The 288358-nt window shown below is 36.3% G+C and overlaps 10 protein-coding genes across 14 annotated transcripts; 4 read left to right on the top strand and 6 right to left on the bottom strand.

Moving 5' to 3' along the window:
* Window positions 1–32749: 32749 nt before the first annotated feature.
* On the bottom strand, window positions 32750–38263 carry LOC137400995 (uncharacterized). Its single transcript, XM_068087335.1, has one exon. The coding sequence runs from the start codon at window positions 38261–38263 to the stop codon at window positions 32750–32752; it is 5514 nt and encodes a 1837-aa protein (XP_067943436.1).
* A 20087-nt stretch (window positions 38264–58350) lies between these two features.
* Window positions 58351–64875, bottom strand: LOC137400994 (tubulin polyglutamylase TTLL11-like). Its single transcript, XM_068087334.1, has 6 exons — window positions 63945–64875; window positions 62725–62862; window positions 61093–61283; window positions 59426–59608; window positions 58966–59102; window positions 58351–58636 (listed from the first exon to the last, which is right to left on the bottom strand). The coding sequence occupies exons 1-6, from the start codon at window positions 64873–64875 to the stop codon at window positions 58351–58353; spliced, it is 1866 nt and encodes a 621-aa protein (XP_067943435.1).
* A 515-nt stretch (window positions 64876–65390) lies between these two features.
* On the top strand, window positions 65391–77192 carry LOC137401113 (26S proteasome regulatory subunit 6B). The gene is made up of 9 exons (XM_068087479.1): window positions 65391–65445; window positions 65794–65895; window positions 66400–66586; window positions 72239–72385; window positions 72506–72709; window positions 73383–73530; window positions 75419–75515; window positions 76233–76457; window positions 76999–77192. The coding sequence occupies exons 1-9, from the start codon at window positions 65413–65415 to the stop codon at window positions 77110–77112; spliced, it is 1257 nt and encodes a 418-aa protein (XP_067943580.1). The 5' UTR covers window positions 65391–65412; the 3' UTR covers window positions 77113–77192.
* Window positions 77193–78916: 1724 nt separating this feature from the next.
* LOC137400227 (uncharacterized) lies at window positions 78917–88028 on the bottom strand. Its single transcript, XM_068086555.1, has 3 exons — window positions 87893–88028; window positions 81755–81962; window positions 78917–79636 (listed from the first exon to the last, which is right to left on the bottom strand). Exons 2-3 carry the CDS (start codon window positions 81914–81916, stop codon window positions 79076–79078), a joined length of 723 nt encoding a protein of 240 aa, XP_067942656.1. The 5' UTR covers window positions 81917–81962; window positions 87893–88028; the 3' UTR covers window positions 78917–79075.
* A 2086-nt stretch (window positions 88029–90114) lies between these two features.
* LOC137399582 (centrosomal protein of 128 kDa-like) lies at window positions 90115–128083 on the bottom strand. 3 transcript variants are annotated; one of them, XM_068085760.1, is made up of 25 exons: window positions 127978–128083; window positions 122253–122432; window positions 121237–121260; window positions 120416–120502; window positions 119372–119462; window positions 118732–118781; window positions 114929–115116; window positions 112530–112617; window positions 111249–111374; window positions 109823–110020; window positions 107279–107431; window positions 105508–105630; window positions 104884–104991; window positions 102244–102401; window positions 101713–101830; window positions 100472–100648; window positions 98791–98922; window positions 98323–98565; window positions 96704–96790; window positions 96267–96364; window positions 95643–95738; window positions 94520–94709; window positions 93261–93482; window positions 92095–92186; window positions 90115–91140 (listed from the first exon to the last, which is right to left on the bottom strand). In XM_068085760.1, exons 2-25 carry the CDS (start codon window positions 122397–122399, stop codon window positions 90711–90713), a joined length of 3426 nt encoding a protein of 1141 aa, XP_067941861.1. In that variant the 5' UTR covers window positions 122400–122432; window positions 127978–128083; the 3' UTR covers window positions 90115–90710. The 3 variants fall into 3 exon arrangements, with proteins under 3 accessions (XP_067941861.1, XP_067941862.1, XP_067941863.1); XM_068085761.1 differs by lacking the exon at window positions 121237–121260; XM_068085762.1 differs by lacking the exon at window positions 121237–121260 and having other exon boundaries at window positions 107318–107431.
* Window positions 128084–128285: 202 nt separating this feature from the next.
* Window positions 128286–140586, top strand: LOC137399274 (heterogeneous nuclear ribonucleoprotein L-like). The gene is made up of 15 exons (XM_068085308.1): window positions 128286–128373; window positions 130687–130794; window positions 131780–131944; window positions 132074–132186; window positions 134274–134382; window positions 134482–134664; window positions 134775–134853; window positions 138389–138520; window positions 138606–138745; window positions 138884–138941; window positions 139048–139217; window positions 139343–139445; window positions 139547–139716; window positions 139876–140086; window positions 140292–140586. Exons 1-15 carry the CDS (start codon window positions 128305–128307, stop codon window positions 140393–140395), a joined length of 1914 nt encoding a protein of 637 aa, XP_067941409.1. The 5' UTR covers window positions 128286–128304; the 3' UTR covers window positions 140396–140586.
* Window positions 140587–146557: 5971 nt separating this feature from the next.
* On the bottom strand, window positions 146558–229073 carry LOC137401094 (cyclin-H-like). Of its 3 annotated transcripts, none has more exons than XM_068087451.1 (11): window positions 228957–229073; window positions 220262–220393; window positions 220038–220160; window positions 218163–218236; window positions 179546–179747; window positions 179055–179159; window positions 174098–174153; window positions 152014–152084; window positions 150422–150533; window positions 148608–148683; window positions 146558–147042 (listed from the first exon to the last, which is right to left on the bottom strand). In XM_068087451.1, the coding sequence occupies exons 2-11, from the start codon at window positions 220376–220378 to the stop codon at window positions 147001–147003; spliced, it is 978 nt and encodes a 325-aa protein (XP_067943552.1). In that variant the 5' UTR covers window positions 220379–220393; window positions 228957–229073; the 3' UTR covers window positions 146558–147000. The 3 variants fall into 3 exon arrangements, with proteins under 3 accessions (XP_067943552.1, XP_067943551.1, XP_067943553.1); XM_068087450.1 differs by lacking the exon at window positions 228957–229073 and adding an exon at window positions 226753–226833 and having other exon boundaries at window positions 220262–220406; XM_068087452.1 differs by lacking the exon at window positions 228957–229073 and adding an exon at window positions 226753–226784.
* On the top strand, window positions 227104–244257 carry LOC137401093 (E3 ubiquitin-protein ligase TRIM9-like). The gene is made up of 10 exons (XM_068087449.1): window positions 227104–227996; window positions 235115–235210; window positions 236256–236393; window positions 238537–238632; window positions 239529–239685; window positions 240662–240801; window positions 241561–241699; window positions 242359–242583; window positions 243208–243321; window positions 243665–244257. Exons 1-10 carry the CDS (start codon window positions 227247–227249, stop codon window positions 243844–243846), a joined length of 2037 nt encoding a protein of 678 aa, XP_067943550.1. The 5' UTR covers window positions 227104–227246; the 3' UTR covers window positions 243847–244257.
* Window positions 244258–253911: 9654 nt separating this feature from the next.
* On the top strand, window positions 253912–269511 carry LOC137399994 (uncharacterized). Its single transcript, XM_068086284.1, has 9 exons — window positions 253912–254109; window positions 254571–254812; window positions 256651–257365; window positions 259228–259363; window positions 261677–261816; window positions 265772–265996; window positions 267217–267349; window positions 267858–267997; window positions 268969–269511. Exons 2-9 carry the CDS (start codon window positions 254575–254577, stop codon window positions 269108–269110), a joined length of 1869 nt encoding a protein of 622 aa, XP_067942385.1. The 5' UTR covers window positions 253912–254109; window positions 254571–254574; the 3' UTR covers window positions 269111–269511.
* Window positions 269512–269684: 173 nt separating this feature from the next.
* Window positions 269685–286842, bottom strand: LOC137400993 (uncharacterized). Its single transcript, XM_068087333.1, has 9 exons — window positions 286747–286842; window positions 282836–283010; window positions 280212–280348; window positions 279006–279117; window positions 276929–277052; window positions 276607–276739; window positions 273047–273245; window positions 270823–270930; window positions 269685–269909 (listed from the first exon to the last, which is right to left on the bottom strand). The coding sequence occupies exons 2-9, from the start codon at window positions 282980–282982 to the stop codon at window positions 269685–269687; spliced, it is 1185 nt and encodes a 394-aa protein (XP_067943434.1). The 5' UTR covers window positions 282983–283010; window positions 286747–286842.
* Window positions 286843–288358: the final 1516 nt, after the last annotated feature.

The raw sequence follows: 288358 nt of genomic DNA, 5'->3' as shown, positions 1-288358 counted from the left end.
TTGATATTTACAAGCATAGGGTGAAGCAAAGAAACTCGTTCAAACCATAAAAAGTCTCATCAAGGAAGCTGCTAATCTTTTCCTTGCTCTACTCTCTTACGACAGCACAAAGATTCAAAATGTATCTTTGCCAGCGGAGATGTTCATGGGCAGATAAATCTTGACAAAGTTACCAACAGACCTGAACAATCTCATTCCTCACACTCAAGATCATAACCTCACTGATGGAAATGATCATAGATATAGTAAACCCTAGATTGGCGAATAGCTATCAATACAATGGAGCAAAAGTGAGGCCTATAATTGGCTGTTGTTTTCACGACGTTACGTCGTAGTGATGTGCATCACAGCATCAAAGTCTTCAATTGAGCAATAAGTTTAGTAGTGGAAGCACGCTTGGCATGCTAGTTTTTAAGTCATAAACATAACAATAAAACCAAATTCTTAGTGAAATGTCATCAGAAGAGACCACAACACCCCAGGTATATCCTGAATTGCCCATAACAAAACAAAACTTCAACTCAAAACGAGAAGTTCTCAACAATATCATAAGCTATCTATGCCGATTAAAGACACCAAGCTGAAAGCTGCTAGTGAAAAATAATAGGAAAATCATCATCATTTCATCATTGGTTTTGAGTCAGCAGCCAAATCTGTACATGACATTGCTCAATATCTTTTCAGCAACTACCCTTACATCAACTACTTCCTAACCTTTAAGATCAACCAGGATCACATTGAGATTCTGTTTTCCACAATACGATCTAAGGGAGGCTATAACAATAACCCGGATGTACAGTGCTTTAGATCTGCACTTCGAGCACTGTTCATAAAAGCAGATATCACACCAAATCCCAATGTTAACTGTATTGATCTGGATGTGAGCAGGGCTGAAAAAACTGGCCAACTCCTGCTACATTCTCTGGCTAGAAAGAAAAAGAAAGAAGAGACAAAAGCTGAGGAAGGTGAAGATGAGGAGTTCGATGATGAGGATTTTTTCTAACTCAAATGTGATGAGCGTATCAAGTTCTTGACCGATGTCGAAGTAGTGGGAAGTAGAAATAGTGATGACATAACCCTAATCTCAGTTAAAAACAGAGGAGGATTGGTGACCAGATTGATAGGCCGAATATGAATTGCTGCAGAAAAGTGCCTACGTTCACACATGGAGAGCTGTGGTATCACACAGAGAGCTTTTAAACAAGTAACATCACAGACAGTAACATATATGCTTTATTACATAACCTCCATCATGGTTTTACATGTACAGTGCATGCCAACAGTCTACTCAAAACTATAGTAAATCGCTATACTAAAATCAGAAAACACTATGCCGCTTCAAAGCAGGAATCTAGCTCAACCAACCTTAGACAAAAACTATCTCGTCTAGTTATTTTAAGTCATGTCTAATGGGTGTTTAATACAGGGGTCCAGCGTAACTGCTTCTAAACCTCATTTGATTCATTAGTTTGTTATTAGTTTAATTTCTATTTGGTCACTCTTTGTATTATCAATGATATAGAAGCTTCTAAATCATTGGTATTATTCATTACCATGTGTGTAAGATTCTTGCCTTTCTCATCCAAAGTCATTACAGTCATACCTCGACTTACGAGCTTAATGCGTTCAGAGACTGAGCTCGTATGTCAATTTACTCGCATGTTGGTGCAATTTATTTATATATAGAACAATTAAATATATATTGATTGGTTTTCATACTTTGAAAATGCAAATAAAACACTCAAAACAATATATTGTAACAGAAAGAACATGTTGGTTATTGGCCTAACTTACCACATGCTTTCAAAAAGCAACAAATAAAAATAATGTAAGGAAATGTGATTAATTAAAATGTAAAATTAAATACATACAGTAGCGGCTAACGCTAGCATTTGCCAGAGAGGGAGATATAAGTTCTTCTTCATTACAACAGTTGACTTTGATAAGTTTAAATTTTATCCAAGTCTTAAAAGACAAAGTTAAAAGCAAACCTAAAAGCAAACTTTAATCTTTAACTTAATGCAATTAAAGTTTCTTCGTCGTTCATAGTTTTAAGTTTCTCGCTGGTTAGCTAATTTTTCTATGTTTCGCTCTCACGACCAGACGGCCGTTCTAAGAGAAACCTATCTAAGGACATTTGCCTTCATCGCCCTTTCAACGTGTTGCGATCAGGACGAACACAGGTGTTGTCACCAAGGGTTAATGCACGACCGCTAGCCAACTTGTCCGAATGTCTATTTTTTATAGTCTTGATAGATAGCACCGGCCATTTTACGTAGCATCGTTTCAGTTGCGCAGTCATCGGCCAATTGTTTGTCTTTTATCCAAAACCTGAGCAGTCTCTCCATCAGTGGTCGTGAAGATCGCTGCATCGTTTAGAAACTATGGTTAGTCCTTTTGCAGACTAAATGCCTTGAATATAATCCTTGTGTTTGATAATTGTGGATGTATTTATGTCATATTGTTGAGCAAGCTCAATCACGCATACATCTTTTGCATATTTTTCAATAATTTTCCATTTTAATATCAATTGTTATCATTCGCTTTTTCTTTGCACTATCTATCCTTTTACTGGAAAACTTTCGGTCTACGCACGGTACTTTTAATTCACATAGTTCTGCACTGAAAATAGCGCACAAAAAACATGGTACAAAAGTATAATCTGAGCAGTTGAAAAATACAGAGTGATGCTGTTCTCATAAAACACCTCCGACATACTTGGCAACTGTCTCATGTGCTCGTATCTCAAACATGGTTCGTATTTTAGTGCTAAAACTTGCTTAAAAGCTGGATCGTACCTCAAGTTTCTCGTATGTTAGGGCACTTGTAAGTTGAAGTATTACTGCATATAAGTTGTACATATTTTCAATAAAATATGCAGTCTCAGATGCACAAACTATGGAAAAATTGAGCAGTTTTTAGGGCTAAGTCAATAGGAGTTAATAGACCAGCTGATTCGCTTTGCACATCACCATGACGTTGCGTCATGCTAATTATAGGCCTCACTTGTTTTGATTATTCGCATATCTAGGGTTTACTATATCTATGGAAATGATATAAACTATAATAAATAAAACACTCGCATGACAATCGTCACAATGCTTAGGAGCTATCCGAGCTCAATACAGATTATCAAGTCTACAACCTCTGAAGGTTAACAGGTCGTGAACTCAACAAATATGGTACAGTTACTTAACATTTACCCAGTAGCTCTATTGAAATCAATACCACCACTGAAACCTTTCGTATAAAAAGACAATCAATATCCGTTCTACTTAACTCAACCCTGAGGCTTAGATTATCAGAAATGACAGTCATCTAGTGAAACAGCAGCTAAATTTTTTGCATCAAGAACTACAGAAGTTACACCACCTGACTGTGTTAATCAACTTAAGACTTGCATCGTCCTCAACACCTAAGTTATGGTGGCTGACTAGAGGACATTAAATTGAAAATACGGTTTGTTATGTTAATGTTGAATCAAAAAAGTCTGATTTTTTCCATTTTTTTGGTAAAAATGGAGATGTACTAGTACATTACACTAGTAGCCTGGCAGTTTACTGTTTCGTGAGAGATCTTTAAATGTAGTAACAATGCACAAAGAATTGAACTGCTAGGAGGTGGTTGATTGGCAGAGTTATTAGTCTACCATTTTAATGCCGCGGGTGTAAATCGATGCAAAGCAATTTTTTCCCAAGCTCAAACCGAGGCTTTATACAGATGGACAGACGAGTGGATACATGTCTTGCTATAGCAAAGATTACTGAACACCTTTGTTGCTATTTAAAACTAACCACTTTGCGATGCTGAAAGCTCAACAGCTCATTTTATTTCTTGTGAATCGGTGCATGAACATCATGGTGTTAGAACATGATAGTTCTAGATAGTTCTAGAACATCTGTCTAATTCTAAGGTTAGCATCTGATCAATTACATAATAATATAATAATGTTAGTAATCCAAGATTTAAAGCAAAGGTAAAAGATCGTGTAAAGTACTTAAAGAACAAAAATTGTGATCGTCTGAAAAGATAGTATCTTAATAATATATTATATTACTAATCATGAGTACTAAAACAATTATGATTTGTCATGTGCGCTGTTATCTACTAATCTTTCTGATATTCTTTTTCAGTTTCTTTTACTGTAGCAAACACATGCAAGGATAAGGGCAATAAGTATAAAGCCTCCTACTCCAGACAGAACTGCCAACATCAAGGTTCCACAGAACGCTCCATCTGCAATTATTACTAAGTGTGTGAGATAACTTGCTGTGCAAATAGCGGCTCTTGATATACATAAAATTAGACTAGAACACTCTTTTTTGCAAAATTCTCATATTTTCTGTAATATTTTCTCTTGTCTAAATTTGTTTTCTCAAACACCATGCGCTTACACCATTTTAATGATGTGCTATGCCAATAAAATACAAAACTTTGTGAGTGTCTATTTTAGTTAGAACTTGTGTGTTCAAGTTCTAGAAGCTTCAGTCATTTATGATTGAGCGGAATACAGCACACAAATCTACCCTAGTAAAATTTTTTGCTACTATAATCGAGTATTGTAAATCGAGTGTTCACAACTCAAGTTTAAATGTGAAACAGCTCAGTTTTAAATTTGCCTTTTGAAAATCAATTATTAAAACTGTGCGGTATGATAATGTCAACATTAACGGGTTTTTACCCACCTTAGCATTGCTATTACTAAAACAATAATAAAGAGAGCTCAATTGCAGGTATAATAGCAAATATTACCTTTACACGAACAAAGGGGTTCTGATTCAGGTTGGACTTCACATTTCTCTACCTCTATGCAGTAGTTCGCAGTGCAAGGCTTAGCACAAACTCGACCTAATTCATTTCTGGATTCTGATAGGTCAACTTCGTAATCTGCAGCAAAAAAGCTTATTTTATTATTTAACAATGTTTCAGAGCAGTTTACAGTTGTTACAGTTTATAGTAATTCAAACGTTATCGAGCGTAAACTGTGTTTCATCAGAGTGGCACTTAAAAGCAAATGTACAGTTACACTAACATTGAACTGAACAAAACTCTAATGGAAACAACAGAACCATAGAAGTTTCCGACAATTGTGTAATTATTATTATTATAATTTGTAAAGACTTGTTTGTTCTATTATATGTCCCTTCTGAAGTTTTGCTGCAGTTATTATGTTATTAGGGGGGTTATTGAGAGCTTAGAGATAAGGACACAAGGAAAAAGTAGCACTGGTAACCAGAACAACTCCTATCGTTAGCTGAACCACCAAAGATCTTCAGGCAATATATCAAGCATCGAAAACTATGGTAACATGTTTAAAACTGGCACACAGAACTGCTATAACCACTATTAACTTGTTTGTAGATATTGTTTTAGTAACCAGTACAATCTAGTTTTGATTACATACCATGTATCACCGAGTGTGAGCAAGCTCTATTCAAATTTAATTCACAGCTACAAGTTAGGTAGAGTTGTGAAATATAAGAGAAGTTTTTAACATAACCTTAGTTTTGAATACACACACCTTGTTTACAAGTGCAGAAGTAAGATCCATCTGTATTGGTACAAATAGAGTTGATACTGCAGTTATTGAGAGTCGGGTCCTCACATTCATTGATGTCTGTAACTGTGGGCATTTCTCTCACAACTGAAACATGAAATAGATCCTGAATTACTTGTACTAGCAACTGAGTCTACCCAACTAAATCAGTTCTATACTTGAGGTTCTGTTCAGGTGTCTACTGAGGCTCCCAGCTGTTCATTCGAAAGATCAGTTCTGTGATCTTTGATGTCATTAGCACTCCTATTGGACCACTGTTTGACCTTAACCACTAAGCCTTTTCTTAGTTATCTCAAACTACATTGTGTGCTTCTTAGGTGCTCAAGTTCTTTGCTGGGTTGATGAGCTCATTACCACAACTCTAATTTTTAATCTACACCAAAAGACTATTCAAAAACCATCGGTTAGCTCATTTCATGTTGATGATAGAGAATAACAAATAATATTTATGTCTTTGCCAGCCGTGTTTTGCTTCGGACATGAAAATAGGTTTTAAAAATAGTCAATTGCATTAACTATGAAGGAAGCAAAAATCTTAACTGTGAGGTTGTCCGTGACTTTGAAACTCAATTAAAGGTACAAGGTTTCTCCATGAAAACGATCAAGCGTTGATTAGTCCACTGCATCTTGCTGACTGAGTATACCATTCAACATTTATGTCTTTAGGTTACTTTGAACTAGGTTGTGAGCATCTTCGTATGGTGTTCAAGTTTCTCATTATCAATTGATGAGCCCATTAACAAAACTCTGACTTTTAAATTTAACCAAAGGTACCAGGTCTCTCCATAAAACTATTAAAAAGTGGTGGTTAGTCTACTGCACCTTGATGACAGGGTATAACAGTCAATAGTCATGTGTTTGTTTGCCATGTTTTGGTTTGAACTTGGAAGTTTAGTTTTTTTAAGTTCTCAAGACTTATATAAGTTAGGAAAAAATGAAGCGTGTAAATGATGATAGCATCCTGACAGGTACTCACTAATTTTAGGATCATAAAGTATGCTAGCAATTTTCTTTTGTAATTCTGCTGAGCTCGAAGGACCAGCAGATTCTGAATCTTCTCCATCTCTCTGTTCGACTTCTAACTCAACATCGGCTATAATACTTCCACATCTGGTTTTCATCGAGAGACATGTTGTCTTGTTTACATGCCTTTGTATTGCCTCACATACTGCTGCCTGTTATAAAAATTAGACCTAATTAGCAGTATGCAAAAGCCGTAACGCCCTTACTATTCAAACTACGCTGTAACTCTTTTATAAAATAATGCATTGTTTTTCATAAACTACAAACCTGAAATGTCAATACTGCAGCTCGATTTGTGGCCACCAAATAAAAACTAGACTTTATTTAAGGAAGTTTGTTTTATGAGTAAATGTACTAAGCAGTAATCATGAAACTTTCTAAGAACAACAGATACATGGATGAATAACCTCACAGAATAACCTTTCCATTTCAATGTGGTGCAACTACATGAGTAGTTAGTCAGTTTCTGAAAAGTCAAAAATTTTACTATATAATTTGTCATCTGCTTACAATCAGTATTTTGATTAATGTCAAATACTAACGAAAACTTACTGTAAAACTTCGGAATGTTTCTGTGCTTGGAATTTTTAGATCAGGATCTTCACAGGAGAAATTCATAGACTGAAATCCAAGGATACGCACAGACAATTCAAAATGCAGCTTGCGCAATCCTTTAGTTTTGGTTTCAGTTGTAGTTGCAGCTGTTGGAATTTTAGTACTCAAATCAGAATTAGTAACTGAGAGAGTGGTTAATCTGGTTGTACTTTTAGAGTTTGTCACACTTTTCAGCGTTGCAGGTTTAGTCGTGGGTCTCAGAGTTGATGTTTTTGTTGTTGGTTTCGGAGTTGACGTTTTTGTCGTGGGTCTCAGAGTTGATGTTTTTGTTGTTGGTTTCGAAGTTGACGTTTTTGTTGTGGGTCTCAGAGTTGATGTTTTTGTTGTTGGTTTCGGAGTTGACGTTTTTGTCGAGGGTCTCAGAGTTGATGTTTTTGTTGTTGGTTTCGGAGTTGACGTTTTTGTCGTGGGTCTCAGAGTTGATGTTTTTGTTGTTGGTTTCGGAGTTGACGTTTTTGTCGTGGGTCTCAGAGTTGATGTTTTTGTTGTTGGCTTCGGAGTTGACGTTTTTGTCGTGGGTCTCAGAGTTGATGTTTTTGTTTTTGGTTTCGGAGTTGACGTTTTTGTCGTGGGTCTCAGAGTTGATGTTTTTGTTGTTGGTTTCGGAGTTGACGTTTTTGTCGTGGGTCTCAGAGTTGATGTTTTTGTTGTTGGCTTCGGAGTTGACGTTTTTGTCGTGGGTCTCAGAGTTGATGTTTTTGTTGTTGGTTTCGGAGTTGACGTTTTTGTCGTGGGTCTCAGAGTTGATGTTTTTGTTGTTGGTTTTGTAGTGGATATTTTGGTTGTAGACTTTGACTCTTGAGTTGAGCTGGCGGCTGGCTGATTTGGTGTTGTAGCTAAAAAGAAAAAACAGAAAGTTTGAAAACTCTGTTTAGTATGTTTATTTTTACTGTTTCAAATAATCATAGAAACTTTATACTGAAATTAAGTTGCTATTGGTGGTGTTATGAATTTACCTTAATCCTTTTGGCTATAACAGTATCATAATGCTAAGCATCATATATATATATATATATATATAAATATATATATATATATATATATTTATATATATATATATATCTAACTAGAGTGTGGAATAGGTTAATTTTACTTATCTTTATTCCAGATTGATGTTTTATTCTGGGGTCACGACAGGTCTGTTTTGTGCTGGTGCACTCTTCAGGTGACTTGATTCAACACAAGTCACCTGAAGAGTGCACCAGCACGAAACAGACCTGTCGTGACCCCAGAATAAAACATCAATCTGGAATAAAGATAAGTAAAATTAACCTATTCCACACTCTAGTTAGTTATAACACTCCGCACTTTTTAGAGCGTAGAGTGCTGTTAGCAGTAGGCCTGAAAACTTATCTATTATATATATATCTATATATATATATCTATTCAGCCACATATATGTCTGGTGAAGATCGCCAACCTTAGATATTTAAGGGTGGCGTTTATATATATATATATATATATATATATATATATATATATATATATATATATATATATATATATATATATATATATATATACCCATATATCCGAGTTAGGAGTTGAATAAATATATACCAGTTAGGAGGTTGCGGAATATAAGGGATTAGGAGTTAACGCAAATATATATGGGTAAGCCTCCTATATGGTCTAATTTATCTACAATGTAGATATATATATATTTATTCACCTCCTAATTATTATATATTTTTATGGAAATTTTAGGAGAATATGGTATCATACAATATATATTCATCGCCTTATCATACTTTGTATATATGAATACTAGAAAAACTGTCAAAACTTGGAGATTGTCTAGATGGTTGTTGTAAATTACATATCAATTTGAAGGTAAAATAATTCATACCTCAATGAGTAAGCAAAAATAATGATTACCAGTTAGCAGATTGCTACAAATTACACATAAATTAGAATGTTACCATTGTAACTTATGTAATAGTTACAATGGAAACATTACATAGCTTGGCATAGCTTACATACCCTTTAGTAAGATGCCGTAACTTATATCATTTAGGAGTTTGCTATAACTTGTTTCTTTTAGAAGCTGCTCTGATTTACATATAATAAAGTATGTTGCTATAACTTATAGATCATTTGAGAAATTGATATAATTTGAATTTCACATAGTTGGTAGCAATTATCTATATATCAGTTAGGAGGCTGCTATGGATTATATATTAATTAGGAGGCAGCTGATATTTATATATCATTTAGGAGGTTGCTATAACTTACATATCATTGCAGAGGCTGCTATGAGTTACATATAATTTAGGATGTTGCTATCACTTGTAGATCACCTAAGACCTTGCTATAATTTGAATTTTCCATAGTTGATAGCTATTATTTATATATAAGTTAGGAGGCTGCTATGGATTATATATTAATTAGGAGGCTGCTGATATTTATATATCATTTAGGAGGTTGCTATAACTTACATATCATTGCAGAGGCTGCTATAAGTTACATATAATTTAGGATGATGCTATCACTTATAGATCACCTAAGACCTTGCTATAATTTGAATTTTCATAGTTTATAGCTATTATTTATATATCAGTTAGGAGGCTGCTATGAATTATATATTAATTAGGAGGCTGCTGATATTTATATATCATTTAGGAGGTTGCTATAACTTACATATCATTGCAGATGCTGCTATGAGTTACATATAATTTAGGATGTTGCTATCACTTATAGATCACCTAAGACCTTGCTATAATTTGAATTTTCCATAGTTGATAGCAATTATTTATCTATCAGTTAGTAGGCTGCTATGAATTATATATTAATTAGGAGGCTGCTGCTATTTATATATCATTTAGGAGGTTGCTATAACTTACATATTATTGCAGAGGTTGCTATGGGTTACATAGAATTTAGGATGTTGCTATGACTTATAGATCACCTAAGACCTTGCTATAATTTGAATTTTCCATAGTTGATAGCAGTTATTTATATATCAGTTAGTGGGCTGCTATGAATTATATATTAATTAGGAGGCTGCTGCTATTTATATATCATTTAGGAGGTTGCTATAACTTACATATCATTGCAGAGGCTGGTATGAGTTACATATGATTTAGGATGATGCTGTCACTTATAGATCACCTAAGACCTTGCTATAATTTGAATTTTCCATAGTTGATAACCATTATTTATATATCAGTTAGGAGGCTGCTATGGATTATATATTAATTAGGAGGCTGCTGATATTTATATATCATTTAGGAGGTTGCTATATCTTACATATCATTGCAGAGGTTGCTATGAGTTACATAGAATTTAGGATGTTGCTATGACTTATAGATCACATAAGAGTTTACTACAATTTGAATTTCATATAGTTGGTAGCTACTATTTATATATCAGTTAGGAGGCTGCAATGAATTATATATTACTTAGAAAGCTGGTGCTATTTGTATATCATTTAAGAGGTTGCTATAATTCACATATCATTGCAGAGGTGCCATGTGTTACACATAATTTGGGATGTTGCTATCACTTATAGATCAACTAAGAGTCTGCTATAATTTGAATTTCATATAGTTGGTAGCTACAGTACTATTTATATATCAGTTATGAGGCTGCTATGAATTATATATTAATTAGGAGGCTGCTGATATTTATATATCATTTAGGAGGTTGCTATATCTTACATATCATTGCAGAGGTTGCTATGAGTTACATAGAATTTAGGATGTTGCTATGACTTATAGATAATATAAGAGTTTACTACAATTTGAATTTCATATAGTTGGTAGCTACTATTTATATATCAGTTAAGAGGCTGCTTTGAATTATATATTAATTAGGAGGCTGCTACTATTCATATATCAATTAGGAGGTTGCTATAACTTACATATCATTGCAGAGGCTGCTATGGGTTACACATAATTTAGGATGTTGCTATCACTTATAGATCACCTAAGACCTTGCTATAATTTGAATTTTCCATAGTTGATAGATATTATCTATATATCATTTAGTAGGCTTCAATGAATTATATATAAATTAGGAGGCTGCTGCTATTTTTACATCATTTAGGAGGTTGCGATAACTTACATATCATTGCAGAGGTTGCTATGAGTTACATAGAATTTAGGATGTTGCTATGACTTATAGATCACCTAAGACCTTGCTATAATTTGAATTTTCCATAGTTGATAGCAGTTATTTATATATCAGTTAGTGGGCTGCTATGAATTATATATTAATTAGGAGGCTGCTGCTATTTATATATCATTTAAGAGGTTTCTATAACTTACATATCAATGCAGAGGCTGCTATGGGTTACATATAATTTAGGATGCTGTTATCACTTATAGATCACCTAAGACCTTGCTATAATTTGAATTTTCCATAGTTGATAGCAGTTATTTATATATCAGTTAGTGGGCTGCTATGAATTATATATTAATTAGGAGGCTGCTGCTATTTATATATCATTTAGGAGGTTGCTATAACTTACATATCATTGCAGAGGCTGGTATGAGTTACATATGATTTAGGATGATGCTGTCACTTATAGATCACCTAAGACCTTGCTATAATTTGAATTTTCCATAGTTGATAACTATTATTTATATATCAGTTAGGAGGCTGCTATGGATTATATATTAATTAGGAGGCTGCTGATATTTATATATCATTTAAGAGGTTGCTATATCTTACATATCATTGCAGAGGTTGCTATGAGTTACATAGAATTTAGGATGTTGCTATGACTTATAGATCACATAAGAGTTTACTACAATTTGAATTTCATATAGTTGGTAGCTACTATTTATATATCAGTTAGGAGGCTGCAATGAATTATATATTAATTAGGAGGCTGCTGCTATTTATATATCATTTAAGAGGTTTCTATAACTTACATATCATTGCAGAGGCTGCTATGGGTTACATATAATTTAGGATGCTGTTATCACTTATAGATCGCCTGAGAGTTTGCTATAATTTGAATTTCATATAGTTGGTAGCTACAGTACTATTTATATATCAGTTAGGAGACTGCTATGAATTATATATTAACTAGGTGGCTGCTGCTATTTATATATCATTTAGGAGGTTGCTATAACTTACATATCATTGCAGTGGTTGCTATGGGTTACATAGAATTTAGGATGTTGCTATGACTTATAGATCACAAAAGAGTTTACTATAATTTGAATTTTATATAGTTGGTAGCTACTATTTATATATCAGTTAGGAGGCTACAATGAACTATATAGTAATTAGGAAGCTGCTGTTATTTATATATCATTTAGGAGGTTGCTATAACTTACATATCAATGCAGAGGTACCATGGCTTACATATAATTTGGGATGTTGCTATCACTTATAGATCAACTAAGAGTCTGCTATAATCTGTACAATAAAACAACAATCTGTATAAAACAAAAATAATTGTTGTTAGAACCTACATATTGTACAGTATGTTAAACTTTAACGTAGGAATCAATAAATTTGTATTTAAAACAACAACAGCCACCATGCTTGATACTAAAAAATGCAACTAGTCAAGTACCATAGAATGGTCGTTGCTTAGTCACCAAACGGAGTAATTTTATTCAGACGTCAAGTTTAATGCGATATTACAAAAGCCTCAACAACAAGAAGACCCTGCTGCCAGTTTAATTTTGCAGCTTCTTGAGTAAGTTGTGGGCTCGGGCATAAGTCATCATTATAATTTTCAAACACCAATTTCTTTTAACAGTATACAGCTCTGGCATTTTTGGTAGTTTGCCTGAATCTTCCGATCATGGCTTTTTGAACTCTCAATTTTCTTTTAGGCTGCATAACTTTCTGCTCACTAATATAAACGAATAGTGTAACTCAATATTTGTAAATATGGTCTATGTTATAGTTTCTTATTCAGTCACATATCGCTGCTGCACTGCATACAAAAACTTGAAAAAAATTAGTTGGTAACAATGCATGGACGCAACTCAGTTACTGTGATTGCTAAAATGAAACACACACATTTTTGCTTGCTGTGCATATTATCTACAGTAATAATATGCATTACTTGCACAACATACTTAGTTACTCAATCTAACATACAATAACAGCAATGTCTTTCTATTCATCTTAAGCCACTCTTAGAACGTTAAGTAAAAACATTTCCCCACTCGGGAATGGAGTGTCAGGTTGCAAAACCTGCGCAATACCACAGCACCATAAATTGGGTAGATTCCAAACAAGCCCATTGTGCCTATGTAGAACCCAGGGAAAAACTTAATGTCACATAGAGAGCCAATAAAAATACAATAACATTCTATCTTGAGGGCATTTTCGCTTTTCAAAACTTCTTTCTTACTGCAATTTATTGTTAGCAATGATCAGTCGGGCTGGACCCAGCACAGTACCAAATTTTTTCTAACTTTAGATCTTTTGACTTTGGGTGGTTTTACTGATCAATAGTAATACTGAGTGCTATTATTCACATTTTACCAGTAATAATAATTACCTGAAATGTCAAGAAATTGATAGAACATTCTACTCAGACACATTCACTTAAATTTGGAAAACGACCCAAAAAGATATATTTCTCATTGTGTAGTGAATTTCTGATTGTTTTTAGTCAAGCACAGCGTTCTAAGTAATTTTTTGGGCTTGTCGGTTTGACAGTAAGTTGTCAGTAGACTGGCTGCTGCGGCATATTTCCTTATATTTAGTTTTTCTTTAAAAGAATTATTATAATTTATTTTAGAGCTTGTTTCTTGAATAATACATCATAGTGTACAGTGCAGTACAACAGATAATATATATTGTCGGTATTGTATTATCTATCATAGTCATTGTTTTATGCACATTTTCTGTACATAAAATAATAGCTAAGAGTGCTTGATACAAAATAACTATACAAGTGCATTACTGCGGAGTTGGTCTCTTTTAGTCTTCAAAAAGAGCACATTTATTGACAAATACAACGCAATGATAATAAGAAGGTTCAACAACATAAAAAATTCAGCTGGCATTTTTTCTCGCAGCCTTCTTTAGCAAGTTGTTGGCTCGAGCCCGAATCACTGTAACACTTCTGTTAGGCAGCGTTGAGTGTTTAGCATCCAACACTGATCTTGTTGGCAGTTTGCCTGATTTTTCAGTCCAGTACTTGTCAAATTCTGCTATTTCCTCTGCACTTTACCGTTTTCTGCTGACTGAAATAGTAAATAATGTGAATTATCATTTATAAAAATCTGATAAGCTATGGCTTTGATGAATCATTGCTCAGCTCCATTCAAAAGTTAAATAAGCTGGTTTACGTGCTGCAAGTCAAAACAGAATTGATGGTTTCTAAGGATACAAGTAAACAATAAGGACATTAATGCTCGTTAGTGTCATTTCTCATTTAGTAATATATTACTTAACCAATGTATTGTTATTCAAAACACACATATACTGTAGAAGGTTCTTTGATGACCACTTCTATATACTACTTTAGTAGCTAATTATGAAACTAAATGGTGTGCCACTTGCATGCACGCGATAGAGCAGTTTGGATTTCTATTTGCTTCAAATTATTAGAGAAATGATCAGGATTAACATTTATTGAGCAGTCTCAATGGCCAGTGTTCAGAACGATTGCTGCTAAGCTTAGTGTGACCTGACTGGGTAGCTATTTATTGAGTCATTAATTAGGCTAATACTTGACCTATGGGGTCAAGCAATGTGGTTAAACACCATTGTTCAGGTGTTCATTGAAACCACTAATGCCTAGATTGCTCTAGATACCTAAATGCCTCTGACTAGGAGAGCTATGTTTTGTAACCTGACAGCAGCAGAACACAAAGACTAGTGTCAGCATTTATGTAGGCAACGAATTTGACTGAAATACTTGAAAAGTTAGACACCTTTATTTTTTCTACTGCATTTGAGCTACAGCAAAATAATCACGCTTGGTTCCCTAGTACATTGTGTTAGTTTAAAGCCACTTATCATAGCATCACCCACATTTAATCTGATTTCTGAAAATCACTCTTCGGTGTTGATAATCCATGTATGTCACTCTGCACTTATTTAAAATCAATGCATTTTTGATTAGATGCTACTACACAAAGAGAAATATACCCTTGGGTTCTTTTTTTAAATTCATGCATTAGTGATTTACAAATATATGAAAGCAGAGCCTTATTTAAAACTAAAATCTTGTTGCGTCAATATTTGCAAAGTTATGCTTGCTATTTTAACCTTGACCCAAAACTCCAATATTATAACATTTTGAAATACAGCTAAATTGACATAAGGTAGAATCTTAATTTGAAGGCCATGTTCATTCGAGTGCTATTCTAAAAGTGTTGAAAACTAGAGTGTCACCCTTTAATTGACAACCACATCCAGCTGACTGCGACTTCAACATTCTTTGATCTTTGGATCCGATTTTGGACAGGATGGATAGAAAAATGTCGACAAATTTTTACTAACAATGACTCAGTTACAACAATAGCAATTAATACTTTTGTCAATGCATATTGAAGCGAGTTTTCTAACTTCTAAGCTTTACAGTGTTTTCGTTAAAGCTTTGAAAGCAGCACCGTGGAAATAATTAATAACTCTATCAGGCTGATAATAATTTTATTGTTTAAGCGGCCTTGATAGTTTGGCATATATGAAAAAACGGTTTAGCAAATATGATGAAATCTGTTCTACTATTTGAGGCTAAAATTTCTTGCACATGCTACAGCATTAGAATAAGCAGTTAACGATGGCATTTTGCAAGCTCAACGCCCAGTGTATATGTTATCACTGAATCACAGCTTAGTTTGTGTGTTATATAGTTTTTTATGTGTTTTTTCAAAAGAAGTAACGTTCACTTGAACGGCGGCGTTCTATCTTTAACCGTCATCTATTATAGTACAGGTCTAGTAGAGGGGCGTTTAAATGAATGGGGATTCAATTAGAGATTACATAATATTTTATTAACCCTTTCACCGCTGCATGCGCATTTAGGCGAAATCAATGGACGACCGGCATATGTGCATGTTGCGAATTTCCTGGCAATTGCGTAGTAACTTAATTTTATTATTCGTTGACAACATAACTAACAGTCTTTAAGACTTTTTATGGTATTGACAGTGTTGTCCAAAAGTTTCCCTGTAAAATTACCCTAAACTCACGAAGCAATTTTAAATTTTTGTTTAGGACTTTTCAACATAAAAAGAAACATTTGTTCTTTCTGATTTTCGAAATATTTAGTGCTATTATAGCTTTCGCAAGTACATCCAGAATTGAAAACAGATAATTACTTATGTTGATAACATTATTGATGATTGTTGATGACTGACGGATTAAGATTTTAGTGATTACACATATAATTAAAGTAGCAGCTCCAATAGTGACTCCAATGGTGGTCAAAGTAATAGTTTTTGTAAGAGTAAGGAACATGGTAGAGCATTGTTTTTTGAGATTCGAAGGGATCGTAGCTTCACATAGCATTAGCAATGCACAAAGTAGGAATGCATTAAGTTTTTTGAATAGTACTATTTTTTAACGTGTTGGAAAAATAAAATCTATAACAAAAAGGTTTTAGATAGAGTTGAAGCTAATAAAGATTGAACATATATTATGAAGCACAATCGACAATTTTTGCCACTATAATTGGAAGGGTTAAAAAATGCAGTGCCATGGCATTCAAACATAGATTTTATAGTAATATTATTTCTTACAAATTTTTTGAAATAAAACTTTTATTAATGTGGCACGCTCTTGTGGAAACTAACCGTTAATCAGCAACATACCCCCTTCAAGAAAGCGTCCATCTGTGCTTCGTACCATTTTCCATCTGGTGGATATAGTGCTTGGATGCGGTGACCAGGTTTCTACCAAAATAAGCAAAACAATTTTAATAGCCCAAACAGATGTTATGCAGATTAAAAAGTGATGCAAAAGATGCCTGTTGTTTTTAGGTTTTTCAGCAAACCCGTGTCCCTACCTCCCATTACTAAAATTCCATGAAGCAGTAATAATTTATCTCATGCGATATTCTTCTACAAAATTGAAACATAGATTTTAAAGCTTCAACAATTTAAATGATTTCATTTACTCCAGTCACTTACTTATGACTCAGCCTCTAGTTTAAATCCGTATCAAATTACGACTAAAATGCATCAACTTGTTAATTACAATGAAAATAATACATTATCATAACTTTATACTGCCCTAAACAAGCAAAACGCCCTATCTGAAAAGTTTTTCAAAATTCACTTTTTGTGCTTATATGTAATTTAGGTTGAGATCTAACATGTCTCGAAATTTCATATATCTGAGACCACCAGAAATAGCACTTTTCACAATGTGCAAAACGCCCTATCCACATTTACCACACATAAAGTGGCAATCAAAGCGCTCTATCTGCAGATACAGCGTTTTGATTGGCCTGAACATACACAAAGTTGGACATTATGAGCAGCATTATGTAATCAAAGAGTATATAAACAAAGGGAAGCGAAACTGAAGCATATATATTTGGTTGTTTCAAGGCAGCTCATACAAGCTAGTGCACTTCTAAGTGCTCAATCTTATTGCTATATTTTTTATCATAATATATTTATTATGACAGGACGATATCTAAGTGACAAAAGTCTCGATTTAAAGATCCGACTCAGAGATTTGATGAAAAATTTGTTTTAATTACATGTCCATTGGAAGGTTTTGCTTTTTTAAAATACTGACATTATTGCACTCAGTTGTTTGCTTAAAATTATTTTTAATAAAAGCGTTTGATCTTTTTTAAACTACTATTTTACTTATTCCTTTCATTTCATGACATCTGGTTTGAAGGATACCTAGATCTTTGATCATCTCTTAACTTTTGAGCTAAATATGGCTATTACAGGGTTTTAATCCATGTGTTGACTGGATGAGTAATAGGAATTGCAACATATATCATTTTGTTGACTAATTGCGGGTTAATATCAGAATTTAAACTTGTAATCCTTTGATAATCCAGTCATGGCAAATGGTCTTGTGGCAAACTAACAATGAGAAACCAGTCCAATTAAGCAATCAAAAGGCCCTATCTGCAGTGATAGGGCGTTTTGATTGCCTAGTGCCAGCTTAGTAAATTGTCAATTTAAGCAAACAAAATGCCCTAGGTGAAATAACTCCTTTGATTTTAAAGTTTCACGAAAAAAAAATTCAGTAAAGATTGTTGGATATCTCACCATAATAAATAAAAAAAAAACAACTAAAATACTGCTAATACTGATGCCAGGCTTGACCAAAACGCGTTTGTGCTTGTGCTGAACAATTTACAAATATCAAGATACAGCGTTTTGCTTGCTCAGGGCAGTATAGTATAGGCTACTAATAATTCTGCCTGTTTGGTGCTATCAATCAGCTAACACTACTAATCAGAATAAAAAGCATCCATAATTATTTTAATGCTTTTTAAAAAGTTACAAAAGTTAGGAGCATCGACAGAGTCACAGATATTCATCAATTGCTGGCTACTGTGCTATATGTTACCATAACTATTTTAATGTGTGTCGGTTAATCTCACAAAGCTACCCTTGTGTATAATTACAAAGTTATCATTTTATGAAAATTAGTAATAATTTCATTCTTTTAGCATTATAAAGTTGGGGTTTCTTGACCTTTTTAACTTGACAATATTACGATCTTGCAATTAAGGCAGTAAAATCCAAATCCAAATTAGCTGCAAAAACCTATGCATTGTTGTTTGCCGTCGCAATTTGATGACATGAGTAAGTTGCTTAGATATAGTATTTAAAGTGGCTCGCCCTAAAGGTCAAAAATGGCCACTACCGGTCTAACCTTTCGCATTGGTATTGAGGCGAAGTAAAATACTTTTTCATGATGCCTTTTCACCATAATATGGTACAATTAATTCAATGACAAAATTGGCAAAAGTAATATAAAACAATTGTGACAAACAAATATACCAATTGTGACATGATTAGTCTGTTCTTCTGCTGCTGCAAAACCCTAAATGGCTAGACGCGTGAAAAAAGCAAAATGTTTAGCGGCTACAATCTCGCTAGAAGGTTGAACTTATGTGATAAGTCTTTAGGTTGTGTAGGAATGAGAGGTTGGCTTGTTTCTTACAATCTATTTAATCAATTGACTAGCATGCAAGAAGATAGCAAGCCATGCCACATTAGGAGAATGAGTCACTTTAAGCACAAACCACAATTGCATAAGTACATAGGTCATTTCTGCTAGTGAGAAGACCTTGGAGAATAAGACCACATTATGCAATTCTGTGAAGATTTTATTACTGCAGTTATACTTGTGCTGCAATATTTCTAATAGAGTGAAAAGCAAATGAGCTGCCCAACCACAACCTCCTTCATTATAAAGTTACAAAGAATAGGAATAACAACAATAGCTTTCATTCGGAGGCTGAGGCTATTGAGAAGTAGAAAGTGAATTAGCTAAGCAGGCAATAGTAGAACACACATAATAAGAGCATAGGCATCATGATTGACGTGTATGCAGGCAATGAATTTATGTACAATTTCACTACCAAATATTTTAGTAAAGCTAGACACCTTTGGCTAAAGAGTGCTAGATATAGGTCACAACAAGCCAGTGACAAATCTCATGTTATGCATCCTTGTTTGGACACTTTATTTCTAAAGTGTTTAATGCATTGGAAGTTTAACATAAAAGTGTGCCAAGAATGCACAAAGAACATTGACAGCAATAACTGCATAGTACTGACAGCAATAACTGAATAGAACATGATGTTTAATTAAAATGTAACATAAAAATAAACGTTTTATTTTGTTTTGGTAAGCTTGCAGCAAAAATGTTTGCTGTGCACATAAAATATTGTTTGCTCCAAATACTTTACAAACAAGTAATAATAACTTTATTGATGCAAAGTGTACTGAAATTATATTTGCTACGAGCACCAATGGAAGTCAAAATAAGTAATACAATTCTTACAGACCTTTTAAAAACAATGGCCTTTGCTGCTACAGAAAAGTGAGTAGACCCATAGGAAGAGAAGTATATGTTCTTATACTGCTAAAACTACCTTTGGTTCAGAAATGAGATTTGAAAAGAGCAATGAATTATTATAAGCATTGGCAAAATGTTTGGGATGGATAGGAAACAAAGCTGGGTATTGCACATGCTGGTAATTTAGCTAATGTAAATAGATTTCATACACTACCTAATTGAAAGCATCAATGCAAAATCTAAATACATGTAAATACTTACTAGCCATAGTACAGAGTGACCTTTGAATGTTTGTCAACATTACATCCGTACCGCTTTGAGCATCTTGAAATTATATTAAAGTTGCTTTCATTGTGAGCTCCCTTTGACATTTTAAAGTATTAAAATGGCCAAATACAAGTTGCATTTTCAGAGAACTTTTAAATTCAAGTCATATGCCACAAAAAGTTCCTCTGCGTTGTTTGTAGTATATTCTAAAAGTGCTAACACTACATTTGTTTTAAATTTTAAAGTTGACACAAATAATTGAGCAAATTATGTAGCTTATTAGTAAAACTTTTGTTAACATCAGCAAACAAACTGCATACATGCTGCCCAATACCGAAGGCCAAAAATAATAATATATATTGCTATTTATATTTTAACCAATAGTTTTGCAGTTTTGTTATTGTACAGCAATTTGTATAAAACCTACTGTATTTCAGGTTTGAGTAACTATGAGTTTTAGTAGTGTTCTGGCCCTTCCTATCGCGTGTTTTCAACATTTTGAGGTAATAATTAAAAGCCATGAGTTGAATTGCGCAACTTCAGCAGCATCTTATATATATATATCATTCGCCAAACTCATTGTCTTGAATCATCAAAGTTCACTAAATCATTCAAAAGGAAATACATACACTTGTATCTCTAATTCTTTTATAGCTTTACCCTTTTACTGCCACCCATGTACAAACTAAGCTACCGGCCTACCGCCAGCCATTTCACCGAAAATTGCCAATTTAGCTTCATGATATGTACATGAAGCATGTATACAATTTTGTTTCAACTTCAAAGTTTATCTATAAACTTTTTGTAATATATTTTATTTTGCTAAAATGTTAACATATAGTGCTATGCAAAAATCAATGTACCTTCACTTTGTGCATTGCTAAAGCTATGTGAAGCTACAATCGCTACGAAGCTAAAACGATGCTCTACAATGTCCCTTACACTTAAAAAAACCATTATTTTCACTATCATCAGAGTCACTGCTGCTAATTTAATTATCTGTGTAATCACAAAAATCTGAAATTGAATTGACTATAGTGTCATCAACATACATGTAAGTAATTATATGTTTTCTGACTTGCGCGATACTTAACAAAACTTACACAAAAAATGTCCATTTTTATTTTGGAAATTCTCAAAAAAAATTTGAAACTGCTTGGTTATCTTAGACTAATCTATTAGAAAAATATTCGAACCACACTGACAATACCATCAAAGTTTTAAAATCATCCGTTATGTTTTTATTGGATAATAAAATTAGGTGACCACGCAATTGTTGGAAAATTCGCAAAAATGTGCATACGGCAGTTGCTGATAGATTTAGCATAAATTCGCATACGGCAGGGTAAGAGTAAAAACCAACAAAATATTTGTCAATCTCCTGCCTCTAAACATGATATCTCAAATCTGATAATTACTCTCAGTGTTGACTGAGTAACTAAAAGTGGTAATGAGTAACCATGGAAAACTATTCATTTTATATAATTATGCAATTGCTCAGCAATTGCAACCATGACTCATTAAGACTAAGAAGAGCAATACTAAATCTCTCTGCTATGCTACATTCCTTTGATTGGTTTGCGCTATTTATATTATGTAATCTGCCAATAATAGATGAATAGAACACAAAAGTGGCATAATGGTTTATGTAAGCGTTTAAATAATACAATGCCTGTAAAAATTAACAACTTTTCTTACTGAAGCTATGGCTATATCAAATTATTACACTAATTTTTGGCTCGCATGTATAATGTGCTATTTTACAGCAACTTATTGCAATATCGCATACCTTTAATTTGATGTCTGCAAATCAGTCTTTGGTGTCGGCCATCAATGCTTCTCATCCAGCAGTTATCTATAACTAAAGCGTCATTGATTATTTGCAACTATACAAAGAAAAACTACTTTTGGGCATGCTGTTACATTCTTACGTCAGGTATACATTTGCTAGTTACAGTAAAACTTTGTACAGTATATTTTGTGTTGGTGAATTTAAAGTTTTGCTTATCATAGTGACTTTGCCAAAACGTCAAACTTTACTACATTTCAAAATACAACCTTACTGATATAATGTTTTATAGTTTGTAATCTATAATTATGTATATGTTAAAAAATATTATAAATTTCGGTAGATGAAACCTTGATTATTTTGACATATTTTTTATGCAAACCAATGTGTAATTAGCAACATACCTTTTCTAGAAAAGAACATCCAACTTTGTCTAATACTCTCTGCCATCTGATGAATATACTGGCATTAATGCTTACCAAGTTTCTACAAAAAAATGAAAAGATAATTCAAATAGCATAAACAGATATACAAACCAAAATGAATGCAAAATACACATTTTAGTTCATTGGTTAGGTTTTTTTGGCAAACTTGAATATCTGCCTCCTACTACTGAAGCTCTATAAAACAGCTGAGCTCTTAATTACTACACAATTACTACACAAGATTCAAACTAAATACTAAAACTTTCAAAATTCAAAGGCTGCATATACCCACTTACTTGCTTATGCCTATGCATGTACTACTATTACTTACAAAATCATAACTGAAATACGCATACTCTCACTATTCATGATAACAATAATACAATTACTTTATGATAATGTTATTCTAATAACAGTTTTGACTGTTGGTAGAACCAAATTAATAACGTTACTTATCATTATAAAAAACATCAAAAATTATAATAATAATAACTGAAAATAGATTAAAGTTGGAGAATTAACTGATTCACTAAAATAACTATTAATTGTCAGCTGGCGTGTCTGTGTTGATGTTACAAAACTGAACATTAGTGTAACAATAATAAAGTCAAAAATTAGGACTTTACAAAAAGTTTTGATTTTTTCCTTTTTGGTAATATAATGCTGACCTTTCTTGACTTTTCTATGCAGAACAATATCAGCAGCTGGATGACATAAACGGATGTAAAAAATTTATCAAACGTGTTCTGTGCTACATTCCTTAAAAATTATAATAATTGAAACATACTTTTTTCACGCTAGTCCTATTTCAATATTAAATAAAATTTATACTGCTTTTCTACAACTGTATGTTTCAAGTAAATAAACTGTAAATTGACTAAAATAGCATGAACAACTTACCGAATGTGACTTGCTCCCTTACATGTAGTCATTCTGCAGCTACCAAGCTCTACTAGACTACATGGGTGAAGAACTAATAGTCCTAACAGCCACAGCAACATTATAACAGCCACATCTCTCTAGCTGTTATATACTGTGGTTATACTTTTGCCACTTTACTTCAATAAAATTAAAAAATCAATTCTTCGACTAAAAAACTATCTCTCAGGTATTGCGTTTGGATGCAAAGTTTCAAAAAAAGATTTATTTTGTGGCTGGATGCAACGGCATCGAAAATATGAATTGTACTGATTATAGACTTATTTAAACTTTTACTACAGCCATGCTTAAACATCAGTTGAAACCATAATGTGCAATTATTGTGAATTTTCACAAAAAAGAGCAGATCAATGAGAAACCTTGCAAAAAAAGGGAGTGCTTAAATGGCAGTTTTGAAAACTATAAAGAGGGTCAGCAAATAAATTGTAATGTATTGTAGTTTGTTAATATACAACTTTATTTCTCAAATCTAATAAAGCTATCATGAATATTAGCAATACTGACTGTATCCGACATAGCTGCTAATTCTTTGTATTTGCTGATGCTTAGTCATAAACTTATTGCAATATGTTTTTAAATAGATTGTGCTATTAACTGAAACGATACCAAAACAGTTAAAAGTAAGAATCTTTTAAAATTGATATATGCCTCCTAGTTCCATATATAAGAGCCTCCTAGGGTTTATAATTTATTGATAGAAAATTACACATTTTTGTTGGAGTTGTCTCCTCTTATCCATATATATGAATATAGATATATAAGGCGATTATGGGAATCATGTTTAAAATATTTCTATAGGGTTGTTAAGCACTATAAACACTGCTAGAATTAGGAGGCTCCCTGGACGCCTCCTAATTTTTCAGAGCCTCCTAACATGGATTATATATTGATAGAAGCCTCCTAGTTGGGAAATATAGTTCTATATATATATATATATATATATATATATATGTATATATATATATATAGTTAGTAATCAGTAGAACCTTTGGATAGAGATAATATAAAGGAAACAGGAAACTAGATTGTAATCAACAATACTCACTGTAGCAGAGTTGTCTTTCATCTGATTCATCAAAACAGTCGGACTCACCATCACAGATCCATGTGTCAGACACACAAACAGAGGGAACCTGCTCAATAGCGTACTTGGAAGTTCTAAGAAAAACATACAAGCATCAAGTGAGAAAAAGGGGTAATACTATGAAGTCAGTTCTTTCTGTATTCAAACAAGCCATCTAATTTGTTCAAAAAGTTTATACTAGAATAGAAATATAAAGATGCCATCAGTTTTCATTCAAGCTACTTAAACCATGCTTAAGAAACATTGACGAATGCTTTGAAAAAGCTTTTATGAATCGGAATATTCAACCAATATTCACAAAGAATAGTACTTTTTGGGGCCCAATAAATCTTACAACACAACCTTATATTATATCACTTACATGTATATTACTATACTACATAAAAAAAATGTTTGGCTAGTGACACATGAGGACAGGTTATTTTGCATTGTGTGACATGGAGGTGCTTTTGATCTGACTATTTTGAGTATGCGTAAAGAAAACTATTAGTGTCACAACTGGTCATCTTACCCATTTAAGCACTGTGTAAAGCCTTCTGGGCAGCAGTTCAACTCATCACTTCCATCAAAACAGTCGGACTCACCATCACAGATCCATGTGTCAAACACGCAAACAGAGGGAACCTGCTCAATAGCGTACTTGGAAGTTCTAAGAAAAACATACAAGCATCAAGTGAGAAAAAGGGGTAATAATATGAAATCGGTTCTTCCTGTATTAATTCAAGCCATTTATTTTATTTAAAAAGTGTGAACTAGAATAGAAAATTAAATTAAAACACCAATACTTTTCATTCAAGTTACATAAACTACGCTTACAAAACATTGCTTCGATAAACTAAATGATTAACCATTATACACAAGAGATAGTAGGCTACTCTGTGGAACCTGATATATCTTACAACCCAATCTTGTATTTCATTATCAAAAAAGAAAGTTTGACTAATAACACATGAAGACCAGTCATTTTGCTTTATGCGATATGGAGGTGCTTCTGGTCTTACTATTTTGAGTATGCAGAATATACAGAATATTACTGATGATTCTAGTTAAATATACAGAGCTAGTCAGCTTACCCATCTAAGCACTGTGTAAAGCCCTCTGGGCAGCTGAATTCTGGACAATCTAACTCATCACTTCCATCAAAACACTGTTTAATCTGGTCACATCTTTGACTCTCTCTGTAGCAAGAGACTAGTTGAGGCATGCGAGACATCCCACCATCACATCTTGTCTCATTGCCATAACAGTCTCGGACTGAAAGAATATGTGGCTACTATTAATGACAGCAGGATCACAATAAATGCATCCGACATACATGTACTTATATGTGCATCAGCTAAAGTCCATTAATATTTTGAAAAAGCTGCCTTACCATAGAGCTAGCATTTTTAATGTACAATATAATCTTATTTAATTGATAATTTAATAGAGTGCAAAACAGAACTGACAATTGAATATAAAACAAGACTGAACTAACACATCAATACAAAACATTACTGGACTAGCTATCTATATATAAATCTCAGTCTGTCATCTGTTTGGGTGTCTGGGATGTATTACTCTGCCTTAATTTGTGGTCGTCAAACGCAGAACATGCCAAATTGTCGTACTGATCCGGTTTCCGAGTGGCTCTTGCGGGCCTCGATTGTGTCGGATCAGCAAGGTTTGTGGTAAGCTGGGTCAGTCTCTATCAGTTATTGCAGGCTTGGAGTCCCATTTGAGTTGGCTTTTGGTCTCGCTTCATTTTTTTAGGTTTTTCTGCAGGCTCAGTCTTGTGTTAGTCTGGCGGCCACAGGGCATTTTAGTGTCGTTTTTTTGCCAAGGAGGCACGACAATGGGGTATAACGGTTTTTAGGTTTAATAGATAGAATAAAACATCCCATAATTTATTTATTATACCTACCAGATATATTGTTGTCAAGCAGTGATTATTTGTCATTAAAAGGTGAGTAGAAATACGTAAATAAGATCTTCTTTGCGCCGTGCGCAATTAGCCAAATCAGCTAATCAGCTCCGTAAACATAAATTTATGCCTTTTTTATACGAAGCGTATTTGCTGTCCCCGATAACACATAGGTCCTTAGTCTGTTTCCGCTAGAGCCTTGTCAGAAACTGCCATCAACGTTAGTAGTAGCAGCGAAAACTTAGTATCTCTATTTAAATTGATTACCACAGCATTACATAATTCATTATAAGCAAGTTTTACATTCTAAGAAGCCAACAAGCCTTACTAACGAAAAAAAGCCGATAATCTAAAGTTTTTTATGAGATGTAGAGCACCATCTACAAACAGTCAGATACGTCCGCAGCAAACCAATTTAAGTCATTGTAGCCACTCGCAGTGTTTGTCTTATGCAAATGCCACCCCGAATGCTTTATGAGAATTGCTAGTGAGTCGAAAGAACAAAGAGCTTCTCAAGTTGCAAAGAATCTCAAACCTCTGAAAAAATTAAGGTGAGATGATAGCAAACTCATTTACTTAATACTTCAATAAATAATCAAACGATTCACCAATCAAAGATTAGGTGCATTGCTCCATTGAAAGAATATATATGATAATTTAACAGTATATGATAATTTTGTATTTTGAACTCATTGTCTGTAATGGATGTCATTCTTTACTTTGTAATCAGCCGCCAGGGACTCAATATGACAGACATTTCTTGCCATCATCTTAGCTACTGGTCTGCCAGCCAGGCACCCTCTTCATACTTTTGCAATGAAACTTGTACAACCACTGATTGAAATGCTATACTGTATAGCTCATTGATTACACTGGTTGTGACACAGACTAACTAAATAATCTGATGTTTAATCTTTTAAGTGAAATTATTATATTGCTGGGCAGCGCGTGACAAGCATAAAGTACTTATTATGTTTTTTTTAGTACTTTCTGTCAGTACATGTTATTTCTTTTTTATTTAACTGGCGGTTATATGCAAAATTTCTTGCTTCGTTTTAGATTTATTGTACTGGTAACGTGTTAAAACAATAATGGTGCAGTATGTTCGATGACAGCTAACTTTCTGGATGATTATTGAATATCATAGGACTTTGTATGTGTATCTTGGTACATTGCATGATGATTATATTATATAGGATGTTTACCAAGGTAAACAGTCTCATAATCATGATACATCGAAAACTTGCAATCGATTCTAAAAAGCATATTGCAAAGTATACTAAAACTATTGCATATAATCTTGAAGCTCATCATCACTGTCTGTGTTATTGCCATCCTCAATCTCGTCGTTCATTTCATTGCTGCAGTCTACACAACCACACAGACTTGTGCAAACTAAAGATGCAGTTTTGCAAGAGCATCGGCTTTCGCATCTACTCTTTTTGCATGAGCAACTAGTCCATTGGACCAACTGCCTGGGAATAGCTCTGTGTCCATCAGGAAACCACTGCACTGAAATGCCATCATGTTTTTTACTCCAGCCATGATTTGTGGGATCAGGTGGCATGATTAATGGTTGAATTGTCTGCTGCCATATTGCTGCTTGATAGTTGACCCTCATTAAATGCTGACGGAGAGAAGCCTCTGTTGGTGGAAGCGTTCTCTCATAAGATGCTCTTGATGAGAACAACCTGTATCTCGCATCAGCTATATTTGTGGAATCAAGTTGGCCATAAAATTGCAGTGTTGAGCGTGCCAGAGCGTTGAACAACTCTTCATCCAAATCCCAAGATTTGCCTAGGTCAGGGAATGGCGACCTATATGTTTCATTTGTAAGGAGGAGCTTGAAATGAGTGATCTTGCTTTTTCCTGAAAAGGAGCTAGTTGTGTCACAACCGGAATAGGCATGAAGCCTAAGTAGACATGAAGCAATGTCAGTACCCAGTGTCTCGCTGATCTTAGTGCAGTTGAGAATGCGGCACCTATTTCTAGTGCCAGTTAAAAAGTATAAACCTCTTTTCAGCTCTGTAGCAAGTCGGATGCAGAGAATGGCTACATCAGTGTCAGGTGACCATATGACCGCTGGGCCGATGTTCTCTGCATTCGAATGAACAGCATGTAACAACATTCGAGTATCTGCCTCCTCATGATCAGAGACTAGTTCTGGCTGAGAGTCTGAAACAGGAAAGCTGTTTTTACTAAATGAAAGTCGCTCACAACTATCAGGGAAAACTAGATTATGGGAAAACTTCTCCCAAGCATAAGTTTCAGGATCATGTGTAAAGCACATCCATCAATGAACTGTTCAAAAAATTTGGAGCATACTTCAGAACAATACATCTAGTGCATTCATCATATGAATATGCTGCACCAATCAAACCATCACAAAGTATATGGTAATAGTGTAATAGAGAAAACGCATAGAAAAACTATTTGTGACTCAGTAAATCTCTGTGATTGAAGGCTCAAGAGCAAACCACCAGCTGTTAGTAAATAGCAGTTAAGGGTAAACACAAATTGATGGTTAAGCAATTAGGTTAGTGATGTGATATTCTAACCATTGTATCTTCATGCAGCTACAGCTATTCACTACTAACCATTGTATCTTCATGCAGCTACAGCTATTCACTACATTTGCAACTTACCCATGAACAGTGATCACAGTGATCTGAATAAAACATGAGCAAAGTAAGCAATGCATTGCATTCTTTGATTGAGGACAAGATATCACACTGTACTTGCCTTACTAAAAATTGTTTTTGGAACATTCAATTGGGCTCTATGCAGCTCATCGAATATTGTGAGCTAAACTTACTGATTTTCACTTGTGTTGGGAACTGTCTACGCATACACTATGCGACAATATTCTCTTCTGCAAGAACGATGGTAGCGGACCTCTTTAGCTATACAACTCCCTTGCAGTAGCGTTAGCATGGCTGCATCATTTCTTAGCTTGGCTGCTTCTAGCAACCTACCTGTAGAGATTAAATTCCAAAAAGATGCACTTGAACTTTCATATTTGCAATAACCAGTCAAAACAAAAGACAAAAAATCATACTATCATGCATAAGAGAACTTTTGAGGCTAAGCAAATTATTAAGTGATGCTCCTGTACAAAGTGATCTATGACACAGGCTCTAATAAATGTTTCGACTTACCTGCATCATCTTTCCGATCAGTCATACATAGAATGTCATTAACACATTTGTGTGTGACAGTATCTTCTACTAGCTTTGTTTCTGATTTGCATACAACACACATTTTGGGAAGAACAGCCGTGCGTTGCGGGATCAGGCTGGAAGACCAAAGGAACTTGGTAGGTGTTGAGTCTGCGAGCGGAGGTATGCTCGACTTAACAGGCATCTGTAGTTGCAAAAATATAGACCATATGGCAATGATATTTAATGAAAAAGAAACAGTAGCATGTTGTGGCTACTTTGATGTAAGATGATCAGTCAGGCGTTTGACAATCACTTATTGTAATCTAATATTCAGAGTTATCACTCATTGTTACAGGTGACACCAACAGATGATAGTCTAACAATGAACTCCATTGTTTTGAAAAATAAATGATTAAGAGAAGAGAATGCAGAATGCTTCAATAGAGGAATACATCTATTCCTTGGTTGATAATCATTTGATTATTTATTGAAGAACAAAGTAAAATTAGTTTGCTATGTTTTCACCTTAATTTCCTCAGGAGGTTTGAGATTCTTTGCAACTTGAAAAGCTCTCTGATACTTTGAGTCGCTGGCAAACCTAATCCAACATCCAGCATGGTATTTGCATGAGTTAAGCTGTGTGAGCTGTTGGGATGACTTTAGTCCTTTTGCTATGGATCGCTCAGGCTCTTTGTAGAAGGTGCTCGACAGCTCGCAAAAATGCTCGATTGTTGTTTTTTTGCTATCACTAAGGCTTATTAGCTCACTCGAATGTGGTATTTGATTATAGTGAATTACGCAATCCATGATAGCTATCTTTGGAAATTAGTATAAATAGGAAATAAGTTTTCGACTGCTACTACCAACGCTGACAAGCCGCTGGACGAGACCGGAAACAGACTACAAAAACTAATTTCTATCGGCGTCATTTAATACCCCCGTACTACAATATAACGTAAATGTAGGTCTACGGCTCTGATTAGCTGGTCCGACTGATTGCACACAGCGTAAGAAAAATTTCCTTTTTGTATTACTACTCGCCTTTTAATGGCCGATTACTATATGCTTATCAACTAAAATAGCGGTAAGAGACTGGGTTAATAATGACTAGATTAAAAATATGCTGAAAGTATTAAGCTACCATAGACCCCATCTTCTGCCACCTGTTGACACGAAAACACCCTGTGGCCACCAGACTATGTTGGTTCAGCCTCAGGTTGGTTCTGCTTCTGCATTATTTTTATGGGTGGAGTGACCTTGCTCCTTTTATGTTAAGCCTGCTTTTGGGCTACAAGGTTGCTGGAGCTCAGCCCAGTTCCTTCAAGCAATCTCGGTATAGCTTGATACAGTTTTCGTTTTGAATAAAGGACTGCCCTTGCTGCTCCACCAAGTATGCGTGGTTGGGTGTTGCCTTTAAAACTTGATATGGCTCCAGAACTTCTGCTTGCAGCTTCAGGTTATCTCCCTTTTTTTCTTTTGTTGGTCAACCATACCTAGTTTTAGCAGGCCGACAAGGGTAGTTTCTTTTGGACTTTTTTCTGGCTCTGCCAAAGGATGTCAAGCACCACCTCCAACCTTTTTTGGATATTTACTAAACGTTTTTACTGGTCAGAACAAAATTCAGCAGGTGAACCATAACTCTCCAGTTGGTCCAGGAATCTCAGCTTTTGACCAGGCATCAGCGTACTTGCTGTTTTTCGGGTTGTGGAGTGAGGAGTGAGGGATGCCTCAGTATGCTGGTTGTATGGGGTGGTACGAGTCTTGTCAATGTGCTAAAACTGCAAGAGTTCAGCCTTTAATCTGCTTTCAAACTGATTTCCTTAGTTTGTGTGTATCGGCTCCAGAAGTCTCAGGTAACAGAACTGTAAGAGAACCCTACTAACATTTCCTGTCTCTACTAACTCACCAATTTTATTGTCTTGTGTTAAGTAAAACATCGCTGTATCCGGGTCTAAGGCGCCACAAGGGTTGTTTCGACGTGTATTGACGTGTCTCGACACGCCTTCACTTCCTGCAATTATCTTCCATCCACGCTCGGCATTATGACTTTGGAAGTTCAACTAGTAACACGCAACTGATGATTTAATTGACAATTTTTCTGTTCAGAACATTTTTGCATTTATCGCTAATTTGTTTCGTTTGACTTCTTGATTTAGCTGTGTGAGTGTTTTTCAAAGACGACAAAAGGTTTGTGTCGATAATTTTCTATTTCTATAATATCGTTATTTTTTATATTGCTGTGGAAGAACTTTTAAATATGTTAATCATTTGTAGATTTCACGGTTTCGGTGTTGACTGAATAAAACATCAACGAGTCATCTCCAAATCAGTGAATCAATTCCAGCTTAATACACTTGCCAGCTACGAACCTAGCGTAAACCGCTATAGTGAAATCTTTTGCCGTCTTTGAAAAACACTCACACAGCTAAATCAAGAAGTCAAACGAAACAAATTAGCGATAAATGCAAAAATGTTCTGAACAGAAAAATTGTCAATTAAATCATCAGTTGCGTGTTACTAGTTGAACTTCCAAAGTCATAATGCCGAGCGTGGATGGAAGATAATTGCAGGAAGTGAAGGCGTGTCGAGACACGTCAATACACGTCGAAACAACCCTTGTGGCGCCTTAGACCCGGATACAGCGATGTTTTACTTAACACAAGACAATAAAATTGGTGAGTTAGTAGAGACAGGAAATGTTAGTAGGGTTCTCTTACACTCCCACCAAATATAAATTCTAATAGATTTTATATTTCCGCTGCACCATGTACGCAATTGGACTCAACAAATGTCCTTTTTTTTTCTTTTTTTTTCATGTCAGCACCTTTTTTTGCAAAACCATAGTAGTAATACCAAGGTCATATTCTAATAGAAAACAATAGGTTTGAAGGTAATGTAAGTTATACAAAATATATAAAGTTCTATCCTAACAACAACAAAACCAACACAAGCAACAACATAAAACAAAAAAACAAAAAACTAACATCTAAAGTTGAATTAGCACCACAAACGGAGGTTGCTATTAAACAATATAATATGGGCAATGTAAGTGGGAATTATATATCCTCTAAGAATTTTACTAGTTTTTGTATGGGACGTTGAAGATAAGTTGGTTCTGCCATCTTTTGCCCCTTCTTGTCTAAGTTACAATTTCCCAGCCTCACAGTCACCTTACGCACTAAACCGTCTTTACCTGGAAACACATCTTCAACTCGCCCTATTTGCCACATGTTCCTCGGCTCATTGGATTCAACTATAAGTACAACATTTCCGACCTTCAAATTGTCTTCAACTTTCGTCCAGGTTTGACGACGCGTGATGTTGTCTAGATATTCCAGTTTCCATTTTCTCCAAAACTCTTGAGCTACCCACTGTACCCTTTTCCATCTAGCATGGCAGTATATTGCTTCATCAAAATCTCCAGGTGGTGGCGCAGTGGGTTCCTTTCTTCCTGTTAGAATCATGTTTGGTGTGACTGGTGTTTCTTCATGATTAGAGAAGTTGATTGCTCCTAAGGGCCTGTTGTTGACAATAGCAGCAACCTCATAGAATGCCGTTCTTAGGGAAGTACTGTCGAGTCTAGAACTTTGCCTTAATATGTCATTGAGCACTGCTCTGATGGTACGGATCTGCCTCTCCCAAATGCCTCCCTGGTGGCTTGCCGTCGGGGAATTAAATACAAACTCTATGCCTCTATCGCATAGGCATCTTTTTGCTTCCGCATCCAACAAATTCTTGGCGCCGACAAAGTTTGTTCCATTGTCAGAATAAAGCTTTATCACAGAACCCCGTATGGCGATGAAACAACGTAGTCCATTGAGAAAGGCGTCGGCAGTTAAATCGTCTAAAACTTCAATGTGGAGAGCCCTACTATACAAACATGTGAAAACTAATCCGTACTTTTTCATTTCCTTCCTTCCCTCTTTAATCGCGTATGGGCCGAAGCAGTCCATTCCTGTGTGTGTGAACGGTGGGGCACAGCTAGTTCGGTCTTGAGGTAACTCTCCCATTTGCTGTCTCATAGGCTTTCTTTTCATCTTCTTGCATGGCATGCATTGACCTAATTGTTTTTTAACTGTTCTTATACCCGATATGAGCCAGAGGCCATTTTGACGCATGGATGTTAGCGTGTAGGAAGGTCCCATGTGGTGTGAAATTTCATGGTAGTAGTTAATAAATAGCTTACTCGAGTGAGAGTTCTTTGGTAATATTATTGGATGTTTCTCTAGCTCGGTAAGAGATAAAGAATTTCTTGCTCTCCCACCAATCCTTATTAAGCCATGTTGATCCAGGTAGGGGCTTAATCGAAGCAACGAACTTGTTTTCATCACTTGGTTACCTTTTTTCAAAACTCTGATTTCCTCTTGAAAATATTTTGTCTGTGTAATTTTCAATACTAATCTTTTGGCCGCTTCGATATTTTCAATTGATGGTCGCGTCAGAGGAATCTTTAAAGACTTGTTCTTGGCCATCTGGAGTAAGTAAGCAAAGGCTCTTAGCAGTTCCTTGAGCGTGCTATACTTCTTCAACTTGTTGTACATGTCCATGAGTGTTGAAATCTCAGTCGCTCTGACAACTTGGACTTTCTTAACTTCTGGATCATCCTCTGACACTTCTCTTCGTGTCGACATATCCAACTGCAATCTATGTTGTAGTTCTGGCTGCGATCGTAAAAACTTGGGACCCATAAACCACATGGTGCGTTTTAATTTTTCGGCCTCCATCCCTCGAGAAGCTATGTCGGCAGGGTTTTCTGCCCCGGGTACGTGATGCCATTGCTCAGGGTTAGATGCTTGTCTAATCCCATAAACTCTGTTAGCAACAAACGTGTGAAATTTCCTCCTATCATTGCAGATATAGCCAAGCACGATGGTTGAATCACACCAAAAAAATGACTTGCTTATATCCATGTGCAGTTCCCTTTGAAGCGTATTGTTGAGTTGGGTGGCTAAAAAGGCACCTTGTAGCTCTAGTCTCGGAATGGTAGTTACCCCTTTACTGGGTACAACTTTTGCTTTTGCCAACACAAGATTGGTGCAAACATTTCCTAGGTTGTCAATGGATCGCAAATACGAGCAGGCACCAATGCCTTCCAGCGAGGCATCTGAAAATGTGTGCAGCTCATACACGCATTGCGTCTGCAACCCATCCAGGCACCTAGGTATTTCTAGTTGGAGTTGTGACAGTTGAGTAGCCCATCTGTTCCACAATTGATTCATTTCCTCATTGAGAGGTTCATCCCAATCAACACTAGTCTTATTGACCTTCTGCAGTATATTTCTTCCCTGGTGTGTGAATGGTGCTAAAAGACCAATGGGATCAAAAAGCTGACCGACTACAGACAGTATGCCACGTCTTGTGACAGGCCCCGCTTTAACCTCATTTCCACTAAATCTGAAAAAATCTTTATTAAGGTCCCACTCCAATCCTAGGGTACGTTGAGGGGACAGATAATCTGCAAACAAATCGATTGCTCTCTCCGACTCGGGAATCGATGATAAAACTGAAGAATCATTGCTAATGAACTTATGAAGTCTTAAATTTCCTGTTGCGCAAAGAGCCCTAGCGTCCTCAATAAGTTGCTGGGCTTCTTCCGTTGTGTTCACGCTTGTGATACCGTCATCAACATAGAAATCTCTCCGTATAAATTCTGCAGCTTTTGGGTATTCCCCGGCATGGTCGTCTGCTAAAGTTCTCAGACCATAAGTGGCAACAGCAGGTGAAGATGTGGCTCCAAACAAGTGCTTTGTCATCCGATACTCTTTGACTTCTCCCTCTGTTGTTTTCCATAAAAAGCGCAAATAATCTCTGTCAGATGGAGTAACATGAAAATTGAAAAACATTTTTTCTATGTCGCAAGCGATTGCGATTTTTCCTTTTCTAAACCTACACAAAATCCCAAGCATACTGTTGGTCAAATCAGGGCCTTGAAGCAGATGCTGATTTACAGATGTTCCCGAATATGTAGCTGCACAATCGAATACCACACGGAGTTTGCCTTTCTTTTGGTGCTTTACTGCAAAGTGTGGTATATACCACACGCAACCTTTCTGAGGAACAATATTGGTAGCCTCTTCAGCATGGCCCCCCGAAAACATCTCTTGCATGAATTTTACATACTGTAGTTTAAACTCCGAGTCGCTCTCAAATCTCTTAAATAGTGAAGTGAGGCGTTGTTCGGCTTGGCGTTTGTTGTCTGGTAAGTGTGGTCGCTGCCTAAATGGTAAAGCCATCTGATAAGACCCTGATGGTAGCACTTCCGTTGTTTGTTCCATGATGTTTAGAAATTTTATGTCTTCTTGAGATATGAGGACATGATCGTCGAGCTTGATGCATGTACGGTGTGTAATAAGTCTTCTATCTCCTTGCCGTCTGTTGTCTGCTCCAAAGACGGTCCACCCCAACAATGATTTCCTGGCATACGGCAAGCCTTTGACTTGAACTAATGCTTCTAAAGGGGCAAAAGCCTCGGGACAATTAGCTCCTATTAGCAATCCAATGGGAATGTCCATCAAAGGTGGCAATTTGCTTGCAAACTCTTTAAGATGAGATAGTTTTGCCACATTATTTCTGCAAGGAATGTGGTCGCGATTGCATGCAATATCTTTCCAACCATAGGCATCTAAGTAAGTGAAGTCTGCTTGTTCGTATCCTTGTATTCTAATATCTTGATATAAAGTGACCCATTTTGTTGATTCTCCTGTGAGAGTTTCTACTGTGACCAATTCTCTTGTGTAGTCGGGTTGGAGATATTTCGCCAAGTCTGTATTGATGTAAGAGTGGTCTGAACCTGAATCAAGGAGCGCGTATACAAGTAGCGTTTTTGCAGGAGATTTGTCAGTAGTTATATGCACTGGCAAGATCATGCTGAGGGAGTTACCTGTTGTACCAGTTTTCTTTGAAGATATCCGTTTAAGTTCTGCACTTGGTTCTTTTCTCGGCTGAATATTTGTGCTGGGCATCGATGTGGTTGAGCTTCTTTCACTTGGTGGCTTTGGAACCGCAGCTTGTTCTTGGTTTCTCCAATGTTTAGATGTTGTCGAAAAGTCGATGTGTAGGACTGTTGGATGTCTTTTCCCACATCCTGTCTTGGAACAAAAGGTTCTGTTTGGGCACTGTCTTGATACGTGTCCTCTTTTAGTACAGCCAAAGCAAAGACCATTCTCCTGAAAAAATAAGTTCTTTGGTTCTCTTGGCAGTTTAGCAAGTGCCCAACATTCGTTCGTTAGATGGGTTTTCTTACAGTAAAGACATTCACTTATTTGAGAGGTTCCTGTTGAATGGCTTCGTAATTTCATTGGATTGGCTGGAGCATAGCTCCTTTCCCTTTTATTGAAATCTGGCTTATGTTGATAGTTTTGACTTGCTTCCTGTCCGCTGATCTTTCGTTCTTCTTCCATATCTTCAGCTTGCTCTTTGACGAATTCTGCAAATTCATTAAAAGTAGGATAACTGCTATATTCTTTTACACACACTCTCACCTTTTTGGCCCAGGATCTCAACATCCATTCTGGTAATTTCCTAGCAAGAATCTCATTTTGGTTTCTGTCATTCAATAGGCGCAACTCATCACAACCTCGCATTGCGGATTTGATGTGACTTAGAAGATTTGCGTATTTTCTCATAGAGTCAGCATCCCTTGTGCCAATCTTTGGAAACTCCTCAAGCTTTTTTCTTAATCCGAGAGCAGCATCATACTGTTTACCAAATCTTTCTCTCAAATCTTTCCTTGCGTCTTCATAAGCATCCATTGTGTTGGTAAGAAAATACCCACTGACTGCATCAAATGCTTTACCAGAAATAAACCTCTTGAGGTGTCTTAGTGGTTGCAGTCCTGTTAAGCCTTCCGATTCAATGTAGGCGTCAAAGTCTATTTCCCATTCCTTGAACATAGTAGGATCACCCTTAAAAACACTGGGTTCGAGGGTTGAGCGCTTTGTGGACTTCATCGTTGCGATCAATGCTTTGGTGAGGGCTTGTATTTCACCTGAACCAGAGTTGTTCATTTTTGTCTCAGCGTTTGAAGCTGCAGACCCTGTCTCGGATTTGGGAAGACGATTGTTCTTGTTGTTTGTGGAAGAGCTCTGAGAGTCCCTTGCCTTCTTTCTAGCCATCAGCTGCTGAAACTTTGCAGCTGCCTCTTCCAGCTCTCTTTCTATATCACTATCATATTCTGCGGAGTTGACCCTGCTTGCCTCTTCTATTCTCTCTGCTAACGTTCTCTTGCAATCATCAACAGTTGACCCATAATATTCAAACATGTTGTGTAGTGTGGTTAACCTTTCCTTATCATCAGTCAATTCACACAATTCGACCCACTTCTCCTGTATTTCCTCTAACATCTTCTCGATAGCAGAAGAAAAATCTTGCATTTCTTCTTCGGTGTGCATATTCGTCAGAAAATCTTCTATTTTCTCCAGTTCATCATTTATCAACTTTGGAATATCCTTGAGTAATGTAGACTTTTTGATACGATCAGATGTTCTAAATATAGGTGGGCTATTCATTCTGTGGCCACTACCTGCTCGTGACGTGTGCTCTGCTGAATTGGCATCTTGTTCTGAATTCATTATGTTTAAAAGAGCAATAATGATAATACCCTGAATTCGTTTATAATTACAGAAAATCAAGGGTGAAAAAGCTGAAATAGATTGCTTTACAAGTAAATACCACAGTCAAGTCAATATCAATACGAAAATTAAATCTTATACTTTTACACAAAAGAGCTTCAATACCATTGAAGCTGCAAAATATGTGATCTACAAGAAATTTCAATACGACTAGTTTAGGTATGTGAAGTCAACAAAATAATACCAGTTGCAAACTGGGCCGAAAGCGCCACAATAGATTATAAAGTACGAGCGAGGGCCGGCCAAAAATGTCAGACACTTCGGAAAAGACACTAACCGCGGCAGCCAAACCGTGTGCCAATCGATTACCAACCGAAATTAGCCACCATCCAAGCAGGGCAGTTTACAAGAATAGTAATCCAAAAGATTGCAAATTGCTCAAAGAAAAAATAATATGACAGTTTCAAAACAGAGTGACAATTTTTAATATTTTTTAAATCTTAAACGATCTAAAACTGTTCAGTAGTTATCTAATAAAGCTATCGAAATGTTTAACGCTTTCGAGTATCCTAATATTTCCTTATCTCAATAGTCTGAATAGGATTCTTAGCCGGCAGATATATTGTTCTATTTAGCCGGTTCGTTGTTTCGGTAATTACTGAACGTATATTCGTCGACTTAAATGGCGTTACGATGTTGTGTGGTATATCAACAGTGTAGGTCTGCATGGCGACTCAGGGATCCCGCGTCAATCAGTGTCCTTTAAATAGTTGAATATAGCCAGTACGTCGGCTCAATAGTTGAATATAGCCAGTACGTCGGCTCAATAGTTGAATATAGCCAGTACGTCGGCTCAATAGTTGTGGCACTTGTGTACACACGTTCGGTAAATACGAGACACATTTAAGTCCGCCCAGCAGTTCTTTGATGTTCGTTGGTTATTTTCTCTTCCAGGAAAGATTTCACTATAGCGGTTTACGCTAGGTTCGTAGCTGGCAAGTGTATTAAGCTGGAATTGATTCACTGATTTGGAGATGACTCGTTGATGTTTTATTCAGTCAACACTTTTGATTTAGCTGTGTGAGTGTTTTTCAAAGACGGCAAAAGGTTTGTGTCGATAATTTTCTATTTCTATAATATCGTTATTTTTTATATTGCTGTGGAAGAACTTTTAAATATGTTAATCATTTGTAGATTTCACGGTTTCGGTGTTGACTGAATAAAACATCAACGAGTCATCTCCAAATCAGTGAATCAATTCCAGCTTAATACACTTGCCAGCTACGAACCTAGCGTAAACCGCTATAAGAACACCTTCTCATTAAGTGCGCTTGCCAGTTTGGTGTCATGGCATCTGGCAGTACCAGAGCATCTTGCCACCTGGTAAAGTTATCTGAGAGCACCAACAGTGATTAGTTCCTTTCCCGGGTAGTAAGGAGCAGACTAACTACGTTTATGACTGCTTTTCCGGGTAGTAAGGAGCAGACTGACTACATTGATGGCTACTTTTTATTCAAGTCGACTGACGTAGAGTCTTTGCTTTTTACCGGCTGTCCTGGTTCCATCATGTTAGCCGCCTGGCGCACCTCGCAACTTCTTACTAGACTTTTCCAACCCCAGAGTGAGTCAGGGTGTGTGTCTGCCATACGATCATTTTTTTTTATTTGGTGGACAGGCGGTGCATAACCTTAGGTGGTTCTGGGAGCCACCCGAGCTTCTAGAACTTCATCTAGCCAATTTCAGAGCCTCCTATTTCCCAACTCAAGCTGTTCTGTAAAACTCTGCTCTACTCTGTAAAGCTGTTCTGTCATTGAGCCTTTATGCCTATGAGAACTCAATGCCTCTGCCCTTTAGCTGGCCTAATGTTCCAAAGTGTATCAAAATTCTGTCAGTATCTTCAGCCACAAAATCAATTACTTAAAGGTTTTTTTTTAACACATCCAGTGAAAAGAGGAGTGATCAGTCTGTAAAAAAAATTCTGGCTATAAAAGAATGGTAAGTAATGCTCAGTAATAGTGTTTCGGGCATGTTTCGAGTGTTTCTTTTAAACTAGCATCACAGGCAAACTCAAATCTTCTCTTGCAAGCTTGAAAAGGCCTTTCTTGAGCATGTCCTGCACCTGCTTCTCTGTCGCTGCTTTTTTGTTCAGCGCAAGTTATAAGGTGGCTGAAGAGTCTGTCGAGTCTCCTTTTAAAGTAGGATAAAGTGCTCAACATTTGAGGTTTTGTCTATGCCCCCATCTCCCGTGCTAAATATGGTAGTGCAGCGGTTCAGAGGCTTGGGCGATCTCGCTGTCTTGCTTGGCTTGTGGCAGTTGAGGCATGCTGCCTAAAACAGCTTCTTCAGGTGGGCTAGCATGCCATTTACTGGCATTTGACTCTTTTTCCATGGCAGAGGGCTTTTATCGTCAATATTAGGGGCTCCACTCCTGTGTACATGCCAATAACAACTTCGAACCTGAGGGTTAGAGGTTGTCCTGCCGGTTTAAAGCACCTGGCTAAGACCTGACTTTTTGGTGTGAATATTGTCTATATATATATACTGTGAATACAGTATATGAAGATTCACTTTGTGAAACTGTGAGTGCATGCCAGGCTATCATGATATTCTACTGCTGTGTTCAATATTCAGTTAAAAACCACAATATTCGGAAAATCATCCAAACTTTTATAAGTTTTATTGCATTTAAATAAAGCACACCTTGATTCACATGTCAGATCTAAAGCCCCTGTTTAGAGAAAAAAGGTAAGATTATCATGAAACTTAGAACATCTTGTCACTAACGGCTGGTGACTTCACTAGTTAGACCATTTGAGACTAGTTGCGTCATGTAGTATCACACATTACAAGACATAAAATCTTAAGGATGACGCTGGAATTAATGACATCCCACAAACATTCACACACTGTCATTATGTTGCATAAATTTGAAGTACATGCGTAACACAATATCACCTACCATTGCAGTTTTGGTCTAAAGTTTGATAGACAGTATCCTCTAGTACACACTCTCCTCTGTAGCACCATTGATTCTCACCACATTTGGTACCGTCTGCGGGGGCGATTACTTGTGACCCACATTTTCCGGGCTGATTAGGTAGAGCACAGTATAGGTTGAGGCACATTTCTATACCTTGTTCAGCGTAGTATTCCTAAAAACAAGCATATGGGAATTCCATTAAACAATAATACGGGAATTTCATTAATGTACATCTGTAAACATTTACCTGTCCAGTTGCATGAAACAGTTGTTGGTAAAGTATGATAGACATTACCTCTATTTTGTAAACAGGACTGTAGATCTACCAAACTTAGCCTCTGTTCAACTCCTGTCAAAAGCTTACAAACTTTGGTTTGTAGTGGGAAAAAGGGTAAAAAGGTGAAATAGCAAACATAACTATCTACTATCTGGCGCATAAAAATACCTCATCTGCTAACAACTGTTAGTCCTTGTCATACTGCCCTGAACAGTGAAGTCTCATGTGAGTTCACATCCTTATAACCAACGTAAAAGCTTACTTTCAACTTAAAGCTGCGAAATTAAAAAGTTGCAGTTTACGTATCACTTTTTGATTATTCTACCAAAAGAATTAGGTTGCTATGAACTCCACAACTTCTCTCTTATACATCTTATCATGACTACTAGTTAAATGCATACTTTGACTTTAACTTACTTCATAGCAAGCCTCAGTTCCTACAATCATGTAGCACTGATCATCTGCATCATAGATCTGTCCTGGTAGATACTGTGCTATGCTCTCAGCAATGGCACCAGGATAATTTGGCATTGCAGTCATCTCTCCTAAGCACTCGACACTAAAGATATACAAGTTTTGTTCTAAATGAGAACCATTAAGTGTAAAAGGAAGGGATTGAGGCAATCCTTAAACCTGTCAACATATTCACAATGAGTGGCTATTGCTCTCCACAGATAAATCAACTTGCTACAGCTGTGGGTTGAACACTGAAAAACCAATTAAATCAAGTAAGCATGTAGTACATGTGTTAGAGAATGTGCTACCATAGGTAGTGCTTACTAAAAATTAGATCAGTAACTATAAATAGATGAACCTGTGGGACCCGTTGAAAACCTCTGTCATGAAAATAACTGAAGCCGCCATCAATTGAATTTTAGCCAACGTTTATTATTCTCTTCAGGATAGCATGTGGATAAGATGTTTTGTCATGCAAAGTCAGCATTTTTTGCCTTTGCGCTAGAAAAACATTATTTTTATATTTAAAAAGTTATATTTATAAAATTTTATTTTATACATAAAATGTTTTTAGATACACTGATTTAACTACATGTACTTCTTTTTAGTAAACATGTCATGCCATGCCAAGTTACTTGATGTAATCATATTGTTGGCAAGCAACCTTTAGCGGCTTCCGCTAACAATTATTGTTGTTAGTAGGTAAACAAACTTTCAGTAATTTACTAAAGACAAGAGAATGTTACCTTTTTACAGTTACTACTGCAGAAACATTACTAAGAAACACATAGATGCAATCAATCTACTTAGGATACTGTAAAGTATGACATACTCTAAAATGGTGCCATAAAAGCTTCTCTGGGAGCAGCAGGAGAAGAGAAACTTGTTTGTCAGCATATCAAAGTTTCCCGCACTTGCTGCCATCACATAGTTGTCATCTGGGCACGATTCCGAGTTTCCCCAAACACTGTCATGGCTTGACCCGAGGCTAATAAACAAATACTGAATTGTACTATCGCTTAACTGTTTTCTATTAGATAGAGTGTGTGTAGCAGTCAGATAGGGAGGTGCGCACAGGCCTTCACTCTGTTACTTATTCACTCAGAGACAGACTCTTAAAACATCAGCTGATGATTTAAACTTTGGGCCAACCTTTGGCGTAAGTTGTAAATCTCACCTGTGACCAAGCTCATGCGCTGCCGTGAAAGCGTTGAAAGTCAGCAAACCTTTCATTTCAACGAATGAGCTAGAGAGCTCTGGATCACAGATTGTTCCCAACCATGCCAGACCTAAAATTATAGTAGATTTAATCTATTGTCACTTAGCTAAAGTCTTCCACTTAAGGGCATGAGTATGAAGCCCATTTAGCTTTTATTCTTGTTGAGCTTTAGCTATTCATGAAACAATCATTTTATAGCTGTTTTGCTTTACCAATCTTATTCCTCCAAATCTATTTACTTATCATTGTTATTCCTCCAAATCTATTTACTTATCATTGTTATTCCTCCAAATCTATTTACTTATCATTGTTATTCCTCCAAATCTATTTACTTATCATTGTTATTCCTCCAAATCTATTTACTTATCATTGTTATTCCTCCAAATTTATTTACTTGTCATTGTTATTCCTCCAAATTTATTTACTTATCATTGTTATTCCTCCAAATCTATTTACTTATCATTGTTATTCCTCCAAATTTATTTACTTGTCATTGTTATTCCTCCAAATCTATTTACTTATCATTGTTATTCCTCCAAATTTATTTACTTGTCTTTGTTATTCCTCCAAATCTATTTACTTATCATTGTTATTCCTCCTATTTTATTTACTTATCATTGTTATTCCTCCAAATTTATTTACTTGTCATTGTTATTTTGAGTGCTAAATTGAGAAATGGTCAAAAGCTACATGTTTATCAAAAACCAGTGTTTTCAAATATATTCTACACAGAAGACAAGATTTTTTAAACTGCCACTTACCGAGAATTCCTTCTGATGAAGTTTCTTCATCATACATCTCATATCTGTAGAACAATATGTATGATGAGTTGAATAGACCGATTTAATTTACTAGTGTTTACATTCAGGAATATTTGTACAGATAGTTAATACACCTTAAGATCTTTCATGGCAACCTGGGCTATCACGGTTTTAGTGATTACAATATTAATAAACAATGTTCAATGTTTTTGCTAAAATACCCAAAGTAACACCATAACTGTGGTTACCAGACTGACGCATTCGCTCTGGTCCTTCAAACATTAACTTTAATGACTCAGTCTAGTAATAAACACAGTATCAGTGTAAATAAATTCTACAACTCTATATTGGCAGAAATACTGAAAAGTACCTTCATTGACTGATCATAATATTGCTGCAGTCAACCGAATTTTTACATTAGCCAGTTGCAAAAAAATTAGAACCCTACTTATGCTTAAAGCATTTGAAAACTGTGATAGTATAGGTTAAGTCAGTTGAAAGATATTAGGTACAGAAAGTATGCTTGTTTATATAGGCTTATAAATGAGATACAACAGGAAGCTATAAACTATTTATGCGTTCATTTCTTCACTAGCTTGACATAGACATCAGTTTATATGCAGAGGTTATACTTGATACTAGATAGGTACAGATAGTCAGTATATGTGTAAAGGTTATACTGTAGACTAAATGACATACACATCAGTTTATATGTACAGGTTACATACGCTGTCAGCAGCATCACATGATCATATGGAGGAAGGATATTTGCTGAGTCGTCTGTTCCGAGCCAATCGCTGAGTCTAGACAAAGCACCATAAGCTTCTATAACTCTCTTTCCAAACTGTGCTTGGTAATTACTGTAGTCTTCTGTTAAGTCAGAAAGTATGGTTGGATCCTGAATAAGGAAAAGTCAAAGTGAACAACAAAGACCACTACGAATTTAGAGTAAAAATTTATTACATAAGATACTATTTTGTATTATCAGACACAACAGACTTCTTTGAAAAGATAACTTCTGTTAAACTGCTTTTTGCTTTTACTCAATGGAAAATGCTTATAATCATCTAAAAAAACTATCATGGCCTAGCGATTTGAGTGCTAGACCAAAGATAACAGTTTAGGGTTGTGAATCCAAAAATAAGAAGTTCAAAAATGATGGCAAGAAAGGAAGCCAACTTTTAATTGCTTCAAGAAATGATTTGGTGACAATGAATTATTTGTCTCACAAAATTAAAAGAGTACTTACTGCTGCGCTATTTGGGAAGGCTAGTATAAAAAGGGAAATTTTTCTTGTTAAATTTTAGATGAAAACCTATAAAAATTCAAAAAAATTATGTTGTATTTACAGAGTTGTGATACCGCTGTGCAAATTGCGTTATACGATGTTCTTGGAATGTTTTGTAAATATAAATAAACATTTGTCTCTATTTATTTTATAGAACTTAAATGTTGATTAAAGAATACTCATATGCTGATTGGTTGATAACCTGGCTAGGTCATATGGTGGTTGCTTTAAATAATGGTTAGTTATCATGCCAATCAGTTCATATATATGTATTAGTTCATGTGCTGATTGGTTCGTTTATTTGTTAGCTTATTTGCTGATTCGTTTGCTTAACGATATAGAAAGTCTGTATTAGTGTTATTAACAGTTGAAGTATATAGAGAGGAGGAATGAAGGTATCAGATAGAATGTTGTTACAAGATCTTTGAGGTAGATTTTATAAGTATCTGAAAGTGATAGATGTTGATTGGACGAAAATGAATAAAATAATAGAGAAAATCAAAATGGATGATGAAAGTTTTTGAATCAGAACTGACTAGAGGATGTGTAATTAGCTTGATGCACAGACATGAAATGAATGGTTTGCTTATTTAGTAGTTTACATGCTAATTGGTTCGTTTCTTTATTAGTTCATATGCTGATTGGTTCACTTATTTAGTAGTTCACACGCTGTTAGGCTCACTTATTAACTTTTCACTACCTGATTGGTGCATATATTTTGTAGTTCATATTTAAATTAACTCACATATTCATTGGTTCATATACTGACTAATTCACATGCTGATTGGTTCAATGGCTGATTGTTTTACTGTAACTAATGGTAACTTTCAGTCAACTACAAGATATTAATAATGGCAAACAAAACAAGTAAATTATCAGTGTTACAGCTAAAGTTACACATCAGCTGTTATTACATAACTGTATGACCGGGTACTCACAGTTATAGCAACAATACCAGCTAACTTCACGGAGATAGCTATATCATCATTCTGCATGGTGTTGTAGTGTGCATCCATCTAAAACATACGCTTAACTACTTAGAGTCAACACTAGATCCTGTCTCCTTTGGGTTAACTACTACTTAACTATAGTACACATGCTACAATAAAACACTCATTTACAGAAGGAATAGATTACAGTGCAGTAGTTAGACATGCCTTAACAAATACACCTATTTGCAAACACAAACCACCTGTCCTACTCTGTCAACAGACTTACAATGACACTCATGTGGGCGAGGTAAAGTAGAAGGTTTGTCATATAGTCTGAAGCTCCTTCTCCTCGAATTTCTATCAGCTCAAAGAACTTCCAGACAGAATAATCTGCTAGCATTACAAGTTCTACCTCTGCTGAAATTGGAGCTATCTCCTCGACTTGCCTTCGTTTTCTTTGCAAGTCAACTTTTACTGAAATAGACAAAATAATGCTAAAAAGACTAACTAGTTTGACAAACTTATCAATAGAATTATCTATAAAAAAGTATATGATCTGGTGTTTTACGTGAGTACATTAATGTTCGGAGATGTATAAGATGGACGAGAACAATACAAAACAAAAATGACAAGCATTAACTTAAATATAAAGATGAGATATTAATAAAGTTGTTTATCAATAGAAACTATTCTAAAGAAACTGTGCCTTCCTTCCTTCTATCATAGGATTGATAGCACTCACAACAAAACTGATGAAGAATCCACCGTGGTATACTTTCATGAACAAATAAATATAAGGCTAAATATTCTATACAAGAGCAGTCTAAAATTGTTTGTAAAGACCAAGAAAGATATAGAATCAGCAAGGTATACAGATTGTGTTTAGTATTGACCTAGCTATACAGTTTAGAGTGGACAAAAGTTTGTAACCATTTTGAACAGGAGCAAAATGAATAAATAAACTAGCAACCTTATACTATTATGTGGTGAAATAACGACAGCCTTACAGTACCATGTGGTGCGATAACGTCAGCCTTTACCCTACCATGGGGTGAAATAACGACAGCTTTACACTACCATGGGGTGATATAACGACAGCATTACACTACCATGTGGTGAGATAACGTCAGCCTTTACACTACCATGTAGTGAAATAACGACAGCCTTACAGTACCATGTGGTGCTATAACGTCAGCCTTACACTACCTTCTTGCACTCAGTTAAGTGCAAGAAGGTAGTTGAGAAAAAGCATAGTGATATAGAGGGTAGCATTTCAGCTGTTATTTTCTTAGTCTCATGAAATAATTTTTCAACACATTTTTATCCTGCATACCAGGTGCTGAAAAGAACTGCCAATTCACAACAAAGCACTTAGTGCAAACTTTAGAAAAGCATGAATCACGCAATTCTAAAATATGCATTAAGTATACATTAAGTATGCTAATAAATGAATCTAAGATTCATGCACAATGTGCACAGAGCTTTAGTGCACATTGTGCATGAAACCACTTAGTGCAAACTTTAGATAAGCATGGATCACGCAATTCTAAAGTATGCATTAAGTATACATTAAGTATGCTAATAAATGAATCTAAGATTCATGCACAATGTGCACACAGCTTTTCTGGGTCAATTTTTTTAGTCCTGTGAAAGCATTCTTTAACACATTTTTACACTGCCTACTAGGCGGTGAGAAAACAACACCTTGCTCAAGACAAAACAATTTGCACATTCTTCAAAAAAGTTTGAATTGAACATTCAAGGAAGTTTTGAGCAGAAGCTCTGTACAATGCGCAACTCACTCCTACTCAGTTAAGCGCAGGAAGTTATAGCAAAAAGACTACGAGATTATGAGGGAGCAAAGGGTAACATTCTGGCTGATTATATTTGCTGGAGCCAAAGGAAAGCACTTTTTCTAACACGATTTGGCAATCGATGTGTATTAAAGTTGAGCAACGAATATTGTACCAGGTAAAAATTGGACATTCTGCAATATGGAAAGATAGAAAAGATAAATAGGAATAGACTGAACATGATCCTGGTTAAAAAGAAAGCAGTAGAAGGTATTTGTTAATATAGAAGCTAAATGAGGCGCTCGTACTTTGAGTAAAAAAGAGATAAGGTTGGAGCCATAACCAGACCTGGCAAGCAATGTGTCAGACTGTGAAATTTGAAAACAAAACGGTATTGTCAATATTATTGGTGCTCTTACTAAGTAATTAGTGTCTTGTCATGTTGAAACTAGCTTTATCATACAAAAGTCAGCTTTTCTGTAAGTTTACTTGTTCTGAGCAAAGTCTTAGAGAAGGAAGGAAAAATAAGTTGTGGTGATCAGAGTACCACGAAGGGGTTTTAGTTTCAGACAACTATAATGATTTGCTGAAAAATGGGAGTAATATTAATGAAAATGATACTACAGATGAAGTATATAGAGAGGAGGAATGACCGTATCAGATAGAATGTTGTTACAAGATCTTAGTGATGGATTTTATAAATATCTGAAAGTGATAGAAGTTGATTGAACTGAATAAATAATAGAGAAAATCAAAGTAGACAATGAAAGTTTTTGAACCAAAACTGACTAGAGGCTGTGTAAATAATTTAGTACACAGACAGCTGCAGAGGAGCGTTGTACAACTGAGATACTTGACTGAACAGTTGGTGAGTTAGAGGAAATGAACTGAAAGACTCGAAAACTGGTTTTTGTGAAATTGTGTACACACATTAAAAGTAGATGTAGACAATATTGTATGTGAGTGAGAACTATGAAGTGATGAGATCTGCGTCCTATTGTGTAAAAACTGAGCAAAGCAGCTTGTGAGATTCATGAAGCAACAGATGCTTATGATGACTCAGTTTACTCTGATCAGCAAACAAGGAAGACAGGCTATATAAGATGAGGAGCCATGATTAGATGGCATCAGATTACCAGTGCATCTTAAGAACTTTGTACAATATGTAACCACTTGAATAGGCATTTATGAGCTTAATGCACCATTAATTCAACAGATGTATAACTATAGTCAGCTTTGAACAGTCCTCGAAATTCTATAACATAATAAGTTGTTAAACTGTACCTTCATCATTTCCATAGTTGGCTCTTTCTGGAATAGCTCTTTTAGAAACCATTACCTTATTCTTGCTGACCTTGTGTGGTTTAATGTGGAACTCATGAGCTCCTAGCCGAAACACTCCTCCCTGGTAGTAAAGAGACATTAATTATAGCTAGTCCGAGTAATTCAACAGAATCGGGTGAAGCAATGTTTGCCAGTGAGCAACAGTTTAGAGAATATGTTGAACAATCACAAAAATATATAATTATTTAAAACACCTAAGACATACATTAATAGCTGCTATAAAAATACTACTTTCTGGCATTTTTGTACACAAACTAAAAGGCTGTTTGATAAGTCGGTTGGTGAGACTACCCAATCAACATTGAATGCATTTCTGTTAGAGCTTTATAGAAAGTTTTATAAAAAGCTCTATAAACAGTGTATATATATATATATACACTAGGAAGCTTGTAAACCTGCTAATAGATTTATATATATACATATATATATATATATATGTATATATATATATATATATATATATATATATATATATATATATATATATATATATATATATATATATATATATATATATATATATACATCATATATACATATGATATATATACATATATATATATACATATATATATATGTATATATATAAATCTATTAGCAGGTTTACAAGCTTCCTTTAAAACATAATTCCTCTCGAGGCTAAAAATATCCGGTACTTCTGCCGCAATAATTAAATGGGTTTAGGAACTACTTATTACGTACGCAGTAAAGAGTTTTCAAGTAGTTTATGTTCTTTTGCTATTGCTAGAACAACAAACTCTTACCTGTAGAATGGGCTCTGCTTCGTCTCCCTCTCTATACTCGATAGCAACTGCAGCACCGTGTTTTATGTCTTTCATTAGTTTCACATGCTACAAGTTTAGGTATGAAATAATAATATACTATTGATGCTTAAGGTTTCATTTTGTTTAAATTATTTTTTTAAAGAAATATTTTTACGTTATTGCGAATGATTTGGAGTTACTATGTATATAGATATTTTACTTAACTGGCAATAATTTAATTTTAAATAGAAATGTTATTCACATTATGCTATACAACAATAATCAACAAAAAATGAGCAGCAGTTAGCCACTGAAATGAAATGAATGGTTTGACATAGAGGGTTTAAAACACCTTTCTCAGCTAAGAAAATAGATAATATTACACCCTCAAAGCTTCACACTTACAGCAGAAATAAAAAATAAACACATTCAAGTAAATAACTGTAAGACTATACCAACCTTTACTCTATTCTTGACTAGCTCTGTCTCACTCTCTGACATTCCTAGAAAGGTCAAAGAGATTTCACTGAGGTTCTGTTTGCTTTCCTGGAGCATGAGCTTGTGTCGCCTTCCGTGTGACGTGAAGTCCAACTCTAAGCCATCACTTCTTCTCTCGAGCTTTATGTCTACCAGCTCATCTGGCTGTAACATCTCTTCCTTTCTTGTCATTCCTCTCTCATGAGCTAACTCTATGCCTTCAGGGTGAAGCTTTTTCAGTTTTTGCCAATCTTCTAAAATATTAATTTAGATTTAGACAACTAACCACCTAAAACAATGTACAGGAAGAGGATTCTGCATTCAAACACACCAACATTGTGGTACAAAAATGCACTTAATAAGGTAAAGCTTACCTAAGTTCTGTGTTTTGCATGATACATGTATATACAAATTTACACTTGTACATATCATAAGCTAGGTAGAAGAGAGTTCATACACAGTGTAACTGTTTAAATTTTTAAGAGAAAAGGTTTTGCAAATAAAACTACCATATCTACTATAGCAAGCGTACATTAGTGCATCGTGTGATAGAAACATTGGTCAAGTCGTAGACAAGATATCTAATTAAAAATTTCTGTGATCAATTAATTTGAAATCTATCAAGTTTTAAAGGCCTTGCAAACTATAAAGCTACCTGATGAGGTAATGAATGCATAAACAAAATAATAGCTGTAACATATCGATGCTGGCATGTAACACAGTTGTTAACATGCAAAATGTTAACACATAGTATATGGATGTAACATATGTAATCTATAGATGCTATCATGTTAACATATGGATGTTAACATGCTAAGATGCTATCATGTTAACATATGGATGTTAACATAATAGCATCTATCATGTTAACATCCATGTTATATGTTAACATTCATATATTAACGTGTTATATGTATTTCATATTAAAATATAGATGTTAACATGTAATACATATACGCTTCTTCGTTATTCCTATGAAAGCGGCTATGCATTGTCTGCTAAATCTGTGTGAGAATAGTCGTTCAAACTAACCTGAGAGAGATGTCGTGCCTCTCAGAAGAGCAATTGACAAAACGCATTGCAATATCAATCTAAGTTCTCCTTCCATCGTAATTAGCAAAAGTGATCAGGGACAGATCGCTACCTTGTTTAAATAACAAATGCATTTGATCTTTTATCCATTGGAAAAACTCAATCCTTTATGCCAGGCGCGGCATAGCCTGCTATTGAAAAGCACAATAGCGTACAACTTTTCAAGGCCAAATTAAAAAACAAAGAGAGAAACAGAATTTTCTACCCTTTTGGCGTCTGAACTAATTGAATGGTTCCTTTGTACTATACTTCGATAGAACCAGTCTGCAGTAAGTCACAGTTCTTGTAGGAGACAGTATTTGTTGGAACAGAAAACTACCAAAAGAGAACAATTATACACGTATAGCATACCTTTAAAATCGGATCTAAAAGTTTTAGGAATACACACGATTTCCCCAATCTAACCATTACTCAACACACTTGTAACTTCTACAAAGTAGGGTAAGCAGTTTATTAGTGAATCAATGCAAACTAGACAAAATTTATTACAAAGGGTAAAAAGTTAATAATAAAACATAAATTCTCTTGGTTGATATTTTTTGTACCCAAAAAACTTACAAGAACATTAGTAAGAGAAAGTGAGCTTGTGTTGGATTGGCTGCTGATTGGCTGCTGATTGGCTGTTTTGCTGAAAGAAAATACGCTCTTGACTGAAGGTTGAAAAAGCAAAGAACATGCTGGCATATTGATAGAAAAGTAGATGCTACATGTTGATTCATAAGATGCTTACGGAACTGAACATGTAAACAAAATATTTTTTCCATGATAAATGCCTAATAATTGGAAATCGTCACAAAGCAGTTAGCGTCTTATAACCTTCAAAGTTTGAGTATCACAAAGTGGTTAGCTTTCAACAGCAATAAAAACTTTTAGTATTATAGCATTCTAGAACATCTCTCTTTTTACCAAAAATGAAAAAAAAATCGGATTTCTCTATGATTGACAAATATTGTAGCATAACAAACCATGTTATCAGTTGGGATGTCAACCAGCCACTTATAATCCAGTTGTTGATGATGACATGAGTATGGAGAGGACATTCTATGCATACAGGACGGGGGGGGGGGGGATTTTTGGAGTTGTTGATGTTACTTTTAGCTGCGGTTTCATTAGATGGCTGTGTCATTTCTGATTATCAAAGCCCCGGTTGAGTTAGGTAAAACAAATATTGACTGTCTTTTTTATTAATGGTTTCACTGTTAGTATAGATTTCGTGAGATCGACTGGGTAGATGTTCGATAACTGTATCAGGTATCAGGCGCCTGTGTTGAACTTGGATAGCTCCTTAGCATTGTGACAATTGTCATGAATGTTTCATTTTGACTTGATATTTGAAATACATGTAAATTAAAAAGTCTAGCCTCATTCAGAGTATCAGTATAAGTTCTTTAAATCCCATTTTGTTGGGGTGGTAGTCAAAAAAACTGTGGGAATGCTTAGGAGGCTCAGCTAAACAGAGTTCTACAACTGCACTCGGGATGCGAATGGCTTTTCATTGACTGCAATATGCAGCAATTGTGCCATGCTATGGCTAGAACTTGAACAGTTGCTCTAAGCAGTAGAGTCTCAAAGCTCGTTAGAAAAGAGTTTGCAGAAAGAACCCAGTCAAAACACTACAAAAACAAATCTACTAGTTTCTACTGTTATTCTGGAGTAGGCTGTGGGCAGAGCAGTCAAAAGAGCTTTTGAAATTAAGTTCCGTTAGACTCCTTTCAGTGGCAATTTCTGCAGTGATTTAGACTAATTTTGGTATGGAGAATTCTAACCTGAAGAGTTGCCGCAGCTGCCATTCCCGCTTGTGTAAGAAATTTGATAAAATGAATTTTTTTTAGAATTTATCTTTCTTATCAATAAGATTCTTTTAATAGAAGCTTCAGATTTGCAACTTATTCTTATAATTGTTTTGCAGTAATTTAGGGTGTCAGTGGTGAAGTCAAAATTTGTCTTCCATCTACATGTATTTGTTAACATTTTATATTCTATGATTGTTACACGCCCATGTAAACTATATACATGTATATATACTTGTATCTACATGTGTATATGTAGGGTTTAATGGCTTTATTTTACAAAAGAATTCAAAACACTATAATTATGTTCTATAACCTCACACTGTTGAATCATAGAGCATAACAAGAAAGCTGCAAGCAATGTGATCATGGTGAATTAATAGTAGTAATGCTAATAGCAACAGTTTTACAAAACCAGCTGGGTTACTTCAAAATATCGCATATCTTAAATATTTGTTCAATATGTTGAGTTCTTAGTTATTGTTTTCACTATCGACATTCTCTGCTACTGCTCCTCCACGTTTGTTTTAGTGCACGCATGTGCAAAGCTTTGTGTAAGGCAGCTATGCCATAAGACTGGCACATCTGCTCTTTTAGCAGCTCGTTTTTTGACACTCACATAGAACTGCTTGCCAAATATTGGGTGGGCAATAATTCTTGTACAACACTTCACTGCTTGCTCATCGTTTTCCTTACCCAGTATCCACCCATGTAAAAAAGAAATGGCGCATTGGCAAGTTGTGTTGTTGCCTCTTTCCATGTAGGTATCTGCTACAAACAGTGTAATTGGCACAGTGCACACGCTCTTTCAGTGATTGATGCCAGAGAGGAAAAGAGGGACCAACTTCTTCAGACTTAGACACAAAATGCTTGTCCCTTGGTCAGCCGAAGTCTATACCATTTTTTTGGGTTCTATTTTCTTACCCATAGAGTCTGTATGTGTAAGTTTCACAGAGAGAATAAAGTTGGCTTGAAACTTAAATGATTCTCAGAGTCCTTTCATTGCCTGCTGACAGTCTACATATATTTTGATGAGTTTTCTATGACTCTTTTTTTCTTTGCCCGCAAAGGATGAAACTGCATCACTGCCAGAGAAACTGTGCAAACCTATGAGACTTCCACATTGGTAGATTACCTCCGAGCTTAGTAGCCATTGCACTGACAGCTAATAGCCACTTCTCGTCTTTCTGTTCAGTTAGAAAAATGGAGATGGCAATTAATATTCTTACCATGGGCAAATGCCATGATAGCAAAACCTGTGTCAAAAGATTTGATCACCACCTGTGAATAGTCAACAGCAGCATGGCATGCATGCAACACGAGACGTCTGTCTGCCTCCTTGTAATCACAAGCCAAAGTAGGCGCCTCTATTATAGTGGTGGGTTTATCATAAGAGTTAATACTAAGCCAGCAGCCTGATCTTGTCTTTGTAGTCTGAGTATCAAAGTAACATGCTTAACTGCAGTCTTTCAGTGTGAAACAATGAATGTCAGCACCACGTCCCCATTGCTTCCAGACTTTACAGAGGCTTTTCAGTTTGATATTTTCACAGGTTTATTACTAACATAAAGATTGCTTTGTAGTTGCACATAACTTTTTGCTTCACTCACTCCCCTTGATTCTATTCTTGTAATTGTTGTCGATCACAAAATCCACACAAGCAGCCTTGTACTTCTCAGCATGAGCAATAGGCACATCGAGGATGGTATCAGCAGGTTTTCCAAATGTTGAAGGAATAGCACTAACACGTCGAGCTTGGAAAAGCGCCATGGCATTCACAAAGATGGTCCCACATCCTCAATAGCTTGAATTCACTGTATTTATGGTAATTTGATCGTGTCTGACATAGATATGAACTGGTCCTCTGAGAAGGTTTCTAACTCAGTTGCCCTCAGGGAACCTTGGCTGTGATATTCAAAAACTACAGTTAGAGGCACAGCTCTCTGCTTGTCCCTTTGTATAAAAAGTTCCAAGGTACTATAGGTAAGTTTGAACAATCTTTTTAATTGATTCTGCAAGATTGATTTAATTTAATTGATTGAGGCAAGATTGATCAACATCTTCACCACTTACGCAGTCGTGTATTGAGCATGAGGCAGATATACTCGTCATAACACTTGTTATGATAGTCCATCTCTAAAGCAACTGCATCTTGATTAAAGTTCTACAAAGTACAAGTTCTTCTTGTTTGATGGTAGCAGCATTCTTCAAACCACCTGCATATGTAGGCAGGTGCACTGTTCGTAAACTTAGCAAGATGTTTACGCGCAACTATGCTTGATGATGTCGATAGGAGTTTAAATCAGTTGTGAGATCCATAGCTGCTTGTATGGTGAAGTGATGTCAATCATTAGTGCCGTACCAATACAAGTTGGACTGCAAAACAATACACAGCACAGCTTGTAAATTACTATCATAGTCAAAGCAACTGAAGAAGTCATGTCTCAAGTTTATCTACAGGATAGATGGACATACCAGCCGACACAGTTTTGGCTACAAGAAAAAAAGGTTTGCGAGTAGTTGATTTGTGTGAGTAGTACCAAACTTTATTTTCACAAATAATGCATATATGCTCAAGCGTAGGTCTTGATGTGTAGAAGTGGACAGCAGAATTGGATTTCGGGATTTTCTTTGGTGGCTCATCTTCATCTTGACAAGGTGTAGCGTGAGTAGCAGGTTTCTGACTCTCTTCATGTGGCTAAATGAATGCCAGGACAATATTGACTGGAAAAATCACTATCACTTAATCAGCTTAAACCAATAAACCAGATTGCATACACGCATGCTTTGTCCATTTGACAAACTTGTGCAAAACTAATGGTTAATGTCTAGCTGGATTGAAATTTAGTTATTTTTCAAACTGAATTCAAGCATTTTGATCAGTAGCCGCCAATACTGGTTTGTACAGATTACCATGTCAGTATTCCTTTCATCTTAATAATAATTAGTAATCATGTAATTAAGTAACATAAAAATTATTGTATAAAATAATCATAAGTCACATTATCCCACCTTAAATGTTTGAGTGGTAAAGTATCACGTCTCAGAAATACTCACTCATCTCACTGTGTTTTTTCTTAGCAATCTCTATCTTGCTGTTGTTAGTCAGTCTTTGATAGCGTGTTCTGTGAATCTGAGAGCCCTTACAGACAAGTTAAAGTCATACATCATTGGAAACAGACATTTCAGGCTCTTTACAAAGTGTTTTTTCAGCTTTCTAGACAGGGACTAAGTGTTTGACTTCTGTGCTTAATCAATGTTTATCAAATTAATTTCTTGAGAACCATTTATGTGGGTCATGTTAAAGCTAAAACCATACTTGCATAACAAGAAAATAATTTACAGCGGGCGATGTTTTGACCTTGATTGTTGTAATAAATGAACAAACTGTGACTCACTCCGTAAAGAGCCAATTACAATTCGGTGTAAAAGGAGACAACTCTATAAAATCTACCAAACACAAAATGTGAACATTCTCCCACTAGTGGGAATAGTACGCATGGCAACTCATTAGATATGAATCCTACGCAATCAAATCTATCTAGTAAGTGCAAAAAATTGTCACTGAAAAGAGGTGCCAACGTAAATGCTAGATAAACTGCCTTGGTCCACGACTTAAAAAATTTGAAGACAGTTCGAAGGTTTTCCTTAATAGTTAACAAGCATTTTAATGATGCAGATTTGACGACAAAAAGTTTCTGAGTTTCTGAGAATTTAAATCAAATGCAGTTTTAACCATTTCATATTGTGAATGTAAATTAAGTTTATTAACTGTCCATTAACTGAACAGGGCGCTTCAATATGTCTTTAAGATTTTAGCAACTGTAATGTTTCAGAGGTGTAACTATATAGCAGCTGGGCTTTAAGGCTATCTATCCTTGGAAGCTAGGGCTACTTAGTTTGGAAAGCCACAAATGTCTAACATGTTAGAATTATCTATTCATTGGATTTAAGGTATATTTGTTTTGGGATAGCTAGGGCTATATATTCTGAAATGTTTGGCCTATCAATTCTGGGAAATTAGGACTATTTTTATGGAGAGGTTAATTCTATTAGAGCTTGACTATCTATCTATTATATACTATAAACTATCTATTCTGGAAATCTGGGCCTATGCAAGTCGTGAATATAATAGTAGTAGTAGTAGATTATGTAGTAGATGGTGTTATACTCATCATTTTATTGTGTTTTTCTATCCTCTGACTTACTCCCTAACAGGATGCTCACAATCAATAAAAAACTAACTTTCCATTTACCATAATCAGAAAGAACGCATTGGTTACCATGTTTGTATCATTTGATTTACTTTTGGCTGTTTAATGTTTTAGCTCGAGCAGATTTTTTGATTGACACAATTTTTTTTCAGCTGGCGTCGACAAGATAGCGCATTAATCTAAATAAATAGTATTATAATTTGATGAACAAAACATTGTTGTAATCTATCTATAGCTACATGATTGACAAAATAAATTTTGCTTTCGCAATATCCAAAATATCAAAGGACATCTTCACATAAAACAAAAAGCAAAGAACAAACTCTGCAGGTAGAATGAGGTAACTGAAATTTTTTGTGAGAAAAATAATTTGTAAATTGTTAGCCAAATCTTTAACCAAAATCAAATGTTTAAGAATGGAAATAAATAAAATATATTTTCTTCATTTAATGACTGATATCTTTTACCTGAAAAGTCCACATATTAAACATGAGCATACAGTAAACATTCAATATAAACCGTAAAATTATATATAAAAATATAGCAAACAAATCGTACATAAATCTAAAAAATTACAATAGCTTTTCAAATGACATAGATTTGTTATGCAGAGCTAGCAAAAAGCTTGCTAGATCTGTTATACAGAACAACCAACATTGTAGGTGAGCACGATTCCCAGTATTTGCTGTCATGTACAAGCCTATTCTTGATTATTGACACGAGTGTGTCGTGCGCTCGCTTCAGTTCTGGCTGACCCATCTCGTTTTCTTTCAACATATCTCACAGGTATTTTTGGAAGCTTAGCTCGACGAAGCCTGTTTTTATTTACATTTTCTAAATTGGCCTCGCAGTAGTGAAGTAGATTGTCCACCATCTCATGAGTATCATGTGACTTTAGCTTGCTTCTTCGAGCAATTGTCATGAATGCTTCGAGAAAGGCCTGAAAGGATAGGCCTGGCTGAGAAGTTGACTGACAATCTGCCCATCTGCAAAATTAGAATGAATACTGCTGCAGATTATTCTTTGGAGTTGCACACTCTTGGAGAAAATTTATTTAGGTCAGGTTATCTGGGTAGTTTGTAAAGTATATTTCTTTAATGATCTGTAGCAAGATAGGGTGCATATAACATATCAGCAGATCTGATGACTGATAGCAGGTGACTGAACATAGCACATAGAAACGTATATGATGACTGATAGCAGGCTAGTTAGAATGACTCATTCACATTGGAGTTGTCACCACTATAATAGTAGTAGACAACTTCAATCTAGCCTGTAGCATCTATGAACAGCTCAATTGCATGTATTTACGTACCTTCTTTGTATTTCAATAAAGAGAATGTCTAGAGCTGCAACAGTTAACGAATTGTTTTGGTGATTGAGACGGCATTTTCTGGCAAACATCCGAAAGCTGTTTGCGCTCAATTGACTTTCATGGATTCCTAAAGACGCCTACAACAAAATAAAATATTACATAAGTACACATAGACGAACATTTACCGTGCCACTTTTTGTAGATAAAAGCTAATATTGTTGATATTATATAATACACTATAATATTAGAATATACTATATTTTAGAAGTCCATAATTTTTTTAATTAAGCTCATTTCCAATCATGGAATTTGACAATTCATAGTGTAGTTAAGATTTGTTGTGATGGAAGAATATTTATTCTATGCATATCCTAATAACCTTGCTATAAGTGTGTCTATAGTATAAACATAATAAAGAAAAAACACGACTTCTTTGTTTTTGTCATTAGGATTATTTTACCTGATACAAAGCTGCAACTCTCTCCAAGATTCTCAGTTTGTTAAAGTCCTCACTGTAACCATCTGGATAGATCTCATACAGAAAGTGCTCAGGCTCTGTCTCCTCTTCATACAGACACTCATAGCCTGTGAGCTCTTCTTCTGGTATTTTCACTGGTTTTGTAGGCATTCTGTGATGGGCTACCTGCAGCAATCAGGCGATCAGGGTCTAAATATATTTATAATCAATCTTTGCAGGAGTAGACAAGTCTCAAAAATATTGTACTTGTATTCAAATTTGTAACCCCTTTGAAACTGTTATGTTCTGCTAGTACTTTGGTATTCTAGTGAGCTGTAAGAGATTGCTGTGTGTATTAACTATGTGCACAATTATTCTTAGATGTGAAAAGGTGGTAGAGTGATGCAGACGGCTGGAGACCCTGGTTTAATACCTTTGTAGTGCAATCTTTCTCCTAAAACTCTTAGCGTGGTTGCGAACAGACGAACAGACAGACACGGCTCTTATATTAAAGATCATGTAAAAAGGTATTAGATTTCAGGTTATAGCTTATGTTCTGTAGTTCAAGTTTACTAAGTTTTGTTGTGTGCGTTTTGCAAAGGCAAACTGGTGTAACTTACACTATGTAACTTGCACTATGTAACTTACATTATGAAACTTACATTATGTAACTTACATTATGTAACTCATGCTATGTAACTTACACTATGTAACTTACACTTTGTAACTTACATTCAGTAACTTACATTATGTAACTTACACTATGTAACTTACATTATGAAACTTACATTATGTAACTTACATTATGTAACTTATGCTATGTGACTTACACTATTTAACTTACACTGTGTAACTTACATTCAGTAACTTACATTATGTAACTTACATTATGTAACTTACATCATGAAACTTACACTATGTAACTTACACTATGTGACTTACGCTATGTAACTTACGCTATGTGACTTAAGGTATGATGTGATGTAACTTACTCTATGTGACTTACGCTATGTAACTTACGCTATGTAACTTATGCTATGTAACTCATGCCATGTGACTTAAGGTATGTAACTTACTCTATGTGACTTACGCTATGTGACTTAAGGTATGATGTGATGTAACTTACTCTAGGTGACTTACGCTATATAACTTACGCTATGTAACTTACGCTATGTAACTTACGCTATGTAACTTACGCTATGTAACTTACGCTATGTAACTTACGCTATGTAACATACGCTATGTAACGTACACTATGTAACTTACATTATGTAACATACGCTATGTAACTTATGCTATGTAACTCATGCTATGTAACTTACCCTATGTAACTTACGCTATGTAATCAATCTCCGGTATAACAAAATAACCCCTACATATATGCACATGTTCTATAATTATTATTTTCTTAATTATGCAGATATAATGTAGTTGTGATGGCAATTAGCAATTTTTTGAAAATGTAACACATGTAATTTCACTTTGAGCATTTGCAAAATGCACCAACTTCAGCTTTCGTGCAAATTATAAGCTTGGCTGACAATCTGAAGCAGGTAGCTAAAATTCTGATTTAACCAGCCAATCAATTCTTGCAAACAATTGTTGATAGGATAGATTTATCAGATCAATAAATTACTGACAATGAGAAATACTTTGTAGATTCTACTGACCTTGTCTCTAGGGGCTGCCAGCAGCAAAACCTCTTTTATCATTTTATATTTGACATACTTGTCAACAGCACTCGGTATTTCTTCATAGATCCCAGGAGAGAGCTCTTTGTCAAATGTCATACTGAGGCTTGGGTTAGCATTGACCTCTAAAAGTATTGGCTTCAACGAGTCTGTTAGAAGGATATCAAATCCTGCAAAACAGACATAAGGCTTCATTGGACTTTAGTTTTAAGGTTTGAAAAGGAGACAGTGATTTTATTTGGAAAAAGGATGATGAAGCTGATAATACCACAAAAGGGATTTGACTTCAAGTCATTCTATACGCCTAAATAAAACAGACAGAGTTATCTACCCGTGTCTCATGTTCACTCTATAAGTTCTATGAGCTTTTCTCAAATGTTAAGTACACAGTCATAGCTCATCGATAGCAATAGAATGTATTCGATCACATATCTCAGTGACCACAAGTTTTAACTATATGCATTCTCTCTAATTAACTCATATAAAAGAACTATCAAAAATCTGTGAAAATCAGCAAAAGTCAGCAAGAGTTAACGAGAGTCCACAAGAGTCAGCAGAAGTAAAAAAATTCAGCGAAAGTCAGCATTAACAACTGTAAGTCAAGCTTCAACCTTTCATATGATAAAGAAAGGCTTTATAAATGGTTAAATGTTGACTCTAACACATTACAGGTTATACATATCATAGTCCGCTATACCTAGAGCAGTGGTACATATCATAGTCCGCTATACCTAGAGCAGTGGTACATATCATAGTTTGCTATACCTAGAGCATTGGTACATATCATAGTCCGCTATACCTAGAGCAGTGGTACATATCATAGTCCGCTATACCTAGAGCAGTGGTACATATCATAGTCCGCTATACCTAGAGCAGTGGTACATATCATAGTCCGCTATACCTAAAGCAGTGGTACATATCATAGTCCGCTATACCTAGAGCAGTGGTACATATCATAGTCCGCTATACCTAGAGCAGTGGTACATATCATAGTCCGCTATACCTAGAGCAGTGGTACATATCATAGTCCGCTATACCTAGAGCAGTGGTACATATCATAGTCCGCTATACCTAGAGCAGTGGTACATATCATAGTCCGCTATACCTAGAGCAGTAGTTAGCTCAACATGACTACATAACGGCGTGTTCACACAGTGCCTAGAGGCATTAAACACCATGTTGCTGCGCAAACGATCTAACAGTGTGATCTACACTTTCCTATAACTACTTGCTTCTTTGATTTTTAACCCCTTATATTCATGATAGATAGCTACATTACTCGCTATTATAAAATCAAATGTTATCTCTGCCCTATCAACTCATAATTATGTTGTGTAAACTGAGTAATCAGACACTGCGTTATTGTCTAGGTAATATATACATCTACTGCTGTTATGTACACTCTGATGGTGTAAGTTTATATTAGCAAACACTAAAATTGATTGGAAAGTTTTTGTTCAAACATGACGCTCCTCTATCAAACACTTTCTCGTTATTTTGCCATAAGCACTAGGGCTCTAGGAAATGAAAATGGAAATATATAAAATTTGTTAATTTTTGAAAATCAATCTTTGAGATGGCCTTCAATCAGTAGCATGTATGAGTCCTCACCAAGTATCTGGAAGCACCTGACACGGTTGTCAGATTTGATGGCATGGCTGCTAGCAATCTGTATTTCTGGAAGAACAGCGAGCAGAGTCTTGATTACAACTTGCTCGATGTCTGCCCAAACAGCGTCAGCATCTTGGCCTACAGATATCGGCAGCAGCATTACACAAATGTATCTCATATAATTTACTTTATATAATTTATTTTTCTAATTTCTTTTACTTAGTTTATTGTTATATAGCTTACTTTATATATAAATTAAAAAGGAGATCAAATGAACTGTCTTTTAACGCTATTCTATACCTAGTAAAGCAGCTGAACAACCCCAAAAGCTATTTTTAAAATAATATAATTATATGTACATGTTACTTAAAAATTGTTGCCAACATTTAGAAAGCTTCTTTTAACTTCGTCTAGCATTAGAAACAATAGAAACAAATGAACAGTGCTGAAAGGAAGCTGAGTGTGTCAATCTATAAACACCAATCAATAGACTCATTAGCTTACGTTAGCGCGCTTTCTTTACCTAGTAGCAACCGAGTGACGGTAGGCTATACAAACAGTCTGTGCATTCAACCCCTTCTAGCATTCAAGAGTGCACTTACCAAAATGACTGTAGGCTTTCAGTCTGCGCTATATTTCATAGGTTATTTACGTATATCCACTTTTATTAGAAACTAGTTGACTTCTCATCTCATTACCATCTGGTAATGTGTATGTGAGAAATAGTTTATTTGTAGAAGCTTTTGAAGAACAAAAATGCCAAAACTCGCTCAAGGATATGATTAGATTTTGAATAGTAAACAAATAATAGGTCAGAAAAGCTAAACATTCTGGAGCTAAACAATAAAAGAAACAATAGATTTAACCTCTATAAGCTTTGAAAATGGCAGGAGTGAAAGAAGTTACTAAGTGCATTACGAAAGGTCCTACCTCTTGTTCTCAGGCTAGGAGTGGCTGCCCCTCAGCTATAGCAAGCAAGTACAAGTAGGTGACAGATACGAGTCCATGATATTATCATCATACTCATTGATATCAACTATTGCATTCTGCATTCCACACACATGACTAAGTAGAAGTTGAAGTTTTTATTAACGCATTCAAGAGTCACACTGCGGAGGCAGCCATTAATCCTGTAGATAATTCAGTTTTTAGAATGAACAATAGCGAATTTAAAAACATGTTGACAAAGCGTTTAATATGGTAAAGTTGCGTCCACCTACCTGATCTTTCTATCTGAGTTAGAACACTAGTGGCAGTTCGCTTGGAACCATCTGTCAGCCTATCGGTGTGAATGTACTTTTCACTGAACTTGTTGAGAGAGTAGTTAGTGAGATGCATATAAGGTTCGTGCATATTTTTGTTGGTTGGCTCTTTGTATTGCACTGTGCAGAATCGAGCTAAGCCTTCCTGGCTCATGTAAATGCTGACTGGGTTGAGACTAAGAAGTATTGCATAAATTCGTAAGTCAAACTTTGTATGTTCAATGAGCAGTGGGTTGGTTATGTACTCTTGCACTGCGTGAGTCATATTTGGTGTAAAAGTGTAATCTTGGGGCTCTTTGATAAGATAGATGCCTTCTCCTTGCGTCCCACCATCCGGTTTTACAATGAATGGTTTCTTTTTTGCCTTGCCTTTTTGATTACGCCTTTCATACGCTACATCCGCGCAAAACTCGTGGAACTGCTGAGGCAGAAACCAGGTTTTCGGATAAAAGTCATATTCTTCAGGGAAAAGCATGCGCATGTTAGACAGAGCTCTAGTCAAGTTGATCTTTCGTAGAATTTCTGCCATTTGTGGAAACTTGTTTATTGCCCCTCCTCTATAATATGGTGTGTAGTTTTCTATTTGGTGGGCTTGCCAGTAGATGTCGCTGATACCCAGCTTCCTCGGTGTCATCCATACTTTCCATCCAAGAGCTTCTCCTATTTTCTTTAAGCTATGGTGTATATTGCGGCACTTCGAGACATCAAGTGATACGGTGCTAGCTGAGTTAATTCGTTCTTCTTGTTTTGCAGCTTTTAGTCGTGACCGTTGCCGTGTCAGTTTGAAAGGATCCTTGCGAATCTCTTCCATGCTCAAACGAGATCGTTCTAGGAATGAAGGGACCTGCTGTATTCCTGGAGCAGGCATGAAAGGAAATGGGTGTGACATAATTTATTAGTTGAAAACTATAGTTGTAACCAGTTTGTGGTTGATAGATGCTTCAGCAGTTTTTGGTGTTGGATTAGAACGGCATTCAAAGTAGATAAAATTGGGCTTTTTCCATATTTACTGTTAATTGTAACAAATGTCAGTACTTGCATCTGTAGATTTTTTCTACATTGGTTAAATAAATCGCTATGTAATAATTCAACTATTTACCCTTTCCTCACGATCCTTTGATGGGCCTTTGACGTTGTGTCTTCCATCAGTAGTTTCCACACTTCCATTGCGTTTGCAAGCGAAATACCCAGTTGTTGTTGTCATAATTGTTACGGAAACGTTAATCCACGCCCACTTGTAATAGATAGCCTCAAAAGGCTAAAATAAAAAGATAGTTTTATTTGTTTTGATTATTAAAAATACAAAATTAATTAATATAAATATTTAAAAAAAAATAAATTTGTTAAAAACAATTCAGCGCATTAATTTTTATTCAGTACAGTATTTATAGTTTAGCCGGAAACTGTGAGAAGAAAAAATCTAAAGATGGAAGAAATTGGATTGTCACCCGCTCCTAAGGTCTGTGCCAAATCTGTTTCACTTATCTTAGTTAGGCTACTGACGTACGTTTAAGAACATCCAATTGTTTGTTTAAAATATAAAGCTATCAGTTAGAATTTAGTGTTAGTTAGAGTTTAGCTTGTTGGTTTGTTAGATTTCTTGTCAATTTTGTCGGATCATCGGCACCTCGGCTTTCAAGTTATCGACTACGCTATTTACATTCGTATCATACAAACTTTACAGTAGTATTTTTCAACTGCATATTATTTAGCAGAGTGGTAGGTAGGCTTGACTATCATCAACTACTTGCAAGTTCATGTCATTGTTCGGTCATATTTGTAACTTGCGTCTATATTCTGACTATAGGAGGATTCACAAATATCCGAGAGTCGACCAACGACAGCACAGACGTTTGGTCCTTTAGACCCTCTTTCTTTAGAAGTTGAGGATCTGTATGCCAAATATAAGGTGGGTCACGTATACGATAGTCAACTCGCATGTCCTATTCGCTAATTGGTCTCATTAGCTTGTTAATTTTATATTAATTTGGGTTTTTAAATAATTTGCCGTTTTAATTCTACAAATAAGTGTTGCAGGCTACCAATCTTTTTATACATACTACCACTCGCTTCAGTTTTAAAATCTGTAATTTTAAAACCAAAAAGTTTAAAGTACGGTTTAATTTTATTCAAGCAACTTAGAAACAAAGTGCGGTAAGGAGAACAGTTTACATATGTTTATATATAGCAAATTAATATTTCATTGTTCTCTAAGCAGCTAGTCTGCTATGACAGGAAAACAAGAATTGCAGTTTGCTCTCGCGCAGCGAGATGATTAATGTGTTACACTATCAACACATATTATAGTTTGATGTAGTCCTCCGACTAAGGCTTCAAATGCTAGTTATGGTTCAGTTATAAACATAACAACAACTGAAGAGTCTTCTCAGCAATTAACTCATTTCTCATACAGAAGTTGCAAAGGCAATTGGAATTTCTCGAGGTGCAAGAAGAGTACATCAAGGATGAACAGAAAAATTTAAAAAAAGAGTATTTACACGCTCAGGAAGAGGTGAAGCGAATTCAGAGTGTGCCTCTTGTGATTGGCCAGTTTCTTGAGGCTGTTGACCAGAACACCGGCATTGTAGGCTCCACTACCGGTGGGTAGTCTAGAAGTAAATTCCTAGTTGTGCAAGTTCTCTTTTTTGTACTTTAGCAAGTTGTTAGTGTCACTCATTATGTATCTCATTGTGTAACTTTCAGGCTCTAGCTCATGAGCAAAGACCAAATATTCAAATACAGTAGATGCTCCTACGACGTAAATAATTCGTTCCCGTAACAGGAACTTGTATGTTTCCGGAATGTTAATGTAGTCTGCTCCCGGATTAATTCCTCAATCGTTTCCATGGTCTTTCCAAACTCAACCCTTCAGTCTTTCCAGAATTTTCTAATATAATGACTGTGCAATAACTGTAGTATTAATGGTTTGTATCGACAAATTTTCTTTTTTTATCACTTTCAATCGGTTTATACTAGTGTGTGTGTGTGTGTGTGTTTTATTTCACCTTTAAAGATTACACAATTGAATTAATACTCGAGACAAAATATAAATAACCAATGCGTGAAAAAATAACAATAAGTAAGAAATGATGATGGGGCCCATTGCGAAATGGCAAAGCCAGTGGTACGCGAGCCCGAGTCAGCAGCACAAAAACCAGACCGTAACACTCACTCTCCAGACTGGAGATGGTGCCTCAATTCCACCTTATATTTACCGAGACATTTTATTGATCTTATTGAATTAGGTAGTCGATTCCACAGCGCAGGTGTTGCAAAGTTTGAGGATCGTTGACCGGCTAAAGTTAGATGATTAGGTACGGGAAGAGAAAGTAATTGATGACGAGTATTATAAAATGGTAGTGCTGGATCACATTTTGAGTAAAATAATTTATGGGCTTGAATAAGCAACTTATATTTATGCAATTTATCAATAGTTAAAATATCAGAGGTTTTAAATAAATCGTTTGTTGGAAATCCAAATGGCTTACGGTTAATGATTCTGACAATTTTCTTTTGAAACTGTATTATTTTGCTAAGATGAATTTTGGATGCATTGCCATAAGTTTCTATTGAATAGCATAATTTGGAGTGAATAAGTGTGTAATATAGCATAATCGGCAATTTTTTTGGAATGAAAGCACTTATGCGGTAAAAGATGCCTGATATAGGCCGTAAATCTAATAAAAGCTTACGAGCGTGGGAAGACCAGTTCAAATTTTTATCAATTGACACTCCAAGAAATTTGACTTCATCAATTGCTTTAATAAAAGTGTTATTAAAAAGAATAGGCTGATCAAATTTAATTTTGCTCTGGTAATTTTTAAAAACAGTAAAACAGGTTTTGTCAAAGTTAATGGTTAATTTGTTCGTTTGACACCAATCAGCTAGTTTTTCAAGATCAGATTGGACTTTAGGTAAATCGTCGTTTAGGTTCTTTGAACTCATAAACAAATTGGTATCATCAGCATACAATATAGGAGTTAGATGAGTTAAACAATCACAAAGATCATTTATGTAAATTAAGAATAAAGTCGGGCCTAGCACCGAGCCCTGAGGTACGCCACAAGTCAAATTGTCAGCGTTAGAAAAAGTATCATTAATTTTTGTTGTTTGGGTTCGGCGGGTTAAATAGCTTTGTATCCATCTGATGGTTAACTCACTAAAATTAAATTGCTCTAGTTTTTTAAATAATATTGCGTGATCGATCGTATCAAAGGCCTTCCTGAAATCTATAAAAATTCCTATAACACATTCACTTCGGTCAAACGATTCTAGAATTTGGTTAGTAAAAGTTGAGATGGCATCAGATGTGCCTCTAGCTCTTCTGAATCCAAATTGGTTTTTATATAAAAGTGATTTATTTTCTAAATAATCAACAATTTGTTGATTAACAAGTTTTTCCAATATTTTACTAAAGACTGGTAGAATTGAAATTGGACGAAAATTACCGCATTCATTTAAAGAACCCCCTTTGTGCAAAGGTAATATTTTAGCTTTTTTGAGTGCATCAGGTACCTTCCCAGTCTCTAGTGATTTGTTAAAAATCTTACATAAAGGGTAAGCAATACTCTGTGAAACCGATTTCATAAATTTAGCAGTAATTTGATCTAGGCCAGAGGCTTTGTTTGAATTTATTGTATCTACAATTTTTAATAAACCAGTTATATCGATGTATTGGAATTCAAAAGCTTCACCAGCATTATTTTCAAGCCACAATGCTTGATTTTGGATAGGGGGTTGAGGTACTAAGTTTACAAATTTCAAGGCCAGTCTTTTACCAATATTACTAAAAAAGGAATTGAGCTCATTAGCTTTTTCAACATCCGTTATGGCTAGTTCATCAGGATTAAGATAACAAATCAGTTTAGAAGGCTGTTTATGGCTATTTGTCTTTTGTTTTCCTAGAAGCTCATAGTTTACAAGCTGCCAAATCTGCTTTGAGCTGGTGCAGCTATTGAAAGCTTGCGAAAAATAATTATATTTGGAGTCCCTCAAATTCCTGCTAACATCGTTTCTAAGCTTGTTATATTGGCACTTCAATTTTAAATTAAGTGGGTTAGATTGAAGTTTTCTATGAAGACGATATTTCTTTTTAACGCTCAACAAAAGGTTTTCAGTCATCCATGGCTTTAAGAAAGTTTGAGTAGATTTAGTGTTTACTAATTTTTGGTATTTACATTTCTGGGAACAATCAGATAATTTGTCAAAAAAAGCGTTATAGAAGTAATCGACATCATTTGAAAAGATTTTGTCCCAATTAGTGTTTTCAAGCATGATTCTTAGACTTTTATAATCAATTACAGGATATGAATTAGTAGTTTTTCGGGAGATGGGTTGATTATTTTTAAATTTGTGAAAAAATGAAAATGTGGGCAAGTGGTCACTAAAGTCTGCGCTTATAGTTCCAGATGTCACTGTCGGACTAACAAAGTTTGTCAAAATGTGATCCAAGCACGTCCATTTGTTTGAGGGCTTAAAATGGTGGGTTGCAATAGTTATAGTGTTATAAAAACAGTAAGTTGCTAACAAGTTGGCATAGTCATCACTTGAATTGTCTAAATAATCAATGTTGATATCACCAGCAATGATGTGATTACTTGCGTGAGAAGAAGAAATGAGGCGTTCAAGATCATCAAGAAATTCAGCAACACCTGCGCTGGGCTGCCGATAAATCACAGTTAGAATAATAGGTGAAGCATAAACACCAAAATGCAGTCCAACAGAATGAGTGTCAGACCCAGCAATGTCCACAGTCGGCAACACCTCCACACCAATGCCATCTCGCACATAGATCCCAGCTCCACCTCCGCGTGTAGCACGTTGCGCACCTGAAAAAGTGTAATTTGAAATTTCAAAAAATTTTGTCTCGTCATCATTCAACCATGTTTCTGTTACACAAATAACATCAAAAGGAACATTACAACATGCCAGAAATTGTTCAAAAAGAAAAAATTTATTTCTAAGGCTCTGGCAGTTCACGTTAAGTATTGAAAGTTTGTCAGCGAAGAAACTCTGGCTGAACAAAAAATCATTAATACAGTATCCATGACAATCTAGATCTAAATCCAATTCAGAATCTGCCATTTTGCCAGGAAGCTCAGTAGTAACAGTTCACTGGAGTATTTAAAGAAGTTTTAGCGTTTCTAAATCGTCTTCAGAGTTTATAGGGATGGCATCCGAGTCAGGAGTTTTACGCAGATATATTCTTTGATTAGATGTCCACACATATTTATAGTTGTAATCCACTTTAAATTGCCGGGTTTTCCAGAAAAGTGTGCTTTGAGCACGACTCAATACTTCATTGATATAGATCCTTCCTGTTTCTTTGAAACCAAGTGCTGAGAGGGATTGAATGTTTTTTCGATATTGCTGGAAGAACTCATTGCGCTGATTGGTTTGGGTGAACTTTATGATGATGCGCTTGCTTTGTCTAATGCGGTATATCTTGTCGATGGTGGTAGGTAAATTATCAGATTTTAAGGAACTTAGCAATTTCTGATAAGCAAGGTTCAGATTTTCCGATTTATCATATGGAATCCCATTTAACTCGACACATTTTGTTCTTTCAGCATACTCTGCTGCTTCAATTCGAGACTCTAAGCCTTCCAGTTTACCGATTTTAGATTCTATTTCTACTATGGATTTGGATAAATCTCTCTGCTTGAGTTGAATGCCCTCATTTTCTTGATGAACGTGATTGAGAGACTTTTCAAAATCGGACTGTTTGCTCTCAATTAAATTGAGACGAAATTCGATATTACCAAGCTTAGTAAGAATTAGGTTTAATTTTTCGTCAATGTCGATAAGCTTTGGACCGGCTTCCTGATCACTATTCTCTGTCGATTTAGCTGCTCCCTTTTTAGGTCCCATATCGGAAAGTGTACTAGGCACTTACCCGATTCGAGGGTGGCTCATAGAGATATCACCACCCTCGCTTCCTCCACTTGCAGTACAGAATATCCAAGAATAATATAATCAGCAATCCAATTGAAGCAGAATGCTAAGTAAAGTAGTTGCTGTGATAAAGTTTAGTTATTAACATAAAGCTGTGAGAGAGTGGAAAAGTACATGACTAGTACATGATTACAGTAGTTTTACAATAAGGGGAGTAAGCATCTTCAATGTCAATTGGCTTTTAATTTTTGTGGACAGCGAAGTCTATTCTGCTAAGAAAAACTAATAAGTTTGTTGTCTAAAATAACGCATTACTAAAATATGATAAAAACGGTGGCTCTCTGTCTGTCCATCTATCTGGTTATAGTTTAGGATAAATTAAAATTTTCGACTCCCAACTTGTGACATCAAGCTTGGTGTACTGACACCAACACCCGCACCAATCAATCACCTTGGTTATTTCTGAATAATTGTGTAGCTGCTTATTCTCTGTGCTTCATCAACAGACACACTCGATGATCTGTCATGGCGAACTAGGCTGACACGTTAGCACTTTACCCAATACATCAAATGTGGAATTTACCTTGTAGGTGGTATACAATATAGTAGCGTCGCCTGTAGTTCTTGCGGTTTGTGTTACGCAATTATTTACCCAAAGGTGATAGCAGAAATAATTTACTTGGTAATAACTATATATATATAGTATGAGAGATTTACTGGACACCGTGGTAGGTCGGGAGTAAACCAGTCTGCTCTGACAACAGAGTGTTTTAGTAAATATAGCACAAAGGAGCTTATTGTATCGGTTTGTTCTCTTTAAAATTTAAATTTTTCTACTGCTAACCATTCGTAAAATCAGCACCTGTCACATAGACGATACCTAACTTTACAACTGGTACATGTTCTGTATATGGCCTACTCCACAATTGTTGTCATGCTCTACTCTGACAGCAAATTGAGTCAAGAGCACAGAGTGAACTAAACTTATCTAGCTCCATGCGAGAAGGTTCTATGTTATATGCACAGCAATCCTTCTCCATAGTATTGTTGAGAAGGTTCTATGTTATATGCACAGCAATCCTTTTCCATAGTATATTGAGAAGGTTCTATGTTATATGCACAGCAATCCTTCTCCATAGTATTGTAGAGAAGGTTCTATGTTATATGCACAGCAATCCTTCTCCATAGTATTGTTGAGAAGGTTCTATGTTATATGCACAGCAATCCTTCTCCATAGTATTGGGCTGGCTGATAATCTTTTCCTGGTTTTCAATTAATGCCCACAGTCGAAAAGAAGCTGGTTAGATCAGTCGACTAGACTATCTAATGCATGTATTTTCATATTCATCTCTTATCAGGCTCCAACTACTACGTAAGAATTCTATCAACGTTAGATAGAGAGCTTCTCAAGCCCAGTGCTAGTGTTGCCCTCCATAAGCATAGCAATGCCCTAGTTGATGTACTGCCACCAGAGGCTGACAGCAGCATTACCATGCTCGGCGCCGGTGAGTATACTCTCCCTTTTGTTCAGTTGATGTTGTCTAGTAGACAAACAGATGTTTATTCCTTCTTCAAAGTTGGTAGTGGTAACTCTCCTGTAAGGTCATCTCTCTTATGCGCCACAGATGAAAAGCCAGATGTGAGCTATTCAGATATTGGTGGAATGGACATTCAAAAACAGGAAGTGAGAGAGGCTGTAGAATTGCCTCTCACTCATTTTGATCTCTATAAGCAAATCGGAATTGACCCACCAAGAGGGGTGCTCATGTATGGCCCACCTGGCTGCGGGAAGACCATGCTGGCAAAAGCTGTTGCGCACCACACCACAGGTTTGTGTCTTCACTCCTTATACATCTCGTATGTTTTGACAGTCTGTCTTCGGTTTTTAGTTCAAGGATGAGTTCTGCATGAGAGAGGAATGAGGCTGATACCCAACACTAGTAGTAGAACTCTGTGGGACATCACTTTTTGTCATATATATTAGGTTATGTAGTGAAGGTAGATAGAATCTTGTTTCAATAACAAAATAAGGTGCAGGATTTGTGATGCATCTGACCCTCGAAAGTGTAGGTGCTGTTTTGGTCCTCCATCATGCCTTCTTGCTGCTGCAAGTTTACTCGTAGCCATACCATCAACATGAAAATTGTCAAACATTGCAACATCCCTTTATGAAAATAGTGCTAAGGTTGGGTGACACCAGTCCATCTCCAGTCTGCGTTTCGGTTCACTACAAGTGTTAAGGTTTACTACAAGTGTTAAGGTTTGCTACAAGTGTCAAGGTAAAACCAGAAAGAGGCTTTTCTAAACATCTCTGTAGTATGGCATGTTTCTCTAGTCAGCCTTAACAATTGTAAGCTTTATAACAGCACTTACATTTTCAAAGAAACTCTACTGAGGGCAAATATGGAATGTTCTGAAGTGGCTATGATTGTGTCAAGGGTGAAATGTGCTTACTTAATCAAGCTTTCTCTCAGTCACATACAGCAGCTGACACTTTTACAGCCGCTTTCATACGCGTGGTTGGCTCAGAGTTCGTACAGAAGTACCTCGGAGAAGGGCCACGAATGGTAAGAGATGTTTTCAGACTGGCCAAGGAGAATGCTCCATCTATCATCTTCATTGATGAGATTGACGCTATTGCCACAAAACGGTAATTCTTTTGTTTTTGTACAAGAGGGAGTTGTCTTCTTCTACCATTGTAGAGCAACCATTTCATAGTTCATTTGGCTATAGCTTTAGCTCAAATTCTTTGCCATTACAGATGTTCTAGCCATTCTAGGTCATAGATAATTTTGATAGGATGTTCTAGTATTTTGTGTTTTATTCATGTTGTTTATTTTTTATACTTTATCTATATATTGTGTGCATATTGTATGCTGTTTGAATGCTGCGTGCCATTGCAATGAGTATGATATTCTAACCTATATTCTGTAATCAAAGGTACCGTTAAACCTTGACATACATGTACAGAGTTAATCATTTCTGATATTAACTTTACATTTGAGCCGTCATATATGAGGACAAAGATTCTTTTGATAGTATATCTCATTTCATTCAACTTCTTTTATGAGTGATACTTTGGGATATTAAATATTGTATTAAAATAAATTCATTACATGAAACCATGTAAAAGCTATAAATTATAAGAAACTGGATAAATAAGGTAATAATCAATAAAAAGAGTTACATATCAAAGGTGAATTAGGAGTAACCTTGGTGAGGCAGGAAATGGGTTGTACGTTGATAAGGAAGGCGATAGAGATCCGGACTTGGTGTAATCCAGCACATGAGCAGTTTGTAAATTAACATATTGTGTAACTAACGTATTTCTTGCTTTTACTTTCAATTATTTTATTGAATTTTATTTTTAATTATCACGGCCAGTTTTTTTCCACTTCCATTTTTTCTCAATAGCTACTAAAATCCTTCAGCGATTTTCTAAGAAATGATCTGAAGATGGCTACGATGTTGTTTCATTATTTGTTATTTTCACTCTAAGAAAAGTATTGCCATTTTTCATCTTTTACCATGACTGCCTCTCGTATTTGTCTTCTCGGCGTCCATGATTTATCTTTTACCATGACTGCCTCTCGTATTTGTCTTCTCTTTGTCTTCTCGGCATCCATGATTTTACAACTAAAATAGAAATTCATGAAACACTGCTTAGTGTTATTCAATCAACTTAAAACTGACGGCTGCAATGGATCGTTGAACCGGCTTAGCCTTTAATTGGTTAGCGTGCCTCACCGTAATATCATTTGAATCTGATGGACATTGTCTCGAGGCATTCGAGGGATTGGATGCGCTGTCACTTCTTCAGGGGCCTTTTGAAACATTCTGATATTAATGGTAATCACAGAACTTTGTGGAATCAGAAAACTATAAAATTAAATAGGTTTGTTGTTCTCTTTTTATATTGTCCTTGTTTTAAGCTGATGTTTTCAAGGAAGAATAACTGATTAATTGGAGTTTACACTTCTCATTTTTAGTCAACAGTAGTCATTTTGTTTTCTCTAGAGAGCGATGTTTGTTGTTTGAGCTCTCCAGAGTGAACTATGTGATTGTTTTGCACTAGTGATCACTTCTTTTGGATTAGCAAAAGTATCCTCAAGTTTGATTGGGGTCTTTTCTTTTTCATCTCTAGAGATCTCAAACAACAGCTTTTTCTAATATTTCATAGCTCGTTGGTCACGTAACATAAACCGGCTTTCATTATTATCTTGTGATACAGCGATGCATCTGTGTGTGCCAGCAGTAACCTGAATTGAAACTTCAACTCTAACTTCAACTGTAAGCGTACAACGGAACTGAAGTGGTGCTTAGCTAAATTGTATTGTTAGAGCGATGAGCTTATATAAAGTGAAAGGGGATATTATTGACAGGGTACTTTGAAATACTCTCATGCCCAAGCTGCCCTTGATGTTTTAGCCAAGTCCACTTTCTGAAATCTTTTGTTTAACTAATTTATTGATAAGGTCGCAGAGAGGTTTTTATAGGATTTGATTGGATAAGTTCACATGAGGATTTATTTTCTGCAGGTTTGATGCCCAGACAGGAGCTGACAGAGAGGTGCAGAGAATCCTCTTGGAACTTCTCAACCAGATGGATGGATTTGACCAGACAGTCAATGTGAAGGTTGGAGAACCACGTGTATCTTACAACTTACTACCAGGTCATCCTGTTTCTTGTTTGCTGACTTATTTAGATGTTTACATGAATGGTACTGTTGGAAGGTTGCTGTCGCACACTGCAACTCAGTTGTGAGTAGGTTAGTTTCCAGACATGACTGTAATCATCTTCTCTCTCCAAGTTATTATGGCGACAAACAGACATGACTGTAATCATCTTTTCTCTCTCTCCAGGTTATTATGACGACAAACAGACATGACTGTAATCATCTCCTCTCCAGGTTATTACGGCGACAAACAGACATGACTGTAATCATCTTTTCTCTCTCTCCAGGTTATTATGACGACAAACAGACATGACTGTAATCATCTCCTCTCCAGGTTATTACGGCGACAAACATGACTGTAATTATCTCCTCTCTCCAGGTTATTATGGCGACAAACAGACATGACTGTAATCATCTCCTCTCTCCAGGTTATTATGGTGACAAACAGACATGACTGTAATCATCTCCTCTCCAGGTTATTATGGCTACAAACATACATGACTGTAATCGTCTCCTCTCTCCAGGTTATTATGGCGGCAAACAGACATGACTGTAATCGTCTTCTCTCTCCAGGTTATTATGGCGACAAACAGACATGACTGTAATCATCTTTTCTCTCTCTCCAGGTTATTATGGCGACAAACAGACATGACTGTAATCGTCTTCTCTCTCTCCAGGTTATTATGGCAACAAACAGACACGACACACTTGATCCAGCTCTTCTCAGGCCCGGTAGGCTTGACAGAAAGATAGAGTTTCCTTTACCTGATCGGAGACAAAAACGACTTGTATTCAGTACGATCACCTCAAAGATGAACCTGAGCGATGAAGTAGACCTCGAGGACTACATCGCTCGACCTGACAAGATCAGTGGTGCTGACATAAATGCCATCTGTCAGGAGGTGAGAGTTCAGGCTTCCATCATTCATGTTTTCATCATCGATCTTTTGTTACCATAGCAGAGGATAGTAGACTTATTCCAACAAGGAGTATATTGCTCTGAGTGAGAAGGATGTCATACTTGGGCATAAAAGTGTATCTGTTCGTAGCTAATACTATACATCTCATGTCTCCATCAGCTCTACACCATTAGTTGTCTTCTCATGAACCGATAAGCTTTCTTTATACATTGTTAGTTGTCTTCCCATGGCACCATCATTTCTATACCATGTTAAATGGTTTACTTTGCGCCATCAGCTTTATACAATGTTGGTAGTTATGTTTGACGGTATCATCACGCCTCTATACACGGCTAGTTGTCTTCCCATGGTGCCATCTGTCATCTCAACACTTAGTTATCTTATGATACCATTATCTTTCCATACACCGCTAGTTATATTTCCGTAGTACCCTCAGCTCTCTAGACACTGCTAGTCATGGTAATGCTAAACACTAGTGTCTTCTAGTACTTCACTTATACTGGCTCATTGCTTTCTCACGCAGGCTGGCATGCAGGCCGTCAGAGAGAACAGATACGTTGTGCTTCCCAAGGACTTTGAGAAAGGCTATAAGAACAATATCAAGAAGGATGAGACTGAGCATGAGTTCTATAAATAGATTGTTAATTTTCATGTACATCTCGTCTAAGGTCATCGTTGTATATACAATTCCATAATATAATCAATTATGATACAGCATGTAACATGCTAGTTAAACCCATAAAAGTGTCCAGACTCTGCGTGCATTGCTGTCCATGCTTGGAGTTATCATCTCCATGCTGATTAAAGCTTTTATATTGTTTCGGAATTGTATTACAGTCAAGCATTTATATGCTTGTCTCAAGTATTCTGAGTTTAGTGTATGACAAAATTTTGGATTACTCTCTTTAGTGTTGCTTATTTCTCATAGGCGCGAGTGAAATATTACCACAACAGTATTAAATGTATGCTATATAAGCATGCAAATTATTCACATAATGTATGCAAGTGGTAAAGATTAACGTAGAAAAAGTGTTCCGCAAGTGACGGTGTATATATGTGTGTTATATTGCAGTGGTTTACTGTTGTAAGTTATACGGGAGTGTGTACGAGGAATACTGAGTGTATATCTTTGATTTGGAAAAGTATACATAGAAATTAGATGGGTAAAAGTAATTCACCCCAGCAAACATTGATAGTTGAGAGAATAAATGTTAGAATTAGATTCGTTAGCATGTAGGCTTCATCGCTAATAGAAAATATTTGTGAAGGTATCCTCAGATCCAGAGGCTCGTATGCGCTGAGCGTGATGCTCTTGAATATAGTGGAGACAAATTCACAGCTGACTGAAAAGTAGGTGTCTTGCTAGACCTGAGGGGCATTCTTAGTAAATGCTAGCTTCTGTTTATTTGAAGCATTGTCATAGGTAGGAGAAGTGTAACCACATCCTTGGATTTTTAGACAAACTATCATGAACATGCAGTGAATTGTGATCAACAGTTTGGAATGTTGTTTCTGGCCCTTGCAGATTAATATGACCATCTATGTCTGCCACTAAGATTATTAGATGATATATATGTATACTTATATTGGACAGTCCTCAATCAGTTTTATGGAAAAAGTGTTTTACATGGTATCACCAAAAATAAATAAAACAATTACATGCAAAAACAAAAATTTTGGCACAGAAAATTGAAACCACGAAGTTTTGGTATTTTATCTCTTGACAAAAGATTGAAAGAGTTAACAATACGATTGTTTATGATGCATATGATCAGGCATAATCATATACATTTATAGAGATAGAATATTGTAGAAGCGAGCTAATATCTTTAGTGCAATTCAACTGTTATTGTCTTTGCAGATCGGTTATAGTGAGTTCTATCATGTTATGCACAGGATATCATTCAAGAGTTGTCTGTTCTCAAATTAGCCATACTGCATTAAATTTGCTATATGTCAAGTAAATATGCAATTGTAGGTTAGGCAAATATGTTTAAACTCTAACCATCTTTTGTAACAGAGTATGTTGTTCTCTCATAAAATAATTTGCTGACTTTCTGTGCAGGTCAATAGTTTTGTTTTTCGGTTGTCGTCAGCATGGCTAGACAAACATCATTTACCCCATGGTCATTATTTGTAAATAGCTAATCTCATCCCTTAAACAATCTTCTTGTTTGAAAATGGTATAAATTGTTTATAATGTGTAAATATTGCGTGTGCGGCACTCCCAATCCTATTAGGATTGTCTGAACTGCTCGCTGATAAGAATATCAACTCTTCAAAGTTAATTATTAGCCAGTTTCATCATTATTGGAGCAATTATTATAGATTGAGACTGACACGTAGAGCAGGTGTGATAAAAGAACTGTATTAGTTTTTCACGCCCTGGTTTATAGCATTGATTTCATCATAGAACTGATGGGGGTCAAGCCAGTTTTTCGTAATCGTCTGTTTATATTTCATCATATATGTAAATGAAGGAAAAGGATCAAATAGAATTTCTAAAAAGCAAATAAAAGTCATATAATAGTTGTTCTTATTTACAGTACAGTGTGTTTAGACATGAAGAAGCCTCTCCCTTTTTTACTTCCCAAACTTCCCTAGCTAGTTGTCTTTCCTTTGGATCGCTGACTAGATGACCTTTTTTCTTTTCCTTGTAGAGACGCATTCAACTTTTTTCCTTGACCTGCGCTTGCTAAATTCTCAAGAGAAGTGTCTTCAAATGTCACACGGCGATTTCGCCGTTGTTGTTTTGGTCGTCGCAGAATAGCTGATACGTCTGGTATTTCAGTCGCTGGAGCTTTTTCAATTTCAACTTGCAGCACTTTGAATTTGGGTGTGCTGGGACGACCAGCAAAGAATATATTGTGTGTAGGCAGCAGGGTATCCTCAAAGGTTTTAGTTCTAACTGGTGCAGAATGTCTTGAAACACCTCCAAAGCTTTGTTTTCTCTGGCTTTGATAGTTGATAGATGGAAAGTTCCTAGTGCATAGATGCGCTGACTTTAGACTTGTGTAATTGTCTGAGAAGCTTTTTTGTCTGTTAAAATATGCTGGGTGGTGATAGATGGCTTCTAAACGATCACCAGATTTAGAACTTCCAATATTGGGAAGAAAGGTGTTGACATTGGTAAGCGCTCTTCGAGAGAAAAATCCTTCAACCTGCAAAATATAATTTGGTCTAATATAATGCGACAGTATATTATTAATAAACAAGTGAATGCATAAAATCTTATGCAGTAAAAAATAGAAAACATAAGTTATTATTACAACTTTTATTATTATTTTACTCTTAATAGTTGTATGCTATTTTTTGTTTTCTTTACTTTCATTTATTATTTTTACAAATTAAGGTTTTTGTAAATATTGCAAAATGTTGTAAATGTAACTGCAGCCAGCTTGTGCTAGCTGGAATTAAGTAAAAAGCAGTCAACTGATTGTATCACATTGACGGGCTTGTATTGTGTGGGCATATATTTAGTAATACGCAAAAGAGCGTTGCTATTGGAGAGTCATTACTCCTTTTTGAGGTTGCGACAGATAATAATGGCTTATATAAGATTTTGTACCAGCCCAGGCTGTCATATACGCATTCAGAAGGGGCAATATGAGCGAAGGAATTTTTGTGCAGCGTAATCATACCTACATGTACCTTTCATCCAGAGAGGACTAAGCAATATTTAGTTCACAACTATGGTATGCTGCCACTAAGTTCAAGGACCCTAGAGCATTTTTTGATGTAAACACTTCACCTCTATGGTCATAGTAAGTAGGCCCTAAAGCCACCTCAAACAAGTAACTGCGAGCTTGTTGGAGGATTTAGGTGCATAAGTAGGCTTCATTATTTTATATAGACTGGCAAGCACTGCCCCTAAAATGTCAGATAATTGATCGCATGCATGACAGACAATAAACTATCACTTGGTTGAACAAAGGCAAAAGAATGATTGATTTTGCAGAAGATAATTACTAAAATGATTTGAACCGACTGGTATCCGATAATTGGAAGAACAAAATCGTTGCAAGTGCGACCGACATGAGCCTAATTGCAGCTCATCAGCAAACGAAATGTTTACCCCATACTCACAAGGGGAGTGGTAGAAAAAATGATACCTGTGATATTTATATTCAAGTCTTTGTGTCACTATATAATACCAGTATTACATGTCACTGTGTAGTACCAGTATTACATGCCACTATGTAGTATCAATAGTACATGTCACTATGTAGTACCAGTATTACATGCCAGTATGTACTATCAGTATTACATGCCACTATGTAGTATCAGTATTACATGTTACTATGTTGTACCAGTATTACATGTCACTATGTAGTACCAGTCTTACATGTCACTATGTAGTACCAGTATTACATGTCACTATGTAGTACTAGTATTACATGTCACTATGTAGTACCAGTATTAGATGTCACTATGTAGTACCAGTATTACATGTCACTATATAATACCAGTATTACATGTCACTGTGTAGTACCAGTATTACATGCCACTATGTAGTATCAGTAGTACATGTCACTATGTAGTACCAGTATTACATGCCAGTATGTACTATCAGTATTACATGCCACTATGTAGTATCAGTATTACACGTTACTATGTTGTACCAGTATTACATGTCACTATATAGTACCAGTCTTACATGTCACTATGTAGTACCAGTATTAGATGTCACTGTGTACTATCAGTATTACATGTCACTATATAGTACCAGTATTACATATCACTATGTAGTACTAGTATTACATGTCACTATGTAGTACCAGTATACGTGTCACCATGTTGTACCGGTATTACATGTCACTATGTAGTATCAGTATTACATGTCACTATGTAGTACCAGTATTACATGTCACTATGTAGTACCAGTATTACATGTCACTGTGCAATGCCAGTAGTGAATGATTTAAAGTGGCAGAGTCCCTTTTGATTTTTACATAGATGTAATACCGAATATGACATAACTTTATCTCAAGTGCGATGTCTTATTATCGCAGCATCAGAATTTTTTAACTACATTGAGTCATCATGAACAGCAGCGGCCTATTAAAGGTCACCATTTTGAACAGCAGCGGCAAGCAGTGCTACCATGATCAAATATTTAGCTTTTACTGTCACTATTTTTATTGGTGCTTTTAAAGCGTTTCTTATTTTAGTTTATAATTTATGCATTACTTCTCTTGTTGGTTTACTAGAATATTATTAATAGTCTAGTAGTTGATTTTTATTACAATATTACAAAAGCTTTCATCTGGAAAACTTACATCATTTATGATATGGTCGCTTCTGCTGGACAAATCTCTGCCTTCACATAAAACCGAGTTAACAGAGGCACTTCGACTGCAGCTATCTTGATGGAGAGAGATGTACATTGGTGACCTGAGATATCGCACCACCTCCCTCGTCTCTGATGCAGACTCAATCATAGCTTCTTGGTCAACTTGCTAAGTAGAGTTCGCCCCAAATGACACTCTGCAACAGGTTAATCTCAGCATAGTGTTGTTTAAATTAGTTAAGTTCCGCGTTTTTGATGGTCAAATTTGCGCCAGAAGTTTGAATAACAATTGTGAACCTTTTGAACCCAGATCATCAACTTTGAGAGTCATTTATAAAGTAGCCAATTTAGTCGACAGAATGAATATTATTCACTGATCTTTTCTCTGTTTCATGATTAGATTAAACCATGAGATGTTTGGCTTACTCATCAACATGCCGTTATGTGTATGTGTCACTCATCGACATGCCGTTTTGTCTATGTCTAAGGGTACATCTTGCTTGCGGCATTTTCTTACGTGCTAGACAGTTTTTCTAGTTGCCAAATATTAAATACTAAATAAGGTTCATTGACTAGCTCTAAACATCATATCGGCTACACCAATCAGATAGAGCTCATTGACCAGTGGTGAGTTGCAATCAAATGGGAAATTGGACGAATGTCCAGGAAATAGCGTGTCCTGGAGGTATTTGCGCAGGCTAATTGAAAACCTGCAGAGATGATGGTTAACGCTATAAATAGAATAGTTCATAGAATCCGACAATGAATTAATTCTCTGTTACGCTACCCTGAAAATGTGTTGTCAATCATATGTAGAAAATATAACAAGTGTAATAGCTAGAAGACAACCTAGTACCTCAGACCACTGTATTAAGTGTAACAGCTAGGACAGGTCCTAATAGCTTAAACTTTACAAATAGACTGTGTACCAAAAACCGTAACAAGCAATCTTATTAGTTCAGATCACAATTATAGTAGGCGAAACGTCAGACATCATCAAATTTCTTATTTTAATCTGTTTGTTTTGAAGAAAATAGCTAGTTTATTGATACCAGATAAAGAGTAATAAAATTGCTCACTATAACTCAGTTTCTAAATTCACTGCTACAGACAGATCGACCCCCCCCCCTGATCAGACAAAGCTATTTACTTAAACACATTAGAGTATAGCTTGAACCATGTCTGTGTAGTTCTGCCAACCAACTCTCCAGAGAAAGTTAAGTTATTGAATATATAGTTTTGATTACAAATTTAAAATAAATAGCAATGAAATGCTTCAACCTTCATCCATTCACTAAAGTGAAAAGGATCCTGGAGAGAGGGGATGGTTTCTGCCCAAGGATCATTAAATGCTGACAATGCCCCTGTAAAAGTTGACAGTTGACAACAGGTGAAGTTTTGCACTTCAATCAATTATTACATCATTTCACATTGTCATTATATCTTATTGGCACCGAAATTTCTCAAATTTGGTAGAAGAGTGTCTCTCAGAAGCATCTTTTAATAAAGTAGATGTGATTATAAACTTAGAGTTGGTTTCCTTCTAGATCGATCACAAGCTGTAGCAGGATAACCAGCGAAAGTTTTACTCCACAAGAGCAACTATTTCAGGTACACCTAGCTTATTATGTGACAAGCATGTCTAATGCCTTCAAAAAGTCTCTTGGATAACTAAGCAGTGAAATAATTCTATGCTGACTCTGATCTCCTGACCTCACGCTGTCAGTGACCCAGGATTGTACCAACTAGGGCATTACAGGAAGAAGCTACAGACTACACCCTTTACTAAGCGCACAGTTGTGAGAGTCTTCAAAGCCGAGTTAAGTTTTGAAAACCATGACAGTGCATTTTGCAAATTAGTAAACCAATTAGTTTTTTATTTCGTACCTGGTAGGTACACGTGCACGACCTTGGCCTAATTCAAGTGTCACATCTGATAGTACAAACCAAATGAGATAATTGGGCCCATGAGATTGTTTGGATCAAATCAGCTAGAGCATAGCTCCAAAACTTCCTAGTGTGGTGCAGCCCAGCGTGACGACAGTTTGTACTCGCAGGTAATTTAATCACGCAGGTGCATGAATTGAAGCCACAGTTTACTGAACCTCCTTATTCCTGGTCAGCTAAACTACACACCATCCAACTTTAATCAACCAAATGCTATAGAACAGAAGAAATTAGTCCACAATTAGTCAAATTGCCAACTTTGTATTTTTATATCTTGCTATAGCCTGTCTGTTTTCTTAACAAAATGTCCCCCAAAAAGAATAATAGTTTTAAATGAGCCAAAAACTAGCCAAATGCCTGGCGTTGCACAGGTAATAGAATAATTACGCAATGAATTTGAATAACTTACTTGGAAAGCTAGATCTTTATTAAAACTTTACTAAAACAAAACCAGCATTTTTGGACAGCTTAGAAATACAGAATTACCAGCGTTGTATGGGTATTAAAAAAACTGTTTATAAACAGTGGCAGATAATGTAGTTGTCATTGGCTTATTCGAGTAAACTAGTATATGTATTGCCAAACTTAAGCTAAGCTGTTTTGCTCAGCTTAATGGGTTAGCTTGTCGCCTTGTGGACAGGAGGTTCCGAGATCAAATCCTTTACGACACAGACTTTTCAAAGCTAGATTTTAATGTCAAACCATCACAAAACATCACAAAACATCACAAAACATCACAAAACATCACAAAACATCACAAAACATCACAAAACATCACAAAACATCACAAAACATCACAAAACATCACAAAACATCACAAAACATCACAAAACATCACAAAACATCACAAAACATCACAAAACATCACAAAACATCACAAAACATCACAAAACATCACAAAACATCACAAAACATCACAAAACATCACAAAACATCACAAAACATCACAAAACATCACAAAACATCACAAAACATCACAAAACATCACAAAACATCACAAAACATCACAAAACATCACAAAACATCACAAAACATCACAAAACATCACAAAACATCACAAAACATCACAAAACATCACAAAACATCACAAAACATCACAAAACATCACAAAACATCACAAAACATCACAAAACATCACAAAACATCACAAAACATCACAAAACATCACAAAACATCACAAAACATCACAAAACATCACAAAACATCACAAAACATCACAAAACATCACAAAACATCACAAAACATCACAAAACATCACAAAACATCACAAAACATCACAAAACATCACAAAACATCACAAAACATCACAAAACATCACAAAACATCACAAAACATCACAAAACATCACAAAACATCACAAAACATCACAAAACATCACAAAACATCACAAAACATCACAAAACATCACAAAACATCACAAAACATCACAAAACATCACAAAACATCACAAAACATCACAAAACATCACAAAACATCACAAAACATCACAAAACATCACAAAACATCACAAAACATCACAAAACATCACAAAACATCACAAAACATCACAAAACATCACAAAACATCACAAAACATCACAAAACATCACAAAACATCACAAAACATCACAAAACATCACAAAACATCACAAAACATCACAAAACATCACAAAACATCACAAAACATCACAAAACATCACAAAACATCACAAAACATCACAAAACATCACAAAACATCACAAAACATCACAAAACATCACAAAACATCACAAAACATCACAAAACATCACAAAACATCACAAAACATCACAAAACATCACAAAACATCACAAAACATCACAAAACATCACAAAACATCACAAAACATCACAAAACATCACAAAACATCACAAAACATCACAAAACATCACAAAACATCACAAAACATCACAAAACATCACAAAACATCACAAAACATCACAAAACATCACAAAACATCACAAAACATCACAAAACATCACAAAACATCACAAAACATCACAAAACATCACAAAACATCACAAAACATCACAAAACATCACAAAACATCACAAAACATCACAAAACATCACAAAACATCACAAAACATCACAAAACATCACAAAACATCACAAAACATCACAAAACATCACAAAACATCACAAAACATCACAAAACATCACAAAACATCACAAAACATCACAAAACATCACAAAACATCACAAAACATCACAAAACATCACAAAACATCACAAAACATCACAAAACATCACAAAACATCACAAAACATCACAAAACATCACAAAACATCACAAAACATCACAAAACATCACAAAACATCACAAAACATCACAAAACATCACAAAACATCACAAAACATCACAAAACATCACAAAACATCACAAAACATCACAAAACATCACAAAACATCACAAAACATCACAAAACATCACAAAACATCACAAAACATCACAAAACATCACAAAACATCACAAAACATCACAAAACATCACAAAACATCACAAAACATCACAAAACATCACAAAACATCACAAAACATCACAAAACATCACAAAACATCACAAAACATCACAAAACATCACAAAACATCACAAAACATCACAAAACATCACAAAACATCACAAAACATCACAAAACATCACAAAGGCAAAAAGTACAAATGATCAGATTTATATGCATAGATTCAAGAAGTTTCCAGAATAATCGGCTAAAATAAGATAAAATTAAGAAAAAGAGAGTAATGCTAACAATTTCAAAAAATTAAACCAGAAGATTAGATTTGAAACATCCACAAACAATCAAAAGGTTTGGAAATACCACCGTAAAAAATGTTTCGCGAAGTCAAAATTAATCTGCTTGTTGTATGTTTATACTACCTACAAACGACGTATATGGAATCACATATTAGTTTTACTTTTAGCCAAATATCATACATGTACTTTTGCAACTTCCTTTGCCGGTGCAGCTGCTGCCTATGACAGCATTCGTATGACGAGTAAGCACAAGTCAGCATGGTAATCAAATACAGAGATAATTATGTTTTCTTCTTCAAAGTAAAGCGACTTCTCTCAAAATAGAATTCAATTATAGGTAGGTTGCCACACAAACAGCTAATGAAAAGTTTTTCTTCGAACGTGTGTGGGCAAGTGCCTACAAGTGGAGGCTGTACAGTTATAAAAACATTGTTGCGCTAACAATGGCTTTTTTGTCTTGGCTAGACAGGTGTGAGACCAGTGGCTGAGAACCTCAGCAAACCAGTTGCAGAGAGCAGTTTAATGTTGGATGCCGTTACTATTACCATGGGTAGATTTTTTTGAGAATTGCACCCCAATCTATTGCTGACTGCTAGGCTATGACTGCTCCCAGTTTGGTCATACATAGAAGTTCAAAGGTCACAAAGCAACCTTCAAACACATAAAGTTAAGCTTGAGAATATTATTGGAAATCTCACTGTTGAAATCAGCGTAACAAGTGGTACGGAAAACTGTTTAGAGCATTTTGTGTCGATCCGAAAAATGATGGGTTCAAGCTTCGATGACCAAATTTTAAGTTAAAAAACTGCTCTTTGTTTTCAAAACACCTCAACAAGTTTACAAGATTTTCTCATGGTCACCTTAAGAATGTTCAGACAAGCCAAATTTCAGAACCATCTTTGAAAGGGTGCTATTAGTAGTTATGCTTCTTTTACTGTATCTATTGCTGCTCTCACAAGATGCCAGAGACTCGGTGACTTACTTTCTGTCAGGGTATGAAATGCTCCCCTAACCATTTAGCTCAGAGACACCTGACTAAGGTCGAAGGATCCATACTCTGCAATGAAACTCTTACCATGAGATTCTGAATGTTGCCACTTTTTCACTAAATCACTGCTACCACCAGCTTCTCACTACTATACAACCAGAAAGACTTCCGAGAATTTGTTATACCTAAAACACTATTCAGCAGGAGACCGATATATTGTGTATGGTTTGTAGCTTTCCAAATGTGGCTTTCTAGACTACCAGCAGCAATCACTGTAAGTCAGTTGGAGAAAAGCGCGCTATTGGGAACGGCTTAGATCTTAAGACAACTGCTCAAACTCTCAAGTCTCTGCTAGAGGGCCTGAGCTTAAGAAGACATTAGCACATACATGTACTTGATTTAACAGGCGTGAGAAAACAATACTTTTATTTATAGCTACTCACCTTGTTGTGCAGTGCTCAGCAGTTAGCCAGTATCTCTCTTCTCTCTGCTAAGGATGCAAAGGGCTAGGCATTCACCTACACACTAATGGGATTTTTCTAAATGAATTCACTGTGTCCTTCAGATCTCTTTATAAAGTCCTTCAAGGCTTTAAAACAATAGATTTCTCAAAATGTTTAAATAGTGGACAGAAATGGAGCTAGAGGCTAGGGGCGGAGCCAGATTGTCAGAGTACTTGTGACAGATGACAGCAACATCTTATGATTTACTGACAAAATCGTTTAAATGGCAATACTTGGTGATAAAGCAGTTCAGGTGGCATTACCATAGTGACAGGATAAAGCGGGTGGCACTACCATGGTGACAGGATAATGCAAGTGACACTGCCATAGTGACAGGATACTGCAGGTGGCACTACCTTGGTGACAGGATTATTCAGGTGGTAATACCACAGTGACAGGATAATGCAGGTGGCACTACCTTGGTGACAGGATTATTTAGGTAGCAATACCTAGGTAGCAGCATAGCAGTAAAAACATGCCATACTAGCTTAGAATGAGGATGAGAATGGCAAAAAAGAAGGTTATTTCAAAGACCAATCTCAGCAAAATTAATCACTGATAGAATCTGACTAAATATATTTCATGGCCTAAATATTGCTAAACTGGCTATGAGCTACGATTGTACTTTGAATATCTGCTTTAGACCACAATATCGTATTCAGATCTGGTTCCATTGTCATTTCATTTCTCTTTTTCCCTTCTTTTCTGTCTTTCTCCACCCCTGCCATAAGCGTCTAAACTCAATAACGTTTTGTTTACTAAGTACCCGGTGATTGAGAAGCATCGATCCGTCATATCATCAGCAGCCCGTATGCTCATGAAGCCTAATCAAGCTTTGTCAACGGCTGACTGCATTCTATACACAACTATTCATCTTCGAACCGCTTCCACTGCCTCCTCCCACAATGCCACCTTCCATATCCTGTGCAAACCTTTGAGATAACCTGGTCAATTCCAAATCAAAAGCACACGCAAGTATCTCATAACATCATCATAAAAGTTGACAGTCGACCACAGAGGAAGTTTTGCACTGTAATTAATTCTAACCCCATTTCACATTGTCATTATATCCAGTTTGCGGGTTGTGCCAACTAATAGGAATGAAACAGTAGCATGTATTTAGAACAGTCCATGATGGCCATAAGATCACATTCCATCCAAAGAACTGATCTTGCAATCAAATTTATTTTAAATATATTCCAGCTAAGTTTAATGCAGTTATTTTGTTGTAGATTGTAATCAGATACAGTTGTTTTTCAGCTTACCAAGTCGTTACAATAACAACTATTCCAGAAAATAATTGAATGCACAGATTTATCTCTCTACACATTAAAGGCAAGAAAAAGACAAACATACCCGTTTACAATGTACTGCGTGTTTACCAACTCGTTACAATAACAACTATTCCAGGAAATAATTGATTGCACAGATTTATCTCTCTACACATTAAAGGCAAGAGAAAGACAAACATACCTGTTTATAACGTACTGCATGTTGATTTCAACCGAATTTACTGTTATATATCTAATGGCAGCCTCTGAAATATTCAGTAGAGACTCATATATTTTTAAAAGAGCCATAAATAGAATTTTAGGACTTTTTCTACACATCTAGTAACTAAGAAAATATCAATTAATTTTAAAAATTATTCAAGAACAAAATTTTCTATAAATATAAATCTCGAAGTTTGTGTGTACTCTGGTTCATCCAGCTATAGTTATTAAAATCTTGGAATTGCAAGTTCGCAGCATGCCAGATTTGATCTTGGAACCTCCTCTTCACCAGGCAAATATCTTACCAATTAAGCTACCCAAGATTGATAGATTCATTGGGCGATGAGCGATTATCTAGGTTAAAATCCACATAGCATTATGTTACGACACAACGTCACTAAAGCTTGCTCTCATGGCTCTTATTAGTAAATTTACTAGCTTGCTCAAATCAGCCATTGACAATGTGTCAGGCTAATGGCAAGTTGCAGGCCACAACATTACTTGCCACTGTTTTTTAATACCAGTGCAACACAGGGCATTGCGCTAGTTTAATTATATAGTCAACCTTTTGACCAATAATTAGGCAAAACTATTGTTAGTGTCATTGTTCAGCTAGCTTTCTAAACAAGTCATGATTGTAATTCATGAATATAACTCCAAGCACACCAATTCTTACATATTGGTATATTGCTATCAATTCATAATAAATTTGTTCACCCAAAATGCATATGGAAGTGTGTAAATAGCGATAAAAAGCTTATAATTGCAAAATATGACTGCAGATAAAAAGAGAAGAAAGTTCCAGCACTTCAGCATATGGACTAAATAACACTATCCATATCGTACGCATAGCAGAAACAAAAAGGAAGCTACCACACTACTCTAGCAAACAGAATGAATGCGTAGTAGAACGCAGATCTAATATAACGGCGGTTGAGAAAACAATAATTTAATTATTCGTTAATAATTCATACAAACTTTAAAATAAAAATAAAGAAAACTACAAACGAGCACATCACTCAAAAACAAACAAATTTTAGTATTATAAACGAAAGTGTCTCCCAATACACAAAAAGAAGACAACTCCAAGACTAGTACAATAATACCAGCGATAATCTCAAAAAATATTTAATAAATAGTCAGGGCATTGAACAAAAAGCTCTAGAATGCACATCTAGGTGTCCAACACTCTGTTTGTTCAAAATCTGATCAAGGTTCATCGCAAGACAAATAAAACAAGCAAATTGTTACCCCGGCAGTGAGCATCAGGATTTGCACACTGGAGTCTTACGAGGAGTCGAATGTCTCCTTAGGTCAGAGTGGTATGAGCCTGAGTTCCTATAGTTGCTATCGTAAGCAGGGCTGGGTGCCCTATCATCCAGCTCATTAATATACACTCCTCGCACCTCATCCTCATCATCTTGTGAGGGTCTGTAAGAATTGGGGCCCAAGGCTTTACTATACGCATCTATTCGTTCCTGCAGCTCCGAGTCGTCTTCATAAGATTTGATTCCGTGTTGATTTGGTGGTGAGGTGGACCTGAGGAGAGTTCGTGTACCATCATTGTTGCTCACAATTTCAGATATCCTGACCTGTCGCTGCCTCAGGTTATTCGCGGCATCCTTGCTTTCTAAGGAGTCCAATGAAGAGGTGGAACGGAGTTCGTGTTTTAAAGAGGAGACGGCACTCTGTAGCCTGTGGAACAAAAATTAGAAGATATCAGAACCTTTTTACTGAAGCATTCTAAGTTTGACTACTTCTGTAGCAAATTCTGTGATACACAGAGCATTGTCGCCTGCTGTAACACAAAGCACCGTTGTCTGCTGTAACACAAAGCACCATTGCCTGCTGTAACACAAAGCACCGTTGTCTGCTGTAACACAAAGCACCATTGCCTGCTGTAATACGAAGCACCGTTGCCTGCTGTAACACAAAGCACCGTTGCCTGCTGTAACACGAAGCACCGTTGTCTGCTGTAACACAAAGCACCGTTGCCTGCTGTAACACAAAGCACCGTTGCCTGCTGTAACACAAAGCACCGTTGCCTGCTGTAACACAAAGCACCGTTGTCTGCTGTAACATAAAGCACCGTTGCCTGCTGTAACACAAAGCACCGTTGTCTGCTGTAACACAAAGCACCGTTGCCTGCTGTAACAAAAAGCACCGTTGCCTGCTGTAACACAAAGCACCATTGCCTGCTGTAACACAAAGCACCGTTGTCTGCTGTAACAATCAAAACTCGAGCAAAGTCTCAGAGAAGCGCCATTGAAACCCTTTTGGAATGCAAAAAAGCGAAATAAATTTTTTAGTTATTTTGCGATATTTAAAAATGAGTATGAAAGGTTTTGAAGAAAAGGGACTCCTTTATAGGAAATAACATACTATGTATTTCAGATAATTATTCAAGAATAGATATTATTCATTAGTCATTGTAACTCATTCGCAATAGACATGCTCATTACAGATGTTATCCACGGAAGTATGAACTAGTAGATTCTGTAATAGAGAGACTTTGACTAGTCTAGTTATAATCCATCTCAGAGTAATATTAGAAAAATCCTTCCGTTTTTCTGGATGGAAGTTATTTGTAATTAACTTCGCCCACCCCATAAACTAAACCTAACTGCAAAGAATTAAGTCTATACTCACCGCTGATATCTCTCAAGTATCTTGGTCTTCTCTACAGCATCATCTAGAGCTTTTTGTTCCTCGACATGATGACTCAACTCTGTTAACTTGTCCTACAATCAGACCCCATGGTAGTCATCATCGTAGGTCATAACTTTACCATTCTTGTCTCTAGTAGTAAAACAATAACATTGATCTGTTGTGTCCATGTGTGATGTTCCCTATATTATCCAATCAGTATGTAATACCACCTGACCGATCGCGTCAATAAACATCATCACATGTACTATCCTGTCAACCTATGAAAATGTTGCCCATAAACGATCTTGTCACCATCACTGCGTTTCCATGCTTCGAATGGGGTCGGAGTTGCCTGCTGACGACGAATTTGCAGCCTACCGCTTCAATGATTCTGAGTTGCGCTATAGATATGTCCAAGATTCGCGATGTATCCATCAAAGCAAAACTTGTTGAAGTAGACTCTCTTTCGGGTCAAGGTCACTTTTCAATTCATGCAGTCAACTAGTTGCTCTAACAAGTAATTATCTCGACATCCTCGTACGAGCAACCTAGACAGACAGACATGGTTTTGTTCTGAATTTTTATCTCTACTGGAAAAGCTTAGCCGAGTATTATTAATTCAGATCCATCAGCAGTGAGCGTTTCTATGATGTCAAAGTACTCCCACAGCGAAGGCCTTCGTGCCAATTAAGCAAAGCGAAATGCTATCAAATGCATTCGATTTTACAATTTCTATGATTCAGAGAAAAGCAACTCCGAATCCACTCCCAGCATGGAACTGTTGTGTACGTAATACTACTTGTACCATACTGTCATGAAAACATAGCACCTGTTCTCTCCTGACAACAAGTACTTAAAGAATCCTGTCACTAAATAACACCCATATTATATTCTGTAATTAAGTACTACCACCTCTGCTTTTTGGTGAGAAATCCTACCCACGAGCATGAGTCAAAATAATACACCAGTACTTAGCTGCCAGCATGTAAATTCAGTTGCACTCTCTATTTATTAGGATAATTTTCTGAACCCATACTTCCACGAAAATAACTTATTCTTTCGGAATAATCCAACTACATGTAGCTATGTTCTGCTGTCAGTAAGTCTCCAACATATGACTGTGGCTTGCCCAAAGACAATGCGAATCAACCTTAAAAATCACCCACCTCCAGTTTGACCACCTCATCCTCCCGAGCCATGACATCATCGACAAGTGCCTTATGTTTGCTGCCCATCTCGTCCATGGCTTCCTGCTGCCGCTTTATCTCACCTAGCAATTCCGCCTTCTCTGACGTTTCATGAGAAAGCCGCATCTGCATCTCTGCTTTGAGTTGCCGCTCTGTATCCTGCGCTGTTCGCAAGTACCGCCTCAACCATGTCGTGCGTGACTACAACAGAAGATCTCAGAATGAGACATTCCGGCATTCAGCTAGGTCTAGGTTTGTATGCTATGGTAGCCATTTACTTACATACATAGCAGCGATCGAAAAGGTTTTGGATATCAGTAACAGAAACCTGACCAACCATATCGTAGAGTAGGTTATTAACTCTTCCGCTACCAAATTAATTCTTTACCAAAACATAATCAGATGTTCGATACAACACAATATTTGACAAAGGCGCATATAAATTGTCTTAATATTTTAACCACATGGTCTGCGAAAAACATTTCGATACCAAATTAATCAGCGTCATACTTTACATCAGCTGATGCTATAAAAAATGCCACGAATGTGTTGCAGAGTCAGCTCGGATACTTTTTCAGCTATTTTCGCTTCTACCGAGAGCATGTTCTAAGTTGTATGAGTCATCAATATTTATTATCGCTTACAGCATTATTACCACCGCTGAAAATAAATTATTATTGCCGTTAAAGATAAAATAATCACTCAGCAGTACTATTGTTCAATAGATAATCATCAGAAGCCCATTGATCTAAAATTAGTAAAACCTCCGTGGCTGTAATTTGACATGGTTGATCATTGCGAAGAGGAAATTGTGATAAAAATATAGTTTTTTCAAAGCGAAAATAGGCTCGACATGGGCTGTAAACACACTTTCTATTGGCAGGCAGATGATTGTTTCTTTTTGTTTACAAACACGATAGGCTAATTAATCAACCACTCACTAATCATAAATGAGTTGTAGGAAGCCTACTAAAGTTACACCACGCGACTCCTGGCCATACGCAAACGCTTTGCCGAGCCGCCCGACTTGACTTGTGGTACAGAAAAAGTTAAAAGATAGCACGCTTGCAGGCAGTGAATACCTACTGAATGAGGTTACACAGACAGTTGATAAGTTTAACCCTTCCCAACAACAGCGTCTTTAACTTCAAGTACACAAAAGACTTCAATACTAGAACCTAGTCCTTGCACAGATACGACCTTGACAAGATGGATGATGCACAGGAAGTGATACTTACCGCGATCTCTGTAAGTATGTCTGGAGAGCTAGAAGAGGTTTCAGAATACTTGAGAGTTGACGCTGCTTCTGCAGTTTCCACCAGAACCTGCAGTTCTGTGCGGATTGCTTGGGTCAGCATTCCATATTGCTGCTCTAGCTTTCTCGACTCCTCCTTTGTGACAGAGAGAGACGATTCCAGTTCCTTGCATCTACAGTACACACATCATGTAGTTTATTGTTTTTCAATAAGCAACAACCTATTAGCAGTCCATCATGCAAGGACTACCTGAAATCCTCACTCATTTATCATCTTATTGCAATAGTTAGTCTATCATTCCGCATCCCCTGTTTAACATTCTAAAGAACCTGTCAGTAAATGTCAACTGATAGCATTTGGCAGGACCTAAAAGTCAACCACCTGTATGAGTAAATTATCAAACTCCAGTACACTGATAGAGTGCAGGGAGATTACAAGAGAGCTGAGCTATCATCTGTGTATCAACCTGGACTGAATGTGCGTCAAAAAGGTCTTATTCTGTAGCCATCTAGCTGAGACCAGCAGGTAAAGCATGTTAAAACTGTAGATTTTAGTTGATATTTAGAGCTTGTCTTGCTACTTACGCAGTGTCTTGCTACTTATGCTATGTCTTGGTAGCTATGCTTTGGTATTTGGGCTATGTGTTGATACTTAAGCTATGGGTTGGTACTTAGCTACGTGTTGGAACTTAGCTATGTGGTGGAACTTCGGCTATGTGTTAGTACTTGGGCATATGAGCTGCCACTACGAAATGGCAATCAATGTCAAACTTTTCCAAACCCTGCATTGGGCTACAGTACCTAGACGCGTAATCACATTGAAAATTTTCTATAGCTTCAATGTCTGCGATTAACATTCTACATAAACATATGACACGATTCTTATCTCTCAAAGTGATGAACTACTCAAAACTAACTCTGAATAAGAAGAAACACCAAAGTAGGAGCTTTCCTATTATCCATGATTTAGTAGGTGCCAGCTTGATCAACATTGTATAAAAATCCTGCCATAGCCTTAATATCATTAACAGTTTGCTTAATATGAGACTAAAGGGCATGTTCCATAGGCTAGTTATGCGCATCTGGACAGAGAAAAAAATGCCTACCTCATATCCTGTTGATCTCCCAATTCTCGTAAATCGTCTGTCTGTTCTTTCAGTCGTCTTGTTTGCTGTTTGTATGCCGTGTAGTCATCCTCTAGTCTACAACAACTCCTTTCATTTGCCCAGGACATCCAGTGGCACCAGGATATCCGGTGGCACCAGGACACACCAGTGACAACAGGACACCTCAGTGACACCAGTATACTCAGTGACGCCAACATTCCCAATAAACAAGGATTTCCAGTAATGCCAGGAGACTCAGCGACACCACCCTCAAGAACACCCGGTATTCTGGTGTCAATATACTAGGATACTCTGGCAGTGATGCCAGGATATCCAGTGACATCAGGATACCCAGTGACGCCAGAGCATCCAGTAATAGTAACAAAGCCAACACACAGAATACTCAGTGTATCAAGATAGCCATTGTCACCAGAACAACCAGTGATGCCATCAAACCCAGCGAAGCCAGGATATCCAGGAGTTTCAAGCGATTTCATTAGCCTTAGAGCAAACACAGCGAGTAGTATAAAATGGCATAACATCATATCATATAGCCTAAGTATAGCGTTGGAGATCAAGCTAACTAGCAGATCCAAAACACCCAGTGACTACAATAACACTCACTGGCTATATCTCTGCTGCAGTCTGACAAACTCCTCTCCTTGGGCTTTGGCCTGCTTCTTAACATTCTGAACAGACAGGTGAGCTTCCTCAAGATCAACCTAACATAATGTTAATAACCAATTTGATGTATGGACAGGTCATCCTCATATCTAAACAGACTACAGTCCCCAAATGTGTCTACAGCTAAGTAAACTACACCTACAGCTGAATAGACCACACCTACAGCTAAACAGGCTACATCCACAGCTGAGTAGACCACACCTACAGCTAACTAGACCACACCTACAGCTAAATAGACCACACCCAAAGCTGAGCAGACCATACCCACAGCTTAGCAGATGACACCAATAGTTGATCATATCATGTCTTTGACAGAAAGAATATGTCTACAATGCAATGAAATAATACAGATATACAATGCTGTAGGTGACACTCACCCTCATTGACTCCACCTGAGCGTCCTTGTCCGCTTGTAGATGTTTAAACCGTCTATGATATTCCTCTCCAGTTTTTGTTTCTCGGCTCTGTCAGAAGCACGAACCACAGGCTTGTTTAAGCATTCAGAAAGATTGGCAAAACGGAGAGGTCTTGTGACAGCTCAAAACAGATGTTGGCGTAAATGTGAAAAACGCACATTCTTGTCTCTAGTTTGTTCATTTCTAATGCTTATTTAGATATGTAACAAGGTATGTGATAATTAGATAGCTATATCATTCTTTTCTTATGCATTACGAGCAAGCAACTCCTAGAGAGAGCTTCAAAAGCGGGTTGTTTCAACCGTTAACCAATGAATAAGTGAATATTTTGATTTAATACTTGTTATATATTTGGTTATTTTAAGCCCCATCTATTATAGTCACTCATACCTGCCACAAGTATGAGTGTCCGCAAAATATTGCAGGTGTCTATATCCATCTGATATAGACACTTGCTACAGCTAATCGAGACCTGTCACATGCATATCACCATTTATTATAGACATCCCCACCTGCCACATGTATACCACCATCTGATATAGACACCTGATACAGCTAATCAAGACCTGTCACATATACAGTCAAACATGGATAACTGGCCCTCAGATAGCTCCAACACATGGTTAACTCGAACGGTTTCTTTGGTCCGTTCCCACCGAATGATAAATTGCTTTAGATAACTCGACCTCAACTCTGTTAACTCGAACAGTTTTTTGCCCAACGGCTACCGAGACGGTTGTTATCGCTTTAGAAAATCACTCTATTACAAGTCATAGAGGTAAACCTCAACTTTTCGTAATTCATAGGCGTCGTTATTACCACTATCGGCAAAATATTTTTGTCAATGACTTTTCTAAAGGTTTGGTGAAATTTGATTGTTACCAAACATCCGCTTAGCGATCGCCTTTCGGAAGCATGGAAAAGTGAGGCGACCTTCGCATGAACTTCAAGAAAAATCGGCAAAATTGATCTTGGTTAAAACGCTCAAAAGAAAAATATGTCTTTTCTTCTGAGCATTTCAACAACGATCAAGTTTTGCCAATTTTAATCTAAAAAACGTCTTGGCAATAACATCACCTCCAACAACAAACCAATCCCAAGTGATAGAAAAATCTTCTATACTTTTTGATAAAAAAGTTTTAAACTCTACATTAGAAGCATTTAATTTGAAACAAGCCATTAATGCTTTTGATTTATATTATAGTTTGTATATGTACATGTATCTACTAATAAATAAATAAATACATGGACTTGTGACAGTGCTCTGATAACTTGAACGCTCTGATAACTCGAACACTTTCGCTCGGTCCCGTGAAGTTCGAGTTATCCATGTTTGAATGTATATCACCATCTGATATAGACACCTGCTATAGCTAAACAAGACCTGTCACATGTATACCACCATCTGATATAAACACCTTCTACAGTTAATCGAGACCTGTCCCACTGAATTAGGTTTAGTACAGACAAACAAATATTCTCAGTCATTCTAGAGTGGCAAGTGTTCTATCTATATCGGATCCAGATGCATCTCATTGCAATGGCTTCTCAACAACCTCATAGAATCGTTCTCATCTCACCTTCACCTCTGACAACTCCTTTTTCAGCTTATCCAATTTGTTAAGCAAATCCTTAGAGGTTCTCTCATGCCCAAACTGCTGCCTGTTGAGCTGGTCAAGGAGTGTCTCGCACTCCCTCTTGCAAGTAGACTCTGAGGCTTCCGTTGCCATAAGTTTTGTCTGCAGATCCTGCGCCTCTGCTTCACTGCTCTCTAGCAGCTGCATCTTCTTCGCTAATTCTGCCTGCATATCTGCCTTCTCAGCCTATAAAACAGCGATGAGAATGGCAACTGAAAAGCAGTAGTAACTTTCATACAGTAGGCAAACACTCCTAGCCAATGGTAGACTAGTCTCCTAGCTAAGAGCTCAACGTTCTGTAGACCAACGTAATCAGATGTTCTCAATTTGTTTTCCAATATCATTTTGATTGCATTTGAATTATTGTGAAGTTCCGTTGGCATGGCAACAGATGACTGAAAGGGGCAATACCTTCACATGCCGATACTGCTGTTCAAGACCGTCGAGTTGATCTTTAGTTGCTGTTAGTTTGTCAGTGAGTTGGGCAGACTCGGCCTCATAGTTAATAAACTGATCGTTCATTCGTCTCCCGTCTCTCTCAAACTGAAACAGGTACATAGACTATAATCAGATGATAACGCAAGTATCGTATTTATTGAAGTGTGGCCAGCAAAATTTTGTTACTAATTCTCAATAAAAAAATAAGGGCAAGTATTTACTCAATACATGAGTAAATACAAGTAATTGCGTAGTGCACGCAAACGGTTGCCCAATATATAATACATATATCCTCATCGTGGCTACACTCTGTAATGCAATCACTACCAAAACAAGGTGTATAAAAAGGTTTTCGTAAAAACTCTACATATGGGTCATGCAGTTTGTTGCTTTGAATGCACAATTTCTATTCGTGTGCTTGTTTTTACGAGCGCGCCTTTGCCATCTTGCTGACAAACGATGCTTCACTAGCAATATTATAAATAAAAGTTGTATCATAAAATTTTTTTCATGGTCGTGTGTCTTCTTCATAAGTCACGGTTACTTACTAATTTTCATGCAAAAACTAAGTTCCACACGAGTGAGTGACATGCTTTGAGGAACTCCTCGAAGATCAAGCGTGATGTCTGCTTAGTTTACTGCGAGCAGAAGCTGTGCATGTCTTTTTTAAAAGCATTGTTACACGAGCATCGGCTCTGTGATCGTGACTGCACATGTCTGAGTTCAGTGGCAAGGAAACCTAGATGACTGGAGACATGTCCAACTGCAGAAAACAATTTAACGTTGGATGTCATTCCTGTTACCAACAGTGACCTTTTGGGAACTGAACCTCAATTTGCAGGTCAGACATTTTATCAGCTGCTCTAATAGATAACATTATATACACACACGCGCGCGCACATACACTTCTATGCACGAATTGTTATTATTAATTCAACATATTCAAGATTATAATTTCGTTTTCTCGGTTCGCATTAATTCTATAATTACTAAATCATCTTTTATTGTAATCGTAGCACAACAGACTTAATTTAGCTATTACTTGTTAATTATTTCACATTTAAACACTTTTATAGTTGTTTTATTTTTTCTCTTAATATATTTAAACTGCACAAAACACTTTTCTCATGAAATGAAGTGTGAAAGTTAGAATGTTAATTGTTGCCATATGTTAAATAAATATAAATTTTCTGTGCAAAGACTTTTATTATGCGGGCGATGCGGGGCATTCATCTAGCTTAATATGAAATTTGCAAACAATCAAGCCCCTAGTACAAGCCCTAGTACTAGTCAAGCCCCTAGTACACAGAAAGCTGAACTATTCAAGGCATTGGTATTTCAAGCTGATATTGTTTACTTAAAGCCAGAACTTCAAGACTGGTTGCTTGTGATTATGTAAGAAATCTGACAATGCATCTTCTTTATAGCAGTTTGACACAGTTTCTTGGAGTTATATATCTGTATCTAACACACTCAACAGGCAATACTCTGCAATTACTGAAAAACATGTCTTTTATACCTGCAGTAATCTCAAATACATCTACAGACTCAGAACACGGAATGCTGACTACGCATGTGCATAACCGTATAGAAACTCTTTGCATACCGTGACCAACTGATGATTTTAAAACCCAACTCAGGTAAGACCAGCTACCTGCTGTATCTGTAATAGCTGTTCATGATTTCTTTGTTCCAAATCAGCCTTGACCTTCCTCAAATCTTTTATTTCCGCGTGATACTTCCTGACCTTCTCTTCAAGGTCTTGATTGGAGGAAAGAAGATCAGCCATCTCCTTGGTCAGCTTGTCCATTTGATTAGAGACAGCAGACAGCTACGGTAGCAGTTAGTAGTGACTAAGTAACTAACACAACTAGCTTTTGATAGAAAATGAGTGAATCGAAAAATTAACTAGTCATTTTTCGAATTGAATTTAACTTTTTTCAAGTAAAACAATTGCAAAAAAATACCCCATAAAAATCATTGTTGAAGGCTGCATGTTCACAATAGCTTGGCTAATTGAGGTGCAGAGCCTAGTTGGCAGGTAGTAAGTAGTGAGGCTCACATAGATAAAAAATCACCGTAACTTGATGAAAAAAAAGAAAGACAGCCCAACGACAAACGGTCTACTCCAGCCATGACAGCAGGTGCCCCTTCAAGACCGTACTAAATAGATTACTGCTATATATATACTAGTAGTATTGATTTCTCAGATGTCAGCAGGCAGCTGATTCCATATTCCTCAAGCTTGGTATAAAGGCTGATGATATCCGATGATAGGAATACGAGTTTGGGAAGTGTTGATGGTTTTAATACTAAGTAAAATGAACTCTAACTCAACAGTGATAGTAAGTAACCAATAGTATTAATGACTAGTAGTAGCCGGGAGCAGTATTAATGATAAGTAACAGCTGAGCTGCAGCAGTCATAATAACAGATGAGTCAATGTAACGGATGAGTCATAGTAACGGATGAGTCACAGTAACAGCTGAGCTGCAAGCAGTCATAATAACAGATGAGTCAAAGTAACGGATGAGTCATAATAAGGGATGAGTCACAGCAAGAGCTGAGCTGCAAGCAGTCATAGCAACAGGTGAGTCACAGTAACGGATGAGTCACAGTAACGAATGAGTCACAGTAACGAATGAGTCACAGTAACGAATGAGTCATAGTAGCAGATGTGTCATAGTAACGAATGAGTTATAGTAACAAATGAGTCACAGTAATGTATGAGTATGAGTAACGGAGGAGTCATAGTAGCGGATGAGTCATAGTAACGAATGAGACACAGTAACGGATGAGTCACAGTAACGGATGAGTCACAGTAACGGATGAGTAGCAGTAACAGATGAGTCACAGTAATGGATGAGTCACAGTAATGGATGAGTCACAATTTACCTGATTTCTCAGCGAGTCGTTATCAACTGAAAGCTGATCATATCGACTGGCTTGCTCTGAGTTTACCATTATCATCTCATCTGAATCTTTCTGAAGAGCCTTACACTTGGCCTTCCACCTGTAAACCAGACATTACAGTAGCTGAACCCATGCAATATTAAATTCATTCTACTTAACATTTGCAGAGCTCTCAGAAAAATTTGCTTTTTAAAAAATAAAAAGATTTGATGGCAGCAGCCATGCAGAGAATCACTTGCTATTGATTCAAACTTGACAAAATGAGTCAGATTAAACTAGAAAAGCTACTGATACTAGATTTTGGTGCAAGCTGTAGCCTTTGATTCAACTCAAAGTCCTCGATAACCACACATGGCAATATGAGTAGTCGTCTATCTATGACTAGGAGCTTACAGGAAATACTAGCGAACATGTAAAACTGACTAAATTTGGAAGTAACCTTGGATACAAAAATTTTCCAACCGCAACGAATAACTCTACTACCTCATCATTGAAATAAAGCATAAACCTCACATTTTTACGACGTCTGTAGCCCGAGTTTTCATCTCCTCCTTGTGTTTAGTTGAGGCATCAAATTCAGACTGGAGCGAGGACAGATCTGCAGCAGCCTTTTTAGTCTTTTCCTCTTCTGCTTTGTACTTCTCCCGCTCCGACTCGAGCTCCCCTTGCAGCTGAATATGAGCCAGTAGCAAGTTAAACATAAATTATACCTTCAGCCGCCAGACTCAATATTCTCTACCAGGTGAATTATTTGGAGGAGTTACAGGCCTTCCTACTAGATATAAGCCATACAAGCATTTGACTAGCAGCTCACAGTGACCTACACATATGTTTTAGCATTGGGCCTGGGATAATACAAAGAGTTGTTTCCCCACTTGATCTTACATCCTAGAAAACTCTGCAGCCTAATTTCTCTTTGTTTTCCCCCATGTCTGGTATAGGTGGAATTAGGAAATTTTGGTCGCTTTGTGCTTGATATGTTATCAATATAATTCCAAAGTTTCCAGTCGATTCGACTGCTAGTTCTCGAGATATTTCCGAAATACCGAGAGTGTTTAAAACTAAACAAGAAATGTAAAATGGTTACCGACAGGACATTAGTTTTTAATGACACACGGATTGAAATTTTTGGCGAAAAAAGCTCAGAAATAGACAAAACTAGAAAGCGTTTTCTCATCTGCAAAAAACCTTTACACTAAAACAAGTTGTCTATTTATTCATAACAAAAATACAACCTCTATCAGACTCCACTAGGAATAGTGCTATTCTATGTGCTCTCAGGGACCTCTATCAGACTTGACTAGGAATAGTGCTATTCTATGTGCTCTCAGGGACCTCTATCAGACTTGACTAGGAATAGTGCTATTCTATGTGCTCTCAGGGACCTCTATCAGACTTCACTAGGAATAGTGCTATTCTATGTGCTCTCAGGGACCTCTATCAGACTTGACTAGGAATAGTGCTATTCTATGTGCTCTCAGGGACCTCTATCAGACTTGACTAGGAATAGTGCTATTCTATGTGCTCTCAGGGACCTCTATCAGACTTCACTAGGAATAGTGCTATTCTATGTGCTCTCAGGGACCTCTATCAGACTTCACTAGGAATAGTGCTATTCTATGTGCTCTCAGGGACCTCTATCAGACTTGACTAGGAATAGTGCTATTCTATGTGCTCTCAGGGACCTCTATCAGACTTGACTAGGAATAGTGCTATTCTATGTGCTCTCAGGGACCTCTATCAGACTTCACTAGGAATAGTGCTATTCTATGTGCTCTCAGGGACCTCTATCAGACTTGACTAGGAATAGTGCTATTCTATGTGCTCTCAGGGACCTCTATCAGACTTGACTAGGAATAGTGCTATTCTATGTGCTCTCAAGGACCTCTATCAGACTTCACTAGGAATAGTGCTATTCTATGTGCTCTCAGGGACCTCTATCAGACTTGACTAGGAATAGTGCTATTCTATGTGCTCTCAGGGACCTCTATCAGACTTCACTAGGAATAGTGCTATTCTATGTGCTCTCAGGGACCTCTATCAGACTTCACTAGGAATAGTGCTATTCTATGTGCTCTCAGGGACCTCTATCAGACTTCACTAGGAATAGTGCTATTCTATGTGCTCTCAGGGACCTCTATCAGACTTGACTAGGAATAGTGCTATTCTATGTGCTCTCAGGGACCTCTATCAGACTTGACTAGGAATAGTGCTATTCTATGTGCTCTCAGGGACCTCTATCAGACTTCACTAGGAATAGTGCTATTCTATGTGCTCTCAGGGACCTCTATCAGACTTGACTAGGAATAGTGCTATTCTATGTGCTCTCAGGGACCTCTATCAGACTTCACTAGGAATAGTGCTATTCTATGTGCTCTCAGGGACCTCTATCAGACTTGACTAGGAATAGTGCTATTCTATGTGCTCTCAGGGACCTCTATCAGACTTCACTAGGAATAGTGCTATTCTATGTGCTCTCAGGGACCTCTATCAGACTTCACTAGGAATAGTGCTATTCTATGTGCTCTCAGGGACCTCTATCAGACTTGACTAGGAATAGTGCTATTCTATGTGCTCTCAGGGACCTCTATCAGACTTGACTAGGAATAGTGCTATTCTATGTGCTCTCAGGGACCTCTATCAGACTTGACTAGGAATAGTGCTATTCTATGTGCTCTCAGGCTAGATGGAAAGTTGTTAATACTTATGAGAAACCAGAACTTGCTGATTTATACGAGATTAAGAAAGTGTTAACAGATTTCCTATTGTGAGGCCCAAGGGTACCATGGCTGAAAGTGGTAGAGTTGACACATACATGACTCTCAAAAAAATGAGACACTAAGATACTCGGTGTCCTATCTCTATGTGATCTCCATATGATCTCCATGTGATCTCTATTTAATCTCTATGTGATCTCTATGTGATCTCCATGAGTCGGATACCAGAACACATGTGTATGGTCGTTCATAGCCATACGTAGAGGTCAGACTTGAACCGCTGTAGGGGGCTATGAGTGAGTGATAATCATCTCTGGACAATAAAAATATTCCAGGGAAAGCATTCATGAGAGATATTTAGACTCAAAATGCTTGTACAGAGTTCAAGCCAGACCGCCACTATAGAGCAATAGATGAAACTATAGGTTGAAGATACCCGGGAGTTGTCTGTCTCAAGTCTGGATCTTTGGTTGCTGAGATCATTGATGTCTGCAAGGAGGGTGCTTGTATGGTGCTCCTTGCTGCGAAGATCCTTTGTAAGACTCTGTAATCAGTTATAGAGACAATGGTTCTTTTCTACCAGGCAAGATGGTTTAACAGACCTCAGTTCCTACATAGCTAGTAACGGCTAGTGATAGCTAGTAACAGCTCATAACAGTTAGTAATGAGTAATGTAACATACACTCAGACTACTGCCAACAGTTAATCCTGAAAAGGTCTCTGCCGAAAATCAACTTATTGAAGTGATTAGGGCAATCTTAAAGATTTATAGAAGAATCAACGGCCAAAAGCTAGCTGACAAGCTTGATGATGACATTAATGAAAGTTTGAAGATATTTAAATAGTGCAAACTAACAGAGAAAATGACAGCATTTCTTAAGTATGATCAAGGAGCCCGAGCAGTTCAATATAATTACATTATATTGACAATTTTCAAAGCACATGGATAAATCTGCTACACAGAATTGTTGTATTTTAACTTTTGTTCAATCAATTAATTTTGTCCGGTCTAACCTCTATATCGTATACATTACTGATATCTAACTGCTGCCTTACTAACCTCTATATGCTCAGTAAGTTGACCTCGCTGTTTCTCGTTCTTCTGCAGCTCCCGCCGCATCACCTCGACCTCTTCCCTGGAGAGGGAGTGGCTGAGTTGTACTTTAAGATCTTGAATTTCCATCTAAAGAGAAATTGCATTCAGTACCCTGGTCATACGTTCGACACGCACTAAACACAACAAGAAAAAATGAGCCAGATGAGTTGGTATTTCGGGACAGTTTAATAAACATTCCTGATATCTTCTGCATGTTTCTGACTCTTGCAGAATGTGTCAGTAACTGACTGACCAATCCACATTATAGAATAACATTATGTAAACAGATTTATTTCTTCTAATACTCTTAATTTTGCTTGACCGTTCTTCATTTTTGTCTCCTGGTCAACGTCGCTTTGTTCATATCTACCTGACATGGTATTCTAGAATCTGATTGTGATTGGATCTTACTTGAGCACTCTTGATTGTGCTTGATTTCTGATTGAAGATTTCAGCAAGTAATTGCCTCTTAATAAAGTGTTTTGGCACGTGATTGGCTGTTGATTGACTAATGCCAGTAGAATTGAATCTTGCATAAGTATTGTGGCATATGATTGGCTCTTCAATGAATTATTGAATTGAAACACCACAACAATACTATGATGTAAGAATAATTTGGAAGTACCACAAGAAGATCTACAAATATCAGCAAGGGAGGACACTAAATATGGCCAACAATGCGGTATTTCATTGAATAAGATCAGGATGCCAGACTCATATCCTGGCAAAATGCATAGAATCAATGCTCAAAGCTCTTGTCACAGAAGGAGACATGAGGTGGTGACGCGAGGAGGTGCTAATGAGCACCTCCTTATAAGCCATCCACCTCTTTATGAGCACCTCAACCAGCTTAACACTGCAGCGAGCGTAATTGTGAGCTTTTCAAGTTGCATGTAAATTCAGTGAAAACTCCACTATATGTACATGTGAATAAAACATAAGGACTCTCAGACACATGTAGCCACACAAAACAATAATGACAGTCTCATCAGAAAAACTGTCAAACTGTTTCAAGCTAAGCAATTTGGTCAAACTCACAACTAATGAAAATTGTTCGCTGACCAATGCAATCAGAATGGCTGAGGACCTCGAGCTACAAGATGCATCTATTGTCAAAAATACTTGTTAACAAATCAGTTGAATGAGCAAATTTAGATGAAATGTTAACTGAATCAAAATACACTTTGTCTAATGCTTTCTTACTAACCAACTAGCAGCTACTCGCAGTCTTAGAAATTGTCTCCTACGGGTTTAATGCTGACTCGCAGCTGCCAAGACTCTCTACATGAGAACAATAACCAGCCCTGTTACTGATCTCCATAACATCACTCTATTAATCATCAACAGAAGAAGCTCTAAGTTATCAATACAGCAACCTTAGACTGGTGCAGCCCTAGAGTATGACAGGTTTACACTCCAGTATATTAGACCAGTAACGTTTGACCAGCGCAGCTCTAGTCTCATGGCAGTGACTTCTGATCATGATAGTAACCTTGGCATAATATAATAACCTCAGACCAACGCACCCCTATAATATGTTGATAGTAATATTTGACTGGCACAGCTCTACAGTATGGGATAGGATGATAAACCTTCACTGGTGCAGCTCTATGTTATCACCATAGTAACCTCCTACTAACGCAGTTCTATTATAGTTTCCGTACTTCAACCTTCAACTTTCGGTTAGTTTCCACTTGCTGCCTTTCATCAATTATGGTGCCGTCCTCATTCTTACCTGTTGCCGTTGATTTTCATCTTCTGAAAGTCTGCTAATGTCTCTTTGCTTCTTCCTTGATCTCTTCTCAGAGTCTTTGAACTCTTCAGCAAGGCGGATCGCTCGATGTCTTTCATCGTCCATTTCCCTTAACTTCACTCTCAAGTCTTCCACCTTTGGTGTTGTTATGCAGAATCACGCAAATATAGCACACAGAGCCAGGACTGAGTTACTTCGAACAATTGATTTACACAGAATCATAGAGTTACACAGAATCATAGTTACACAGAATCATAGAGTTACACAGAATCCTAGAGCTACACAGATTCATAGTTACACAGAATCATAGAATCACACAGAAAAACAGAGTTCCACGGAATCATAGAGTTACATAGAATCATAGAGTTATAAGGAAAAATAGAGCTACACAGCATATATCTACTATATAAACGGCAATTGTTGTGTATCTGTCTGTCCGCTTTATAGAGTACCTTACTTTTCGGACTATTAGCCGCTACTTTTATATAAGGGCGTGTCTATTCTGTGGTTTTTTTCACCGCTAGGGCGCATTAACGGGAATCTCTGGTTAGTACACGCCTCTATTATAATACGTAACCTGCTATTCATTGTAGGGATGGACGATAGATACTGATATGCTAATAGTATGAGTTGTCTTCTTGACATATTGAGTCACCGATAACTCCCAAATATGAGCAGTATAAATAAATTATATGGCGGTCTTTTGTTTTCGATTCGATCGTACGAAGCAAACTTAATTAATATGAGTAAGTAGTAAAATTAAATTAGTAGTAAATATTAGTAGTGAATTAAATAAAATTTACTACTCTTTAAATAAATTAATGAGTAGTAAATTACATCTAATTAATATTAACTGCCAACGTGTACCGGAAAGGTCATGTGAACATTTGTTTCTTGCAACCACTAGAAAAACGCTGTTCTCTATCTACTATATAAACGGCAATCGTTGTCTGTCTGTTTGATTGAGTGTCCGCCTTATAGAGCGGTCTTTTCTTTTATCGTCGTACGAATTTCGGTCGTACGAAGCGAACTGAATTAGGTAATATGTGTAGTAACGGTAAATAAATTATAGGGCGGTCTTTCTTTTTCCATTCGGTCGAACGAAGCCAACCGAATTAATATGAGTACTAATTATCGTAATATCGTAATTTCGTAATATGGACTATTAGCCGCTACTTTTCACTGACGATTTGAGCCAAGCGGCTTATATAAAGGTGTGGCGATTCCGTTGTTTTTCTTTCACCGCTCGAGCGCATTAACCGAAATCCCCGGTTAGCACGCTTTTTAAACGGCAAATTTTCTGCCGTGTTTAAAAGCACCTTTCCTGAGTTCTGCGGCCTATACAAAGGCGTCTATACAGCTATACAAATGTACTATTCATTAAATTAAATAAATTAACGAGTAGTTATTTACATGCAATTAATATTTACTGCCAACGTGTACCGAGAAGGTCACGTAAACAATTGTTTCTTGGAGCCACTGGAAAAACGCACTTCTCACCTACTAAATTTCCACATCAAAAAGGTAAGTGTTTCTTATACGATGTTGTATTGTCTATGAATTGCCACATCTCCACTACTTAATAACGTTGAATTTGCCGCTGTTCGTGATAGTGGGTCATGTTCATTTCCTTCAGCAGCCGAGTTACTAATTTTTTTTCCAGCTACGAGTAGGCCTACTGTAACTTACTATTACAGAACTTTCACGAGTACTCCTAGCGTTGTGATACGCTATTGTGAAAAGAAAGAGAGCAGCTGCTATCGACTTACTGTCACCCTGCATCAGCCATGACCAGCTATACGTCGCCTGCTCAAAAGTAGGCACACGCCGAAAACTGTTTCTTCATACGCCCGACAGAAAAACCAAAAATGTTGTCTATCCGCATGTGTTGCGTTGAACTAAGGGAGAGGGAGAGAAAGGGAGAGAGAGAGAGGGAGAGCGAAGAGGAGAGGGGGGAGAGAGGGGGGAGAGGGAGAGAAGGGGAGAGAGAGGAAGAGCGAGGAGAAGAGGGGGGGGGAAAGAGAGAGGGAGAGAAAGAGGGAGAGGGGGAAGAGGGAGGGAGAGGGGAGAGAGGGAGAGAAGGAGAAAGCGAGGAAGAGAGGGGAGAGAGAGAGAGGGAGAGAAAGAGGGAGAGAGAGAGAGGGGGAGAGAGAGGGGGAAGAGGGAGGGGGGAGAGACGGAGAGAGGGAGAGAGGGGAAAGAGGGAGAGAAGGAGAGAGAAAGGGAGAGCGAGGAGGAGAGGTGGGGAGAGAGAGAGGGAGAGAAAGAGGGAGGGAGAGAGAGAGGGGAGAGAGGGAGAGAGGGGAAAGAGGGAGAGATGGAGCGAGGGAGATGTAACTGCATATTTGGAGTTGTTTTACAGTATGAAAGACAACTCTCAATAAACCTTATGCTGCGCGTGAATCTATTCCTGTAGACGGGTAATGCAGCTAGTAATCATATATATAGAATTACATATAATCATATAGTTACTCACAATCACCAAGCAATAATGTTACTGTACCCATGGTTCTAACTATGACAAACCTGCAAAGTGAGTGCCCTACGAGCGCCTTCCCCTTGATCATGCTTCTGTTTAATGAGGTCAAGGTCATTTTGTAGCCTGCGCTTGTCAGTCTCTAAATCAGCGATCCTGTGCTGTACTGTGGTATCAGCTGTTGGCAGAGAGATGGTTGGATTTGGCATCACACTGGAGCCAAGGTTGGTTTGTGATGCCCTCAATGCCTGCCAATTAAGAAACAAGCTTTAGGGTTTTAGGGCTACAAAAAGATGTATCTGCAAGGGCATGTGCTACCATAACATGACATCTATTTTTCATTGTTCCACATATGAAACTATGGAATTCATTGACTTAGAACAAATACTTGACAGCTGAGAGAAGATTTCAAAGTTTGTACCATTTTTGAAAAGTTGCATGTCACTATTTAAGCATCTTATAAAACAAGTAAATATTGTGTCAGATAAATATAAAATAGAAACCTTTAGCTTCAGATATCTACATGACTAGCCTAAACCTTTGATATGTTCAGCTGAATGCTAGGTCATTTATCATAACTATGTTCCATCATTTGTGAGCATCTACCAGTAAACCAGTTATAACTAGCACAACCTTCTTTCATATCATAAAATATGGAAAGGTGTGAAAGAGAACCTTAAAAATTACATCAAAATGTTAAAACCTTTTTACATTCTAATCAACATTAAAGCCAACATAATATCAGCCTCCCTGAGTCTGCCTTCCGCACTAAGTCTGCCTTTGGTGCATCAAAACACTGCAAACTATGCATCTTTACTGTTGTCTATGGGAACAATTCATGTAAGTACATTTTGGCAAAGAAACAAATAAGATTGTTTTGGAATTAGGGAGAGTTTGCACGTCTTGTTGATAATGAAGACAATTAAAAATTGAATAGTAATAAACTTTGCCGACTTTTGAAAAACTGCAACAGCGTAGCTCATCTGAATAGATAATAGCATCTACAGACAAACTTTTTAATAGCATGAACCTAAGGAAATCTATTCCAATCGGAGAATACAATTATATCGATGGTAAGACGATTGGTGACTGATACTAGATCTACCTTAATCATTAAGGATATATAAACCCTCGTACTCTATATGCAGAGTCTGAGCAGTAACAATGTCTGGACAATAACATACATTTTTTCTGTGATTCTAATTTACAGTTGACTTACATAGCAATTATGATAATATTATCCAGTTAATATTCAACTATGGTATCGCTATGGTAACTATGGTATCGCTATGGTAACTATGGTATCGCTATGGTAACTATGGTATTGCTCATGCATAATCATACCTAATACCTAGTAACTATTCTATGGGAAGTCACAGAGGATGATCACTAACTCTCTCTTGTACTGTAATGGATTACAATAAGTATACTACTGGTGTCACACCTCCTTTATACAACATTGCTAAAACAACCTACATCGGTTAGCGATTTGGAAAGGGTGGCAGCGGTGATACCGCCTGCAGATGAGTCAGGTTCAGATTTTTGTCTCTTTTCAATCTTAGTAGCAATGTTTTCCAGCTTTCTCTCCAGCCTCCTTTCCACCTGTTGAAGATGGCAGCCAAATATTACCACAATCAAAAATACATGTGGTAATCTATGGTGTACCAGTAGGAGAGTTATGAGACTGTATTATATGATGAAGGTAAGACTCGCATATCTAAAGTATCAACAGAACTAACCTCTATAGTGTACTAGTAGGAGGGTTATAAGACTGTATTATATGATGAAGGAAAGACTCACATCTCTAAAGTATCAGTAGAACTAACCTCTATGGTGTACTAGTAGGAGGGTTATGAGACTGTATTATATGATGAAGGTAAGACTCACATATCTAAAGTATCAACAGAACTAACCTCTATGGTGTACTAGTAGGAGGGTTATAAGACTGTATTATATGATGAAGGTAAGACTCACATCTCTAAAGTATCAACAGAACTAACCTCTATGGTGTACTAGTAGGAGGGTTATAAGACTGTATTATATGATGAAGGTAAGACTCACATCTCTAAAGTATTAACAGAACTAACCACTATAGTGTACTAGTAGGAGGGTTATGAGACTGTATTATATGATGAAGGTAAGACTCACATATCTAAAGTATCAACAGAACTAACCTCTATGGTGTACTAGTAGGAGGGTTATGAGACTGTATTATATGATGAAGGAAAGACTCACATCTCTAAAGTATCAATAGAACTAACCTCTATGGTGTACTAGTAGGAGGGTTATGAGACTGTATTATATGATGAAGGTAAGACTCACATCTCTAAAGTATCAACAGAACTAACCTCTATGGTGTACTAGTAGGAGGGTTATGAGACTGTATTATATGATGAAGGTAAGACTCACATATCTAAAGTATCAACAAAACTAACCTCTATAGTGTACTAGTAGGAGGGTTATGAGACTGTATTATATGATGAAGGTAAGACTCACATCTCTAAAGTATCAACAGAACTAACCTCTATGATGCACTAGTAGGAGGGTTATGAGACTGTATTATATGATGAAGGTAAGACTCACATCTCTAAAGTATCAACAGAACTAACCTCTATAGTGTACTAGTAGGAGGGTTATAAGACTGTATTATATGATGAAGGTAAGACTCACATCTCTAAAGTATCAACAGAACTAACCTCTATAGTGTACTAGTAGGAGGGTTATGATACTGTATTATATAATGAAGGTAAGACTCACATGCTCAATAGAAGGAGTTCTGCCAACTGCACTCTGTCTCACTGAGGTGTTAAGCTCATGTAGGCTTCTTTCGTGGTCTCTCTCATGCCTGTTGGGAGAGTAAGCAGGTCTAAAGAAACTGCAAGGGTAGATCTGATTTAAGTGCATTTTGAGGTGTCTGTGACAAATACAGAAAGGGGTACGAGACAGGTGTGTGTATACAAAGAGGTGTGTGAGACAGATGCAAGTACGCACAAAGAATTGTAGGGCAGTTATAAGTATATACATTCAAACACATCGTACAGTGCAAATACATCAAAATATAAGCATACAATGAGTAGATTACATACATTGCATAGATTGTAAAAATATAGATAGGTTCACAGAGTAACGACATATATTTATGTACGTACATTGGTGCCTAGAGTAAATAAATGCAAGTCTATAAAAAAGGTAAATATGTGTACATACTCGAAGTTGAAATTTCAATAGATTCGCAATCATATGCAGTTACTCACAAGATGCAGTCAGTGACTATGCAACCCTTAGTCCTAGAATTGAACCTGACACTGGCTGACATGTAACAACAGGTGCTTGTATCCTATTGTAACCATCAATGGATCTCAAGTAAAGGAACCAATTAAAGTACAACTGCTTTAGCTACATGCCGATGAAGCCACTCATTTGCTTTGCCTCAATATACTGGCTTCACAGCATTAAATTTTAGAGTTATCAGCTCTTACAAGGTAACCATTGATGCATATACAATTTAGAAGAGCCTTTTGAATTGCCTTAAAATATATTTTCAATAGTAATTGATTTCTGCTTTCCAACTATATATATGTATTGCGAGAAACTTTACTAGAACTTATATCTACATCTTATACCTAGGATATGTCACATGCATAACCTTGCAAATAGATGCTATAAAACATCCTGAGCTAAATACCTAAGAGTCAAAAAAATTGCATCAGTGGCATGATTGGCTAGCTGAACACAACGAGGAGACGAGATAAGGGCTAATTGACCTCATGACCTCCCGTATCTTTACATAAGAGGTGATGTTAATCCTGGCATCTTAGAGTGAATTGTCGGTAAACAGACACTAATAAGTGTTTGGTGTCAAACAGCTAAAGCCTGGTTCACACTACGTTTATCGCCATATGTCGGCGTTGATGACTCAATACTTCGGTGATTGTTGGTGATAACGATGTTCACACTGTCACAAACCCATCCGCGTTTGCATCAGTGACGTAGGGTTCTCATTTTTCTTTTTAAATATTCGCAAGAAACCTCTTTGTTTTCGCATGACTGAAATCAAATACTCGTCCTGCAGCAACGGTTATAAACAGAAATAAATTAATCTAGTGTAAACCAGTGTAATTAAACGTAGTGTGAACCAGGCTTTAGCTGTTTTACACCAAACACTTATTAGTGTATGTTTACTGAAAATTCACTCCAAGATGCAAAGATTAACATCACCTCTTATGTAAAGATACGGAAGGTCATGAGGTCAATTAGCCCTAATCTTGTCTCCTCGTCTTCTTGTTGTATCCAGCTAGCCAATAATTTCACTGATGCAATTATGCAATCACAAGATGCCAGGATTAATATAACCTCCCTAGCCGATATAAGAGGTCATAAGGTCAATAGTTGTCCGCGCATAGCTTGCATATTATGTCTCTGGTTTAATTCCCTAGCAACCATTTATCCCAAGGTGCTATTTTATCTTCAACAATAGTTGATTGCAAGCATTTGCAAGGTATGTGTGTGAGAAATCGTAAGAGATGCAAATACAACATGGAGCGATAATTCTTACAATACCTCAGTGTTGGAAAGAACCATTGATTACTGAAAATATGTGTTAAATCCAATCAATGAGCTCACACAATGGTTTGTATTAATAAAAGGCCACATTGTAAGAGCTGATAACTCTACAATCTTATTTATCATCTAAAGTTGTTCAACTCTCCGATTGTAAAAGTGTACATCAACAATGTTTGCAAAGAGATATGCTTATGTACTTACTTCTATGGTAAGTGTAGAGTTTGGGTTCATGCTATTATGACACATATTGATGAAAAAATTATAAAAAATCAAGTTTTTTCTCAATGTTAATGTTCTCTACTCTCAAAAGAAACAGAGTTCTAGAACGGAATTAAACCTGCATTGAGACTGCAAAAATCACCATGATAAAATATTCGTGAGATGCTCTTGGAAACACCTAGCCAATCTTTACCGCCCAAACAAAATGTTGAATTTGCTTACAGTGTTATTATTATCCTAAGTTCTACCATAGACCTGAGAAGAAGCCCATCTTCCTATATACATCGTATAAGCTTTAACACGCAGTGCATGGAAGAGAGGCTACAGATATATTCTATACATGTATAGAAGGAAAGGCAACTCCAGCAAGTCACCTGTATCTGTTACGAATCTCTCTCTCTAGCTCGCTCTCCAGTCTCTCGTGATCAGCGCTGAGGTCCCGCACTGACTTGTGTATGTCATGGAGGTGCTCCTTGTCCACTCTCACATCCTCGTGGAATCTAACAGCAGACCTTGGTCTTCTCATTCGCCTGGAGCTCCGATGTTCCTGGTCGCTTGAGTACTATAATCATAAGCCCGATGCCATGATTGCCAAGCGACAATTAAACCAACGTCAAGCTATAAATATCTGTAACCAGTTTTATCAGAAAAAAAACATGTGCAAAATGACATCACTAGTTGCTATCGTTGCTATAGTTGATATCGACTATTGCATGCAAGTAGCAGTGTTATACATCTCTATCCTGTCAGTCTTTTTGCAACTATAAACATTATAGTCGCACTTTCGCTTGCTCTGAGTGTTTTAATAAGATTTGTTAATTTTAATCTTGAAACATCCTGGCAGTCAGATCATTCAAGCATCAAAAACTATCGCGAATGATAGAAAAATTAAAAAATTAACTAATTAAAATTAACCAAAATTTTGTGCAAGTTCATCCCTAAACACTTAAGAATGAGGCAGACTGAATCTTGATCAAAATCAACTCCAACCAGGGAAGCAAACATCAACTGATGTTTCTCTACACTTTCTCAGACTATGTTAACCTATTTTAAGGATGGGGATATAAAGGGCCATGCTATAGCTTATCCATAGAAGCATCCTCATAATGAATGACTATGAGCTATAACCCATAGTTGTATTCTGTCCCAGAATGGCAATACATTTTATTAAAAGATTACTGGATGCCCGACGTTGCACGGGTAATAAAACTATTTTTTGCACAGAAAATTTATTTTCAATCACACAACATTAACCATTCTAACTTTTAAATGAAAGTGTCTGTTTATTTCTGTGTGCTATGTTTATTTTTGTGTACTGTGCTTATTTCTGTGTACCGTGTTTATTTCTGTGTACTGTGTTTATTTTTGTGTACTGTGTTTATTTCCGTGTAATTAATACTGTACTAGCTGCAGTGCCTACTACAGATCTATATTGATTGAATGCAGGGATCGCTAAACATATTATGGAAATGTTTACTTTTCCATATCCATTTCCATAAACATAAATATTTCCATAATTTTTTGGAAATGGATATGGAAATTTTATTTTAGAAATATGGAAATGTTATGGAAATGGAAATAATTTGAAAATGAATTATGGAAATGTTATGGAAATGGAAAAAAATATGGAAATGAATTATGGAAATATTATGAAAATGGAAATAATATGGAAATAAATTATGGAAATGCTATGGAAATGGAAATAATATGGAAATAAATTATGGGAATGTTAGGGAAATGGAAAAAACTATGGAAATGAATTATGGAAATGTTATGGAAATGGAAATAATATGGAAATAAATTATGGAAATGTTATGGAAATGGAAATAATATGGAAATAAATTATGGAAATGTTAGGGAAATAGAAAAAACTATGGAAATGAATTATGAAAATGTTATGGAAATGGAAATAATATGGAAATAAATATGGAAATGTTATGGAAATGGAAATAATATAGAAATGAATTATGGAAATGTTATGGGAATGGAAATTGTGACAAACACGTAATCCCTAATTAAATGTCAACTTAAGCACTTTTTCTTCACCCTTAAGCACATATTTTCGTTCTGGTATGACACACCAAAATTTATTGTATTTTTCTCTGCATTTTCACTATTTGTTGAGTCGATTACACAATAGTAAGTGTCAGTCATCTACCGGTGTGTGTCGACTATTAAACAGTCCACATCAATTATTCACTAGTAAGTCTCTACTACTTATCAGTACATGTTAATAACCAACCAGTTCTCTGATTTCATTTATGCTCTCACTTATACTGTGAGACTATATATAGTCTATATATAATATATAATCTATATATATATATATATATATATATTATATCAGTTATATATAATATATATTATATATGGTCTATATATATGTAACATATATATACTATAAATTCCACTGTCATACAGCCCACGAGCAAAGTGATAATGGAAAAAAGAAAGGGTACTGTTGGTTGTTGAAAAAGTAGTTCTCAGCAGGAATTGACAGAGTATAGTGCAAATGAGACTTGTTTGAGATGATATAAAATAATTTTGAGGGAGCACGACTCTAAAAAAGTGCAACTAACAACTTATTTTGGAGGTAAAGTTGGGCTGAAACCAGGTATACGACTAATTGGTAAATTGTTGATATTACAATATCTGTTATAAGTATACAGTATCTGTTAAAGGTCGCACAGTCTAGTCTCCTCTCTTTTACGTTGTAAGATTTGGTCATTGATAGCTAATCAAGTGATGCGCTCCCTAGCGAAGTTGTTAACAAGTAAGTCATTGATGCTTCGAACTCGAGAGAGAGCAACAAACGATATTCCAGCGGTCATTCCGTGGTGACCTATATCAATGACAGCTTTAGCCATGGTAAGACCTTGACTCTTGTGTATTGTCAAACCCCTAGCTAGATCGAGAGGAATGCCTCGTCATAAAGGGGCATTGTAGTTCGGCCCTAGCTTTTACATAAGTTGTAAAGAATTTCGGCTAACGTTTTAAATAATTCAATGAAACCTTCAGTGATTGGACAAAAAAACATAGGCTGATAAACTGTGTACCACAATTTCGTACCTGTAAATCGGTCTACGCCTCAAGCGGTCTACATTTATTACAGAAACCTTCAAATAAATTTGATTACAAGTAAACAAGGCCATAGACTGGTGAAATTAGCACGGTTTTCTCGTGAAATGCGCACTGCTAAATAGTTTTACTATCTGTCGCACGGCTTTATTGGCGTATCGTAGGCCGGGCTTAACTTTTATTAAACCAAGATTTTCAAGCGTTTTGTGGCGATTTTCAGCCAAATTAATCTGTCTATTTGTGTATAATCCGATCAGATGGGTAAGTTTTAAGATACTGTCGACAATTTACAAAGACTTGGTAACATATTTAAATAGGCTTAAATGTGTTTTGTATCGTTATTATTCTTTAACGACTCTACAAAACGGTGGTTAAATTTGTTGATGAGATATTGAAACAATGGGTTGCTACGTTGTTGATGAAAAATTTTCGTAAGTTGTGTGCACATGCATTTATCATAAAAACTCTCAAACTTCACTCCGCTCATTTGGTCATGGTACTATATCCGTTATATATATATTAAACCCGTTATGCATATTAGATCTTTTATATATATTATATCCATTATATATATAACATATATAATATCCGTTATAGATATTATATCCGCTATATATATATATTTTATCCGGTATATATATTATATCCATTATATATTATATCCGTTATACATATTATGTTTGTTATATATATATTTTTTTAAATATATAATATATAGTCTATATATAATATATATACATGTACAACGTATATAGTATACATATATATTACATCCGTAGACTAGTGTAGTCTGTTGCCCTATTTATCTTGTCTGATATAAAAGAACTAAACTGTTTGTCCAGAGACAGACTAGAGCTGAGACTCTGCTGATTGCTGACTCATATGATTGTAGACTGCTGCCCATCAGCAGGCATTAGCAGGCTGCCTTAAGTTTAATGTTCCCCTAACGTCTGGCGTCAATCACTAGCCAGTGCTTTGAAGTCTACTAGTACATGTAGCGGGTAGTGGATAGGTGAGCACCAAGTGGTTTCATTCCCACAAAGCCACTAATGAGCATGCCAGGCAAGAAGTCAAGAAGCAACAACAACAAACAACTCACTTGATAGTCTCGTAGAGGTGAGGTAGGTCTGTACCGCCTGCGACCCCGATCTAGAAACAAACATATGCGTGTATCGGAGATTTTTAAGTTTGATAAAACAGATGATCCCAATTTTCCAGTCTCCCAGATAACCTACAATAGCTCTTCAAAACTAGTCAGATGACAAAATTATCAACAAGCCCATAGTATATAAGGCTTTGATGAATGTCATCCTCAATTGGCAGAAAAGTGACCAAGTGTGAGATTATAAAATTAGAGTAAAAATTAACCAATAAAGATTAAGTAAAAACGTGTCAGGCTGCTAATAAATAGTCTACCGGGACCTTCTGTTCTACCGGAATCTTCTGTTGACTTCATCTCACCAGAAGGTCTACCAGACTTTTGAAGAGATAGGCGGAGAACCAGTCAAGTGGCGCAAATGTGTGAGCTATTATACGCTAGGCTAGAAATAACTGCGAAGGTGCAACCATGTATTTCTAATTTATTTATGTACAAACACACACAAATTCTATATAAAACGTCAATATTAACTGTAACATCTCTTTTAATTATTGCGGTGGTTAGAGAATTATGAAGTATGGAGAGAAAGGGCAGAAGTGAAATTGTTCGGTTGATACCTTCGAGTAGTAACCAGTCTTACCTCTGGTGGAATATTCCAGATCAGAGCTTCGGAGAGACGAGACAGAGGATCTACGAGTTCTCCGTGGCTCACCACCAATTTTCTCCTTCAACTAAATAATGTTAGTCCATGATTATGAGAGTTGTCACACTCCGTACATAAACTAATCCAGATAGACTAACGCTAATAAACTCATAATTCAGGGGGTTTATGCATTACTTTAATCAAACATAACTTACCCGTGAGGCAATTTATAACAGTTAAGCATGATTGTGCAGGTCTCGTCATTATACCTACATGTGTGTAGCTGACCAACTAATTGAATAAGAAATTATAACCTTTGGGCAACACTTTACAGCCTTGTTTTCCATTGCTTGAAGCTTTTAAAAAACTTAAGTTTAAAGTGGTTTAATGTTTGTCAATAGAACAAGCAGATTTCAATAGGCATTGTCTTACCACCTCAGTCTTTGAATACTGACTGCTAAGAAAATGAGGTCAATAGTATGCTGCAGCCTAGCAAAATAAGCAACGATATATTGAAATTGCAACAGCTCAAAGTCAAGCAAAATTCTTGACTAGTTAAGTTTGTTGTAGTCAAACTTATATAAATATTTACATAAATAATAAATATGTATTTATTATTATTTACGTAAATAAATCTTTACATAAATAAGAGTCGTGGCCGTCCATAGCCACTGTTAGAGGTTGTAAAAAAATTGCATCATGTGAGACTCAAACACGCGACTTTCAGCCTGCTAGACCAACGCCTTAACAATTGCACCAGCCAATTGCCCACAATATTTCCAGAATAATTGTATGAGTAGCTATTACACCTGCAAATCTGTGATGACATGCTAGACTGTTGGGTTAGTAGTACTAGTCATAACACTATTGAAATGCATGGTCATCAGTGTTTTTACCTCTGCTATCACTAGTGGCTGACCGGGTGGAAACCAATCTGAAATGGATTTTGGCATATAACCAAACTTGAAGAAGTTGTTTCTACTGTTAAAAGGCTCGAGTCACATATCCAAGCAACTAATGCAAACAGTGTGGAAGTTTTACCTTGTTTATGGAAGAGGCCTGTGCATTAGCAATTGAGTGATACTGTCCCAGCATTCTATCCACATCCTGCAGGGCGTCGGCTGTTTCCTGTTAACATTCCCAACTACCTGTAGTTTGTGTATGTAAGCATGGTCTAGACAAACATGACTAGCACCTCCACAAAATGGACAACTTAATACTTTTACTATCGCTATAGTCCTGGTGATAACGCAGGTAGTTTATCATCCAGGTGGGTAGATATGAAAAGCTGCCAGTCAGATGGGTAGATATCAAAAGTTGTCAGTCATATGAGTAGATATCAAGTTGTCAGTCATATGGGTGGATATCAACAAATGTAAGCCATATAGGTGAATATTAAAAGATGTCAGTCATATGGGTAGATATCAAAAATTGTCTGTCATATGGGTGGATATCAAAAGTTGTCAGTCATATGGGCGGATATCAAAAGTTGTCAGTCATATGAGTAGATATCAAGTTGTCAGTCATATGGGTGGATATCAACAAATGTAAGCCATATGGGTGAATATTAAAAGATGTCAGTCATATGGGTAGATATCAAAAGTTGTCAGTCCTATGGGTGGATATCAAAAGTTGTCAGTCATACGGGAGGATATTAAAAACAGTTGGCTAGATAATAACCAAAAGCAATGTCTAAGGAGAAAACAGCAGCGATGAAACGAGACAGCGCAGCAACAATATATGGTTAATCAAAAGAGCTCCAGTATGCTGTGAGTATTTTATGCAAATAGCACCACTCTGAGTGAAACAACTATAAATATAAATAAACATCTGACACACCGTAGCTCCGCTACATCACCTACCATGCACGCTGGCTTTGCACGCATCTAAAATGAAATGTGATAGCAAACAGAGCTGGTAAGTCATGCTGTGAATATGGACGCTTTCTGATTCCATATCCACACCTCAGATCTTGCCATCAAGGAAATGCGCTGACCCCTACTCGTGGCAAGACATCTATATAGTGTAGGTGTGCATGCTATCCGCACGCTCATCATGTAGACATTTTTTAGGCCAGTGGGTCTTTCAATGTTGTTCAGTGTTAATATGATTGCAAGATTAGTGACTAATTGCAGAAGTATTCGATACTTAGAAATTAGCGACTATTCAACTCTATGTTGCGATTCCTTCATCACAAGAAAAGTCTAATATTTTAATGAAGTTGTTCGTAATAGTAATAAAATATATGGTAAAGTTTATAAAAATTTGCAGGTAAACTGAAACTGCATCCAACAAAGTTGCTAATACAAACACTGGTACAGAAAGGGAAAATCTGATGACGTTTTATATGCATTTATGCACGGTGACAGAGGGTGACGCTACAACGCTAGATGTTAACTTATGTTATTTATTCAACAACTCGCCATGATGGTTGCTTGTGTGCCCTTGGCGAGGCCTAGTAAAAAATTCGTCAATAAATTATTTTTTATTTCTTTCAATGACGCGGTATCCGAACAGTATTGTTAACATTATTTCTAGATTATTTGAGGCACACATGGAATCCAAAAGCGCCCCAAGTTATGTACATCTAGATTCTCAAACTATGCTTTTAAATCTTTTGTCATTGCCTCTGATGTGACCGAGTGAAACTAGTTTGCCTTGTGCTGCTCATGTTACCTTATGCCTTCATGCTGATAGTTTCTACAGCACTGCATAAAGCACAAGTACACAGTTACACTGCTGAGGTATGACAGTATGACAGGTATGACAGTATAGCATACATAGGTGATACATCACAAAAGTGATGGTCTACATGCAATCACCAGTGGTCTGGCAGTTGACCAGACATTTGTTGGAGCGACCAGCAGGCGCTACAAACCTTCAGACTGCCTGATATTCTTTTGGTATTGGAAGTTCCTCGGGAAGACTTGCGAGCACCTGACGGAGGTAGATAACTACTGAGTGAGTTCTTATCACTCTCCGTACTCCCATCAGATGAGATACTTGTGTTGGAGTCATCCGCCATCGCAGCTACATGATATTGCTACACACGGAGTATCTACAGTCCAAAAAGTACAGTTGACAGAAATTAGTTGCCCAAGTTGTGCGTACATAGATAGATATTGCTACGCTTACGTGTTACAAGCGCAATGATAACGTACTTATGTCAGAGCAACTATGTATAGTTTAACACTTTTAACAGCCGATCCAAGAAAATTAATGCCTCATGATAAAACCATTCTAATCCACACTCCGCTGCGAGCTGCTGGTACTTTCAATGCTGGTACTCGCACAGCAGCTGCATGTTGTTTAGCCTATAAAATTACACTGGGTTCAAACATGGCTCTGGTAAAAGATTTGATTCAGAAATACAAAAATAACGTCAAAGCAACCAATGTCGCAAAAAAGCATTATTCAAATCACAAACAGTACTGGAGAGTCAGTTCATATGTGTATATAGCAATCTAGTCAGAATGGCACCGACACCAAATAAAAAGCTTTGGGTTTTTTACCACAAAACCGACAAGGAAAAAATCACACCTGCTGCAGCAAAAAAATGTAAAATGTTAAACAAAAAATTGGCTCTTTTAAAAAACTCACAAAAATATTTCCAATTCGTTTGTGAGTACGTAGATAAAAAGTGTTGACAAAGTGTATCTTGTACTTTATTCTTTGCCCAAGCCAAATATTTTGAACTTTGAAGCTGGTATTAATGGATAAAGACAAACTATGGTGATTCACATAAATACATAGATGTATCAAATCTTTAGGCTGCTATGTAATCTGGCTGCTGCTGACACCCAGTTAAGAGTTATCTACCTACTCCAATAGCTGGGTGCTCCTAGAACCAGTTGATACAAAAGTAAGGTTTATGATCAAAAATTACTGGTAAGTCATTTGGCAATACATTCTGTAGTTTTGTTTCAAGTCAAAATGGTTACTGACATCTCAATTTCTTGCCAATAGTGATGTCTCCTATCACTTATGTCTCAGGTAGCTACAACCAACCTAGTACAGATAACACCTTGCTTTAATGAAATCTGTCTTCAAGGTGTAGAGGCTTATATAATATAAAAAAATATGCCTCTAATATAATTAATTTTCTCTAAAGACTATCTTTATTTGTCTCTATAAAAATGGGGGCTACTGAATACTTCTATCTGGTACCAGCCACAAATTTGTTATGTAAATATTGGGTCTCATGGTATCTAAAAAGAAAAACCTAATAATCAAGTTAGCAAAGCTAATTTTAATGGCTTGAACCGCACACTCGTACCATTAACTTGACCTTAGCCTGTTAATGCAAGAGTCCTGGTCGCTTGAAAGCTAATCCAGCAAGACATAAGCAGGCCTATTGGTTGGAGTGAGTGCAGAGGAATCTCTGCATAAGTAAAAAAACTTACTTATTTTCATCTTTACATATTTTCTTATTAGTACTTACTACTTAATTTACTCGGTTTACTTGCAGCCGGTTATTGACATGGAATAATGAGATGAACTTGTTACATAACGGTTCCTTTTTTGCACTGTTGTTATGTTCTTGTTCATAATAGTAAAACGTTGTCTGTTAAGCGTGTACACATTTAGACGTTAAAAATTTGATTACATTTGTGGTATCATCGGTGATGGTTTTATTGTAAACCTTGAGTAAATTCAAAAGTCTAAAGGTATAAATGAGCAAGTCACATCCAGCTACAATTTTATAGCTAGTGAATTCAGACTGCTGGGTAAGCAGCCACACAAGGTCTTAGAGTTTCCTGAAGGAGTTCAATAGAACATGAACTCCTTGCGCGTGAGAAAGGCTCTCCCTCTCCAGTCATTAAAAAATCGACTGATAAAACGCCAGTTTTGGCTGCAAACTGTAGCTGTAGCAAACATAGCAATGAGTGCAATAAAGCTTTTATGCAACATTGTTGAAATCTATATATATATATATATATATATATATATATAAATCTCAAAGTCCGTCGTGCGGTGTGTCCGGCTATAGCTATTAAAATCTTAGAATGAAAGACTCGTTTCGTGCTGGATTTGATCTTGGAACCTCTCGCTCACCAAATCAGCTGCTCACTCATCATCAAGGTACTTATATAGTTGGCATCCATTCCTAACACTTTTATTCGAGTTGCTAACTTACACATCATTGCCCGCTTGTTCTGAGCAAAGTCATGGCAAGTTTAGCATAAGCATTCTAATTTCAAACCCAATACATGCCCATGTCCAAAGAATTGGAAAACCCAATACATGCCCGTGTCCAAAGAATTGGAAAACCCAATACATGCCCGTGTCCAAAGAATTGGAAAACCCAATACATGCCCGTGTCCAAAGAATTGGAAAACCCAATACATGCCCGTGTCCAAAGAATTGGAAAACTTACGCAATTCTCTTTTCAAAAAAGTGGATTAAGATTTTCAAGTCAACCAAAACTGTTGAACAAAAATACTTGTGCATTGTTCATCAACACGCAACAATCAAGACAATACTGATGACACACTCATACATATATTGAACATTTTTGAAATATTTAGCAATTAATAATAGACACTAGTAGACCAGCAGCCAGTAACAACGATAAACGGAGAGCATTACGTAAGTACACGTATTACTAAGGTCATTAAAAAATAAAAACTATCAATCTATAACGCATTAAGGCATCTACGATGCACAAAAAGCATTAATCAACTATAACGGTACGACCAAAGCTAATAGCTTTCAGAATTAGTGTAAAAACTGTTTCAAAAGCAAATCGTTGTAATTGTTTATATAACTAGCTGCCTAAAGTGTATAAAAAAAGAAAAAATTTAAAAATAAGCAGTATATGCGCAACAAAGCTGCGGTCAACGACTGAACTAAAGGCTCATGTTACGTATGCAAACTTGCCTCTCATCAAACACAGAGATAATAATTTTTACTCATATTCTGATTTTTCAGAAATATGAGTATGAATATGAATATGCTCTCAGATCAAAAACTTTCAATCAAAAATATTAAAATATTATTGCCAGTTATTAGGAAACCTACATTCAAATCTTTGTTTGTAATTCAATTCATTCAAATCGCGGTTTGTATTTTTATTGGTAATTATTAGTGCTTCCTTCATCATGTTTTAAATAATTAGAGTCATCAGACGTCATGCAACTTCAGCTAAGTGAAAAGTCAGGTTAGAAAGGACTGTGCCTTGAACCCTATTCAGTGTTATTATTATATTATATAATAATATACCCTATATTATTATGCGCTGAATAGTGTAGCGAAAATGTGTAAAAATTATGACAAAGACTTTTCACCATTAAGGCGAAGGGACAACTTCCTATTACATGTTGGTGGCTGAGATATGCTACGATATTATAAAAGATTTATTCAAGTACAACACATCTTCTTTAGTAACTTAGCCAGCTTGAATCAAAGGGTTGCGCTGGTGTATGCACAGTTCGGTATTAGCTGTGATATAGAGAGTCTGACTTATCGGCTCTTGCTGGAGTTTCGTCGGTTTACGCAGCCTGTTTCCGGCTGTGATATAGAGACTGAATTATTGTCTCTAGATGGAGTTGCGCTGGTAGATAAGGTGTGTCACAGGCTGCGATTAAGTATAATATGAAGAGCACTTAGCTATTGGTAATCACGACAGATCTGTTTCGTAATTACCAACAAATCTGTCATGTTTACCAAGAGCTAAGTGCTCTCCATATTATACATTATACTATAACTCACTCTACACATAGTGTCTTGAGTGCTCTTTCTTTACTATTCTTTACGAAACTAGCGTTTCTTGTAATAATAAGTATATATATATATATATATACATATATACATATATATGTATATATTTATATATATATATGTATACGCACAAATTTATCATATCTAGCACTAAAGTCAGACAGCTCAACATAGAATGAAGATACGTACTTTATCTAATGCTTTACTAATTTATATACATATAGTGGAGTGTGTATTATCTGCTTTTGCATGATTTGCGCTGGTTTATACACTGTCTGTTACATAGTCTGTGATATAGAGAGACTGTTTTTGTTGGCTTTTGCTGAGTTGCACTAGTATATATTGGCGTAGCAAACCTAAAAAAATCGCAAATGCTGTTCTGGCGAGTAAACTATGAAATGAGTGATGGACTAAAAAGGGCCATGGGAGAGCAACTCTATGAACATTCATTTCTGATGGATTGATGAAAAAAAGAGATGGCTGAGTCTATGTATACATATATAAAGGACTTTTGTGATCAAAGTTGACATAGAAAAGACCCCGTTTGCCAAAATTTAAGGACATTTTTACGCAATCAACGGTTTTTAACGATTTTATTCATACTATTCGCATATTAGTCAAATTTATTTACGTTCATAGTTGCATCTCGGAATAGTCTAAGTATCTGTTCCAATTAGTTACTAGTTGTTAAAATTCTTCTAAGTAATATGTTTCTGTTTTATAATTACTTTTTCTCATGACTAGATTTTGTATTTATTACTTTTCGTCCTAAGAATATGCCTTTCTATTACATGAGAATGCTGTTCACAACTTATTGTATGTAATTTTTCACTATTATGGTTAGTTGCAACATAATAATTTTTTTATTGTTTCGTATGTAGAGTATTGCTAACTTAGCAAATAGCAAAGTAATGTGATTGGTCAGTCTGAACAATAGCTGTTATGCTCTAGTCCGACTGCTTGTGCAATATAAATACTGGGTGGAGAAGGTTGTGTTTTGCTCCTGAGAGACGTTTGAATATGTTACTTCCATAAAATTGTTTATTCGTTGGAGAAATATTACCACCTCTTCATAGTCAGTTGAATAACAGACAGCAAGCTCAGAAGTTGCAATGATTATTAAAGCTGAAGAGTTGGCGTTTTTATAGAATTTTGTCTCCTATTGGTTTTAGTAGGTTGCATTGTAGGCAGCGTTGTGTTCAGCTCACTCTGTTGGTTTCAGCCGAACAAACTAACTCACTTGTGACCATTGAGCTAGTTTCAGCTCCCTTTAATTGGTTTCACCAGATTTTATTGCAGGAAGTATGGGATTCAGGAACGCTGTTGGTTCCAGCAGAGCACAAGTGAGTTGGTTTTAGCTCATTCCTTATGGTCTTAGCAGGTTGTATCGCAGGAATCGTAAGGTCAACGTAGATACGCCGGAGCTAAGGGTTGTCTCCACCCCACTCTGACGAGTTTTCTCCAATACAGTCTGCTATCGGATGTGATATAGATGCTCTCTATCAACGGCTCATACAGTGGTTGTGACAAAGTTCGCAATTACTTAGAGCAGGCGTTTCAACAACCATAATCAAACGTCAATTCCTGCTCGGCGTAGTACAGGTTTGCCCTAATTTTACTTCAGTGTTTTTTGTTGCTCTTTTCTTCTTTTGAGCACACTTACGCATGCACCTTTTAAATTTAATTAAATAGAGATAGTTTGTCCATCGTGTCATACTACATTATAACCAGGGTTCGTAGCACTATGTTACATGCGTTAGTACGTTGCTTGTGCAGTAAGTGAGCAATCTTTGACTTGAGTTCCCTGACAAGAAACTTATGGCAGTATGTTAAAAGATAGTTCATTGTCGGTACTAAAATAAATAATTATGTTGTAGCTTTACCTGAATAACCTGATCGTAATACAGCATAACTCAATAGCAAAACCAATTCATTTATAATCTTTCTACGCAAACGAGGTTGTAATTTTTCGAGTACGATACAAATTTCGCTTCCCAATTGTAGCACATTATCACAAGCACTAGCACGATTAACGTCTGTCAATGCGTGACCCGACGCACTATACTGGTATACTTGGATTTTGGTTTACTTAATTCTTTTATTCAAACCGGTGTACAAGCGAGGACTGTTGTCCCAGGAAACGCGTGGGATTGGTCCGTTAAACAGGAAACTTAACGAGATTTTACGATCTTTCTCGAGACGCTGCAACCATGAATAGGTTTAGAGATGACGGACCGCCAATGAAAAAATATAGAAATGACCGACCTGACTACTCTAATGTAAGCATCTATTTATTTTATAAAACTTATGTTGAAACGAGAAATATAATGAGAATTTTAGCCACCTTTCAATACAAGCAATTTTATGAAGTTCCGGTTCTCCTTTAATCTGTCACCATTTGAATAAATATGCCAAAATAACAATCTAGTACACTGTACTTTTTCAAACGTACTAACGTTGTATACTCGTCATATGTTAAAATAATTCAAGCCAACAAATATTGATATCTGATACTAATAAATATTGTAATATATATATAAAATATCAACACAGCATCAGTTGTTTTTAATCTGAAGATACGAGGTCACTTGTTGTTCTGGTTATATATTTCAGTTCTTAACTCGGTAATTTGTACCAACATATAAGTTTTGCTAATGCCTTTGGACTTGTATCTTGTAACTAATTAGTATATCTGTCCAATCGTTCAATGCTACATTTACAATACTATTATATTAGCTAAATATTTCAAAATATTAGCTCAACAGTACACTGTTGAGTACGCTGAAGAGTCTGAAAGAGCATTTAAATTTTCGTTTGATAGAAGATTTTGTCACTCTCTGGATCACTAATGCCACGGTCATCAGGATCTATGTAAAAGTTAGAACTTTCCGATGTCATGTTTGTCTATTTCTTTTTTCTATTTCATTTTTTCTCATCTTAATTGCCATCTTCCGATAATGATATTTCAACTGTCATTGCTAGTTTACGGACAGACTGGCGACATTTCCTTTGGAATTACTCTGATCAATCTTTTCACAGCTTTACTTTCAGATTGTTGCTCGCCAAATTTGGAAATGTTTGCTACAAAAATGAATTTAAACTTGATAACATTTTTTTTACAAAATACTTGTAACATATAGTATAGCAAATGTAGTAAAGCATTAAGTTAGTTGAAGAAAAAAAAGAAATGTACATAGCTGTTAATTTTACTTACAAAGGTTTTTTGCGACCTCTGTATTGCTGAACTCTAATTCTTGCTTTTTCCTCGAGTTTTCTCCAATTGATCTTCTGTAAGTTGAGCTCTTCTTTTTGCTGTACTCCTTTGATTCTGACTAGCTTGGACAGACAGATATTAAGTCTATTGTTGTGAATATTGAGGTATTTTGTTACAATATTTACGCATCTGCTCTGCAGATGTTGTCTTGTCCATGTTGAAAGCAGAAAAGACCAGCAGACTTTCCACCTAACAAAATTCTATTTCAAGCACTTGTTACAAGTTACTCCATGAGTAAATTTGATTGAATTTAGAATCATTCTCAGTATCAAAGTCGCAGTAATACATTTGTAAGGTAGCAACCATTTGCTAACTTGCTTGAAGAAGCTAGTTAAGTTCCCATAATGGCTTAAATTTACGATATGAGTAACTCGTACATGAGAACATCAACAACACCACAAATTACTATTAAATGGGAAATTCACTCAAAATAATCCTATAATTATATGAGTTAGGGGTGTAATAATGGTGACACAAATTCTGGAAGTGTATGCAACTTTGAGCCAAACTGAAATTAGTTTTAAAGGTACAACATACAAAGTTACCGTTGAAAACAAATTACTAATTTTGATCTAAGAATACAAGTGTAGGAGAAACTTATTGATGTTTCCTCTCACCATTGTTACTCAAAACATGCCAGCTTACAAAAGAGCCTCACACCATTGGATTAGTGCACACAATACCAATTTATGCATTAATGGGCAGCATAGCCATATTAAAATTCGTTACAACTAGATATTTGTGTTCAGAGTAATATGCATACCGTGTACAAGCATCTCTATCTTGCTATTATGACTATAAAGTAGTTTGTGCATATATACCAACTTTAGCAAACTATTAAAACACGATAGAGGAGCACTATCCCCACAATTAGTTTCTATTTTAGGGGTTGGTATGTATACTTCATATGTGAAGCATTATTTTAATTAAATTGTTTTAAAATTTTGCCAAAAAACTCCATTTGTGGATAGACCCATATATATATATTGTTTCATGATTGCTGTGGGTGGTTGTGACAAAACTTCATACAAGTTTGCAAGTTGAAAACAACATATATTTCAATGAAAGTAATTATTAGATGTATGAAATGGATGTAGAAATCAATGTAGCTGGTCATTTGGGTTTACAACTGATTGCACATGTGTCCACTTGTATGAGACAGGTATGACTGTAGTAATTATAAGGATTTTGAAAAGGTGTATCTATATGCAACCCTATTGGGATTTATTCTTAGAGCACTGACTTTCAAACCAGTGAGTGCCCTAAGATATTGTCAGGATACATCTTAATGAAATTTAGTCAAGTTTTTTGATTGCAGAGTAGAGGACGTGATTCTGAAGATCGTCGGGATGATAGCGGAGCAAGACGAGATGACAGGTTTCAATCTTCTAGTGCAAACAGAGGAAGCGGGAGATTTGAGAAAAATGCAAGTAGTTAATATCATATTTTTAGTTAAAACGAATTTGTCACATTTTTTTCTCAATCATTAAAATGTTGCATTTCGCTCTGCTGTCAAGAGGTTTTTGTCATGTTTCAGAACACTAGTTTTTATGTACACAACAAACCTTTACATTTAGGCCTACGGCGACTTTACATTTTTATATGGCTGGATGTAAACTGGTGTTTCGGGTGTAGGCTTATAAGGTTTTTTCATCTTACGATGTTAAACACAATGCTTTTTGCCCTCGCCATTTGACATCAACTGAAATTCTTCTCAAAATTTATATTTGATTGTTGGTGCCCTGAATAAGTCGCAATAACAAAGATGCCAATATGCTATTCGTCGAAATCCACTAAAACTAACCTTTAAGTGTGCGTTGCATAAGCTAAATTCATTCAAGTTAAATTAAAAGTTTATGTTATATGTTTGTCTCGAAGGTAAGAACTCCCTATGGTACGCACCACACATAATACATTGTGATGTTCCATTTTATTTTGAATCGTAACCACTAAATAAATACGCTAAAGTTGCTATAGGTAACGAGTTGCTAAGGTTAACTTACTATTTTGTAACAAATTTTAATATGTACGGTGTTTGTATAAAGTTTGAATGGTTTTTACCAGGGGGTGTTTGCATCAGATATGTACTATGGGTTTTACCCCTGTATACAACATTTTTGCCTTACGATGCTAACACCACAACAAATTAATGTCGTGTTGTGGGATGAACTGTAATAAAATGGGTTTTAATGTAAATTTCAAGGCATTGTGAATACTAGGTAAAATACAGTCCATAATTCAGTAGTTGTCTGCATAAACCTCTAAGAAATCTCCACTTATTCTATTTTTAATGCATGATGATTAACTTTTTGTTAGCTATGTGTTCTCAATATTGTTGTTCTGGCTACAGCGTGGAGATATTGCTAGAAGCATTAGATTAATGTATGTGACCGACAGAAAATTCATTACAGCCTGATGTAGAGAGACACAATGCTCCTCCGTCAAGGGTTCTTCATGTCAGAGGTTTGAGAGAGTATGCAACACAAAATGATTTAGTGGAAGCTGTGAAGAACTTTGGTCGTGTATCTTATGTCATGATGATTCCACGCAACCGACAAGCCTTAGTCGAATTTGAGGTAGGCATTTTCTTGCGACTGTCCATTATTGATCACATGCAAGCTCATAAAATGTCAGTTTCGTAAACCTTCTTTATCTGTTTTCAAACCTGCAAAGTTTGAGTGCATCATTTCACTCTTGTGTTGTAGAATGTTGATTCTGCTAAACAAGTAGTGAGATTCTCAGAGTCAAGCGCCATATATGTTTGTGGGCAGCCAGCATTTTTCAATTTTTCTACCAGTGACAGCATCAAACGACCAGAGTAAGCTAACAGATTTATGTTTAAAGCCAATCATAGTAGCGCTAAGATTAAGTAATTTTAAAAGGCTGAGATAGGGCTATTACATGTATGATGTCTTGATGTATGTATCTATTTTGTGTGGGTTATCTTAAAATATGGTATTTAGAAGACTAATTCAATTTAATTGCCTAACAAAAGTTACCATGCTATCAGTCAGTCACTATGTTTCCATGACACGCGTGATGCACAAATTTGAGCCAGTCTGCAAGTCAATCGCATCATGGGAACAGCATAAATTCACGAGTTTTGCAATCCGCTAAACTTTATCGTTTCCATCATGCTTGTGAATAATGGAAACTTTATCGTTTCCATCATGCTTGTGAATAATGGAAACAGCGCTTGCAAATGATGCACATTAAAATACCACGCTAGCTATTCAGTTTGAAACATTTTCAATACTTCCATTCATCCTTTCTCGATCAACTTTCACGTATATGCATCGCTAATTAATAACTAAGAGAATACAACTCCTTAGCTTTTTCAACATGGCACTGGAATCAATGTGAATGTCCAACGTTGGCTCAGTTTAAACCAGTCAAAAAAACTTGTTTTTATGGTATTTGTAGTAAGGTGGTGTTGGAGCTCAAGTTGCAACTACATGAAATCCTAGCGCAATGGATTAGTTAATTTCATTTTCAATTGCTTTTATCAAGTAATATGATGATCCTTTTACTGGTGCAATATGAAAATCGTGTGAAATATATTAATTCCATCATCGTCTCTAATAATGAATGAAAAGCTTTCTGAGTTTTGTTCGTGAGAGGAGATAGCTCATAATTGGAAATTAAAGCAAAATCGTTTTGGGCAAAAAAGTTATAAGTTTGCAATTGGATTGTTAGAATTCAGTTTATAAAAGTTTTTTGTGCTTTGAAAAGTTTTAAAGTTGTGCCATAAATTTTCAAAATGCCTCTCAAATAGGATCCCGTTTGGCAGATTTTCACATGAACTGCAGAAGGCAAAGATTTTAAGGCAAAATGTAATAAGTGTGCTGTCATACTGCATGGTCACGTAGATGGGCTTGAAGCATACATAGCAAAATGTCAAGCTGCTCTTTACTACCACACAATATATCACTGGGATTAAAATTCCTACTTATTTCTTCATTCATGTTTGATTCAAGGTCATACGCATCATGAAAACATGGAGTTTGTCACTTAATATCACTGTTCTACTAGAAACTAGTCCCGTTAGGAAGGCTTGTGGTGTAATTTTCACATAATTGTCTACTCTGGATGTTTTATGCTCTCTTCTGTACTGTATATATTTGTAATAGAATAAGATGAATGTTAAGGTTAGACTGTAAAGTTTCCCTTTGACCACAATAATTGTACTTGTTCTTTAGACTTGACTAAGACTTATCGATGTTCCCTTGAATATCTTTTACGCTTAACAGCTACACTGTATATATAGTGGCTGAGTTATTATACAACCATATATAGTGGTTGAATTTTTATACAGCCATATATAGTGGCCAAATTATTATACAGCAAGACAGTTCTATAAAAGAAATGCTTGTGCAAGCATTTGGCATAACAGTTGAGTTACTCATAGGATAGCAAAGCAGTTACAAAGATATGCGGTCTCAAATCGAACTGGATGTCTCGGAATTTTACAGAAACTGTTTTGCCTTACTACTGCATTTTACCTAGCGTTGTTGCAGTTGTAATGCTAGATGAAGGATTTCATATTGCCTATGCTTTTCATTTTGCATATCTTTAAGTTTCCACAAGGTATCTTCTCATATCACTAGCTAGCGTTATTCTCTCTTGACAACCAAAAAGTGTTTCGGCGATTTCCAGATCGGAAAGTTATGCAGAAGCTTGTGGTGCAGTACTTATCATATCAATTTACATGATGGTTATGTCTTTTGATTTTGTGATTTGGCCTCATTGCAGCTATATTATGTAAAGAAATTGTACCGCAATGACATGTTTTATATGTAAATGTACAAGCAGTGATTTGCTGCCTGTTTTAAAATTAAATGTTGATCTTCGTTTTCCAATTCCCAAAAATGTTATTCATCTACAAAGTTCTTGATCTCATTTTAGAGGTATGCCAGATTTCGATGTTGGAATGGGTGGTGGACCAATGCACTCATCAGCAGAAAGCAAGATCTTAGTGATTGTAGTTCAGAATCCTAAATACCCCATCACCGTGGTGAGTTTAAAAGTTGTTGCCTTGTATATAACTATTCGGGTGTTGCAAAGGTCTTTTGTCACTACCGATGTCTCCCCATATATCCGTGTTTTATTGTAGGATGTTATCCAAACGATCTGCTCACCACATGGTGAAGTTCTTCGTATAATGATCATGCGCAAGCAGAATGTCACCGCTCTTGTCGAATTTGATTCATACGACTCGGCACAAAAAGCCAAGCAGACCCTAAATGGCTGTGATGTTTACTCTGGTTGTTGTACACTCAAAATTGAGTTTGCTGGGGTGAGTATTATTTTACATTTTCAACCTGATGATTGTCTTCTGCTGTGCAACATCTGTTTGTGGTCAGAGAAACCACAAGTGTGATATAAACATTGGTGAACTGTTTGTAGCCTGATCTGACAAGACTGAATGTAACAAAAAATGACAAGGACACATTTGATTTCACAAACCCTAACCCAGGAGCTGGTGGTGAGTTCCTCCTAGTCATTCTATTATGCCGTCTTGTTTCATGATAACAATGGACGATTCTAACCAAACTTTCTACAAAATGTTTGCAAATCGAAAACGCCATGAGGTTTCAATGAAAGTATTTGTCAGATGTATGAAATGTATATAGAAATCAATGTAGTTGGTCATTTGTGGTTACAACTGATCAAACATCGTCCACTGGCTCAATGCAATGAAGCAATCCCAAACGCTATAATACTGGTTCAATTTGTATAATCAAAGTGATTCATGGAAAATAGTAACATCGTACAAGCAATTGTTCAGAATTTATAAAAGTAAGCTTCTCACACTGCAAGTACTTGTCAACAAAAAGGATCGATTCCAAATGCAATCTTGCACTCGTCATTGTCTGTATATCATTGTCAATAATGAGAATGGAATAACATTGCATCAGAAATAATTGTCCGTCAGCAATGAAATGTACTACTTGCTGCAGTTTCTTCTTTTACAGGTTACCATGAACTTAAGGTTCACTCTTGATGCATATCATAGCCCAATTAAGCTTAATTAACTTTCATACATTTAGTCATTGGTAAAAAACAATGTTTACACAAGCATATCTGCATTGCAACTGGGAGATGATTTCATGTTAGATGAAACATCTCACTTTGTTAAAATTTAAATATACCATAGACGCTCCTATAACATAAATTCCAGATAACGTAAAATGTTTATGCAAAGTTTTGTTTTGCACTATGTAAAAATTCGATATAACATCAAGTGTCAAGCCGGGACAAGTTCTCAAATTCTAATTGAATGGTAACACATCTCGTCGCACATGTGAGAGAAAGAACAACATCTGTATAATGCTGTATATATTATAGATAGAACTTCCATTACATTTTTGTTCGTCATGATAGATCATCAGAGTTGTTGGCAAAACACCTGCCCAATAAATAAATACTTGAAGGCAATTGATTGGGCGCAAGTGTTACAGCGTCGGTCTACTAATCTGAATGTCATGAGTTGGATTATCGGCGAAAGTTGTCTTATCTTAACCTTGACTCCCTAGATACAGTTGAATGACGAACCGGTAGACACCTTTTTATGTGGAAAAAAATATTCTTGTCCTGCTTTATTGTAGACGTATAAAATATTTGTTATTAGTTTTACTTTGCAGAATAGACTGCTGTCTAGAAAAATTTCTCATCAACTTATCAGGAAATTCCTGCAATCAGTCTTTAAAACTAGTGAAATTGATCAGAAAAAGAAGAGTTGTCGATGCAAACTTAATGATTACTGCAGTTATGGTACAGCAAACAAGTTGAAAATTTAGTCATTTTTTTCTTCATGGTGAAAAGGGCGGGTTTGGAAAGATCTTTGAATGGATTATTAGCCAATTTTACTGTTCGTATAACATAAAATCCAGATAATGTAAATGTTCCTGGAACAGATTATTTATGTTGTAGGAGTGTCTACTGTACCTAGTCAGTTGTAACGACATGTTAAAACCGATTCCCTAAAAATTATAATTATATCTGTTGTAATAATGAGATGGCGACAGTAATAAAGCAAATTTAGCATATGATGGATGAGACATTTCATTTCTCATTAATTGCTAAAACAGTAATAAGGTTCTGCTTGTTAATAATATTCTTAGCCAATATTATCGGTCATATCAGGCTAAGAAAACGATCGGTCATCAAAATATTTCATAAATTTGTAACAAACAACATTTTAGATAGGTTTGTTGATTATGTTATAACAAAATGCTAGTTGAATTGTTGAAATTATGAAAATATTGAGATGTTCATTTATATAATTGAAAAAATGCAGAATGTAAATATGTTAAAATATTCAAATGCAGTATAAATTTACATCTTATCAGTGATCATAAGTGGTCACAGCATCATAACCTGGGACAGTGTTGTATAATGAAAGGCTAAGAGTCGTCTCACTCTGTATCAACCAAGACTGATCAGGTTTCCTTTCATGTTATTAGAATTACCATCCCATCTCACAGTATATTTGTAGATCATAAAGCATTGCTCTATTTGTCCAGTAGTGTCCTAGCGCGACATTATAAAGTATACTATACTGCAGATGTGTTTCACACAGCTGTGTACTCTATAGTTTTATTTCGTAAGAGTTTAGTAAAACTGATACAATTTAAAACTATAAGTGCACCTAAAGTTGTTTATGATTTGGAATACTGCATGCTTTGATTCAGGCATTTTTTAAGCGCTGATGTTAGTTGTCTAGTCACTATCAGATTTTACTTGCATTTTATCTAGTGTTTTGACTAAAAATTATGTTTTCACGCTCTGCCTGTATTGTGATACACTGCTGAAAAGCTAAGTTACAAGACTACATCCACAAAACGGTCAACTGCAGCATATTTCACTCTCTAGTTGGGTCACATTTGGCATTGACATAGTATCGGTGCATGAACTTCATAGTCTGCACAAAACCACCCATTCAATGGCTATACAGATACAGAACACTTGCGCATGTTGAGGCATGTCCAAAGATTGCTGCTCGTCCTTGACAATTTTAATGGGTTGGCAACCTAAGAGCTTATAATTACATGCGCAGAACAGAAAAGTCTCCATTCACAGAGAAGGCATATATATATATGACAAGAGCAGCCACACGTCTTTAAATATAAGGAAATCATCAACAAGTTGACGGCTGCAAACAGTATATGAATTATCTCACAGCATCACAAGTTGATAAAGAAGGTAAAATGTATCAACGCAATACGAAGATGGAATGTTTCTGAAAAAAAAATTGTAACATAAACATTGTCCATAAACAAGGTTGTTGGTTTATGCCCTAGACAATATTTGGAACAGAACACACAGGAATATGAACTTTCACTATTCAGTGCATCTGTTAGACTGCATAACAGCAGCTTTAGCAAGACATTCCATGGTAGTACCACATAATGGCTTACATTGCATGTGATTGATTCTTCACAAAATCGTTTTATGTTATTCACTTATGATATAACATTCCTCTGAATTGTCATGTCCGTTATTTACGTATTCCTTTTCAATTATAGGTTTTCCATTTGTTCGCTTCATTTTGACAAGTTGCAGATAGCTATACTTATTTTGCTGTTTTTTTTTCAACGTTGTTACTTTCTCCATTAGACTTCATATAATGCAATTGTTGTCATGACAACTTTTACTTCTGTTGTGTATATACCATATTTTTGAGGGGCTGGTTTTATTGTATTACCTGTATACAGGGCCTTTGTACGGAGGCGTGTTGTGCCAGAGAGTTCATCTGGAAGGTGCAACCTTGGGCCGAGTACATTGGCTAGGCAGCCACCTCTCTCCTTAGCGGTATTGTATGTTATCTATCTCACTTACCAATCAATAAACTTGTCTGAATTGTCTGGACACCTACCATGGATACTTATGATCTCGCTATGACCAGGTTGGATATTACTGTCTCGTTTTGTCTTGTATTTTATAATAGCCTTAGGGAAAAGCTTGCTGTGTTGGAAGGATATTGACTGGTCCTAGCACAGTACACATTCTACTTGTAGGCGGCAAGGGGGCATTATTAGGTGATGGTCCTTCAGGTGGCTTCGGTGGTGGCAACAGTGGATGGGATGATGGTGGCAACAACCAGAATTCGTTCAATGAACCCTTTTCTAGTCAGGGCTTCAACCAGCGAGGTATAGTCCTCTTGATTTGTCTCAAAATTGATTATTGTCACGTCAATGTTAGTCATTGTTAATACTTTGATAATTTGTTTTGTAGGTGGTATGGGTGGCAATGACTCCTTCAATGGTCCTGGAAGTGGATTCGGTAACAATCGAGGCGGAAACATGGGCAACAACATGAGTGGGGGAATGGGCAATATGGGAGGTGGAGGAAATATGGGTGGCAATTTTAATGGCGTAAGTATTATATGATGGGTAAGAAGACCAGTTTGGTCAAATTGACCTTGATACTATGGGTTAGCGCATGATGTTACTTACTTGAAAACTGTGAATGATATGCTTGGTTTGAGTTCTTGACCTATCTTTTCTGTACAGGGTGGATTTGGTGGTAGAGGAGGTCGAGGTGGTTTTCAAGGAAGAGGTGGTTTTCAAGGTGGGTGTACATTCTTACAATGGCTAGTGCAATGTAATTTCTTATAATTGTTTCAGGTTTGGCCACTAAAGAATTGTTCCTTTACATTAAACATGTATATTGACAGGTGGAAGAGGTGGAGGAAATATGGGTGGACCAATGGGTATGGGTGGCATGGGTGGACCAGGTAATGGTCCTGTGCCTGGTTCTGTTCTCCTTGTTTATGGTCTCGCTCCTGGCAAATTCACATGTGAAAAGCTCTTCAACATATTCTGCATATATGGCAATGTCGTCACTGTAAGTACTGGCTTTTTCCCGTTTCTTTGTTTTGTTGACGAGCTGTGAATTGTCTTTCCATTTCATGTCTAGGCTGTATTTCGCCAGGTGTTTTCTGTCGTTTTATCGCATATCTTTGGTTACAGATTAAAATTTTGAGGACCAAAGAAGGCGGGGCCATGGTAAACATGCAGGATCCAGCTTCTTGTGAGAGGGCTATCATGAACCTAAATCATGCCTTCTTCTATGGTGAGTAGACCCGTCCTCTTTTGTCTAAGCAACTTTTTTGTCACAGTTAGTCTCATCTGTGGGCAATTATCTAAACTAGGAATCTGCCTGCTATTCTGTAGGTAAGGCTTTGTCTGTGAGCTTCAGCAAACAAGAATTTGTGAAGATCCACCCGAACCCCAGTGAACTTGATGATGGAACTCCGTCAGCTGTTGACTTCTCCAGTAATAAAAACAACAGGTTCTTCAGTCCCGACAGTATCAACAAAACAAGGTTCTCCCCACCTACCAAGGTGTGTTTTTATTCTTTTATCGTTCATTCGTCCACTTTTCTTCATTTAACCCAGCATTGCTTATCACTATTAACGTCACTGTCAAAAACCTTGTCTCCAACACATGAGATGCAGAAAGTCTAAAAGTCGCAGTTGTTAGTGCTTCAATACCTGTTACAGGTTCTGCACTTCTTCAATGCTCCACCAACCTTCACTGAAGAGGAGATGATGGAGGTAATGAAGAAGACTGGTACTCCCGTGCCGGAGAGGATTAGATTGTTTCCTGTTCGAAGTGGAGCACGCAGTGCTGCTGGTCTTATTGAGTATTCTGGGTTGAATGAGGCCTGCGAAACCATTGTCTGCGCCAACCATACAAGCATACCAAACCCTTGTGAGTTCTGTTTATCTTACTGGTCAATTCCAATGAATAAAAATCCATACTTTTGATTGACAGCGTTAACTTTTGACAGCGTAGCACTTACAAATGGAGTAAAAATGCTGCCTCCTGTGTCAATTCAGTTGGGTGTATAAAGGTATAATTAGGTCCTTTTATTCGGTGTCTCCAGGTGTACTTTTATCTTTGAATCATATTGTAGCTGGTAAGATGCCCTTCTCATTGAAGCTTTCTTTCTCCGCCTCTCCCATCATAGACAGACTCGGAAGAAATGATCGAGACCGTGGTGATCATGAAAGCAAATAGACTCGGAATTAGATAACCTCGAATGTTTTATAGCTCGTGTATGTGTATAGTTCGTACTCTTGCAACTGTGTATATATAGACCATCAGCATTGCATGAAATGATTCTTATAAACATTTTACAACGTAGACTGTACAAATGTTACTTGTTGTCAGCATTTTTACTCTGGAAATACAAGCTGTGTATAAAGTTCCTAAGGATATCAGATTTTTGCTTTGAGGTGTATGTAAACTGACTTGTGACGCAACCATGTTGTTTTAACGGACATTAAAAGATGATAGCATCTGCAAATTGTTACTGTCTGTTTCCTTATACTTATATATTATAGGTATGTAGTTCATATAATGTATATCATGATCAAAGTGCCAACCAGTTCAATACTAAAGCTGGTTTTGCAAAGTAGTAAATCATTGAAATATGAATGCGTCACCAAAGATTATAAACGCGTGTACGATTGATTCGTGAACATTCCTAGCATTTTCCTCTATCCTGTTGTTGGATGCTACATGAGAAGAAATTACATAAATGTGATTTTATGCAAGTGCCCATGTCATTATATCAATGTAAAGAGTGGTTAATTTGATAATTTGTGCTTGGTCTGATGAAATCTTCATCAGACCAAGCAGATGGTGGATGCAGTTCCTCATCAATTTAAGAACCAGGCAGATGTTTATAAACAAGGCATTAGTGGTCCACAAGGATTATTACTTGGTATGATCACTAACACATCTGAAACTGTAATGCTGCCTGATAAATGAATTTTTTTAGCTGCTCCAAGTTGGTTATGAAAAAATAGTTCAAATGTTTGAGTTGATGCGCAGTAATGCATTTAATTATGGTTAAAACAGAATTTTTTAGTATACTTGATACCAAATACATGGGCTCTGTAGCAGTGAAACTAACATGTGCTTCAAGCTGTTGTTTTGGTGTGCGATAAGAGCGCTAAAAAACTGCTAGACATAAATTCACTGATAAAACAAAACGGGATGTTTGAAGTTCCTTGTGTTTTTTATACAAGCTTTGAAGACAAATTGAAATAAGACCTCTGTAGGTGTGGTAGTTGCGAGTCCGGAAATGTATGACTAATTTACATCTGCTGATTCCCTACTGCCTAAACACTACGCTTGCTTGCGCAAAGGCAAGATGACATTAGTTCGTATTCAAGAGGTACCCAAATGATACATAAAATCAGCCTATCAGTAGCTTCCTCACCCTTTTCAACACTCCAAGAACTGTTTCTTCTACTGTTTTTATAGCTACCAACTTGTTAAACGAAAAAGAATATGTCATCTGATATTTTCTCGAAATAGGCTTGGTAATAAGAGTAATATATACACATTGCGTTTTGACATATCACATCACACACCGAGCCTTTTCAAGTCAGTGTTTACTGGAGCTAAAAGCAATTTTTATATCGATCTTCAAGAATTAAATAATTAATGCAGTCAATTGAAAATAAATATAACAGGCTGTTATTGCCACACACATAATTAAAATAGTTCTATATCGAATGGAATGTTAGACAGTGAACAAGCATACATATATTTTTGCATCTGTTGGTAATGGAAAACAAAGCACCTAGGTTTGTAGAGGAGACGAGGGAAAGCGTGGACAGATGGTAAGCTTGTTAAGGATATTACCGCACAAGTACCGTATATAAGATCTGCTAGAATAACCAAGGCTGTCGGTCAAGAAAACACATTAGTTGTGGCTTTAACTGTTCGATAGTGAAACTCATTTGATTATAAGTAATTTTAAATAACACATTATTTCACACGAATTACACTCTATCGTGACAAGTATTGCTGCTTCACTCAGTTTTCTTTGCTTTCAAAAAAGCTAGTACAACTCTGTACTAGTCCATCCTAGCCTTGACCAATCATAGACCATGGCAATAAAACCTTTTAACAGTGTTATACTTTTTAATGTTTCAGGAAAGAATTAACAGCAAAAATCGATGTCAGTCGTCGAAAGTTTGAAAAAAATTATGGTTTCCTGGCGGAAGAGTATGACAAGGTAACCCCGAATTCGGGCTGACATACAAGAACAGCAAAATGAGTAGCTTGCTTTAGAATATGTCATGATGCATTCACTGTGTTTGGCTTAGTTGAAGATCATCCTTCACAGCCCCTTTATGAATGGAACCATGAAATAAAGTATTGCAAAGTTGATTTTCAGAGGAAGCTTTTCCTACGATTCTTGATGTTTGAAAAATAACATGTGAGAATCATCATTAAACAAAAAAAAAATAGCAATATTCGAAGATGTCGACTGCTATTGGCCTTCACACCAGTTTAAAATAGTGCCATGTGTGAAAAACCCGTCTAAGATCCAGCATGTTTTCTGCTTATGGCATGCAGAGGCTGTGGAAGCTGTTGTTTTAAGAACAGGCCTAATGTTGCTATAAGTGGCTCTATGTGCTCGTCTGGACATGTCTGAGCCCAGTGGTAAGAAAATCTCAATGGCTGGAGACAGGCTCAGTTGGAGAGAGCTATCATTCCTGTCACCACTAGTGATCCCTTTGGGTATGAAACCCCAACCTGTTGTTAGCGGTTCAGACACTCTAGATCAATGGGCTACATGTGCACTCCTAATTATTAGTTTAAAATTGATAATACAAATAGCTTAATGCTACTAAACGACTCGATATACGTAAACGAAAATGATCAAAATCCTAAATAGCTGTCGCTGTAGATCAATATCTAAAACCTTTAAGCACTTTGAGAAGTATATGCTATTAGCTATTCTCTAAAACTACCGTAACTGTGTACGCTCAAGGTTTCTTCTGCGCAGCAAATATCTTCCTGTTCAGAATTTGAGTTACGTATGATTTTATCAGACTTCATGGAAATAGCAATTATTTAAAGAACAGCAACACCCGAAAGTGATGCTCTCAACATTACATGAAAATACCGAGCGTCTATTTGAACGATATAGATCCGCAGGTATGTTATGCCTTGATCAGACGTTGCGCACTACTTTAGCCGAAGGACATTATCAAACTGATCATCACAGTGTGAATATATGAACAACTCTGATGTAGGTAAATAGAGTGTCAAACATAAGTGTTTACTAGTTTATCATGTAGTCAAGTCAAATCAATTAATCACATTCACCCCAAAATGGGGCATTAGAGTGATATCTTTATTAAGTAACATGAGTAGATTACTCTTAGTTTGGATTTTTTTATTGTGATTTTCAAATTTGGTTGGGCCAATGTTGTTATTAAGGCTGAGGGTAGGGATTAGGTGGAGGCAAGAACTTTCAATAAATATTGAAAGTTCCTAGTGGGAATGTGTGAAAAAGCTATGAATAATAGTATGTTTATTACAGCTAGCATTGTTATACTTGGCAGCAGTTCATGTTGAAGTGATGAAAATAGAAACATGGTAAAGACACAATAGAAGATGTTGGTTCTCAATTTCATTTGCGATAACACTTCAACAGCAACATATTCAGTAGATCATTGCAATCAAAACCAATATGCTCATTTTTTAGGTTATCGACGAACTTTCAGGAGTAAAAAAGCGAAGACGATTTGTCACTGAAAAAGACATTAGACGAGGAAAAGTTACAATAACTGCCTGGAATCGTCTTCCCGCTATACCAGGTCCATCTCCAGAGTGGTTTAAGTCTACAACTCAATGGAATACTTCTGCAGATATTGGTAAGTTAGCCCAGAGCGAGCTTGTAGTTCTTAAATCACAACAAATAAGAATTTATTCTTATTAGCTTCATCTTTCATGTCTGAAATTTAAAATAGCAACCCTCTCTGCTACAGTTACAAGATTGCGCGCTGTTTCATATTGAAGAATGGTATTTATCTAAATCTACAGAGACTGTATCTGTGAATGTGGTGGTTAGCCTGAAACCAAAAGAGAGATTTATTATCTCTGCTACAGATTAGCCGTGACTGTCTTTTACAGCGCATTGGTCCTTACAATCTTCCAGATACATAAATTGATAATAATAAAGTTGCATACATCTTATCTACACAAATGGTGACAGATAGGATTCCTACCTTCTTGAAACATGAACAGTCATTTTAAGTTTAACATTTCAGTGAGCTAAATTTGAATTTTATACTGGGTATCGACACCAGCAAAAACTTTTTCACTTTTTTCCTATAATAAAAGCTGCTTTCATCTTTCCAAAGTCTCAGTTGGAGGGATAACTAAAACTCATGACATTCAGCATCGTACCGACACTCTGGCAGCTCAGCTAATCAATTACCCATTAGCAATGCAGAATAATTGTACACATAGTTATTACACCTGATCATCTCTCACAGCACACGACTGGGAAGCTACTAGTCAATTATAATAAGTAGCTATTAAAATCACTAATACTTTTATTTAGCAGTAATTATTTATTTATGGTATTCATAACCGTTAAGCAAACAAATAATGCAGCAGATTCGAGCAACTTCAATTTCCAAATTTGAGTTTGCTAGTAAACTTCGAACTAGAGAGCATAGGCTAAGCCTGAGTCAGGTTTTCTGACATTGTCAATAGTCTGATTCATTCCAAATATTAATTTATAGGCAATTGATGTTATGATAGACAACTGAATTGATGTTATGATAGACAACTGAATTAATGATAAAATAGTAAAAGTGATTATTAAACTTGACATACATATTAGCAATTAAAATAAGAAAAGCCTAAAATAATGATATTTATCCACATTGTTATGTAATCAGCAGTTACTAGGCAGCAATATGTAAGGGGGTTTGTACAAGCTACATGTATGCTAATCCTTCTTACAAACTAACATAGTAACTCTAAATAATATTAACAAAGTACTTTTGTATTACAAGAACTAACAAATTCGCTTTAAATGTCGCATACTAAACACTATGGTCATATGAAATAATATCATTAATGTACTTCGGCATCAGTATTTTCCTGATATGCCACCTGCAGTTGCTGTCAAACTCTGGTAGCAATCTTTATTCATACACTATTTAAGTTTTAGCTCCTACTTCTCAACGAAGACATGGTAAATTGTACTTTGAGCTCTAAATCTCATTAGTTAGTGGGAGTGATGTGACTGTAAATGGTTTCCGTCGAGAGAATTTTTGAAATCCTTGTAATTGTAGGCAAAGGAGTGAAGAGATCAAAGGACTTAATCAGTTTAGACTTTAAAATGAGCCAACTTGGGCAGCCATTGAGGAAGCGGAATATATTTCACACCTTCAAGTGGCCAACAGGCTCTGTAGACTGAGCTCATATCCACAAACATTCTTGAGATTTTTGGAGTTATTTATTTCGCAAGCCTTTGCTCCCTAAGTGTGGCTATCGAGTTGTACAAATTGGTAAATTAATAAATTTGTTTTCGAAGTCCTGAGTATATATAGCGTGTATATAGCATATATAGCAAGCCTTAGGTCATGCATTACTTCATATCCTGAGTATATATAGCGTGTATATAGCGTATATAGCAAGCCTTAAGTCATGCATTACTGCATATCCTGAGTATATATAGCGTGTATATAGCGTATATAGCAAGCCTTAGGTCATGCATTACTGCAGTCGCTGTTTGCATTCCTGAGTGAGCGAGAGTCTTAGAGCAGATCATGTGCCAGAAGCAACCTTTTACAGTGAGCACCTTAAGAAAAATAAGCTGAGCTGAAAGCAAGGATGGCTACTAAAAATATTTTCCAACTACACAACAAAATGAGCGTTTGACACAATTCCTAAAATTAAGACAAGATATGCGATGGTAGATGAGATGGTCAACTCTTAATAAATCCAACTTTCACTGTCTGTCTGCGTAAACAAATACTTCTGTGCTTCCAGTTTTTTTGGCCGATGTCATCCAAACTTGGCATGAATATGCTCTGAGCCTTCCGCCAGGTCACTAAAAATATTTGGCTTCAATGTTCTATCTGGTTACTGAGAAGCAGCTAAAACCCTGCTGACCAACCTACTGACAATCTGATTAAAACTGGAAGAAATCGCCGGCAATGCCAAGCGTGCTGCCAGTTTCTGGTAATCTCTAGTAACTATGAGTCTACCAATCTTTCGGTTGGTACACTCAAAATAGCGCTAATAATGTTTTGTATGAGTCACTGTGACGAGCCTCTTGAATTGTTACCCAAGATGGATTCACTTCAAACCTGTTTCAATTCACCACAACTGAACATACTGCATCAACGTAAATTCTGTAATTAGAACTTTATTGATAGCTTTTAAAGAAGCTAAACATAGCTAAACAGTGACTATATTGTCACAAATTGTAATAGACAGAGATCTGGATAGTACAATGAACTGGATAACATAAGCATCCAGACAACATAAAGATCTAGATAACTTACAAATCAGGATAACACAACTACAAATCCAAGGAGAACCTATTTTGTTATTTCTGAGGTAGTACGCTATTAGATCAAGGAGAAAAAGACAAGGCAGACATAATATAACTTAGGATTTGTGTTCTCATAACAGTTTACTCGTCTACCCAAATCTCTGCCAACAAGTGTCATACTGCTTTCTCCCATTTTCCTTGCCAGCAAATACAAACATAATTCGACCTTCTGTATGCGCTATGCAACCCAAAAGGTACTACGGGCGACACCAAATAGCTAGAATACCCTCTCGGCTTCTTAATGGATTGTCATCAAATCCTGCTCCATCTTAAGCTGTTCCTACGACAAAGAAAACAGAGGTCATAAGGCTTACTCGATAGTACAACTGTTGACATTAGTGACAGCATCAGCAGGTGTGAAGTTGACTGGACTGAGGATTGTGTGTGAAAAGCAAGCTAACCACCAGATGCAGAAATGTACACAGCATATGCATTATTAACTGCAATGTGTCTTGAGTGGTATATACATACACGTACTATATATTATATGCATATTTATTAATGCAGATAATAACGCGATAACATCTATGTATATTAATAGGCAGAAGGTCTTATATTAACATAACATTTGTCTTGGGTATAAACAATTTCAATAGGAGTAGACAACTTCAATAAGAGCAGAAGAATCGAAACCAATCTGTGCAATTTTAACTTTCGATGCACAGCTGAGACGTGAGAATCATTTGGTAGCAAAAAATTGATATAGCATTAACCTCCAGGTCAAACCCCAAATTATTCGGGAAGATGCTATCCCCTGGGCTGTATCATAAACTTTTTGGGAGCAACTTGTCAAGTGATTTGTTTAAAAATCGTTTGCTATATCATAATTATGTTGCAATATTACAAAATTACACATTCTATGCTTTTAAATAAGTACGAGTTTGCTGTATGTTGGAGCTCATAAAACGGACCAGTAAAACTTTATATCTCAAGTTGGTGTAAGAAAAATCCGCAAAATCAGCAACACTGATCGGTTTTTTTAAAAGTATCATTATAATTTCAACATTATATTCCAATGCTATAGCTTTATTACTTTACCACTAGCTATAGATAAGTCTCAAGAGCAGATGTGATTATAACATTTACCTACTGTTAAGTATTAGACTTTGAATAAAGGGTGCGCGAGACTTCGAGTAATAATGATAGTTGCTACTATCTGATTGAGTTTGACTGCTGTGATAGTTTTTTGCGAGTTGAGTAAATTTGGATGTAGTATGATTTGATTTTCAAGCAGCCTCACTACTTGTCGCTAACATTGTGCATAATGTCAATAATAATTACTCAACAACAGCTGAATACAATGAGGAGATGATCAACCACGTTTTACATAATCACAATTATCTCAGCTTGGGGTATGTGAATGATTTTTTACTTCTTATCCTAACAAATGTGCCTAAAACCTAAATTTATAGCTCGCCAAGTTGGCTTTGTTTTTCATGCTTTTAGTAGGTAGTACTTTTTTTAATCATTTAGTGATTTGATGCAATTTGTTTCTGTTTTGCTTGTAAAAAGTTTCTTTACTTGTACATAGCTACATTATTTTAATATAGAAATGTAGCTCGCGACGCCTTCTTGAATAAAAAACAGAATTAAGACAAAAATTAATCGAAAAGAGATAAAAGCGATTTAGTAACACCGAGTCTATCACTTGTGAGCAGCCAATTGATTAACTAAGCTGCATGCGCGCAATAGAGTTATTTAATTGAACCTGGAAGGATTATACTTGAGAGCTAAAAAATTAATAAGTACAGACAACTCCAATAAATACAGGCAACTCCATACAGATGACCTCGAGTAGCCAACTTTAATGAGTAAACATGCATAAAACTGCTAAGATGAACAAACCTCTGAATTCTGTTGATAAAGCTGCAGCTGCTGTTGGTCATCATCATCATCAAGATCTCTCATCTTCCTCTTGAACCTGGAGACACAGTAGTTTCTAAGGTCTCTATATTGTATAGTCTGCAGCGATAACTGCTAGTCGCTAAAAACTTCTGAGTAGGTAACTTACACAAACACAGTCAATCACAGACATGCGAAGATAAACTGTTTCAACAAATTTTTTTATGTCAAAACCGGTATATGTTGGTACAAAATATTTCTGTAAAAATGCGTCGCATTTCATTTATTTTGTTCTCCAACTAAAATAAACTCTGGCAATAAATATAACCTTAAAACAAAAGCATCACAAAAAACGTCGAAAAATCTGATGTAAAAAATCCAAATGAGTTTGAAAGCCGTGATAGTAATAATGATTAAAAAGAAGGTTGGAGGTTTATTGTCACATCGCCCTTACGGCATAGACAGTCGCATGAAGGTGAAGCTTTGACGAGACGGCTTGTGTGAAGCAAAGATGGTAGTAGGGATGGTAGTAGAACTAGTCTAAATTAGACTAAGTGAACTTTGAATTAGTTTAGCTTAATTATATTTTGTATTTGCTAATTTTCACAGTTCAACTTGAATTATTTCTTTCAGTCCCTCCATTTCTCTACAGCACTTAAATTTCTTATTTGAACTCTAAACAAAGCGTTACCTTCTTCCATTTTCATTCCTACTACTACTACTACTAACACTGGCTTCTACAGTAAACTGTAGAAGCCAACTATGTCAAGGAGAACTACATACATCTATCTGATTTATAAACTACAATGTTTCGACAAATTTCAACCTTAATATAATGGAAATTATTGAGCCAAATATTTGTTGAAATTTTACATACATTAAAGATTTGCACACTGAAAACTATTACTAATCTACATATATACATGTATTTCTCAAAGTATGTCGGTGTGTATGTCGTAGGTCTGTCTGCATTCCGGCTATATCTATTATTAGAATAACTGCAGCTGGACAACAACGCTGACGCAATGTCATGGAGTACCGCCATTAGAAGCCTAGCAGCTTACTGCAATTTTCCATTGGCAATGTGCCAAGCTAATAGCTTGAAAGTTACAGTTATTTGACAAAGTTTTAAATCCTTTACAGTTGTTTTCATTTTTCTCTTGACTTATTTCAACTACACAAAACACTTTTCTCATGATATGTAGTTTGAAAGTTGGAATGGTAAATGTTGTTATATGTTAAATACAAATCAATTTTCTGTCCAGACTTTTTTATCACCCGGGCAATGCCAGGTAGCACAGCTAGTTTATAAAGACAACTCTGATATAGTCTGAGATCAGTCGATGGCAAACGGGTTAATTTGGGCAAGATTGGTGGGCTTTTCAAAATAGCTATACTTTATCAAATACTTCAGGAATTATGCAACACTCGACTACCTATAAATCGTCTGTAACAATCCTTTGTTTTTTCGTGACTTCATTTTATCGTTATCGGCCATCTTTATAGACAATTTTATTGTTAAAAACACGAAGCTTTTGCAATGAATTTTTGAAAACGATGCTTTTGCTTGCAATTTTTCTATTACAGTATCAAAAAAACACCAAAAGGTACTATTAAATAAAAAAATAACGATCGTTTTCTACAAATATGGTGTCTTTTTTGTGAACAAGCACATGTGCAAAGGGCTTGATGACGTAAAAAAAACGATAGATTGAATATTAACGCAACTAATTGCCTGCTAAGACTGCACAAGATCAACTAATGGTTACCAAAGTGACAGGCGCGCGTGATGTACTATTCAATTATACTTGACTCACAATTCATGGTTTGGATTCAACTCTTGGTTTCTGCACTTGTCTAGCTTGGTATCTATCCTCTTCACTTGATCTTTATTTGGCTTGGATGTGAGGCTAACGAGTTGACCAATACCTAGGTAAAGCAAATTAGATCACTGTGAAGACAACTCCTAACTCCGTTCTTTAAATTATCTTACAATACAATCACTTTGCAAGAAATCTGCTATTCATAACAGCTAAAGGACACGTGAATTCAGAAACGCAGAAGGCAGAAATTTGGACGATTCTAGCTTCGACGCTACATAGCAAGAAAAATAATAACCTGTGTTTGTCATTAATGCCCTCTGCTGCTTGTGTATAAGTATGCCAAACGATTCAAATTTTTTCTAAGAGAAAATAGCTCCAGAATAAAATAAAATTTTTTCTCCTGTAAGAATTTGTTCTCCAGTATCATTGCTCCTTCAACACCTGAGCACTGCCTATATACACTTAGACTATTTATTGAGTCAGCCAGCCCTCTACTATGGTGTACATATATATATCCCTCCAAATACAGTAAGTTGGAAAACTTACTGTATTTCCAACTTTCTTTTCTTACCAACTTTTCAACTTTTTTGGTACCAGTTCTGGAGAAAGAACCCTGAGCCAAAGAGTTTGCCATTACATAAAAAAGGCAAAAGTTTGTAGCTGTGTTTGTACCTAGACACCTTCTCCTGATAACTTATTCATGGGTAGAGAAGCAGAGGCTAAGCTAGTATATCCCTTCCTCCTGATAACTTATTCATGGGTAGAGAAGCAGAGGCTAGGCTAGTATATCCCTTCCTCCTGATAACTTATTCATGGGTAGAGAAGCAAAGGCTAAGCTAGTATATCCCACAATCTCTACTATAATACAAGCCGTGTCTGTCTGTTCGTCTGTTTGAAGCCACGCTAAGATAATTAGGAAACCAATGCCTCACATAGGAACTGAACTCAGATATCCGGTTTTGCGGATAAGCGAGCTACCACCTGCTACACTGAACCACCTTGCAACATCTCATAATAACTATGCGTCTACTTATTATACATGATGATCGCTCACGGTGTGCAGGACTGCTGAGCGTACTAGTATACATAATAATGGAGAATCAGATATTGTGAGTATGAACTAGTTTGACTATTTATTGAGTCAGCCAGCCCTCTACTATGGTATATCAACACTATATATACATGTATGTACATATATATTAACATATATATGTTAATATATATGAATGTATATATATACATAGAATATAACATATATATGTACATAGAATTACTAGGTAAATCAAAATCTCTTTTACTGTAGCAACATTGTAAAGTTTATGTGTTCGCCGAGGCTACAACTTGCATCAGCAAGGACCATTTCCACAGTCATGAGACAATTACGTATGGAAAAGAATTGCTTCCTATTTTCAAGAAAACCTCTCTGAACTGAGTCAGCAGGCCAATCAGTTCATAGAGTTAACACTCACTTTCAGTAATAGCAAATAAGAATTTCTCCAAACAGGTGAACCAAACCAGAGAGGAGCTAGTCTGTAAAAGCACCTGTTGAGTGATGTCAAACCAACGCTAGTATGACTGAAGCATACCTTTGACAACCTTTAATGTCTGTTCTATCATCCTCTGCTCGGTTCCCCTCATCAGATGTTCTGTTAGAAAACTAACAACCAAACAAATAGTACAGCATTCTGCGTAAGATTTCATGCAATATCTCAAGCCATTTCCCTGACAATAATTGATATCATTTTCTAACATACTCTACAGGTCTCAATATAATAAGAATGTAGCTATACTATTCCCAGAATATAACCGTCAACACCTCATACAGTGTGTCATATATCATGGCCACTCTCCTTCCGACTGGGATCACTGTAAGTAGTGCTTACTCAGTAAAACAACCTTGACCGTTATACAACGTTGCGTTGCTAAAAATAAACAGGTTTAGACATTTCATAAATATGAAATTAAAATAAAAAAACTGCCTTGCTAAACTTACTTTTTTCTACAGAACTCATACAAATGAATAGAGCTTCATGGTAAGTCAAACATTTTTGATAAAGCCCATCGCCATGGAAACATTCTACATCAGTTCACACGTTTGATACATATCAAGGTGCATTATCAATAGTTTTACCATTGACTGGTGGTTTGATGTGTCGACTGAAGCTGTGGTAAGTAGGCCTACACGATGAATTGTTGCTGGGAATTCAATATTCAATAGCTGCTAAAATACTGCTACTTCCTTTAATGTAACAAAATTGAAAAATGTCACGAATTGAAGAGACAATAAATTAACTTTCCAAACATCCTAAACAGCCAGCTGGTTATTATGGATTTATAGAGCCCAGATTTGACTGTACCATCTGGACAGGCAAAAAAAACTACATTCAAACCTCTACTTATGATGGCCACTACAGTCAAATCTCACTCGCAATCAATTTAACTCAACAATTTTTTTGACATGTAACAACTGAGCAAACATTCGACTCGAAAGGGAAAGTAGTTGTTATCATATAACATCAAAGTACCTCAAAACACTGCGGTTTTGTAAATCAAAACAGATGTATGCAATTCTCCATCACAGTGTTGTTCTATGGTGTTCGAATAATATTAAACCTTAGTTCCATGTAGAGTTTCAAAATAATGAATTACAAAAAGGTCCATGCAAGGGTAGTAGTGGTGAAAAAACATGAAGGCAATTATTTCAGAATCAGGAAATAAATATAGAAACATGAACAAACATCATCGAATCAAATTCTCAAAAAATCTGCAGGCTGTTTAACAGTGATCGAAAGTGAAAGTGATACAAACAAAACCCTGAATAAGTTAGAGTCGAAAAGTTTGACTTAATAACTAAAAATAAAATTTAACAAAAATGGTGTGTAAAGATATGAGTAGCAATATAATCAAGATACGCTGATTTAAAGTTCTCGTAGTGTAAGTTAGAGTTGCCTCTACCTACACACTATCGATCTCCTGTATCACTAAGGCTACACCGTCATCCGCTTGTCTTTAGCGTGAAAACAAAGTGGCAATCAAAAGTATTTTTAATTGATTATTAATTTTATTAGTCAAGTTTCTTACATATCATTGAATTTTACATTTAGCTTTCCCATAGTTTCATATAGCGCATTTGTTTTAATTTTTTTATGTAGTTACCTGAGGACAAAGCATAAATCTTTTAGGCTGTGGAAAATAATTAAATGAAATACAATGTATCTTTAGAAGAATATATGCTCCAACATCTGTCAGTCCAACATGCAAAGAAATCTATTAACAGAATAACTTATCATGAGAGTACAACAACATTAGAGGTACAGCCCATGGCTATATGAGCATCTATTAGCATTGCCTAGCTTCCAATAAAACAGGGACTGAAATACCACTTTACAGGTTGAATGAAGTCTGGTCAGAAAGAGGTCCAGACAAGAGTTTTTGAAAGAGTTTGAGGTGAGAGTGATGAACCACAAGTCTGTTTGTTATAACAAGATTATCAAAAGAAAACATGGTTATCTTCAAGTGGCTTAGTGAAGCAACCTGCCCTCATGCCTTTAAAAATAAATGATGCCACTTCTAGGATCTATATATAGGTTGCACAAGTTATTTTGAATAGACCACAGCTCTGAGTTTAATTACATCTTCATAACAAACTCTACAATGAAGGGCTTTGTTACTACGCCCCACATGGTTATAGTGTGGGGCTCAAAAATGGTTGACAAATATACTTTATATTACGTGCCAAAGCTGTACAAGATAGGATATATAAGTACAGAATGTGATAAAACACACACAGCTTTCCTATTGATACTGCTGCTATAAGGCAAACATGGGGCACACCTAACTAGAATATCTCTGGTCCACGCCACCAATTGGTAAATCTTTCATCATGCACCAATGCAGATAACAAACCTTAAGTATGTGTATTACAAAGAGATAACCAGCCGGTATATATATATATATATATATACCGGCTGGTTATATATATATATATATATATATATATATAACCAGCATATATATATATATATAACCAGCATATATATATATATATATATATATATATATATATATATATATATATATATATATATATGCTCCCTCACTTCGGTTTGGTTGAGCGCTCTGTGAGAGGTGCGGCACTACTAGCCTTTGTGCAAAGCTCATCACTTTTGTGATTTGAGCACTCTGGTGCCAGCACATTGACTTTCTTAAAGTCTGTGAAGCAACTTTGTTGTTTCATGGCAGGAAGTCAACTCTCATTGGTAATGGGATTTGTGTCCCTTGCCTAAGCTCTGAGCTGCACTGATGAGGCTTCAATAGCCGAAACAGTACTGTCTGTAGCATGAGTATATATATATATATATATATATATATATATATATATACCCATATTTCCGAGTTAGGAGTTGAATAAATATATACCAGTTAGGAGGTTTCGGAATATCAGGGATTAGGAGTTAACGCAAATATATATGGGTAAGCCTCCTATATGGTCTAATTTATCTACATTGTAGATATATATATATTTATTCACCTCCTAATTATTATATATTTTTATGGAAATTTTAGGAGAATATGGTATCATACAATATATATTCATCGCCTTATCATACTTTGTAAATATGCATTCTAGAAAAACTGTCAAAACTTGGAGAATGTCTAGATGGTTGTTGTAAATTACATATCAATTTGAAGGTAAAATAATTCATACCTCAATGAGTAAGCAAAAATAATGATTACCAGTTAGCAGATTGCTCCAACTTACACATAAATTAGAATGTTACCATTGTAACTTATGTAATAGTCACAATGGAAACATTACATAGCATGGCACAGCTTACCTACCCTTTAGTAAGATGCCATAATCTATATCATTTAGGAGTTTGCTATAACTTGTTTGTTTGAGAGGCTGCTCTGATTTACATATAATGAAGTATGTTGCTATAACTTATAGATCACTTGAGAAAATGCTATAATTTGAATTTCACATAGTTGGTAGCAATTATCTATATATCAGTGAGAAGGCTGCTATAAGTTATATATTATTTAGGAGGCTGCTGCTATTTATAAATTGTTTTGGAGGTTGCTATAACTTACAAATCATTGCAGAGGCTGCTATGAGTTACATATAGTTTAGGATGTTGCTATCACTTATAGATCACCTAAGACCTTGCTATAATTTGAATTTTCCATAGTTGATAGCTATTATTTATATATCAGTTAGGAGGCTGCTATCGATTATATATTAATTAGGAGGCTGCTGATATTTATATATCATTTAGGAGGTTGCTATAACTTACATATCACTGCAGAGGCGGCTATGAGTTACATATAATTTAGGATGTTACTATCACTTATAGATCACGTACGACCTTGCTATAATTTGAATTTTCCATAGTTGATAGCTATTATTTATATATCAGTTAGGAGGCTGCTATGGATTATATATTAATTAGGAGGCTGCTGATATTTATATATCATTTAGGAGATTGCTATAACTTACATATCATTGCAGAGGCTGCTATGAGTTAGATATAATTTAGGATGATGCTGTCACTCATAGATCACCTAAGACCTTGCTATAATTTGAATTTTCCATAGTGCATAGCTATTATTTATATATCAGTTAGGAGGCTGCTATGGATTATATATTAATTAGGAGGCTGCTGATATTTATATATCATTTAGGAGGTTGCTATAACTTACATATCATTGCAGAGGCTGCTATGAGTTAGATATAATTTAGGATGATGCTGTCACTCATAGATCACCTAAGACCTTGCTATAATTTGAATTTTCCATAGTTGATAGCTATTATTTATATATCAGTTAGGAGGCTGCTATGGATTATATATTAATTAGGAGGCTGCTGATATTTATATATCATTTAGGAGGTTGCTATTACTTACATATCATTGCAGAGGCTGCTATGAGTTACATATAATTTAGGATGATGCTATCACTTATAGATCACCTAAGACCTTGCTATAATTTGAATTTTCCATAGTTGATAGCTATTATTTATATATCAGTTAGGAGGCTGCTATGAATTATATATTAATTAGGAGACTGCTGCTTTTTTTACATCATTTAGGAGGTTGCTATATCTTACATATCATTGCACAGGTTGCTATGAGTTACATAGAATTTAGGATGTTGCTATGACTTATAGATCACATAGGAGTTTACTATAATTTGAATTTCATATAGTTGGTAGCTACTATTTATATATCAGTTAGGAGGCTGCTATGAATTATATATTAATTAGGAAGCTGCTGCTATTCATATATCAATTAGGAGGTTGCTATAACTTACATATCATTGCAGAGGCTGCTATGGGTTACATATAATTTAGGATGTTGCAATCACTTATAGATCACCTAAGACCTTGCTATAATTTGAATTTTCCATAGTTGATAGCTATTATCTATATATCAGTCAGAAGGCTGCTATGAATTATATATTAATTAGCAGGCTGCTGATATTTATATATCATTTAGGAGGTTGCTATAACTTACATATCATTGCAGAGGCTGCTATAAGTTACATATAATTTAGGATGTTGCTATCACTTATAGATCACCTAAGACCTTGCTATAATTTGAATTTCCCATAGTTGATAGCTAGTATTTATATATCATTTAGTAGGCTGCAATGAATTATATATAAATTAGGAGGCTGCTGCTATTTTTACATCATTTAGGAGGTTGCTATAACTTACATATCATTGCAGAGGTTGCTATGAGTTACATAGAATTTAGGATGCTGCTATGACTTATAGATCACGTAAGAGTTTACTATAATTTGAATTTCATATAGTTGGTAGCTACTATTTATAGATCAGTTAGGAGGCTGCAATGAATTATATATTAATTAGGAGGCTGCTGCTATTTATATATCATTTAAGAGGTTTCTATAACTTACATATCATTGCAGAGGCTGCTATGGGTTACATATAATTTAGGATGCTGCTATCACTTATAGATCGCCTGAGAGTTTGCTATAATTTGAATTTCATCTAGTTGGTAGCTACAGTACTATTTATATATCAGTTAGGAAACTGCTATGAATAATATATTAACTAGGTGGCTGCTGCTATTTATATATCATTTAGGAGGTTGCTATAACTTACATATCATTGCAGTGGTTGCTATGGGTTACATAGAATTTAGGATGTTGCTATGACTTATAGATCACAAAAGAGTTTACTATAATTTGAATTTCATATAGTTGGTAGCTACTATTCTGCCCTGATCTGGCAAAACCCAATAATTGACATTTTTTTCAAAATTGACTTTTCTCTTGATTTGACCTGTTTTCTGGTTGAAAATTCATGTCACAAAATTTGGTATGTCAAATCCTACCAGAAGTGTGATTTTCTGGCATGGCATAACCCAATAACTCAATATCACCAATGGTATTCATCTGGCAAAACCCAACAATTGGGCTTGTTTGGTTATGATTGGATGACAGCATGCTGCCCATTGCAATTGTTGTGTTCTATCACAGTATAAAGCAAAATTCTAGCTTCAAACAGGGATTTCAAACATGTAGTTTATTTTGCCGATAACTGTTCAGCACAGAATAATAATTGGTTTCTGCTGACAGCACTTGTTGATATAGTGAACTCGTCAGATATCAGTGCAGAGACAGTGACATTAAAATTCCTAGAAGCAGGACATACGTTTATGTCTGCTGACAGCATTCACGCGGATGTGGAGAAACGCATGACAAAGATGGGGCAGATACTAGATTTTGAGGATTTCAAATCGTGCATCGCTGCCAAAAGGGTAAACGTGACTCTGATGGGCTATCAGGACGTCGTATCGGTCAAAAACCTTAAATCAACCACCAAAGTGCAGAAAGCTGGAATTGCGCTAGCAGATATTTGAGTTCTCCCATTCCGCCGCGGTAGCAGAGCAATCTTTTACAAACTTTATCATAGTGATAGTGAGTTCACCGAACTTGACTTTCTTTTGAAAAAAGCTACACTGCCTTTCGACAGACCCAGCCGCAAGGCAGACCGCAGAATCCCTGCCTCCAAAAAGGACAGCATCATCAAAAACCTGCTGCCAATGATGCCAAAAAGTCGCCGCCAATTCTGGCTGAACATCAGAATTGATGATGAGGCAGTGTGCCTGGCTTGCAACCAGGAGACAGACCTTGAGTAATGAGTTCAATTTGTGCTTTGGTTTTGAGTAATTCACTTTTTATTTTAATAATATCCTGATATTCATCCGAATTTATTCAGTATTAATATCTTTGGCCGAAGGGTTGTTTGTGTTGTTTTTCACTTTCTTAATTTCAAAACGAAAGGTATCAACCAGTTTAATGTTCAACATATTTTATCATTTCCATTCATGCTAATAAAATATACACAATACCACAAATCCCATCAGGTTGATTCACTATATATCAAATTTTGACTAATAAGTCACATTTGATGGGATTAGCAAGTTTAATCCCTTCAATTAGCAAAATGGGGGAATCGATTCATTGAATTGTTTGGTTATGCCTGCCTTTCAGAATGCTAACCACAAACAAGATAGTCATGCAAAACAGAACAACTTCAATTGTTGGGTTTTGCCAGATCACTCTCACATGAAGCCAGTAGCATCAATGTTCTGTCAAAACCAAATAACTGACCCAAAATTCATTTTACTGAGCAAAACAACTGTGATTTTTCAGTGGAGGTGAACAATGATATGTTCAAATATTTGTAACAAATATGAAGTGCTAAGTGCAATATTTCCAGGTTGGCACCAATTTAAACTTCGAAAGGCTGTACTGAAAACTTTTTGTTTAGGCAATTATTGGGTTTTGCCAGATCAGGGCAGTATTTATATATCAGTTAGGAGGCTGCAATGAATTATATAGTAATTAGGAAGCTGCTGTTATTTATATATCATTTAGGAGGTTGCTATAACTTACATATCAATGCAGAGGTGCCATGGCTTACACATAATTTGGGATGTTGCTATCACTTATAGATCAACTAAGAGTCTGCTATAATCTGTACAATAAAACAACAATCTGTATAAAACAACAATAATTGTTGTTAGAACTTACATATTGTATAGTATGTTAAACTTTAACGTAGGAATCAATAAATTTGTATTTAAAACAACAACAGCCACCATGCTTGATACTAAAAGATTCAACTAGTCAAGTACCTTAAAATGGTCGTTGCTTAGTCACCAAACGGAGTAAATTTATTCAGACGTAAAGTTTAATGCGATATTACAAAAGCCTCAACAACAAGAAGACCCTGCTGCCAGTGTAATTTTGCAGCTTCTTGAGTAAGTTGTGGGCTCGGGCATAAGTCATCATTATAATTTTCAAACACCAATTTCTTTTAACAGTATACAGCTCTGGCATTTTCGGTAGTTTGCCTCAATCTTCCGATCATAGCTTTTTGAACTCTCAATTTTATTTTAGGCTGCATAACTTTCTGCTCACTAAAATAAACGAATAATGTAACTCAATATTTATAAATATGGTCTATGTTATAGTTTCTTATTCAGTCACATATCGCTGCTGCACTGCATACAAAAACTTAAAAAAATTAGTTGGTAACAATGCATGGACGCAACTCAGTTACTGTGATTGCTAAAATGAAACACGCACATCTTTGCTAGCTGTGCATATTATCTACAGTAATAATATGAATTACTTGCACAACATACTTAGTTACTCAATCTAACATACAATAACAGCAATGAATTTCTATTCATCTTAAGCCACTCTTAGAACGTTAAGTAAAAACATTTCCCCACTCGGGAATGGAGTGTCAGGTTGCAAAACCTGCGCAATACCACACCACCATAAATTGGGTAGATTCCAAACAAGCCCATTGTGCCTATGTAGAACCCAGGCAAAAACCTAATGTCACATAGAGAGCCAATAAAAATACAATAACATTCTATCTTGAGGGCATTTTCGCTTTTCAAAACTTCTTTCTTACTGCAATTTATTGTTAGCAATGATCAGTCGGGCTGGACCCAGCACAGTACCAAATTTTTTCTAACTTTAGATCTCTTGACTTTGGGTGGTTTTATTGATCAATAGTAATACTGAGTGCTATTGTTCACATTTTACCAGTAATAATAATGCCCTGAACTGTCAAGAAATTGATAAAACATTCTACTCAGACACATTCACTTAAATTTGGAAAATGACCCAAAAAGATATATTTCTCATTGTGTAGTGAATTTCTGATGGTTTTTAGTCAAGCACAGCGTTCTAAGTAATTTTTGGGCTTGTCGGTTTGACAGTAAGTTGTCAGTAGACTGGCTGCTGTGGCATATTTCCTTATATTTGGTTTTTCTTTAAAAGAATTATTATAATTTATCTTAGAGCTTGTTGCTTGAATAATACATCATAGTGTACAGTGCAGTACAACAGATAATATCTATTGTCGGTATTGTATTATCTATCATAGTCATTGTTTTATGCACATTTTCTGTACATAAAATAATAGCTAAGACTGCTTGATACAAAATAACTATACAAGTGCATTACTGCGGAGTTGGTCTCTTTTAGTCTTCAAAAAGAGCACATTTATTGACAAATACAACGCAATGATAATAAGAAGGTTCAACAACATAAAAAAAATCAGCTGGCATTTTTTCTCGCAGCCTTCTTTAGCAAGTTGTTAGCTCGAGCCCGAATCACTATAACACTTCTGTTAGGCAGCGTTGAGTGTATAGCATCCAACACTGATCTTGTTGGCAGTTTGCCTGATTTTTCAGTCCAGCGCTTGTCAAATTCTGCTATTTCCTCTGCACTTTACCTTTTTCTGCTGACTGAAATAGTAAATAATGTGATTTATCATTTATAAAAATCTGATAAGCTATGGCTTTGATGAATCACATATCATTGCTCAGCTCCATTCAAAAGTTAAATAAGCTGGTTTATGTGCGGCTAGTCAAAACAGAATTGACGGTTTCTCAGATACAAGTGAACAATAAGGACATTAATGCTCGTTAGTGTCATTTCTCATTTAGTAATACAATACTTAACCAATGTATTGTTATTCAAAACACACATATACTGTAGAAGGTACTTTGATGACCACTTCTATATACTACTTTAGTAGCTAATTATGAAACTAAATGGTGTGCCACTTGTGTGCATGCGATAGAGCAGTTTGGATTTCTATTTGCTTCAAACTATTAGAGAAATGATCAGGATTAACATTCATCGAGCAGTTTCAATGGCCAGTGTTCAGAACGATTGCTGCTAAGCTTAGTGTGACCTGACTGGGTAGCTATTTATTGAGTCATTAATTAGGCTAATACTTGACCTATGGGGTCAACCACTGTGGTTAAACACGCATTGTTTAGGTCTTCCTTGAAACCACTAATGCCTAGATTGCTCTAGATACCTAAATGCCTCAGACTAGGAGAGCTATGTTTTGTAACCTGACAGCAGCAGAACACAAAGACTAGTGTCAGCATTTATGTAGGCAACGAATTTGACTGAAATACTTGAAAAGTTAGACACCTTTATTTTTTCTACTGCATTTGAGCTACAGCAAAATAATCACGCTTGTTTCCCTAGTACATTGTGTTCGTTTAAAGCCACTTATCATAGCATCACCCACATTTAATCTGATGTCTGAAAATCACTCTTCGGTGTTGATAATCCATGTATGTCACTCTGCACTTATTTAAAATCAATGCATTTTTGATTAGATGCTACTGCACAAAGAGAAATATACCCTTGGGTTCTTTTTTTAAATTCATGCATTAGTGATTTGCAAATATATGAAAGCAGAGCCTTATTTAAAACTAAAATCTTTTTGCGTCGATATTTGCAAAGTTATGCTTGCTATTTTAACCTTGACCCAAAACTCCAATATTATAACATTCTGAAATACAGCTAAATTGACATAAGGTAGAATCTTAATTTGAAGGCCATGTTCATTTGAGTGCTACTCTAGAAGTGTTGAAAACTAGAGTGTCACCCTTTAATTGACAACCACTTCCAGCTGACTGCGACTTCAACATTCTTCGATCTTTGGATCCGATTTTGGACAGGATGGATAGAAAAATGTTGACAAATTTTTACTAACAATGACTCAGTTACAACAATAGCAATTAATACTTTTGTCAATGCATATTGAAGCGAGTTTTCTAACTTCTAAGCTTTACAGTGTTTTCGTTAAAGCTTTGAAAGCAGCACCGTGGAAATAATTAATAACTCTATCAGGCTGATAATAATTTTATTGTTTAAGCGGCCTTGATAGTTCGGCATATATGAAAAAACGGTTTAGCAAATATGATGAAGTCTGTACTACTATTTGAGGCTAAAATTTCTTGCACATGCTACAACATTAGAATAAGCAGTTAACGATGGCATTTTGCAAGCTCAACGCCCAGTGTATATGTTAGCACTGGATCACAGCTTAGTTTGTGTGTTATATAGTTTTTATGTGTTTTTTTCAAAAGAAGTAACGTTCACTTGAACGGTGGCGTTCTATCTTTAACCGTCATCTATTATAGTACAGGTCTAGTAGAGGGGCTTTTAAATGAATGGGGATTCAATTAGAGATTACATAATATTTTATTAACCCTTTCACCGCTGCATGCGCATTTAGGCGAAATCAATGGACGACCGGCATATGTGCATGTTGCGAATTTCCTGACAATTGCCTAGTAACTTAATTTTATTATTCGTTGACAACATAACTAACAGTCTTTAAGACTTTTTATGGTATTGACAGTGTTGTCCAAAAGTTTCCCTGTAAAATTACCCTAAACTCATGAAGCAATTTTAAATTTTTGTTTAGGACTTTTCAACATAAAAAGAAACATTTGTTCTTTCTGATTTTCGAAATATTTAGTGCTATTATAGCTTTCGCAAGTACATCCAGAATTGAAACCAGATAATTACTTATGTTGATAACATTATTGATAATTGTTGATGACTGACGGATTAAGATTTTAGTGATTACACATATAATTAAAGTAGCAGCTCCAATAGTGACTCCAATGGTGGTCAAAGTAATAGTTTCGTAAGAGTAAGGAACATGGTAGAGCATTGTTTTTCGAGATTCGACGGGATCGTAGCTTCACATAGCATTAGCAATGCACAAAGTAGGAATGCATTAAGTTTTTTGAATAGTACTATTTTTTAACGTGTTGGAAAAATAAAATCTATAACAAAAAGGTTTTAAATAGAGTTGAAGCTAATAAAGATTGAACATATATTATGAAGCACAATCGACAATTTTTGCCACTATAATTGGAAGGGTTAAAAAATGCAGTGCCATGGCATTCAAACATAGATTTTATAGTAATATTATTTCTTATAAATTTTTTGAAATAAAACTTTTATTAATGTAGCACGCTCTTGTGGAAATTAACCGTTAATCAGCAACATACCCCCTTCAAGAAAGCGTACAGCTGTGCTTCGTACCATTTTCCATCTGGTGGATATAGTGCTTGGATGCGGTGACCAGGTTTCTACCAAAATAAGCAAAACAATTTTAATAACCCAAACAGATGTTATGCAGATTAAAAATTGATGCAAAAGATGCCTGATGTTTTTAGGTTTTTCAGCAAATCCGTGTCCCTACCTCCCATTACTAAAATTCTATGAAGCAGTAATATTTTATCTCTTGCGATATTCTTCTACAAAATTGAAACATAGATTTTAAAGCTTCAGCAATTTAAAGGATTTCATTTACTCCAGTCACTTACTTATGACTCAGCCTCTAGTTTAAATCCATATCAAATTACGACTAAAATGCATCAAATTGTTAATTACAATGAAAATAATACATTATCATAACTTTATACTGCCCTAAGCAAGCAAAACGCCCTATCTGATAAGTTTTTCAAAATTCACTTTTTTGTGCTTATATGTAATTTAGGTTGAAATCTAACATGTCTCGAAATTTCATATATCTGAGACCACCAGAAATAGCACTTTTCACAATGTGCAAAATGCCCTATCCACATTTACCACACATAAAGTGGCAATCAAAGTTCTCTATCTGCAGATACAGCGTTTTGATTGGCCTGAACATACACAGTTGGACATTATGAACAGCATTATGTAATCAAAGAGTATATAAACAAAGGGAAGCGAAACTGAAGCATATATAATTGGTTGTTTTAAGGCAGCTTATACAAGCTAGTGCACTTTGAAGTGCTCAATCTTATTGCTATATTTTTTATCGTAATATATTTATTATGACAGGACGATATCTAAGTGACAAAAGTCTCGATTTAAAGATCCGACTCAGAGATTTGATGAAAAATTTGTTTTAATTACATGTCCATTGGAAGGTTTTGCTTTTTTAAAATACTGACATTATTGCACTCAGTTGTTTGCTCTAAATTATTTTCAATAAAAGCTTTTGATCTTTTTTAAACTACTATTTTACTTACTCCTTTCATTTCATGACATCAGGTTTGAAGGATACCTAGATCTTTGATCAGCTCTTAACTTTTGAGCTAAATATGGCTATTACAGGGCTTTAATCTATGTGTTGACTGAATGAGTAATAGGAATTGCAACATATATCATTTTGTTGACTAATTGCGGGTTAATATCAGAATTTAAACTTGTAATCCTTTGATAATCAAGTCATGGCAAATGGTCTTGTGGCAAACTAACAATGAGAAACCAGTCCAATTATGCAATCAAAAGGCCCTATCTGCAGTGATAGGGCGTTTTGATTGCCTAGTGCCAGCTTAGTAAATTGTCAATTTAAGCAAACAAAATGCCCTAAGTGAAATAACTCCTTTGATTTTAAAGTTTCACAAAAAAAAAATTCGGTAAAGATTGTTGGATATCTCACCATAATAAATAAAAAAAACAACTAAAATACTGCTAATACTGATGCCAGGCTTGACCAAGACGCGTTTGTGCTTGTGCTGAACAATTTACAAATATCAAGATACAACGTTTTGCTTGCTCAGGGCAGTAAAGTATAGGCTACTAATAATTCTGCCTGTTTGGTGCTATCAATCAGCTAACACTACTAATCAGAATAAAAAGCATCCATAATTATTTTAATGTTTTTTAAAAAGTTACAAAAGTTAGGAGCATCGACAGAGTCACAGATATTCATCAATTGCTGGCTACTGTGCTATATGTTACCATAACTATTTTAATGTGTGTCGGTTAATCTCACAAAGCTACCCTCGTGTATAATTACAAAGTTATCATTTTATGAAAATTAGTAATAATTTCATTCTTTTAGCATTATAAAGTTGGGGTTTCTTGACCTTTTTAACTTGACAATATTACGATCTTGCAATTAAGGCAGTAAAATCCAAATCCAAATTAGCTGCGAAAACCTATGCATTGTTGTTTGCCGTCGCAATTTGATGACATGAGTAAGTTGCTTTGATATAGTATTGAAAGTGGCTCGCCCTACAGGTCAAAAATGGCCACTACCGGTCTAACCTTTTGCATTGGTATTGAGGCGAAGTAAAATACTTTTCATGATGCCTTTTCACCATAATATGGTACAATTAATTCAATGACAAAATTGGCAAAAGTAATATAAAACAATTGTGACAAACAAATATACCAATTGTGACATGCTTAGTCTGTTCTTCTGCTGCTGCAAAACCCTAAATGGCTAGACGCGTGAAAAAAGCAAAATTTTTAGCGGCTACAATCTCGCTAGAAGGTTGAACTTATGTGATAAGTCTTTAGGTTGTGTAGGAGTGAGAGGTTGGCTTGTTTCTTACAATCTATTTAATCAATTGACTAGCATGCAAGAAGATAGCAAGCCATGCCACATTAGGAGAATGAGTCACTTTAAGCACAAACCACAATTGCATAAGTACATAGGTCATTTCTGCTACTGAGAAGACCTTGGAGAATAAGACCACATTATGCAATGCTGTGCAGATTTTATTACTGCAGTTATACTTGTGCTGCAATACTTCTAATAGAGTGAAAAGCAAATGAGCTGCCCAACCACAACCTCCTTCATTATAAAGTTACAAAGAATAGGAATAACAACAATAGCTTTCATTCGGAGGCTGAGGCTATTGAGAAGTAGAAAGTGAATTAGCTAAGCAGGCAATAGTAGAACACACATAATAAGAGCATAGGCATCATGATTGACGTGTATGCAGGCAATGAATTTATGTACAATTTCACTACCAAATTTTTTAGTAAAGCTAGACACCTTTGGCTAAAGAGTGCTAGATATAGGTCAAAACAAGCCAGTGACAAATCTCATGTTATGCATCCTTGTTTGGACACATTATTTCTAAAGTATTTAATGCATTGGAAGTTTAACATAAAAGTGTGCCAAGAATGCACAAAGAACATTGACAGCAATAACTGCATAGTACTGACAGCAATAAATGAATAGAACATGATGTTTAATTAAAATGTAACATAAAAATAAACGTTTTATTTTGTTTTGGTAAGCTTACAGAAAAAATGTTTGCTGTGCACATAAAATATTGTTTTGCTCCAAATACTTTACAAACAAGTAATAATAACTTTATTGATGCAAATTGTACTGAAATTATATTTGCTACGAGCACCAATGGAAGTCAAAATAAGTAATACAATTCTTACAGACCTTTTAAAAACAATGGCCTTTGCTGCTACAGAAAAGTGAGTAGACCCATAGGAAGAGAAGTATATGTTCTTATACTGCTAAAACTACCTTTGGTTCAGAAATCAGATTTGAAAATAGCAATGAATTATTATAAGCATTGGCAAAATGTTTGGGATGGATAGGAAACAAAGCTGGGTATTGCACATGCTGGTAATTTAGCTAATGTAAATAGATTTCCTATACTACCTAATTGAAAGCATCAATGCAAAATCTAAATACATGTAAATACTTACTAGCCATAGTACAGAGTGACCGTTTAATGTTTGTCAACATAACATCCGTACCGCTTTGAGCATCTTGAAATTATATTAAAGTTGCTTTCATTATGAGCTCCCTTTGACATTTTAAAGTATTAAAATGGGCAAATACAAGTTGCATTTTCAGAGAACTTTTAAATTCAAGTCAGATGCCACAAAAAGTTCCTCTGAGTTGTTTGTAGTATATTCTAAAAGTGCTAACACTACATTTGTTTTAAATTTTAAAGTTGACACAAATAATTGAGCAAATTATGTAGCTTATTAGTAAAACTTTTGTTAACATCAGCAAACAAACTGCATACATGCTGCCCGATACCGAAGGCCAAAAATAATAATATATATTGCTATTTATATTTTAACCAATAGTTTTGCAGTTTTGTTATTGTATAGCAATTTGTATAAGACCTACTGTATTTCAGGTTTGAGTAACTATGAGTTTTAGTAGTGTTCTGGCCCTTCCTATCGCGTGTTTTCAACATTTTGAGGTAATAATTAAAAGCCATGAGTTGAATTGCGCAACTTCAGCAGCATCTTATACATATATATCATTCGTCAAACTCATTGTCTTGAATCCTCAAAGTTCACTAAATCATTCAAAAGGAAATACATACACTTGTATCTCTAATTCTGTTATAGCTTTACCCTTTTACTGCCACCCATGTACAAACTAAGCTACCGGCCTACCGCCAGCCATTTCACCGAAAATTGCCAATTTAGCTTCATGATATGTACATGAAGCATGTATAAAATTTTGTTTCAACTTCAAAGTTTATCTAGAAACTTTTGGTAATATATTTTATTTTGCTAAAATGTTAACATATAGTGCTATGCAAAAATCAATGTACCTTCACTTTGTGCATTGCTAAAGCTATGTGAAGCTACAATCGCTACGAAGCTAAAACGATGCTCTACAATGTCCCTTACACTAAAAAAACTATTATTTTCACTATCATCAGAGTCACTGCTGCTACTTTAATTATCTGTGTAATCACAAAAATCTGAATTTGAATTGGCTATAGTGTCATCAACATACATGTAAGTAATTATATGTTTTCTGACTTGCGCGATACTTAACAAAACTTACACAAAAATGTCCATTTTTATTTTGGAGATTCTCAATAAAAATTTTGAAACTGCTTGGTTATCTTAGACTAATCTATTAGAGAAATATTCGAACCACACTGACAATACCATCAAAGTTTTAAAATCATCCGCTATGTTTTTAACGGATAATAAAATTAGGTGACCACGCAATTGTTGGAAAATTCGCAAAAATGTGCATACGGCAGTTGCTGATAGATTTAGCATAAATTCGCATACGGTAGGGTAAGAGTAAAAACCAACAAAATATTTGTCAATCTCCTGCCTCTAAACATGATATCTCAAATCTGATAATTACTCTCAGTGTTGACTGAGTAACTAAAAGTGGTAATGAGTAACCATGGAAAACTATTCATTTTATATAATTATGCAAGTGCTCAGCAATTGCAACCATGACTCATAAAGACTAAGAAGAGCAATACTAAATCTCTTTGCTATGCTACATTCCTTTGATTGGTTTGCGCTATTTATATTATGTAATCTGCCAATAATAGATGAATAGAACACAAAAGTGGCATAATGGTTTATGTTAGCGTTTGAAATAATACAATGCCTGTAAAAATTGACAATTTTTCTTACTAAAGCTATGGCTATATCAAATTATCACACTCATTTTTGGCTCGTATGTATAATGTGCTAGTTGACAGCAACTTATTGCAATATCGCATACCTTTAATTTTATGTCTGCAAATCAGTCTTTGGTGTGGGCCATCAATGCTTCTCATCCAGTAGTTATCTATAACTAATTGATTAATTTGATTATGAAGTGTCATTGATTATTTGCAACTATACAAAGAAAAACTAATTTTGGGCATGCTGTTACATTCTTACGTCAGGTATACTTTTGCTAGTTACAGTAAAACTTTGTACAGTATATTTTGTGTTGGTGAATTTAAAGTTTTGCTTATCATAGTAACTTTGCCAAAACGCCAAACATTACTACATTTCAAAATACAACCTTACTGATATAATGTTTTATAGTTTGTAATCTATACTTATGTACATGTTAAAAAATATTATAAAATTCGGTAGATGAAACCTTGATTATTTTGACATATTTTTTATGCAAACCAACGTGTAATTAGCAACATACCTTTTCTAGAAAAGAACATCCAACTTTGTCTAATACTTTCTGCCATCTGATGAATATACTGGCAATAATGCTTACCAAGTTTCTACTAAAAATGAATAGATAATTCAAATAACATAAACAGATATACAAACCAAAATGAATGCAAAATACACATTTTGGTTCACTACCCTAGGACACTTATATTTCGCTAGTATTTAGTTTCGTGAGTAGCATACAGAGTAAAATTTCGCTGGAACTTAATTTCGCAGCTCTGATGAGTGCGAAAATATAGTGATGTGAAAATAAATGCAGTGGAACAAACATTAGATTCCTCAGGTCCAGTTCGCTGGTACGAAATATTTTTCAATTTGGGACTACCGTAGTGTTTGGACTATAAACCGCACCTCTATATAGGCTACATGTGCTTTATTTTCCAAAAACGATAATAAAACAATACATAAGCCGCACCTTACTATAGGCCGCAGAACTAAGGACTGCTTTTTAACGCCATTTAAAACGGAACAGTGCAGAACGGCACAGTTTCGTATTATCTGACGCTTTTTAACTTAGTGCCTAACGGGACAGTAACGTGAGCCATTGTTTCGTATTTTCTTTCACAGCTAAAAGTGCACTAATTGGAGATTCCCGTTAGTGCGCCCTAGCGGTGAAAGAAAAAGCCACAGAATAAGCCACAGTGATTAGCCGCACCCTTGTAGGCCTACCTATAAGCCGCATGACTCAAATCATCAGAAAAAAGTAGCTGCTAATTGTCCGAAAAGTACGGAAGTTTGTATTTGTGAACCGCAGGTAGAAATGTGTAGGCTAGATCAATAATGTAATTAGATCGCTTGCTGCCATTTGTTTCCTAGACTATCAATGACGTCAAAGCCGGAGTGACTGATTGGTACCAATATTAGAATTCAAGTATTTATAGCACGCGGTGCCGCAGTGGCCATGGCACCGGGTTGTTATTGCTTTTGGCTGGTAATAAAATTCATCACCACAATAATTATTATTCAATTTTATGACTTTTCCTACCAGACTGTCATCCTCATCAGTTACAAATTCAATGACTAAACTAATATCATCATCTTCTTCATTTGTCTAGGCTTTTCCAAAAAAATTTTATTGTCTTAATTTGTTTTGCCAAGCTGCTCAGTCGGTGTATTAGCTATAATGAGTTTAGCAAAACTTGCCCAATGAGCCAACCACACACGAAAATTGCCTGCATTTCTAATATGACGATTTTATTGTGAATATCAATGAAGAAGCCATTTATTTTCGCGTTTTCGCTCGTTCGTTATGATAGTTTAGTTTCGCTCATGAAATTTTCGCGAGAGGCTGTTGCCGCGAAAACGCGAAAGTTAGATGCCGCGAATACATAAGTGTCCTAGGGTAGTTAGGTTTTTTGGCAAACTTGAATGTCTGCCTCCTACTACTGAAGCTCTATAAAACAGCTAAGCTCTTAATTACTACACAATTACTACACAAGATTCAAACTAACTACTAAAAGTTTTAAAATTCAAAGGCCGCATATACACCACTTACTTGCTTATGCCTATGCATGTACTACTATTACTTACAAAATCATAACTGAAATACGCAAACTCTCACTATTCATGATAACAATAATACAATTACATAATGATCATGATATTCTAACAACAGTTTTGACTGTTGGTAGAACCACATTAATAACTTTACTTATCATTATAAAAAAACATCAAAAATTATTATATTAATAACTGAAAATAGATTAATGTTAGAGAATTAACTGATTCACTAAAATAACTATTAATTGTCAGCTGGCGTGTCTGTGTTGATGTTACAAAACCGAACATTCGTGTAACAATAATAAAGTCCAAAATTAGGATTTTACAAAAAGTTTTGATATTCTCCTTTATGGTATTATAATGCTGAACTTTCTTGACTTTTCTATGCAGAACAATATCAGCAGTTGGATGACATAAACAGGTGTAAAAAAATATATATCAAACGTGTTCTATGCTACATTCCTTAAAAATTATAATAATGGAAACATACTTTTTTCACGCTAGTCCTATTTCTTTATTAAATAAAATTTATACTGCTTTTCTACAACTGTATGTTTCAGGTAAATAAACTGTAAATTGACTAAAATAACATGAACAACTTACCAAATGTGACGTGCTCCCTTACATGTAGTTATTCCGCTGCTACCAAGCTCTAGTAGACTACATGGGTGAAGAACTAATAGTCCTAACAGCCACAGCAACATTATAACAGCCACATCTCGCTAGCTGTTATATACTGTGGTTATACTTTTGCCACTTTATTTCAATAAATTTAAAAAATCAATTCTTCGACTAAAAAACCATCTCTCAGGTATTGCATTTAGATGAAAAGTTTCAAAAAAAGATTTATTTTGTGGCTGGATGCAACGGCAGCAAAAATATGAATTGTACTGATTATACCCTTATTTAAACTTTTACTACAGCCATGCTTAAACATCAGTGGAAACCATAATGTGCAATTATTGTGAATTTTCACAAAAAAAGAGCAGATCAATGAGAAACCGTGCAAAAAAAGGGAGTGCTTAAATGGCAGTCTTGAAAACCATAAAGACGGTCAGCAAATAAATTGTAATGTATTGTAGTTTGTTAATATACAACTTTATTTCCCAAGTCTAATAAAGCTATCATGAATATTAGCAAAACTGACTGTATCCGACATAGCTGCTAATTCCTTGTATTGGCTGATGATTAGTCATAAGCTTATTGCAATATGTTTTTAAATAGATTGTGCTATTAACTGAAACGATACCAAAACACTTAAAAGTAAGAATATTTTAAAATTGATATATGCCTCCTAGTTCCATATATAAGAGCCTCCTAGAGTTTGTAATTTATTGATAGAAAATTACACGTTTTTGTTGGAGTTGTCTCCTCTTTTCCATATATATGAATATAGATATATAAGGCAATTATGGGAATCATGTTTAAAATACTTCTATAGGGTTGTTAAGCACTATAAACACTGCTAGAATTAGGAGGCTCCCTGGACGCCTCCTAATTTTTCAGAGCCTCCTAACATGGATTATATATTGATAGAAGCCTCCTAGTTGGAAAATATAGTTCTATATATATATATATATATATATATTTATATATATATTTATATATATATATATATATAGTAGTATATATATATAGTAGTATATATATTGATAGTATATATATATACTACTATATATATATACTACTATATATATACTACTATATATATATACTACTATATATATATATACTACTATATATATATACTACTATATATACTACTTAATATATGTATATATATATATATATATATACACTGTATATATATATAGTATATATATAGTATATATATTGATAGTATATATATATACATATACAGTCAAACATGGATAACTCGAACTTCAAGGGACCGAGCGAAAGTGTTCGAATTATCAGAGCGTTCAAGTTATCAGAGCACTGTCACAAGTCAATATATTTACTTATTTATTAGTAGATACATGTACATATACAAACTATAATATAAATCAAAAGCACAAATGGCTTGTTTCAAATTAAATGCTTCCAATGTAAAGTTTAAAACGTTTTCATGAAAAAGTATAGAGATTTTTCTATCACTTGAGATTGGTTTGTTGTTTGAGGTGATGTTATTGCCAGGACGTTTTTCAGATTGACATTGGCAAAACTTGATCGTTGTTGAAGTGCTCAAAAGAAAAGACATTTTTTTCTTTTGGGGTTTTACCCACGATAAATTTTGCCGTTTTTTCTTGAAGTTTATGCAGATTACCTTACTTTACCTGGGATTCGTTAAGAGCAACACTCCGAGGCAGTTCAATTAGAAGTTTTACGAGGTTTTACGGTACATTCTATATCACTCACGCTTTTTTAATAGATACTTATTGAATGTACACACGTATTCTGTGTTTAGGTCAAACGATGAATAGTTTTTTTGTAGCTCAGACAACGTATACGTTTAATTGCAAGAATTTTTAAGACGATTTAAACATTCAACATTTCGACGTTGATTCAACACGGAATCAATGTCGGAAAGCTATTCATCACGGGCTAGCTGGGTTACGCCACGCACTCAAGGATTTTCGCCACGCACATACAAAACAAAAACAACATGCGATTTTTGTTTTGTATGTGCGTGGCGAAAATCCTTACACGCGTGCCCCGGCTAGCCCGTGCTATTCATCGTATCGCAGTATAAATCAAATTTCACCAAACTTTTAGAAAAGTCGTTGACAAAAATATTTTGCCGATGGTGGTAATAACGACGCTTATGAATTACGAAAAGATGAAGTTTACCTCTATGGCTTTGAATAAAGTGATTTTCTAAAGCGATAACAACCGTTTCGGTAGCCGTTGGGCAAAAAAACAGTTCGAATTAACAGTGTTGAGTTCGAGTTATCTATAGCAATTTATCATTACGTGGGAACGGACCAAAGGAAATGTTCGAATTAACCATGTGTTCGAGCTATCCGTGGACGAGTTATCCATGTTTGACTATATATTACATACAGATGAAAGATTCTAGGTTTGTGTAAAGCATGTATACTATATTAATATCTTATAAGCAGAGTTGGTCAGTCTTGAATAACTTACTAGGTGAGATTGATGTTGGCTCTAGTTGCGCTGTCCATTAAGGCAGCAAGGGCAATCTACAAACAACAGATTATGGATAAGAACATAAGAATTGTATACAGCATTCTTTTAATAAAACCATAGAATGTAATCCATTCATCAATTGTGTTGCTGTAACGAACCACAATGATTACCATTCAGCTACATAGACGTGTGCTGCCTAAGGAAAATGTACACCAGTAATCCATGAGAAATTTTGGTGTAAATGCCGGTGGCCTAGACTTATTTACTAACAGCTCATCTCTTCACATCAACTCTGCTCAATGTCTATGCGTGCAATTAGCCTATTGAGAGAGAAGACAAACCCTTTACTGAAGGTATGCCATGTCATTGTACAATAAAGTCGCATGTTTGAAATTAGCATTTTTAAGTTCCATCTTTTAAAGATAAGATTATAGATTATAGAAAATTTAGATATATAAAACAGTAGATTTTATCAGAAGGTATCGATACTTTCTAACATTTGTCATTGTTTTTGGTTTTTGAGGTGATCCGATCCGATTAAATGCCAGAATGTTACAAGATTAAAATTAAAAAAACTTGATCACGGTTTAAACACTAAAAAGAAGCTGCCTGTCTCTCTCGTTATTAATATCAGCAATTGTGTTCAAGTTACTCCTCTCTATTCAGTCAATTTCCTTCTCGAAGTGCAGCTACAGATGTCATGATCGTGCATACGCTTTAATGTGAGCCTTTTAACAGCGATCAAGTTTTGTCGATTTTAATTTCAAAGGTTGACTTGCAACAAAATTCACATTACAGTTATTTGGTATCATAAGATTCACCATGTCTTACTCTGTTGTGTTGTAGGTGCAAAATATGTGGGAAGGTGATTACAAGCTCTTAAAAGCTCAAAATCGAACAGTTAATTGCAGTCACACGAGACTGCCGTAGTTTGGATTCACTTTCCAAAACGGCTCAAATGGGACGTAGTTGTTACAGGATGGTTTCTGTTTACACTTTCATGCAACCTCATTCGTCGAAATATTTTCAAAAATATACTTCACGCATTCAATAAAACCATGTTTTAGTGTATCAAGACTTCTGGTGGCTGGCTAATTCAAGACTGTTTTATTACAAGCAATATATATGTGTATGCAATTCATCAATGATTCACCCTAGTGACGATTTCAGGTGCAAAGACAACAGCACCAAGAAACAAACATATTGCCACATTATTGCAATTGTTGACAGTATGATTCAGGTGGCATACTTATGACCCTGATACACTACACATGTCTATTGTTTTTACGCATATGTTTTATCGTCATTGTAATGCTGTCACTTTTAGCACTGATATCTTATAACTTACCGTAAAAAATCGTTAAACTTTTTAACCTTACCTCGAAGGAGTATATATCATTGTCTGATAATCATGACGAGCCTGTTGGTTACCTGTGATAATCGAAAAGAGCTGCTAAAATTATTTGCGAAGTATTGGGTCACGTGATCAGATTACGACTTGATGATTGAATAATGCCGAAAGAAAACTGTAAAGTAGCGAGCATCTATATTTGATACGGGGTCTTCGGTAAAACCCGAAGTGTTTGTCATAAACTAGTGCTACGATAAGTTTTATATTGAGCTTTTTATTGGCCTTTCAATTCATGTGAGAACATACGTGACAAGACGATAACCAAACTGGAATGACTACGTCAGATAAATAAACAGATTCCAATCTACAGCGGCTTTTCGTTTTTGAGCTTTTAAGAGCTGGTAATCACATTTCCACATATTTGACACTTACAACACAACAGAGTAAGCCATGGTAAATCTTTTGATACCAAATAACTGTAATGTGAATTTTGTTGCAAGTCAACCTTTAAAACACCCTGGTAGTCCGCATCACCTCAGACATCAAAAACAATCGCAAATGATAAAAACTACCGAAACCTGTTAATAAAACCTACTAAAATCTTGTATGAGCTCATCATTGAGACAGTCAATAGAAATGCTATAATGTCGACAGTGTACAATGTGCCAATTTAATATCGTTAGACTTGTTACAGCCACTTAATTTCATAGCGAACTTCCTCAACACACAATCCTGACTCCATGTGAATAATATGAATAGTGGTATAGATTTTATTGTATACATTTTAAACACTGCTGCTATGTTATTGTTAATGAGAAAAAAATCTTGAATACCAATTACATTGATTTTGGTGACATTAGCTGGCTTGAAGCAGAAATAAGTAGAAGAAGTATCAGATCAAACAAGAAACAGGCTTTGATCTAGCCTGTCTTGACAAACTGTTGTTTTTGCGGAGTTGTTTCCCGTCGAGCAGGCGAACAACACAACAGCTTGTCACAAGACGTACTGCACCTGATGCATCGGCTGCACTCATAGGGAGTTGTTCTCTTCCGTCTATGCGGCTTGGTTGCGATGTTATGTAGGTCGCTCCATTAGTAATCATAACGAATTTTGCGCAAAAATTTATGTAGAAAAAATAAGATTATAACGTTTAACCAGCGACTAGTCTCTGCGGTAAACTTTAGTAGAACTTGAGAACTTAGGCAACAACAGCGACTAAACACGTCGTTATTTGTGCGCTCAGTCAGTTTTATTACTATTTTTGTATCAGTCAGTTTTATTTGTTCCTATAGATTTTATTTTCAATTTATTTTATTCTTAAATTCTACTAAAGTTTACAACAGAGACTGGTCTTTGGTTAAACGTTGCAATCTTATTTTTTTCTACATAAATTTTGGCGCGAAATCCGTTATGATTACCAATGGAGCGACCGCCATAACATCGCAGCCAAGCCGCATAAATGGAAGAGAACAACTCCCTTTCAGTGCAGCTGATGCATCAGGTACAGTACGTCTTGTGACAAGCTGTTGTGTTGCTCACACGCTCGGCAGGGGGACAACTCCGCAAAAACAACAGTTTGTCAAGACAGGCTAGCTTTGAGGCTAAACAAGAAACGATTTTGATTATAAAATATTAGTGTCGTGCTGTTATTAATTATTTTGATAATGTCTTCAAGGTTTTAAAGAAAAATACATAAAGCTTTAGAGTTAGAAAATAGACGTAACGTTTTTAATTTTTTAAGATGTTTTTAGCAATTTAAAGTTAAAATAAGCCATAATAATGGCTGCTATTATGTTGTACCATGTTCCTGAACAGTATTCTTATAGTTAATCAAAGCGCTTTAAAGTCTTCAGGTAAGATTGTAAAGCACATTATGAACGAATCTGAAAACAATGGACCAAATTTAGGCCTTAGAGACTTCAAATCAGAGTGTAGTTCTGATGATTGTGACGATCAATCTTCTCAGGTACACCAGGTAATTCAAATATTCGAAAGCTCTAGGGCATAGCTAAAATAGATAGTTGAAAAACATTATTTAATTTTTATGCTACACATTAGGTCAAGATTTAAAATATGATAGTTTATAAACAGTGGCAGGTAATGTAGTTGCCCTTGGCTAAGTTTCTCTAAACAATGACACGAGTAACATAAGCTAGTAACTTAAGCAAACATAACTTAGGTACATTCGTATTGAGAGATGTGAAACTAAGCGCACTATCACTGAACCGTGCCGCCACATTGCCATATATAGGCATTATTATACACATAATCATTACACCACATAACCTCTCATGACACACTGGACTGCAACCGGGCGGATTTTAATCACTTGCTATTAACTAGACATACGAATGACACACATTTGATTTTAAATACATAGATTGACTCTCATGGTTTTAACACATGAAGTTGATTTCAAATGGAATTAAATTTCATCTTTAAAGGTTTGACTGTACCCAATAAAAAACTGATACAGTGCACTACCGGGTTACGCAGCCTGTTTTATGGCGTTTTCGCCTAATAATATAGAACACAATTTTTTTCTATCCCTCGTTACGGTATTTATTTTGCTATACGACATCAACCAAATGTCTCTCGAAATTCAATACGCCGTGTTGAATACGTCGGAATAACAAAGATGTCCATCTGCTATTTCCCAAAATCCCTCCCACAACACCTGAAAGAAATACGATGCTCGCTCTCTCTCTCTCTCTCAGTTCAGCATTCTTCGTCTTTCATAAATGCCGGCTAATGTATGAGAGGGACGAAACTTAGTCAAAGTGAAAATTTATTGTGCATTTTAACATTTAATATAATATTTATTATAAACTTAAATTCATCCTAAAATTGATAGCAACGTTATTAAAGTATAAGAATCATAACCGTAATTATAGCGGATCATAACCACTAAATACACTAAAGTAACCGTAGGTAACTATAGTTACTAAGGTTAATATATTCTTTTGTTACTATTTTTAATATGTACAGTATGTATATAAAATTTTGATGTTTCTCTACCAAGGGTATTTGCATTAGATAGTTATAAAGGGTTTCTATACCCATCTATACGGCATTTTCGCCTTACGATGCCAGCACCGGAGCCAATGCATAATTAATGTCGTATGGGGGACCCCTGCAGTGTTGTAATACTATAGCTGGTTTGCAGTAGCAATACAATAAATATAATAATAACATAATAGTGAATAGCGATAAAAGGAAATATAAAAATTGAAATAAAGTAATGCCGATAGCATTCAAAGCTTTAAAAACACAGAATCCACCGACACAAATTGCTATGAAGCGCACAACCCCTTAGTGTACAGTTAATCCTTAAGACTACAGTCAAACACTTAATAAAGGATTGCAATTGATAAAACGCTAAGGACCACTATAACCTAGGTCCGCCCTAAATATTAACTTTTGCTATCGCGCACATGGCCTCATCATCACCTTCTCTGGATGTTTGTTGTCTAGCTTTCATTTCTTTTGTATGTATTCATATATTATTGATGAAATAAAGCAAACAAACAAGTCTACAAGAATAACCAGTATTCCCAGTTAACTAAGACCTACTGATGGCAATAATATGTTCACGTTGCTTACCTGAGAAGGAGCGTAGAGCAAGTAAGCATTGGTGAATAAAACTGTATCCAGAAACTGAAGAGCATTGGGTCTCAGCCTCTCGACATCCATATCAGGAGAGTGAGTCTAGGAAAAAGTCGACGACGAATGTTGGAAATATCAAAAGGGCACAACAATAAACGCGAAATAGCCTTTTTATTAGAAGTTATCATCCTAATTTACAATTTCATTCATGTGATCGCAACTCCATGATACAAGTTGCTCAAATGTTTTGTTGGACATCTGCAAAATAATGCATAGGCTCAGTAATGGCATCTTGAGCAGGAATAACCTAATATGATGATAGACTGACCAGAGTCTGAAGACAGACCAGTCTAGAACAAGTAAAATATAAAAATTGTCACATTTATCTTCTGGACACAGCTCCAACTCTATTGTTACATTTTCTGATATGGAAACACTCAGCATACATTCTCATTCTTCATGTACATACTACATGTACCTCCACCCACTTTGAGGTTGATGAAGAGGCCCTCCAGGGGTCGGTAGGCCGTGTGTACCGTCAGGTGGAAGTTGAGCATCTGCATGAGGGTAAGCTCAAACCAGAGAATCTGATCCGATACCTTCTCTCTGTCTTTCTTCAGATTGCCGACAAACTCTCTGAGGGAGACGTTGAACTCATCTACCTTGCAGGCGAGATAGGCGCAGGTCGTACTGTAACAAGGTAAGATACATGCAGGTCATACTGTAACAAGGTTAGATACATGTAGGTCGTACTGTAACAAGGTTAGATACATGTAGGTGGTACTGTAACAAGGTTAGATACGTGTAGGTAGTACTGTAACAAGGTTAGATACATGTAGGTCGTACTGTAACAAGGTTAGATACATACAGGTCGTACTGTAACAAGGTTAGATACATGTAGGTCGTACTGTAATAAGGTTAGATACATACAGGTCGTACTGTAACAAGGTTAGATACATGTAGGTTGTACTGTAATAAGGTTAGATACATACAGGTCGTACTGTAATAAGGTTAGATACATGTAGGTCGTACTGTAACAAGGTTAAATACATACAGGTCGTACTGTAACAAGGTTAGATACATGTAGGTCGTACTGTAACAAGGTTATATACATGTAGGTGGTACTGTAACAAGGTTAGATACATGTAGGTGGTACTGTAACAAGGTTATATACATGTAGGTGGTACTGTAACAAGGTTAGATACATGTAGGTGGTACTGTAACAAGGTTAGATACATGTAGGTGGTACTGTAACAAGGTTAGATACATGTAGCTGGTACTGTAACAAGGTTAGATACATGTAGGTGGTACTGTAACAAGGTTATATACATGTAGCTGGTACTGTAACAAGGTTAGATACATGTAGGTGGTACTGTAACAAGGTTATATACATGTAGGTGGTACTGTAACAAGGTTAGATACATGTAGGTGGTACTGTAACAAGGTTAGATACATGTAGGTCGTACTGTAACAAGGTTAAATACATACAGGTCGTACTGTAACAAGGTTATATACATGTAGGTCGTACTGTAACAAGGTTAGATACATGTAGGTCGTACTGTAACAAGGTTAGATACATGTAGGTCGTACTGTAACAAGGTTAGATACATGTAGGTCGTACTGTAACAAGGTTAGATACATGTAGGTCGTACTGTAACAAGGTTATATACATGTAGCTGGTACTGTAACAAGGTTATATACATGTAGGTGGTACTGTAACAAGGTTATATACATGTAGGTGGTACTGTAACAAGGTTAGATACATGTAGGTGGTACTGTAACAAGGTTAGATACATGTAGGTCGTACTGTAACAAGGTTATATACATGTAGGTGGTACTGTAACAAGGTTAGATACATGTAGGTCGTACTGTAACAAGGTTATATACATGTAGCTGGTACTGTAACAAGGTTATATACATGTAGGTGGTACTGTAACAAGATTATATACATGTAGGTGGTACTGTAACAAGGTTAGATACATGTAGGTCGTACTGTAACAAGGTTAGATACATGTAGGTCGTACTGTAACAAGGTTATATACATGTAGGTGGTACTGTAACAAGGTTATATACATGTAGGTGGTACTGTAACAAGGTTATATACATGTAGGTGGTACTGTAACAAGGTTAGATACATGTAGGTGGTACTGTAACAAGGTTAGATACATGTAGGTCGTACTGTAACAAGGTTAAATACATACAGGTCGTACTGTAACAAGGTTATATACATGTAGGTGGTACTGTAACAAGGTTAGATACATGTAGGTCGTACTGTAACAAGGTTAGATACATGTAGGTCGTACTGTAACAAGGTTAGATACATGTAGGTCGTACTGTAACAAGGTTAGATACATGTAGGTGGTACTGTAACAAGGTTAGATACATGTAGGTGGTACTGTAACAAGGTTAGATACATGTAGGTGGTACTGTAACAAGGTTAGATACATACAGGTCGTACTGTAACAAGGTTATATACATGTAGGTCGTACTGTAACAAGGTTAGATACATGTAGGTGGTACTGTAACAAGGTTATATACATGTAGGTCGTACTGTAACAAGGTTAGATACATGTAGGTGGTACTGTAACAAGGTTAGATACATACAGGTCGTACTGTAACAAGGTTAGATACATGTAGGTCGTACTGTAACAAGGTTATATACATGTAGGTCGTACTGTAACAAGGTTAGATACATGTAGGTGGTACTGTAACAAGGTTAGATACATACAGGTCGTACTGTAACAAGGTTAGATACATGTAGGTCGTACTGTAATAAGGTTAGATACATGTAGGTCGTACTGTAACAAGGTTAGATACATGTAGGTTGTACTGTAATAAGGTTAGATACATACAGGTCGTACTGTAATAAGGTTAGATACATGTAGGTCGTACTGTAACAAGGTTAAATACATATAGGTCGTACTGTAACAAGGTTAGATACATGTAGGTCGTACTGTAACAAGGTTAGATACACGTAGGTCGTACTGTAACAAAGTTAAATATATATACAGGTCGTACTGTAACAAGGTTAGATACATGTAGGTCGTACTGTAAAAAGGTTAGATACATGTAGGTCGTACTGTAACAAGGTTAGATACATACAGGTCGTGTTGTAACAAGGCTAGAAAGTGTATCCACAAATATCGAATACACATTATACCATAACTAGACCATTGCTATCATATCAGACCAGTAGCTGAAACGGGAAGAGCCTGCAAACCAATACCTACACTTATCCATTCTTGTAATAGTTTTACTCACATAGACATAATCAGATAGTACGGCTCGTTTCATACTAAGCCAATAGTGCGAGTATTCATGTAGCCGAGAGATGAAAGAAAAGGTGAAATCATAGGCATGAGTAAGTAGTTCGTAATATACATGTATGTTGCTTTCCTGTAGAAGCATTTTCATTTCAATCTCAATTTAGCTATCAAGTGGAGGCAACTTCAAATTACCTCCTGCTGTCAGCGCTAGTCTGAGGAGTTTGGAGAGGATGAGAAGGTTAACAAACGAGAATAACATAGCCAACCAAACAGGTGACCCCCCCCTGATTACCATGACATACAGTAAACTTGGGCTTACAACCGCCTCCGATATGACATTATTTGTTTGAGCAAATATTTGTCTCGATATATGGAGTATTTTTCAAAACCTGACTCCAAAATTTCGCAAAGCCTTGTAATGTTGTAAGCATAAATAAAAAGATGTTCGAAATAAAAAATAAAGCGTAAAATGATGAAAATATATAAACTAAGTTGATTTAAACTATATCTAGCGAAAATTAGAATAAGTTACGACATATACTTCTACTAATCCCTCTCACACCAAAATTATTGTTAAGCCTACTTTTCCCTACATTTTTAATCATGAACCAACTTAATCATGGGTCTTTAACCTAAAGCAATAAAAACATCCCATGGGTCTTTAACCTAGAGCAATAAAAACATCCCATGGGTCTTTAACCTAAAGCAATAAAAACACCCCTTTATACTAATAACTTAATTCAGATGGTTAGTGTAGTCAGTTAGAACTCTTACATTTAATTGTTTGTATTGTTTTATATATGCAACGAGTTTAATGTTATATCTGGTTACCTGAAGCATCTATTATAGATATTTAGGTTCTGGAATGAACGCAACGAAATACAATGTATTATAATAATTTTTCTTTTAATTTTGAAGAATATTTTTACCCCGCAGAGTACTGAAGCCATGAAAGTTGTAGCGTGTGACAGTTTCGACCTAGAACGCGATCTAAGAACTCAAGTCCATGCGCAGAGGTTCGATTGTATGGTTTATTCTGAAGATGAAAGAAATAAAACATTCCATAAGCGTAGGAGAGATAATCGTGAGCAGTGACTCAATTGGATGTTAGCAACTAACATCATTTATGTCCTAAGGTGCAACTTGGCGTATCTTCACTATTCAATGCAACTTGGTAACATCGCGTGTAACGTGATGCACTACACACTGCTGAATAGAATAGGTCTGAGCTGCTGATCACAACTGTGAATACAGTAACTGATAAACAGCGTTGATGTTGGACACGGTATGCTTAAAACATATAATACGTAATTGCGGTGCAATTACGTATTTATAATTTCTAAACATAATATTATAATTACTGTTAATTCATGAGAAGGTGTTTCTACTTAAATAACTTGTCTGGGCTCAAACCAGCTAATGATACACGAGCTGCCTTCCATTACTTTAATCTATAGGAGAGTTGCCGACTTTCCCACAATATTTTATGTAAGATGAGAATCGAGAGACTGGAGCACATCCTGACTAACTACTAAATCAATGTTCTGTGAATTCATTCTACGCCCGAGTATAGAAACCAGGATTTGTCTCCCTTGTCATTGAAGCCTGGCCAAGTACGTACACGTACAAACATTAAAACAATTGCAAGACTCTAATCAAGGTTTTAATACTCTGCAGTGCAAGTAAGAGTATATGAACTGCATTACTGAACTGCTAACTGGGATACACAGCAACTGCTTGCCTGTTGTGGTTCTTAGACGTGAGGAATTTTCGTAGCTTCAGGAGCTCCCATAATAGGTACACAGGGAACTGGTGTAGAGCTTTGACATTTTATCAATAAATCTGTCAGGTAATAATTTCCACATTTCCGAAAACTTTATTAAAAAATAATTATATATCCTATTTATTTTATACAGGTTTCAAACTGTCATCGTTATTTATGCATTCGTATTCCTTCAATTTCCTGTAACCTTCTGTTATGAGTCTTCATGAGATTATAAATATAAAAGTATTACATCAAAACAGTTGAAAATGTTTACAACAGACAGGATACAACTGTTGAAATTAATTTTTCAAGTACCGGTCAATGGTAACAGCATTAATCTTTGTCCTGCTGTACAAATATCATTCAGCATCACATAACAATTTGTTATCTGCACGCCTTACAAATGAGCACAACATATTGTTAAAATGGGGCAACACCATGTTATGCAGCTCAACATATCAATCTGTTTGCACCATGTTATACAACTCATTATAACAATCTGTTAACACCATGTTATGTAACTAATCATAACAATCTGTTCTCAAAATGTTATACAACTCATTATAACAATCTGTTAACACCGTGTTACGCAGATTATCACAACAGCTTGTTAACAATGTATTACGTAGCTCATCATAACAAAATGCCAGTTCAAGTCCGAAATGCTTCAATCAGTTATGATATGTTTTTAAAATAAACACTGCTTTGACCAACGAAAGTGAAAAATTAACTGTGCTAAGGGACAAATGTGAAAAGAGGTGAGCAATTTGACCTTGAGCCACAAACTCCACACATTGCAAGCATATTTTACCTTTCGACAGTCTATAAACACATCGGAAGAGTAATATTATTAAAACTATCAGACGGATGTAAAAATGAAAGGTCCGCAATTTTCCTTTAGCGATGATCTCACTTTGTTCCATAGCATGACAAAAAACTTCAGCAATCGTTTCACGTGATTATTCCTTATGTAAGACTGGCATGCTGCCAATTCATTGGTCAACTGCCTCGAACAAGTACACATGTTATCAGATGATCGGTTGATATTCTCAAGTTGCAGGCAAATATGTATATTTTAATAAGTTACAAGAAAACCAATGCTTCAAACTTACGAAAAGATGATGAATATCTGTAAAAGACTCAGCCAGACAGTGTAAACAGACGATTTCATATCACCAAAATTCAATAATACGCTCAAAGCAGCAAGCGCATATATTTCTGCTGTTAAACACTTCACAACCATATTTCATTTTGAATTGCGCTATAATAAACAATATTTATAAGTTTAAATGCAATGTCTAGCAGATATCACTATGTGATAAATTATACCGAAGTAACCTTTTCTCCAATGGGATGAATGAAATGGAATATATAATATCATGCGCATATGATATCCCTGTTTCTGCCACACAGAGTAGCAAAAGAGTTTATGAATTCGATTTAGGCTTTCCTTTTCATACCCAATGAATACTATTGACGGTTGATGATTACACGTTGTGTTGTTATATTTATTGCTTCTTGGGACAAAATGTTCCACGTACAAAAATATGAGAATAACATGACAAGGTATCACTGTAGCTGAAAGTCACCCTGAGGTTCAGAAGGTGCACGAAAAAGAGGCTTTATGTGTAAGCAAGGTCACAGCTAACCCATTTAAGAACCTTAAGCCTGGTTCCCATATACGTCGCAAAACACCGGCGACAGCCCCGCAGGCTATTAAAGGCGAAATAGGAACCTACGCGCCATGTACCGCCGAGAATCACCGGTAGTTGTCAGTGGCGACACAACAGTTTAGCGATGTTGCGTCGCCACGTGTTGTTTAGGCACGGTGACGAACATTTTCCTGCCATTATTAGCGATGCGGCTTTATGTGAACATAAGCCGCCGAGCCTTGGGTCGCAAGCGTTTTGCTGCGCAATATTACCGCCGGAGTCTCGCAATCGATATTGGAACCAGGCTCTAGGTGTCACACAACTGTGTCTGGAACATATAATATTGTAGTTTCGCCTTTAGTTCAATTGAACCTGCAATTGTTTCCGATCGATCGTATGCCAGACCATATATGTTCAATAACAAGAGCTCTTGGTATCATCACTTCGTACCACTCTGGTATAGGCTTTTTATATATTCGTTCCTTCGCTGAACAGAGATTTTACATCAGACCTGATTAAACAGGCCGATATATCCTACCAAAGTACTCAACCAATGCTTGTAATGGCACCGGTACTAGTTCCATTATGTTGACATTTGTTCAGAGTAGTTTTTCGATGCTTGCGTCTCATTGGCTAATTCTGTTAGCAATATGAGCCCACTTTTTGTGCTTTAGAGAGCTACCAGACATAATAAACCAGTTCTTGCGAGAACTAGTGTTTTGATTTAGAAATGGAAACTGATAAAATGAACTTGAATCACAACTTAATTTAGTAAAATATAACCAGCTCCGATGCAACCGGTTAGAATTGTATATAAAGTATGTTAACAATCAAAGCGAGTTTTAATTATCTTTCAGTCTAGTTACTGCAGAAATTGATTCTTATATCAATTTAAGCACCATGACATCATATAGCCCCCTTTAGTCACCACACACATCATACTGATATCAGGACAACAAACATGCATCAGAGAATGACACTTCGTAGTATGATAACACCCTTCAACTCAATAACTCTCACAATTGTCTTCTCTTTCTTATCTCTGCTCAAAGATAATGTAAGTTCACTACCTACATTACAAGCATTCCTACCAATTGTATCGGCTCAGTAAAGAGTCCATTGTTATACAGATAAATTCTCTAAAGTCAATGAGATGAACACCGCCCACATTCTGTAAAATGTTACTCATACAGAAAGAATGATACACTGTAGTCACCCCTAATACCCGCCTTATCTGCAATACCATAAGTATGGCCAAAGATAGACTGCCTATTGAAAATACTAGTAAAATCCCGCTTTTGTGTTAACTCATTCGCACCCGGCTAATTTCCAGATGACTAGCCCCAAATACCGCTCATTTTTCAGAAAGTTGCCTTAGTTCAAATTACTACTACAAGAAACAGACTTTAGATAATTTACTCATTCAAATGGCACAAAAACCAGCCAAGTCTCCTCTTTCAAATGATATTACATTCATCTAGACAACTCATATCCATTTCATGTAGATCTGTGTCTCAAAGAAGGTAGTTTTAGAAAATTTTCGATTTTGAAAAAATTGTTATTTGCTGAAACAAAGTTAGACTTGCACCATAAAAATTGCAAAATATACCAAGTTTGACTAAAATTTCTTATTTATTACATACAATACACAGTTATAAATATTATTCATACATATAGGCTACAATTAGTCATGAACATGAAAATTATGAAACTCTAATTGTAAATTTTTTTTTTGCTAGTATAATCCTTCAAACCAAAACATGGGTAACCTACATGCCAATATAACTCAAATAAACTGTCATAAGCATGATTCGAGTAATAAAAATATGTTCAATAACCCTGTTCTTGACTTTTCAGCCTTCATATACAGCTCCAAGAATCAATATGCTATCGAAAGTGAATGATAACATTAGGCTGACTACGGCTGACAGCCTAAAAATGTATTTTTATTCCAGCATAAAGATTCAAATTGGCATAATTACAAGTTAACCCTTTTGCAGGCAAGTTTTTTTAAGGTATTTGAGACCCCCGGGCAAAGTAATTTTTCACAAATCGATTTAAAAAAAATTAGTGATACACTTTAATTTATGATATTGTATATGTGTATTATGTTTTTATGATACAGGTGATATGATATTATTGTTCCTCTATAGCCTTGCCTTTGCCTATAGCTTTTGGAGGACGCCATGACAGTAAAAGAGAGTTGTTGCACTCTGGGGGAAACATTCAGAAAGCAGAAACAAAAACAGAAACAATTTCCAAACAAAATTCCAAATTTTATTCAAATACTTTTTTTTCGATTTTTCGTTTGTTTAGTATTGCAAAAACGATCGTTTTTTCTTCCCAAAAGGGCTTATTTTTTTTGTTGCTAACAGAGACCAATCTATTGTAGTTTACTATTAGTAAAAAAATTAAACAAAAAAGGCAATTAGCTAAACATAAATCAATTTATAAAAAATCGTTCATGTGGCGACATAATAGTCGCTCTGCCCACTAGCGTCAGTATCGCAAAACGATAAAAATGTCACTATGCCTGCAAAAGGGTCAACAAAAACTTTGAAACATTAAAAACAATGTTTTGATTTGATTTATGCAGTCTTTCACTGTCTTATCACTTCTGAATCTGCATATTCACTTCTGGAGTTGAAAAAATTGATCGCCAACGATGAAATTTCAAGTCGCCATGATAATTTCCGATTTAGGTAGATGTCGATAGGGGTGTACTATTTTAGTCCTAACTTTTGCCAGAGACATCATTGAGACAGATGTCAACGTTTGTCTGATTGGCCAGAAATTTTTTTTTCTAACAAATAAAAAATTGTCTTCTATAATTTAAAAATAGCGAGACAATGAGTAGGTAAATTTCAGAGGCGAGATAACTTGCGTCGAGTGCGAATGAGTTGATAAACACATTTGTTTAAGGAACACACTTTCTCATTTTTCATTCTCTGTTAGGCATGTGCATGAAGTGAGTCGATTAGCAGTTTTGTAGTTTGAAACCTCGTAAAACTGGTGAACACTAGAGAAATATCGAGCATATTCGCTGGCAAATCTGGGAGCATTGTTGCTTTGATTAACCCTAGCATTGGTCGCTGGGATATTCATGCGTACAGTAATGGCCACTGGTGTATTCACATGTACACCAAGCAAAAAATGAAAATCCACGAAATGGAAATTATGTTCACAGAGGAATCTCCACAGGCCAAAATATGAGGAAGATTTTTGTATTTTATGTACTTGAGGTTCTTGATTTTGATTTTCTTAAATTTTTAATTTTTCAATGAATGATTATTTTCACTCACGAAGTACTGCATGAAGTCGTAAAAGCTTAACCATCAAGTAGTGCGTGATTACTGGATATGGTGAGACAAGGACAATAAGCGTACGCTGTCCCATAGTGATAGCAGTTGCCGCTATATTTTATGAGGTATAAAAGTGCAAACTACTCGTGACACCGTTCTTCACGTTTCTTAAACACTCTCAAACCTCGAAAAGAAAAATGTTTACAATTAATGTGAAATGCGATTTCAGTTTATAGTTTATATTTCGTGAATTTCCAGTATTGGGTGAAGGCCGTTCGGCTACAAACTACAGTGAAAAATGAGGAACTGCTATATCTTGCCATGCGCATGACTCCCTCGATATTGATATGATTTTAAAATGAAACTGATATGGTAAGCATGTGTTTATTATTATCATAAGTCATTTCTTATTAGATTACATTAGCTAACAGCCGAAATAAACTAATGCCACTTGAAATGTGATATAAACAGTGTATTTTGTCCAACTTTACTCCCCTTGCAATACCTTACTGTTATAGCAAGATATCAACTGAATTTATGGGCTACTACCACTACAGCATTTCAAATGACCAGTTGGCCATGCTATTCCTATGCAGTCCGAGACCAGTCAGATAACAGGACAGGTGCCTGACTGGTATCTGGTAAGTGCCTGACTGGTATCTGGCGAGTAGCTGGTTGAAACCAGTCATATATCTGATGGATACCGGGAAGGCAGACCCTACCTAGTGAAAGGTCCTGGCTATGCATAACTTCTCATAAATATCTTGTAATCTTGTACAGGCCATGCAGGGTTTAGGACTTGCAGATGTTTTGTTTTTGTTATTGTCTGTAACTATCTTAAATATGGAGCTTGTGGATTGTCGGTCAGAGGCCTGGATGAGAAGTTGGCCTCCAGCCAGCCAGAATGACCAAAAACACATCATAGATGATCGAGGCCACTGTGGACAATACCACAACGAGTTCAAGATTGGGTGATTCAGGGAGGACTCGCGATGCAGGAATTAATTCCAAGCCTCATTGGTGACGCCAGTCTTTGATCGTAATGAGCCGAGCAGAAGTAATATGTAGCAATTATGACGACACCATGCCCAGGCCAAGCATAAAAAACTGATCTAAATAAGGTTAGCTTAATCAGAGTCACGAGGAGGGCGACGCCTGAATGTTAAACAAATTATACAAAACTGTAGTTCTTGATAATGGGGGCGACCTTGACACGCTTGTGGACGATTAAAGAAGACCTTACACAACACTTTAGTATACTTTATCAGAAATTAGCAGTATTCTTCTATCATTTCAGAGTATTTTTGATGTTTGAGATGATCGGACTGACAGGAATTTCCGATTAAAATCGACAAAACTAGATTTCAAGTAAAGAGAAATCAGAATGTCATGTGATCAATTACCATATAATGCAATCTTGTTTCCCCCCTCTAACTGTGGCTTCAGACAGATGAACATGGCTATTATAGTAAAGATTCCTTTATAATATATCACCTTTTTAGTAACCAATGAGCAAGTACATATTGATAACACATTCCTGCGTAGAAGTCTAGGGCAAAGTTATAAAGGTTAAACTCTTTATCAACCTTCCACTTTTTTCATACAGCGCAGAGAGAGAACAACTCCCTGTGTAAAGAAAAAAGCTCTCTCACCATCAGTGTAATAGCAGTGGAATGAAGTGAATGCTGCCAACACAAAGACTACCTAAAACACCTCATGTATTGCATGAATAGAAACAGAATTTATCAAGTAGTTCACAAGTATTCCATCCACCATTCTCTATCAATAACCTTTGTCAAGGTTTCTCTTCTCTTAAAAGTAAGGAAGCGATGACTGGTCTAGCGGATCTGCCATGATTAATGAGTGAACTGCATGTCGAGTCCTCTAGCAAAGTTTTTTCTCATTTGTATAAGATATTCAAGTAAGCCTGCATTTTACGGATTTCGAGTCCACGCGTCTCTTCTGCTTCCCATCTCTTCGTCTGATTTACAGCAAGCTCAAAAACGGGCCAACTACCAGATCCTGGCAGTTCCTGGTCAGGCCAATAAGTTGGAGGAGCCTATCAGATGCAGGCACTGTCCACTAATAAATTACATAGAGTTGTTATTTATTATAATTATTTACTTTGGTTTGTTTACTATTTTCACTAAATTTTGTGTCTACCGAAAATCTAGTCTTCTGATCATGGCTGCAAACACAAACTAGCAAGGGATCTTAAACCTAACTGTCTCATGATAAAATGAGCAACAGCACACACTCCTAGCAGCGCTACTACCCACTAGCAGTGCATCCATTCTTGTTCAAACACCGGAAAGACAAAAGATCTTTCCTCTCATATGGCCCCCTGCAGACGAAAAACGCTTGCTGAATTTCTGTCAACGGTACATAGAAAACAAGGAGTATAAACTCAAAAGAACACGGCGGAAGACAAATCCGCAAATGGATGAAAGGCCTCAACGCTAACCCTAGCTCATGCGAGCCTGAGAGGCCTCAACGCTAACCCTAGCTCATGCGAGCCTGAGAGGCCTCAACGCTAACCCTAGGGCATGCGAGCCTGAGAAGCCTCAACACTAACCCTAGCGCATGCGAGTCTGAGAGGCCTCAACGCTAACCCTAGCGCATGCGAGCTCGGGTTCATAGACAAAATGAAATAAGCTGCTAATTTTCCCTTTGCTGAATTCATATATAAATTATAAATAATAGATTATTGATCAGCATCTTGGCCTGACTAGTGTTTCAACATGACTACCTCCTCTAACCATGCTTAGACAGATAACTTGGATTCTGTGATCAAGATTAAAGTTTACATTGAGTAAGCAAGAATTTAAAACAATACTTGAAACAGTTCGCACCCGAATCACATGGTGACAAACAGCTTTCCAATTGAAGAAAGCGTTTTACATAGACATGTGGGCGAGAGATGCTAGCACTCTAACAGCTTCAAAGTCGAGGAATGTGGGTTTATACTGAGACGTGGGCGAGGGGTGCTGACACCCTCACAGCTAGGGATGTGGACGAGAGAATAAAAACCATTTTAATTGGCTATTACCAATGCTAACTTTAATTTTCTTCTCAGTTTTAAGTAATGTATTTATTTCAATGTTATACGGAGTTATCTGTAGTTATTCTTGAGGGATAGTCATAGGCTTTTTAGCTGTAGAGCAAATTAAGCGAATAACAATGACTCTTAGTATTTACAGTGTGTCCTAACATACGAAGGCTTCAAGATATGAACACTACCTAGTATAAGGCAATAACTACATATGCATAGGTTTGAAAGCGCAGTGACAGAAGGGTGAAGGTGGTTGGAGGGCTGTAAAAAAGAAGAACATTTCAATTTCGTTTTTCGAATGTTTTAGATGTCAAACAAGTTGGAGTTCAAGCAAAATATTCTAGAAATTGTCGCTTTACACGCCACACAACAATTCAGAACTTGAGCTACCTCGAGATAAGACGAAGAAAACCAACAAAGCAATTCAGTTGATAATCGTCTTGTTAAGGATACTAAAGCCTCGTTCGCACTATAATCGCTGCATGTCAGTGTGAATCACACAATACTTGGGTGATCGTCTGTAATAACAATGTTCACACTATCACAAACCCATCCGAGTTTACATCAGCGAATAGGCCGTGGTATAGCGTTCTCCTTATACAATGTGGCCGCGTAAACGATAAAATACTAGTCCCGCAGCAACTGTCATGAAAGTAAATATAGATCGAGAGCAATCCAATTTAGCCAATCATCATCGCCGAAATGGTGCACATTGCATATGCTGTCGGGGAGGCTCGGCAGACTATATGCTGACAGGGAGGCTCAGCAGACTATATGCTGTCGAGGAGGCTCGGCAGACTATATGCTGACAGGGAGGCTCAGCAGACTATATGCTGTCGGGGAGGCTTGGCAGACTATATGCTGTCGGGGAGGCTCGGCAGACTATATACTGTCGGGGAGGCTCGGCGGACTATATGCTGTCGGGGATGCTCGGCAGACTATATGCTGTCAGGGATGCTCGGCAGACTATATGCTGTCGGGGAGGCTCGGCAGACTATATGCTGTCGGGGAGGCTCGGCAGACTATATGCTGTCGGGGAGGCTCGGCAGACTATATAATGTCGGGGAGGCTCAGCGGACTATATGCTGTCGGGGATGCTCGGCAGACTTTATGCTGTCGGGGAGGCTCGGCAGACTATATGCTGTCGGGGATGCTCGGCAAACTATCAAGAAAGTTTGACAGCCTCAAACTTGTCCGATGCATCCGCGCTGCCTAATCACATAATCGACGAATAATGGCCGAGAGGACGAGCCTGACACACGGCGATATAGTGTGAACCAGCCTTTAGGAAGCGTACAGCGCCTGCTGGACTGGAGCTATGTAATCTACACAAGTTAATCCGTACAAATTATAGTTTTAACTGAACCGGAAACCTTTTATCTCTAAAGAGAGTAAATTGTACTTATCTCTGTAACCATTTCTGCTCCATTACAAAATAGAGCTCGTCTGCAGAGTACAGAGATTCTGTAGGAAATTAAAGCCAAGTGACGTACATTCATGGTAGGATTAGAGTTCTTCAATTTCTCAGATGAGTGACTCAGCTCAGAGAGTCAAGAATATAAAAATAGCCAGATATTGAGCAACAGTAGTACATGAGCAAAGATAAACTAGCAAGCAATGTTGAACCACCATATAGATCGAGCATGTGAAATTAGCAGGACTTTTTGTCAGGATAGTAAAGTTGGCACCATGAACAATGTAGGTTTGGGGCACAGGAGTGATATGCTCTTCATAGACATCCCATAGCGAGGCTTGCACCACGAACCTGCCACTAACCAGTGCGGAGTATTAACCACAATGCCTCGACTGCTTGATACAATATGGCAATATATACGTAGAATATAAAATATCCAAAAGGCTACTGCGCTAAAATGGACACACTATGTATAGCAAGATGCATATGGTAGCCACTTCTTATCTCAGGACTCAATTCATTCAAAATATATAGACTCAACTATCAATCAATGTGGTTTTGAAATACCAAGTGTTTTGATGATTTACCAATTTAGATTGAGAAACAAAAATATGAAACAGCAAGTCATTAGTGACTTGGCTTCAGGTGAAAGGATGTTTACTAACTTGGCATTTGAAATATTCCATAAATTATAGCTATTAGCAATCTGAAAGCGATCAGTCGAAACTAACTGTCATTACGCAGGCAAACAAACTTATATTCATAATAAATGAAAATAATACACTAGCTAATATTTAGACTGAGTGTTGATTGGTCAATTCAAGCAATTCTGTCACAACAACTATTAGTGCTAAGTTCTTGCCAATTGTTAACCAAGTCTGTAAAATAATTTATTATTGACTCGAGGCAATCTTTCAAGTTTAAAAAATGGTCGACAATTACGAAGGCAAAGGCATTTTGGTGAAGATGGACAGAGACGAGTAAATGGGTAACGAAAATGTAATAAGCAACTTTACATCACTATGTACAGTATACACAATTAAGAATTGTCTTCTCTTTCAATCTAACCATCGTCAAGAAAGTGTAGACAACCTTTAACACGAGTTTCTAGTTTTTCTCATGTGAACGAGCGTCCGAATTAACATGTTAATAATCGTTCAGTTAAAAAAGGGTCATAAATATCCCTATATTGTCATAGGCCTAGGGTTGTCAGCTCATGCTGCTATAGAGTGTAATAATAAACATTCAACGAGCTCACTATTATAATATTACAGACAACACGACTTTCATTATTTGTATCGCTTTGTATTATTAATAAAACAAAATTTTAGCGATGTTAGCGTAATGCAGAGGTTTTTCGCTGAAAACAGAAAGTATTTGATGCGCCATAATTTATGGACATAATGTCTCTGCAGCAATAATGCCGTGTTGCTATAACGATTTGTAGACAAAAGTATTTTGACATGAAACTGCATCGTCATGACGATGTCCCTACAATGAAAGACGCTATTAGCTGGTGTCTGTGAACAAGATTAAGTCGATCTTTCACAAGATTGATCTTAATAACATATAAAACCGGCTCCATGACACCTCCTCAAACTAATAACTGTAAGAGTTTTTCCAGAACCGTGTCAAGGTCAATAAGATACTATATAGCGAAATTTTTTAAATTTGCCTTTTGCTGTTTTGTTTCCTTACTTTTAGCTGTTAATAAATCCTACTTTATCATCATGTCTGTCTGTTAGCCTGTGCTTCCACATTTAATGTCCGATTTTGTCCAAAGTTGACAAGCGTATGCTCCATAAGTTCATCCAAATTGTCGAAAATATTTACTTTCAAAACTTGTCTTGTTCCTGAAATTCAGTCTCCTAAAGATGAGCTTATACAATATTTTAGCAGAAGATTTTAATAAAAAGTATCGGTATTTTTCATCACTTGCGATTGTTTTTTATGTTTGAGGCGATCTGACTGCCAGGATGTTGTGAGATGTAAGTCGATAAAACTTGATCGCAGTTAAGACGTTCAAAAGAAAAATACGTGCGACATGACACCACTAGTTGCTATCGTTGCTGAAGTTGATATCGGCTGTTATGTTCAAGTTACAGTATTACATACCTATAATCTGTCAGTCTCCATACAACTATAGACATCATAACTGCACTATTGCTTGATCAGAGCGTTTTAACCTTGATCAAGTGTTGCCGATTTTAATCTATAAACATCCTGGTAATCAGATCACATCAAACATCAAAAACAATCTCAAATGATTGATATTAATAACATTTACTAAAATATAATATATGTTCATCTTTAAACAATCACCTGTCCGCTATCTGATGGCTATCTGATGGCTATCTGTCGGCTATCTGATCGCTATCTGTCGGCTATCTGATGGCAAATGAAGGCAATACCTGGCACCACCCAGCTTACTGCTTTTCAACATAAAAACTTAATTTTCTGATATTTTATCATCTTATTTGTTATATTGCAATGTCACGACTACTTTTAGACAATTTTACAATGGGTTCTTCCAGACTGACTTTTTCCATGAGCAATAATTTTTTGGTGGTAAAAATTGTATCGCAACAATTGCCGTCACTTTAGTTTATACGAATCTTTGCTGGCATGAAGCCAGTATTTAAACAGATCTAATATATTAAAACTTTGTCAATCAAATTAGCATTATAGACAGCAACTCAATAAAAACAAAACACAACAGCAACTGGGGCAGCTGAGACAGTGAAGTATGGATAAACTAAACAAAGGAGACGAACACGGAATAACTCATGACCTTCAACCAACGATTAACATCAATAACAGAATTAAAGTATCTAAAAGTTTTGACACGGCAACAAAAAGATCAAATCAAGATACAGTTTTGGCCATCAACAAGTAAGAAGATTACGTAGATGAGATTGCATTATTGCGGAGTTGTTGTTGGCATGGAATGGCAGGTGGCTGCAATGGCAGGTGACAACAAACAAACATTGTCTCTTACCAAAATTGGGGGTTTGAGGCCTAGTCTAACACGAACAACCCTTTACCTACATACCAGCTCTATGCTTTTACAATACTATAACTGGGTATTCTTATTACATTCCGAAAGTGAAAAAAATAACAACAATAGCAGTAAACAACATTTTGAACTGCAGGTCAAGCAGTTGATGGCCATCCATCTTTCAGCACGTTTGGTTTGCGGTTAAAATTCAACTGAGTTTATTTTCCAATTTTATCATCAGCTGAATGCAATAAATTAAAATGCAATGAAAATGTCATTAGCTTTACTACCAATTCCTGTGCCCTGACAGTATCAATTCCTGTGCCCTGACAGTACCAATTCCTGTGCCCTGACAGTACCAATTCCTGTGCCCTGACAGTACCATTTCCTTTACCCTAGAAGACTCCTTTATTACTAAATCTGACCGTTTAGGAAGCGTGTTTAACAGCTACACGAGGAAGTAATGATTTGGGTAGAATTCCCAATAAACGATCCAATTTGCTGGACCCAACACGATACCAACTTGAGCTGGTTCTTAGCATTAAAGGTTGACTTGCAACAAAATTCACATTGCAGTTATTTGGTATCAAAAGATTCACCATGTTTTACTCTGCTGTATTGTAGGTGCAAAATATGTGGAAATGTGATTGCAAGCTCTTAAAAGCTCAAAAACGAACAGTTAATCGCCGCCATCACGAAACCGCCGTAGATTAGACTCTAAACCAAACTGTGTTACTCGGGTGACAGCCAACTGCTGACTAGCAAAATGAAGGATTGTATGACATGTTTGTGATCCTTATCTGGGCATTTTGCCACAATCTTAAAATAAAACTTGCACTCTGGCAGAACTGGGTCGATCTTTAAGGGCTGACTTCCTTCCTTGAGCAATAGTTTCTTGACATCTTTCAGTTTGTATTGGGATTCGATTGTATTGTCCAATCTCTGTCGATCCTTGCTGGCACGGATCGTCTAATTTAATGACCTTTTCTCAATCAACCTTTGGCCATCGTTTTCCATTTTGTAACACCAACATACTACATCTACCATCAAAGTTCCAGCTCATAACTTTCTGTACTGAACTCTCTGTTAAGTTTCTCTCAAACTTCAATTCACTAGGATTTCTTCGCAATCCTATTAGATAACCAACCTTTAAAACACATCTGTTCAACTAACTCAAATATTCTTGATACGTATTTTTATTGTTTTCTTTCTTGTGGCATGTAATGAGAACTATCATTCGTTGATGATTACTTATGCCAATAAAAAGATATATAGTATGTCCCTGGATTACGATGTCCCTGGATTACGATGTCGTTGGATTACGATGTACCTGGATTGTGATGTCCCTGGATTACGATGTCCCTAGATTACGATGTTCCTGGATTACGATGTCCTTGGATTACAATGTCCCTGTTACACGATCTTTTCGCCTTACGATGTGGAACACAATGTTTTTTCGTCCAAGCCGTTCAATACTTTTTGCCGTACGATATCAATAAACATTTCCCTCAAAATTAAAATTTGGCAGTCAGATTACGGCGATATAACAAAAATGCCGATATGTTACTCACTGAAATCCTTATCACAACGCCTAAAAATGATACAATGCTCTCTCTTAGTTCAACGTTATTTGTTGCAAGTTATAGCGTAAACGAAACCGGAAACGGCTAAGTAATAAGATTTTAGATGATGACACGGTTAAAGTTTACTTTACCAAAATACATACTAAAACTTAAAGTGTGTGTTTAGTAAGCTAAATTTATTTAAGTTAAATTCAAAGTTTCTGTTATACGTCTGTCTCGAAGGTAAGAGGTCTCGACGGTATGTATCACACGTAGCACATCGTAATGTTACAGTTTACTGCAGATCATAACTACTAAATACCCAAAATACTCTAAATACGCTGGTTACTGTGAGTAACTGTAGTTACTAAGGTTAACATACTATTTTGTTACTTAATTTTTAATATGTACAGTACATATATAAAATTTTGATGTTTTGTTCACTAGGGGGTAAATTCAATTAGAAAATTATGATAGGTTTCTATACATATGGGGGTCCTACCACACAAAGTTGTCGTCAGAATAGTCACTTTTAAAATCCTTGTCGTCACTTTTAAAATCACGTTCGTCACTTTTAAAATCACTGTCACCTTTTTCAAGTTGGTAACCAAAACAACCTCTTTCTTCGCATTCGTTATTTTAATACAAATATCCATTTTGGTGGCACTGGGTTGCATTAAAAACCTGAAACTTGCTCAGTTTGAACTTCTGCTAACTAAAAGCATGGCTCAACCAGCGACCTTCACAATCTTATTAGTGATGTTTGGGAGAGTTGCTGATTACTCCGCGAAGAGTGACAGCCGTCTTAGGTTTTTAGAGCTACATTTCTTGTACTGAAAATAGACCGAGATTGTCTATGATGATCACTGCCAGTCACAGACTTGGAAACGGATTTGCTGTCATCGTCGTGGCATTACATTGCTGTTCACTTTAATTATTTGGCAGTCTTTAAATGCTGGGCCAGATGCTTCAAACCAGAACTAGTGAAGTTTCGGTTGACCGTGTTGATTTTGGACAAATAATAAGTTAGTAAAGATACGGCTATACGTAACAAATTTTTCGTTGGTTCTAAGCGAAATCACGAAATGATTGAAACACACAGAATTATTCCGCGCTGCTAGAATCGTGCTAGTGAGCACGATTCCAGCAGCTTTTGCAATGAGTATAGTCCAAGAGACGTATAATTACATACAATAAAAGTATAAGTGCAATTCAGCATAGTACACACGATGCAACTGCTTAGATCGCGTTATTGTATGTATTTATTGTTTGGACGCTGTAGCTACAAATTGTTTATTTTTTATTTATATTTCCTTTTCAGCAGCAAAAGTTTTGTGGTAAAAAATGTTGCCGTCTTTAGCACAATCAAGTCGGTTGTTTCGTATTTACTATGGTGAATTTTCTTAATATTTTTTTTGCGTGTCGCATTCTGTTCTTGGACTACATATATCTTAAAATTAGCAAGATTCGTGCTCGCTAACCAACAATAGCGCAACTTAAACAGTTATATCGTGTGTTCTATGTTGAATTGCTTTCGTACTTTTATTGTGTGTCGCAATACATGTCTTGGACTATACTAATTGCTAAATCTGCTAGAATCGTGCTCGCTAATAATTTGTTTAATCTTTTAAAAGCGTTTTGTCGACGAACTCGGTGGGCATGCACAGCTCAAATAATTCTGTGAATTTCGACCGATTAATTCTGCGTTTTTCGTGATTTCGGTCAGAACTCCGAACCAACGAAAAATTCGTTACGTGTAGCCGTACCTTTAGTAATCCTACTTACACAATTATCGTCACCTACATTGATAAATGGCCGTCTCGTCTGTCACTTTTTAAATATCCTTGTCGTCGGGTCGTCAGAATCGTCACAAAACATGGGAGGACCCCCACATATACAGTCAAACATGGATAACTCGCCCACGGATAGCTCGAACACATGGTTAATTCGAACGGTTTCTCTGGTCCGTTCCCACGTAATGATAAATTGCTATAGATAACTCGAACTCAACACTGTTAACTCGAACTGTTTTTTGCCCAACGGCTGCCGAAACAGTTGTTATCGCTTTAGAAAATCACTTTATTCCAAGCCATAGAGGTAAACCTCAACTTTTCGTAATTCATAAGCGTCGTTATTACCACCATCGGCAAAAATATTTTTGTCAACGACTTTTCTAAAGGTTCGGTGAAATTTGATTTATACCAAACATCCGCTTAGCGATCGCCCTTCGGAAGCGAGGTAAAGCGAGGTAATCTTTGCATAAACTTCAAGAAAAATCGGCAAAATTGATCGTGGGTAAAACGCTCAAAAGAAAAAGATGTCTTTTCTTTTGAGCATTTCAACAACGATCAAGTTTTGCCAATGTCAATCTAAAAAACGTCCTGGCAATAACATCACCTCAAACAATGAACCAATCTCAAGTGATAGATAAATCTCTATACTTTTTGATAAAAACGTTTTAAACTTTACATTAGAAGCATTTAATTTGAAACAAGCCATTTGTGTTTTTGATTTATATTATAGTTTGTATATGTACAAGTATCTACTAATAAATAAGTAAATACATGGTCTTGTGACAGTGCTCTGATAACTTGGACGCTCTGATAATTCGAACACTTTCGCTCGGTCCCGTGAAGTTCGAGTTATCCATGTTTGACTGTATATGATATTTTTGCCTTTCGATGCCAACACCAGAACGAATTGAAACCTTATAGCAAATAACAAACCCTATAACAAACTAAAATCATATAGTGAGGTTCCACTGTACATAAATACAACGAAATTTGTGTTACGAACAGTGGCTGAATGATCACAATGCAGTATTTATGATATTTTGCCAAATCACAAGATTGGATAGTTTAGCTGCCAGAGACATGATCAAAGAAGAAAGTTTGCATACCAAAAGACACTCACAGTTACACATTAGTGTGCCAAGCCTTGGCACCTTGGTTCCATCTGCATAGCATTCTTACGTAGTATTAGAAACATATAAATTGTAGACCAGGTTAGTACACGGGTGATGAGGCAGGTGAGCTTCGTATATATGGTTTAACCTTTGGATGCTATATATAGGCACGGCACTGAGCGAACAACTCAAGTATTTCATGTAAAACATTATTTCGCTGGATACTAATACTTTTACTATAAATAACTTCATTCATAAAGGAAAACAGGGAAAAATATGTTTGTCCAGAACAAAAGTTGCTGTAAAATGGAGATAAAACAAAAATGATTGTTACTGGTTGAACATACGTACACATGTAGCTATATGTAAGTAGGTAGTAGTGTCTTAACATTTAGTTGTACAGCCCTTATTATCAGCCCTTGTCACTGGTTGAACAGACGTATACATGTAGCTATATGTAAGTAGATAGTAGTGTCTTAACATTTAGTTGTACAGCCCTTATTATCAGCCCTTGTTACTTGTTGAACAGACGTATACATGTAGCTATATGTAAGTAGATAGTAGTGTCTTAACATTTAGTTGTACAGCCCTTATTATCAGCCCTTGTTACTTGTTGAACATACGTTTACATGTAGCTGTATAACTACATGTATACAAAAATTTACTAGTTGGTCCCGTAATATCGATCAGCACAGTATATCACTAAACATATGTCAACATTTCCAAGTGCCAACAACTGGCAAGACTTAGCTAAGTGTCAATGTCCTTTAGCTGCGGTGACATTAATATTGCCATAGAACGAGTAAGAGTGAAATTGTATCACCACAGTGATGCCGTTAAACGTGAAGAAGCTATGAGAAAGGTTCATTCAACTCTGCAACTGCCATTTTAATCCCATCTTAGGATCAGGTAATGGAATTGAAAATACCTAATGGAATTTCCTAATGCAACCCTCTCTAACCAGGTTATCCTATTAGCCTTAGTATGACTGCTACAAGAAGACAGCGGAGGTTGACAAATGCTGCCGGCACATATAAGGGTGAGGGTATGGCATTAGACAATAGTAAATCCAATAGTGCTTAGCTCTTAGATCAAGACTGTAATTGCGAGGACCGCCGGCAACCACCGGCGGTCCTCGGAGCGATGTAGGGAACCTATATGGGAACCAGGAACCTATATGGGAACCAGGGACCTATATGGGAACCAGGCTTAAGCTGGGAACGCAGTGGAAAAGAATTGCTCTTAAAATGAAAGTCTGGCACTAGTCTACTAGAATGGCCGGGTTGACCTGAAATGGCTTTACAAGTTAAACTAATAAAATGAACAAGCAGCCAGGAACTGTGTTACCAATCAGGCAAATTGCTATGGTAGACTGTTATTGCCCCCTACAAATAGACACCGCTGAAACCTTTATGCAACAAAACTTTACACTGACTCTCTCATTTGTACTCTTAGTAGCAGGCGCTGTCCAACTAGCTAGCACGAGAATTAGTTAATATAGGCCAGATGTTCAATCATCACGTTTCATATAAAAAAGAAACGTGACAATCACCTAGGCTCTTTAAGGTAAAAGATGGCATTCTGTTTGAACTCGGAGTAGAAAGGTCATCAGTAACAATCTTTTCAGTTATAAAAATTATTGTAGCTGTCTAAACAACGGAGAGAACAGTTCTGAGTTTGTATTGTTATTCATATGGCATGCTAAAAATTACACGGAAATATAGAGTGGCGCATACTATGCTATGACTATGTCTAATCGACACGATAGAAGTGGCAGAAATCTGCAAGTCAACTATGCTATGGCTATGTCTAATCCACATGATAGAAGTGGCAGAAGTCTGCAAGTCAACTATGCTATGGCTATGTCTAATCCACATAATAGAAGTGGCAGAAGTCTGCAAGTCAACTATGCTATGACTATGTCTAATCCACACGATAGAAGTGGCAGAAGTCTGCAAGTCAACTATGCTATGGTTGTGTCTAATTCACATGATAGAAGTGGCAGAAATCTGCAAGTCAAGCGAGTTTTGTTACTCGTAAATTTTTACTGAATATTTCACGCCTGCGAAAGACGAAAATGGCACTCTCGGATGCACAAAAAGGTGCCGCACCAGCTATTCCATTTTAAACATTTTTGACATTTTATTCTTTCTTATTTCGATTTGAACGGACCTGAATATGCCACTGGTATAGAAATTCATATCTTTTTTAATAAAGAGATCTCACCAATCTGCATCATGCGAATGCCCACTGAAACGCTTATCCGTAACTTAACGTGAGCACAACTCCAAATTCATATCATCAGCGTCATCGAAACATAATGCACATAAAATTTCAATACAACGGAGTCATAACTATAAAATTATTTCCAGAGCAGTCAGAGAGATAACTTTAGCTAGACACCTATTGTCTGTATGTCAGCCAAATCTAGAGGCACTCCTATACCAGTTGCAAATATTATTACTTGTATAATTCTGTTGTGACATCAATAATCAGTATAATATATATTATATTAACATATATTATTATATTTAATATAATATTTATATCTATATATATAAATTTCAGTGTTTGTCGGTCCAGTTATAACGATAAAGTTTTAGCAACGAAAAATCACCTTCGTACTGGATTAGAACTCGTGACATTCAAATCACAAGTCTACTAACAAATTCATTTAAGGTAAATTCAACCTTTATTTTATGCATCTGTCTCGAAGGTAAGAACTCCTCACGGTACATACTGCGCGTAGTACATGGTAGTGTTACATTTTATTACAGATCATAATCACTAAATACACCAAAAGTTATGTAGGTCACTATAGTTACTAAGGTTAACATATTATTTTGTTACTAATTTTCACTATGTATAGTGTGTAACTGTGTATATATAAAATTTTGTGATTTTTATCAGAGGGAGTTTGCATTAAATAATTACTACGAGTTTTTATGTCACTCTATACAATATTTTCCACTATTATTTTACACTGCCAACACTGAAACAAATTGAAATCATATAATTGTACACCAAATATAATTTTTCATTGTAATCGTAGCAAAACAGACTTTATTTAGCCATTACCTGCTATTTCACATTTACATTTAAACACCTTTACAGCTGTTTTATTTTTTTTCTCAATTTATTTGAACTGCACAAAACACTTTTCTCATGATAGGAAGTTTGAAAGTTAGAATAGTAACCGCTGTTATACCTGTATGTCAAATGAAAAAATAATTTTTTGTGCCTTTTTTATAAACTTTTTTATTACCCTGGCAACTTTCATTTCAGTCCAAGTTTGTGTCCAGTAGTGTGTCCAGTTAGATGAGTAAATCTCTTTGTGAGTTATTTACTACTCTAGTGGATGAAATTATTTGATGGATTTAATAATTCGCGAATTCCCTTAGTTAATTCCGCGAATTATTAATATCAGTTTTATTTTTAACACAAGGCAGAGTAGCTACTACTTAAAATTAAAAGCTAGCCGCTAAGCGAAGTTAGTAAATGTAGCTGAGTTCCAAACTTTTTAAAAATCATCGCCGGGGCTTTGAGTTAAGCCCATTGCCAATGCATCACACTGCTTTACAAAAATTCTTCAGGGTTGTCAAGTTATTCAGAATTCGACATGGCATTGTCATTGCAAAAATCTCTCCTGCAGTTCTTTACGTTGGAAAAAACTCTAACTTACCACAAGTTGTTAGTCCACCAAAGACCTTCAAATTGATGAATATTCATGAAAACATATGAATGCAGCCAAAAATTTATAGCTTAGCATGATTGACATATAATTTCCCAGCTAAATAGAAACTTAAACACGTGGTATAAGCATGTGAAGGTTTTACTCTATTTCTAGCTGCAGTCACCGATTAATTTTTTGCGAATGTGTTCATCTGCGAATAAATTAGTCCCGCAAATATGTATAAAAAGACAATTTTTGCAAAATTCAACTCCGCGAATAATTTCATCCTGCAAGGTTTTTGTCTTGTTACCCCCAGTGTTTGTACTCACCCTTCAAACTAATTGAAAGTTTTAACATTGTATTGAAAATCAATCAATTTTAGTGAAATTCGTTCCGAGTTGTGAGACTGAGTGTTGTTTAAGTATGCTAAAAAGGAATACAATATCGATGCTATATGGGTAGGTTTGCACGGAGTTAATTTTTTATCCAATTTTTATAAACACCAATTTTATATTCCAACATTAATCAGTAAAATTATTGCAAATGCAATAACCATTCATCATAAATTACCACAAAAGTGAGATGATTGGCATTACTAATAACTTGAAACATTGCATTAATTGCTAAGTACAATAGACTAGTGGAAAGATGCAATCTTCCACTGTTTAATTACTAAAGGTTGCCTTCAAAACCAAAGTGAAGCACTATTTGTTCTCACATAGAGGAACCTGCTTATGGAGTGTCCACTCAAGGGCCAACAAGCTAACGGGTTGCTCATGGACCGTACTACAAAATACTATTCAATCACGACAGTTCCACAGAGCGCTCCGACCTTGCAGTAACCATCGAGAAGTCAGTGAGTCACCGTAAAGCAGCAACTATCCGAATTGCAATCTGCGGGACTTCTGTCAACCCATACTTACAGCCACATTCCGCCTGCAGTATCGCTCACTCGTTGAGCAGATAATGTCAAAGAACCAAGTAGGCACAAACAGGCGCTGCCATACACACAAAGAAAGTGTAGATGATGTGCAACCAAAAAGTGGGTTTTAATTTTTCAGGTAATGTAACGCACATTTTCTAATCTTTGTATTTTAGTTTGTATTTTTAGTTTCTAATGCAAAACATTTGGGCTAGATTTAAGGTCATGCATCAGTCTCAACCTCGATATATACAGTTCAAGGTACGACTGCGTCGACTGGCTGGTCCAAACCGACTCAAGTCCTAACTCTGTTAGTGACTATACACTATAATATCACATTATTTAGTCATATTCTCAAATGACTCATTGTGATAGCTGCCAACTATACCTGTCTCCAACTGGTAGAAAAGCAGGAGCCACGCAGATGTTCATGTCTGCATTTGGATAAAAGCTAATAGTTTGCCTTGTTTAACGAAATGTTTGATTTATTAGGCTGTACTGGAGGACGCATGATGAGATGAGAATGCCAGGAGGCTGAGCGACAGCTCGGGGACAGGCAAGAGCCCTCCAGAACAATGCCATAACTGTGGATTATAATGAAAGGGGAGAAGATTACAATCTCATCAATTGTTTTCGTAAAAAGGTGACTACAAGCGGATTAAATACAAATAATGGAGTTAAAAAGGGTTTCCCCCAAACAAACGTCCTTCATCTATTCCAGCTAGGAAACAAATTTTACACTGTAGACGCTATAGAAAAATTCTATCATTATCACAAATAAAGATATCCTTATTTCCTTATTAAGCCGAGATGTAAATTTGGTTTCAAAAGTCTTATGAAATGGTATCAGGCCATATATGGAACAAAAAAAATGCTTGTTTATATATTTTTTGGGTAAGCAGCAATGGCAAATTTAATGTTAAATTGTCACAATATTTCGACAAATTTCATAAAATTAATACTTGAAATCAAATAAGCTCTGACAATTTTGGAAATGTTGCGATACGAATACAACATGGTTTGAAATGTTTGTAATAAGCAGAGAGAACCTAGGATTTGTATGAACACAGCATATGAGAAATTCAGCAAGATAATAAGGCTAGACCAGTCATAGTTCAACGGCCATGTCATCAGTCAACGACAAAAAAATTCTTTAAAAACGTCACATTAAAGGACAATAAATATCTTGTTATGATGTTAAATATTGTGAATGAAACCAACATTGCCGGCAAAAATGCCTCTAAAAATTCAGTGCTCTTGTAGCTAAGGAATCTAGACTTCAAGTGCTCTGACACAAATAGTCTGAGATGAACGGGTATAGTATATGTAAATGGTGAGTTGCTTCCTCCCCACCTTCCAGTAGCTTTGTGAGAAACTCCAGACTACTCAGGCGTCAAACCATCAGTTGATTTGACCACATGATGCTAACAAAGCCCCTGAACATCATTCTGATAGACTGCGCGATGCGCAGGATGTCTTTTAAAAGCTGTCGCGCCATTGGCCAGTCATAGGAGTTTTCCTTAAATAATTGGTTGACAACTTGAGCAGGTGATAGTTTTGCTTTTCAATGGAAGTGTGTCTGTCTAAGGGAGTTTATTCAACTAATTGCCATGTTGCTATCAAAGAACTCCTAGTGAAAGGCAAGAACTAACAACATGAGATTTGAGTTAATGTGTTTGTCTTTTTTATCTATCTTATTATTATTAGGTGTCAAGTGAACATCCCGTGTGTCCATCATTGTTCTCATTATATCACATATAGAAACACCCTTACGGGTATTTTACGGCGGATCAAAGAAATGCTACAGAATACGTTAGGATCGTAATGTGTGTAACTTTGAAAAATAATATGTAAGTCACTAGCTCTTAGCCTGTGCTCATATCGCTACTGATTTTATTTTATCACGCACGGCGCTGTGTTAGCTGCAAATATGGTTGCGAGTGAATAAAATTGGTAAACACACTTGTAATGACTGAAGAAGTCTGACAAGGGTCTTCAGTAATTATGTAATGTTTGTAAACTTGGCCAACGGCAGCTGATGTCAATGTCCAGCCAGTCACCTAATTATATTGAGCTATAGCCTGTATCTATTTGCTGTGAGCACACACCCTACCCAGTATTAGGTAAGATATAAACATACTCATCACAGGCAAGAAAGGCATGAAGTCATCCTGAGGCAGTCAATATGAAGATGGGAAAGTTGCATAAAGCGGATTAGGTTTCCGAAACTCTAGGTTCAGTAAGGGGGTTCAAACAATAACTATTATGAGAATCCACAACTACATACTTTGAAGTACAAAGGCTAGAGTAGAATTCTATAGCGCTCCGCGGTTGATATACTTCTGTTTGACATACCCTTGCAAGGACTGCTTCAGCAAAACTCGAGCTCAATCATACCTGCGAGTTCAACCGTACCTGCGAGTATGAGATGCTTTGTTTCCTTGAATGTACCATCTTGATTTTTTTCATTGCGTTTGCCAGTATGTCAATGACAAGATTGCATGTTTTTAATATGAAGCGCGTACAGCCAGACCCCGACTGACCTTCACCTCTACATATGACCTTATCAATTCACTAGTCTGATAGCCAGCAGAAAGTCATTTGGGGTTTTTCCTGAGCTTTGCCTACAGACTTGGGCTGATGCAGCACAGGAGCAATTATGATTGGAAGATCTTACAAACAAGGCCTATGGTCCTTGTATGACTCAAATCCCCCTATAACTATAACTAGGTAGGTAACTATAGGTACCTACAATGACTTTAGGGCATTTTGTGGTTATGATCTGCAAGATAATATAACATTATAATGTATTACGTAGAGAGTTCATACCTTCGAGACAGACGTGTAACATAAACGCTGAATCTAACTTAAATGAATTTAGTTTACTAAACAGTGAAGGAAGTTTTAGAATGTATTTTAGTAAACTTCTAATTGTTCACTAAAATTTTATCATTTATATTTTATCATTTATTCATTTATTTTATCTTATTATCATTATTTATTATATTTTATTTAATTTTATCATTTATTCAACGGATAATGTTGAACTCGCCATGGCGAGCAACGTATATCTCTTAATAACTTATATAATCAGTACACAAATCGCCAAATTCTAATTTAGAGAAAAAATTATTGTTGATATCGCGTGGCAGAAGAAATTCGCTCTAACGAAAAAATAACAAAAAAGCGTCATGTTTCTTCGAGTTAGGCAAACAAATTTTTATAACAGAGGCGTCGTAGCGCGCGGGTGCAATGCTTAAATAATATGACATTTAGCATGTGTTTACAGTATATGATAAGGGCTTGGGTTAATAAGGCTTGTATAGCGGTTGAAACTTTTGAAACCTGTGGTTGAAATTTCCGCGACTTCAAATCCACCAGGATGCAAAATTTTAATTCCAAGATTTTAATAGCTATAGTTAGATAAATAGAAACACAGAAACACACACAAACCTTGAGAAACATATATATATATATATTATATATATTGAGTATTACTTTATCAGTTCAATTTTTATGTGTATTTTAGGTTTGTTTATACTTTTAAATTTTTATATAGTTTTATAAAATGCATTTTCTTCTAGCAGTGTATGTGATCACTTAAACTAGTTGTCAATGTTTCTTTGATGTTAGAACGAATTAAACAAATTACTTAGTAAGCTTATAAGAGTATCTGCTCCAACGTGATGGTTTCAAGATATATGAAGCATAGATTGGAACAGATTGATTTTGAGGTTTGACTATCTAGTATGCAAGGAGTCATGTGTGGAGTGTAGGTTAACAAATATTACATTCCCATACACCTCCATACGCTGTATGGAAACGTAATATTTAGAAATGTAGCCACACAGAGTTTCCCCACGCCCCCATATGGCATTACAATGCCATGATGAAAACAGTAGTGTCGCTCTCATTCTGTTGTGATTCAGTGTCATGGTTTGGAAGCGAAACACCTGTGCGAAGCACCATCTTTGTGTCACGGAAACGGTCTTAGCGACCAACGGTGTGGCACTTGTGTGCATAGGTCTTGGTTTCTGGCTGCTTCATATACAGACATATGCCTTGACATAAGGTGGCGCACAACCATCACTGTACTATAGCACCCTATGGAAACATGACCTGCTTGTCAGCCCAAGATAGCGCTTCTGCACAGCCTCACTCAGGTGTCGCGACACTATATCTGTATGGAAACTCAGTGATAATAAACAACTTGTAGTCTTCAACATCCTGTGAGAATGCTGAAACTGCCATAAGACTTGTAACACATAAGAGGTGTGTGGCAGCCTTTGTTACACACCCGAGTTCATATCCCTATTATAGCTCTCTGACAAGCACTGACAAGTAGCCCTCCGGCTATCACACATTACAAATAGGAAGAAGAAAAAGATGTCATGACTCGATGTCATCACTCAAAGTCACCCGCCAGCTCATGTCAAGCAGCCATCCACAGATCATAACTCGTCATAGGCATGGCCAAATGACACTCAAACGGCCCCCTGAGCAAAGGGAATCATAATAAATATGTAACAGAATAGTGTAGCTAATTATATCTGCCGTCTCAGAAGATTTGCACCGGGATGTATAATAGCTATGAGGACTTGACACTGCTGAGTCCCCCACTTGAACAGACAGACAGACAGACCAAAAGAACAACTTTAATAACTGAAAATTCATATGAACAATACAAGCAATTAGAGTGCAGTCAGTCCTTCCTGGGAGCAGAGGGAGAAGACAACTTACTAACCTGAAGAACTATTGAAGAATTAGAGCTTTGCGATTTCCAAAATCACCAGATGGTTCTATATTACAAATTTACATTGTCGAATTGCGATATATCGTGAATAATCTATTTATAGACGATTCGTGATATATCGCGAATCATCTATTTATAGACGATTCGTGATATATCATGATATTATTATTATGTAAAAAAGACTTGTAAATTTTGGTTATGATATATTCGTATATTTCAACTTGAAATGAAACTATTTTGTGTTCATTATAATTATATAATCATAATATAATCATATAATCATAATTATATATTCATTATATAATTGTGTTCATTCTTATAATAAGCTCAATCCATGGCCTTCCACTCACGAGCATTCATGAAATAAATGTTTCTAATTATAATGAACACAAAATAGTTTCTTTTTAGGTTGAAATATACGAATATATTTTAACCAAAATTTACAAGACTAGAAGAATGTCCGTGTGTTTTAGTTTCAGTGTCGCTTATTCTGAAAATTGTCAGGAATGAAATAAATCGCCATTAAATGATTATATCGTTTATACGATTGGCGATATTTCTGTAAATAGTGACGATTTGTAAAAGGTCTACCTTCAAAATCGCCAAAAAACCATTCAATCGCCCCATCATGAAACTTTGAAGAATACTTCCTTATTTCAGGTATAATTGAACACATATATGTACGGAAAATGATAAATGCAGAAAGTAGGGCAACATGTAAGACTAAAACCTGAAATATGAGTGGTTTTGAAGGTGGTTGAAGCTACATATAAACCACAGAACATATCCATAAGTACCTTATAACCTTTATTGATGTTATTTGGCCACTCGTAACAAACCAGAACGGTGACAGCCATTGAACGAGCTATGGGGAAGGAAACTCGTCATGATTGCAAAAACTAAATTTCTGGTAGTTAAATGAAATAGTAAAACTAGTAACTACAAATATTAATAATACTAATAATATAAAACAGGACAAACTATTGAGTCACAAAACCACGATAATAAAGTTTACTTAAAATTTAATAGTTTTCTACACCATCTAAGACGATATCATTGGTAGTACAGTAAAGGAGCTAGTATCGTCTACACCATCTAAGACGATATCATTGGTAGTACAGTAAAGGAGCTAGTATCGTCTACACCATCTAAGACGATATCATTGGTAGTACAGTAAAGGAGCTAGTATCGTCTACACTATCTAAGACGATATCATTGGTAGTACAGTAAAGGAGCTAGTATCGTCTACACCATCTAAAACGATATCAGTGGTAGTACAGTAAAGGAGCTAGTATCGTCTACACCATCTAAGACGATATCATTGGTAGTACAGTAAAGGAGCTAGTATCGTCTACACTATCTAAGACGATATCATTGGTAGTACAGTAAAGGAGCTAGTATCGTCTACACCATCTAAGACGATATCATTGGTAGTACAGTAAAGGAGCTAGTATCGTTTACACCATCTAAGACGATATCATTGGTAGTACAGTAAAGGAGCTAGTATCGTCTACACCAACTAAGACGCTATCATTGGTAGTACAGTAAAGGAGCTAGTATCGTCTACACCATCTAAGACAATATCATTGGTAGTACAGTAAAGGAGCTAGTATCGTCTACACCATCTAAAACGCTATCATTGGTAGTACAGTAAAGGAGCTAGTATCGTCTACACCATCTAAGACGATATCATTGGTAGTACAGTAAAGGAGCTAGTAGTCGGCGAGACATATTTAGCAATCTCGATATTTTTAGCAAAGAAAAATGAGAGCAACTGGACTGTTTAGACTAAATCTTCAATTATTTATCAAGTTTCTATGAGGCAGGGTTATATAAAAGATTCGTTCAACTGGTCTGGACAACATATCGAGCATAATAACATCTAGTTTGGTGTCAAGAACACGCCATAAGACAAAAATAGCATAAAAGGTATAAAGTGTTTTAATGTTTTTAAATAGATAAAATCTGTAGCTATGTGACTGTACATAGACTACAATACAAAGACATCGACCAGAGCAGTTCTTAAACATGCCTTTGTTGGGGAGTTAGTTCCTCAGCAGACGTTTTCAACATTAAAATCTTCGACAAACTACACGACCTCTTTAAAGTTTAGTTGAATACATTAAAGCTGGTTTGTTAACCTGAAAAACTTAAAACAAAAATTCACAAAAATAAAATACAATTTGTTTTTCTCCATCTCGTGTCATCAAATCGTGGGTGGATGTCTACCCTCTTACTAACAATTTCAGTACAAATTAAGAAATGCTGGTAATGATTTTATAATGTATCACTATGTGAATCATGCAACCACGTGAGGAGCGCAAAGGACGCCATATCATATCTGACAGAAATACCGCATTCTGATAGCAGTGTCAAACGCATTCCATAGTCCAAAAAATTAATGTCATCATTATTGTTGTTTCACCCAGCATCGGTATTAAAGATGGGTGTTGTTTCCATTTCAGATCAAAAGAAGAAGCCGTGAAAGAACAATAGCCAGCTATGAAAATATACCAACAATGGATGAAATCAGAAAAGAGATTAGAAAATTGACACTGGCGGGCGGTTGCAAAGGGAAGAGCGATGTTTAATTTGAGGTGATCTGCTTGTTTTTAATATTAGGATGAAAGGACTCACGACGAATAAATTAAAATCAAAGAACGGTAGTAGCTTTTGGTTATTACTGTACATCTCTGACGCACCTGGCTCTCATCTACCGCTCAATGACCTCTGATGCTTTCTACTCCAGCGTCTCTTATTTAACCTTGAAGGCGCAGTAAGTGATCGCATGGCGCTGTTGTGAGCAACAAAAAATGTCAAATTACGGGTCAGTAAAAAACCAAAATGTGTAAACACGGATGGTTCCGGTGATAATTGCCCATGTTTCGGGATGCTAAAAAAATTGTCGCAGTCCATTGGCTACTGCGAATGGTATTTCACAAATGTATTATTTACTAGCACCAAGCCTGGCCGAGGTTCTTTCATTCTAAAGCAGAAGAGGCTGGTTCTCAGCAACCGCATGAAGTTTTGATTCTACCGACCTGGCAGAAGGCAGAAGTGCGTGTAGATGAAGTTTGGATGAAACCGGCCAAAAAGTGTGGAAACGCACAACATTTACGCACTCCGACAGACGGACACGCGCAATGACAAACTGCAATTTATTAATATAAGTTAGTCAACCATGTTTGTCGAGTACGTATGTCTAATCATGCATATATCTAAGTTGCTACTAGTTACACGTACTTCGAACTTGACCACACGAGCACGGAATTTTGCTACAAGAGCTGCTTGTGGGTGCTAGCAGATCCTCGGTTGTACCACCAACTAAAAATATCTTACATGAGCCACTGTTAAATTTCAAGCGAGCCCGTGTTAATAGCGTAGAAGTATTCTCACTGTAACTGCTTTAGCCTGCTTTCTACCGTAATAAGGTAGCATAGTTACTATATTTGGTTCAGTGACCAGAAATTTGGTTTTTCAATTGTTATCACAAACAAAGATGGCTGCTGGCGTCGCGTAATTTCACTTAACTAATATTATTTATTTACTATTACTATTTATTTATTACTAGTATTTATTGTTTGCCACACGATCTAATTTTGTTAAATGGTAGACTGGTGATAATAAAGCTGTAATTTCAATTACTTTATAGTTTTAACAATATATATATATATATACACAGTGAAACTCGGATAACTCAAACTTCAAGGGACCGAGCAAAAGTGTTCGAGTTATTAGAGCGTTCAAGTTATCAGGACAGTCATAAGTGCACGTATACATATATTGTGTATGTACATATACAAACTATATATAAATAAAAAGCATAGATTGCTTGTTGCAAGTTAAAGGGTCTCTCGTGTGAAGTTTTAAATATTTTTAATCAGAAAGTATAGATATTTTTTATCACTTGAGATTTGTTTGTTGTTTTAGGTGATGTGACTGCCAGGATGAAAAAATACATACGTATTTTTCTACCGAGCGTTTTAACCAAGATCAATTTTGCAGTAAGTCAGTTATTACAAAACTGCTTTACTATTAAAAGCCCATTATCAATTTTGCCGATTTTACTTCAAATTTATCCGAATTTTACCTCGCTTTTCTTGCTTTCGGAGGGTTATCGCTAAGCGGATGTTTGGTAAAATTTGATTTTTGCAAACCTTTAGAAGTCGTTAATGAAAATATTTTGCCGATGTTGGTAATAACGAGGCCTAAGAACTACTAAAAATCGATGTTTATCTCTATGGCTTGGAATAAAGTGATATTCTAAAGCGATAGTAACAACCGTCTCGGTAGCCGTTTGGCAAAAAACTGTTCGAGTTAACGGAGTTTCGGTCGAGTTATCTAAAGCCATTTATCATTGCATGGGAACGGACTAAACAAATACGTTGAGTTAACCGTGTTTTCGAGTTATCCGAGGGCAAGTTATCCGAGTTTCACTATATATATATATGTATAGATATATATATATATATATTTATATATATGTATATATTTATATATGTATATAAACCGTAAAACCTCTAATTGAACGCCTTTGCACTCTATTTTTCAGCCTTTTTTATCAACTTTCCCATATATTTTATCCCCACCCTCTATTATACCTCTCCTCTCATATTCTACTCTCTTATATGCAAAGAATTACCATAACCACATGCTTATCCTTCTACTCACTTTCCAAAATGGCAAAATTGTACTCACAGAATTAGCCAATGAGAAGCCAGCGATAGAAAAACACTTGGAACAAACACCAACCAACATACTAATGCCATCTGGGCAAAACATCAGCTTTGGATAGCAGTGCCTAGACCCAGTCTGCTGAACAGGTGCACCCTCCTCAGCCTTGCCTCATCAACGGACCAGCTAACAATATGAGCGCAAGATAAACACCACGTGTTCTTAGTTGTTCTCAAATAAAAAATATCCATCCATTAAAAACTTGAAGGAAATCTTTGTCGCTTGGCCAATGTTTTAGATAAGAATGTTTTGTGGATTCGTGAAAAGTATTTGCTCACAGATAGGCGCGGCCTATCTCGTAGATAGGCGTGGCCTTATCGATAATGGGTTACAATAAGCGAGTAACGTATCAGCTAGTTCACAGACTCAGAGACCTGATGTGTCTAGCAAAACAGCTACTGTTTATATCCGGAAACTACCACCTACCTTCACCTAGGCTATACCTCTAAACCAATTAGATACTTTGAGTGCAACCAGAATGCTTGATAAGTGTCTTTGAATGTGGAGATACAAGACATTCATGTAATCATGGGTAATAGGAACTTGTCAACTAGTGCAAAGTGCTGATAGGGGAGATAAGACCTTAATAGCTGTTACAGCTTTCTTATCCATGGGAACTTCCCCGACAGTCCATTACAGGTGCTAGACAATGGCTAGAAAAGAGGGATTGTCTGTGTGCAAACAAGAAGAAACCAAACTGGCTTGTTAGGAGAAGAAGATAGCGGGTAAAACTACTGTATAAGAATGACAAGACGTAAAAGGTTGTAAATTTGGAGAAAGGCAGGTCTAATAAAATATCTGCCAAACATATTTTAAACATGAAGACAAGAAAGAAGAGCATTACTGAGCTTAGAGCACAGAGAATGCAGAGGGTTAACCACCGCATTGCCATTAGCAAGTTTTGTTTGGATATGCATTTGTTTAGAAAAACATGATTTAATTATATTTTAATATTTCACACAATTAGCCTTTAAAAATTTAAGTATAGAACCTATATCAAAATATCTTGCTATGGAAATAATATTAACTATGGCTATGAATTTATAGAGCTTCGGCTTTAGGTAACACTCAGTGAATCATTGGATAGAATCCCATTGCGACACTCGCATGACCTTCAGATACTACAGGCATTAAAATAGCAGTTAAACACTATAAGATAATGCTTATGACGCCATTTTTTAAAAACACCGTCCAACCCCAACACCCGAAGTCAATCCAGTCAAAGATTGCGTTCGTAATTCAAAACCGACTTATTTCAGGAACAAATATTCCCATAAGAATGGACGATGTTTACTTCAACTGATTCTACTGCTCAATGACCACTTCGGATAATTTCATATAACATTAATCATGTGTTATATAAAGCACAAAATGTAGCATAGAAAAAAAAGCATAGAGCAATGTAAATAATTAAATGTACCGTAAGTCCTTATGCTCAAGCGGCGCGGCTTGTCGTTGGGCGCGGCTTCTGGTTCAAGGTCATAGGCCGCGGCTAAAGCCAAGTTTTTAAAACTTACGTGAGGCTCAGGGCGGCTTCTCAATAAATGCGGTCTCTGCTCAGTTCCGCGCTATAACCATAGAATCGCAGTCATGATACACTTTTATGTAAGGGATTTTGGCGACCTACTCGTTTATTTTCAAGGTCATGTTTATGGAATACTTTAGACTAACGAAGAATTTATCGCTAATGTTTAACTCACCACAGTCATAGGTTATTAAAACCGTTTCATTCTTGACCGGCATCTTTCCATCATAGAGAAGCTCTCTAACAGTGCAATAAAAATCTAGCTGAGACATGGCAAGTAAGTTCTTGATGCAAGGGTTTAGGAATTTTAATTCGAACTTGAAAGTAAAAGAAAATTTTTTTACTGACTGTACTGATGTAGCCTGTTTTCTAATTTAAGAAAACGGGGGTATAGCGAGACCCTTCTCAACACTCTCGCTCCTGAAGGGGTCAAGGATGACAAAACCTCGGTCATTAGCCACGGTCCGTGTGCATACGCGGCTTGTTGGAGAATTATTTTTTCTTTTGTGAGTCATCTGGTTTTGATCACAAGCCGCGCGGCTTGAGCATGAGGACTTACGGTAAAAAAATTATTTCAAGAAATAAATTCGGCAAAATAAATTTCATTCACAAAAGTTAAACCGATAAAACAAGCAACAAAAAGATGTTTGTAATAACCCTTCCTCTATATGTAAAAGACAGCCGCAAAGGGCAGTAGTCTTGGTGATACAGGAGATGGTGATACATGATGGAGATGGTGTCTCCATGGTGACGGAGTCACGGTGACGGAGAAGTGGCAACTCTAATGATTTTCTAAAGAACTTGTTTGAAAATATTATGTCGTGTATTTATTTTATTTTTGACTCTAATTCTAACATAATATGCTTCCTTTTCCATCACTACTGCACACTTCCCTCCGTAGTCTTCCCAGAATTTATGAGTTTAAGACTGAACAAGGAGGGCATGAAGCGCCGTCTAAGATTATTCGAATAACATATAGCCATATAATATGACGGACAACTTCATACGCATTTGTGCGTAGGGAATCCCTAGAAGATGGAGCATGACGTCAGCTGTGCATGTTTTAAGGACATCTTTCCAAAAACAATGTCTCTGTGATCTTCGATGAACATATTTGCGGAGAGTGATTTAAGGTTGGACGTTATTCCTGTCACCACCTGTTGTACCTGTCACCACCTGTTGTACCTGTCACTACTAGCGGCCTGTTTTAGGAGTTGAACCCCAACTGATGTTAACAGGTCAGGTGTACTAAATGGCAATTACTGGTATACTAAACAACTAGACTTTGAAACACTCTAGGTATTGCGGTGTCAACTATTTGACATACCTATTAATAATTTTGCGTGTTAAACCAACCGTGAGTCGAGGTTTCACTGTATACTAAGAACAAAATTAAAAGGGATACCCTGAATGTTAATAAGCATTCGCTACGGTAAGATGATATTCGCATAACAATGGTCCATGAAAATGATTAGACTACACACAAGAGCTTAGATTTACAGAACAGAGCTAAACGCTATCATCATTGAAATAAAATTACAAGTTTTTCGCAGCTGTGACATAAGATTTCTTGCTCACTTACATGATATCGCGTGGATGGTAATCCATGACAGAGTGACGCAGGTAGATTCTCTTCAGATAAACCATGGCAGTGGCCTGCAAAGAAAAAGAGCGGACAAGATAAACGTCACGTGAGAACAGAGAGGCAGCGCGTCACACGTCGAAGAGATACAATATCTAATTGGTTCATAGACTATTGTTTTTTGAATTCTTAACAAGATTTTTAACCCCCTGATGGAAGCTATGAAAGTGTTATCACCATTTACAGTTCACTCACTATGTTTCTATCATGGGGATTTGGAGTTGTGTGCCAGTTGCACTACAGTACGAGTTAAATGTTTCTATGGATATTCGCGTGATGCGTATTGGCTCCGCTGCCATGTTGAACAAAGTTAAGGAAATGTGCGCTACAAGTTATTAATTAGCGACGAGCGTGTTAGCGACGAAACTCGATTGAAAAAAGAACGGAAATAATGAAAAGGTTTAAAATTGAATAGCTAGCGCTGTGTTTCAATGTGCATCATTAGCAAGTGCTGTTTACATTATTCGCAAGCATGATGATGGATTCGATGAAGTTTTGCAAATCGCAAAACTCGCTTAGCTTGCGGATTTATGCCGTTTCCGATGCGGTCAACTTGCGGATTGGCTCATACGTTTCATGGAAACATAGTGATTGCTAGAGATGCGACATTGATATCTCCACGATTATGCCATTTGAGTTTAATCATATTGGTTATTCAACACTGCTTTATGAAAGTTAATTACAAAGCTCACACTGTGAACAAACCAATTAAAATGATCGTAACATTCTGCGACCTTCGAGTGAGCTAATATCATTTACAAAACTTTGTTCAACGTAAAGTATGCCAGCTAATATGTAAAATTGACTCTCTAAATCCAAACCAGTATTACTATATACAATAAATAATGTAAGCATATATATGCAAACTCAATTTGAATTTTACGTAAACAATGTTAAATGCTATACCAACTCTAACGCCTAAACAGAATCATACAGCTTTGTAAAAAAAGTAAAAAAAATGATAAAAATTAAAACATAAATAATAAAAAATATGTACGTTAAGTTTGTTTAGACTAAACTTAATGTGAGTTAAAGTAAACTGTGGTCTATCTCTCACCCTGTAGTCAAACATAGACATTGTTAAACCTACACAATTCATGAGTCTACAAGGTTATGTCTACAATAAAAATATTTTCTTACTAAATATCAATTTATTAATATAGTTTTTACGCAGTTCTACAAAATTTATCTGTTTTAATAATATGTGCAATTAAACCTTTTGTGAGAAGTTCTCAATCTGAAATGAATTAAATGCATTACAGTATATTCTTATAGGCGTATATCCTCCAACATACAAAGGTTTCAGCCTAATTAAATGTATTAGTGTCTTCTTAGGCAAATATATGATTCAACATACAAAGGTTTCAGCATACAATCAGATCTCAGATGGGATTAGCTTCCTATGTCACAGCTTGACTGCGCAGTTTTAACTTTTTCATAAATGGATCATGACTGGATATATATCGCGTACTCCTTAGTTACCAACGTTAAGGTGATTATCTGTAAGGAGGTCAGTTCAAACCTTGTCAAAAATGCAAGATTTTTCCTTCCTGTGAAGCGGAACTCAAGGTACTAATGAGCTGTATGACATTGTGTATGACGCGAAGTAAAGCGATATTCCAGTATTATTACTGTTAAGCAGAGAAATAAAAGTGAGACATCTACAAACTCTTGATTCGGTCTCAGAAGATGCAGGGCGCTCACCAACCACAGCTTTTCTTCCTCGTGTTTACCATCACGAGACTAACACTGGTCTGTCTCGGTTGAGCCATCATAACTCATTACCTATCAATGTCTAAGATGTTATCAACTAACCAGCACACTGGATGGCATTGGAGGTCGAAATGACTTGCAAAAGGCCCGAAGACCCCACTCATAGTGTTGTACAAGCATATCCTGTTCCGCGATTGTCAGGAAATGTTTCCGATCTGGATCTTCCTGCAATAGCCAACCAATGATCAGTCGATAATAACCGACAAGCGGGTGTAGAAAGGGAAGCTAAAAAGTTAAATATATAAAATAGCATTACAAATACTCACATGCATATGGCCACCATGTTTCTGTACATAAGCGGCATTCACCTCCTGCTTGAGGTTCTTCAGTTCGCCTTCATCAGAGAATATCCAGTTAGTCCTCTGAGTGCTCGAGGCAAACATGTTTCACGTTAATAACTGTCAAATAAATCTGAAATGGTTTACAGAAATATTTTTTAATCTTTAATCATAAAAGATAAGGTGTATACCTGAACTTAGCAGTATCAAGTCTTCCTTACATAAATTTTTGTTTTTGCATTGATAACACCACATGACGATACCTTTCATTTATTGTTTTTTTGTGACACCACATGTAAAGCATTTTTTCGATAAAAATGATTATGGACTGCTTAATAAAAATTTATGTATCGTAAAACCTCTAATTGAATGCCGTGGAACTCTATCTTTCAAACCTTCCCTCACAGAGTCACTTTTTTAGAGGTGACATTCAAATAGAGGTGGGGTTGTATTTTTCAAACAGCTCGTCAAAATTCTGGAAGATAAATTTAACCCTTTTACGGGCGAAGCAAACGTTGCCTATACTTTGCACTCTCCTTTAAGCAGAGTGAAATTAATCCTTTGTGGTTCGAGAAATACACTTAAACTCACCAACTTGTAGATCTTTGAATAACTATGCATTGGGAAGCTGAGGAATATCTCTACCAGTTGATATCTATTGCTTGCAATTAACCTCGAACGATCTTATAGCCTGCGTTGTAATTTGTGAAGCTTTCAATTTTTCATTTCATTTTAAACTTGGGACATATTTTCATTGTAGAAACATATTTAACAATTTTTCTAACAAGCTCATTGCACTCATTGATATTTTTGCTGCGGATTGCAGCCAAAACTGCCTTTTTATGTACAATAAAAAAGGAGTTATGAGCGCTGATCCATCAAAAGCTAAGGTTAGAAAACGGCAATAGTGCTATCAAATAATATGCTATAAATCTGCAAATTTTTAAGTTAGAAAAAAATAATCTATGAAATGCTACAAATATACATGTATGTTGAAGAGCAAGTGGCACAAACCAACCATATTTATAAGACATACAGAAACAAAAATTAACGTTTTTTGAACTCAAAACATTTGCATCATTTGCTCTGACAGTTGTGCTCTGATTGTCGCTTTCGTTTGGACCCATTTCATATTCTTCTGGCTGTTCAACACCTTCTACACTGTCTTATGACCTCACCTCTTAATCTTATTCACCTCTCCTGCTGAACTAGTTGATATTAGCGTGCAGAAAATTGTTTTAGCAGAGCAAAACTTACGTGTTGCTATTTGGAATGCATTTTTCGCGCAACTAAAAAACTTGGCCATGAGTAAGCTTGGTCGCGCGTGCTAAGCAGAAGCTTTTAGCCTCAAAATCGTAGTACAGATTCCATCGCATTGCTAAACCCTTTTTCACATACATCCAATTATCAAGATCATGTCAAACAAAGAACTGCTATTAGTTTGATAAAGTTATTAACTATTTCTAAGGTTCTGTTTTTAAAAGTTTTAATAAAGAAATCGTAAAGCTCTGGAATTAAACAACAGACTTCGGTACAAACAGCGACAATGAAAGAATCAACTGTTATAGGTATAACTGAGTCATTATTAGTACCAATTTGTGGATACTTTTCTACTGATCATTTGCTATTATGGGTTCGTGGAGATGAAAGATTGTCAAAGTGGCGGTCAAATAAAGGTGGCGTTCAAATAGAGGTATTACAGTACATATATATTTGACCCAGTGCTTTCCTTTTATTCCATAATTCAAAATTGTGAGTGCATACTCAACACAAATTTAAATATAATATATAGTCACAAAGATGAACTTATCGGCATGTATGTGGTCAACCCAACTCTAATAGCCTGAATTTGTTGTCTGCTAATAACGCATCACTCTGAAAACACTCCACAAATCATCACAGCAGCAAAAAGATGTCCTATCTCCAACATCATCTATGCCAGTAGAGCTAGATCAGTAAAGCATATTGAAACAATCAATCACAACTCCTTACATTTCAATTTAATTTCTATCCTAGCTTCAACTTAAATTAGTTTTTGGTTATGTTACAAATGTTCTGCATTGAGCATGAATCAAGGCGAGGTCATAAAATTGAGAGCAATAACTTTTTGGCAAAAAGATTAAAAAACACATTATTTATCATAAAACGATTTAGCTGCTCTGCATATCTGTATGCTATGCCATAGTTCTTATCCTTAAATTTACAGTTGAAAATTAGGCACAAAATTTTACCAGCAACTCAAACATTAAATTATAGAATGCTGTCTTGATCATTTTATGTAGTTGCTTTCATTATAATTAATGGTTATTTCGTTACAGAATACTACCAAGTCAAGTACCAACTGGTGAATGAACTGCTCTGAGAGGTTTCCGAAAGTTACCATAAATGACATTAGAAAAAGGTAGTTATAATCAGAGTGCAGAACTGTATAAGATGAAATATGCAGTCGATATAATTATGACACTGCAACGAAAAATCAAAATGGCTCCCTTTACAGCCATATTCTGGCGAATACTCTGTTCAATACAGGAAGAGCACTTTGAACATCAATCTTGTGCACATCGAGCCAGAAGATCATGAGAAATTTCTGCAAGTGTCTTAGACATACCATCTGTTACATTCTAGTTGAGAAACTATAGTGAGACTGGATCTCAAGTCATGGTGTAAGACTTCACCAAAGTGAAAGGTACAAATCCTAAACAAACCCTTTAAAAGTCAGCTGAATTTTACATTGTTTTTTTTACCTCCTATGATACAAACTTGTTGCATCAAAATAAACACTAATTAAACTATCTTGTTTAGACCGTCTTGTTTATTGCATAAAAAAATTAATCCTTATTCTCGATAAATGTTTTAACATTTTTAAAAAGTTGCAAATAGAAAAAGAAGTGGTCAGAATATAGAATGCTGCAAATGATAATAAAAATAACAGTTTTATAAAATTAAAAATTAAAAACAAAATTGATAGAAAGGTATAAAATGAGAGAAGTGCGATCCGGCCAGCTAGTTGTGCGGCAGACAGGTGTGAGCATATGAAAGGTGTACGGCTAAAATAAACTGGACAGCGAATAGGAAAAACTAAGTTATAACATCTTAACTGTCCAACTGTTAGTATTAGTGCTAAAACAATCATCGTTATTAAATATATAATCATAAGCAAGACTGCATTCATGAAAATGTAGGTTAAAACAGTTTCAACAAAGATCTTTATACATGATCTTTATTCTTAGCCACCTGAAATATAAATATACTAAAGGTTACTTTAGATGTACAATCAAAGATGGTCGAGCATTAGTGCACTTTATTAATATCACAAGATCCATAATCCGGACAGCACGAGTTTAGTTTTTGGTGCTTAGAACACCTTTTCTTTGCCGAATAGACTGTTTTGGTAAAAAAAAACTATTGATTACATGAATTGGGCTAACAATTCAACCTCAAAATTGAAGAAACTGAGAGATCATACACAGTTACATGAAAAGCATGAGAATTCCTGGGTCAATTGGTTCAACAGAGCTTATTTGTGATTAGACGATATAATTGAACCCATAATATTGGGCTACCTGCAAGCAGATGGTTTCCAACTAGTATTTAGCAGGTGCCTCAGAGTACAGATTCAAAACACATAAAACATTATCAGAGCACAATGTAGAGCAGCATAAGCCGAGTTTTCTGGTACTTTAGATGTCTCGCTTGCCAAAAAGACTAAAGCTAAGTAATAGTCTCCAAAGGTATCAGAAGTCAACAGTTGTATATCATTACATCCATGCTAACAACTTAACAATTACCCATTGTAGTATATGAACATTTTGAAGCAATAAAAAGCACAGGACTATGAATCACTTCTACATAAACGTTAATATAAACTCAGTATCAAGTAAATCCATCTTTTACAACAAATAAGTGAGCAAACTTCATCCACATCCCGCCAGGATTTGCTTTAGCATAAAAATATTTTAAAAGTTCTCCAACCATCTGTACTTGGAGAAACAAATGATCCTTGATAGAACATTTTGATAGGCATTTAATGAAGGTAAAGGCATTTAGCAGCATGTGGTCAATTTTTATTCAGATGTTCAGCAAGTATACTTTGATAGAATATCTAAGCTATACAGATGTATAATCAACACATCAGGTCCAGCTGGCAACTATACTCATTACTTACTTCAGTGTTCTATTATCACACTCATGAATGAAAAAATGGGAAGCAGAACCTCAAAAATCAAATCTGTTAGTGATGGCTGTAATATATGCATGTGTAGAAAAGGCAATGAGTAGGTCTATAGGTCGACTGTTTGAGATCGAATACAGGGACACTTGTCTTCAACCAAAGAGAAGCCCTGCTGACTTGATTTGGTACAGATAACTTATGTCAAATTCAAGCTTTTAGATTGGACACATATTCTGCTGACATGGCTCACAAATAATGATAGTCTGCAGGTTTGGCTTCATGTCGTGTGATAAAATTATTTGCCACGGGAGAAAACTTACTACCAGTGATGAATATTGATGGACTAAAACCTACCAAAACACTTCCACCATCAGCAGGCCACATCAGAAAACTAGCTAACAATGCTAAATATTATTTTCACTTTGTTTGCAAGACTATTAGTTATGTATTGTGAAGTACGCTGGTCTAAGTATGCTTAAAAGGAATTTTTCAATTTATTTACATGCAGTGCTCGAAATGGGGGGGGGGTACGCAGGGGTACGGCGTACCCCTAAGAAGAATTAGTGGGGGTACTCCTAGGACGCGTACCCCCTCATATAAAGTTGCTCATATCTTATTAAATGCAGTAAAATCGGAATGAAGTGAAATATTCACACAACGTTTTTTCCTTTTCTTCTCGAACTTATATTAGCTCGAGTTCATTACACCGAAAACAGTGCGCGTTTTCGGGACGAGAAAATTACGCTACTGATCTTTAATTTCTTCAGTCAATTTTTTGCTATTATAGCGGATCAACTAGATTGTTTTGCTAAAAACCTGAGAACCGATCAGTTTTCTATCAACCAACACAATCGACGGGACCCTGTGTCGGCCACCCTGTGGAATCCTCGAATAGCTTAAGCTTAATCATTGCTTGGATTCTTCTCTTGTGTTTTGGATGGTAGTTTTGAATAAATTCTTGCTTATTATACTAGTTTCTTCATTTCTTTCAATTCATAATGAAACAGCATGGGCCAATAAATAACTTCTTTAAAGGTGAGTAAGAATTAGTGACTGTCATGAATTTAGAGTCTGTATTTAAAAAAATAGTGAGTGGCTGCGCTTATCATATAATAATATTCATGGTGGCTTGGAGATGGGACTGTCTTGTGTCTGGGGTCTGTGTGGACTGTCCATAGGGTTTTTTGACTCACATCACAACCTGGAGTCTCCATAGTCATAGAGCACACAGGTTGTGCAGCTAAGCCCACTTTTAATTTCTTACTGAACACAACACAGGGTTTTAAGTTATGGAAAACATCATAATTTAGGGGCATTAATGCTAAAAAATTTTCCGGGGGAGTACGCCCTCTATTGAGAGGGCGCAGCACCTCTCTTAAACTCACCCTGTGAGCGGCGAGCAGGACCATTGGCCCTGGACACTACCTTCCTGGCATGACAGAGAGTACCCCCAAGAATCTCTCTCCACTTCAGACACTGTTTACATGAATAGGTGTCTGGCAAATTTCTTCATTTTTATTTCTTCGAAAGATTATTAAAGTTGCATATGTTGATTGAAGTGAGTTTTTAAGAACCTTAAGTGTATAATATTGAACATAACATAAACCACATACCACTTATGGCTGAACAAATCAGCACATATTCAGCTGCACAGTAATGGCGTATAGTAAGCTGACAGTAAATTTTTCTCGATACTAAAAGCCTTAAAAATGACTGCTCTGGCTGTTTTTAAAATATGTGTAATGGGGTGAGTGACACATTTATCCTTATAATAATGAAAGTATTAGTTCGTGCACAAGAGTGCGATCAAAACCAGGCTTTTTCCATACTAGTTAATCAGTAATTATTTTCAAAATCAATGATAAATGAGGATTTTGCAAAAGCCAAAAAATCCCGTGTTTCATGTGATATTTTAGATCACTACTAAGGCCTAAATAGTAATATTCACAGAGTTTCAAAAACTACCACCTCGTTCTAAAGATGTGTATATTCATCCAAACATTACTATTACGTAAGCAAACAACTATTTGCTTACGTATGTAAACAACGCCGTTTGCCAACAGAATAATCACGTTTTTGCTGAGCCCCTAACGATGCCGCTCAATTTTTTTGCTAACGAGCTAACCAAAACCAACTAAAACGTTATAAGCGTTTTGTTTTATAACCACGGCATATATAACAGGCGCATTTATTCAGCAATGGTTTCATTATAAGCTTATTTTCAGCATAGAAATGACGTTTTGCGTTGGATAATATGTGACTTGATCGTAATTTTTTATTTCTTTATTTTCAATCACCCAATACTAACGTGATAGATTATTCAGACAGACCAGTTCAAATAAGAAATGCAGTAGTAGTACAGCATACTCTTGCAACAGCAGCGGTGGTGTCATAAACGCTGATGTTGTAATCGCTAATAGCTGTCAGCTAAACTTTTTATTATGAACATTTGTTACACGTTCAAAAATAAAAAATATTTGCAATTTAAAAAAATTAAAAACACCATTTAAATTTATTTAAATAAGTTTTTGGTTTGGCGGCTATATATGCGTTTAACGCACTTCGTTTGGGCGTGTTAAAGGCGTGGCTTAAAAAACCCACGTGTATGCCAGAGCATCCCTTTCTAATACTGCACCAATTCAGTTCTACAGATAATCGCTAGGAGTAGGTTGCTCGCAAGTTATTAGCCTCAAGAAACTTCATGGATAGAAAACCAATAGCTCAAAATTAAACTGCTACCAATTTTCTCAAGTGTTGCTTATCAAAGGACATAAGACAGAATAAGAACGATCTACTTGTAATATGGAGTTAGAGATTACATGTCCAGCATGTACAAGATATTATAGCAATCCAGTTTGCTTGCCATGCTCGCACAGCGTATGTATGGCGTGTGCACTTCGCTTGCAAACACCGGTGACAGCATGCGATGGATCTTCAAAGATTGACTTATTGGATATGGACAAGATGAGTATTTACTCGGAAGCAGATTCCGGTGTTAGCATGAGCACCGGCAGCCGGCCTAGCAGCTACCTAGCATCAAGCCGTGCTGACCTTCGCTCTTCACATTCGATTCACGAAGGAGATTTCTGCATTATTTGCCCAGCCAATTATTGCAAAAAGACAAACTACCTGACAGAGGATGGCATCGCTACACTTCCAAAGAATCGAGTCCTCGAGATGATCGTAGACAAGTACCAAACTGACAAAAACTTTTCTGCACCGTGTCAGATGTGTGCTTCGGATAACAAAGCCGTCGCTCATTTTATGTGTGAACAATGTGAAGTCTTCTACTGCGAGCGATGCACAGACGAGTTCCATCCACTCCGCGGCCCATTAGCCCAGCATAACTTAGTAAGTCCTAGCGAAGGCAGAGCAATTTTAAGACAACGGAATAGAGAAAAGGAATCGAAATGCAAGGAACACACCGAAGAGGCACTGACGATGTATTGTCTCATATGCAAAGAGACCGTGTGCTACCTTTGCATTCAAGAAGGAAACAGACATCTAAACCATGATGTTCAAGCAACAGCCAGCATCTCTAAAACCCACAAGGTACATGTGTTATAATGTATCTGCTTACTCAGGGTGTCGCGACTCGTTTCATAAACAAGATTATCGTGATAATCTCTAGATGTAGAGAAGGATTAGTGATGAGGAGGACGTGGTGTTGAAGTTTGGTAAAAAGTGAAAGATGATGTCACGATATTTGACAGGTGTTGACAGGTGCAAAAGGCCTTATGGGATCACTTTAGCTGGTTGTTCCAAACACGGCTCAAGTAGCGAGCTAAAATAAAAGGCTTGTTTTGGTCTTTGGAGCTAAAGAGCTCTTAAGGTGGTTGGAGGGGCGCTGAGAAGTCCTTGAAATCAAACAGAGTGACAAGCTTCTATGTAGCTAATTGACACTTTATAGCTAATTACCTAAAAACTGTCTAACGTTTGTGGTTGGAGGGGTTATAGTCTGTACTGACAACTCTCATGCACAGCCACACGTGTCTGGTCTTTCCATTAGATACCGTCCAGTGCTTATAGCCAACCTCTCGCCGAAATTGGCAAATTGGCGTTTGTTTTTCTTTTGGTTCTCCGCTAGCAGGTGATTTGGAGTAATTAATGGCAGGGCCATTGCAAAACATAAAACCAGGACCTTACGAGTAGGTTATCAGTGGAACATTAGGTAAAGTTAAGTGCAGATTACCACTCTAATTACACTAGTGCATTACATTAAAACTTCTAATTTTAGTAAAGCAATACTTGAGTACAGGCTGACCAATGGCATCAGCTGTCAGTGCTACACGGCTGGCTTAAATTTCAATAGCAATGGTTTTTGTATTTTCACTCAGTTATAAATTGTCTTTTTTCTATTCATTATTCTCTATTCCAATTTTATTTAAATATGAGCTGACTTTTAATGAAACCACATTGAGAAAATAGACATGAAATTAAACAAAGTTATTACACCTAAGATATAGTTATAAATATCACTGCCTGGGTACCTTAGCAACTATCTCCCATCACCTCATTGATCATGTTGGATCTCGTAGACAGTTTGGTGACAGCTTCTCTTACTCCATCCTCAGTTTAGTTACGGCTTTAGGTTTTGTCTCTCATCAGCGAGATAAGCTCACACATGCCATGCGCTACTACATCATCAACTCCTGTATCTATGGTTACGAATATTAATAATTGCAGTAACTTTTTAGTAAAACAGACAACTCCTAGGGAAACAAATGTTTTTTGACAAAGGACCGATAACTCCCAAGATTGTTCTAATTTGTCCAAACAAAGCAAAAACAATTCTGCAGTTGTTTTGTATTTATAGCCATTGCGCTTGTTGTGACCCTTCCTTGTACTTGTCCTAAGATGACCACTATTCACTCTTTTTACAATGACTATCATTTAGACATCAGTAATGCTGCCGCACCAAGAAAACTTGTTACTAAGTAATTACACTAATGATTAGCCTAGATGCTGCCACATTAAAAGCTTGTAGGTGACCACAAAAACAGATCAAAGCGCTGTCGCTACAGGAGCCAACATTGATAGGGTACGCTCTCAAAGTGTTATTGTAAATTTATCCAGTGCAGTCTAATTAGTCGATTAACACCTTGGCTACATAGAGCCACGCTTGTAGCGTTTGACTCTCCGCCATCTGCTTTACATCACTAACTGATACTCTGTGTGAGCTGCAACGTTTTTGTTTATAACTTCTAATTTCATACACCTAAATGTATTAGCCAACTGTCAGACCAGAGTGTGTAACAGACCAAACAAACCTCTTCGCAGGTAAAGTGTCAAATAATCAGAAAAGGAAGGTTAGCTGTTCTGGTCACTAATTCCATTGGATCCACGAACCATAATAAGAGTAATACTGGCTATTTGCCAACTCTGCCTTTTTCGCATGAGTCTTTTTGTTTACAATTTCATGAAGTCAGCAAATTATAAAGTGATGGAAAGGCGTCAGAATGTTTGAGGCATGGGTTATCAAATTAACACAAATTTAATTTCTATTGAAGTTTTAAAAAGCATCCAACGATCGCGCTTCATACCGGCGTGTAATTGTTTGTTTGCGGAACCTCTATAGTCGCTGTGAAGTGTTTGTGGGGTTTGCTAATAGTCTGTGAGCTTTTTCTTTCTTTTGTTTTCTGAGCTAGCCTAACAATAGAGACGCAATACCTGAATGAAAACAGTGGTGCCACTAGCTCCCCGCGGTCTGTTTTCACAATGAGTTCATGCCCGGTGAACCAAGGAAAGCTAAATACCAAGAATGGGGGTAGTAAGGAAATCACCATATTATCACCTTCACTTATTATAAAAATAAAGTAAGCTATGTTAATTACGTAAATACTGTAGCTTATAATTGTTAAGGGAGATAATTTCAAGTCCGGCATCAAATGACAGCAATTAGAGCCAAGTTCGGTTTTGTGGCTAGTTTGAAATTATTTCTATTGCTTCAGTTATTTTGTCTTTTGTATAACTTTCTAATAATAAGTGGTAATAGGTATGTTTGTTGATTTTACAAGCGAGAGGCTTTCTCTAGGTATGTGACTTATTCACTCACCAAACCATCTTAGGAGGTCTCCAGATTCAAATAGGATTTATAAATAAATTTAGCTGTTAGCGGATGAAATAGATGGATGAATAAGAAACGCTATGGCTGTGATTGTGGAAGCCAAAGTCTACATAATGCCTGTTTAATGTCATTACGGACTTAATTGAATCACAATGAAGTTTCACTTTGTTTTCCAATCAGCTGATGGGCAGGTAATTGCCAGCCGTAGCAGGGGTGTGAGGGATACCAGCGAATTGTGTATTGCTTATTGTTCAACCACATCCTTTCGGTGTTATACTTAGAGCAGCTTGAGATTACGCATTATATGCATCTATTGGTTTTAGCCCTTCTAAATCCATTAGTTGAGGAAACCCTTTGTTTTCGTATGGATCAGACAGGTGGTCTCATGCCGCTTTCTTCATAAGTAGCTTAAATCCTAAATTACCTCATGTTAGCTAACTGACAACAACTGTCAGGTTTCAGCTACCTGTTGTTATTGTTTTTGCCTTCATAAATAATGGTTTCCTCATACAAATGAAAAGGTAAAGATTAGAAAGATCTCCATAGAAGTTTAACCCTTTGAATATAACTCGGCCCGTGACCAGCAAATAGCTACAGTTTAGTTCAAGATTGCGTAAATTTTAAATGTGAAGGGCATTACCCGACAAGCGCTAGTTTAGCTCAGACTCATTCTCATATCATTACGAGTTCTGCTGATAGGCGCTAGCAGCCTCGTTTGTGTGTAAATATCTCATAAAGGGAACTGACCGCTGCCGGGTGCCGGCTGTCATGTCTGTCTTTCCAAATCAGATTCGCCCTATCCCAATTGCAGCAAGCGTGAGATAGGGTGTAACATGTGGTCAGCCCACTTAAAGCTATGATTATTCATATCATTACATTCATATTATAGAAACCTATTTAATCCTGAAAGTTTGCTTATAGAAATAAAAGTGTTGAGCAAAACAGCTGTGTGAACATGAGGGTGCCAGTTGTATATGCTCCTCCTCTGGCGGCTCCGCAATGGTTTATATATAGCCGCACACTGGTCTTGCTTTATACCCCTGACCCATTGTGTGGCGGAAATGTCATAACAAAACTGCTAGCTATGAAGTACTTTCACTGCCTTTCCTAACTTCCTAACTTGAAAGATGGCCTCTGAAGAAAGATTTGCAATCGTGTTTTCGTATAGTCGAAATGAATCTCATAAAATCAATTTTTACCAACTTATAAAATTATATCATTATGTTAAAATTATATTCACAAGCTGTTATAATATACATCCAGGAACATTTCTTCTAGTTTCCAATTTATTACAATTATATCGCCAGCACCTCTTTTTGAGTTTTTATGTTTTTCTAGTTTAGGACGTAATTTGACATGATTATTTTGAGTGTTGTCAGCCCTTGCAACCTTATTTCACTTGAGCACGCCAAAAGCTACTCACCACAAGGAGACCACACAAAACTGACATGTTTGAGCACATCTGGTTCTCCTTAGGCTCTGATTAAAAAGCTACAAGTAGTGGTTGGTCATAGAAAAAGAGAGAGAGGTTGTGGTAGGCGAGTGGCACCTGACTAGATACACACCAAACCAGCCGACTCTACAATGTATCGCTTGTTGATCAATATTTGAGACTGCTTAATGGTTGCCCACCTTCTAATTAAATGCATAGCAATCAATTTGTCTTACATTACGGCTGCCTGACGCTATTACTTCGCTATGTATTGTTACTCGTAGCAATTACTCTTACAAATAACCCTCTGATTGAATGGAGTCTCTATAGACCAGCGTCTTTAACTCTTTTGTCTATCAACTGACTCCCTGCTTGTCACACTACTCCTAGTTATTACTTTTTAATGTTGTAATCAAATTAAGTGCGGGTAAATAATAAATATAGTTAGAGTTATAATGTTGGGTTGAGACGTGCCTCGAACTTTAACTGTTATTATATAATCAAAGGCAATGATTGACTTGGTAGGCATTAGAAGAGACTAAATTACCCAAACTTGCACTCAATTCGGCCTCTGGACAAACCGAGAACAGCCTCAAATATCAAATAAACATGAGCTAGTTAACCTAATTCGAGGCCACACGCTACGCTTGCAGAAAATGGACCGGAGGGTGTAATCAGAGCTTTGACAAAATACCCCCATGATATATAATAGCCTCAATCACCTATGCAAGCGTACTAATTGGGGACGCCTCAGGCTCGTCTCACCTTCCAATCTTTCTAATTGTCCGTGTTATGTTTTTCTAAAAATATCACCTGGTGCAGTTTCAAAGCTTGGTTATAGACAGTAATTAGAAAGCTGAGCTACTCATTTGTATATTTACGTCTCACTTATAATTAGTTGTGTATGGTTTTAGTATTGTGTAACATATTTCCTGGCTCCACGTTTCATTTCAAAGTTATAATATTTCATGGTGTTTTCTCTGTGCAGATCACTTGCGCGGATCACAATACAGCAAAAAATCAATGTAACCTCACTTAGCTTCATAATTCACAAATTCTTTTGCATTTCTGACCTGAGTTTGTATTTTCTTTTAAAAATATACATGACAAAATTTGTTTTCTTTGAAAGGACGCAAGTTTAACAAATTTTACTTAGTGTCGTTTGAAATATTGGTAAGAATTGATATTTCTTTCGCGTCCATGTTTGAGCTTATTCCATTCCCCCAACGTAGTTGCTTTGGAAAGCTGCATTATTGCCAGGGTAGAATGCCCGGACACGCAATCAGATAACGTTACAAGTGAAACTGTTTGTTCTAGGGCTTACGATTAGCAACTCTCTAGGTAACAAGATGGGGCAGAGACTATTAGAATAATACATGCATGTCATTCACGCCTCAAGCCTTGGTTTTCATTACCCGGGAAGGGCTGGCTGGCTAGACAGCCTATAACAACTAATTTATAAAACATAACAATAGGCTTGAAACGGCGCCGATATAAATATAGGTGCTATAAATACACAAACAAGGAGATGTAATATCGAGCTGCCATTACTGCCAACATGATGAGGTAATTGATAGGAGATTGGAAGTTGCTTCCCTTGTTTGTGCCAAAGGGTTATAAACAGTTCCTAGACGCCGTTTGGAGAAGAATAAAAATCATAAATAAACATTGTCAGATTTCACATTTTAGAAGGCTCCAGATTTGTAAACCATCCTGATTAAGCATATGATTGATATCTCTTAGGGAGCACAAAACATCTCAAAATATCTCGAGAGGGAACAATAGTGGTTAATCACGAGCTATGAGTTGGCTATTCAAGTCATCGTATTACATTAGAAAGTTATTTGGTATAACGGAGACACCATGATAATGGAGAGATAGCTTATCTTGTTTGTTTTGCTCTCATCTAATTAGGATTCGTGCCCTCTCTATACAGTTTTGTCGCCATGGAAAATAAATATGTCAGGAAACCTTCCAGGATTAACTACCTACCGCTATGTGTTGGCGCAAACCATAGCCAGTCTCTGTAAATAAATTCAATTATCATAAGTTTTTGTTTTTCAATCGTTAGCTGGATTCAACTAGAATAGAATTTATTAAGGGTTAAGAGGTTGATGACCCAAATGAACAAAGGCAAATATGACAATCATGGATCAAGCTGAAGCCGAGTTACATAATTTAAGCCTTCACAAAGCTACTTACTCTTATTGACTAAAGGGCTTCGTTATCCCTCTTCTAAGCTATAAAGTAGCTAAAATCACAGGCTATGAAAGTATCAATAACTTGTCGCCATTCTATATTGATCGGTATACTTTGCAACTTAGGGACGTTGGCTATTTGTTTAGAGGTAGTTTTCAATCTTATGTACATAGATGGCTTTGTAATTATTCGTCCAACTTGAAGTAAAAAATAACAATTTAAAGTTCTAATATCCTCTGTCGGCGTGTCTGATGCTGTTTTGAAAAACTCGACATTATAAACAGATTAAAACTGATAATTAGTTCTCGCTTCTGTTCAAAACAATCAATAAAAGAAAATTTAGTAATTCCGTCGTTTGATGTGGCTTTCATATGAGGCCCTGTGTGTCGGGCCATTCAGCCTAATGTAAAGTCTGGCCTCGTGTGCTTCTATTATTTTAAGCACTGCAATCGCCGATGACAAAGCTAACAAAACAGAACCAGCTAATGAGGTATTTCGTTACTATTATATCTTCAAACAAGCTAATAGCTTACTGTATTTTCTTTGCGCCGAAATCGAATAAAGACCGTTTGGTTTGTTGGCGATATTCTAGTCTGGTATCTGATAACATTGTCCCCTGTTTATAAACAGGGCCAGCGGATTAAACAAGCAACTTTTGTACATTTTTGTCAGATAAACAAAACCATTAACGCTCCGGGCTGTGATATTCTTGCACTTGTATTTGGTTAGTTGTCTCCCCCTGCTATTTATATCATTTGAAACTGCAGATGCTGCCAAAAATGTCTATGGTGAAATATTTAGATTGTCGGTCAAATTAATCTGTCATCAATTGGCATACGCTGTATGCTGGTTATCACACCTATTGTCAACTTTGTTTGTCATCGGTTACGCTGCCTAAGTATTTCCTTTCTATTCTAAACCGATTAGCGTAATATCGGAAAGATGCTGATAGTTTTGTATGTTGCCTTACAGCATGAACTGTCACAGAGTATCCAGAGCTTGTCTGAAAAAGCAAAGATCGGCACTCAGTTTCTACAGAAGGTGAAGGCCATGATAGAAAAAGTGGAGGTATGTTCTTTCACTTCCAACTAAAATCACTGATTTTGGGTTTAAAAGGTGAACATGCACTAAATTTCAGAAGATTTTATTATGAAGTATCAAAATTTCTCTATCATTTGCGATTGTTCTTCATGTTTTGAAGTTATTTGACTTCTGGAAAGTTTCAAGATTAAAGTCGACGCAATGCGATCACGGTTGAAATGTGCAGATCAAGTGAAAGTGTGATTAGGATGACTATATTGCGAAGAAACCGACCGAATAGAGATGCATAAGGCTGCAACTTGAATACAATATCCGATATTAATTATATTAATTATTTTTCTTCTGAGCATTTAAATTTGATCAAATTTTGTCAATTTTAATCTTGAAACATCCTGACAGTCAGTTCACCTCAAACATCAAAAACATTCGCAAATGATAAAAAATACCAATACTTTCGGATAAAATTCACTGAAATTTTGTATAATTTCATCTTTAACTGCTACAGAAAATAACCATGCTGGCAGCTGCCAGCGCTGGATGTTATGTAATAATGATGCAAGATCTAGATACCCCATACTAACTGTACCGACTGGCTGATAAAGGGAATGGGCTTGCGGCAGCTGCGCGAGATGTCTCTTCATTCAATCATTAGTAACGGCCCGACACCCTGCGGACATCAAAACAGTCCGCATTGCCTTTGTCATCTATTCAACCAGATAAATCTTTCCTGATAAGCTCTTGCGTGCCACCAGAGCAGCTCGGAGGTCTCAACCATGCATCAAGGCCCTATCTGACTTTCAGCTACGGATCATTGACTCAAATGATCAAGTCTTTGTGACAGCGTGACAGCTGCCAACGATAACCCACCCAGTCTTTTTTCTTTCTGATGTTTTCCTGATATGAATACCTTGAAACCGTCAGAGTTCATGCATCAGTTTGGGTCTGGCAATATTACGCCATAAACAACCTATTAGATGCTTTTTTGGCAGTTTTATCACTAGAACATTTTTGTTATAAATCAAAATGAATAAAACATTGGCACATTTTCATACGAATTGACTTTGCTTGGCAGGAGGGAGCTCACTCTTACGAGTCGATGGTAATACAGAGTTGTGACGCTATCATAGAGGCTGTGAACAGAAAACGGGAAGAGCTTCTCAAAGTGATCTCTCACGAAAAGGAATCTCGAATCAGCATCCTTAAAGATCAGGTGAGATTTCTTTTCTTACATCACAATATCTGACTCACACCAACTTAAAGTTCAGTACTGACAGTCCAAATGATTTTTCTACCATCTCTAAACAATGAAATTTGCACCGGAATCACGTAGCGACGATGGCATCGACTGTAATCTTTACTAAAGAAACGAGCATAAAATACTAATCTAGAGAGAGAAGCGCTGGAGCCTTCGCTACCTTTCTCTCATCTTCCTTCCAATTAGTGGTGCGTGCAGATAATGATGTTTTTATTCGGCCAACTGAGCAGTGAGAGGGCACCTTCCAGTCTGCTTCAGTCCTAGGCTTGCCTCCAGTAGTATTGATGCCTCTATAATTAATAGAGAAACTTGCAGGCCTCTGGGCCGATAGGGGCCTGAGGACAGTCATGTGGTACTGATGTTTAGCGAGAGAGAGAAAGCTCTAGCACTCTCTTTGTTCCCCGGTTTGAACACTTGCTACAAACTACTTTAGGGCTGCGTTTGACGTAAAATTCCGATTCAGCCTTTACAAAATCCAAACGAAACATGTTTGGTCTTATTGGCTGATTGATTATGTTAGGTTGGCCTGCGACTATTGTATATTCAGTAAGTTATCCGGAAACGTATATGTGCCATTGTAATAGCATTTGTTACAATTAATGACCATTAACGTAGACATTAAAATTTACCTTTCGCTTCATTACTCAATAATATACAGCAGCAGAAGTATTATTGAAACTTACCTATTTTATATTGGTTTTACAAAAAATACCATTGGCCAGATTTGTCATTTGAAGGGTTATTTTTAGTTTTGGTTTTCTAATGAAGCGAAGCGTTTGTTTCAGCAACCTCCCTGAGCTATACAGTCAAACCTCAGAAGAACATACTTGCTTTGCATTTTGAAGGAGATATTAGTATATGAATACATTTTGTTTTAATACTGTAAATAGGTAGCCTACATATAACGTTAAAACAAATGCATTATATGAAACTCTGTTAAAAACTAAATGTAAAACCTAAATGTTATGTAAACACTAAATTAATAAAATTATATTACGAAAATAGAGGTTTATATTAAGGAGAAACCTAGAGACATGTGAAGAGAGTATATAGGATGTATAATTTATGTTATGGTCTATAGCAGAGGAAGTGGTAGAATTACTCGGCGTAACTTACTTTATCTCACATTAGATACAGTTTAAATTAACTTACACATATTTTGTATTGTTTATGTGCTTTATTTTAAATTTTTTTACAAAACTTTTACAAAATTATAATTTCTTTTGTCATTTTGGACTTCTCATGTTAAAACAAATATTTTTTTAAATTCTATGTTGTTGTGATTGAATAGAAATATAATAACTGAACAAAGTGGTATTGAATCAAAGAGGCCAACCATGAATCTGGTATTATTTCATCACTACTAGCATGAGTCATGCCATAAACACGTCTTCAGAAATGGCATGATCTCAGCGCTCAGATCTCAGCGTTCTGATTTCAGCGTTTCATCGCAAAATGCAGCTGCTAGATGATGATGTCTTCCATTGAGATTTGAGATGTGAAATCAAAGAGTTAACTTATCTCTTCTCATACCAAATTGTCAGCAGCCCTTGCTGCCTTTAGCAAATAATTTGTTGTTACAACGAAATTTCTAGTTATTTTTTTGCACTTATCTTCACGAATGGCACCATCTCAGGATTCTTATCATGGTTCCCAGACTGAAATCTCTTGCATCTAAATCCGGCAGTACTTCCCCTCGCTGCCCTACATTGCACTCTGATAATGGTCTCTGTATCTTGACTTTGTACTCTGGGGCACCTGTTAGCAACCATCTGCAGGTAGTCCAATATTATGGTTCAGTTATATCAGTCCAACCGCAGATAAATTCTGTTGAACCTATTGACCCAGGAATTCACATGCCATTCGTGCAATTATGCACAATCTCTTAGTTCTCTCAGCTTTGAGGTTGAATTATGCTGCTGTTTCATGTGTTCAATAGCTTTTTTGGTCAAAACAGTTTTGTTCAGCAGGAGAGGCATCAAAAGTTAAAAAAACTAGACTTCTGCTGTCTGGAGCCAGGGTTAACAGGGTTAACTAATGCTTGACCATCTTTGAATGGCAACCTGATTGATTCAGTCTGAGGTTGTATATGTTGCAGGTAACAGACTGTAAAACGCATCTACAAAAGACTACAGGCCTTCTTCAATACAGCATCGAAGTCCTGCGTGAACAAGACTCCGTGCAGTTTATACAGGTGGGCTTGTAGAGTTATCTTTCCATGCATGAAGTTTGGACATTTGTTAAATTTTCTTCTCTAATCCTCTGAAAAAATATTTGCGAAGGAACAACATTTCAGACTAGAGTATTTATAGTCTGCGAATATTTGCCTATTGACTTAGGCTAGTCGCTAATCCAGAGAGTAAAGGAGATAATTGCAGTGTTCAGCCAACAGATGTCGGATACGAACACAATGTATAATTTCCTGACAATCAGAGGCCCGCATAGCAATTCTAAGCTTTCTATTTCCTATTTATCTTGGACGCCACTCGAGAGCACTCGAGGCTTCCCTTCCACCGGCAGCGCTGGCAGCACTTGTCTGAGTCATCAGATTTATTATTGATTACTGTAAGCTTTTAATTATCAACTGTCACATTCATTCTAGACTATTGATTACCTGTGATACGCTGGTGACAAGCCTCGGCTTCCCTTTATTGAATACCACGGGACGCTTGCGTTTAGTTCGAAAGAAAAGATACAGTAGCATCATTGATTTTGTAGTTTCACAAGATAGTCTATGAATCAGTTCACCGAAAAGAGAAAGTTCAGCGCGTCTACAATCTCAGCCTTCGTTTCACACAGCTCGTGAATAATACATCAATGACTCTATTGCTTTGCATCGAGGCTGTATGGTAGTCTCTTCCTTTCTGTAATCCCAACTGCTAATATCCCACGCACTTTGGCGGTCATTATTCCGGAAAATTCAGTTTCAGCAAGCTATTTGTTTTCATTTCGGCTTTTCTCCGAACATGACGGGCAGATCTCCTTCAACAATATTTGTAGTCTGACTAACACCTTCGTACGCTGGTCATCTACGCAAGATGAACCGAGTGCACATATAATGCTTTAAATGGAGTTGTTCTCTCATGCTAGGTTTCCAACTCTCTAGTGAGCAGAGTATCAGCGGCCAATAAGAATTATCACAAAGAGATGGAAATGAGACCTAGAGTGTCTCCGTACTTTGAACTCTCCCTAGATAACAGACCAACTCTGCATGAAATAGACACGATGAATTTCTTCAAGATGAGAGGTCAGTGGATCCGCCATTGTGCGAACTAATGAAATCTGTGGCAATAAAAAGTAATATAGTATAGAGATCAATGCTGAAAGGTAATACATGTCTTACATCTTACAGATGTCGACGGTAAGCTTTGAATAATAGCTGTTTTCTCAACTCTCCCCAACTGCCGGGTAGACAGGCTGTTTTGTGTATTGTGTTGTCACAGTTGCTGTTGAGGCATGCTCAGAGCAGGCTAGCCTTAGCTCTTACAAGCCATTTGCTGCCTTATCGGGCACAGCAGCTATGTGATTGTGAATAAGCATTTTTTCTCAACGTACTTATAAGTTCATCTTTCTGCATTCTTATTTCTTCGATACAGCAAACCCAGTTACATAACCCAGTTACATAACCCAGTTACATAATTGGTCCTATGCATCAATGAGCAAAAAAAAATTGGAAAATTATTTTAAACTTTTCAAATTCAAACTAACGCTTTCCTGCTAAACTCTGCAGAGTGGCTCCGCTTAATTCGCAATGCATGATGGGTAACTGGGCACTGTATTGCTGCATCCTCTGTTACCTTATGACACACAAGAAACTACTAATTCGTGATCATGTTGTGAAGTGCAATCACTCTTAACTAGGCAGCACCGCGGCAGCAAGAGTGAGGCGCCCTTTCACAACCCTTTACACGTTTCTCTGACAGTTTAGGAAACACTACTAAATGAATTTGCTTCATTTCTCTCTGATGTTGTGACATTGTCTTTCGTGATATAGCTGGTTGTTTTGCCATCTATAACTTAGTTGTTTGGGTTTGTCTTTAGAATGTAGACAAGCTGTTCTGGCAGCATTTTTTAACTCTACTATTAGTAAAGATTCTGCTGATTGAATAACCTGTGTAACACTTCAGATATGATGGAATATGTTTCTATAGTCTTTTTCTCAGATAGTCCTAAGCGTGCACCTAAGCATATATAAAATTGTATAACTTGACTAATTTTTTTAGCTCCTGGACCACCATCCTTCCTCCCTGAAAGATGCAGCGCCGAGAATAATGTAGTTACTCTTGTCTGGTCTCCCTACTCGGACAACCTCGTCGATGCCTATGTTCTTGAGATTGACGACGGGTCGGGTGGCAACTTTAGGGTGAGTTCTCAAGCTTTTGGACAATGCTGGTTTTTGTCTCAATTCACACTTTTGCATTGATAACAATATTACACTTACAACAGCCAGACAGGATCTGTGGTTTGGCCTCATGGAGTTGTCTGTTTGGTTAAATTAACTCCTTAATTTGGTTGGTGATAAACAGCATTCTATTTGACTCTCGATGCTTTATACGTATACATAAATTTAAAATAAATCTCTTCCACAGTTGTAACATTTTTAAAGTTCAAATACGTCTCTCACTACCTGCTAAAGATCTTTTCCCAAACGTATTGGCATTTCATTTAACGACCATTTGATGGGTTCTTCAAAGGCGTATTGAGGAAGAGAGCTATAACTTGGCCACTGGTTATAAGACCTCTTCGCTAATTGATATACAAATTAGTGATAGCGTTCTTTGATGTCTACAGCCATTTCGCTAAATCATCCTATTTCTATAGCCTTGGGTCTGGCTCACTCGGCTCTAAATGAGACCGAGTGAGACTAAATGAGACCTTAACATTATCAGAGCTATTAGCCAAGAAACCAAGCAATGCAACAGTCACCAGGTGCAACTCTGTCACTATCTCCTCACTTTCCATGTTAGAGATCAATGCAACGGTGACAATCGAACATCAGCTGCTGATTTATGGGCTTCACAAAATTGACATAAAGTGATAATAAAAGTCATTGATCTGAGATTATATCTATGGGCTGTTGTCATAGGATGAAATATATCAATTGTTGCATAACTTTTAACAGGAAGTGTACTGCGGACCAGAAATTCTCTGTACTGTTGATGGACTTCATTTTGATAGCCTGTACAACGCCAGAGTGAAATGCTACAATCGACAGGGGGAGAGTGCGTACAGCGATTGTATTCGTCTGCAAACGGCTGAAGGTAGGTTTGACATCCACATTTGAAACGCGTAGATTATGCATACTCGTTTTCCGTTAATGTACTCCCCGATCAATATTCGCTGAAGTAAAATGTCGCAACTTTCGCTCCGTTTCTTTAAGAATATTGATATCTTTTAAAATTCCAATAAAATATAGACATTAGACTAAAGACGTCACAAGGATAACGTAAGAATACTTCTATTTGTCATGTTTGATAGGTGTCTATAGCAACTAGCTGAGAGCAGCTGACAGCAGGTCCTACATAGCTCTGTAAAAAGTAGACCTCTTTTACCTATCGTATCATAATTTATGGGCAGCTGCTCTGTCCAGATTTTGGAAAGGCTCCATTCAAGGATGTTGTTTTCCTTTAAATTGCTATTCAGTCTATTGATTTTTGTTTGTACACTTTTGTGTCATCATGTCTTGTGTAACATTGAGTGTCAGGTCATTTTCAAATTTTATTTTAAGAAATTTTACTACGCCTAATCACTCGGCACGAACAAACAAGTCGTGGACCAGCAGCTTTGGTTGTTATTCAACCCTTGAGATAAATGAACCATTTCACCATTTCATATTCTTTATAAGGGTAAACAAAAACTGTCCTAAAGATCAATGGCAATATCTAGAGGCACCCGCACACCAAACACTGAACTTTTGCAGTTGCTTGGTTCACTCTGGACCCTGAGACAGCTCATGATGACATCCTGCTCTCTGAAGACGGGCTGACGGCTACGTGTAATAACTTTGAAGAAAGAGTTGTGCTCGGCAGCTGTGGTTTCTCTAAAGGAGTTCACTACTGGGAGTACAAAATAGACCATTATGACAGCCACCCTGATCCGGCTTTCGGTGTGGCCAGAGTTGATACCTCCAAGAATACTATGCTAGGTAAGCTCAATGCTTTAAATTTCACATTGAGAAACCACAAATTGGGTCTAAAATATCCGCTCTAAAATATCAGAAAGTTTTTCCCGTGTTTTAGAACTGTGTTTTTATAAACGTCTTGAAGGCCACAACTAAAAGTTCTTAACCGGAAATGTCATAGCTGACACATGTGAGTAACTGCCATAGCTGACACATGTGAGTACCTGTCATAGCTGACACATGTGAGTAACAAATGTTGATCATAAAAAACTAGGAAATGAAAAAAATGTGAAATAGATTTTTCATGAGCTGTCTCTCAGCGTATGACGGACAGCTTTTTCTTGGGCGGAAAGTTTCTTTTGATTGATTCCTTTGAAGATCTTTCTCAAACATAAAACTGGAGTAATTGCTCAATAGAGTAGACAGGTAATTGGACTTTATTGTTTAGGCAATCATAAAGCACTGCTGGAGGGTGTGGAGTCGTGAACAAGTTCTTGAGCTGCTGAAATAACTTTTCTAGCCTTAGCTCAATAGATACAGTAAAACAGTAATATAAAACGCGATACGGTTAGTTACAAGCACGCAACGAAAAATAAAAACCTTGAAAAAAAAAATAATTGTATTATACTATTTCATCTATCTTTACAGGTACAGATAGTTTGTCATGGGGAATGTTTATCGACAGTCAAAGAAGTTGGTTCAAACATGGAGGTGAGCACAAGGAAAGAACTGAAGGAGGCATTACGAAAGGAAGCATTGTTGGTAAGAACCACAGGCTATGTAATCAATGTTCTAAAAGAGACCACGCTATCAACTCACAAGCCTGCTGTTAGCAGAAATTAACTTTTCTCGCAACAGTTCAAGCATGATTGGAAGCTCAATGACTGAATGTTTTTTTCTCTTGAATGCCTTGTAACTTGCATAATATCAACAATTATTAAAAACATTTGTCTGACACCGCCCGGCAAATGTCTGGCGTATTTATTGCCCGTACTTGTAAGGTTTACAAATGCCATTTCTATGGAAATATAATTTGATGAAATATGTTTGTAATGGTAGGCAATGTTAGAATTGAATAACAAAATAATCTGTTTTTATTTTGTAGGGGTCAAGTTGGACTTGAACAAACACACTCTGTCATACTATATCAATGGGCAGCCACATGGCCCAATCGCATTCGATGACCTCCAGGGTACATTCTTCCCTGCTGTCAGTCTTAATAAGAATGTGCAAATTTCTCTACGAGCTGGAATTATCGCCCCTGAAAGCGATGAAGAAAGCGATTAAAGGCAATACAGCCATAGTCAAGTATACATAAAGACTATCCAAATCCTCTTCGACATGAAGTTTTTTTAATTTGGATTTGTTGTGTTGTTGATGGGATAACTCCTAATTTTAAATTTGTTACTGGTATCGTGTTTGTTTAAAAAGACTAGTGGTTTAGTGACTATTCACACCACACATAGGCATTATTTTTGTATTTTTTGTAAATATTCAAGATGTGTGTTAAATTATTGTATTTCATCCATATACATATTAGTTATTTATTAGTTTTATCGATGTTATGTACATTAATATATATGACTATGTAATATACTATTCACTAGAACCTGTGCAACTTGTGCTATTATGTCTCAATATGATGCCATACTGGTTTTAAAAATATTTAATAAATAAAATTGGTAATATGATTGCTGATTTCTGACAATGTCATCGGGAAATGAGTACAATAAATCACCTTAAGCCACAAAGTTACAAGAAATGCGTTGTGTCAGCCAACAACAGACAGTAAAATTAATGTTTTCCTATTTGTACAAACAGAAGATCTCAGCAGGTCGAACTAATTTGACTGAGAGTTTCACCAAAGTCCTAACTGCTAACCCTCTATGGGATTATAGTTGTGCAAAACTAGCCCTAAGCATGTCTTGACATAACAGAAAAGTGGAATGGTATATATTCTTCCACACATTTGGCAAACATTGCTATGTGTTCCCTGACATCAACATACTACATCCACTATCATACATATATGTTTCAGTTTATTAACGTTTTGTTATCACAACCTTCAATTAAATACGCCGACTCCGCAATACTATTAGATTATCAACACGTCTGTTCAACTCGCTCAATAATTCCTGATTTCTGTCTTTTCAAGTTTTTTTGACAAAAACAAGTTAGTTTATCCACGGGGATAAACTAACTTTGCTTTCACTACCACTGTTGAACGATTTCATTTTTTGTGTTTGTGCAAACCATTTTAAATGTACCAATAGTAATCAGAGAATTGTTTTTAACGATCTCAGGAGGTCTTTCGTCATACCGAACAGGCACATGTTCTGTTTACCGCCCTGAGATAACACACTCGGAAGAGATCAAAGAGTTTTGCAGCTTTTATGAAATTTTTTAACAATGGTAACATCTATACATGATTAAGTGAGTGAGCACAGTTATTTCAATACTGCCAACCAAATAAATAGTACATAAATACACGTATTATATGTGTAGATAATGAAATAAAATTTACCTTACATTTCCAAATAAATCGAGCACTATAAGCGTGTTATATATGATTGAGGTAAGAATCTATTATGGTTATAACATAGAATGTTAACGAAAATGTAAAAATGCCACTTTTATTGATCGGTATGGGAATAATTCCTGACCCCCTATTTTAAAATGATATGGGCGCTAGAGCACAAGTTCATCAGCATGCTGACCATAGCATATGTCAACTTTATATAGCATTGTACAGATAGTTGGAAAGTCAGCAATGTCAGCTGATCCATAGTATCAACTTGGCAATAATGCCTGGTCACAGTACACATGCAGTTTCAAGTTTTGAAGTATGGGCATCTGTGGTATGCGTGAATTGTTAAGCGTCATAGAAGTAAATGCGCAGTAGATAATAGTGGCTAATTTGCAGTAGGAGTTAAGATGCACTGCCCATTACAAAGTTGCAATGCACTGCAAAGTTACCGTGTACTTCACGGCAATTATGCTGTGCGGTTATGCAGAGAGAGGATCGATATGATTGGTAGCAATAACCTTTCTCGCCTTCCTCTATTGGATGAAACTAGGCCTACGGTATTGATCAACTTTTTATGAAAATGTGTGTGTGGTGTGTGTGGTGTGTGTGGTGTGTGTGGTGTGTGTGGTGTGTGTGGTGTGTGTGGTGTGTGTGGTGTGTGTGGTGTGTGTGGTGTGTGTGGTGTGTGTGGTGTGTGTGGTGTGTGTGGTGTGTGGTGTGTGTGGTGTGGGTGGTGTGGGTGGTGTGGGTGGTGTGTGTGGTGTGTGTGTGTGTGTGTTGTGTGTGGTGTGTGTGGTGTGTGTGGTGTGGGTGGTGTGTGTGGAGTGTGTGGTGTGGGTGGTGCGGTGTGGTGTGTGTGTGTGTGTGTTGTGTGTGGTGTGTGTGGTGTGTGTGTGTGTTTTATTTCATCAACTAGTAGAAATATAACATTATGCAAAAATAAAGATAAAGGTATAATACTGCTTAGGTTGAACAAAATAATGAAGCTTAGTTCCTATTGTTAAGTCGTGATGAGGCCCACATGCGCAGTAGCACTGCAGCTAGTCGAGGCGCTGGGCTCACAACAATTGGCATACTTAAACAGCAGGTCTTCTCTTTAGGAATCTAGGTTTAACATATGGCTTTTCATATGTGGTTTAATAATCACATGGTGCTCGAGGGTAGTTCGTAAGAGTTCGTGGGCATGCGCCATCGAACGAAAAGAATCGGCCATGTCGCATTCTGGAAGAGAGCTCCATTTGGGTAGCTAGTGACTTTTGTGATCTTCGTGGTGTGACAGGTCAACTATCTTTCACGTCTGTTTAGGTCTTGGTGACTCGTTATTAAATTATCTCTTAGAGTAGTCTGGCACTATGGTGTTTTCTGGGAAAGTGTGCAGGTGGAGTAGGAGTGACACAAGGGGAGGTTCGGAGTGTCACCGCTAGCAGTCTGGTACTGCGGATTTTTGCTTAAAAGCTTACAAACTATTTCGACAAAAAATACGAATGATGGAGACCTCTTACTGCTTGCATGTGACCTCCATCAAATAGTATTTGATGGAGGCCACATGCAAGCAGTAAGAGTGTACGGCGGGGCAGTCTTTGGCTGTCCAGGGCGGCCAGCGCGGCTACGATGAGCAGTCGTATGCCGGTCGTTCGAGAAAGTTTGAATGGTTGCGGTTTTCAGTGTGTAGTTGACACCGGAAGCAAGCGTACTCTGGTAAGTCCGCACGTCCTGAAGGCTCGACTCGGCTTAAGCCGAGCCAGTCGCTGTTGACAACAGATGGTAAGGCTTCTGACGTGAAGGGCCGGTGTCGAGTGGTTGTTGGTGTGCAGAGACACTGTTTTGGCGTTACAGCACTTGTTATGGACAAGTTGTGGAACCTTGGGGTTGGCTGCTTGCTGGGTGGTGATGCCATTGACAACATGTGAGACTTTGCTGTCCGTTGAGGAAGTGATGCGAAGTATTTGGTCAGGTGGGGGAACCCTATCCGAATGAATGCTGTAGAGTAACCTGCAGGGCAGGATAGCTGGTGCCGTTGTAGGGGTTGGGTGGTGATCTGGTGTCACTGCGAGTTGATGACCCTGATTTCGTTGCCACTTTCGCCCAAGGCCGGTGGACCGTTAGCAGGCGATGGTTCGGGGAATCTCCGAAAGGATTGCAGACTCGGGTTGCGGAGTACAAGTGTACTAGGGCACCTAACCTGCATGAGCGGTATTGTGCTGAGAGTGAGAGCTGGATCTCAAAAGGTTGGTTGAAAAAGTGGAGTTGGCCCGTTCAGGGTGTTATTCCGCTTTTGGCAGTATTTCACCCAACGAAGGACAAAGTGTGACCAGTCATGGACTACCATGAACTGAATGCGTTAGTTGAGAGTCAGACAGGAGGGGATGCGGTCGCTGTGTGTGGCAAAAAAACCTAAAAATGGAGACAGTCATGTGGTGAATTTGGGGTAGTCGACCTCAAGTCCACGTACCTACAGATCTACGTTTTGGAAGACCTGTGAAAATACCAGGTCGTGAAGTATAAGGGAGTCAGTCCCTTATGCGTTGACACGTTTAAGCTTTGGGCTTTCGTGTGCGCCTAGGATCATGACCAAAATTCTAGGCGAGGTTCTTTTGCTAGATGAGCGGGTCCGACAGGAGACTGACCACCATATCAATGATATAGTAGTGCCGGGGTCTGTACTTGGCGAAGAGGAGCTGAGGCAGCAGCTTGCTAAGTACAGACTGGCGACGAAAGAGCTGGAGGGCCTTGATGGAGGTCGGTTGTTGGGTATTTCTATGAAAAGAGATACTCTTGGAGATTTGCAAATGTCGAGAGGAACTGCACTCTCTGAAAGACGTCTTAACCCAGCTGGGCTGACTAAGAGAGTGCTTTTCTCATTTTGTGGCTGACTGGTCGGTCATTACCGAGTGGCTGGGTGGTTGCGGCCCTATTGCAGCTTCTTGAAGCGACTGGGATGCAACGGAGCTTAGGATGCTACCGTTGAAAAGGAAGTCAGCGCGCTGGCGAGTGAGCTTTTCATGAGGGTATGTCGATAGGACCTTATTAGGAGTTCGTGGCAAGTAAGACCAAATAGTTCGGTCATTGTGTGCACAGATGCCAGCTCTCTGGGCCTTGGTGTGGCAGTTGAGGTCAATGGCGGCATTGTTGAAGATGCGTCGTGGCTGAGGAAGGAGTCAGACCATTCGCACATTAATGTTGTTGAGTTGGAAGCTGTGGGATGAGGTATTAACCTGGTCATCCCGTGGGGGTTTAAGACTTTCACTTTGGCGGTTTATTCTCTCACGGTTGTTAATTGGATGTCAAATACAACTGATGGGTGCCATCGGGTTTGCACAAAAGGTGCCGTGCAGATGCTGGTAAAGCGTCGGCTGAGGGTGAGCAGTGACACGATCACCGAGTATTGCCTATCGGTCATAATGCGTCTTGTTTCTACGGTAGAGAACAAGGCGGATAGAATGACAAGGGTGCCCAAAAAGTGGCTTGGGCATTGAGACATGAGTGGAGGTGAGGCTGTGAGTATGTCTGCTGTCATCTGTACCGGCGAGAGTCTTGGGGATGCTATATCAGCTGCGCATTTGCCTCACCATCTAGGCGTCGAAAGGACGTTGTACCTTACTCAGCAAGTACGCAGTGACTGGTCACGGGAGCAGATTAAGCGCGAGCTGGCTGGCTTTAAAGCCTGTCAGCGCATTGACCCAGCTCTGAGAGGTGAGAACCTCATAAAAACAGGCAGCTTGGCTGTCAAGGAAAACTGGTGCTGGGTGGCCATAGACGTGACACACTATGGTGGCCAGGTGTTCCTGTCCATGGTTGATTGCGGGCCATCACATTTTGCTACCTGGCGTTGCTTGCCAAGTGAAACGGCAGCGCACATCTGAGCGAAGGCCGTGTGACGAATTGTTAATGGACAATTCCATGGCATTTGGGTCAGCAACTGTTGCACAGTTTGCTGACGAGCGAGGGATTTTTCTGAGGTTTCGTGCTGCCTACCCCCCGGGTGGCAATGGAATCATTGAGAGGAATCACTGGACAATCAAGAGGATTGCCATGAGGGGAGGAATTCGCCCCGAGGAGGCGACATTTTTGTATAACGTCACGCCTCGCAAGGGTACAGATAGGGGTTCGGTACCCTTGAATAATCTGTATCGCTATCCATGGCGAGTACCTTTTGATGTCAATCTACGTGGGATAGACGAGGTCAGTCAAGACAAATTTGCTGTCGGTGATGAAGTGTGGGTGAAACCTTTGCCTCCTTCGTGCACTAGGCAGTGAGCACCGGGAGTGATAACCATTGTCGTCTCGAAGCAGCACAATGTGTGCGTGGATGGCATGCCGAGGCATGTAAGGGATGTCCGTAAATGGCGGTTTGGCACTGACCGCAGTAGAGAAAACGGCATCCATGAACTGGTCGTAGACGGCCGGCCTAATCTAGACAGATTAAGTGATTCTGTTGCTCCCTCACCCCCTCAGCTGCACCCCTGCAAGGTAGCTGAGGTCTAGGAAGGGGATGCGGAAGACGGTCTTCACACTACCGAAAATGGAGTTGGAATCATGGATGGTGAGCCTCAAGCTGCTGAGGTTTCGCCCAGGGATTTAGATACTGGTGAGCCTGAGCTTCAACCGTTGATGCTCAGGCGGTTGCAGCAAATGCGACGACGCCCCCAGTATCTGGATGACTATGAGAGATAGCTGTGAGCTTCTTGAAAGCTGGAGAAAATGTGAGTTAATAGTGACGTGGTGCTCGAGCGTAGCTCGAAAGAGTTCGTGGGCAAGCACTACCAGACGAGCAGAATCGGCCATGTTGCATTCTGGGAGAGAGCTCCATTTGGGTAGCTGGTAACTTTCGTGATTTTCGTGGTGTCACAGGTCAACTATCTTTCATGTCTGTTTGGGTCTTGGTGACTCGTGGTTAAATTACTTCTTGGAGTAGTTTGGCACAACGGTGTTTTCTGGGGAAGTGTGCAGGTGGAGTAGAAGTGACATAAAGGGAGATTTGGAGTGTCACCGCTAGCAGTCTGGTACTGCGTATTTTTTGCTTAAAAGCTTATATCATATTAATTCTAAAACTAGTAAATGCAGAGGTTTTGCGTAAGTCTATTGGAAGACTATTCCATTGTGATGGTACGCTGCATTCGATTGTTTTTTGACTTGAAGAAGTATAAAATAATGGTAAAGATAGATTGGTTTCTAAAAATCTGGTGTTATAGTGTGAATCCTTTTTGGTTTTGTCCTGTGATAAAGTTTCGAATGATAACTTACATTATCATTGGCTGAATCAGATGAAACAACAGCACAAACTTTGGTGAGGTGTGACTGACCAAATGGTTTTGTCCTAGGTGTGGATATTTATCTGCACGCGAATGAGTAGTGCTAAGAAAATGAACATAACTTTGAGCTGAGTGTTTGAAGTAAGAGGCAGCAAAGTTTGCAATTGGTTGGCTGATAGATGATGTCAGTGACTGTTGAATCTGTTGATTCACTTTCAATTCGATCAATTTCCACTAAGAGAGTTTTTCCGGTGAAGAGTGTGGTTGCGCGAAACAGATTTGTAGTGACCTTTAGTGAAGTATTTTCTACTTTTACTCATATCATTCTTATTTTACTCCAAAAAACTCTTTTATCTGTGCAGAGTTCATGACATTTGATATAGTTCACTTTAGTTAGCATTAAGTGATAATATAAATGAAACTATGTAAGGAGTTGTCTCATCAAGCTATTAACAGTGAGAAAACAAATCTGATTTTTCTGGTTTCATAGCTATTCTTTGGAATAGCCCCCCATACCAACAAGCACTCCAACAAAGTGGGTACAACTACAAACTATCATATTTGCCAGAATCTGGCCAAACCACCAATAACAAGCAAAAGCGAAAACGGAATATAATATGGTATAACCCGCCATATAGAATGAATGTTGCCTCCAACATAGGAAAGCAGTTCCTGAACATCATAAGAACAGAATTCCCACCTGGCCATAAACTGCATAAACTATATAATGCCAACACAATCAAACTAAGCTACAGGTGCATGTCCAATATTAAAAGCCATATCAACGCTCACAATAAAGCTTTGTTATTACCTACTCGGGGTGATGACAACTCCAGGACATGTAACTGTAGAAATAGAGCCAGCTGCCCTGTGGAAGGCGAGTGATTAACAGAGAATGTCATATACCAAGCATCAGTCACCATCAACAACGAAACAGAAGAGACATACGTCGGCTTGACATAAAATACTTTCAAGACTAGATATACCAACCATAAGGCTTCCTTCAACCATACATCAAAAAGGAATGCCACAGAGCTAAGTAAATATATATGGCAACTAAAGGATAGTGAACTAGACCACAACAACAAATGGTCAATCTTAAAAACTGCCAGTTCTTATAGCCCTACCACTAAAAAATGCGAACTCTGTATATGGGAGAAGTATTACATAATATGCAAGCCTCAATTAGCCACCTTAAATAAGCGCAACAAAATGCTATCCAGTTGCGGTCATGCCAGTAAATACAGTGTACCTGCTAAGAAACAGTATTACTTAAGACTCTGGCTTTTAGCTTTTATACAACATTACTGCTAGTGGAATATTTATTTTTAACATTTTATCTGAAGAGTGCAAGCCTAACGCATGAAACTTAAAGCAATAAAATGTTTTAACAAAACTTGTAGTTTTTCAGTACACATAGTTTTATATATATATAAAACTATGTGTACATATGTATATATATATATATATATATATATATATTTGGGGTTGAGGGTTTGGAAACGCTATATGCTATATGTTAGCAATAATCCTGCTAACTGATGTAATTTTTACGAATTTCATTGTAAAAATCAGCCAGAGATTTCAGTGTTCAATAACTGAAATGGCAACAAAGATTCTATAACATATTTTCACTTTTTAGGCTGATACTTTTGATTAAGCTTTTATTTTATCCAAAACCTAAACCTGAAACAAAATGAAATTTGTATTTCACTAGATTAGGAATTACTGCTAGCTGTGCAGAGAGAGATAAAAATAAAAAGCAGAGATTTCAAGCGACTTCCTCTCTCTATGTAAATTTGCAAGTGGCGCAGAAGTTTCACGAGCGAGTGGACAAAATAATGCCAAGATTGATTTTAACAAACCAAAAGCAATTAACATGATCTGCTTTGGAAAAGGCCGCCTGGAATATGAAATATTTTAGGCTTGCTTTTTTATACCCTTACAGCAAATTCAAACTAAGTGTACTTAATGCTGGTGGGTGTGTCTTAATGCTGGTGGGTGTGTCTTAATGCTGGTGGGTGTGTCTTAATGCTGGTGGGTGTGTCTGCTGTTATTGGAAAATTAGACAAAGTGAAAAACTGCTGCCTTCAAGCGCGTACAAAAAAATAAATGAGAAATTTACAGGAGTTGTACACCCTCTGAACAGATGAAATATCTAATTTTTGTTGTAGAAATGAGCATTCCGAATAATATCAAATATACATCATACTTCAACATATCTTATTCCTATGAATGATCTTTTCAAATCTTTATATCTTCTTACTTTATCAATGCTAAATGTTTATATTACGTTAATTAAAGGTTTCAAGAACCTTCATGGCTTGTGTCTTTGTTTCCTAAATGACGATTACAGGTTTTCAACCTATTTTACTTTACGTGATATGAACCAATTTCATACAACATCTAACAATTATTTTGAAAATATCATTGCTAGCTGCTTTAACGATCTTTTACCTAATATGCCTTTTCTTAGCAATCAGAGGTACTTTACACGCTTTATGTTAAACCATTTATTTTATTTGATTGACCCTCTGGTGCCTTTTGTTTTTATTTTTTATTATCTTTGTACGGCATAATTTAAAAAAGACTTATGTTTGAAATGAAATTATTACCAATAAAGTAATATATAAATGGGAGTTACTCTCCCTACAAGACTAAGAGTTTCCCTAACACTAGCTTATCTATCAAGGTGTGTTAAGACAATTCTGAAAACCAATGGTGAATCATGCTTTAGTGGAGTTTCTTTCAAAATTTTCTCAATAATGATATGATCACCAGCCAGAAAGAGATAAGAGTTTGTATGAATATTACAGCATTTTCAGCCTGTGATAACAGCACGCTTGCCTTCTAACAAACATGCTTTATTGGATTTGTGACAGAGTCGGTTACGTATTGCTGAGTGGCAGGTGGATGATAAGTCCAAGTTTATGGAAATATATAAAGGATCTCAAATGCAAACCTTTTACGGTTTAGCGTTTACGCGTCGATCGGTGCAGTAACCGGGGAGGTAATAGTTGAGCCAATGAGCTGTATTTACAGTCAATAAATACATTGAAAGTCATATTCATAGGTCTTTAACTACATGTTGATATTTAGATGCTACGATAACTGAAAGTTTGACTCATAGCAGCCACTCTCAGTGTATGCTGACAATGTTGCTTTGGGGTCAACTATGGGTCATCGATAGAGTGATTACCAGGTGGGTCACATATCCATGACAGTGGCATATAGAGAATAACTCTATGTGTATGAAAATGTATAGAGCTAAATGAAGACTCACCTTGAACTTCATTCCATGATAGAGATTTTTTCAACCTGTTGACATATGTAGCCCTAAAGAGTACGTGTAGGGAATCTGAAAAAACCCTAAATGTAATTTATCATTGCGCAACATCTGTGTGCTATTAGCCAATATCTTTGGTTGTTGCAGCTATTCATGAACAAATTACTGACGTGTTCATTGCACGCATGACTAGATAGGTCATAAACATGGTCACATGGTAAATATATGAATAATGTTCTATATTAAACTAGAGTAGAGTTAAGATGATGAATGGTAGCGAAGCTAGCGTTGCTGTTTACACTAGAATGATACCGAGCTATAAAAATACAAGGAAACACTTGCACATTATTAATTGACCTGTTGCGCATGTAGGTTGAGAAATAGGTGGAGATACTTAACAGCGAAACAGCATTCAGACATCTTCACTCACTTTAGCAACTACCAGCTGCACCTCGAGCGCCAGTCTTCTATAAATAACACACCGGGTAAGCTTGTCAAGCATGCTAAATAACAGGGTACATAGTGAGGCATTTTTGAGGAGTATTAGTAAGAGCGTGAACTTCTTTACTACAAGTCAAGTATTAGATGAAACAATATGAACTCTGACAATATGGGGGCATTTCTGTATTGCTGCTGACCAAATCTGTATAGGTTGTTTGGTTAATACTTGCTAACTAACTGGTAAAAATAATGTTGCCAACATTAGCGGAGACAGTAGAACATTAAAAACTTCTACTCAAAAAAGATAGCAAACCAACTGTCATGTATGACCATTGATAAAGCTCTGAAGTCTCTATGTCAGCCAAACTCGGTGAGACCTTCTGAACCATTCAAATATATGACTATCATGTTATTGCATACTTTTCCTGTACCGGAGAAACACTGATCTTCTGTAAATTGGTCTCTTAACACAGTCTAGTACATTTGCCTGCTTGATCTTTGGTAGAGCTATGGCGTCGATCGTACCAAACAAGAAACGGGAAGTGATATGCCAGAGCTGTCTGGCAATTGCACAAGCTACACGAGTTTTTCTCTGCAGACATACTATCTGCTTGAGTTGCATGAAAGACTCCACAATCGATGAAGCCCAAAACTGCCCTAAATGTCAAGCACCTTCTGCCATTGACCATGCAGTTGTAGACAAGTTACCGGCGCAAAGGCAGCCAGATGAGCCAAGTTCTGATAATAGTTGGTATTATTACTAATGATAGTCCAAATTGCTAACACACTCCCGATGGCTAAGCCATGGCTAGTGAGAGTCGAACAATTTTCAAACAAGTGGCTATAGTTGGTAGTTAGACGAGGTTTTTGCTAGAGGAGGATAGTGTATAGAAAAGCAAGCACCTGTCACACTTGTCAGCTACCAAAGTGCTAGTCAATTTTCTTGTGGTTTATGATACATTTTTGTATCTGAAGTGATAATTGTCTAAACAAGCCTTTCAGAATGACGCGATTAGGGAGCATAAATAGGACAGAGTAAAATATATAGATAGCTCCTGAATGGTTTTTCTGCTCAAGTAGAGTAGCAGCATTAGTAGTGGTAGCAGTAGTAGTAGCAGTAGTAGTAGTAGTAGTAGTAGTAGTAGTAATAGTAGTAGTAATAGTAGTAGTAGTAAATGTAGTAGTAGTAAATGTAGTAATAGTAGTAATAGTAACAATAATAGTAATAGTAGTAGCAATAGTAGTAGTAGCACTAGTAATAGTAGTAATAGTAATACTAGTAGTAATAGTAATAATAATAGTAATAGTAGTAGTAATAGTAGTAGTAGTAATAGTAGTAGTAGTAGTAGCAGTATTAGTAGTAGTAGTAAGAATAGTATTATTGACAGTATCATTAGTAGTACTAGCAGTTGTGCCACTAACACTTCTACTATTACTACTATTGCTACTACCGCTACTATTACTACTACTACTACTACTCCTACTACTACTACTACTACTACTACTACTACTACTACTACTACTACTACTATTACTACTATTAGTACTATTATGTCTACTACTACCACCACTGCTGCTACATCTACTAATTAAAATAGTAGGAACTTTTGGAGTAGTAACCTAAGCCTTTTTAGTTTATTAGGCAATTGTCTTTCTCAAATTGAATGTGTTCAACACATTAAACTGTCAATCAAGGTGTCGCAACTCTAAGCCCTCAGTTTAAGCTACACTGCAGCCGGATACCAACAAGTCTAGTTTGTGGATGTATTCAAAACTAATAATAGTGATAAAAAAAATTTCAACTTGATTTTGTATTGTATAAGCACTGAGCTGTACTTTTCCTCATGAAAATAGGCTTTATAGAAAAAATATAGTATCAGCTGGTTTATAATGAGCCGTACATATTCTACAGACAATCGTACAGCAAATTTAGTTCTCTTACTATAAACAACAAACTACTTTTTAAAGCTCCCTCACTTATTTGAAGCGATGCGAAGTACAACTTTGTTAATACCTATAACGCTGCTCTTGTATTTCATATGTATAGGGATATACTCAGCTGAGGTACATATGTAGGACCTTGATTCTGATCTATATCCTTCACGAATTTAAGACTATTCTGATAGGTTTCACTCTGGTGTACCCACTTTTTCCTTTTCTTTATACTTTACATGCCCTTTATGTCCTTTGTAAGACCACCACACTGAGAATGAATACATAAACTAGTAAATATAAAGTTACAGTCACTAATTATTCTAACAAATATTCATTTTCAGAAAATCACAGTAACCAATTTTTTTGCTGCTAAAAGAACGATGGAGCATCATCATAACAACCTATGCACCATAAGAATGTTTTTCAAGTTTTACCAGCTATGAAGTCGTATGCAGCTATTGAAAGAAACCACTGCTTAAGCTAACGGTAGAGTGAATTGGTAGAAACAAATAGAGCGATAAGACATTTTCACTCGGGAGTCAAATACCTTTCACCGTAACCATGGTTACTAAGACTCCTATTTAAAGAGTAGATGGCATGTCAACGCAAACTGGCTTTTAGGCGGAAATCGAATACTGTTATGATTGTAGGGGAACCACCTGTTGAAACAAGCAGTTCAAGTACCACTGACCTTGGCCTAGCTTCAAATCTAACAAATTTTTCGACATTGAGTCTGCAAGAAAACGGGGAAGAAATTGGAGCTTCAGCGGCTTCTCAAGATTTTGATGAACAATCAGCAGACCGTCAGACATTACCTGCTGCTGTGCCACCCTGGGCCAAAAAGAAAGCAGATTTACAGACTTCTCAAAAAAATAATGTTGATGGAGATGGAAAGCGCTTGACTCCTCCGCCAGCGTATTCAGAACTCTTTTCTCTTGGCTACCAACTACCATCAGCTGCTCCCAACAGCCAACCAAGAGTTCCCTCTCCCTATGGAGCTCAATCGGGGGCATTGCCTAGTAATCTGATTCAACCAAGAGCACCCATTTATTATCCAAACCAGCCAACGGTTTTTAACAGCTACCAAGTTGCTCCACAATATTATCCTAACCAACCAGCAGTTGCGCTACCTCAGCAGTTTGGCTTTGCTTACCCTAATAACCTTGACCTGAGGCCTGATATAATTCAGGCCTCAGGCTATCAGGGTGGAGCAGTGCCTCAGCCACTCTATACTACAATGCAGCAAGTGCAACCAGCTTTTCAAGGAGCTCAATTGCCAGCGCCATGCCCGAGAGTAAATCCTGCAGACGTTGCGTGCAGCTATTGCAAGATGAGCCCGATTGTAGGCCCAAGATATATATGTGGGTGAGTAACATCAGAAATTCTCATTCAAAAGAATAACAACAAGAAAAGTGTTTGGTTTAACATAAATTATTTTACTAATTAGACCCACTGCAATCAAAATATAAATATATCAATCATTCCAAATGTTCTAGGAGTTGTCTCCTTATGACTGACGAAACTAAATACACGGGAAATTTACTTTGGTTATATAATCTTAGTAGTATGAATATTGAACATCAAATCAATTTTAGCTATTGTGCTGCAGATCTATTGACATTGCTGACCTATGACAATTTCAAACTCTCTAAGTTCTCCGAGGTGTATGGGTACACGTAGGTGTACGTGTACTTGTACATGTATGTGTACACGTACGAGATACGATATTGGGACGGATACCCACGAGGAGTTACGATTCTAATAACGGCTTCACGAGAAATATTTCTAAATGAAGAGTAGTTTTTTCTTTGATAGGCGTACATGATTATACATAACAACTGAGATTGGGAAGATTCATTGACAGTAGGTAAGAGCATGCTTGACATTGGGTCATTAAATGCAGTAGACTGAATACTTCAGACTTTAGAAATATTTGAGCGTTTTTGGGCTATGGTAATCGAAAGCTTTCTTGATAACAAATCTTTTTGCAGTAAATTATTAGACTCATTTGCAGCTCTCCAACGAACTAAACACTATTTTACAAGCATAGCACCGGAAATGGCATGTAGAGAAAATAACTCCAAATCTATAGACTGTGTATGACTAAACAACTGTGTATTGTGTACCCCTCAGTCTATGCTTGATTTTTTTGACATTCCGTCACATGCACATTTCTCGGGTGCAAAACTTGAAAGCATTTAAAAAAAGCATACAAATGAATTATGATTTGCTATCTTGCACGAGTTGGCAGAAAGTTTAAGACAGCATTATTTTTAAAGTTAACCTTTGCCTTTGGTCCATGTATGGAGATTTTAACCATAATAAAAATCTTTCATATGCATATACATGTGAGGGACCAGCCAATGAGCAGTGCTGCTTCTTCTAAATATTTCTACGCCATTAAACATTGTGTTTCCATGCTTCGAATAGTTTTTAAGTTACCCACTGCTAACAATGTCACATCTTATCATTTCAACGATTATGAGTTGCATTATACAAATCTTTTTAAGATGTATCCTTCCAAACAAAACTCAAAGTATCCTTGCTATCGAGTCATGATCACTTTTCAGTTCATGCATAGTTAACTAGTTGTACCAACTGAGTCAAGATGACTGATGGTAATTCTATTTTTGTGTTCCTTATTGCTGTGCTCTATATTACAAGATATCAACAGAATTTACTACTTAGTATACAGAGGTCCCATGAACGACGGTTGCTTCTCAAAAGAACTTTTTGGAAGCTAAAATAGTTAAATCGATCAAGATCCATCAGCAGTGAGACTTTCAATGTTGGGCCAATGTTGTCGAACGGTACTCCTAAAGCGAATACCTTCGCACAAATTTACCCAAACCAAATGGTTTCCGAAGGCTTTTGAATTTTACCGTTTCTATGGTTTGGAGTGGAAGCAACTCTGAATCCATTCAAAGTATGGAAACAGTGATTGTGACAACATACAGTGACAGCGCGTCGAGATACAGCAAGCGCTGGCTTGCTAGCTGAATAATGTCTGCAATGACACAGCAACCCTGCAAAATATCCTTGGCTGAGCTTGAAATGGACACAAAGGCTCAAATCAACCATGTAGCTTAGAATTATAAGCCCCCCCCTTTCCTTCCTGTTTTCATATAAAATAAGCAGCCAATTTGAGGCAAAATGGAAATTATTGCACTTAGCACTGCGTGCAACAGAAATAATTATTGAAGGTGTTTATATGTTGGTTATTACAGAGTTTGTGGCAACTATGATCTATGTGAGAAATGTGAAGCACAACCAAGAGAACGGGTCCATGATCCAACCCACTTGTTCCTTAAACTGAAGTTTCCTGCAACTAGACCTAGCCCCAAACAAAGACTGCTTAAAGCTGTGAGTACATGTAGTTCTCTTCATGATCCCACATGTTACATGAGTACTGTCATTGTACATTGTTTGCTTTGTTTTACAGCTGTGAGTACATCTTGTTGTAGAGCTACCAGCGCATCAAAATGTACGGTTACCAATGTATCTTGTTGTACAGCTACTGGTACATCATAGTGTACAGTTAATGTACAGTCAGCATGTTGTATGGTTGCCACTACATAATGTATAAAAAGAACTTGTGTGCTTTATCATAAAGTGTAGGAAGCAAATTTAGAATGAACAGAAGGAAGAATTTTTGATGATATATATTTTCTATATATATAAATGTTAATGTTTGTCTGTCATTCCTCTGTCCGACTACAGCGATTAAAACCTAGGAATGAAAATTGCTGTAAGTAAAAGTGTTCAGTAAGTGAAAGTGTTCAGTAAGTAAAATTGTTCAGTAAGTGAAGGTGTTCAGTAAGTAAAAGTGTTCAGTAAGTAAAAGTGTTCAGTAAGTAAAAGTGTTCAGTAAGTAAAAGTGTTCAGTAAGTGAAAGTGTTCAGTAAGTAAAAGTGTTCAGTAAGTAAAAGTGTTCAGTAAGTAAAAGTGTTCAGTAAGTAAAAGTGTTCAGTAAGTGAAAGTGTTCAGTAAGTAAAAGTGTTCAGTAAGTAAAAGTGTTCAGTAAGTAAAAGTGTTCAGTAAGTAAAAGTGTTCAATAAGTAAAAGTGTTCAGTAAGTAAAAGTGTTCAGTAAGTAAAAGTGTTCAGTAAGTAAAAGTGTTCAGTAAGTAAAAGTGTTCAGTAAGTAAAAGTGTTCAGTAAGTAAGAGTGTTCAGTAAGTAAAAGTGTTCAGTAAGTAAGTGTTCAGTAAGTAAAAGTGTTCAGTAAGTAAAAGTGTTCAGTAAGTGAAAGTGTTCAGTAAGTAAAAGTGTTCAGTAAGTAAAAGTGTTCAGTAAGTGAAAGTGTTCAGTAAGTGAAAGTGTTCAGTAAGTAAAAGTGTTCAGTAAGTAAAAGTGTTCAGTAAGTAAAAGTGTTCAGTAAGTAAAAGTGTTCAGTAAGTAAAAGTGTTCAGTAAGGAAAAGTGTTCAGTAAGGAAGTGTTCAGTAAGTAAAAGTGTTCAGTAAGTAAAAGTGTTCAGTAAGTAAAAGTGTTCAGTAAGTGAAAGTGTTCAGTAAGTAAAAGTGTTCAGTAAGTAAAAGTGTTCAGTAAGTGAAAGTGTTCAGTAAGTAAAAGTGTTCAGTAAGTAAAAGTGTTCAGTAAGTAAAAGTGTTCAGTAAGTGAAAGTGTTCAGTAAGTAAAAGTGTTCAGTAAGTAAAAGTGTTCAGTAAGTAAAAGTGTTCAGTAAGTAAAAGTGTTCAGTAAGTAAAAGTGTTCAGTAAGTGAAAGTGTTCAGTAAGTAAAAGTGTTCAGTAAGTAAAAGTGTTCAGTAAGTGAAAGTGTTCAGTAAGTAAAAGTGTTCAGTAAGTAAAAGTGTTCAGTAAGTAAAAGTGTTCAGTAAGTGAAAGTGTTCAGTAAGTAAAAGTGTTCAGTAAGTAAAAGTGTTCAGTAAGTAAAAGTGTTCAGTAAGTAAAAGTGTTCAGTAAGTAAAAGTGTTCAGTAAGTGAAAGTGTTCAGTAAGTAAAAGTGTTCAGTAAGTAAAAGTGTTCAGTAAGTAAAAGCGTTCAGTAAGTGAAAGTATTCAGTAAGTAAAAGTGTTCAGTAAGTAAAAGTGTTCAGTAAGTAAAAGTGTTCAGTAAGTAAAAGTGTTCAGTAAGTAAAAGTGTTCAGTAAGTAAAAGTGTTCAGTAAGTAAAAGTGTTCAGTAAGTAAGAGTGTTCAGTAAGCTAAATTCACATAAGTTAAATTCAATGTTTATGTCATACGTCTGTATTAAAAGTAAGTAGGCCTACTCTCTATGTTTCGTACTGCATGTGGTACATTGCAATGTTACATTTCTTGCAGATCATAACCACTAAATACACTAAAGTTACTGTAGATAACTATAGTTACTAAGATTAACATGTTGTTCTGTTAATAATTTTTATGTATATAAAACTTTGATAATCTTAACCAGAGGGTGTGTGCATTAGATAATTACTGTAAGTATTTATACCACTCATAAATAAATAGGTATGTACTTATGTATACATCTATATATTATACTTATACTTATGTATATATCTATATATTTATATATATACATATATATACATGAAGATGCTTTCTACCTCTTCAACCCTCTAGCTTTAACTTATAAACTTGTTCAGCGGCATGTCTCATATCACGAGTTAGGTGTCTTCAGAAACGTCTTTTTAGTTAATAAAAAGATTATTTCAGGCTTTCTTGTATGCATTATATAGGGTGCGATAGATATGGGACAAAACCAAGTGTTATCTGAAGACAAACACATTATTAAAGACCGATCTAGGAAAACTGAGATTTCCTACACTTGCGATAACTGCTCGGTGAGCCCGATTGTTGGCACAAGATACAAGTGCGGGTAAGACCTGTATATGTATTGCTATAAATAGATTGCAATCTAAAGCAGCTCCTCATTTTATATACAGTGTATAGTCAAACCTCTTTCAACCACAATCCACTCTAGAAACTTGACAAACACAATTTGCTTTTCATTCTAAAAATGTTTTTCTGAATTACAGCAAGTCTTTACTATAATAAGAGCAGTGGCTGTTCGTTCGTTTGTCCGTTTGTCCGTTCATTTGTCCATTCATTTGTCCATTCGTTTGTCCATTCGTTTGTCCGTTCGTTTGTTCGTTCGTTTGTCCATTGGTTTGTTCGTGTGCTAAGAGTGGCAGAAAATAACATTGCACTGCACGAAAATCCAACCTGAACATTTGGATTCACAGCTAAGCTCACTACTATCTGCACCACTTGACTACCATTCCACATTTATGAATATTTGTGTACATAGTTATTACACATGAGAACTTCTCACGGCATGGCGGGGCTGCCCGTGTACTACTGTAAATAATTTTAATTCATTCTAACTAAAAAATGATCTTTTCAATATTTTTCGCATTAGTTTACACCAGAACTGGGCAGGTATTATAGTATATAAGTACATTTACACTAAATTTTTTAAAAATACTCTATTAATAGAGCAGAGTAGGTTGGAGAATGTATTACTGTAGCTATAGCAACTCATGCCTCTGTCTTGTTTTTTTTCAGTTTTTTGTATGAATTAAAAAATGTAGAAATAGTTTGTGCGTTTTATTTTAAATTATATATATTAATCTCAAACTTTGTCTGTATGTGTGTAGTTTGGTATGTCGAGTTATAGATATTAAAATCTTGGAATTAAAACTTCACATTCTGCTGGGTTTGAACCCACGAAGATTCCAACTGCAGGTTGGTAAGTCAATTGTCTAACTATGAGTCTACAAAAGCTCTTATGATTCATAGTTCTTATTATATACTGTAAAGACCCTTTTCTCGATTGCCCACGCTAAATGACATATTAATTGAAACTCTGTGAAGTCTATTGACTCTATGGAACATGATGCCTTTTCGTCCTCGCCGTACTGGGGCTAATTTTTTTTTCCGCAAAACGTTTTCAACAATAACTGAACTGCCAGTGCACTAGTGAAGATAGAGGGAAAGAACGCCAATTGAAAAATGAGACACACAGGGTTTCCTTGGTGTATCTTAAGGGTGTTTGAATTTTTGTTTAGCATTTGAAAATAATGTCTGGAGTTTTGTGTTTGAACTCTAAATTTTGAGATCTGATAAATCAGACTGGACTGTATGAACTAGGTAATAATCGTCTAAATCTTGAAATTTTGCTACTTGAAAAGAACTACATGTAAATGTTAAGGAGATATTCAAGTTCCCATGAGTATTTGAAAAGGACTGATAAAGCTATATAGTGCATTGAGCACATAATAACTGCTTCTGTTACGGCCAACCTTGGCTGATGAGTCACACAAATCTTTGACACAAAAAATTTAGCGAATTCTTTTGACAACACAGATTTGTGATGAAGTCCTTTGACACAAGAATTTTTTGGCATACATTTTTTGCACAAAATTTTTGACACTAAAACCTTTCCATATACGGTATAAAAATAGAGCTATTACTTGACTCAAAAAACTTTTAATTTGAAAAGTTCGATATTCTTTTAAACCTTTAAGTATAGTAAGTAAAAATGGATAAAATATAATAACATAAAAATACATCAGTTAACTTAGTTTAGACTTTACCTAGCACAAGTTTATCACAACGTTATCCACTACCGTAAAACGTATGATTAAACTGATAAACAATACAATTTAAGTTTTAAGTTGAAAACTTTATTCAAGTGTTCGGTAAATTAAGTTTATTTAAGTTAGATTCAGCGTTTATGTTACAGGTCTGTCTCAAAGGTAAGAACTCTCCACGTAGTACATTGTAATGTTATATTATCTTGCATATCACAACCACAAAATGTACTAAAGTTATTGTAGGTAGCTATAATAGTTACTAAGATTAACATATTATTTTGTTACTATTTTTAGTGATTTTAGTTTTTACCAGGAGATGGTTGCATTAGATAATTACTGCGGCTTTCTATACCATATTGTCTATATATTATATTTTATATATTATATTATATATTGTTTATATATTTTCTATACCATATTCTATACCATTGTTATATGATGCCAACACTGAAACAAATTAAAATCATACAATTGTATACCAAATAGTTTTTCATAGTAATCGTAGCAAAACTGACTATATTTAGTCCTTACTAGCTAATGATTTCACATTTACATTTAAAAACCTTTACTGTTATATTTTTCTTCCTAATTTATTTCAACAAAAAACTTCTTTCAATGATATGAAATTTAAAAGTTAAAGCTGTTTCAAAAACTTTTAAAACCTGTACAGTTGTTTTATTTTTTCTTCTAATTCGTTTGAACTGCACAAAAACACTTTTCTCATGATATGAAGTTTAAAAGTTGAAATGGTGGTGTATATGTTTTACATCAAAATTAACCTTTCTGTCCAAAGACTTTTTTATTACCGGCCATTCACCTAGTGAATACCTAAAGCAGCTATGGCCAAATGGCGGATCTTGATCCAGATGCGGATCTCTGTAGTTATTTTGTGGATCTTCCAAGTTGGCTGTCAAAAACATAACTCTGAAGTAGTTTTTTTAATTTGGTTTAAAAAATATTTTTGTAAACTTTTCTTAGAATTTTTGTAAATTCTCTATTTTCAGCAACAAATTTTGTGAAAAACAATCATAGTACACGACTCTCAAATACTCCTCTTCATAAAAATTTAAGCGTCGCTGTAAGTAGCAGGAAACAGCGTTTCGATAGTATTGTGAAGTCAAAGCCCATTCATCATATTTCTCACTGATATCAGACATTTATTACACCACATTCATTCAGTGATTTTTCTTCAAATTATGTATATAAAACAATTTTTTTAAATTGTATTTGAAGCTTTGTTGTAAGGTGTACACAAATAATTGCATGTTTATGTATGGTAAAAAAGAAAAATGCACATCTTTAGCTCGTTGTGGATCTTTAATTTGTCAGATTTGCCTGTACCGGATCATGACCAAAATCATTTGGCCATCCCTGACCTAAAGCAACTATCACAAATTTTTAAGATGTGAAACCAATTAAACGAAATGCCATACATTCTTATAAGATTATTTGATTCAACTCACGATGGTGTTGATGTACAGCATAATGCTCAGAATGGATATAAACTTTATTACCACTGGTCAAGGCCATTCAAAGTACATGTAAGTTAAACCATGAAACAAAAAAAAACAAGTATTATGCTTTGTGGCTTGACTGTATCAAATAATATGTTACACTTATGAGAATTATTTAGCATGACTAGAAGATATTATTATATTCTCGGAGTTATTACAGATCAGAAGCAATAAATGTCGTAATTCATATTTGCTGAAAACAAAATTATTAGAATGTTCCACTGTGTGGTAAGCTCTTTATAGGACTAAATGAGAAGGTTAAGAGCTTCTCTTTATCACACTAGAAAACCATATAGATAATTGCTATTGAATCAGTAGGCTAAGCTAGCTAGCACGATGAAGGTCAACTAAAAGGCACGTATTTAAAAATCTTAGAGATTATGATGCATAACCACTTTTATATTTTTTAAATTTGCTGTCAAAAACTAAAGACAGAGAGAGGCTTTAGAATTGTAAAAGAGCATGAGGCAGCGGGAACATGAGGCAACGGGAAAAGAATACATAGAGTATTTAAAAAATCAGAAAGGAAATGAAAGTAGTTATTTCTACTTGGGTTGGTAATTGGTATGCCAGGACTAAATCGTAATTCAAAACTACACAAAAGAACTTAAAATAAATAAAGTTCTTTTTTAAGTTTGCTATTCCTTCAATTTTCCATTAGATGTTATTCAGCAGGTCAGAAAAATTGCATAATGGCTATCTCCTTTATTGATTTTTACAGGAATTGCTTAGACTTTGACCTATGCGAAAGATGTGAACTTATGTCTGAAGTTATTCATAAGGCTAAGCATGTTTTCCTGGTTCTGAGGCATCCTGTTAGAATAGCTCCTAGTTCTACTCAACTGATGTTTGATTTCTACAAAGATGAGACAAATCAGATGGCACATACTGGAGTCAATTGTAGCAACTGCAAGCAACTGGTTGTTGGTGCGAGATTCAAGTGTGGGTGAGTCATTAAACAATATGTGCATAGCCTCTGTGTCTGACACTAAAGGCTAGTTCACACTGTTGGTTTTTTGACGTTCATCATAGACTATGTGCACCATAAATTGATGGCATTTACGAAACAAAGCGGATGCGTCAGAAAAACTTGCAGCTGTCAAACGATTCTGATAGTTTGCTGAGTATTTACGCAAGCCTGTAAAATGTGCACCAATTCGGCGATGATGCGGAAAGCTTAATCTATATATTTATGTTTGTGATTCCGTTTCTGGCAAAAAAGAGGTTTTTTTGGGGAAAATAAAAAAAATTGAAGCGAGCAACGGAGTGTGTTGATGACAGTGTGAACATCGTTATCATCAACGATCATTGAATTATTTTGGCATCAACGGCGAGTTACGGTGATATAGTGTGAGCCAGCCTTAACAGGCAAATATGAGAAAACTAGGTCATGTGGTCAATATAGGTCATGTATTCACTTTACTGTTAATTATGAACCTAAGTTATGTTTCTAAGTAGGTAGTTGAACTATTGATTAACAGCTGGTCAAAACCTGAAATCTTTTTATTAATTTTTGCAAAGCTCAATGCTCACCTAACGGGATGAAACATATCTCTGTTAAAATAAAGTTTTCACAAGTCATTGGCTAACTGCAGCTAGCCAATGATTGCCAAGCAACAGGCAATTGACAGCAGGTAATTGATAATTATTTATTGGCAACTGACAGTTGACAAGAACAATTAACAACTATCAACTTACAACTAGCAATTTACAAATGGCAGTTGACAATTAGGAATTGACAATTAACGAATGTGAACTGGCAGTTGACAAAGAGAGTTTAATAACTAGCGAGTTACAACTGGCAGTTGAAAACTTGTAACTGACAACTATCTATTGACAACTAGTAGTAGACAAGGAGTAGTAGACAACTAGTAGTAGACAAGGAGTAGTAGTAGTATTGACAACTAGTAGTAGACAAGTAGTAGTAGTAGTATTGACAACTAGTAGTAGACAAGTAGTAGTAGTAGTATTGACAACTAGTAGTAGACAACTAGTGGTAGACAACTAGTAGTAGACAAGGAGCAATAAATGGCAAGCAACTAAAAACTGGTGGCTGACAATTAAGCGATGCCTACCCATAGCTGATTTTTGATTTTGACTCGTGTCAGCAGTCTTACTTTTGGACACAAAGGCTAAGCTAATAGGATTTTTGGGCCTCTTTGACAGAATATGCGATGATTATAACCTGTGTGAGAAATGTGAACAGAAATGCAAAGTTATTCACAAGCCTACGCACATATTTGTCAAACTCAAGTTCCCCAGTTCCGTACCATCTTCTAAGAAGAGAGCTCTACGAGAGGTAAACTTGAATTAAACAAGTATTCTCTGCAAAACATTTTTCCTTTAAAAATGATTGTGGAGTACCCTATGAAAAAAAAAAAAAAAATATATATATATATATACATGTATATATATATACATATATATATATATATATATAATTACACATATAGTAATAACTTGCAAAAAAGACCTGTATTGCATCTTATAAAGATTCTAACTGCATACAACAGAAACTATTTAAATACACTGATACAAATTATTTGTAGGTATACTCATATGCGTAAATATTATAATTACAGCACTACATTTTTTAAGAATTATTATATTTTATATTCCAAAATATAATAAATAGTAGAATATAATAAACAATACATTGAATAGAAACAATTACATATTATATTTATTCTTTTTATTATCTTTTATTTATGTCATTATTGTATGTGTTTATGACTGTGGAATATAATCGATCACAACCACCACAGATGAATGCTGATAAACTTGAATTACGATATGTTTGAATACAGGAGTCAACTGTGATGGGCCACAACCAGATGTTAGCTGTAACCGCTCATATCATCCCTCACCAGAAAAAAAAGTACACAATATCATTCGCCTGTGATGCGTGTGGTAAAAATCCAATAAAGGGTACAAGGTATAAGTGTGGGTGAGTAACCTTCTCCTGTTTCACAGGCCTAATGTAGCCTACTGAGAATAGCAACTATTAGTACTGTGTAGTTGTGTGCTCTTGTTATGTCTTTAACCTTAGTGACTATTAAAACCTGGTCAAGTAATTTATTCACAAGAAGTTCTCTTCTGTTCCTTTTTGCTACCAAAATGGTTGCTTGTTTTATTCATGGTGGATAAACCATGAAGTTAAATAGAAAGTTTCAACATACCACTGTACACTATGTACAGTACTGCTAATTTTCTTTTTTTAAAATTTAGACGGTACCGTTGAAATAAAACTTCAAGTATCATTATAATGTGAAACTGCCCATCTGCTATTTATTTGATACAATTTAACACATATATTTTGGTTTTTTGTTGCTCATTTAAGGCCTTGCTTGCTAACAGGCCAGTCTAGAAAATATCATGGTGTTTGGTATTGTGAACATTCAGGTTTCATTATTTCAGATTTGTAATCATTTCAAAGCACTTGAATGGAAACCTTTTGCAAGTACCTTGAAAAGTTAAATTGTACCTAAGCACCTTGTTAGAGTTAAATTGAAACTTAAACGAGAAATTGAATAAAAGCAAAAATTAAATTAAAAATTGAATTATAAATTAAATTAGACTCTTTAGTAAGCATGATTAGAAACATTGAAAATAAAATACTAAATTAAAAATAATTTAATAATTTTATTAAATTGAATCCTTTAGCAAACACCCTTACAAAGGTTTTAACTTAAATTGAATTAAAATTAAATTTGATATTTGAAAAAATTAAATTGGAAATTGAATCAAATTCTGTAGTAAGCACCATTAGAAAGTTTACAAATACTAATAAAGTACATCTAGAACACTTCTACATGTAAGTATTGGACACTATAAATGCAAGTATTTAGCCCAAAAGTACATGCACACATCTTTGCTAGCAAGGACATCTAACAGTCCCCTATCCATATTATGTTTTAGAATTTGTCCAAATTATGACTTGTGTCAACGCTGTGAGAAGAATTCTGAGAAGCTTCACCCTGCGAATCATGTATTCCTTGTATTGAAACTGCCCGTGTTGGTGAATGTTACAACACCACAACTCGCTTACGACTTTTACTGACAGCTGCATAATTCTGAGGGCAGACAACTCTAATGCCTGTTAGAATGCGTAAGAACCGGACAATAGAAATAGTCACACGGTAGTCAGCAGTCATCAGTGACGGAAACCAAACATATGAACAATTTCTTGATCTGGCCCTATTTTATAACTGTGGTTGACAGTAATAATCAGAAGTGGTACTATTATTGAACAGAATGGAAAAATGTTTTTTATGTTATATTTCACTAAAAGAAACCATTAATTATAACCAGCCAGGTGTAAACATGTTAATATTGAATAAGCATTGAAGCATCAGACATGCACTTTCATCACCGCTGTACATCACACATAACAAGCAATTTCTGATGTGATATAAAGGTAGACAGCCTGACAGTGTTAGCTCACTCTCTCAGACCTCTCCAACCTCTCAAATATGAACTATCCCTACAGCTTTTGCAAGCTTTTGCCTTGTGCCCAAAAAACTAGTAAAAATCGACAAATGCTTATCGAGCAAAATACATATCTTCGTATGGCAGCAATCTTGCAATCTAGATTGATCAGCAGCGGACTCAAGTTGATTCTTGACTCAAGTTGACTATGATTGTGCGTCCCTATCGACAGGAAAAAGGTATTTGCTATCTCCCAATAGCTGAGCGAGTTCTCTGCTGTATGGTTCATAGAAGTCATCAAGCAATTTAAGAGTTGATATCCACAACACATTCTTTTTTCCGTCTTTCTTTTTGGAATATGTTTCTTGTGTGAGTTTCTCCGGAATACCGACATGAAAGTACTTTTGAGCAAATTGTCTGGCAAAACCAGCCTAAAACAGATTTTTAATATTATGTATGAATTACACACAATTGCAAGAATGTTCACCGCATGCACACGCAAAGATTCACATGTATGCATATATACATGAACTCACATAACAGTTTGCCTATACGTTATAAATGTAAATAGCTGTGCTACCCGGCGTTGATCGAGTATCAAAAAACAGCTTATAAACAATGAGAAGTAATGGGAGTTGCCTGCCACTTGCTAATAGCCTGGCAGTTTGCCAATGGAAAATTTTAGTAAGATAATTACATAATGACAATCATTTAGTTATGAAATCACCCTGCTTGGTATACAAAGCCATTGGGTATGTGCTCTGATATAGTGACTTATATTGGCAAGCTAACAACTCATTCTCTGTGGCCTATTGGGTAGGGTGTCAAACTGGTGAATGGTAGGGTCTGAGATCTAATCTTTTTCAGTACGGATTCTTTATTCCAAAGATTTTAATAGCTATAGCCGGAATGCAGACAAACGACATGCAGACATAAAACATAATTTGAGAAATATATATATATAGCTTAAATATATTGAAGCGACGAGTTCTCCAACTCTCAAATCTCTAGCAAGAGAACTCTCTGACTTGAGTACACATTGCCACCTGATTGGGTAAACAGAAGTGAGGAAGCAATATTTTATGCACATGTATAACAAAATACATATAACAGTACGTCTGTTTACCAACTCACTGTGTTTACACTATACTCATCTGTTGTGCTATATATGTACACCTAGTAATACAACTATGTACTAACTGACTGTGTCTACACTATACTCATCTGTTGTGTTATATATGTACACTTAGTAATACATCTATGTACCAACTCACTGGGTCTACACTATACTCATCTGTTGTGTTATATATGTACACCTAGTAATACATCTATGTACCAACTCACTGGGTCTACACTATACTCATCTGTTGTGTTAAATCTGAACTGACTCCGCGGAATGAACTTGAAGGCTTCTTTGATGTAAACTGAGTACATGCTGTGGGGAAGCAGACACTGCAAAAATATTCATTATAATTGCATGAACAAAATACATACATTCATTACAATATGTTTATGTTCAAACCATACGATAATAATATGGCTGTCTGTCAAAAATCGACAATGACTTGCATCTTAGCGATGCATGCTTGGGTCGAGCAGTATGGTAGAGAAGAGGTGGTCCAGTTCTCAGTATCTACCAGTTCCAAAATTGTCAGAATAATCTGAAGGGATGCCAGGGCAACACGTTGAGTCTGACAGAGCCGGGTAGCCATTTCACTTGCTCAGTGTGTGAAAGACAGAGGTGGATCTTTAATGTGTCCACATTGTTAGTTTGATGGGCCTAGATATGGTTTAGATCCGAAAGGCCCAGAAATTTAGGGTTGAAAGCTTGCTGTCAGATCGGCATTAAGCAGGACTTGAACCACCCACCCCATGGTTGGAGTCAAAGGTGCTACCACTGCACCACCCTGACACCCTATGTGTAAACCAAGAAGCCTACAGATAAACCAAGATATCTGCATGCAAACCCAAATATCTGCATGCATACATAAATACACAAAGGTACACAAAAATCTGTCTTACAACAAATAACATATCTTCATTTATTACAGACTTAAATATCTAAATCTATCTAAATATACATATCCGTGTGTACAACAACATTTCTATATGTATGGTAACATATCAGAATGTACACCAGCCAAACACATACCAATACACATATGTTAATGTCAGTTGCTCAACACAATAATCAACAAATATATATGCATTTAAATATAACTACATCATGACTGCACTGAAAGCTCTTTAAAGTTTTGCAATGCTGTTAAGACTTTGTATGGTAAAAGTTTCCAAGTAGAGGAGAGATCATTGTTTGTAATGAAAAGGTCACAGCATACGTTGTATTCATTTGGGGAACTGACCACTTGCCCTGTAGTTGATGTCTATGGTGTGCTTATACTTTCATGCAAATGCTCGATGCATTAAAAGCTGAATATTACTAGCTAACCAAAAGACTTCAGCCATTTCGCTGCCTATCAGCTTTGATGAAAACTTAGCGATCCAAAATAAGTTTAAATAAAACTATATCATAAAGTCTCCCACTATATAATGATTAGAATTGTAAATACTAAACTCATTTCTTCTGTAGCTACCATGTTATGTTAGGCAATGCTCTTGCTTGTAACTGTTTCACATATACGGTATATGTGTCAAGGAGTGTCAAATGTGTGTATATAATTGTCAAGGAGTGTTAGGTGTGTATATATGTGTAAAAGGAGTGTCAAATGTGTGTATATGTGTCAAGGAGTGTTGAGTGTGTATATATGTGTCAAGGAGTGTCAAATGTGTGTATATGCGTCAAGGAGTGTCAAATGTGTGTATATGTGTCAAGGAGTGTCAAGTGTGTATATTTGTGTCAAGGAGTGTCCAACGTGTGTATATGTGTCAAGGAGTGTCAAGTGTGTATATATGTGTCAAGAAAGGTCAAATGTGTGTATATGTGTCAAGGAGTGTCAAGTGTGTATATATGTGTCAAGAAAGGTCAAACGTGTGTATATGTGTCAAGGAGTGTCAAGTGTGTATATATGTGTCAAAAAAGGTCAAATGTGTGTAAATGCTTCAAGAAGTGTCAAGTGTGTATATATGTGTCAAGAAAGGTCAAATGTGTGTATATGTGTCAAGGAGTGTCAAACATGTGTATATGTGTCAAGAAGTGTCAAATGTGTGTATATGTGTCAAACAGTCTAGTGGCTAAGCTAATACGGGTAGTTAAGTGATTGCGGTTGATTGTTATTTGGATAGATTGTCATAAGTCAATTCTTTGGTAAAATTGATAAAGAATTGATTTCATTTATTTAGATAAATTGAATTGAGCAGATTCATTGAAATTAAAATAGCTGAAGAATTAGGAACTAAATTGTAATGTTTTGTGCTGAAATATTGAATTTAATCAATGCTTACATGATTGATGATGCCAAAAAATTAGGAATGAAATTGTTAACTTTTTAAAACGAGGTGAAATGAATCAATTTTTAAAGCTTTAAAGCAACTCTATATATACCTAGAAATACAAACCTATTTTGCATATTTACATTCTAATAGTATTTTTTTTAAAACTAACACATACATCCAAATCACCATCACGGCCTGTGCTCCTAAAAGCGCAGTAAAAGTCTCCTCGTTCACCGATACAGTCTTTTAGGTCTTTGAGCAGCCGCCGTAATAATCCATCCATAAACTTGGCATCCATTTGTTGAACGGTCATGTTGGTGAAAATACGCTGGTTGCTGTGCAGCGTATGCCAGTGGTAGAAATAGGATATTGCCCTGCAATTCCAACACTTTATATCAACTTTGTAAGGTAGATGAGGAAACTTCATTATAGACCTTATTAATTCAGTATCTACTGTCAGTTAAGTGATAAACCTTATTAATTCAGTATCTACTGTAAGTTAAGGGATAAACCTTATTAATTCAGTATCTACTGTAAGTTAAGTAATAAACCTTATTAATTCAGTATCTACTGTCAGTTAAGTGATAAACCTTATTAATTCAGTATCTACTGTAAGTTAAGGGATAAACCTTATTAATTCAGTATCTACTGTCAGTTAAGTGATAAACCTTATTAATTCAGTATCTACTGTAAGTTAAGGGATAAACCTTATTAATTTATTATCTACTGTCAGTTAAGTGATAAACCTTATTAATTCAGTATCTACTGTCAGTTAAGTGATAAACCTTATTAATTCAGTATCTACTGTCAGTTAAGTGATAAACCTTATTAATTCAGTATCTACTGTCAGTTAAGTGATAAACCTTATTAATTCAGTATCTACTGTCAGTTACGTGATAAACCTGATTAATCCAGTATCTACTGTCAGTTAAGTGATAAACCTTATTAATTCAGTATCTACTGTCAGGTAAGTGATAAAGCTTATTAATTCAGTATCTACTGTAAGTTAAGTGATAAACCTTATTAATTCAGTATCTACTGTCAGTTAAGTGATAAACCTTATTAATTCAGTATCTACTGTCAGTTAAGTGATAAACCTTATTAATTCAGTATCTACTGTAAGTTAAGGGATAAACCTTATTAATTTATTATCTACTGTCAGTTAAGTGATAAACCTTATTAATTCAGTATCTACTGTCAGGTAAGTGATAAAGCTTATTAATTCAGTATCTACTGTAAGTTAAGTGATAAACCTTATTAATTCAGTATCTACTGTCAGTTAAGTGATAAACCTTATTAATTCAGTATCTACTGTCAGTTAAGTGATAAACCTTATTAATTCAGTATCTACTGTAAGTTAAGGGATAAACCTTATTAATTTATTATCTACTGTCAGTTAAGTGATAAACCTTATTAATTCAGTATCTACTGTCAGTTAAGTGATAAACCTTATTAATTCAGTATCTACTGTCAGTTAAGTGATAAACCTTATTAATTCAGTATCTACTGTCAGTTAAGTGATAAACCTTATTAATTCAGTATCTACTGTCAGTTAAGTGATAAACCTTATTAATTCAGTATCTACTGTCAGTTACGTGATAAACCTGATTAATCCAGTATCTACTGTCAGTTAAGTGATAAACCTTATTAATTCAGTATCTACTGTCAGTTAAGTGATAAACCTTATTAATTCAATATCTACTGTCAGTTAAGTGATAAACCTTATTAATTCAGTATCTACTGTAAGTTAAGGGATAAACCTTATTAATTTATTATCTACTGTCAGTTAAGTGATAAACCTTATTAATTCAGTATCTACTGTCAGTTAAGTGATAAACCTTATTAATTCAGTATCTACTGTCAGTTAAGTGATAAACCTTATTAATTCAGTATCTACTGTCAGTTAAGTGATAAACCTTATTAATTCAGTATCTACTGTCAGTTACGTGATAAACCTGATTAATCCAGTATCTACTGTCAGTTAAGTGATAAACCTTATTAATTCAGTATCTACTGTCAGTTAAGTGATAAACCTTATTAATTCAATATCTACTGTCAGTTAAGTGATAAACCTTATTAATCCAGTATCTACTGTAAGTTACGTGATAAACCTTATTAATCCAGTATCTACTGTAAGTTAAGCGATAAACCTTATTAATTTATTATCTACTGTCAGTTAAGTGATAAACCTTATTAATTCAGTATCTACTGTAAGTTAAGTGATAAACCTTATTAATTCAGTATCTACTGTCAGTTAAGTGATAAACCTTATTAATTCAGTATCTACTGTAAGTTAAGTGATAAACCTTATTAATTCAGTATCTACTGTCAGTTAAGTGATAAACCTTATTAATTCAATATCTACTGTCAGTTACGTGATAAACCTTATTAATCCAGTATCTACTGTCAGTTAAGTGATAAACCTTATTAATTCAGTATCTACTGTCAGTTACGTGATAAACCTTATTAATTCAGTATCTACTGTCAGTTAAGTGAAAAACCTTATTAATTCAGTATCTACTGTCAGTTAAGTAATAAACCTTATTAATTCAGTATCTACCATAAGTTAAGTGATAAACGTTATTAATTCAGTATCTACTGTAAGTTAAGTATTGGCACATCTAAAACCAGCCAATTAAACTTGCTTACAGAGTTTTCAAAGATAAGAAGCAACAAGAAACTACTAGATTGTACCAAGTACCAGCATAATCCAAAAGATTCATTCTGCTTGAAAAGCACAGATGCACCAGTTTAGTTTAAAGGTTTTTGGTGTATGTGAAACCATCACTAGCATTATGTTTAAAAAAAACATCAAAAATTCAAAATGTTTGAAAATAAATTTATCTTCCTGGTGGGAAAACATTCTAGATTCAGTATCAGCTGTGTCTGGCTATTTCAGCGTAAATACAGTGTACTTCATAAATGAATATCAATTGACAGTAAGCCATGTGCCTGGAGAATTCTTTTGGTAAGATATCTCGCTGGTGAGTGTTTAGGAAGCCGACTCTCAAGAACCAGACAGAGTGTTGAAACCAAATATTGTTATTGATCAAACAGACAACACAGAGCATTCTGGGAAGTTTGTGTGTGGTGTTTAGATGAAATCAACAAAAAATTATGAAAAAGTATGTTTATCCGGACTAACACACATTTTGCACACAATGACACAGTGGACTTGATCATTATTTACTATAAGAATAGCCATATATAATATTCATCTGTCTGAACCCACAGTTTGAGTTTGCGAAAAGAATTGTGTTGTGTGGGATTCAAACTCACAGCCTACCACTTAGTAGCCCATCATGTTAACATCGGCCTCACTTGGCTGCATTGGATATTACCAAATAATTGTGCGCATAGCTATTCTCTGTACTTTAGCGGTACATCTTACAAACTCTCACAGTGCGCTGAACTGCCAGTGTATTTGTGAAAATAACTATATTATATATTCAACATATAAAAATATACGAATTTTTATGTAATTTATGTATTACGGATTTTATATATAGTATATATTTATATGCGATATATACATTGTATTAAATAGATATGCGTCTGATATATGGAAAAATAATTAAGCGAAAGACATATAATTATACTCTGACGAATCCAGACACAAATAATCTTATGCTTATAGAAACTTATCATGAGGAGACAACTAGGCGCAGGTATGCACCTAAATAAAGGCGCTGGTATGCACCTTAAAATATTTCATAAGTTTAACAGATGAAGTACCTATCAGTCGGGTTTCTCAGCTGTACATAAAAGATGGTTTCCGGTGTAGCCATGTGCCCCAAGTACTGCATCGCTGTGGCTATTGTAATATGGGTCGAGTTCTCATTCACCTGCCCGTTAATTAGGATATTACCTGTAATCATATTAAAATAAACAGAGAGACTTTTGCGCTACACTGAACATTGGCTATAATTACTGCAATTCTAATTTTGAATATTTGAATTTGACTTTTTAAGTAATCCCTGTTCTGCCAACAAGCCTTTTAAACTGATATAAATGCTTTAGAAATGTTTTATTAATAAATAAGTCTATGTATATTTACCTGGAGAGCTCTGAAAGAAACCCACTTTCAAAGTTTCAGGTTTATATCTTTTGTCACAGAACTTTATATTGTAGCAGTTTTCAAACCACTCTATTGGACAGTTTTCATCCAGAACTCTAAAATCCTGAAACAGGAAGCTTCAGTCATTTGAAATGAGGGATGTGGTGAAATAGTTATTGAGCTGCTACAAGTTACTTTCTTGATGCTCTAAATTTTCTCCATCGGACTCATTTCAGTTTCCGTATACAAAATTTCTCATGAACTATACTAAATATTATGAAATCAACTGTTAAACTAAATTCCAGCACCTAACAAATAATTAACCGTAAGAAAAAGTCGTTGTACTTTATCATATGCACAACCTACATGTACTTGCCAGAGCTAATAAAAAAGTAAAAGAAATCTCTGAGTTACCTGCTCTTTATGACTACTGAACAGTACTGACCATGCTATAAAACTTATAAATTCACTATTAGATGTATCGCAGCGCGTCTTTCTAGACCAAAAAAGAAGAAAAAGAGAATAACTCTTAAAATTGAACAATGCTGAAACAGTAAAGTTGATAGCCATTTGCTCTTAGCTATTATTTTTAGCTGTAAGTAAAAGGCCAACCAAACTCTCAAAGTTTATATCAAACTACCCAAATTTAACTGATTAACTGGGTTAAATTGACTAATTGTCGGTTCTAATGAATTGCTTGAAAATATTCAGTTGTTGTGATGAATGTTGAGAGCAAAGCCTGTAAAACTTAAAAATCTTATATGAGCAACAGATACCTCCCGCCTTTTTCATGTAGACTACAGATAAAATATCTCCGCTATCACCAAACTAAAGTCTACTTAACACAGCAACTATTCATTAGACTTGTACAGAAACAACAGAAACAGCTAAAAGTGGACCTCAGTGTAGTATGTACGAAGTACTCAAAAAACTATGAAGTTGCAAAATGTGAAAGAAGTATCACTTGCTACCAGCTAATATCAGCGCAATACATGTAAATGCAACAGAAGAAACAAGCGATGAAATTGATGCTACACTTTTTGAAATATTTATGTGTTGTAATATTACTGAAGACAACTGAAAAACTGCTACGTTTGAAAATTATTCAAAACCAAAACAGAATGTGTTTAACATTTTAAAGACAAAATACTTGGAAATTTTTGATTTATAATCAATAGATTAGAGCTCCTTTCAATTCAAAGTTAAAAAAATCAGAAACTGTTAGGAAATATTTTACAACAAAAAATCCTACGTAAAATGCTTTTAAATAATAAGAATTAAGAAAATGAAATCAATTTTAGAAACATTTTTTAAAAATTGAAGCACCTGAATAAGAAATCTGGGGGTCAAAAGGTCAATGAGCATGCGAATCTGAACATGAAAAGATGAGGTCATTGAAGAATGGATAAACAAGGACCACTAGTTAGATGAACACTATTACTAACTAAAGGTAGAGTACTAGTTACATGAACACTGGCCAACACTATTACTAACTACAGATAGAGTACTAGTTAGATGAACACTATTACTAACTATAGATAGAGTACTAGTTATATGAACAATATTACTAACTAAATATATAGTACTGATTACATGAACACTATTACTAACTAAAGATAGAGTACTAGTTAGATGAAGACTATTACCAACTATAGATAGAGTACTAGTTATATGAACACTGTTACTAACTAAATATAGAGTACTAGTTATATGAAAAATATTACTAACTAAAGATATAGTACTAGTCAGATGAACACTATTACTAACTAAAGATAGAGTACTAGTTATATGAACACTATTACTAACTATAGATAGAGTACTAGTTAGATGAATATCACTACTACTAACTATAGATATAGTACTAGTTAGATGAACACTATTATTAACTAAAGATAGAGTACTAGTTATATGAACACTATTACTAACTACAGATAGAGTACTAGTTAGATGAACACTATTACTAACTACAGGTACAGTACTAGTTATATGAACATTATTACTAACTAAATATAGAGTACTATTATATGAACACTATTACTAACTACAGATAGAGTACATGTTAGACATTCATCCTTACCCGCAGATGATAAGTAATTTTTTCATTCTTCATCAACCATTTTGTAAAGTCAGTTGTTGCACATTTGCGAACTCCCACCAGATGGACATTTGCAATACAGTGCAGAGTCGCTCTAAAATGTAATCGATGGGCTAATATAAACGAGTTTTGGCAATGAAATCTTTCTCATAGTAAAAGCCGTGCCCGCCTGTTTGAAGTTATTAGTTAAAAAGATTACCCGACACGGGAATCAAACCCTGGTAGTTGGGTTCAAAACCGGGCGCACAACCTTTGTTACATCCGATCACTTTGCTTCATTGTGAAATAATTATGCGTACGATGACACATATCGACATGTATTATTGACGATCTCTCATGGCGGTAAACAACTTTCTTCACTTATGCAAGACATAGCGGACCAGAATATGCTAACAGATAATAACTACCTATTCACTATAGTTATATATGTAAACTGTATGACTCATGATTAAGCTGAAAAAACCCATCAAAAATTTGTTAACCTTTCGTCACCAGTCTTGATCTTTTAAATTATCTTGTTAACCTATATTCAACCGCCTCAAGCAAGTCTTTTTTCAACACTCTAAAATGCTGGTTTTTCTCACTTGCTATGCGAATTGCAATAATACACATTATTTGTTTACAGGAAATAGTTAGTAATGCTTTGGTGATAGCTGAGATACTTCATCTGTAATCTACATGAACAAGGCAGGAGGTATCCGTCACTCAGATGAGATTTTAAGTTTTACACGCTTTGCTCTCAGCACTCATACCAACAACTGAAAATTCTTTCAAGTAATTCATAAATACCGACCATTAGTCAATTTAACCCAGTTAATCAGTTAAATTTAGGTAGTTTGATATAAGCTTTGAGAGCTCAGTTGGCCTGTTACCTACAGCTAAATAATAATAGCTAACAGCAGATGGCTATCGACTTTGCTGTTTGAGCATTGCTCAACTTTCAGAGTTATCCTTTTTTCCCAAATAGTTCAGGGTAGGAAAGACAACTCATCAAAAAATTCGTTTTTGTATTTTTACTCACCTTTAAAAGGCTAATGATTGCTGCTTGACGATGATATCACCGGTATGTGTTAAAAAGGTAAGAGATGCTCTAGTTTACATATTAAACTTACGGCCTGTTGTACCCCATTATTCTGCCTCATTGATAAAAAATGACACAATAATAGCATATGACATCTAGACTGTTACCTGCCAGCAATGACGTCTGTCTGTGAAGCTGGTACATTACACACTTGCTGTTTGTTACAACGACCCCAACAGTGTCCTTTATACATTGGAAAATACTCTGGTTTGGGGAGGCAGTGCGATATATCTCTGTACACTATCTAAAATACAGAAAAAAAAAGAAGGTGACACCCTTTGGCTTGTTAAATAATACCAATGAGATAACACTTTTTATAAAGCCTTATTCAAATATACTTTAAAAAAATACACATATATTATACATATATATTATATATAAATAGATATACCATATACATGCAAATTATATATAAACATATATATGTATATATACATGTACTTATGTATAGTATATATGTGTATACACGTTATATAGATGTATATATACATATAGAAAATATATGTATACATATGGTGAAATTTTTGTGTACAACCTCTACTAAATGTTGCCAACATCTTATGTATATACATATATACATATATGTATATGCAATTATAATATATGTATATATATATATAAAAAAAAATTGTTTCCTCACCCCGGATACCCCGTATGGGTGGTAAATTCTGCTCTAACTCGGGTCTCCTACCAGAGACCTGGGAGTTTGAGCACTCGCCTCAAGATCTTAGCTGTTCCCAATAGCGCACTTTTCTGCAACTCACCTGAGTTGATTGTTGTTGGTATTTGGGCAAGCCACATTTTATGCGCCAGTGTTATTGCGCCCAGTGCCCCAATGACTACTGGGATTACAGTTGTTCTTACATTCCAGCATTTTTCAATTTCTTCTCCAAGAGGGAGATATTTTTCTACCTTTTCTTTTTCTTTGCTGGCTATATTGTAGTCATTGGGTACTGCTATATCTATTATAGTAGCCCTCTTGTTCTCCTTGTCTACCACCACTACATCTGGTTGGTTTGCTAGGACATGCTTGTCAGTTTGGATGTAGAAGTCCCAGAGGATCTTAGCGCGGTCAATTTCATTCACCTTACCAGGAGCTTCCCACCAGTGTTGTGGTTTATTAAGGCCATACTCATCACATAGACTTCTATACACAACACCTGCGACATGATTATGCCGCTCAGTGTATGCGTTCCCTGCTAGCTGCCTGCATCCACTGATGATGTGTTGGATGGTCTCAGGTGCATCTTTGCACAGTCTGCATCTAGGATCGTCTCTAGTGTGATAGATTTTCGTTTGGAGTTGCCTTGTTGGGAGCACTTGCTCCTGGGCTGCCATGATTAGCGACTCTGTATTGGCTGTTAGGTTTCCTTTGTTCAACCACATATATGTCTGGTGAAGATTGCCAACCTTAGATATTTGTCGGTGGTAAGCACCATGAAGAGGTTTCGAGTGCCAGTCAATTTCCTCATCATCAGGGCGTAGGTCCATTGTAAGAGCAGCCGATTGAAATTCAGCTATCAACTTATCTGAGATGGCCATGGAGGCTGCATATGCTTTGATGCTTTGCTCCTCTTTTTTCACTGTCTGCTGTACACTTTTGAGTCCCCTACAGCCATCTTTCCTATCAAGATACAATCTAGTAGTATCAGATTTTGGGTGGAGTGCTCCATGCATGGTCAGCAGTTTACGAGTTGCTATATCTGTTTCCTTGATGGCTTCCTCAGTCCACTTTAAAATGCCTGCTGGATATCTTATTACTGGCAGTGCGTAGGTATTTATTGCCATGATTTGGTTCTTGGCATTGAGCTGGCTCCGTAAGACCTGCCGAAGGCTTTTTTTGTAATCGGTAATGGCTTTGTGATGTACCTCGGCTTCATGGTTGATGTTGCTTTGCATAATCCCCAAGTACTTGTACCCTTCTTCTATATCTTTGATGGTACCATTTGGCATTCTTAGGCCATTGGTGAGCATAGAATGGCCTTTCTTAAGAATTAGCCTTCCACATTTCTCAATACCGAAGGTCATTCCGATGTCCTTGCTGTATACCTGAGTGAGGTGTATTAGCGAATCAATGTCCCTTTCTTTGTTAGCGTACAGCTTGATGTCATCCATGTAGAAGAGGTGGTTTATCTTGGTGCCACTCTTAAACTGGTACCCATATTGAGTCTCCTCCAGCATATTGCTTAGAGGGTTTAGGCATATGCAGAAGAGCAGCGGTGATAAGGAGTCACCTTGATAGATGCCTCGCTTAATTTGTACACTCGCCAGCTTTTTGCCATTAGCCTCCAGTTCCGTCTTCCATTTGGTCATTGACATCTTGATGAATGTCACAAGAGTAGGGTGAACATTGTACATACTGAGGCACTCAAGTATCCAACTATATATATATATATATATATATATATATATATATATATATATGTATGTATATATGTATGTATATATACACATATGTATTGCAAACACATTAAACATGTTTTTATATTGCCATATAGGCATTACATATCTATTTTAGCCTCTATGAGCAGCCCATTAATCTTTGATAACCAATAAGCTTCCAGCCAGAGATCACATGATATGAAATTAGTAAATCACATGGTAAGAAAAAGATAGATTAATCAATAGATCACTCCGTATGAAAGCGATGTATTAGATAGTATGAAAGCGATAGATCACATGGTATGACAGTAGAAAAATCACATGACAAATACATAAAATGGCATCTAACCTCTTTCCTGCCATTAGCAGCTGCAGCTGTTGGAGTTGAAGCAGGGAATTTCTTTGGCTTGATAGGAAGAATATGTGGTAGTATAAAGACGGTGAGGGCTACAGTACAAGCTAAAGCTGCGATGGTTGGTTTTCTGATAAGCTGCATTCTTATATCTGCCCCAATCAAGTGCTTGCTGCAAAATTTATTATGTATGAACAGACAATTCCATAGTAAAAAAAATGACAGACAACAAGTCGCTCTATGCCCCTACTTAGCATTATGGAAACAAACTCCACAAAGAGAAAAAAGCCATCGTTAAAAAGCTCCTTAACATAATTGTTAATGAGATGCAATGGTGGTAAAACTTTTAGGATCCTATAAGTTTATAAATTTGTAAATTTGTGACATTACTAAAGAGGTTTTGAAGTATTGCCAGACAAGGTGCTGACATGAGTACAAGCAAAGAAGGCGAAGGGACCAGTGAGATTGCAAATCAACGATAAAACAAATCAGCTCATCTATAGATACCAATTTTAATTGTCAGTTTCACATTCCGTTTTATCAGGCCAACCTTAACTTTTTTTGTGCACTGATCAACACTAGTTATTATATAACAGGAAATAACAATTATAATAAAAAAGAACTATGCAAAATGTGAAATGACATGGAAGAGCTCAAACTGTAAAGAAGTTCTTGAAAAGGCACACAGAATAAGGCATGATGTGCTTAGCAAAATATGCATATGTGCGGCAAAATTATGAAACAGTGAAACTAGGGTATATGATGGAGTAGTGAAAGTAATATATAGGACACAGATAACCTGGTATATCTAATAGAGTGGCAAACCTGATAAATATGACACAGGTGCCCAAGCATATAGAAAATGTCACAAAGTGTCACCAGGCTCGTATACAAAGTACAAACAAGATGGTGTGTTTTACTCTGATAAAGTTGTCATATTGATAGATGTTGCGGGGATCTGAACCCGATAGAAACTAAACATTCAGTAATACAATTAAGGCAACATTCGAAGATAAATGAAGTGAACATACTGAAGGAGTGACTGGTTGATAGACATTTATGCGCTTACAGATGAAAGTCAGAGAAAATAAAAGAGAGAATAAAGGGATGTCTAGTGAGTGTTTTTGCGAAGGAAATGGCCGACTCTTTGAGCTTTAAACAGCTTCGACAATAAGCTAAACATGCTAAGTATTGCAAAAAGAGACATGCAAAAAAGTATAAACGGACAAAGTATAACGAGACAATTTCTCATACGTCCATTATTATATCTGTAACTTTATTCCGTGGAATGGAGAAAAGCATGGAGAAAAAGCGTAGGGGAAACGGGGGCACTTTGGGCCATTTTTGACATGTGATGCTGTCGAGTCAGCCGTAGATCTCGGATAGCTACCATATTTTACACTATGGGAAATTAATATGTTTGCTACATTCTATCAATGTTTGGTTGGTTTAGTCGCTCGATATTTTTTTTGTAAAAATGTATATCAAAAAGCTGTATGTGAGAGGCCCAAAGTGCCCCGGGGCTGGGGCAGTTTGGACCAGGGGTCGGGGCACTTTGGCCACATTGTAATGTTTGATGCTTTTCGCATGATTTTATTTAAACTGAAATGAAAACCAAAACTTAAAGTTCAACAGTAACAGACTTTATATTATGTAAGATGCAATGCGTATTAATTAGGGCTATTAGATGCTGTTGACCGCTATTTAGTATACAAAAATAATGTTTAAAAATACTCCGATAGATCAATCGGAAAACTCAGTTTTGTCCAACGTTCTTTTTGTTCCCCCAGTGACGGCAGGAGAAGACAATAGTAATACAATATCTTTGATGTCTACAATAGACTGATCTTTAGTGTCAGGCTTTAGAAACTGACTGCCCCGCGCATGATCAAAAAATCTACTTCTACATCATTTGCCGATTTAGCTGTGACCATTGCAAAATAGTTTTTCTTTGATCTGGCTCCGTACACAGCCACCGATACATAATCAAAGATATTTATGGCGCTACTGGTGATGGCCCTGGAATCTGGCATTACTTCATCAAAGTTATCTTATGCTTATGCTTAGCCAGTTTAGCTTTTGCATTGTCATCTTCACTTGAGCTGTCCTCTTCAGGGTTTGCCCTTTTCGCAATCTGAAGCAAAAGATTGTGCAGCTATATAATGATAGAAAATAATTACAGTAGATCTATTATGTATGTTATTTTATTTTTCAATCACTTATTTGAATTAAAATCCTCACCTTTCTGCCTTTCATTTTTTTAGCTCGTTTTTCAGCTTCACTGGAGTATTGGTTAGAAATTATAGATGTTGACTTTCTTTTGCAATGTCCAAGATTTTTTCATAGCCCAGCTTTAGGATGGGGTCGGATATCCTCTGGAGTGATGATTTCTGGCACCACTTTCCTCAAATTATTAGGTATAGATGAAATTGCAGATGAACGTTTTTGAAGCAAAAGTTGAGGGAACAGGTTGATCAGTCGGCGGCGGCATGAGAGCAGGGGCAGGTCGGTCCGTCACGTAAAAGCCAAAGAGCTCATCATCAGAAAAGGCGTTTCAGTCAAAGGGAGAGATTCCTGGCCTTCTGAATTCAGACGTAATATTCCCTGTTGTAAATGCTTTGAGAAATGCCACACCCAACAGCTGAGCCATATGGTTTGTGAACTGTTTTCAGCGCCCTTTCGTCCATATTCCAGATGTCTTTTGCTTGAAATCAATATCCTCGTTGAACTTCTTCCAAATGGTCAAAGAAATCATTGACATTCTTTTTGTTGAAACTTGTGCTACGACATAGGCTAGTTACTTCCGGCTGACGAATTGTAAGTACAGTATGTCGTTTTATAAATCTGATTATCCAGTTTCTCCTGCACATTGGTTTTCATTCCAAACAGCCAGATATTTGCCGCCCAGTTTCTTGGCAAACTACCATGCCAGTTCTTGGCATTGTTTTTTGGTCAAACCATTGTGGTGTTTACCAGCTGTAATAAGGTAGTCCTTAAGCATGTTTTCTGGAGTGTTATTGAATACCTTCTCTGCCGAAGTTGTTTTGTGATAGTTCACTACCTCTGTTTCACCACAAGACTGACTTACTTTCACATATCTGGCTAAAGAGGTGCGTGGTATAAAGCAAGCTATAGACACTTGTATAACAGGCTGTCTTTCTTCTATTACCATTCGTACTGCTGTACGCATTACATCAGCGGGGGTAGTATCAGGAATTTTTTTGTAATTAAAAACCATCTTTGTAATATACTAAAACAACATTATCAACATTAGGTTCATTATCAACAGATAGTGATGATACGCAGTGAAATAAACTAAAACAAAGGTACATTTCCAAATATAATTGACCTGGGGCACTTTGAGCCATGGCTCAAAGTGCCCCAGGTCATGCGGCCCAAAGTGCCCCAGCCATATTGCTAATGAAAATGTTGCACAGCTCATTTTGTATGAAAGTTATACATTAGATAAAGCAAAAAAACAAGCAAAATATATATCAAAGTAATAACATAGTTCAACCCAATCTGTATCCACGTTAGATCGGAGTATGTGATTCAAATAGTTCAGATGCAATATTTTAGTTTTTCATAAAAAAATCAGTTAAAACTAAACTGTGTTAGCCCACCTTGCTTTAGCTGATAGAAACCAATAAGGCTGATCTATGACATCACTTCCTCTCATGTTATCAAAAAATGATAACTCCAACAAATACAAAAATGCTCAAAATTTAGGTGGCCCAACGTGCCCCTATGACCAAAGTGCCCCCGTTACCCCTACATACCTAAGCAGCTGAAAGTAAAATACAAGCATGAATCCTATTTTCTTGGCTGAACTTAGCTGAACCATTTTTCTCACAGCTTCCATCATTTGCTTTTCGACGTAATTTGTAGAAGTTTTTCCAAATACTTACTCTGAATGATGAAATGGCAGAGTTGCAGGCTCCACAGGTTGCTTGTTTAGGTCAGGGAGTTTTGAGACCTATCGGCTACAGCTTCAGGTTATTATTCTAAAAATGCAAAGTATGTGTAAGACACACTTGTTATTAGAATAATAATAACACATGTTATGAAAATATTATAACTGAGAATGGAAATAGCAGCTGATATAAAATTAGTGCTTGCAGTTGTTTAAAAATAAAGATAGAAGTAATAGCAACCGCAGTCGATATAAAAACAGACACCGCAGTTAATACTTACTCTGAATGATGAAATGGCAGAGTTGCAGGCTCCACAGGTTGCTTGTTTAGGTCAGGGAGTTTTGAGACCTATCGGCTACAGCTTCAGGTTATTATTCTAAAAATGCAAAGTATGTGTAAGACACACTTGTTATTAGAATAATAATAACACATGTTATGAAAATATTATAACTGAGAATGGAAATAGCAGCTGATATAAAATTAGTGCTTGCAGTTGTTTAAAAATAAAGATAGAAGTAATAGCAACCGCAGTCGATATAAAAACAGACACCGCAGTTAATATAAGAACAGAGACAGCAATGGATATAAGAACATAGACAGCGGTTGGTATGAGAACAGAGACAGCAGTTGATATAAGAACCGAAACAGCAGTTGGTATAAGAACAGAGACAGCAGTTGATATAAGAATAGAGAGAGCAGTGGTACAAGAACAGAGACAGCAGTTGATATAAAAACAGAAACAGCCATTGATATAAGAACAGAGACTGCAGCTGGTATAAAGACAGAGACAGCAGCTGGTATAAGAACAGAGACAGAAGTGGATATTAGAATAGAGAGAGCAGTGGTACAAGAACAGAGACATCAGTTGATATAACAACAGAAACAGCCATTGATATAAGAACAGAGACTGCAGCTGGTGTAACAGCAGAAAGAGCAGTGGATATAAGATCAGAGACAGCAGTTGGTATAAGAACAGAGACAGCAGTGGAGAACAACAGAAACAGCAGTCGAGATAACAACAGAAACAGCAGTTGATATAAAAACAGAGACAACAGTTGATATAAGAACAGAGACAACAGTTGATATAAGAACAGAGACAGCAGTTGGTATAAGAACAGAGACAGCAGTAGAGAACAACAGAAACAGCAGTCGAGATAACAACAGAAACAGCAGTTGATAACAAAACAGAGACAACAGTTGGTATAAGAACAGAGACAGCAGCTGGTATAAGAACAGAGACAGCATTGGACATAAGAATAGAGAGCAGTGGTACAGAAACAGAGACAGCAGTTGATATAACAACAGAAACAGCCATTGATATAAAAACAGAGACTGCAGCTGGTATAACAGCAGAAACAGTAGTGGATATAAGATCAGAGACAGCAGTTGGTATAAGAACAGAGACAACAGTTGGTATAAAAACAGAGACAGCATTTGATATAAAACGGAGACGGCAGTGGATATACAAACAGAAGCAGCAGTCAATGTGAGAACAGAGACAGCAGTTAGTATAAGAACAGAGACAGCAGTAGAGAACAACAGAGACAGCAGTCGACATAACAACAGAAACAGCAGTTGATATAAAAACAGATACAACAGTTGGTAT

Source organism: Watersipora subatra, chromosome 7 (genome assembly GCF_963576615.1).
Source record: "Watersipora subatra chromosome 7, tzWatSuba1.1, whole genome shotgun sequence".
In the NCBI taxonomy this organism is placed as follows: Eukaryota; Metazoa; Bryozoa; class Gymnolaemata; order Cheilostomatida; family Watersiporidae; genus Watersipora; species Watersipora subatra.
The sequence above is the reverse complement of the archived record's forward strand: the minus strand, read 5'-3'. Positions and strand labels throughout refer to the sequence as shown.

Bases quoted from the DNA above. Each gene is read 5' to 3' on its own strand.
- LOC137401093 (XM_068087449.1), top strand. From the start codon at position 227,247: ATGGAGTTAGAGATTACATGTCCAGCATGTACAAGATATTATAGCAAT. The intron at 236,394-238,536 runs GTGAGATTTCTT...TATATGTTGCAG, and splicing joins TCAGCATCCTTAAAGATCAG to GTAACAGACTGTAAAACGCA. The intron at 240,802-241,560 runs GTGAGTTCTCAA...AACTTTTAACAG, and splicing joins GGTCGGGTGGCAACTTTAGG to GAAGTGTACTGCGGACCAGA.
- LOC137400995 (XM_068087335.1), bottom strand. From the start codon at position 38,263: ATGAATTCAGAACAAGATGCCAATTCAGCAGAGCACACGTCACGAGCA.
- LOC137401094 (XM_068087451.1), bottom strand. From the start codon at position 220,378: ATGTTTGCCTCGAGCACTCAGAGGACTAACTGGATATTCTCTGATGAA. The intron at 152,085-174,097 runs GTAAGTTATTCA...TTTGGTTGTTAG, and splicing joins GCCAACATCAATCTCACCTA to TTTTCTAACAGAACATCTGA. The intron at 147,043-148,607 runs GTTTGTTCATCT...TCTTTGTCGTAG, and splicing joins TTTATCAACAGAATTCAGAG to GAACAGCTTAAGATGGAGCA.
- LOC137400993 (XM_068087333.1), bottom strand. From the start codon at position 282,982: ATGCAGCTTATCAGAAAACCAACCATCGCAGCTTTAGCTTGTACTGTA. The intron at 277,053-279,005 runs GTAAGGATGAAT...TTCCTGTTTCAG, and splicing joins AAATTACTTATCATCTGCGG to GATTTTAGAGTTCTGGATGA. The intron at 270,931-273,046 runs GTATGTGTTAGT...ATATTTTTGCAG, and splicing joins GCCGTGATGGTGATTTGGAT to TGTCTGCTTCCCCACAGCAT.
- LOC137399582 (XM_068085760.1), bottom strand. From the start codon at position 122,399: ATGGCGGATGACTCCAACACAAGTATCTCATCTGATGGGAGTACGGAG. The intron at 120,503-121,236 runs GTAGGTGATGTA...GAATGTTAACAG, and splicing joins GTGCAAAGCCAGCGTGCATG to GAAACAGCCGACGCCCTGCA. The intron at 94,710-95,642 runs GTAGGCATTTTT...TGTGTACTGTAG, and splicing joins GGAGATCAACAGGATATGAG to ATGCAAGGAACTGGAATCGT.
- LOC137401113 (XM_068087479.1), top strand. From the start codon at position 65,413: ATGGAAGAAATTGGATTGTCACCCGCTCCTAAG. The intron at 65,896-66,399 runs GTGGGTCACGTA...TTTCTCATACAG, and splicing joins ATCTGTATGCCAAATATAAG to AAGTTGCAAAGGCAATTGGA. The intron at 76,458-76,998 runs GTGAGAGTTCAG...TTTCTCACGCAG, and splicing joins TAAATGCCATCTGTCAGGAG to GCTGGCATGCAGGCCGTCAG.
- LOC137400227 (XM_068086555.1), bottom strand. From the start codon at position 81,916: ATGATTGAGTCTGCATCAGAGACGAGGGAGGTGGTGCGATATCTCAGG. The intron at 79,637-81,754 runs GTAAGTTTTCCA...TATATTTTGCAG, and splicing joins GCGACCATATCATAAATGAT to GTTGAAGGATTTTTCTCTCG.
- LOC137399274 (XM_068085308.1), top strand. From the start codon at position 128,305: ATGAATAGGTTTAGAGATGACGGACCGCCAATGAAAAAATATAGAAAT. The intron at 138,746-138,883 runs GTAAGTATTATA...TTTTCTGTACAG, and splicing joins TGGGTGGCAATTTTAATGGC to GGTGGATTTGGTGGTAGAGG. The intron at 139,717-139,875 runs GTGTGTTTTTAT...TACCTGTTACAG, and splicing joins GGTTCTCCCCACCTACCAAG to GTTCTGCACTTCTTCAATGC.
- LOC137400994 (XM_068087334.1), bottom strand. From the start codon at position 64,875: ATGTCACACCCATTTCCTTTCATGCCTGCTCCAGGAATACAGCAGGTC. The intron at 62,863-63,944 runs GTAGGTGGACGC...CGATATCTGTAG, and splicing joins AACTCAGATAGAAAGATCAG to GCCAAGATGCTGACGCTGTT. The intron at 59,609-61,092 runs GTCAGTAGAATC...TGATTGCTGCAG, and splicing joins TGGCAGCCCCTAGAGACAAG to GTAGCCCATCACAGAATGCC.
- LOC137399994 (XM_068086284.1), top strand. From the start codon at position 254,575: ATGGCGTCGATCGTACCAAACAAGAAACGGGAAGTGATATGCCAGAGC. The intron at 254,813-256,650 runs GTTGGTATTATT...TTATGATTGTAG, and splicing joins TGAGCCAAGTTCTGATAATA to GGGAACCACCTGTTGAAACA. The intron at 265,997-267,216 runs GTGAGTCATTAA...CCTCTTTGACAG, and splicing joins GGTGCGAGATTCAAGTGTGG to AATATGCGATGATTATAACC.